This window comes from Aquarana catesbeiana, linkage group LG01 (genome assembly GCF_042186555.1).
Source record: "Aquarana catesbeiana isolate 2022-GZ linkage group LG01, ASM4218655v1, whole genome shotgun sequence".
In the NCBI taxonomy this organism is placed as follows: Eukaryota; Metazoa; Chordata; class Amphibia; order Anura; family Ranidae; genus Aquarana; species Aquarana catesbeiana.
Window position 1 is genome coordinate 334,610,596 of NC_133324.1, and position 210,629 is coordinate 334,821,224.

The window sequence follows — 210,629 nt, forward strand, 5'->3', positions numbered from 1 at the left end:
GAAGCCCTCATAGGTTTGTTAGAGAACCTTAGTGAACAAATGGCATCATCTAGGCCAAGGAACACACCAGAGAGACCAGGGATAAAGTTGTAAAGAAGTTTAAAGCAGGGTTAGGTTATGAAAAAAAAAAAAAAGAGTATGACACAACTGCAAACCTACCTAAACTGACATGCCTGGCAAGGAGAGCATTAATCAGAGAAGCAGCCAAGAGGCCCATGGTAACTCTCTGGAGGAGCTGCAGAGATCCCCAAAGCTCAGGAGGGAGAATCTGTCCACAGGACAACTATTATGCCTTGTACACACGAGCGGAATGTCAGACGGGAGCTTTTCATCATATATTCCGATCGTTTGTGTGCCCCATCTGACTTTTTACGTCGAAAATTCTGACGGACCTAGAAAGAGAACATGTTCTAAATTTTTCCAGATGGAACCAATTCCTATCGGGAAAACCGCTCGTCTGCTGTTCCGTACCAAAAACGACGCATGCTCTGAAGCAAGTACGAGACGGAAGCTATTGGCTACTGGCTATTGAACTTCTGTTTTCTAGTCCCGTCCTACGTGTTGTACGTCACCGCGTTCTGGACGGTCGGAATTTGGTGTGACCATGTGTATGCAAGACAGCTGGAGCGGAATTCCGTCGGAAAAACCTTCAGAGTTTATTCCAACGGGAAAACCGGTTGTGTGTACAGGGCATTAGTTGTGGACTCCACAAATATGGCCTTTATGGAAGAGTGGCCCAAAGAAAGTCAATGTTGAAAGAGAGTCCAGTTTTGCAGTTTGCGAGAAGCAAGGCAAGGGGACACAGCAAATGTGAAAGAAGGTGCTCTGGTCAAATAAGATCAAAATTGAACTTTTTTGCCTAAAAGCGAAACGCTATGTGTGGTGGAAAACACTTGCACATCACCCTGAACACACCATCCCCACTGGGAAACATGATGGTGGCAGCATCATGTTGTGGGGATCCTTTTCTTCAGGGACAGGGAAGTTGGTCAGAGTTCATGGGAAGATGGATGGATGGAGCCAAATACAGGGCAATCTTTTAAGAAAACCTGTTGGATTCTGCAAAAGACTTGAGACTGGGGTGGGGGTTCACCTTTCAGCAGGACAACAACCCTAAACATACAGCAGGAGCTACAATGGAATGGTTTAGATCAAAGCATATTCATGTTAAAATGGCCTTTCAGACCTAAATCCAACTGAGAATCTGTGGCAAGACTTGAAAATTGCTGTTCACCGCTGCGGGAGTCCCGTGATATCCCAGAAACTGAATTCTTCTGCTACCTCCAACTCCAGCATTGGCTTGCCTAGCTGCGCAGAACTGCTACATATCCATTCCAAAAAACTACTTCTGAACATATCTGCCAGCGCTCTCTGGGATCCCCGGGCCTCATTTCAGCCCTCTTTGAATATCTGTTCCTCCTCGCACCTATGCAGCTCAGTGGGAACGAGACTTGGCAACTGGTAGCTGACTGGAGCGGGGCCTGGCCCTCTGTGACCAAATGCTCATTTAACACAGCCGCTTTACAAGCAGCATATAAGGTGCTTTCACGTTGGTATTGGGTTCCGACCTGCATTGCCCATGCCAATCTGTCTTCCAATGACTGCTGTTCTCGGGGCTGTGACCAATCGGGGTGATGTAGTACATACATGGTGGACATGCCCTAGACTAATTCGTTTCTGGTCCTGTTTTTGCCCTCTTATTTACGGTTTCAACTCTCTATATCAAAAGAAGCCAAGTTTGCCTTCCTGCATTGTCCCAGCTTGGGCCTATTCGCCCATCAGCGGAAGCTCACTTCTTTCTTATTTTTGTCAGCCAAAAGAACAATTGCCCAAGCCTGAAAAAACCATCTGTCCCCTTCCAGGGGGTGCTAGATCATGTGACTGCGTTAATGCTTAACAAACATATGTCCAGTATCCGCAACAACTCCCATGCTAAGTGCCTTAAAGTTTGGGAACCATTGCTGTCATGCTTTTCCCACTCTCCCCCCAGCCAGCTTGGGTCACCTATGATGGACAGTCCCGATGCTCCCGAGCCCTTTATTCCCCCTTCTCTCGATCTCTGGACCTCCCTCTTTCTTCCCTTAGCCTTCCCTGGCTCCTTTCCTGTCAGGTGCGCACTCCTTTCTTTAGCGCCACCTTTCTGTTTCAATTTCTCCTGAGTTCCTGTATATGGCACCACTGTATGGGTATTGGTGGGACCAGGGGATGCCCCACTGGTTTGGGGAACCTTCTCAGGACCCCTGGCGGCCTTATGAAACATGCCTATCCTCTGCTGCCATGTTAGTTCTCATTTTCTCCTTTGTTTACATTGCCTCTTTTTGGCTAACTTGTGTGATGACTGTCAATGCTAGCCCCTGCATGGGTGCAACTATTGCACACTGGCTACTTGTTAAACTTGAATAAAAATGATTGAAACATAAAATTGCTGTTCACAGATGCTCTCCATCCTATCTGACAGAGGTTGAGCTATTTTGCAAAAATTTCACACTCTAGTCGTGCAAAGCTGGTAGAGACATACCCAAAAAGACTTGCAGCTGTAATTGCAGCGAAAGGTGGTTCTAAAAGTATTAACTGGGGGGCTGAATACAAACGCATGCCACACTTTTCACATTTATTTGTAAAAAAGTTTGAAAACCATTTATCGTTTTCCTTCCGCTTCACAATTATGTGCCACTTTATGTTTGTCTATCACATAAAATACATTTATATTTTTTGTTGTAACATGACAAAATGTGGAAAATTGTTGAGGGGTATGAATACTTAAAGGCTATGTGTTTGTATTTATTTTTTTTATCTATATAGAACTCCAGTTCCAAAAAAAAGTTGGGACACAATGCAATGATTTGCAAATCTCATAAACCCTTTTATTCACAATAGAAAACATATCAAATGTTTAAACCTGAGAAAAAAAACATTTTAAGAAAAAAGTAAGGTGATTTTGAACTTGAGGGAAACCCATCTGAAAAAAGTTGAGACAGGGCAACAAAAAGCTGGAAAAGTACAACTCCAATTCCAAATCCAGGGCCATGTTTACCACGGTGTAGCATCACCTCTTCTTTTAACAATACTTTGTAAACATCTGGGAACTGAGGAGAGCAGTTGCTGAAGTTTGTGAGGATTGTTGTCCCATTCTTGCCTCTGCTGCTCTAAAAACTTGATATATCTTTCTCTAAGCATCTTCCAGGACAGCCCATGGGACCTAGGGCTCTTCATACCAGGACAGGAAACACGTTAACCCCCACTGGATAAAAGGGCAGTCCTCCAGGCCCCATGTCAGTATGTTTCTCCTCCGGACGTGGGGGTAATATGTTTCCTGGAACCCTGGTTTCCCTAGAGTCTCATGAGCGTAGCTCCTGGAGCGATTGGGGTAGTCATCCTACCTTCTCCTCTGATCCAGAGCGGCACCTCCATCGAGGAAGTAGGTATGGCTGCTGCTGTCCCTGGTTCTCAGTGCCTGGAGAGGGCCAGTACAGTGATGTACATCTGAGCCCCTGCCCATGAGCCGCAGGGCGGCTTGTTTCCCTGCTGACAGGCTGGCTGCATGTGTGGGGGAAAGGCAGCCGCAGTGTGTGGAGGGGGCAGAGCTTCTGCACTCCAAGCTTGCCCACAGGAAGTACCCAGTGGGGTCACTTCCAGGGTGGGGTGTGTCATCAACGGGCGCCGGAGATGCTGGTTCCGGTCTCTGAACAGTGTGACCAGGGACACTGGTGTTCAAAAGGGTGCAGACCCAGCAGAGGCGGCGGACCATCACAGGGGCGGGATGGACTCCTCTGCGACACCTGTACAGGCAGCAGATGCAGGCACCAGCACCTCATAGGTAAGCTTGAAGTGTTTTGTACTTCCATGCACATCCTGTGTTTTCCCACTTGTAGCCAGTAGGGACTGGGTGAAAGGGGCACATTTTCCTCCATCCTGCATGAGATGTTATGTTGTGTGTGGCTTGAATTACACTGTGGGTAATTTGTTTTTGTGCTACAGACCAAGACACAGGACAAGGCCCAAGCGCAGCCACCCAAAAGGAAATGTGCTGTTTGCTGAAAAAAATTGAGCTCCTCGTGGAGCAAAGCAGTTTGCCACACCTGTATAGACAGCCTAGTTAAGGATGACCCAGTAGTTTCCTGTCTGAAAATGCTGACTTCTGTTAGGTATGAGCTATTGTCAACGTTCAGCTCATTCAAGACACCGATTGCTAAGATCCAGGTCCCCTTGCAGGGTCCATCTCTAGATAGGACTTCAGCCGGTCCTAGTGCTCCACAGCAGAGTGCGAAGACTCTGAGGTAGAAGCCAGATCTACCCGTTCTTCTCCGGATGAATCCAGGTCAGATACAGAGCCCAGGGATAGAGAAATCCGTAAGGGGCTCGAGGCATAAGTTGTCTTTGGAAGACAATGACTTATTAAAGGCTATCTACACGCCCCTTATTTAGAGGAGAAGGTGCAATTGTCTAAACATGACCTTATGTACGAAGGTTTGCCTAAGAAAAAGGCTAGAGTTTTCCCAGTGCATAGTTCCCTTCTTGATACGATCAAGCTGGAGTGGGATAATCCAGAGATAAAACTTATTTCCCGTAACCTAAAAAGGTCCATTTAAAGAGGACACAGCGCAGCCATGGAACGAAAATCCCAAGTTAGACGCACCTCTTTAAAAAGTTTCAAAAAACACGGACCTAGCGTTTGACGATATGGGTACGCTGAGTGATCCGATGGATAAAAGAGGAGATATCCTTCTACGCAGGGCCTGGGACTCATCCATTGGGAATCTTAAGCTGGCCCTAGCATCCACTTGTGTAGCCAGAAACCTAGAAGTTTGGTTCACACAAATACAGACGCATTTGTTGGCAGGAACAGATTCTGAAATCCATCCCTCTCCTCTTTTGGGCAGTGGAGTTTTTCAGCTGAGGACCTCAGCCCTGGTGAATTTGGCCAGAAGAAGCCTATGACTCAAAACCTGGTCAGGTGACGTGGCCTCTAAATTGTGCCTATGTGGTCTTCCCTTAACAGGCGATTTTTTTCATTTCTGCAATGATTTGGTGGTGCTTTTTTATTGAAGCATGGCAGGTGCCCTGGGCGTGTGTTGATATCTTATACCTGCAATTGCTCCAAAACAAAGCAAAGCTAAAGCTGAATAAAAGCCTCTCAAAAGATGCAGGTGCTTGAAGCGATCTTTGTCATAGACTTCTTTAGAAGATATGAAGAACCACTAAAGCGACATGGAGTATAATTTTTGAAGCAAAGCAAACACGTGTGAACAGGACTGTAAGCTAATCATTTTATTTAGTGACAGGTTCTTTGATTGGTGTTCAGAGTGCTTTAAAAAAGTGTGTCCAATGCCATGTTTTGAAGCAAGTGTAAACAAGCCTTTAATGTGTATGTACAGAAATATGTGTCCAATAACTTTTCAAACTTGGTGCTAAAATTTTATCCACTCAGTCTTAGGTGGATGAACAAATGTTACATCACACCATTGGTCACGCACTTAAACTTCCACCTAGAGCCCTTATAAGGTACTCAGGTGCTTCCTCCTGCACCTTCACCATACAGGATTCATTGCAGGATAATCTACACTTGAGTTACCATGTACTCCTACCAGAGGCACTTACCTTATCTCCCAATCTACTAGGTTTGATCTGCGGCTTTACAAGCTAGTACTGGCTTGTCAACAAAGTAAAACTATAAGTGACAAAATCCATAAAAGAGAATCATCTGATGTAAAAAAAATGATACCGGGATCATGGTTGTAGCCTCAACCGTGATCCCAGTATAACCACCTCAATACAAGGATATATATATATATATATTATGCAGTGGGGAAAATAATTATTTGATTCCCTGTAGATTTTGTAAGTTTGCCCACTTACAAAGAAATTAAGGGTCTATAATTTTTTTCATAGGTATATTTTAAATGATAGAGACAGAATATCAACCAAAAATCCAGAAAAAACACATGATGCAAATGTTATAATTTGAGTTGCAGTTCAGTGAGTAGAATAAGTATTTGATCCCCAAGTAAAACATGACTTAGTACTTGGTAGACCCTTGGTGAACCCTTGTTGGCAAGCACAGAGGTAAGACATTTCTTGTTCTTGGTTATCAGGTTTGCACACATCTCGGGAGGGATTTTGGTCCACTCTTCTTTACAGATCTTCTCTAAATCCTTAAGGTTTCTTGGCTGTTACTTGACAACTTGAAGTTTCAGCTCCCTTCATGAATTTTCAATAGGATAAGGGTCTGGAGACTGGCTAGGCCACTCCATGACCTTGATGTGTTTCTTCTTGAGCCACTCCTTTATTGCCATGGCGATATGTTTTGGGTCATTGTCATGCTGGAAGACCCATCCATGACCCATCTTCAGTGTTCTGGCTGAAGGAAGAAGCTTCTCTTCCAAGATTTTACAATACATGGCCCCGTCTATTGGCCCCTCAATGCGGTAAAGTCGACCTGTTCCTTTAGCAGAGAAACAACTCTGTTTTTAGGGTCGTAGTGAGCCTTTTTTTCCCCTCCAAACACAGCCAGTCAAGTTAATGCCAAAGAGCTCAATTTTGGTCTCATCTGACCGCATCACTTTCTCCCAATCCTTCTCTGAGTCATTTAGATGTTTGGCAAACTTCAGACAGGCCTACACGTGCCTTCTTAAGGAGGGGGACCTTGCGGGTGCTGCATGATTCCAATCCACGGCAACGTATTGTGTTGCCAATGGTTTGTTTGGTGACTGTAGTCCCAACTGCCTTAAGATCATTCACAAGCTTCTCCCGTGTAGTTCTGGGCTGATCCCTCACTTTTGTCATGATCATTCTTACCCCATAAGGCAAAATCTTGCATGGAGCTCCAGACCGAGGGCAATCCATGGTTATTTTGTATTTCTTCCATTTGTGAATAATCTCTCCAACAGCTGTCTCCTTAACACCAAGTTTCTTGCTGATGGTTTTGTAGCCCATTCCAGCCTTTGTGCAGGTCTACCATCTTGTCACTAAAACAAAAGAGCAGCGCTCCATGGGTCCAGCATAAAAACTTACATACATATAGCCAAGTAAAAAATTAATTCATTTATTTGATGCACTCTTGAAGAGATAAAAACAACTGTCAATGATTAAAAATTTTGAATGGCATTTAAATCTCTATTAAACAATGAAATAGTGAAAAAAATAAAGTAAACAAACTAAAAACACAAACTCTCTAAGAATGTGCAATGTGTCAGCATATTAAAAAAAATCACTTGCGCTATGCTAAATGTATCACCCTTGTGACAAGTAAAGAAAAATGCCTTCTATAGCTTAATCCACTCGGTGAAAGAAAGCAAAATATAAATCCAAACAAAAAAAGGGGAAACAGTCCCAGTGATGATTTCTGTGAACAATTCTTATTTCATCCACCACACCTGTGTGTACGTGATCCCGCTCTCTTCAGATACCGCACTCACCAATAGGTGATGCCTCACACTCGTGTTTGGCACATACGCTTTCAGCCACATATGTCGGGCTAAATACACTCTCCGATCTCCAACTGTGTTTGCGAGGTGTCTCTCCTCAGGAGATTTATAGCCTATATGGGGGAGGGGTCTTCTGAACTGGGAGAGGCTGAAACCGACAGGATGGATTGATGGAGAAAAATAAATAAATAAGTTATTTTTTCGTCCTCTCTCCGGACGCCTTTTAAAGTTTATTTTTATTTATTTTTTCTCCATCCATCCATCCTGTCGGGTTCAACCTCTCACGGTTCAGAAGACCCCCCCCATATAGGTTGAGTGTATTTAGCCTGACATATGTGGCTTAAAGCGTATGTGCCAAACAAGAGAGTGTGAGGCATCACCTATTGGTGAATGCGGTATCTGAAGGGAGCGGGATCACGTACATGGAGGTGTGGTAGATGAAATAAGAATTGTTCACAGAAATCATCACTGGACGGTTTTCCCTTTTTTTGTTTGGATTTATATTTTGCTTTCTTTTACCGAGTGGATTAAGCTATAGAAGGCATTTTTTTCACTTGTCACAAGGGTGGTACATTTAGCATAGCGCAAGCTATACTTAAGTGATTTTTTATATGCTGACACATTGCACATTCTTAGAGAGTGAGTTTGTATTTTTAATTAGTATATTTTAGCGCCACTATTTTTTTTCACTATTTCATTGTTTAATAGAGATTTAAATACTATTCACAATTTATCACATTAAGTGGCAGGTAGGCATATCAGAGTGAGTTTATCCTAGAGCACAGTGGTGGGAGTTCAAGTACAGGCGCAGTTTATCTTGAAATCCTTAAGGATAGTACAATGATTAAAATTTTGTAGGGATTTGCAGAAGCAATCATAAAAACAAATAGTCATTGTGGATATAATGTTTTATTGATATATCTTTTATTTATCTATTTTTAATATATTCACTTCTAATTGTATTGATATATTGTATACAGTTCTATGTCTCATGTTAGCCGGTTTAAAGTATGGGGTGCCGGTCTGATCTTCCCACGTTCGTCCTGAGTAATTTAATTCAGCACTGTCAGCGTTAAATGTTTTTCATTATACAGTGGGGACGGAAAGTATTCAGACCCCCTTAAATTTTTCACTCTTTGTTATATTGCAGCCATTTGCTAAAATCATTTAAGTTCACTTTTTTCCTCATTATTGTACACACAGCACCCCATATTGGCAGAAAAACACAGAATTGTTAAAATTTTTGCATATTTATTAAAAAAAGAAAAACCGAAATATCACATGGTCCATTTCTTCTGATCATCCTTGAGATGGTTCTACACCTTCATTTGAGTGCAGCTGTGTTTGATTATTCTGATTGGACTTGATTAGGAAAGCCACACACCTGTCTATATAAGACCTAACAGCTCACAGTGCATGTCAAAGCAAATGAGAATCATGAGGTCAAAGGAACTGAGCTTGTGGCAAGACAGACAGATCTGGCCAAAGTTACAAAAAAATTCCTGCTGCACTTAAGGTTCCTAAGAGCACAGTGGCCTCCATATTCCTTAAATCCTTAAATGGAAGATGTTTGGGATGACCAGAACCTTACCTAGATCTGGCCAAACTGAGCTATCGGGGGAGAAGAGCCTTAGTGAGAGAAGTAAAGAAGAACCTAAAGATCACTGTGGCTGAGCTCCAGAGGTGCAGTCGGGAGATGGGAGAAAGTTGTAGAAAGTCAACCATCACTGCAGCCCCTCCACCAGTCGGGGCTTTATGGCAGAGTGGCCCGACGGAAGCCTCTCCTCAGTGCAAGACACATGAAAGCCCACATGGAGTTTGCTAAAAAAAAACACCTGAAGGACACCAAGATGGTGAGAAATAAGATTCTTTATCAAAAGTATGCCACCCGGTTAAGTTATCAGGGTATTTAATAGTTAATAGGTACCATCATCCTTAATCTGTATAAAGCAATGTTGGTTGAAAAAGGGGAGGGAGAACCAATAGGACTTCTCCAATCCGGTCCTACCTTTTTCTAGGAATCTTAGGACTATTGAGGTACCAAAGGGATATAGACCATATTATATAAAATCTTTTAGTTTATTAAAGGATAAGACATTAAAAGAGTCCATACAAGGACACAATGGTGATAAGACAAAAACATAATAACAAAAACATTTTTGGTTTACAGCAATGTTGACTCAGAATTTATATTAGTGCCCACACAGGTAGATGAAGGCAGGTTGTTTAGTACTTTGTGGACGTAACCTCTACAGTTTCGCGGTCAAGTCACTTCTTCGGGAGGCGTCTAGTACATTTTCTACAGAATGACAAAAAAATCAATCAACATTTAAGGGGGCGTGGCCGAGCGATAGCAGAGTGAGGGCGCACACCTCGGAGCTCTGTGCGGGAAGGCCCTGAGAACGGACAGTAAATCTTGTCAGAGAGAGACGGAATTCATGCCAGGGGACCGCAAACACCCGCTGGACTTGGGGGCACAGAAGGGTTCAGAAATCACCCACTATTTCCTCAGGCAACACGCTGTTTCTTCCCCCGCCGCTCCGGCCAAGATGGCGCCGCCTCGGGTTCCTCCGACGAGCGCCGCCGCCTCATCTAAGAAGAGCACTCAGCCGGGATCTAATGCTGGAGATGACCGAGCAGCTCAGGATGACAGGTCAGCCTCCCCTATACTATCCCCTGTGATCCCTATCACAGACACCCAACCTAGCTGCGGTCATACAAGGGAGACAGGCAGTAATGTGGAGGGCTCTCTCAGAGACATTGTGGCTGGTCTGCCCACAAGGCAAGACCTACAGGAAATGGCGGCATCCATAGTTAATGCACTCTCCAGGGAACTACATGACTTACGCCAACAAGTGGATACAGTAGAAGAGAGGGTCACTGTGTTGGAATCCTCCACATACACTTCTGATGCCTGCATTACCGCCATGGAGCAGGAGCAGTGTGGCTTTCGCCGCCATCTTGTGGATATACATTTAAAGCTAGATGACAGCGAGAACAGGAGCAGACGCAACAATTTGCGCCTCCGCGGCATCCCTGAAGCAACCATGGGTTCAGACCTACGCGCAACGGTGGTGGCTATCCTGAATCAGGTCCTCGGAAAACCGCCGGCTACGGAGCTGGAGCTGGATAGGGTCCACCGTATCCCAGGACCCAGGGCGCCCCCCGCAGCATCCCAAGATCCTGATGCCATAGACCTCCCACGAGACACGAGATGTCCTGTGTAGGGTACATTTCTTTAATATAAAAGAGGAAATCCTACGCCTGGCGTGGGAACGCGGCCCAATTGACTTTGACGGTGCGTTGATCCGGATTTACCCAGACATCTCCAGGCAAACGAGAGCAATGCGTGGCCTTCTGAGACCCCTGTTGGAGGTAATCCGTACGGCGGAGGCGATTTACCGCTTGGGTCACCCCTTCCATCTAATTGTGCGGAGGCGAGGAGCAGAATTCTACCTACGCTCACCAGACCAACTCTCAGACTTGTTCAGCTTCCTAGCCAAGCCTGCTGTGAGTGTCCCTAACTGGTTTGACTACCTGTTGTCCCTGGAGGCCCTTGGCCCACCATTGCCCAGGCCGCAACGTGTCCGTCGACCGCGCTCACGCGCCACTAGTCGAGAGACTGTTAGACCCCACCCAAGGTCCTTCGAAGCTTAACTTCTCATCTTATTTCAAGGACTGGTAAGACATGATGAACGCTCACATTGCATTACCTTCCTGGGTATTCCAAGAACATTAGATCTACCCCTACAAGAGGTTTTTGGAACTGCTTTGATGGGCGACTTCCTGGGGCCGCGTTGACTACCTTACATAGTACACTCTAAGGACTCCTGACCCCCGGGTGTACCTTTGGTTCCCGTTTGGGATTACGGGATGTCAACTGACATTTGCTAGCCTGCTCAGTGAGGTGCTGGGTCAAATCAGACTCTTAATAGTCTTGTTTCTCCCATACGGATCCACTATTGGTGGCTGGGGGGAGGCGGATGCAGCAGGGAGATCAGCAAACGGGCCATAAGCCCCGACGCCTCAAGATGCTTCTACTGAATTTCATTATCTCCTTGAAATGTTGGCTTCCCGGTCTCGGATGGGTGCCCAGAGGGCCTGTTTTGGTTTTGTTTTTGTTTTTCTGTTTCCTTTTATCTGTTTTCCCTATTTAATGGGTATTTTGCTTGGCACCTGGGGTACCTCCAAGACCCTCTACTCCCCCTAGTTTTTCCTGAAGGATATGCAAGTAGCTACGTATTAGGAAGGGGAGGGGGGGGGTGTAGTGCCATAGCGGGTAACAATCCCAGGGATGTGGCAATCATGGGTGACATGCTCTGTTATGTTATGTTTTGTTGTGCTATTTTATGCCGTTTTATTTCATTATTTTATTATTTTTCATTTGCACTGTTTGTATTGACCTCGCCCTCCACAACTTGCTTCGGTACTTCCCGGCGCGAGGGTAAAAGACCCTTGGTCTTGGTGTTGCGGGCTTTGCCATGGGACGTCAGCATGGATCCTGCCAATAATATCTATCGATCGCACTGGTAATGGGATTCTTTCTGACGTCCATGAGCCTCCCGGGGACACTATCACCGAATGGTTATGGCGGAGGGTGCTCGGCAGCTTTGCTGCAGGTACTAATTACTAAAGGTAATGTTCAGTTATGTTGGTTCTCATATCAGAAACACTACGATTCTCAGAGGCGCTATTCCCCCACATCTCCACCTATATTGTTTATCCTGATTACTGCCTAAACTCTACTTAATTTAGAGTAGACCTCAACGCTCCTTCCACCCCCACATTAGGGTGGACCCCTGTGTGGACACTTTTCGTGTGCAACAGGGGCCCATAGTTAGTCTACGACAGGAACCGTTCACTCCCCTACCCCATCCCTCTCCCCTTCCTCTCTTTCTCCCTCATTACTCTTTCCCCCCCGGTCTATTTTCCCCTACCCTTGACCTCTGCCTGGAGGGGGTTCTATTTTTGGGATTCTCCCACACGCCTATAGACATCCATTTCCCTGCCAGAAGATACAATGGGTCACCTCAAGATCACCTCTCTAAACACGCGTGGCCTTAATATACCAGAGAAGCGCTCGCAGCTTCTAGCTGACCTGCGCAGGGGCAAAACACATGTCGCTTTTCTACAGGAGATGCACTTCCGTGCAGATTCTATACCTAGGCTGACCAACGGGGCCTTTCCTGTAGCATACCATAGTGTCTCTCCGATCTCCAAATCGAAAGGGGTCAGCATCATTATAGCCAGGTCGGTTCCATGGGTGTTTGAGGCGCAGCAGGCAGACGAGCAGGGTCGCTTTCTTCTCCTAAAGGGAAGGGTGTCCGATGTGCGGGTCACTTTCGCAAATGTCTACTTCCCCAATGTGAACCATCCACAGTTTTTGCGCAAGCTCCTCTCTGAGCTCTTGGAGTTCTCAGAGGGGATGCTTATCTTTGGCGGAGACCTTAATTTTGCCATGGATCCGACCTTGGACGTCTCACGTGGAGCCTCACACCTGTCCTACTCTCGCCTGAGACATCTCAAGGCGGACCTCCATACCCTGCACCTAGTTGACCCTTGGCGGTTGCTTCACAGCCAAGACAGAGACTATACATTTTACTCACAGGTGCACCACACCTACTCGCGGTTAGATTATCTGCTGTTGTCACATAAAGATCTCAACAAAGTGGTTTCTACGTCCATAGATGTCAAATCTTTCTCCGATCATGCGCCAGTCCACCTGACCCTCCAGTTGGGGTTAATGACTCGGTCTCCCCCATCCTGGCGACTGTATGAAGCACTGCTTCAATCGGAGGAAACCCGCTCAGAGATACTGAACGCACTGCGGGAGTACTTTTCCGTCAACGAGGGGTCAGTTCCCAACCCCCTTGTGGTCTGGGAAGCCCACAAGACGGTTGTAAGAGGCGAATTGATCAAAATAGGAGCCCGTCTCAAGCGGGATAGACTTCAACGCACGGAGGAGCTCCTTGCATTGATCCGCAATCTGGAGAGTATACATAAGGCTAGTCTAGCTCGTGCAACCTTCCGGGATCTTCAGAAGGCCCGTGAGGAACTTTGTACACTTTTATTTCATAAGACCAAACAGAAACTAGCATGGGCACGTCGTACTATGTTTGAGTTCTCAAACAAACCCGGGTCACTTCTGGCCAGAGCTCTGCAGGGCCCTCGCACCAAAACCTATATCCCTCACATACAGTCATCTATGGGACAGAAGCTAAATACCTCTTCAGACATGGCGGAGGAGTTCCGCGCTTTCTATACAGGTCTCTATAATTTAGACAGACCGCAATCTATGGACTCCCCAATGGAGGGCAGGCATACCCCCCAATCTTACTTAGCTGCCTCAGGCATGCCGTCACTACCAGATGATATAAGGGAGGAGTTGGAGGAACCCTTGACTGTTGAAGAATTGGGAGCGGCACTGGCCTCTTCGAAACCGAAAAAGGCCCCTGGCCCTGACGGCCTAACCCCAGTGTACTACAAAACTTTTTTCGACATACTATCAAAACCTTTGGTTTCTGCTTTTAACACCATCACGGAGGGGAACTTATTCCCAGTAGACACCCTAAGGGCTTATATCTCCCTCATTCCGAAAGAGGGTAAAGATCCGCTACTATGTGGGAGCTATCGCCCAATTGCACTCCTGAATTCGGACCTTAAACTTTTTGCCAAGATCCTGGCCAATAGATTGCTCCCCCATGTACCGAGTCTGATTCACTGAGACCAGGCAGGCTTTGTGCCGCTACGAGAACCAAGGGACAACACCATCCGAGTTATTAATCTGATACATGCGGCGAAGACTACCAAACGGGCTCTTCTCCTGCTGTCAACCGACGCGGAGAAGGCCTTTGATCGTGTCGACTGGTCCTTTATCCGGGCAACTTTAGAGCAAGCACATAGGCCTTCGCTCATCCATGTTACAGTGGATACTTTCCTTGTATACTCACCCCACTGCATCGGTCAAGGTGAACGAGACGAGATCGGACTTTTTTGACATCCGAAATGGCACATGTCAGGGATGCCCCCTTTCCCCCCTGATCTTTATCTTGTCCCTAGAACCCCTTCTGTGTACGATAAGGGCGAACTCAGACATTGTAGGTTACCCGAAACCCTCGGGATCTCATAAGGTGGCCGCTTTTGCGGACGACCTTATCTTCTTTTTAACAGAACCACTTCTCTCCCCAACTTGCTCCGATCCCTTCAAGAATATGGTGCTCTCTCCTCGTTCCAGATCAATTTAACCAAATCCTCCATCCTTAACATAACGATAGACAAAAGAATTGTCCAACGTTTACGTTCGACCTTTCCACTGAGATGGGCAACCAAGCTTATACGATACCTAGGAGTTGACATCACCTCAGATCCTGCTGAATTATACTCGGCTAATTTTGCCCCGCTACTCCTACGTCTCAAAACGGACCTCCTATACTGGCATTCTCTGACGCTGACTTGGTTCGGCAGATGTAGTGCGCTCAAGATGACATTACTGCCAAGGGTGTTATACCTGCTACAGGCACTTCCCATCCGATTACCTCCAGCGTTTTTCAAACGAACTGACTCCATGTTCCGGGCCTTTGTCTGGTCCCATCGCAAACCACGAGTTAGACTCCAACTTCTTTACCTGGCGAAAAGTAGGGGTGGGGTCGGCCTGTCAGACATTAAGGCTTATTACAGAGCAGTCCACCTAACTAGGTTGGTGGACTGGCACTGTCACGCAGAGGCGAAGCACTGGGTCGCTATGGAGGAAGAGGACTCCGGGGGTTCGGCCAAGAGTTGGCCTTGGATCACTACACCACTGCCTAAGGACCTTGCAGAGCACCCCACCCTGGGCAGCACCCTAACAGTGGTCAGAGATGCTTTTCGGCGCTCATCGGTGTCCCCGCAGCCGTCCCCCATGGTACCGATTCTAGGTAATCCGGAATTCCCACCTGGAGTTCAGAGTCCGCAATTTAAGCGACTGGCAATGGGCACCAAACTTCGCTTACACGATTTCTTGGGGCCCAATTGTCAACTTTCCTTAGAAGCCGGGGCGTCGGTGACGGACCCTCCCCTAGATTTTTGGAGTGGCCTACAGCTGCGTAATTTTTTGCGCAGCTGCCTGAGGAAACCAGGCATTACCCGCAAACTTACTGAACTGGAGCTTATTTGCCATCGTGGGGAGCCAATACGACACTGTCTATCACTGCTATATTCATCCCTAACCCAACCAGAGGAAGGGTACGTACCCCTGTTTCTCACTAAATGGGAGGCGGAACTCGGAATCCAATTCACTGATGTGCAGAGACAAAAAATTCTCTACTTTGCTCAGATATCCTCAATTGCCACTAGGGTTCAGGAAACCTGTTACAAAATTATGACACGTTGGTACAGGGTCCCTGCCATTCTGCATCGTTTCTTCCCTCAGGTGCCCAGCCTTTGTTGGCGTTGTGGCGCTGAGGAGGGGACGATGTTACATATCTTCTGGACATGCTCCAAACTCGTCCCATTTTGGCTTGGGGTTACCCGCACAATCGGACACCTCACCGGTGTCTCCCTGGAGGGGAATCCTGCAGCCTGTCTGCTCCATCTATCAGAACGACCCATTAAGAAATATAAGACCTCCCTCACCATCCAACTACTGAATGCCGCAAAGGCTTGTATCCCCCTTTGCTGGAGATCGGAGAGACCACCAGCGAAGTCCTTATGGTTTACTAAAGTGAACGAACTAAGGGATATGGAGGATCTTACTGCTACCTTACACAATAGAGAGGAGACCTTTCGAGAGACCTGGAGACCCTGGCAGCATTTTATCTACACAGAAGCCTATCTTCAGGAAATGGCATAATCTATCTAATTTAATGGGCTAGCATTATCTCCCAGGCAGAGGACAACACATCCTACCATATTTCATACTTTCTTTACCCTTCCTTTTCACTACCTCACCCTTTCAGCCTCCGCTCTCCTTTTTGTCCCCTCCCCTTCTTTGCCCTCCTTCCCCCTTTTATCCTGGTTATATTCTTCTCCTACCCTTGGGGATACCAGTCTTCGTATTACGCATACTCATTCATGGGTTTCTTTTTGTCCAGATACAGAGAAAATCCTAAAATCCATTAACTTTTCATTGGTCCCATGTCTGAGCTACATAGCTTTTTAGATCCCCACTTTTACCAATTATATGGAAAAATACTTATATCACTGAGTGACACAATTTGACATACAAGGAAGTCAGCATTAAGTCAAACAATTAAGATCCCAGAGCACTCTCAAGGTCTCATACATAGGCAGTATTGTTATACCGGGGTACCATCCCCATAAGCCTTGAATATGGTGCTAAATAAGGTAACTAGATATGTTGACCTTGTTGTTTTTGATACTACTGTTTACAATCTTTTCTTTGTACTCCACATGTTTGACTCTGACATTGTTCTATTACTGAATATGTAACTGGCTGTATCTACTTAGTGTGAAAATAAAGGAATTAAAAAAAAAAAAAAAAAACAATCAACATTACAACAATACAATAAGTGATCACTACATATTTATGTGGAAAAGTGTATACATAATTAGCATTGGAGAAGGTAATTTATGATATTGCACTCACCACCCTTGGCCCACAGAGGGCTGGAACGACACTGTGAGACGCCCACAAGGGGTGTTCCCCTGGGGGCGAGCAAGGGGGGCACTTAGGAATACTATTGTAAAGAAAATAAATGAAATGAGTAAGTGATTGTGCACAAGAAGCTTATTGATGAGAAGGGACCACCTAGGTGTGTGAAGTAGGAGATGAAAGTGAAAGTGAAAACGAAAGAGCAAGGAAGAGGGAGAAAAGGAAGAATGGGAAGGGGGGGGGGGAGGGAAGAAAAAGGGGGGACAGGGAGAAGAGAAGGAAAGAAAGAGAAGGCAGGAAAGGAGGGGGGATGGGAAAGAGAGGAAGGAAAGGGGGGGAAGGAAGGGAAGGGGGAGGGGGGAAGGAAAGGGGGGGGGGGGGAGGAAGGAAGGGAAGGGGGAGGGAGGGAAAAAGAGCGGGGAAGAGATAGAGATAGAAAGGGGGTGAAGACAGGGGAGGCAAATAAGGAACCCCACCACCTTACTGGAGATCATAATAATGTTAATATAAAACAGGCAGGGGGGTCTATAGCAATGTACCCACTGTTGCTGTAATATAGAAGCTGTAATACACTTGATGGCTATCCACATCCAGACTCAGTGATAGAGAAACAGCAGCCACTTAAACCAGGCAATTATGCCATTACGGGAAGCCTTAAGGGGTGAATAAGTATCATGATGTTAATATCCATACTGTTGAAAAATCCTTCTCAACAGTAAAGGATGCCTCCAAATAGGTACAGGCGGTTAGTTAAATAGGATTGGTAGAAGAGGGGAAAAAAGAAAAACCATCATAGTTGTATAATCCCCCCAAGTATGCTAGTAAACTTACCGGCTTCCAAAGGGGTTGCTGGTCAGCTGGATGTGTGCCTCACATTGCAGACGAGCGCGTCTGCTGCCTTTATGTGCCCCCTACCCGGAAACTCGGCGGCGCTCAAACAATCAACTGCCGCTGTTTCCGGGTCCGGCTCCCCACTACTGCGCATGCGTGAGGAGTGACCCAGCGCAGGCGCGTAGCTCCATAACCCATGACGCTGGAAGCATCAATCAGGAGAAGCAAAGGCAGGGCTATCGAAGGCCCCGCCAACTGCCGGGGAGACGCAAGCCCACCGTATGGGGGAGAATTAACTCCTCACGTCATTCAGGACAAGGGGAGACGAGTGCAAATATATAAATGGAAATTGGTAATGTTTACAATCAACAGATAGCTGACAAAGATGCACTCGGGAGCAATTGTACTCACCGATAGAACCGTGCAATCGTTCTGTCAGACGTAAAAGAGAACAATTACATTTAATCGGCATGACAGTGATTACCACTTGTGTACCTAATCAGATGCTAATGATATGCCAAGAGATTATATACTATTGTATATAACTGTAGAGGTTACGTCCACAAAGTACTAAACAACCTGCCTTCATCTACCTGTGTGGGCACTAATATAAATTCTGAGTCAACATTGCTGTAAACCAAAAATTTTTTTGTTATTATGTTTTTGTCTATTCACCATTGTGTCCTTGTATGGACTCTTTTAATGTCTTATCCTTTAATAAACTAAAAGATTTTATATAATATGGTCTATATCCCTTTGGTACCGCAATAGTCCTAAGATTCCTAGAAAAAGGTAGGACCGGATTGGAGAGGTCCTATTGGTTTTCCCTCCCCTTTTTCAACCAACATTGCTTTAAATAAGATTCTTTGACCCTAAGCACACAGCTAAATGACCCTAAGCACACAGCTAAAATAATGAAGGAGTGGCTTCACAACAACTCAGTGACTGTTCTTGAATGGCCCAGCCACAGCCCTGACTTAAACCCAATTGAGCATCTCTGGAGAGACCTGAAAATGGCTGTCCACCAATGTTTACCATCCAACCTGACAGAACTAGAGAGGATCTGCAAGAAGGAATGGCAGAGGATCCCCAAATCCAGGTGTGAAAAACTTGTTGCATCTTTCCCAAAAAGACTCATGGCTGTATTAGATCAAAAGGGTGCTTCTACTAAATACTGAGCAAAGGGTCTGAATACTTAGGACCATGTGATATTTCAGTTTTTCTTTTTTAATAAATCTGCAAAAATGTCAACAATTCTGTGTTTTTCTGTCAATATGGGGTGCTGTGTGTACATTAATGAGGAAAAAAAAATGAACTTAAATGATTTTAGCAAATGGCTGCAATATAACAAAGAATGAAAAATTTAAGGGGGTCTGAATACTTTCCTTCCCCACTGTATGTATCAGGCAAAATGGGGAATCCATAGCTATTATCCTTCACCATTTGTATCCGTCTATTTTTGCATATAGACATTTCTTCCATAGCATTACATGAGTTGTGCACTAGAGTGTCTCCAGGCCACAACAAAATGGCCGTGGATGGGATATATTAACTGACAGGTTCATCGTCCAATTAAATGACCCCCTGATGAAGATACGAAATGCCCCTTGTATCGACACGCGTAGGGGAAGGGGACAGGACGGAACGCTACACACACCATCTGTTGGGAACGATTAGTACGCCAACCCATTACCAGCCGCCATCACCCGATCGTTACCGCTGTTTTAGAGTGGCGCAATGTAAGCGCCTTGACATTGTGAGTACCCATTGTGGGTTTTTATTGTGATTTTAAATAAAGGTAATACATGCTGCACCATGAAGTTCTCTTTATATTGATATACCGAGGTATAAACTGGACTGCTGTGAGGAACAGAGGCACAAGTGTAACCTATCCAGCATACAATACCAAACCCATAGAGGTTCTAAGGCGCATTTTGACCAAGCTTAATCGCAAGGTCACACGCCCTAAGGTGAGGGGCTATCACCTGGGGGGAGCACTTATATAAGCACACAGCACTTTCATTTGTGTTCACTGAAACACATGGATGGATTTTGGAATGTTTATGGACTGTTAATTTGATCATAGCACTAATATTGTTTGAACATTGCACTATCACTGAATTACGGAGATACAGCACTGCATTGCATAGATGTAACACTGAATTGCATGGATGATTTTTTTCTGAAATATTTATTTATTATTTGTTTGAATATTGCACAAATATTTTGGAATATTTATATATATTTTTCACAGGCTTATTGGAGCACTCTTATTAATTCATTTATTTATTGAAGATTTTTTGCACATTAATGCATGGTATTTTGGACATTTTATACATGTCACGAGAGAGCACAATACCACTTTATTAATTATATATTTATATTTATCATTTTGATAGTGCAGCGTTTTATAACTTGATTTGATTATCTTGCATGGTATATGAGACATGCGTAATGTTAGCAGCTGATCATTTGTAAGATACACTACTTTGGAGACCTGATTTGGTCAACCACCTGGAGGCTCACAGGACTATTAATTAGCATCACTCTGGCCACTTGCTGCTCTCCTCTCGGCTAATATCATAGGGGTATTCTCAGTCCCGCCCGCTGTAGCTGTTAGATGGAGAGAGGAGAGCTGTGCGCCGGACAGTCACATGAGCGCCGAGGAACAGTCTGTAATATGCTTTATATCGCTACATATTTTTTAAAAGGCATGTACACTTGAACAGTGGGGCTCTTAATGTATTATAAGAGGGGATTATTTAAGACACAGTTATTTTAAAACTTGTAGAGTATAATGGGGCGCTTCACCCAGGAGGGGAGGGGCAAGTCGGAATGACGTCACCCGCCAATCGATTATGCCAGTCTTAGCATCGATGCCGCATCGTGGACACCCGAATCCCGATGCATCAATGCTACGATTATATTCAACACCCCTAATGGGCACTGGTGAGGCTGCATTGATGAGCACTGATCAGGCTGAATTGATGGGCACTGATGAGGCTGCATTGATGGGCCCTGATCAGGCTACATTGATGGGCAATCATCAGGCTGCATTGATGGGCACTAGTGAGGCTGCACTGATGGGCACTGGTGAGCTGGCACTGATGGGGTGGCACTGATAAGCTGCACCGATGGGCACTGATAGGCTGCATTCATGGGCACTGATGAGCACTGATAGGCTGCATTGATGGGCACTGATAGGCTGCATTGATGGGCACTGATAAATTTGTTGTTAATATTTATTTTTGTAACTTAATTCTGCATAAAACATTTAACTGTAATTTCATAAGATAATTTATGAGGGCGTGTTTAAGGCAGGGTAGGGGTTGAGTGGGGAAACTGGTGGCAAGTAACCCTTAAGGCCTGGCTAGTAGCTCAGGACTTGAAATTTTGAGCCCTGATCTCTATCATTTAAATACACCTATGATAACAATTGTAGAACCTTCATTTCTTTTTAAGTGGGCAAACTTACAAAATCTGCCTGGGGACGTCCCACGGTCTATGAATACCCAGCCTACAGTGGGGCAAAAAAGTATTTAGTCAGCCACCAATTGTGCAAGTTCTCCCACTTAAAAAGATGAGAGAGGCCTGTAATTGTCATCATAGGTATACCTCAACTATGAGAGACAAAATGTGGAAACAAATCCAGACAATCACATTGTCTGATTTTTGAAAGAATTTATTTGCAAATTATGGTGGAAAATAAGTATTTGGTCACCTACAAACAAGCAAGATTTCTGGCTCTCACAGACCTGTATCTTCTTCTTTAAGAGGCTCCTCTGTCCTCCACTCATTACCTGTATTAATGGCACCTGTTTGAACTTGTTATCAGTATAAAAGACACCTGTCCACAACCACAAACAGTCACACTCCAAACTCCACTATGGTGAAGACCAAAGAGCTGTTGAAGGACACCAGAAACAAAATTGTAGACCTGCACCTGGCTGGGAAGACTGAATCTGCAATAGGCAAGCAGCTTGGTGTGAAGAAATCAACTGTGGGAGCAATGATTAGAAAATGGAAGACATACAAGACCACCGATAATCTCCCTCGATCTGGGGCTCCACGCAAGATCTCACCCCGTGGGGTCAAAATGATCACAAGAACAGTGAGCAAAAATTCCAGAACCACACGGGGGGGACCTAGTGAATGACCCGCAGAGAGCTGGGACCAACGTAACAAAGGCTACCATCAGTAACACACTATGCCGCCAGGGACTCAGATTCTGCAGTGCCAGACGTGTCCCCCTGCTTAAGCCAGTACATTTCCGGGCCCGTCTGAGGTTTGCTAGAGAGCATTTGGATGATCCAGAAGAGGATTGGGAGAATGTCATATGGTCAGATGAAACCAAAGTAGAACTGTTTGGTAGAAACACAACTCGTCGTGTTTGGAGGAGAGAGAATCCTGAGTTGCAACCAAAGAACACCATACCTACTGTGAAGCATGGGGGTGGCAACATCATGCTTTGGGGCTGTTTCTCTGAAAGGGGAACATGGCGACTGATCCGTGTACATGAAAGAATGAATGGGGCCATGTATCGTGAGATTTTGAGTGCAAACCTCCTCCCATCAGCAAGGGCATTTAAGATGAAACGTGGCTGGGTCTTTCAGCATGACAATGATCCCAAACACACCGCCCGGGCAACTAAGGAGTGGCTTAGTTGCCCGGGCCCGGGAAAATCTTTGGAGGGAGTTGAAAGTCCGTGTTGCCCAGCGACAGCCCCAAAACATCACTGCTCTAGAGGAGATCTGCATGGAGGAATGGGCCAACATACCAGCAACATTGTGTGACAACCTTGTGAAGACTTACAGAAAACGTTTGACCTCTGTCATTGCCAACAAAGGATATATAACAAAGTATTGAGATGAACTTTTGATATTGACCAAATACTTATTTTCCACCATAATTTGCAAATAAATTCTTTCAAAAATCAGACAATGTGATTGTCTGTATTTGTTTCCATATTTTGTCTCTCATAGATGAGGTATACCTATGATGACAATTACAGGCCTCTCTCATCTTTTTAAGTGGGAGAACTAGCACAATTGGTGGCTGACTAAATACGTTTTTGTCCCACTGTATGTCCTGTTCTGTACGATCAAGATAAAAGGAATTTTTACCTACTTGACAATGTATATCTTGGAGTACAGAGCAGGTGTTTCATCATTTTTGGCAACCCGTCAGAATGTGAAACGGAAGTGACGGTCGATCCCTGCCATCTTGATATACCCCGCACTCCTCCTCCGAGGAGGAAAGCAGACATCTTGTTACACCCACCGGAGTTTACACTTATTTTTAACAGTAAAGTGAGTTTATATAGTGAAATACAGTACTTAGAATTCTGTCTGACTGGTTAGATTTTGAATTTTAAAAGCAGCGGTAAGCCTGCTCATCTCATAGGTTTGCTAATCTGACAGAAGTTCGCTGCTTTTAAAATTCAACATCTAACCAGTTCTAAGTACTGTATTTCACTATAAAAACCCACTTTACTGTGAAAAATGCAAAACTCCAGTGGGTGTAACAAGATGTTCGCCTTCCTCCTTCTTACTATCCTTACCATGGAGGAGTGCGGGGTGTAGCAAGATGGCGGCGACGGAACGTCACTTCCGTTACACATTCTGATGGGTCACCTAATCTGACGAAAAACACAGGACAACTCTCTCCTGTGTTACTCTTGATATGGTTAAGAACTTCAATCAAGCTCAAGGTTATCTGCTGCTGTTTCTAATTAGAAAGTGTGGATATGCATGCATATAGAAGTAAACACACTCTGAGACACGCTCAGCTCGGTTACTTGTTACACTTCTAATTTATTCGATGGCGGTGTTAATGCTTTATACACAAAGATACGTCATTGCTATTTTAGCCTAATACAGGGATATGCAATTAGCGGACCTCCAGCTGTTGCAAAACTACAAGTCCCATCATGCCTCTGCCTCTGGGTGCCATGCTTGTGGCTGTCAGAGTCTTGCTATGCCTCATGGGACTTGTAGTTCTGCAACAGCTGGAGGTCCGCTAATTGCAAATCCCTGGCCTAATAGGTACATCTCATTGGTTAAGATACAAGAGAAATGGAGAGAGTTGATGACAAAGCTTGACTGTTGCTAGTTCTGTTTTCACTTCTGCATTCTTCTGATGTGTGGGAAGGAAGGGGTATCCGCCATTTTGAAAATCAAAAAACAGAGCTAATCTGTATACTTTTATAATGAGTAGGGAGAAAAACATGTATACACATAAGAAAATAGACATTTTCAGATTATTATTATCTATATCACATTCCCCCCTAAAATGGCTATTTTCTCTTTTCTGTCCCTCATGCTAAAGGTCCTACTTCGCCTGGCCCATTCTCTTCAGCAACTCTTTTAGGCTGTATATAGAGTTAGGCAGCAACTAGTTCACTACCCTCCTCGATACAGCTGGAGAGGTGCAGTCAGGCGCTATCTATCCCTATAACCCTATAGGATTGTGAGATTTTGGACAGGGAGTGACTGTAGAGGAGTGAAGGGTTTGTCATCTTCCATCATAAGGGGGTCCTCTTCTTCTTGGTGGAGAAATGTAGGTGTGCTGTTGTCTACAGCCTTGCTCATTAACTTCTTTACGAAAGGTAGAATACACCATACAATCAGGGCTAAAAGAACCAGGATTATTAATATACCGTTACCCCTATCTGGGCGAGCACCTTCTGCCACCCACTCATCCAGCTAAAATATTGATCCCATGGGTCTGTAATACCTGAGTTCTTCTTCAACTCCAGTGACAGATCTTCTAATTTCTTTATACCTAGAGTAACCTTACCATTTGGGCCAGTATTATCAGGAATGTCGGTGCAACAGGTTCCCGTTTTTCCTATGATTTTACAGACACCTCCTTTCTCAACTAACACCATGTCTAAGGCGTTCCGGTTCTGGAATGTCATGTAGGAAATGGGGACTAACTGGTCAGCAATTCCCTGGAGGGCATCTTTAGTGTAATTCACGAATCTCTGTTGGTTATAGTATATGTAGTTGATCCAATCTACATTCTTGTTGACAGTCATTATGGGGATCAAAGACTCAAAACCAGCTTTTACCTGGTCCCTGGCTTTGAATTCATCAGGGACCCCCCCTTGGAACCCCTATGGCATCTATGTACACATGAGGGTCAAAGCTTCTGGAGAGAGCTGCTTTCTTCCTCCCCTGACTAGGTGCTGGGTCAGTGTATGTATCAGGGGTATCTTCTGCTAGGATATAGAGGGACATAATGACCTTTACAAGGGCACATTCACCGGTACAGATTCAATCTAATCTGGACCTAATTTTCAAATTCCCATAGATCCAATACACATCACCAAGGGACTGGACCCTGTTTTATACCTGTCTTCCGCAAAGTTATTCTGCTTATCAGAGGCTTTCTATTTTCATCTTTCTTGTCTAATGCACTCTGTGGTCGCACAGTCTGGCCCTGTGTTCCAACCCACTGCCCCCCCAGGAACCACAACTCTGTCCCCAGTAACTGTCTGTGATACACACATATATATATCTATACCGGCAGGGATGTCACTGTACCAATGGCATTGCCATGAAGGGTCAAACGGAACAAGGTACTATGTCACAGTGATCAAAGGTAAAGGTGGTCACATGTGTACCTCAAAAGTTATACCAAAGTGTAATTATGTTATCATTTCTTGTGATGGCCACCTCCTGGGCCCCTCCCCCCCAAACCAAACAGAAAAAGGATATGCAGCATAGTCATCATGAAGTGGGCGGGATCTAGTCCTCAGGGGTTGGAGCTTTCTTACAGTGGGAGGCATGTATTCAGGATCTGGAATGGAAGAAAATACCTGGGCAGGCATTTGGGTTAATTCTCGTGATAATGTGGTTACATAATTAGTCAACACATCAGATTGCAACTGTAACGGTTGTGGAAAGTAACAGCCAAGTCTGGGGGCTGAACCAAAAAAAATTTCATAAGGTAATATGACATGTTTCCCCCCGGGGGGGGGGGGGTGTCTGACACTGAGTGTCCCATTCATCCTTTCTACCTTCCCGCTGCTTTGAGGGTGATATGGTCAACTGAACCCCCAGAGCTGCCCAAATCCCTTTTGTAAGGGTTGCTATGAAGGCTGGGCCCTGATCTCTCAATATTACCTCTGGGACCCCAAATCTACATACTATCTCACTCAGTAGTTTCTTAGCTGTGGCCCTGGCAGTCATGTCCAAGGAAAATGACAGATGTTGAGCACCACTGCAATTTGGGCTTTGAGGCTTTGCAACCCTGGTTGGCAAGATAGCACAACAGGCTTTCTGAGGTGACTTCAACAGTGGGTAAGTCAGCTGCACAGAGGAGAAGGTCATCAACATACTGGAGGAGAATAACTTCCGGGTGTTCCTCTTGTCATATGTCAAGGATGATAGCCATAGCTTTTGCAAACTGGCTTGGAGAGTTCTGTGCCCCTTGTGGCACAACTGTCTAGGTATGTTGCCATTTCCTTCCGTGGATGAATGCAAAAAGGTGCCAGCAGGAGGGGTGAGGGTGGACACTGAAGAAAGCGTTTGTAAGGTCCACCACTGTGAGGTACTTTGCGGTCAGAGACACCCCCCACAGGTAGCTGGTTCTCTTTTAGGGGTTCTCTTCTTCCTAGAGAACAGAGGTGTGTTGCATGGAGATGTACAGGGTATTAGGGCTCCATTTGACACGAGGGCCTTGACATGCTTCGAAATAGCTGCAGATTGTGCTAACTTTAGGGGGTAATGATGCGCCCTCTTTGAGCTTGACTGAAACTGGTGGCACCTTTAGGTGACTGTTGTCTTTCGGTCCTGTGGACCATAGGCACGCAGGGATTCTATCAAGTACTTCCTGCGGTATTGAACTTGGAGTTATTGCTTCATGAAGTGTCATCAGGAGAGGCAGAGAACACAAAGCAGATAAGTCTTCTAAGGATAGGGCAGTATGTAACTTCATCCCCCCTTCAGGCATGTACATGATTAAGGCCTGTAGTCTGGACAACACATCAGCTCCTAGTAGATTCAAGGGACATGTAAAGGACACCACAAAAAAAAACGTGTGTGTGTGTGTGTGCCTTTTCATAGTGGGAGAATCTCAGATCATCAAAGGCCTGTATGAGTCTAGGATGATACTTCTTCACAGACTCCCCTTTATCTGGGTAATATCTTGGATTGTGGTGGTCTGATCCGCCAGTTTCTCCTTTGCCCAGTCGAGGAGTTGTGCACAGAACTCCATGCCTGAGGTGTAGGAAGTGGCACTTGTCAGGCAGGCATCATTGAAGGCCGCCTGCATGACCGGCCAAAAGACATGTCCTGCTTTGATTTGGCATAGGCTGATCAAGTCTCTCCAGGCAGCTGAGTAAGTTTCTTGTATCTGCACTATCCTGCGGTAGAAGGGCATTGGTTGCTTCTCTGGGTCAGGCAGACTTGTCACTAAGACCGCTGCTTTTGATGGGGTAAAAGCAACATACATCACTTGTGCCCCTTCTGGTAACCGAAACTGTTGTTGGTCTTCCCACTTGGAAGCTTTTTCATCATTAATATACCGGCCTGTGAATGTGGTGCTTCCGTATTGGGGAAGACAGGTGTGTGGTAGCAACCATCCTGGTTTAGAACAGGGAGAACTGGGTATAGGTTTGAGCCTACTGGGTGTACCAAGATGGCCGCCGGCAGGAAGTACACTGGGCTGGGCAGGAAGGGAAGGCTTGGGTGCACTAAGATGGCTGCCGGGCGGAGTTGTTACAGTGGGTTGTGCTTGGGCTGGAGTGGTGAGAAGGGAGTGGTTGTTAGACAGAGGGCAGGGTTGTTAGACGGAGGGCAGGGTTGTCAGTCCCCTCCTCTGTTTCAGGTTTTTGCATAGCGCGGTAGTTCCAGCATATCATCAACTCTGTGATACATAATACAATTGCCAGCTTTCTTAACTTTCTTTATCCAATTTTCTTTATCACAGGATTCCTCTCTGTTTCTTTAGCAACATGCGTCATTCCTCTGCTTGCAGTCTAGCAACGCAATTTTTCAATTCACAAACCTTCACCACTTTGTACAACTTTTTAACCGTTTCAACATCTTCTCTCCTCTTCACAATATCACATGTTAGCATTCCTTTCTCTCTCTCTATTCTGTTTCTCGGCTGACGGCTTGAGGGGTTAATATCTCTCTCTACTGCTTTCTTATCAAGAAATTCCACAGGTGGGGGCTTGTAACGTTGCAGGGAAAACAAACAGGCTTGTCTCCCTATCCCCTCGCTTGCTCCTGGCTGTTTCTGTCTGCTCTATCTCTGTAATGTACGTTTAACCTCAGAAAAAGCACGTGGGGAGCAGCAGCTAGTGGCCCAACTGATCCTTCTCTCCTTCTCTCACCTTCACCAATGCCCAACCCCTCTCATGTATAGCAAACAGTAAACCGCAAATACACTCAGGACAGGACATTACACCTGCCACTCCTTGAACTGCAAAGTTCCAGCAGCTGAGATAATCCACAGGGGCAGACAGCTCACCTGAAAAACCCGTTTATAGACGTTTGTTACAGGGTTCCTGCCAGGGGCTCACAGCTCACCTAAGGCAGGACACACACACACCTGCAACTCTTCTTTCAGACTGCGAAACTCCAGCAGCTGAGATAACCCTCAGAGGTCCTACACTGTCAACCTCGAGCAACCCGTCTATAAACCCTTGCTGCAGGATTCCATCTCCCCCCAGAGGCAGACAGCTCATCTGGGGGTGAGAGCACACATACATCTGCAGCTGCACTTTCAGTCTGCTGAGTTGCAGTCCTTCAGGATGACAGACACTGAACAGATAATACAGTCAGCAGAAACCCATCGGCAGGTTCGTTAAAACAGCCCCAGGCGAGGAATAATTTACCTGCCTCTAAAACAGTCTCATAGAGCCGACAGAATCGAGTAGCCAACCAAGAGACAAGAAAGTCGTACAGTGGTAAGAATATATTTGCTTACCGTACTGTTAGGGCTGCGCAGACCCCCTTTGTTCTCTCTCGGTTTAGCCGCTCGAATCCTTCTCGTGGTCTCCCTTCGACTGTAGCCTAGAGCTCCCGGGTTTCGGCACCAGCTGATAAGGTTAAGAACTTCAATCGAGCTCAAGGTTATCTGCTGCTGTTTCTAATTAGAAAGTGTGGATATGCATGCATATAGAAGTAAACACACTAAGACACGCTAAGCTTGGTTACTTGTTACACTTCTAATTTATTTGAGGGAGGTGCTAATGCTTTATACACAAAGATACGTCATTGCTATGTTAGCCTAATAGGTACATCTCATTGGTTAAGATACAAAAGAAATGGAGAGAGTTGATGACGAAGCTTGACTGTTGCTAGTTCTGTTTTCACTTTCGCATTCTTCTGATGTGCGGGAAGCAGGGGGTATCCGCCATTTTGAAAATCAAGAAACAGAGCTAATCTGTATACTTATATAATGAGTAAGGAGAAAAACATGTATACACATAAGAAAATAGACAATTTCAAATTATTATTATCTACATCACATTCCTTCACACTCTATTTTGCTTGCTAAGAAAAAAGTCTCATGGAATGTGGTAGGGTTATAGGGGTATGCTTGGCCAAAATCATTGCCAGTTTCCAATAACCTGAAGGTAGCAGCCTATAACAAAGGGTTTATAAATATCCAACCTGTGTCCTGCAATGTACTGTACTCCTAGATATGAAATTAACAGGTAAGTAAAAAAATAGATTTTTAATTTCTTCCAGTAAATGAAATGGAGAGTGGCTCTTATTTAAATAAGGATAACATTATTTGGCCTTAGAGGGAAGATACTTCCCTCTATCTTACTTTATGGCTTCCCTAACAGCAGCAATAAACAGCTGTATTTAAGCAAAGTTGAATCTTACTGCCAAGCAATCTTCCTCTTGGAATCCTGCAATCTAGCATATCACATTCATGACTTCAATGTCCAGATCTCGTTCTCTGGAAACTTCTGAAAAACAGTTGCAACACACCAACTTATCAGTAAGATTGGGGGTTACCATACATCCAGCACTATTTTTCAGCAGGACAATTATACCATTGCAAACGGAGAGAGAGCGGCTCAGTTTGATTTGGAGCTTTATCCATGATCAGATTGTGAAGGAATGTAATGTAGATAATAATAATAATCTGAAAATGTCTATTTTCTTATGTGTATACATGTTTTTCTCCTTACTTATTATATGAGTATACAGATTAGCTCTGTTTCTTTATTTTCTCAAAATGGCGGATACACCCTGCTTCCCACACATCAGAAGAATGCGGAAGTGGAGACAAAACCAGCAACAACCAAACCTCGACATGAAGTCTCTCCATTTCTTTTGTATCTTAACCAATGAGATGTACCTATTAGACTAACATAGCAATGACGTATTTTTGTGTATAAAGCATTAGCAGCGCCTTCGAATAAATTAGAAGTGTAACAAGTAACCGTGCTGAGCGTGTCTCAGAGTGTGTTTACTTCTATATGCATGCATATCCACACTTTCCAATTAGAAACAGCAGCAGATAACCTTGAGCTCGATTGAAGCTCTTAACCGTAACAGCTGGTGCGGAAACCCTGGACCTCAGGCTACAGTCGAAGCAAGACCGCAAGAAGGATTCGTGCGGCTAAACCGAGAGAGAAGAAAGGGGGTCTGCGCAGCCCTACCAGTACAGTAAAGAAATATATTCTTACCACTGTACAACTTTCTTGTCTCTTGGTTGGCTGCTCGATTCTGTCGGCTCTGAGACTGTTTTAGAGGCAGGTAAATCATTTCCTCGCCTGGGGCTGTTTTAACGAACCTGCTGATGGGTTTCTGCTGACTGTATTATTTGTTCAGTCTGTCTGTCATTCTGAAGGACTGCAACTCAGCAGACTGAAAGTGCTGCAGATGTGTGTGTGTGTTCTCATTCCCAGATGAGCTGTCTGCCTCTGGGATGAGATTTAATCCTGCAGCAAGCGTTTATAGATGGGTTACTCGAGGTTGACAGTGTAGGACCTCTGAGGGTTTATCTCAGCTGCTGGAGCTTCGCAGTCTGAAAGAAAAGTTGCAGATGTATGTGTGTTCTCACCCCCAGATGAGCTGTCTGCCTCTGGGGGGAGATGTAATCCTGCAACAAACGTCTATAAACGGGCTTTTCAGGGGAGTTGTCTGCCCTTGTGGTTTATCTCAGCTGCTGGAACTTTGCAGTGCACAGAGTGGCAGGTGTAATGTCCTGTCCTGAGTGTATTTGTGGTTTACTGTTTGCTATACACGAGAGGGGTTGGGGATTGGTGAAGGTGAGAGAAGGTGGCTACCCGCAGGATCTGTTGGGTCACAAGCAGTTGCTCCCCACCACCCCTGACATGCTTGTTCTGAGGTTAAAATTACATTACAGAGATAGAGCAGACAGAAACAGCCAGGAGCGCAGCATTATGTGCCCCCACCCTAGGAATTTGTTGATTAATAAGCAGTGAAAGAGGAATATTAACCCATTAGTTGTCCGTATTCTCCTCTCAAGCCGTCAGCCGAGAAACAGAATGGAAGGAGAGAAGGGAATGATAATGTGATATTGTGAAGAATGTGATATTGTGAAGAGGAGAGAAGATATTGAAATAGTTAACAAAGTTGTACAAAGTAGCAAAAGTTATGTTGATAAAGAAACAGAGAAAAATCCTGTGTGATAAAGAAAATTGGATAAAGGAAGTTAAGAAAGCTGGCAATTGTATTATGTATCACAGAGTTGATAATGTGCCTGTACCGTCCCCCTATGAAAAAACCTGGAACAAGAGAAGGGAGGGACAACCCTGCCCTTCGCCTGACAACCACTCCCTTCACACCACCCCAGCCCAAGCACAACCCACTGTGACAACTCTGTCCGGTGGCCATCTTAGTGCACCCATGCCTTCACTTCCTGCCCAGCCCAGTGCATTTCCTGCCGGTGGCCATCTTGGTGCACCCAGTAGGCTCAAACACAGCCTATACCCAGTCCTAGCTGTTCTAAACCAGGATGGCTCCTACCACACACCTGTCTTCCCCAATACGGAAGCACCACATTCACAGGCCGGATATGTTAATGATGAAGAAGCTTCTGAGTGGGAAGACCAACAACAGGCAGCAAGGCCACCCGCTGATTTAACCCCCAATCCAGCTCCGGACTCACAGTTCCGAGAGGATGTCAAACATATGCTGGCAACCGTAAGGAACAGTGCCCCTTCTCAGCCCCCGCCCCAACACCAGTCTCAGTTATCAGAAGGAGCGCCGGTGATGCATTTCGCTTTTACCCCATCACAAGCAGCGGCCTTAGTGACAAGTCTGCCTGACCCAGAGAAGCAGCCAATGCCCTTCTACCGCAGGATAGTGCAGATACAAGAAATTTACTCAGCTGCCTGGAGAGATTTGATCAGCCAATGCCAAATCAAAGCAGGGCATGTCTTTTGGGTGGTCATGCAGGCGGCCTTCAATGATGCCTGCCTGACAAGTGCCACCTCCTACACCTCAGGCGTGGAGTTCTGTGCACAACTTCACCACTGGGCAAAGGAGAAATTGGCGGATCAGACCACCACAATCCAAGATATTACCCAAGATAAAGGGGAGTCTGTGAAGAGGTATCATATGCTAGACTCGTACAGGCCTTTGATGATCTGAGTTTCTCCCGCTATGAAAAGGCACACACACACACACACACACACACACACACGTTTCCTGCGTGGGAATGGATGGGGTGCCCCGCTCCAGTCCACTTACTGAGCCACTCCAAGTTGGGACATTTCCTAAATTGCTTGCCAGATTCGTGGTGTCCTCTACATGTCCCTTGAATCTACTAGGAGCTGATGTGTTGTCCAGACTACAGGCCTCAATCATGTACACATCTGAAAGGGGGGATGAAGTTACATACTCCCCTATACTTTGAAGACTCATCTGCCTTGTGTTCTCTGCCTCTCCTGAAGACACTTCATGAAGCAATAACTTCAAGTTCCATACCGCAGGAAGTATTTGACAGAATCCCTGTGTCCCTATGGTCCACAGGACCGGAAGACAACGGTCACTTAAAGGTGCCACCAGTTCCAGTCAAGCTCAAAGAGGGCGCATCATTGCCCCGGAAACCACAATACCCCCTAAAGTTAGCCCAATCTGCAGCTATTTCAAAGCATGTCAAGGCCCTCGTGTCAGATGGAGCCCTGATACCCTATACATCTCCATGCAACACACCTCTGTTCTCTAGGAAGAAGAGAACCCCTAAAAGAGAACCAGCTACCTGCGGGAGGTGTCTCTGACCGCAAAGTACCTCACAGTGGTGGACCTTACAAACGCTTTCTTCAGTGTCCTCCCTCACCCCTCCTGCTGGTACCTTTTTACACTCATCCACGGAAAGAAATGGCTACATACCCAGACAGTTATGCCACAAGGGGCACAGAACTCTCCAAGCCAGTTTGAAAAAGCTATGACTATCATCCTTGACACATGACAAGAGGATCACCCGGAAGTGATTCTCCTCCAGTATGTTGATGACCTTCTCCTCTGTGCAGCTGACTTACCCCCTGTTGCAGTCACCTCAGAAAGCCTGTTGTGCTATCTTGCCAACCAGGGTTGCAAAGCCCCGAAGCCCAAATTGCAGTGGTGCTCAACATCTGTCATTTTCCTTGGACAAGACACCTCACTGAAGACAAGGTGAAAGTAATCTCTGACATTCCACTGACAAAAGGCCATAAATCCCTTCATGCCTTCCTTGGACTAATTTCCTAGTGCGGAGCAGGGATTCCAGTAGCCTCCCTACTGATGCTCTGCAATCAGACCCCTTCCAGATGTCTCCCGAAGAAATATCCAACCTTGAGGCCCTCAAGTGTGCCATCCCCGGCACTAGGGCTCCCAGACTACGACAAAACGTTCAAGCTCTTTGTATCTGAATGTCTGGGACATGCTGCAGGTGTACTCACCCAATCACACGGCATCCGCCTATGCCCCATAGGATATTATTCCTGTCGGCTGGATGTGGTAGCAAGAAGAGGCTTATCGTGTCTGCGAGCTGGCTTTGCTGCACAAGCCTTGCTTGACAAAACTTTGGACTTGGTTCTCGGACACTGCCTTGTTCTGCTTGCTCCCCATGACATTGCTGCCATATTCAGCCAAGATCCAGGCGAAACACTTGTCCACTACCAGACACTTAAGACTCCTGTGTTCCCTCCTAATGGAGGGAACACAGGAGTCTTAAGTTCCCTCCTACTGGACAGCATTACTCTATTACGTTGCCAAACACTAAATCCTACCACCTCCTACTGGACAGCATTACTCTATTACGCTGTCAAACACTGAATCCTACCACCCTTCTTCCACTTCTCGAGGGGGGAAAGGAGGAGGAGTAGAGTCTTGACTTGTCACCCCATGACTGCTTTAAACTAATGTGGCTGGAAACCACGCATCTCCCCACCGTGAGTGACATACCCCTGCAAAATCCAGACCTAACAATTTTTGTTTGCTGATGAACGAGGCAAATACCACACAGGACACACGGTCACCACTGAAAACACGGTTCTACAAGCTAGAGTTTTACCACCAGTGATGTCTGCACAGGAGGCAGAGCTGCAAGCACTTACTACAGCATGTAAATGGGCAGAGGGAAAAAGAGCCAACATTCATATGGACTCAAGATATGCTTTCAGCGTTGCCCATGATCATGGTGTTATCTGGAAGGACAGAGGATTCCTGACGGCTGCAGGAACGACTGTGAAACACAGTTCAGCTATAAAAAAACTTGATGGACGCCTTGCTTCTCCCAACCCAAGTGACTATTCTGAGTAAAAGCACACGACAAACTGAACTGAAAGGAAGCTTGAGGCAATCATCTAGCCGATTCAGCTGCCAAACAGACAGCCAGTGGTCCACGGGAAGTGGACAGCAGGGTGGTAGAAGCAGGGGCGTATCCAGAGCCTAGTCTCGGGAGGGGCACTGGCAGAAAATGTTTTTTTTGCGGGAAAGTTATCGGGGAGATGGCTGGAGTTAGTGCTTTCATCATCACTAACTGACCACTATACTACACTAACTGACCACCATACTACACTAACTGACCACCATACTACACTAACTGACCCACCATACTACACTAACTGACCCACCATACTACACTAACTGACCCACCATACTACACTAACTGACCACTATACTACACTAACTGACCACTATACTACACTAACTGACCGCCATACTACACTAACTGAGCGCCATACTACACTAACTGACCACCATACTACACTAACTGACCCCCATACAACACTAACTGACCATTATACTACACTAACTGACCATTATACTACACTAACTGACCACCATACTACACTAACTGACTTTCTCTCTCCCCCTCCCCCCCCGGGGCCAATAACAGGACGGTCACAAAGGAGTCTCATTCACCTTCGTGTCTGGCTGGCCTGCATCAGTCCGGAGGAGGAGAAGACAGCGGCGGCTCACATTGCTTCTCTCCCCCGCGCTGTAGCTGCAATGTTCAGTGTCTGGCGCAGCGCCCTGTGATTGGGCGTATTGGGGTCATATGCAGAGGCGGGACTTCAGGAGCAATCACGGACAGGCCAGCTCTACGCCTCACGTGACCCCCATACGCCCAATCACAGGGCGCCGGACACTGAACATGGCAGCCGGAGCCCGGGGACACAGGAAGATAAAATTAGGAGGAGGCAGCCAGTGACACATACTGGTGCCCCCCTAAATGTCACGCCCGGGGCCACGGCACCCCCCACGCTATGCCACTTCTCAGGAGCTCACTCACCTGCCAACTCCCGCTGACTGGCCCGCCCGCACACTCGTCCCTGGGCCCTGACTGGCTTGTTCACCACACTAATTTCTCGGAGGGGGCAATTGCCCCGTTGCCCCCCCCTGGATCCGCCCCTGGGTAGAAGAAGACCACCCCGTGCTTACCCTACAGACTCTCCCAGTGGACAGAGTTTATCTGAAAGAATTACCGGAAGAATTAAGTCCGGATGAGAAGGAAAGCTGGAAACGGAGAGGAGCAACTCTCAGTGATGGACTATTCAAGTGCAACAAGAAGCCTTGTCTACCCAGGAGTATGTACCCAGCTGTGGTGCAATGGGCATATGGAGCTGCGCACTTGACAAAGACTTTTATGAACTCTCTTATCAACAAGTGTAGCGCAAGAGTTACTCCACTGATTGACAACTTCTGTAAATCATGCATTATCTGCACCAAATGTAACCCAGGACGCACAGAAAACCCCTTTCCAGAGGATACAAATTGATCATTCTCAAATGCCAAGAAGTGGCAGATTCGAATACGCCCTAGTGGAGGTGGACATGACTGCCAGGGCCACAGCTAAGAAACTACTGAGTGAGATAGTATGTAGATTTGGGGTCCCAGAGGTGTTATTGAGAGATCAGGGCCCAGCCTTCACAGCAACCCTTACAAAAGAGATTTGGGCAACACTGGGGGGTTCAGTGGCACTACACACCCCATACCACCCTCAAAGTAGCGGGAAGGTAGAAAGGATGAATGGGACACTAAAAAACAGGATATTAAAGATGGCCCAAGAGATTAACATGAGTGTCAGTGTCAGACACCCCCCGGGGGAAACGTGCCCTATCCCCTTATGAAATTTTGTTTGGTTCAGCCCCCAGACTTGGCTGTTACTTTCCACAACAGTTACAGTTGCAATCTGATGTGTTGACTAATTATGTAACCACATTATCACGAGAATTAACCTGAATGTATGTGTAGCAATAACTCTCGGTGGAGCTGCTGGTTTAAAGCGGGCTGTTACCGTCACCTTCGCCACCTCTATTTCACCAGAACCGGGTCTAGGGTTCCGTTAAGTTTAATACCAGACAATGTAGGCACCGGACATCTTTTCCAATGCTTTAATAAACATAAATTGAAAGAAGTAACAGGAAAGAGGTAGAAGGAGAGTTGCAGGGAAGTGCAAATACCTTTTCTTGGTGTAGTTTTAGGAATTGAGAGCTTGTAGATGGATGCACTCTCTCTTTATAATTGAATCCTTGCCCGCCTGGATAGGTTTCTCTCACTAACCTAGCAGCCAGTACGCAGCACGAACAAAAGTCTCTGCCACAGACTTAATTGGAACAAAACCCATACGATCCTCTGCCACAGGATGTAATGGTTTAAGATGAATAGCAAACACAGCACTAGAACCTTTAAGCCGACCCGGCAGTACTATGCGGTAGGGTTACTTTAGGATGCGTCCTCCAACTGAGTCACCAGGCCCCTCTCCAGACCAGCACTCTGCATGATCCTTCCATGACGGGTCCTCCCCTGGGATCTTCTCAGCTCTGCAGCTTCTTCCCTCTAGGACAGACAGCCCAGGACCATTCCTCTGCCGCTGTGGTAGGCCCCAGATAGGCTTCTGGGCCCATCCACACGCCTCAGGGACGCGGGCCTCCCGGATGGAGGACCACGAGGTAGTACTCCTAGCACATACCTGTCGGCCAGGAGGGCCAGCAGGTGGAACGAAAACGAACCCTAGAACATGGCGTCTGTCCCATAAATACCCTCTCCCAGAATGCAACTCGGAGGACCACCTCCACCGAGTTATCTCCGGAACAGAGGAGCACTCATACACTTCAGCATGTTGCCTTTCCAACACCGACCCATGGCGTCAACAACGACACCCACAGACACAGTGTTAAACTACATGCAACTCAGCCAAGCTGGAACAGAGGCAAATCTGACTATGTAAGAACAGATAACCCACTAAATTTACCTATAAGCAGTAGATTGAAAATCTACCAGCGCTACACATGTCCAGGTGTTTTCTTCCATTCCAGATCCTAAATTAGATACAGGAACACACCAACTACTGCCTGGAGATCCTTGAGCCAAGATATGATGGTCCATTCCAAGTTTTGCTGACCACAGCCACCTCAGGCAAGTTGGCCGGGAGGAACACCTGAATGCACACTTACCACTGCAGGGGGGCGTGTATTTGGGTGCTGCATATCCTTTTTCTGTTTGATCTAGGGGGGGGAGGGGCCCAGAAGGTGGCCATCACAAAAAATGATAACTTAATTACATTTTGGTATAACTCTAAGGTACCTTTACCTTAGATTACTGTGACATAGTACCTTGTCCGTTTGACCCTTCATGGCAATGCCATTGGTACAGTGACATCCCTGACGGTAAGGACATGTATGTATGTATCACAGACAGTTACTGGGGACAGAGTTGTGATTTCCGGGGGGGGGGGGGGCAGTGGGTTGGAACACAGGGCCAGACTGGGTGACCACAAACAAGAAAGATGAAAATAGAAAGCCCCTGATAAGCAAAATGACTTTGCGGAAGACAGGTATAAACCGGGTCCAGTCCCTTGGTGATGTGTATTGGATCTATGGGGACCTAAAAATCAGGACCAGATTGGAGGGAATGTGGACCAGTGAATGTGCCCTTGCAAAGGTCATTATGCCCCTCCATATCCTAGCAGAAGATACCCCTGATACATACACTGACCCAGCACGCAGTCAGAGGAGCAAGCGAGCAGCTCTCTCCGGAAGCTTTGACCCTATGTGTACATAGATGCCATAGGGGTTCCAAGGGGGGTCCCTGATGAATTCAAAGCCAGGGACCAGGTAAAAGCTGGTTTTGAGTCTTTGATCCCCATAATGACTGTCAACAAGAATGTAGATTGGATTAACTACATATACTATAACCAACCAATACTATAACCAACAAAGATTCGTGAATTACAGTAAAGATACACTCCAGAGAATTGCTGACCAGTTAGTCCCCACTTCCTACATGACATTACAGAACCGGATGGCCTTAGACATGGTGTTAGCTGAGAAAGGAGGTGCCTGTAAAATCATAGGAAAAACGGGAACCTGTTGCACCTACATTCCTGATAATACTGGCCCAAATGATAATGTTACTCTAGCTAGCCCTGATTGTATGCTGTATTCTACCTTTCGTAAAGAAGTTAATGAGCAAGGCTGTAGACAACAGCACACCTACATTTCTCCACCAAGAAGAAGAGGACCCCCTTATGATGGAAGATGACAAACCAGATGACAAACCCTTCACTCCTCTATAGTCACTCCCTGTCCAAAATCTCACAATCCTATAGGGTTATAGGGATAGATAGTGCCTGACTGCACCTCTCCAGCTCTATCGAGGAGGGTAGTGAACTAGTTGCTGCCTAACTCTATATACAGCCTAAAAGAGTTGCTGAGGAGAATGGGCCAGGCGAAGTAGGACCTTTAGTATGAGGGACAGAAAAGAGAAAATAGCCATTTTAGGGGGGACTGTGAAGGAATGTAATGTAGATAATAATAATAATCTGAAAATGTCTATTTTCTTATGTGTATACATGTTTTTCTCCTTACTCATTATATAAATATACAGATTAGCTCTGTTTCTTTATTTTCTCAAAATGGCGGATACACCCTGCTTCCCACACATCAGAAGAATGCAGAAGTGGAGACAGAACCAGCAATAACCAAACCTTGACATGAAGTCTCTCCATTTCTCTTGTAATGCAAGTAAAGGCGCAAAAAACGGACACCTCACGATATCATTGTGTCAGTGACAGGCTAAAAGAAATAATAATAAAAAAATGTAATTAATAATAAAAATTGATATAGTCCACAGAGTCTATGTTTGGCACAGGCAAAATGATATATAAAAAATCCACACAGAGGGCTGCCTTCCAGGGAGAGCTGAAACCAGGCTCCTGAATCTGCAGAAAAGAACACAAGGGAAGGGGAGGCGCCTCTAAGTGCAGTATTAAAAGATTTATTAAAAGATCACTATACAAACAACTCACATTTTATAAGGTGAAAAACCGCATGTAGTAAAATCCATGGAAGGAGTCCATCAGGTCGGTCACAGTGGTTCCTGCTGCCTGCTGTGCGTTTGGCTTTGTGGAAATACCGCTCGAGCCGGCCGCGGTGATGTTAGATTCCAAAAACGGGGCCTGGGACGCTGGTGGAAGGCAGGCGCGGAGTTGTGACGTCACTGGAATGCGACGCGTTTCATGAGCGTACGGGCTACGATGACACAGTAGCTGCGCTCTTTCATCAAGCTAAACATGGATAGTGAGAGCGGTTTAAGAAGGGATAGGGGGAGGGAAAAAAGAAAGAGGGGAGGAGGGAAAAAGAGAACGAAAACTAGATTGGAAAGATGGAGAGTGATGGACATATGAGGACACTCTCTGGGAGATGAAAAGGAAAATTTTCAGAGCTAAGAAGTAATCTCAGTGATAATAAATTAACAGATAATAGGTGTAGTTGTTAAAAATACCCATGCAAGAGACAATATGAATATATAAAAATATGAATATATGGAAAATTGAAAATTATGAAAAAAAGAACAATATGAAAATTGTTTAAAAGGTAGTAACAAATAATAAAAATATGAAATTATGAATAATCATAAAAATAAAAATAAAACTGATAGTACAAAATTATAAAAAAAAAAAAATATATATATATATATATAAATTAATTATGCTGGTGAAAATAATAAAATGATATATAAGGTGGATAATTAGAAAATTAATTGATTAATGGGAGAGAACAATAATGTGGTTAGAGGTATTGGTATACCTGTATGCATATACACACATATACACACCCATCTATATCCGACTACGTGTGGTCATCTCCATTGTAGAGCCCCTACCCCGCATATAAATGGGGAGCTGGGGCCCTCTTATGTGAAGGGACTAATATATTTATGTAGGCACAATACATTTAGAATTACAAATGTTGTATTGGGGGTATTTGGAGACCACCAATACATTGAATTAAAAGTATAACAGGGGTAAAAACAGTACATGGTTTATAAGATGGTAGCGATTTCAATGCTTTCATTAATTCCTCCTGGCGAGAGTACATCTAAGGTGTAAATCCAGAAGGTCTCACGTGCACAGAGCTTCTTGAACCTCTCAGCCGCTGGCAGGGACCTCGGGATCTGCTCGATAACCCATACTTCGAGGCCGTCTGTGGAACCTTGGTGGGCTGAGGCAAAATGTTTTGGAACACTGTGGGGATCTGTTCCACCCTCTATGAGCCTTCTATGTTCGCCGAATCTTCGTCTTAGGGCTCTAATTGTCCGACCCACATACATTAGGCCACATGGACACTTTAGGCCGTAAATGACGAAGTCAGACGAACAGTTTGAAAATTCTTTTAGCAAGTAGGTCTTGCCTTTAGTAGTGAAAGATTTTCGTCCGTGTTGGATGAAATTGCAGGTCTTACATAAGGCCTTATGGCATTGGTACATACCCACCAGGGGGATCAGTGTAAGTACCGGTGATGGAGTTGAGATGGATTTGAACTTGCTGGGTGCAATCTTATTCTTAAGATTGGGGGCCCTGCGGTAAATCACCTTGGGACGGGGTAGAAGTAATGTTTTTAGGTGAGGGTCTTGATGTAAAATGCCCCAGTGTTTTTCTAGGATCTTCTCCATACCTTTGTACTTGTTATGAAAGGTGGTTATAAACCTGCTGGAGCCCTCATATATCGGTTGATTAATTTTTGGTTTTGATGGTTTACCATGCAGGTAATGTTTGAAAGCGTCTTCCACAAGGGTTTCGGGGTATTTTTTGTCATGGAACTTTCTTTTAAGAGTTTTGCTTAATTCAACATAATCTGCGTCCCTAGTACAGTTCTGCCGAAGACGGCAGAACTGTCCTTTGGGAATATTAGTGACCCATTTTGGGAAATGACAACTTTCAAAGTGCAAGTAAGAGTTACCTGCTGTAGGTTTGGTATAATTTTTAGAAGTGATAATGGGGCCATCATGTCCCAATTCTAAATCCAAAAAAGCAATAGTGGCTGAATCAGTAACTGACGTAAAGGACAACCCATAGGGGTTGGTGTTGCAGTGTTGGACAAAGGGAGTTATCAGGTCAGTATCACCATCCCAGATGATAATTAGGTCGTCAATATATCTTCCAAAAAATATGATATTGGCCGTAAACGGATTGTTATTAAAGATAAAATTGTTTTCCCATAGACCCATCGCCAGGTTTGCATAAGAAGGTGCGAAATTCGCCCCCATGGCTGTGCCTTGTATCTGTTGGTAGTAATCTTCGTTAAAGGAGAAGTAGTTATGTGTCAAACAAAATCTTGTTGCCTCCACTATAAAGCTTGCCTGGCGCATGTTGATAAGGGGTTCTGTGGACAGGAATTGTTCTAATGTCATCAGTCCGAAGTCATGTGGAATAGAGGTGTATAACGAACACACATCCAATGATAGCCAGACATAGGTGGATTCCCACCTATATGAGGATAACATTTCCAAGAGGTGAGTACCATCTCGGATATATGATGGTAATTGGGCAGCTATGGGCTGTAGGAAGTGGTCTATATATAGACTGAAGCCCGTGGTGATGCTGTCCATGGCTGCCACAATAGGTCTGCCTGGGGGATTCTCTAAGCTTTTGTGGATCTTAGGCAAGTGGTAAAAATACGGCACTTGGTAGAAAGTTTTTTGTAAGAAAGACTTCTCAACTTTAGTAATAATGCCCTCTGAGAGGGCAGTAGAGATCAGTTGGTCAGCTTCCCTGGCATATTCGGTAGTGGGGTCCTTGGGAAGTTTGACATATGTCGTAGTGTCAGAAAGTAACCTATATGTTTCTCTGAGGTAATCCATTCTATTTTGTAATACAATGCCCCCTCCTTTATCAGCAGACTTAATAACCAAATCCTCTGTATGGATAATTTTATCAAGTGCTTTGATTTCAGAGGAAGTTAAGTTATTAGATCTGGAGGCCGAGGAAGATTCACATAATTTCTTAAAATCAGAAAAAACAATTCTGTAAAAGGCTTCTAAATAAGGTCCCTTGGACTGCGTGGGAAAGAATATTGATTTGGGTTTTAAGGAAGTATGAACAATAGGGGGAGAGGTTGCAAGGTGTTGAGTCAATATATGGGCCAGCATGTTGTCACCCTGAGATGCATCAGGATCAACAATATCTGGAGATTCGGGACTAGGGTCCAGTAACGCTATGGTGGAGCTGGTTTCGGAGTTGATATGGGAAAACAATTTTATCTTTAATAACAATCCGTTTACGGCCAATATCATATTTTTTGGAAGATATATTGACGACCTAATTATCATCTGGGATGGTGATACTGACCTGATAACTCCCTTTGTCCAACACTGCAACACCAACCCCTATGGGTTGTCCTTTACGTCAGTTACTGATTCAGTCACTATTGCTTTTTTGGATTTAGAATTGGGACATGATGGCCCCATTATCACTTCTAAAAATTATACCAAACCTACAGCAGGTAACTCTTACTTGCACTTTGAAAGTTGTCATTTCCCAAAATGGGTCACTAATATTCCCAAAGGACAGTTCTGCCGTCTTCGGCAGAACTGTACTAGGGACGCAGATTATGTTGAATTAAGCAAAACTCTTAAAAGAAAGTTCCATGACAAAAAATACCCCGAAACCCTTGTGGAAGACGCTTTCAAACATTACCTGCATGGTAAACCATCAAAACCAAAAATTAATCAACCGATATATGAGGGCTCCAGCAGGTTTATAACCACCTTTCATAACAAGTACAAAGGTATGGAGAAGATCCTAGAAAAACACTGGGGCATTTTACATCAAGACCCTCACCTAAAAACATTACTTCCACCCCGTCCCAAGGTGATTTACCGCAGGGCCCCCAATCTTAAGAATAAGATTGCACCCAGCAAGTTCAAATCCATCTCAACTCCATCACCGGTACTTACACTGATCCCCCTGGTGGGTATGTACCAATGCCGTAAGGCCTTATGTAAGACCTGCAATTTCGTCCAACACGGACGAAAATCTTTCACTACTAAAGGCAAGACCTACTTGCTAAAAGAATTTTCAAACTGTTCGTCTGACTTCGTCATTTACGGCCTAAAGTGTCCATGTGGCTTAATGTATGTGGGTCGGACAATTAGAGCCCTAAGACGAAGATTCGGCGAACATAGAAGGCTCATAGAGGGTGGAACAGATCCCCACAGTGTTCCAAAACATTTTGCCTCAGCCCACCAAGGTTCCACAGACGGCCTCGAAGTATGGGTTATCGAGCAGATCCCGAGGTCCCTGCCAGCGGCTGAGAGGTTCAAGAAGCTCTGTGCACGTGAGACCTTCTGGATTTACACCTTAGATGTACTCTCGCCAGGAGGAATTAATGAAAGCATTGAAATCGCTACCATCTTATAAACCATGTACTGTTTTTACCCCTGTTATACTTTTAATTCAATGTATTGGTGGTCTCCAAATACCCCCAATACAACATTCGTAATTCTAAATGTATTGTGCCTACATAAATATATTAGTCTCTTCACATAAGAGGGCCCCAGCTCCCCATTTATATGCGGGGTAGGGGCTCTACAATGGAGATGACCACACGTAGTCGGATATAGATGGGTGTGTATATGTGTGTATATGCATACAGGTATACCAATACCTCTAACCACATCATTGTTCTCTCCCATTAATCAATTAATTTTCTAATTATCCACCTTATATATCATTTTATTATTTTCACCAGCATAATTAATTTATATATATATATTTTTTTTTTTTTATAATTTTGTACTATCAGTTTTATTTTTATTTTTATGATTATTCATAATTTCATATTTTTATTATTTGTTACTACCTTTTAAACAATTTTCATATTGTTCTTTTTTTCATAATTTTCAATTTTCCATATATTCATATTTTTATATATTCATATTGTCTCTTGCATGGGTATTTTTAACAACTACACCTATTATCTGTTAATTTGTTATCATTGAGATTACTTCTTAGCTCTGAAAATTTTCCTTTTCATCTCCCAGAGAGTGTCCTCATATGTCCATCACTCTCCATCTTTCCAATCTAGTTTTCGTTCTCTTTTTCCCTCCTCCCCTCTTTCTTTTTTCCCTCCCCCTATCCCTTCTTAAACCGCTCTCACTATCCATGTTTAGCTTGATGAAAGAGCGCAGCTACTGTGTCATCGTAGCCCGTACGCTCATGAAACGCGTCGCATTCCAGTGACGTCACAACTCCGCGCCTGCCTTCCACCAGCGTCCCAGGCCTCGTTTTTGGAATCTAACATCACCGCGGTCGGCTCGAGCGGTATTTCCACAAAGCCAAACGCACAGCAGGCAGCAGGAACCACTGTGACCAACCTGATGGACTCCTTCCATGGATTTTACTACATGCGGTTTTTCACCTTATAAAATGTGAGTTGCTTGTATAGTGATCTTTTAATAAATCTTTTAATACTGCACTTAGAGGCGCCTCCCCTTCCCTTGTGTCCATTTCTCTTGTATCTTAACCAATGAGATGTACCTATTAGACTAACATAGCAATGACGTATTTTTGTGTATAAAGCATTAGCACCGCCCTCAAATAAATTAGAAGTGTAACAAGTAACCGTGCTGAGCATGTCTCAGAGTGTGTTTACTTCTATATGCATGCATATCCACACTTTCCAATTAGAAACAGCAGCAGATAACCTTGAGCTCGATTGAAGCTCTTAACCTTAACAAGATCATAACCGACAACTGGATGATTGAAAATAAATCCTTTGTGTAAACGACATGCATTAGAAGTCTCTGCTTCTAAAGGATCGAAGTGGTGGCAGGGAGTTGTGTCATCAAGTTAGTGTTATTACCATTCACCATGTCCTTTTGGCAAGACTAATATTTACCCACTCTTTTTGAACAATTGGTGGGCCTACACCGGTAGCATCCATAACAAAGTTTTTTGGTGTACCCTTGATGCAAGATCACTTTATTGTTTATCCCACTTTGACTCTTACAGCTCTTCAGTTTTTCAAGATGTTCTTGGTTACAATCACAGAATATATTTTTAAGCAAATATTTGACATTTAATGGGTTTCATGATCTCCAAAAATGTCAACCTTTTATGGGAGCCTGATTTCTGCTTTCCTAGCCAACCTCTTCATGGGGTGGTCTCTGTAGGAGAGGGGGTGGTCTCTGTAGGAAGGGTGGTCTCTGTACGAGAGAAAGCTACTGGTTTGGAAAGTATAGATGACTTATTGGTCATCTGATATGGGGATGACACAAATCTGCATGTGTTTTTGCAATATGATATTGATGCTCATATTGGGTTACATAAAAGGAATTTATTTAATTGCTACTTTTCAAAAGCAACTCAGTGGATGCTCATTAAAAAGTACCAGTGATGGTTGAATATAATTTTTTGGTTTTAATACAAGAACTGCATTTTTTTTTCTATATTTGCAATATTGATTTACATTGATTTATGCAAAAAAATATTCTTCGCTAATTCTAGCAAAAAAAAAAAATATGGTAACAAAAATTCTCTTGTGTAATGTTAATTATAAATACTAATATCATGCCTGTAATAAATGGCCGGCTAGCTTGTAAACACAAATTTCCTTATGTTTCTGCGTCAGCAGTGGTTACTGAATGTTTAGTTATCAGATGTAACATACAGTAAAATAGACATGTGCACAGCCAAAAAATTCGTTCATTTTCGTTTTCGTTTCATTAGTTTATTATTTTTTTCGTTTTTCGGGTCATTCATTATGATCGCGATTCGTAAATGCGTTCATTCGTACATTCGTACATTCGTGAATTCGAACATTCGTTCATTCGTACATTCGTTCAATAGTACATTCGTACATTTTTACATTTGTACATTTGTTAATTCGTACATTCGTAAATTCGTAAAATCGTACATTTGTAAATTAGAAAATTTGGAAATTTGTAAATTCGAAGTTTGAAAATCCAAAAACCGAAAATTCAAAAATCTGAAATAGTAACTAACTATTAAATTATAGGTATTGTAATTTTCTTTCAAATTTGACTGTCAGTGAACGTAACAAATACGAATTTATACGAAGTTACGAATTATCCAAAACGAATGCTGCATCTAAACAAATGGAACGGAACAAATTAATAATAAATAATAAAAATGTGTTATTATTATTATTGTTATTTATTATTATTAATTCATTACGTTCCATTACGTTTTTTCGGATCATTCATAACTTGAATGACCAAAGACATAAATCAAGTGGAAAAAACATTCCCCCTTAATGGAACTTTAAGAAGAATCAATCACCATATGCGATAAAAAAGTATAATTGGAAAAAGTTATAGAAAAATATAATTTTATTTAATACATCAAATATAAAAAAAGAATATATACATGTAGACAAAATAAGTGGATGAACAACATGGAAGTCAACATGGCATAGCAATGACTATGATATGGCGGAGTCCAAGGGCCACACCCAATGCGTTTCAAAACCCCTTCTTTCTTCCGGGGTGTATTTGTAGATGGAGAATATATATCGCTATAATGTAAATAAGTAGAATGTAAAAAATGGTACAGAGTATATATCACAGATGTACAGAACAACCAAGATCCTTATATAGTCCCACGGATGAATGGGCAGTCACCGCATGGCGGCGTGCTTCCGCCATAATGGGATGGCATGTATTCCACCCGTTCCCGGGAGTGCGGCACGCGGCCCCGCACAGGAGAGGGCGGGGCGGCATTCGTGTCATACTCCCACCGACGCATGAATGGGCAGGACCACGGCCTGGCGACCACATGCCCACAGGCTGCATGGCAGCCAGAGAGGGAGGAGATCATGGTCGATACACAGCGCCCAAGATGGAAGAAAATGCCACCCTCTGCAGCCGCATTCGGTGGCCTACGTGCGCCGGGTGGGTATCATGGAAAAAAAACTGGTGAAAATGGAATGGCAACCAGGCACCGCCAGATGGAGAAAGCTGGAATGTGTAAAGACATAATTAATAAACACTATTCATGACAAAGTATGTACATATAGAGAAATTGCCATAATACAGTACACAAAATAGTTTCACAGCACATATGACACAGATGTAATATTAAGGCTAGAGTCAGCCTAGCAAATAGCAGGGACATAATCAGACAATTGGAACACTAATAGTTCACACAAATACCAATTATGGTTGCAGATGGTGTAGCCTGGCTAAAGAGGAAGAAAGTTATGGAAAAATGAAACATGAGACATCACAGAAGTAAAAGTAAACTGGCAATGAAGAAAGTAACAAAACAGAAATGATATACAGTGTATTATAGTTGCAATCAGGGGATTGAATCAGAAATTTTTTTATAACTCATTTCTCCCAACCGCCCAAGGTGAAACCCTCTAGGAAAGGTTTGAAGTTGGTAGCTCCATTCATACCTGGGGGGGGGGAGATGTAGCACCCAAATGATAGATCCAGCGTAAATCACATTGGAGTAGCTTCTTATTCCAGTCACCTCCCCGAGAAGGGGGGTGTATTCTATCTAGAATAAGAAATTGAATACGAGGAAAGCTGCCATTGTGTACAGCCATAACACGCTGCCCCCACGGCAAAAAGGGATTGGAGGATTTCATGCTTAAAATGTGTCTATATGCTCATTTCCAGAATTCCTGAATCCTTTTTTCCACGTAAAAGCAACCACATTCACAGGTCAGACTGTACACAACACCCGCCGTTTTGCAATTAGCATAGTGGCGATGCTTAAAAGTAGTGCCATTAGGTAGGCGTACTCGCTTTTCCATCCACACGAATTGTCAATAGTTGCAACCACCACAGCGGAAAGTCCCAGGGTATTTGCATGGATCCTTTCTTGCTCCCCCTTAAATTCACTATGGACAAACTGGTCCCTCAGTGGTTTTGCCCTTCTATACGTAATGGCTGGTTTGTCTGAAACAAGGGGACCAATCTCAGGGTCCATGCTTAAAAGGTGCCAATATTTGTCCATAATCCTTCTGATCTGTGTATTATAATTTGTTACTGTGGCCAACATTCATAGACCAAAAGGATTATAATAATAATTTTCTGGAATTTTCCAGCTACATTAGTTTATGGTACAGATATATTGATGATGTCCTGTTAGTGTGGGGTGGACCTGTTGAGACCCTCCATCATTGCTCACAAGCAATGAACTCTAATATCAATATCTTTTTTGGACATTACTATTTCAAAGGACCTGGACGGGGCACTCTCGAGTAGCCTTTTCTGGAAACCTACGGCAGGAAATACTATTCTACATTTTTCCAGTTTTTACCCCAGACATTTAGTAAATTCCATTCCCTAGAGTCAATATCTACGGATCCGTAGAAATTGCTCTAGTGACGGTTCCTTCAAAATGTAAGCGGATGCTTTATGTGATAGACTCTTCGACCCCATACACACTATACAACTTTTGTTGTCTGATTTCCTTTAGATTTACCAAAACCATGTAGTGAAAGGGCCTGCTTGATTGCATACAAATTGAAACTTAAGGTTTGACCTCATATCATATGGTTTTGGTAAATCTGAAGGAAACCATCTACAGAAAATTCTATAGCGTGTATCCAGCTTTAGCCAGAGGATATTCAAAAACTTGTCTCAAAAAAGCTTTTAAATGTGCTACTACCCCTACCAGACAGACTTTGCTATATGCCCCCAAAAAATCTAAAGCCAATACCACCATGCATATTATAACTCGTCACTGTGGCCAACATTCACAGATCAGAAGGATTATAGGCAAATATTGGCACCTTTTAAGCATGGACCCTGAGATTGGTTCCCTTGTTTTGGATAAACCGGCCATTATGTAGAGAAGGGCAAAATCACTGAGGGACCGGTTGGTCCATAGTGTATTTAAGGGGGGGAGCAAGAAGGGATCCATGCAAATACCCTGGCACTTTCCACTGTGGTGGTTGCAACTATTGCCAATTCATGCGGACGGAAAAGCGAGTACGCCTACCTAATGGCACTACTTTTAAGCATTACCACTATGCTGATTGCAAAACGGCGGGTGTTGTGTACCTTCTGACCTGTGAATGTGGTTGCTTTTACGTGGGAAAAACGATTCAGGAATTCTGGAAACGAGCACATAGACACATTTTGAGCATGAAATCCTGCAATCCCGATTTGCTGTGGGGGCGGCATGTTACGGCTGTACACAATGGGAGTTTTCCTTGTATTCAATTTCTTATTCTAGATATAATACATCCCCTTTCTCGGGGAGGTGACTGGAATAAGCAGCTACTCCAATGTGAATTACGCTGGATCTATCATTTGGGTGCTACATCTCCCCCGGGTATGAATGAAGCTACCAACTTCAAACCTTTCCTAGAGGTTTTCACCTCGGGCGGTTGGGAGAAATGAGTTATAAAGAAATTTCTGATTCAATCCCCTGATTGCAACTACAATACACTGTATATAATTTCTGTTTTGTTACTTTCTTCGTTGGCAGTTTACTTTTTTTTTTTTTTAATCAAAACAATTTTTTATTGCCGACAGACCAGAATACAATACGTGCATTGGTCATATCAGTGTATACAACATTGCAAAGTCAGATTTCCAATAATACAGGTCGACACGCATTGTATAAATACAATCTAATGAGATACATATCGAGGATATCAGCATATAAAACAAAAGAAATAAAACATATCAAATACATGCATTTTCCTTTCCTCTTCCCTCGCCCCTGGGGCCAACTACGAAGGAGTTATAAGGTGGGTGAACCAGAAAGTCCACCTAAGTTTATAAGTGGGGTTCTTAGGGTAACTCTTTCCTCAACGCACATATGTATCAAATGGTTGATGCCCTAAACTAAGATAGCCATCTACGGTATTTCCCATTTTAGGGCTTACAATAGCAGCAGTCTATCTCTAACCAGCTGCGTCGGGGCCACAGAAGTATTATCCATCCAGTTCTGCCAAATAAGATCAAACTTCCTAGCCACATTGCGGTGACAATATGCTAGTTGCTCTCTGAGGAGGATGGTGTTGACATTCTGTATCCATTGGGCTTTGGTAGGCGCTGCATGCAACAATCTTGAAACCATAAGATAAATACCCCTAGGGTACATCTCCTCATCTATTGGCCCCAACAAGCATACCAGCGGGGTAAAGGGGATAGGGAGCTGGGCTACCTCGGAAATTGTTTGGACAACCTCAGTCCAGTATCTCGCTAGATTGGGGCATCTCCAGGTCATATGAATGAAGTCACCTGTATGGACTGCACACTTTAGACACAGAGAGGAGTCTCGTCTGCCCCATGTGAACAATTTGGTTGGGGTACGGTAGGACCTATGGAGGATAAAGGGTTGTGAGAGTTTCTGGGAGGCAGAAACCGAAATCACTGGGAGGGATTCCAATGCCATATCCCATTGGTCATCATTTATCTCCCCTATATCTGCAGCCCATACAGACCTACTTTTAAGTAAATAGGCATTCTGGATGGTTGACATTAGCACAGAATATATGTTAGAGATCAATTCCCTGCGGGAAATTGCCTGGGCGAGATCTTGTATCATTGGGGAAGATATGGACGGAAAATAAAGCATCCCTCTCTATCCACCTGCTGCTCAAGACAAACAAAGGGCACATCACAGGATATTAGTACATTGACTCCCCTAGAAAATGAGGAGTGAGTAGCGTGTATTTGTGTTTGAAATTTGCAGGATCGCAGCAGGTGTACAGTGTCCGGCCGTAAGTGCATCTCCTGGAGGCACACTGTGGGGGTTATTTACTAAAGGCAAATTCACTTTGCACTACAAGTGCAAACTACAAGTGCAAAGTGCACTTGAAATTGCACTGAAAAGAGGGGGCAGGAGGCGGAGCCTAGCAGAGCAGACATGCATTGTTAGAGCTCCACACCGCTGAGGAGAGAAGAGAAGGACAAAGCGGAGCCTGCAGGCTCAAAAGGTATCCATTTGAACCTTTTTGCCCCAGGGAACAAACTGTGAAAGTTTGGGCAGGAAATATGGTACTGGGAGGAAACCGTGGCAGAAATAAAAATCACCTCACAAAGAGCTCACAGGCACTCACTGCAGCTGAAGCAGCTCCAGTCACCTCACAAGATACAGCATCAGGGCGCTCTCACAGACAGAAAATGTCACAGCAAGACTCTCCATTTGAGTCAGATACAGAACAAATCCTCTCACAAACTTCTCCACAAGCCTCCTCAGTATCCCCAGTAATATTATTACAATTTGAAAAGATGCTTCATAAGGCTTTAAAACAAACCTCAGACCAAATAACAAAAAGCCTAACCAAAGAAATAAGAGAGCTGGGAAACCACACCGCAGCCTTAGAAATAAAAATGGATGAAATTGAAATTACAACCCAAGAAAATATAACAGAATTGGAACAATTAAAAAAAGAGAATTTAATACTTCAAACTAAGCTCGAAGATTACGAAAATAGAGCCAGACGTTCAAACTTTCGCATAAGGGGAATACCTGAAACTGTGACAGACCTGCAATCTACTATTACTGCTCTATTACAAGAACTAAAGCCAGATATCCCTATTGAACGTTTAGAACTGGACAGAGTACACAGAGCCCTCACAGCCAAAAAGAAAGATGGACCCCCACGTGATATAATCACAAAATTTCATTATTACAGAACGAAAGAACAAATACTAATTGCTGCAAGAGAAAAAAAGGAACTTAATTTTCAAGGACACAATTATCAAATTTTTGCTGACCTATCCCAACTTACTATTACTAAAAGACGATCCATGAAACCCCAACTAATGGAACTGCAACGCCACAACATTATGTATCAATGGGGCTTCCCCTTTTCAGTCAGATTTAACTACCAAGGTACAATTTACAGAAGCAGATCAGCAGATGAACTACAACAAACCCTTTTAAAATTAAATCTGACAGAACCCACAAGCAGCAACACTCCCACACACAGAAGAATGGCATCATCTTCACCTTCAGGCAGCACCCAGAAAATTTCAGAACAAAATGGGAATCATCATTCTCACAAAAGAGGCCGTTATGCCACATCATCCATGGACCAAGAAGATTCAATGGACTGACATCCTAATTCCTGATATCTCTTCATTTATTATACTAAGAGATGGTTCTCTATAAAAAACCTATATTTATAACTGAATGTAACTGCATTCTGATAGTCACACACTGTGTGGTATCATGTTACATTCCAGTTATATTTCTTATTACTTCTGATTCATATAGCCTTAGAATATATAAGTGAAATAAGGAAATTCTTGTTCAGTTATATATTATCAGGTAATAACAATAGATTTATTACTTTTTAGGACAAATATATTCAATAATCCAGAAGTAATGGAAGCTTTTTCTTTCTTTTCTTAAAACAAATATATTATTACCTAACTATTTCCTAGAATTATGTTTTTGTTTATTCTAATCTGAAGCAATACAACCTCTATTTTATGAGTTAACATATCTAAACAGTTACATATGAATAAAATATGTAATTGTTTACTCTAAAAGGGTTAAAATCCCAAAATAATTCAAACTATCTTCATCAATACCAAAGTTATTAACAGTACCTTTCTAACTGAATTATTTAGCCACTATATTCTGCACTCCAATTAATGAAACATCATTTTGATGTCTTTTGACATAGCAGCACTTCTCTCCTGTAAGCGGAAGATCCGTGTACCCCCATTAGCCCTCCTCATTCTCCCAACCATATTATGTGGGAGTGTGACGAAGGCACTTATTCCCCTGAGAGAGATATTTATTCTCTTTCACGGGTAAATTGTGATTACTTGCAAAAAATAATTTATACAATGTATCATCTAATCTCATATGTTTTTTGTTTACTCTTTACTCCAGAATTCACTGGTTTCTTTTCTATCTATTCATCTCTTCAGTCCACACAGCTCTGCATAACAAAAAGTAAGTCAAAACTATTTGATCTATTGCCATGGCACCACTGAATATACTTTCCCTGAATGTTCAGGGAATAAATGTCCCTCAAAAAAGGACCAAAGCCTTCCGTACTTTCCATAACAAGAAGGCTCACATAGTATGCCTCCAAGAAACACACTTCACCAAAGATTCTACTCCAAAATATATTTCTCCTTTTTATCAACAAATTTACACGGCTTCTGCCTGTACCAAGCAAAGGGGAACTCTAATTGCATTTCACCGATCCACACCATTCACCTTATCATCAGAAATTAAAGACCCAGAAGGTAGATACCTGATACTCATGGGTTATATAATGGATACAGCAATCACGGTGATTTCCTACTACGCTCCTAACAAACAACCTACACCATTCCTCTCACATATATTACAAGTGATTAATACACACAAAATAGGAACAGTGATAATGTGTGGGGATTCGAACCAGGTCCTCCTCCCATTTCTAGATAAATCACCTTTTACACCATCCAAAATAACCTCTAGATTACCTTTTTCTCAACTTCTTTCCAAATACAATCTGGTAGATTCATGGAGAGAAAGTAACCCAATGAAAAAGAAATTCACTTATTTCTCGCACCCTCATCAAACCTTCACCAGAATAGATCATATTTTTCTAACAATAGGAATGATACCAGAAATTATTGCATCAGATATAATTCCGATTCCGTGGTCTGACCATAATGCAGTATACACTACTATAGACTCAGCCATACCAAAAGCGCATGACCCAACGTGGTACTTACCGGACATAATGCTCAAACACCCACTACATCAGATGGCCATTGAACAAGCTTTAAAAGAATACATATCAATTAATAATACAACAGACATTTCCCCAATAACACTGTGGGAAGCTCATAAGCCTGTCTTGCGTGGTACAATACAAAGACAAATGGCACTATTTAAACGGGAACGCAAAAATCTAGCAAAAAAAATAGAACTCAATTTTAATGCAGCCTACATATCGTTTCAAGATAATCCATCTCAGAGTACAAAATCTCATCTGGAAAAATCTAGATTGGAATACGATCTATTTCTCACTGAGTCAGTTGATAAATCCCTCAAACGCTCCAAACACAATTTCTACATGAATACAAACAAACCAGGTACATATTTGGCTCGGGCATTAAATTCAACTAACAAATCTTTCAAACCAATACGTTTGAAATTATCAAAAAATATTTACACTTGTAATCCAGTTAAAATAGTCCATAAATTTCACTCACATCTCGCAACTTTATACAAGACAAACAATGAATTTAATCCTACAGAGGCTGAATCCTTCTTCTCAAAAATAACCTTACCTGAGTTATCTCAGAATCAAAAAAGCAGTTTGGATGAGCCTATAACTATAGATGAAGTTGCTAACGCCATAAAAGACCTAAAACTTAACAAAAGACCAGGCCCAGACGGCTACTCGGCTTTATACTATAAAACATTCTCAGAAATACTCTCTCCCATTCTCACTGAAACTTTTAACAAACTTCTAGATGGACATTCTTTTCGGCAAGAAACACTAATGGCAATTGTTTGTATGATCCCAAAACCCCTTTCTGATGATACTTCCTGTGTGAATTATCGGCCTATCTCTCTGTTAAACCTCGATATTAAATTATTAGCAAAAATAATAGCAAAACGCCTCAATAGCATTATAGGAAAATTAATACATAGAGATCAAGTAGGCTTCATGCCAAATAGACAGGCAGGCGATAATGTACGCAGGGCAGTGTTATTGGCACATATTGCTAAAAAACGGAAAATCCCTTTATGTTTTCTATCTCTCGATATTAAGAGGGCATTTGACACAGTATCCTGGCAATATATGCAATATTCATTACAAAAATGGGGTTTTGGACCCCACTTTTTAACATGGATCAAAGCATTGTATAATAAACCCAAAGCCTATATAAAATATGCTGGATACAAATCTGAAGCCTTTAATATCGAAAGAGGTACCCGACAGGGTTGCCCATTATCTCCCTTATTATTTGCCCTTATACTCGAACCCATGGCCCAATACATCAGAACAAACCAAACTATAACTGGCATTGAAGTAGGAGGTATTACACACAAATTATGTATATTTGCAGACGATATATTACTTTTTCTATCATCACCACAGGTCTCTGGTCATAACTTAATACCAGCTCTTGATGGATTTGCAGCCCTATCCGGCCTTATGATTAATCCTAAGAAATGCCTAGTGCTTAATATTTCACTCACAAACATGGAATTGATCCCGGCTAGGGCTGCACTCCCATTCACATGGGCAGAAAAATCAATCCCATATCTTGGAATTCATTTAACAGCATCTCATTCTGACTTATTCTCAACCAATTATCCTCCTGTATTAAGACAGATCACAAATCTAATAAAACAATGGTCGCAACTTCCTTTATCCTGGATAGGGAAGATTAATGCAATCAAAATGACTATTCTACCCAAATTGCTTTATCTATTCAGAGTCCTCCCTATTCCAATTCCTTCCTATTTTTTGAGAATAGTACAAAAAAGAGCAACTTCGTTTATATGGGGCTCTTCTAAACCACGTATACCTATACACACACTACATCTTCCCAAAAATAAAGGAGGCCTGGGATACCCTAATTTTACTAACTACTACAGAGCAGCACATTTGGCCAGTCTGTCCAAATACCATGCAAAACAGGAAATCCCATTATGGGTATTTATAGAGGCTTCAGAAAATGACCCTCTATTAATATCAAATTTATTATGGCTTGATCCTAAAGACCGCTTTAAAATTCATAATCCCATAACTAAACACTTCTTATCTCTCTGGGATAAACTAAAAACCAAATATCAGTTACAATCTCCACACAATCCTCTCCTTTCTTTTATCAGAAATCCGGCCTTTTATCTGGCATGGATCTACCCAAATTCTTTTAAAGCTTGGACAACATCAGGCATTCAGACACTAAATGACTTCATAGCATCTAAATCATTCCTTTCATTCCCATCGCTTAGAGAAAAATATGATCTACCAAACTCTGAGATATTCAGATATCTCCAAATCAAAAATTTCTATACACCATTCCTAAAGGGGGATACACCATTATCCCAATTATCCATTTTTGAATCAATCTGTACAAAAGATCCATTTGCTAAAGGTACAATTTCATCACTTTATAATCAATTATATGGAGTAGCAAATCTTAATAGACCCTCTTACGTTCAGAGGTGGGAGGAGGACCTGGGACGAACTTTAGAAGACACGGACTGGTCTAACATATGGCTCACATCTAAATCATCCTCACCCAACATCTTAGCACTGGAGACAAATTATAAAGTCCTAACTCGCTGGTACCTTGTACCCGCTAGAGTGGCAAAATATTCACCTAATACCTCAGCTCTTTGTTTTCGAGGATGCCCAGAAATAGGCACATATTTACACATATGGTGGACGTGCCCAGTAATCCAAACCTTCTGGAAGGAAGTCTTCGTGATTGCATCTAAAATATTTAAAAAAATAATACAACCAGATCCATATTTAACTTTACTTAATCTAAAACCGGAATGGTTAACACTCTCTCAATTCAAACTTATGATCCAACTAATAACGGCTGCAAAACAAACAGTGGCCAAGGCATGGAAATCTCCTACATTGGTACTAGCAGAAACAATTCACAGAATGAATAATACAATGTCCCATGCTAAGATGGTAGCCATCGATCAAAATCAAATTCCAAAATTTGAAAAACTTTGGCATCCTTGGATAAAACAACAGTTCCTGTCAAACTTCAATGACTCTGTCCTGTTGCCATGGTAACAGATTAAATGACTTACAGAGACACCCATTCTAAGGCTTCAAAGAGAACTAAAAAGAATAATAAACTGACGAGCGGGACAACCTTGTGGACCATACCTCTACCTTTCAACCCTTTTTCTTCTTTCTCTTTCCTTTTCTCCACCTTACGATTAAAGCTCATTATCAGAATTTATTTGACCTATATACACTCTACTTGTAAACAATATGTATAGTAGGTATAATTCATTTAAATACCTACAAAAGTAACTAAGGAAATGATATATATCTTTAATTTAGGTTTACGTGAACCCAATGTTTAATATTTGAAATTTCATGATATTTACCTATATAAACCCTACTGTAAAACAATGAGCTTACTTTATAGATCCTTGTAAACTTACTTTATGTATCTTTATAACATTGTATACTCAATAAACTTCTTTTGACAAGGAAATTGCACTGAAAAAAAAAAAACAGCACTAAAAAACAGCATTTTAGCTTGCACATGATTGGATAATAAAATCAGCAGAGCTTCCCCTCATTTCAGATCTACCCCTCATGAATATATATACAGTATCTCACAAAAGTGAGTACACCCCTCACATTTTTGTAAATATTTTATTCTATCTTTTCCATGTGACAACACTGAAGACAACACTACATTGTTACAATGTAAAGTAGTGAGTGTACAGCTTGTATAACAGTATAAATTTGCTGTCCCCTCAAAATAATTCAACACACAGCCTTTATTGTCTAAACCGCTGGCAACAAAAGTGAGTACACCCTAAGTGAAAATGTCCAAAATGGGCCCAAAGTGTCAATATTTTGTGTGGCTACCATTATTTTCCAGCACTATCTTAAACCTCTTGGGCATGGAGTTCACCAGAGCTTCGCATGTTGCCACTGGAGTGCTTTCACTCCTCCATGATGACATCACAGAGCTGGTGGATGTTAGAGACCATCCACCTTCCATTTGAGGATGCCCCACAGACGCTCAATAGGGTTTAGGTCTGGAAACATACATGCCCAGTCCATCGCCTTTACCCTCAGCTTCTTTAGCAAGGCAGTGGTCGTCTTGGAGGTGTGTTTATGGTCGTTATCATGTTGGAACACTACCCTGCAGCCCAGTCTCCAAAGGGAGGGGATCATGCTCTGCTTCAGTATGTCACAGTACACCTTGGCATTCATGGTTCCCTCAATGAATGTAAACTCCCCAGTGCCGGCAGCACTCATGCAGCCCCAGACCATGACACTCCCACCACCATGCTTGACTGTAGATAAGACACACTTGTCTTTGTACTCCTCACCTGGTTGCTGCCACACAAGCTTGACACGATCTGAACCAAATAAGTTTAGCTTGGTCTCATCAGACCACAGGACATGGTTCCAGTAATCCATGTCCTTGTCTGCTTGTCTTCAGCAAACTGTTTGTGGGCTTTCTTGTTCATCATCTTTAGAAGAGGCTTCCTTCTGGGATGACAGCCATGTAGACCAATTTGATGCAGTGTGTGGCGTATGGTCTGAGCACTGACAGGCTGACCCCCCACCCCCTCAACCTCTGCAGCAATGCTGGCAGCACTCATACGTCTATTTCCCAAAGACAACCTCTGGATATGACGCTGAGCAAGCGCACTCAACTCCTTTGGTCGACTATGGAACCTGTCCTGTTAAACCGCTGTATGGTCTTGGCCACCGTGCTGCAGCTCAGTTTCAGGGTCTTGGCAATCTTCTTATAGCCTAGGCCATCTTTATGTAGAGCAACAATTCTTTTTTTCAGATCCTCAGAGAGTTCTTCGCCATGAGGTACCATGTTGAGCTTCCAGTGACCAGTATGAGAGAGTGAGAGCAATAACACCCAATTTAACATATATGCCCCCCCTTCACACCTGAAACCTTGTAACACTAACGAGTCACATGACACTGGGGAGAGAAAATGGCTATTGGGCCCAATTTTGACATTTTCACTTAGGAGTGTACTTACTTTTGTTGCCAGCGGTTTAGACATTAATAGCTGTGTGTTGAGTTGTTTTGAAGGGACAGCAAATTTACACTGTTATACAAGCTGTACACTCACTACTTTAAATTGTAGCAAAGTGTCATTTCTTCAGTGTTGTCACATGAAAAGATATAATAAAATATTTACAAAAATGTGAGGGGTGTACTCACTTTTGTGAGATACTGTATATATACACATATTTACACTTATTCCCACACTTATACAGTCTGCTGTATTTATTTATCTACAGTTCCAAATACATTATATACTTCCTCTGATTTTATATACAATCTCTTCTTTTGCATAGATCATAAACCGGGCATAATACATTCCCTCTGCCATATCCCCGCCCTTATTGGGGGTGTCCCGTTACCTGGTCTCGCTGGGTTATGTTGTGATCTTACGGGTGCGGTAAGCGTTTTTGGTTTCAGTGACCTCTGGATGGACTTTGCTGAGTGCTTTTATGGTTTCTGTGGCTGATATTTTGGTTCTACAAACCATTGTCAACATGTACAGTAAGTCTGTAAGATAAACAATGGTTCTTCTATACGTCTATGTGATATATACCATTATATACCATTTTTTAAATTCTACTTTTACATTATAGCGATATATACTCTCCATCTACAAAATACACTCCGAAAGAAAGAAGGGATTTTGAAACAGTGTTGGGTGTTGCCCTAGGACTCCGCCATGTTACTTGATCACGGCAGTCTGGGACCTATGAGTTTAACATAGTCATTGCTTTGCCATGTTGACTTCCATGTTGTTCAGCCACTTATTTTATCTAAATGTATACATTCTTTTTTTATATTTGATGTATTAAATAAAATTATATTTTTCTATAACTTTTTCCAATTATACTTTGTTTATTGCATATGATGATTGATTCTTTTTTCAAATTTGAATCTCTGAGCAGTGCATATCTTTATATCATTAGTAGCATATCATTTTTGTATCTTATCTTTTTTAGTTTATAAAGATTAAAGGTGATGATGATTTGATGGTCCTCTTCTCTCTATATACTGCCCGAGCTGCTTCTTTGGCCTCTATTATCACATGCAAAGATCCAATTGTTTGTCTGGGGTCTGATACATCTATTACTGAAATAAAGACAAAATACATGTTTCAATAAAAACCAGCAAGTACTTTACTGGGAAAAGCACTTTTACACCATCTGAAAACCTGACATAATCTCAATATGTATTTAAACATGTTTTATTCTGGGTAGGGTGAGTTTGCCAGATATTACGATTTTTGGGTTCCCTGTAAAATCCTTTTCTTTGAGTACGCCACAGGACATAGGGGACTTTACAGTCACCAAAAAGCCAACCTTGTGTGTAAGTAGTGAACATGGAATCTCTTGGAGAAGTTCAAAAGGAGAACACTTGAAATCAGGGAAGATCAAATTAGGATCTCATTGAAACATGGGGGCCATACAGGTGGAATAATCCATGTGAAACCCTTCACAAAGGCTACAACTAAGGATTGAGACATCATAAGTCTCTGAAATAGCACAGCCAAAGCTGAGATCTGTCCATTAATGGTACTCAAAGCCAAAGACATCTCCATACCAGAACTGAGAAAAGCCAAAATGTGCCCCATATACTGTCGTGTAAGAAACTTACAAGTCTCATACCAGGTATAATAAGACATCCGAGCATGATGGTACACTTCTTGAAGGTTGACTTTCAACCAGCAACCAAGAAGAAGGGAGGGGGATCAAACCCTGCAACAGCAAATTTGGCTGATCTGGAAGAGCCTACAACTCGTGTTCCAAGAGATTTACGATGTTGGCGTACCATGTTCTTCTTGGACAAGCTGATGCAATAAGTATTTCAGAATGCCTTCCACCTTAAACATGCGCAACAGCAGTGGTAGAAGCTGAAGTGGAGGGAAGGCATAGATTAAGCAAAATTGATCCACAAGGAGTCACCAGGGCATCTCCAGCAAATGCCAGAGAAACCCTGGTTCAGTTTTATGTTGAGTTTGCAAGCCAAGAGATCTACATCTGGCATCCCCCCTGCAGACAAATCTCTGTGAACACCCTTGGTATCAACTGCTGATAGCTGAGAAAAATCAATTGACAAATTTTCACTCTGGGAAAGTGCACAGCGAAAAGGGCCAGAACGTTAAGTTCCGCCCAAGGCAAGAGCAGGCCCCTTCTTCCTGAGCAGCACAGCTTCTTCTCCCTTCATGATGCTTGGAATTGTCCAACTGCATCCTGACAAGGAGACCCTTAAGGAACACAGACCAGTGTAGGAGAGCCAGCTGAATCGTCGAAAGTTCTAGGATGTCGATCAGCAACTTCCGCTCCTCCGACAGCCATATTGATGTTGACATATCATCAAGACCTTCCAATTCATCAGAAGGAAGGATTTCCCTGTGTCAGCATCTGCATGGATAGCCACTATTCCAGAGCCTGGAGTCCTAGGAGACTCCTGACATGTGTCCTTTAATAACAGGATATTGAGCTGCAGAGCTCTGGAGTGGACCTGTGCATAGGGAACTTCATCAAAGGTGCCTACCATTTTCTCCAGCATTGGCACAGGTCTAAATCTAGGGACTTTTCAATTACTTCTTGTATCCCTCTTGGAATTTAAGAGACAGGCATTACTCCAGTGGGAGCAGTATCTTCACCTAAGTAGATCCTCTACCGCAGGGGTAGGCAACCTTAAATAGGTGGAGATCTAACTGCACAACAAAGGAGAAATCAAAGATCACTGGGCACAGTGTCGCCTCCTCACACCTGATTTAAACGTCTAATTGCCGTACTACTGTGTCACAATCTCGTGCATTGCATGGCAATCATGAGTTTAAATCAGGTGGTGAGGAGGCAGCATATCGCCTTCTCACCACCTGTCAAACACACTGCTGCACTTGTGAATGAGCCCCTAGTTGCATGGGGGAAGAGGATTAGTGCTAGGAGGGGGGATTTGGGGGGTTTGTGCTAAAAGAGGTGATATTCTTTTTTCTGCTACAGATTGTCTCTATGACAAAATCTCATACGTGTCCTGCCCTAACTTGGCCACTTCTGTCTACAACAGTTCACTGTCATCCACCCTGGATACCTTCGCCCCCCTCACTACGCACAGAATCAGGCCCCGACCGCTACAACCCTGACAGACAATACCAGAAGCCTCAAAAAACGTACCTTGGATCTCTACTATTCTCAATCTACACGTCCTCCCCGGGTCAGCTGATAGCCTCCCATGGCTTCCACTACCATTTATATGCTGATGACACCCAAATCTATCTCTCTGCCCCTCAGCTCACCCCATCAATCTCCTCATACATCACTGATTTACTAACAGACATATCAGCCTGGATGTCAAACCACTTCCTCAAACTGAATCTGGCTAAAACTGAGCTCTTAATATTTCCTCCCCCACATGCCCCTTCCCCTGACTTCTCTGTCAAGATCAATGGCACATCTATCAGTCCGTCCCCACATGCCAGGGTGCGAGGGGTAACCTTAGACTCTGAACTGTCATTTCAGGCCCACATACAATCCCTGTCTAAATCATGCCGCCTTAGCCTCCGCAACATTTCCAGAATACGCCCCTTTTTAACTAATGACGCCACCAAGCTTCTAATTCACTCCTTGGTTATCTCTCGCCTTGACTACTGCAACTCCCTCCTCATTGGATTACCTTTACATAGACGATCTCCCCTTCAGTCCATAATGAATGCTGCTGCAAGACTCATCCACCTTACCAACCATTCAGTGTCCTCCACCGCTCTCTGCCAATCCCTCCACTGACTTCCACTCACCCAACGAATAAAATTTAAAGTACTAACAATAATTTACAAAGCCATCCATAACTCTGCCCCCAGCTACATCACTAACCTAGTCCCAAAATACCAACCAAGCCACTCTCTTCAGTCCTCCCAAGACCTCCTGCTCTCTAGCTCCCTTGTCACCTCCTCCCATGCTCACCTACAGGATTTCTACAGAGCTTATCCCATCCTTTGGAACTCCCTACACCAATCTGTCCGACTGTCCCCTAATCTATGCTTCTTTAGACGATCCCTGAAAACCCTTCTCTTTAAAGAAGTCTTTCCTGCTTCTAACTAACACTGTTTTACTTCCTCCATCAGCTCATCCCCCACAGCTATTGCCTTTTGTATCAATTGACCGTTTCTTTTTAGATTGTAAGCTCTAATGAGCAGGGCCCTCTGATTCCTCTTGTACCAAATTGTAATGTAACTGTAATGTCTGCCTTTATTTTGTTAAGCACTGCGCAAACTGTTGGCGCTATATAAAACCTGTAAAATAATAATAATAATAATAATAATATGGTAGAGGGGGGAGGGAATTTGTGCTAGGAGGGAAATTCTTTTTTTTTTTGGGGGGGGGGGGAATTTTTGCTGACAACTAATCACATAGTGTTTATACATCTTGAGGGGGGGGGGGGGGGGGCAACTTTCCTGGGTTAGCTGCACTTTTCCATAGACTATTATTATATCCTGAAGGTGTAATGCACTTTCTAAAATCACAACAAGACTCCTGCATTCAGAAAGTCCATCAAACCCGCAAGACATAATTGAAGTCTATGACTAAGTGCAGCAAACCCGCAGGAAAGCTGCAGGTACACTGCACTGCACCCTCGATGTGAGTAAACCGCAGCACATCAGTGTGAAAGCAGACCTATACTATTATTCCCAGTGTATTGCTTCACAATAACCTAAAGATCTCTTCTTTCCTGCTGCTGGCACCACTCTGGAGATCGCTGGCTGGAATAAGAGGTGGAGTACAGTTGGTATCACTCTGCATGGGACAGGAGCCAGCACTACAGAGGAGGCTCTTGCTCCCTATTACAGCTCCAACTTTACAAGTAGTCCCTCTGCATCGCACTCTGTTTGATGCTCTGGAATGGTGGGTCAGCAAGCCCAGACTGTGCTCTACCAGTCACCTGTCTGAGATCTACTGGTTGCTGACCCCTGCTCTACAGGACTTTTACTGTCTGCTGGACATGTGACATCAGTTTCTGAGCCTATAGCATCCTTAGAAGCAGGTTGTTCAGAGACCCAGGGTCTTCATCAACACCAGAACTATAGTCAACACCTTGTGAACACCCTGGAGACTGTGGGTAGGCTGAAGGTTAACAACACAGAATAATGATGGTTATAATCTACTTTGAATTGCAGAAACTATTGGTAAGGTTGGAAAATCATGATGTGCAAGTTGGCATCCTTGATATCCACTGACACTAGGAAGTCCCCTTGATGTAGTAAAGCAATCACCATCCACATGAATTTTTGTATTTTCAGGAACTTGATGGGACCCTTAATGTCCAGAATAGGCCAAACGCCCCTGTTTGGCTTGGGAACAATTAACGGTTTGGGATTAAAGCCATGAGACCTCTCATCAGCCTGCACAGCTGCAATGACCTCTTAAAACAGCAGTAAACCAGTAAAGCTAAGTAAATTGCTTATTTTGTGGATCTGAAGTTATCCTTGAGTTCATAAAGTGTGGAGGGGGAAAGCAGCTTGTAACCTCTGGATGCCAGAGCCAGTTGTCTGGGACTTTTTGAGTCCAAGAGGCTGCGAAGGCCAATGGATGCTGCCCCCCCCCCCCCCCACACACACACACCTTCACTGTGAGGAGAATTTGCCATAGGGGACTTAAGGGCTCAGTTCTTCTCATGGAGCTAGGATGTAGGCTTTTGCTTAGAGTCTGGGGCTGGTAGCTTACAAAAAGGAACTCTTCTTGGATTCTAAAGGCATCACTGTTTTTTGACCAGTCGCCTTTTTCTCTAGGGGTAAGAGAGCAAACTTTTACCCAGTGTTATCTATGGGATGTAGGCACCCAAGAATTGTCCAAATAAGCATTCACCCTCAAAGGGCAGCCTCTAAATTTGGTTCTTGCAGAGAAGTTCCACCAACCAACACTTAACGTCTCATGTGGATAGGCCAATCATAAAAGCTGCCTTCAGAATGTCTTCCAATGCATCCACCAAGGTTCCCAGAAAGCCTACCAGGAGTTACAAAATGCCAGTATCTTGTGGGTCTGTTTCTCTGAAATGGAACAAATGCTTTGCCAAAACTTTAAGGGCCTGGCAAACTCCCACAGAAGCCACCACAAGCTGCAGAGGTGCTCCTAGCAGAGAAAAGGACACCTTAAAGAGGGCCTTTAACCTCTTATCCTTGGTGTCTTAAAATACCAGGACCTCATCCACTGAGACTGCCAGGGTCTTATTTAAATAGGAAAAAGCAGGGTCCACCGCTGGAGAGCCTAATTATTTTAGAATTCATCCTCAATGGGGTGCTGGTGAGCAAAATGCTTAGGCAATGAAAAGAACTTCTCCTGGGCGAACTTAATTGGCTTACTTCTTGTAAGAGAAGGTGCACTGGGAGGGGCTTGGCAACTTTAGGCTGCTGCCATGGCCCAAAACCAGTGACTTTAAGGGAAGAAAATTCCAATAGAGGTAATTTAAAGGCTAACTTCACCTTTTTTTAAATTCCAGCTCCCCTATGCACCAATATATCATTTATGTACTTTTTTTGCAAAGATATAAAAGCTTTCCATAAAATCTACAGACACTTACCTTACTGTCCTCCATCCATGATGCCAAACGTATCTATTCCTTCTGTCTTACGTCCTTACAGATGGTAGGTTATGACACAGGAAGGTGTTGATCAGCTGACTTCATTAGTACACACCCTGCATCATCCATCCACCCATTCCCAGCTGCACGTTTTTAAATGAAAAATGCAATCAATCAGTGATCACCCTTCTCACTAAATACACAATATACAATCAGATTGCATAGTGTATGGCCATCTTTATACAAGTACATAGAAGGGAGTGGACAGATACACTCAGCTGTCAAGCCCCATTCACATCTCTGCATAGCAGGAACTCGCATTCCCACATGCGTTTTTTTCTTTTTTTAGCGAGGGGGTGGAGGCGATACACGCAGAAATGCCCTAAAGAAGCTTCAGAACATTTAAAAAACGTGCACCGGGAAGTGCGTGGGCGGATAATGCAGGGTGTGTGCTAATGAAATCAGCTGGTGAACTCCTTCCTGTGTCATAACCTACAGTCTGTAAGGACGTAAGACAGAAGCAATAGATACAATTGGAATCATGGGTGGAGGACAGTAAGGTATGTGTCTGTAGATTTTATGGAAAGCTTTGATATTTTTGCAAAAAAAGTACATGAATGTTATATTGGTACATAGGGGAGCTGGAATTTAGAAAAAAAAAAAAAAAAAGATGAACTTAGCCTTTAAGGTCAGTGAGTACCACATTCATCAGGAAGCCCACCGTGGTCTTCTGTCTCTGAGACAGCCCTGAACACTGATATTCCTCCTGGGAGAACTGATCTACAAAGGATTTCTAATACTCAACAACTTCGACTTCTTCCTCATTTTGACACCTCATCCTCCTTCAAAAGTAGAGGGGAAGAAGAGTGGTCATGTTTGCATCCCAGGCGTTTCAACCCAGTAAGAACCCCTGAGAACTGACCACGCAGTCCAGATATGGCTGCAGAAAATTCCTCCCTTGAAATAAAGGTAGTTGATGACTGTGCTCCTGAAACATTGGAGATACCAGATAAGGGCAGGGGTTCAGAGCTAATCTTACCCTTCGGGAAGGCACTGCAAAGGGGCCTCCCTATCTGATATTGGTATTTAAGAGCTAATCCAATTGTCCTTCCCTGACCACTCTGCCAGCATGAGGCCATGTCTTGTTCATGCGTAGATGCTCGTGCCAAACCAGACTGCCCCTTTAACACACCACTACTGCAATATGACACCCACTAGGAAAAAACTGCTACAAGCTCCACACTTAAACCCTCAGGGTGGGCATGTCCCACAGGGCCTTCGAGGACTTGACTCCTCTCTGGGGGATCATTGACTTGGACCTGTAGAGCACCCTGCTAAGAAGGTCACTATGTACGCTGTATACTTGAAGTCATTGCCCACAGGATCCAGTGATGATTGACAGACACTATAGGCCATCTCCACTCTTTCATGTGGGCTCTGGGTAAAGTGCTTCTTGGCCTGCTGGTCATAGCAACCAATCTAGATAGAGTCCACCTCTGCCCCATTAGCGGTGTAAGAAAGCAAGAAGTTGTAGGCAAAAAAAAAACCTACAGGGAGGCATCTGCCACCTTTAGACACTAGCACAAAACTAAGGCTTAGCTGAGCTGGGAGGGGTTATGCCGGGGCAGAGATTCCTGCCTTTTTTTGGCCAGTGTTCATTCACCTGAAGGTGGCAGCAAAACCCAAGTAGTCATGTACTGTATATAAAGGTCACTGTGTCTTGTGATGTACAAGGAGGAAAAGGAAATTATAGATGATTATGCTCTCCACCAAGTTATCTAAAGATAATCATACAGTTGCTGAAATAGATTTTTACTCACTCTGCAAAGTCTCCTCTGCTGGGTCTACAGATCTTCGTAAAAGATGCCGCAGGTCCAAATAAGCATACCCAACATCACAACAATCATCATCTTCTTCATTCACTGGATCGCTTACTACTGTAAATTTTAACCTTTGTTGTGCCCATGAGGGAAGACAAATAAAAGGTAAATGTCAGTGTCTCAAATCGGTTTCACAGTTAAGATAATCTGTGCCCCACATCCTATATGTTCCGTAACACATTGATTTTGGTGCCACAACACTTGTTTCACATGTGGGTGGGTCTCCCCACCCCTACTTGGGCTGTAACATTTTCTGGTGCATGATCTCCTCTACATTTCCTGCTAAACTGAGCTACTGCTGGCTTCCCAGAGGCCTACCCAGTGGCATTGTTACAGACAGCTTATAACCCCCTGCTGCTCTGTAGTAGTCTGTGATTAACACCTTGCTGTTAATGTCTCACTGTGTAAAGTTGGTGTAGCAGTCTATGGTTATCTAGTCACAGACAGCTGTTAAGCCCTCTTGCTATTCAGTGGTCTGTGAATAATCATTGTTGGTAATGTCAGTCTCACTATGTACTGTGGTGCAGTGGCCTAGTCACAGACCTAGTCACATTAACCCCTCCCATTCTGCAGTGCTCTTGTTGGTAATATTTCACATGTGTGCTGTTTGTACTGCAACCTATTATGAACTTGTCACACATGGCCATTAACCTCTCCTGCTCTGCAGAAGGTCCATGAGTAACCCTTGTAGGTGGTGTCTCACTGGACACTCTTGTCACAGTGACCTACTGGTGACCTTTTCATGCAGGGCCATTAACCCCTCTTGCTCTGCACCCTGTTGGTAATGTCACACTTCATGCTGTTTGTACAGCAGCCTATGGTGACGCAGTGTCAAATAGACGCAAGTGTAGCAGCTCTCCCAGCTACTGATACTACCTCTATTAGGGCTGCATCTAATTATGCTAATGCTAATTATGACTGCAAGAATCAGTTCCCCCACCCATCCCCACCTTCCCAGAGTCCATCTTTGTTTTTTCTATCAGCTTCTGCTTAGACAGTAAGTCTAAGTGTACGTTATCCTTCAGATGGGTTGGTGGATGTGGAGGTTCTGGCTGTGGGCATGGCTCCCAGTCCTGGAGTTATTTGCATCGGATGCTTTAGGCCAACCTAAAGTCCTCAGAAGCCCTCACCCCATGTTTAATTACAGGACTTTCAGATTGTATTTGAGAACGTAATATATGGAAGATGATCTAAGGACACCATAGGGAGCGATGTTCAACCTTGCTACTTTTAGGAGTCAACATCAAATGGTGAGCTGGCACTGATGGATTTAAAGTTCCTGTTCAATTAATGCTGGAATCTCAAGCACTTTATACATGCACACTTACTTTTTAAACATTGCATTACAGGCAGTAGCCTAATATTCTGTTCTAAAAGTTACAGTATACATTTTACCTTTGGTGTTTGATATCAAGAATAGACATTCAAAAACAGCCAGGGCTGGTAATTGGGGGAATTGGAGTGGCAGCAGGTGCACTAGTCAGAGAAAGGTTAGAGTGATGGCAGGTGCAGTAATTAGCCTGAAGGGTAATAGTAGTCAGGTGTAGTGGTAAACGCAGGGAAGCATGCAAGTAAAATGGTAGTGGAGGTGTGTCTGGGGCGGTGTTGAAATGGGAGGGGTGTACAGACATGATGGTGAGAGCACAGGGGTAGCTGATGCAAAGGTGAGAGTGAAGGGGTAGCAAGCACAGGTAATAAGGTGAGTGCAGGAGGGGGGGGTTCGGTGCCATGGGGAAGGTACAGTGTAGACATTGGGGTTGTAATGCGGGTATGTAAAGGCATGGTGGTCAGACTAGTGGAGGGGGGCATGAGAACAGGGCAGTGGGCATGCAGGTACAGGTCAAGCCCTGTGGTCAGAGTGTTAAATGGTGCAGGCTTAGTGTTGTGTGTAGGAGACAGTGGGTGATGCAGGTGTGATGCTAAGAACATGGGAAAAAATTGGAGTCAAGCACTATTGTTGGGTGGGCAGAGGTGCAGACTTTGTCAGAATGGGAGTGGAAGTCATCCAGGCAAGGTGGTAAGGACAAAAGGGGTGTTGTAACAGATGTGAGTTTGGAGAGGGTAGAGGAGTGGTTCATAATGATGTTCTGGTAGTAGCTGGAGGAGAGGGGGTTGCTTACTGGCAGGATGGTGAGTATGAGGGATTCTGTTGGCAGGATGGCGAAAGAAAGGGCTGTTGCCATCGTGCCTGTAAGCTAGGAAGCAGGGATGCTGGTAGGAAGTAGCTGCACTTCATGTTAGTGGCTGTTAGACTCCTAGAACTCTTTTGCATGGCTGAGTGCCACAATGGCTTTCTCCTGTGCAGTATGAAAAAGTAGCAGACAATATAGTGGTGAGAATACAAACTTGCTTGGTAGTAAGCTGCTTTACCATGGTTATCCCACATGTGTGTTTTTTTTCCCTTATTTTAATGGACATTTTTTGTATTGCATATGTGCTGTCTTGACATTCATGTTGGAAAATACAGCGGTGAAAACCTGGGCAGTATCTACTGACCTTTCTCATCCATACCACACATGCGTGGGATTTGGCTGCCATGTTTCTGGAGACAAGATCCCTTACATTTGCAGCACTGGCAGTACGGGCTGGGCATTACTGGCATATTGCTGGTGGCCTTTTTAGGAGTGCTGGAGTAAAGCTCCATTGCACCATCCCAATGTTTAAATTAATATACACGTGTGAGCATGTGATTTCTACTGCACAGGCATGGAGATTTGGCTTACAGCTCAAAGATAAATGGCATCCTTGCATGCGCAGGACAAAGTCTGCCGGGAATGTAGGCGTCATTCTGTGCGACAAAGCTGCCATATTTTGATAGACGGAACCCTGACTCCCATCTTGCTGGAGAAACTTAATCTTTAAAGATTACCCTTTGTAAATAAAATGTTTTAATTTAAAAATATATATATATTTGTTACCAACTAACTTACTGCTTGTACCATATTTTATTTTGAATATGCATTCTGAACTAAGGGAGAAATACATATGAAATTTTGCTTCTTGTATTCTTGAGAGAGTAGAACTAAACCCTCTCAATTAACAGTACAATTTTATGCTGTTAGCATTAATAAATACTGTAGATAGGAAGGTATATTATATTTACTTGTTTTATACTTTTTTTTTACATTTCTTCAGTTACATCTTGGTTTTTGGCCTAGGCCAAAATTATGTCATGCATCCCAGGAGTCTTCATGGACATTTTTTCTTTCATCGGGGGGTTGGGGGATTTTTCAAGGTGATTTCTCAACAAAATAAAGCTTAGAAACACAGGCGCATGGGTGAGTTTGCTTTGAATATTAAAAATGAATTAAATAGATTTTTCAGTTTGTGGTGCTCAGATACAGTTTAGTTCTGCTTTAATATTGCTATAAGATACATAATGTGCATACATTAGTTGTATTTAAAAATATGTTTAATGATTTTTTTAAGATGATAAAACTGCATTATTTTGTTCTTTAATATATCTACCTAGAGATCACCTTTAACCACTTGCCCTCTAGAAGATTTACCCCCTTTCACGACCAGGCCATTTTTTGCGATACGGCACTACCGTACTTTAACTGACAATTGCGCGGACGTGCGACACTGTATCCAAACAAAATGTATGTCCTTTGTTTCCCACAAATAGAGCTTTCTTTTGGTGGTATTCATTCACCACTGTTTTTTTGCGCTATAAACAAAAAAAGACCAACAATTTTGAAAAAAAAACCAAAAACTTTTTTTGTATTTTCTGCTACAAAACACATCCAATAATCATAAAAAAAAAATGAAAGAATCTGATTTCTTTATGAATTTTAGACCAATATGTATTCTGCTACATATTTTTGGTCGAAAAATCCCAATAAGCGTATATTGATTGGTTTGTGCAAAAAGTTATAGCGTCTACAATCTATGGGATATTTTTATTTATTTTTTTGTACTAGTAATAACGGCAATCAGCGACTTATAGCGGGACTGTGATACGGCAGCGGACAGTCGGGACACTTTTGAGACTTTTTGGGGACCAGTGATACTAATACAGTGATCAGTGCTAAAAATACGCACTGTCACTGTACTAATGACAGTAGCTGCCTAACCAGTGTTTGCGTACTGTGTGGGAAGTGCTTTTACTAGGGGAAGGCATTTATCAATGTTCCTGCTTAGCAGGAACACAGAATCAATGGCTTCATTACTGACAGAGCGGCGATCTGCCTTGTTTACATAGGCAGATTGCCGTTCTGGCTCTCTGCCTAATGATCGGTGGGTGCCGGCTGACACCGAGTCCACGGTACCTGCAAATCAGCTCCCACTGTGTCTAATCAAAGCGGGAGTGGGTCGCCGGCAGCGTACATGTACGCCCCAGACCCGGAAGTGTCCATCACCTATTAGGTAGGTGATCCGGCGCAGAGCAGCCGCCCTGCCACATGTGCAGTGGGCGGTCGTAAAGTGGTTAAAGTGTATGTTACCCAAACATTTCACAATTCTGATATGTATCTGTGTTACCATGGACTTGCTTTCCTAATTAAAACTGTGACAGGGCATGGAAACACATCCACCTCAATGTGGTCAATTTGCTTCCTTGCATTCTCCTTGGTAGTGCAGCCAGCCTGTACTCCTGTGGTCAGACTTGTGCTGACACGTCCCCCTGCTCTGGCAAGATCAGTGTATTACTGTTTCTGACAAGCCCCCCCCCCCATCTGGTCCCTGTGTAGTTCTGTCCTTGCATTCTGCCTGTGGTCTGTTCAAACTGCTCTTGCCAGCCCCCCAGCATCATCACAAGAAGTCCTCTCCCCCCCCTCCTTAAAGTGGTTGTATACCCCGCTTGCATATTTTTACCTACAGGTAAGCCTATAATAAGGCTTACCTGTAGGTAAAATGAATATCTCCTAAACTTGTATGGTTTAGGAGATATTTACCTTCCATGCAGCCGCTGATGTCAGCGGCACATGTGCTCTGAAGGCCCGGGGGATGCTGCTGGACCTTGCCAGAAAGCGGTCTCCTGCGCGCATGCGCAGCAGTGACGTCTTTGCAACTTCGGCCACTAGTATACCGTGCATACTAGCTCATTATGCCTTTGGTTTGTTTTTGTTTTTTTAGGGCATACAATTGCAACCCTTATGCAGCTGAGGACAGATGTTATGTGATCACTTGTATAAAAAAAAGGTATTTATAATGTTTTCTTGCCTATATACACAGTTTGCCTTGCATTTCTGTTTTAAACTGAATAGGTTGTCTTACATGGTAAGGGTTCACATATACTTTAAATCTAAAAGCAAGTTAATTACATACAGGACTCTATATTTAACAGAAGAAAGTAGATTTCATTAGAAATTCTTAAGTTCTGACTTTGACAAAAACTGAAATTAGACTTTTGCTATTGCTAATTGCGTTTAATTAAACAAACCTGAGGTATTTAATCCAGTGATGTTTTCTATATTCTCCAGATCCATCTCCAGTAACACACACCAAGTAAAGTGAACATTTTACTGTGTTTATATGTTTGAACTACACAATGTCAACAATATTTCTGTTATTGCCTTCTTTTATTAGGTATAAAGATTAATGAATCTTAAACAGATTATATAGTGTTTGCTTTAACTTTCAAAATAAATATTACAAAATTATAGAAAATTTTAACCATACAATATCATCAAGGTAAAACAAGGCACTTCAGCATAGCAAAGTTTCTTTTGAAGGTCCACTGGGGGCACAAGACCTCTGGGGTATTGCCCAGCTATAGGACTTTGAACAGTGGTGGCTGGTGCTCAAAATTTTTTGTGGGGGCGCAAACAAACTGAAAAATTAAACTGTTAGTAATGTAGGACTGTAAATGGCCATTTATCAGGTGATTATGTATCATTACTGCTAGATAAAACTGTGCCCATCATATGCAGCCTCACTGTGCCCATCAAATGCAGCCTCACTGTGCCGGTCACAGTAGGCAAATAACATCCACATTTCAAGTTAAAGAAAATAAAACCACTTAACATAAGGTGTCCTAATCAGAGCCCCATTTTACATCAGATGTCCCAATCAGAGCCACCTTTACAGCAGGTTTCCCCATCAGCATCCCTCTTTACATCAGGTGTCCTCATCAGAGTCCCCCTATACATCAAGTGTCTCAATCAGAGTCCCACTTTACATTAGATGTCACCATCAGAGTCCCCCTTTAGATTAGATGTCACCATCAGAGTCCTCCTTTACATTAGATGCCACCATCAGAGCCTCCCTTTACATTTGATGTCACCATCAGACCAGAGTCCTCCTTTACATCAGATGTCACCATCAGAGCCCTCCTTTACATTAGATGTCTCCATCAGAGTCCTCCTTTACATTAGATGTCACCATCAGAGTCCCCCTTTACATTAGATGTCACCATCAGAGTCCCCCTTTACATTAGATGTCACCATCAAAGTCCTTTACATTAGACGTCACCATCAGATCAGAGTCCTCCTTTACATTAGATGCCACCATCAGATCAGAGTCCTCCTTTACATTAGATGTCATCATCAGAGCCCCCCTTTACATTAGATGTCACCATCAGATCTGAGCCCTCCTTTACATTAGATGTCACCATCAGAGCCCCCTTAACATTAGATGTCACCATCAGATCAGAGTCCTCCTTTACATTAGATGTCACCATCAGAGTCCTCCTTTTACATTAGATGTCACCATCAGAGTCCTCCTTTACATTAGATGTCACCATCAGAGTCCTCCTTTACATTAGATGTCACCATCAGATCTGAGCCCTCCTTTACATTAGATGTCACCATCAGAGCCCCCTTAACATTAGATGTCACCATCAGATCAGAGTCCTCCTTTACATTAGATGTCACCATCAGAGTCCTCCTTTTACATTAGATGTCACCATCAGATCAGAGCCCCACTTTACATTAGATGTCCCCCCTCCCCCCCCCCCTCGTACTCACAGCTCTCACACTAGTCGCCTGCCATCCACCTTCAATGCTGCGGGGATGAGTCCGAGAAACAGGAAGTGAAGGCACGCCAATCACACACCACAGAACAATGATAGAGGAAGTGTTCAGGGCGCAGAGCTCAGCGCCTCAAGGACTTTCCAAAGGAATTCAATAGAGCTTCTTGTTTGCAATCACGTGATTGCAAACAGGTCATGCTTTCCATAGCAGTTGTGTGTCCGGTGCCCTGCACACGCTTAAAGGGACATAATTTTTTATTTATTTTGGTGATTGCAGCATGTCATGCATCCCATACACGCGTGTGTCAGGCATCCCGCACACACTTAAAGGGACCATATTTTTTTAATATATTTTTTTATAATGAGTAGCTTTGATTTGACCCTCTGCCAGAAATTGCACCCCCAGTTGTAGCCTATTATATGACCCAAATATATTTTATTTTTTCCCTTATTGATTTTCTCTTTTACTCTTTCCCATTTCTCAATTTCAAATTTGAAGTTTAGATTTTCCAATGTTGTTGGTGCTTTTTGTAGGTGACACTTTTTCAATCTTATTCCTAATTTTTTATATTGTCCTTTTAGAGAAATGTTAAAGTCATTTTGGAGGACATAGGAGTTGTTGACTTTTTGTAGGCCTACATTTCTTTCAGATGTTTCTAACACGATTGACATTTCTGCAGTCTGCCCCCCTATTGGCGTCTCTTAAACCCTGAATATGCTGCACCTTTTTGGGCGCAATACTTGCCTCTAGATTGTTTTTTCAGTGCTGATATTTTTCAGCCAAACTAAGAAAGCTGAAGCTGTTTAGTCCAGACAACAGGTGATCTTTCCATTGCCATCTGTTCCTCTCTTTGAGGATGATAAGAACTAGGGATGAGCTGAACACCCCCCGGTTCGCAGCAGAACATATGAACAGGCAAAAAATTTGTGCGAACACAGTTAAAGTCTATGGGACACGAACTTGAAAAATGTTCAATTCAAAGGCTTATATGCAAGTTATAGCCATAAAAAGTGTATGGGGACCCAGGTACTGCCCTAGGAGACATGTATCAATGCAAAAAAAAGTTTTAAAAAACAGCCGTTTTTTCAGGAGTAGTTATTTTAATAATGCTTAAAGTGAAACAATAAATATTCCTTTAAATATCATGCCAGGGGGGTTTCCTTAGTCTGCCTGTAAAGTAGTGCATCTTTCCCATGTTCATAACAGTACCACAGCAAAATGACATTTCTAAAGGAAAAAATGTCATTTAAAATTGCTCGCGGCTGTAATGTATTGTCGCATCCCGGCAATAACCATAAAAATCATTGAAAATGGCGCCAAAATTAAAAATGAAAATGGCGTGTGGGTTCCCACATTGAAACCAATACCAGGCCCTTCAAGTCTGGTATGGAAATTAAGGGGAACACCACGCCAAAATAAAAAAATGGCGTGGGGGATCCCCCCAAAATCCATACCAGGCCCTTCAGATCTGGTATGGATTGTAAGGGGAACACCGCGCCAAATTTAGAAAAAAAAATGGCGTGGGGGTCCCCTCCAAAACCCCTACCAGACCCTTACCCGAGCACACAGTTTTTCCGCTTTTTTTCCTGGGACCGTCGGCATACCCATTCACATAGGGGGGGGCCGGGATCTGGGGGCCCCCTTGGTAAAGGGAGCTTCCATATTCCAATAAACCCCCTGCCCGCAGACCCCCACAACCACTGGGCAAGGGTTGTGGGGAAGAGGCCCTTGTCCCCATCAACATGGGGACAAGGTGTCTCACCGGGCATGTGGGCTGTATGGTTCAGAATGGGGGGTGCTCTCTCATCCCCCCTTTTTGGGCTCGGATAAGGGTCTGGTATGGATTTTGGGGGGATCCCCACGCCATTTTTTTTTTTTTTGGCACGGGGTTCCCCTAATATCCATACCAGACCTGAAGGGCCTGGTAATGAACTGGGGGGGGGGACTCACGCCATTTTTTTCAATGATTTTTATGTATATTGCCGGGATCCGACAATACATTACAGCCGCGAGCAGTTTTAAATGACATTTTTTTCTTTAGAAATGTAATTTTGCTGCTCTCATTCATTACACTATGTACGGATGCTATGTAAGCAGCCTTACATAGTGTGGGGCGTGGACTTAGCCCCCTGAGCCATCATGGCTCTCACAGCAGAGCGCGCTGTGATTGGCCAAAGCATGCAGGTCAGGTGCATATTTTGGCAAATCAGCAGCCATCAATGCATTGCGATCTCGTTGACAATCTCGCAGTACATTATGGGGCGTTCTGCGGGCGCTCCAATTTCCCGCAAACACCCCATAATGTTCTAATTTTGGCGAATGGGCGAACACCTGATGTTCGAGACGAACTTATATTCAACTCGAACATTGGACCCATCCCTAATGAGAACTCTGATTTATTGCTACATATACAATTCCTTCATATGCCCAGTCCACAATTACATTCTCCAGGCAGTCTGTCTACTATTGTCAACTAATTTTTTCTCTTCATAATATATTTCAAGACTCCTAATAATTCCCTTATATTTGGAGTTTCTAGACACAAAGTCAAATTACTTTATTGAGTCTGCTTAGCTGAATACTTCTGAAGAGGTGGGGAAGAGGTGTTCTTGTATTTTATGGGCTCCATACTTGGTCCCTGTAGTATTACAGTGTTGCTTGATCTTCATTATTGTACTTTTGGATATCCTCTTTAATTCTCAGGCAGGCTTACTTGGATAGTCTAGGACTCTTCACTATGTATTTCTAGACCATGCTTGTAGTATATTCTCATCTGGAATACTCAAGGCTACATTATCCTTCTTCTTTTATTGGTATTATCTTCCTTCTGCAAGGTGAAAATGGACAACTGACTGGGGTTTGAGGTCTCCTGGGTATAGTTGCCATTCTGATGATGAAGGATTGGCTTTCACTTTCAACTTTTAGACTTTACTCCTATTGGTCAAAGCCTTGATTTATTAATTAAAATTTTGTTGTTCTCAGACTTGGTCACAGTTTTGCTATGGAAGGGAGATCTAGTGCCTGTAAAAGGGTATTGCCCATAACGAAGCAACTTAGTGCCTAATCTCGTATGGATAAGGATAATACCACAGAGGTCTCCTTGTTCCCCAATGAACTGAACAAGAAAATATCCTTTGTATGCACTTAAAGGATGCATCAAAAACCTTATGTTACCTTACTCTTTCTTCCTCTGTGTCTGATCCCTCCAAAAGCATGTAGAGGAAATGTCTGCGATCTGCATGTTCTTTGCCATCGAGGTGTATTACTGCATGGGATCAGGAAAATAATTAATGCGTGAACTGTGTCAAAGTAACATTTTAGAGAGAAAAAAATGTATTTACATAAAGGGACAATGAGTTTTAAAAATCCATCTTATGACATTTTTCATACCTTTGCTGAAGTGGTAGTATATTTCCTCTCCTTGACTAGGTTTGCGAAGTGACAAAGGAGTCTCTGTTTCTTCAGCGGGAACTCCTGCAAATTGAAATTCCACAAACACTCTTTCCACTGATTCATTAGCCACTACCTCTGAACATGGATCGAGTGTCAGAGAGGCGATTTCTACACGAATCCTGGATGATGGCTAAGTAGATAGAGAAAAAAAAATAGCTGCAAACAGATAGGATTTAAGCAGGGGACCTTATCTTTTCTAATGCAGGTCCTTGAAATAGTAAGGACTGCCTTTGTTAGACAAATCAATTGTTTGGTAAGCTTCTGAAATAAATAAATTGTTTATAATTATATCTCATTACCTATAAACTAGTGCTGTGGTCTGCTATAGGGTGCCAGTAAAGAATTGTTTCCAAATTTTGAGCAGTGTATCACTGGTGTGTTACAGCTCTTTTTTGAAGAAGAAAGTGCCCTAATTAGATGCAGTTAGTGTAGGCCGGTTGGGCATGCAGTTGTTTGTATATAGTAAACATGGCATTTTAAAAATATAGGTAAGCAGAAGCCCTCTCAAGTTTAACAAGGTGTGGTAAATATGGCTTTTGGCAACATTGGATAACTAAAGAGGCTCTGCACCAGAGTAAAATGTAAGGATTTATCTATTTGATGACTGGATTGGGGAATGGGGTTTTTAATCAAATCTTTTTTATTGAAGAAAAAAGTTATAAAAAGTTTTACATTACTATTGCAAAAGAAAAAGAAAACATACAAAAAAACAATGGAGCTACATCAAGTAGCAAAAGAACCTCTAGTTTTGAGGCAATGGGTTAATTTACTAAAGATAAATGGACTGCAATAGGAAGTTGCACTCTGCAAGGGAATCTACCCTACCGTGTTTCCCCGAAAGTAAGACATCCTCCGAAAATAAGGCCTACTTCCAGTTTTGCCTCTCGTTGTAATATAAGGCATCCCCCGATAATAAGACCTCCCCGATAATAAGGCATCCCCCGATAATAAGGCATCCACCGACCGATAATAAGACACGATAATAAGGCATCCCCCGAACATAAGGCATCCACGCGATAATAAGGCGTCTGACTCTGGACCGTAGCGGCAGGCGCCGCCGCGCAGCTCACTGATTGGCCGCAGCTGTTCAGGCAGTGCGAGGTCTCTTTAAATCAGTGAGCTGCGGTGGGCTCTCTGGATGACGAGTGATGTCCCTGATGTTGCGCAGGGGAACGTCACCCGTCAGAGAGCCCGCGCCGCCGCTGCCAGACACAGGAGTCGGGCACATTGTGTGGAATCTCGCCGCCACAGGGGTGACTGAGGTGAGGGGGGGATGTCTGGTGAAGGTGGGAGGGGGAGAGACTAAACTGTCCACTGGCACAGGGGTGGGGGGAGGGGGAATTAAAATGACTAAAAATGATACATGGTGGATTTGAGGGGGGGGAATCAAATCGGCACAGGAGGATCAGAAGGGGGGGGAATCAAAATGGCACAGGAGGTACTAAAATGGTAATCCCCCCCCCCCTCTGATCCTCCTGTGCCATTTTTATTTTTTCCCCCCTCTGATCTCCCCTGTGTCATTTTAAGTGATCCCCCCATTTCAATCCCCCCCTCTGATCCAGTGTGTCACTTTAGGGGGTGACTGCTTTTCTGCTGAAGGGTCTAAAGTACAAGAAATACTGGTAAACATTGCTGGTATTCTTCTTCATTGAAAAATAAGACATCCCCTGAAAATAAGACCTAGCGCATCTTTGGGAGCAAAAATTAATATAAGACACTGTCTTATTTTCGGGGAAACAGGGTAGAGCTGTTAGGAGCATCTAGTGCTCCTGCTCCTCATTCCAGCATTCGGGTTTTGGCTATGGCATTCTCCCTGTCTTTGTCCACCTACATTCTGATTGATGTGGTCAGTCTCTGGGTGGAAACTCAAACCTGTTATAAGCCAGCTATACCCTCATTTGGGTGCTTGTGATAGACAGTAATACATGTGTTGTTCCTGATCAAGCTCCCTGTCTGTCTGCCCTGCTCTGCTAAATTGGATTTACCTGTGTATGACTTTGGATGACTGGATTTTGGACTATTCCCTGAACTCAGCATGCCTTTTATCTGGACTGTCATAGAACCAAGCCATCTGTCTGCTAACTGCAAATATCTATTTGCTTTGCTCAGTTCGCATCTGCCCTGGCGTGGTGGCCACTATAGGCACTATAGCATTCTATATAAGTCCTGGGGACAACTGAGTACCAGTAGGCCTGCTTGCCTTATGGGAAAGGGGGCTGCTATAGGTGAAGAATACAGTAGCCAGCAATAGTGTCTGACCACCTGCGTTAGGGTAGATGTGACATTATCACAAGCCTTTAACAAAAAAACATTTCTGTGAAGATGGACTCTACATAGGCCCATTTATTTGCTGAGGAAATTTGCAAACTGACAAGCCAAGTCCAGGAACTGGCTTTGCCTGTAAATGTACCTCCAGCAGTAATGCAGGAGCCAGAGCCCAAAGTTAACCCGGAAAATAGTTTTTCTGGTGACATCCACATATGTTTTCCAAATGAAAAACAATAAAGTCGCGCTGACATATATATGATGAAAACTACAAAATTGAGTGTTTAAAAATTAAAAATAGATGACATTATTGACTCAATAGTAAGTGCAAAAATTATACACCTTGAATATAAAATGTGCAAACATAAATTAAATGTCCATACAGTGCACAACGGAGAAATAAGGCAAAAGACTTAAATAAAAAAGTCCATAAAGTTAAAAAAACGAATTCCAAAGTGATGAGTGATGTGAATTTTCATAAAGTGCCAAGTGCATGGATGAGACTTCCACCTCAGACAAACACTGCCGCTTACCGGAGAGCAATGGTCCCTTATTACAGGGGACCACGCTGAGCAGATGGCTGCAACCCCAGCCCGGGATCTCACAAGCAAACACCAGGATAGTTCTCGTCCATGGGGATCTTCACCGTCACTCACAGCAGGGTGATGAGATTACCAAGGAATAAAACACATAGAAATGCTCCACATAGCGTAAATCCTTACGATTTATTGAAAGGTTAAAAGTCAAATGCACACTTACATTTATATGGTATAAAAACAGCAGAACAAGTAAGAAAGCCGGCCGGCTTCAGATCAGCCCGTATCCTCCGGGACTGGACGCACAGCGGTGACGTCAGGACGTGGCTCCTCCTCCCTACGTCGTTTCGTCACTAGGGGACGTGGTATACCGTGGGATACCGTGATCCTGACCGTGCCCACTCAGCTGAAGCTAACCTTAGGTCATTACGTCAGGGTAATCGCACTGCTGCACAATACCGTTCTGATTTCCGACACTGGGCACCTGACTCAGGGTGGAATGACCCAGCTCTAAGAAGCCAGTTCAGGTTAGGCTTATCAAACTCCATCAAAGACTCCTTAGTACACTATCCTGAACCAAGTCATTGAATGAAGCCATGCAAGTAGCCATCTGTATAGATAGGCGTTTATGGGAAAGGCATACAGAGAGGTTTGTTTCTTTGCCCCCCACTATGCTGCCTACTTCTACTTCATCAACCCTTCCTGAGCCCTCTCAACCTCTCCTGGAGGATGAGCCCATGCAAATTGGCGCTACCCATTTATCCTCTGGGGAAAAGGCTAGAAGAAGATGCCAGGGACCCTGTTTATACTGTGGCAACCATGGCCACTTTGTTGCCAGCTGCCCTAATAAGCTGAAAAATGCCAAGAGTCTAGTGCGGGTGGGGTCTGCTGCTATAGACTATACTATGTCAGTTTTCCTCAGAGATAAACTATTTGTTCCTGCACAACTTAGCTCTGCCAAGTTTTCTCATCATCTCTTAGTTTTCACAGACTCTGGTGCTGCTAGCAACTTCATTGATAGGGACCTAGCACACCGTCTACAGATTCCTGTGACTAAGGTGCAGAGACCCTTTTCAGTCTTAGCTGTTGATAACTCTCCCTTGTCCATGGGCCTGGTCATCTTGTGCATGTTACCTATTACTCTGACTATTTGGGAATTTCATAGAGAGACAATCAGCTTCTACTTGATCTCATCTCCTGCTTATCTGCTTATCCCCTTATCTTGGGGTATCCCTGGCTTAAACTTCATAACCCGCACATAGACTGGGCTACAGAGGAGATTAGGTCTTGGTCTCAGAACTGCATTAAAACTGCTGACCAGTTGCCCATTTATAACTCTTGTGTGGTCAGTACCAGCCATGTACCTTTTATTAAAGCCCTATTCGGATCCTGATCATGACATTTTTTCCAAGTGTGACTCCAGTTTGCATAACCATGTGCCTTTATATGACTCCGGTAAAGCAAAAGACGCTGACAAGTTTATTGAATACTCTACAGGCCACCTCTCCAACCAATTGCCACAGGCTGAATCTTTTCCTCCTAGAAGCCAAACTTACCCGCTGTCTTGCAGCCTTGAGCCCTGTTTGGAAACTTCCTCTAAGTCCCCAGAAGTGAAGCCCCCTGGATTACCCCTACCTTTGCCTGTCCCTAAACTCTCTTGGACATACAGCCAGGCTAACTTGTCCACAATTTCCACTGTCGCTACACCTGGCGATGCGATTCAGGTAGTTGCTACACCTGGTGATGAGATTCAGGTAGTCGCTACACCTGGCGATGCGATTCAGGTAGTCGTTACTCCTGGCGATGCAATTTAGTCAGTCGCTAAACCTGATGATATGATTCAGTCGGCCTCTGCACCAGTTATGGCAGTCCAGCCCATGCCGATACTTTCTGTAACCTGGCCGCACCCTACTTCTACTACATTCATTCAAACCTGTCTAAGAAGTTCAGTTTAGCCTTTGGATAGACTGCCTCATTCGGCCATGTGGGGCTTTCAACCTTTTTTTTCCGGGCTCTCTGTATTCTGCTTATGTTTTCACCATTACCGGTGAAAAATACACTGAGCAAAATTATAAACGCAACACTTTTGTGTTTGCCCCTATTATCATGAGCTGAACTTAAAGATCTATGACTTTTTCTATGTATACAAAAGGCCTATTTCTCTCAAATATTGTTCACAAATCTGTCTAAATCTGTGTTAGTGAGCACTTCTCCTTTGCCGAGATAATCCATTCAGCTCACAGGTGTGGCATATCAAGATGCTGATTAGACAGCATGATTATTGCACAGGTGTGCCTTAGGCTGGCCACAATAAAAGGCCACTTTAAAATGTGCAGTTTTATCACACAGCACAATGCCACAGATGTCGCAAGTTTTGAGGGAGCGTGCGATTGGCATGCTGACTGCAGGAATGTCCACCAGAACTGTTGCCCTTGAATTGAATGTTAATTTCTCTACCATAAGCCATCTCCAAAGAAGTTTCAGAAAATTTGGCAGGACATCCAACCGGCCTCACAACCGCAGACCATGTGTAGCCATACCAGCCCAAGACCTCCTCATCCAGCATCTTCACCTCTAAGATCGTCTGAAACTAGCCACCCAGACAGCTGCTGCAACAATCGGTTTGCATAACCAAAGAATTTCTGCACAAACTTTTAGAAACCGTCTCAGGGAAGCTCATCTGCATGCTCTTCATCCTCATCGGGGGCTCGACCTGGCTGCAGTTCATCGTCGTAACCGACTTGAGTGGGCAAATGCTCACATTCGATAGCATCTGGCACTTGAGAGGTGTTCTCCTAACGGATGAATCCCGTTTTTCACTGTACAGGGCAGATGGCAGACAGCGTGTATGGCGTAGTGTGGGTGAGCGGTTTACTGATGTCAACATTATGAATCAAGTGGCCCATGGTGGCGGTGTGTCCACATCTTATGGGCAAGTGCCTACACACTGACCACGAAAGGTACAGATACGCTGTGCACTTGCACAGCATGCCTGTATCTCAGAAAGGGATGACAGGGGACGCAAAATGGCCATGCTAGCACGGATCGGCCAGACTCATCAAGGACTGTGGACAATTTTGCATTTCATTTAGAAATCAAGGTCCCAGAGTCTGGAGGAAGAGTGGTGAGGCACAGAATCTAAGTTGCATGAGGTCCATTGTAAAGTTTCCACAATCAGTGATCGTTTGGGGAGCCATGTCATCTGCTGGTGTTGGTCCACTGTGTTTTATTAAGTCCAAAGTCAGCACAGCCCCAGGAAATTCTAGAGCACTTCATGTTCCCCTCTACTGACCAGCTTTATGGAGATGCTGATTTCATTTTCCAGCAAGACTTGGCACCTGCCCACACTGCCAAATGTACCAATACCTGATTTAATGATCATAGTATCACTGTGCTTGATTGGATAGCAAACTTGCCTGACCTAAACCCCATAGAGAATCTGTGCGGTATTGTCAAGAGGAAGAGGAGAGACACCAGACCCAACAATACAGATGAGCTGAAGGCCATTATGAAAGCAACCTGGGCTTCTATAATACCTCAGCAGTGCCACAGGCTGATCACCTCCATGCCATGCCGCATTGATGCAGTAATTCATGCAAACGGAGCCCTGACCAAGAATTGAGTGCATACTATAATATACATGGACATACTTGTCAGTAAACAAACATTTCTGTATTAAAGGTCATTTTTTTCATTGGTCTTATGTAATATTCTAATTTTATGAGATACTGAATTTTGGGTTTTCACTAGCTGTAAGCCATAATTGTCAAAATTAAACAAAAGAAATGCTTAAAATGTATCTGTATCGCTCTGTGTGTAACGCATCTATATAAAATATATGAGTTTCACTTTTTGAATAGAAGTAAATTAACTTTTTGATGATATTCTAATTTTTTGAGATGTACCTGTATAAGATCCTTAAAATTGCAGATTTAATACATTTTGATGGTTACAAACACTTTAATGAATACGGTGCAATTTTTCTTTGCAAAGAATACCCAATTACATGCAAGGAAGAAAAAAAACTGCATTTTTCCTTGCACATGACTGGATGATGGAAGTCAGCAAAGATTCACCTCATTCACTAAGCTCTGGGTAAATTCCCTTGTAAACTGCAACTTAATTTGCACAATGAACAGTCTTTGTATTTAGTAAAGCAACCCCATTGTTGAAATATGCGCTATAAAGAGTCTGTTTTGGGCCCCCTTTTTTAAAAAGCTAGCAGATATGAATCTGTTTTTGTTCCCTGACTAGCTTACAAGTCTGTTGTAACTTCCTGATACATAACCTACAGCTTCTACTCATCCTCTATCAGCTATCCTTCCTCCTTTCCCAACATCAGTCTCTTTGGTCCAGGTGAGTTTTTCCTATTTATGCAATTTAGCCATATGCTGGCTTCCTTTCAGCATGCAGGTCAGTCATTGCCATGGTCTAGAGTCAGGATCAGAGGCCAGTAGCTATAGCAGAAGAGCAGATATTCATACAGGTCACCCTGGCTGATGAAACGGGTTCACCTGAGGTGCGGGGGTCTAAGCACTAACCGATATTCACCAGAGCTCCTGATGGTGGAGATGGGCTTTGCTGCGTGTCAGTACTGGGTCGTGGACCTCAGGATAGCCCCACCAGGAGGTGAGCAAGCCAGGGTCCAGTAGCATATATAGCAGGTAGGGTTCAAGCAGAAGCGTAGTCGAGAATCAAGCCAAATATCAGTAATGAATAGTTGCAGGTTGGAATTCAGCAGAAGCATAGCCGAGGAACAATCCAAATGTTGGTAGCAAAAGATACGGTCGGCAGCAGGAGAGACAAGAGCTAGATATTGGCTGTTGAAGGTACAATATTCTGGCAACCAGGAAGTGCAGAGACATTTATTTATTTATTTCAGGTACTTATATAGCGCCGTCAATTTACGCAGCGCTTTACATATACATTGTACATTCACATCAGTCCCTATCCTCAAGGAGCTTACAATCTAAGGTCCCTAACTCACATTCATACATACTAGGGACAATTTAGACAGGATCTAATTAACCTACCAGCATGTCTTTGGAGTGTGGGAGGAAACCCACGCAGGCACAGGGAGAACATGCAAACTCCAAGCAGGTAGTGTCGTGGTTGGGATTCGAACCAGTGACCCTTCTTACTGCTAGGTGAAAGTGCTACCACTACACCATGGCTTAAATCAGGAAGTTCATGGGAGGAACAAAGAGTTCAAGGTTCAGGGCAAACAAGATTCAAGACAAGATCATTCAAGGAATTGTCTAAGGAGCTGTCTAGCATTCCAGGTGGCTCAGCAAGTAGAGTCACTGCCAGACACAGCAGAGGTCCCAGGTTCAAGTCTAGGCACTAAGACGCATGCAATGTCATTGTTGGCACATATTTATATTGACCAAGGGATGTGTATATTTTTGACATATTTCAGGTTGCCAGTAAAAAAAAATGTGCTCTGCCAGTAATTTTTTCATGTTTTGTCAGTAAAAAAAGCATTTGGGGTTAGGCAACCCTGATTTAGCAGTGACACCATCACTTTGCCTCACATAGCCTGTGCAGAGAGCAGAGCTGTGAGATGGACCCAGCAAGCTCACCCACTACAGGCTGCCTGCAGAAAACTACAGGAGGGGCAGATACAAGACCAGTCACCTTGTACCCACCCTGAGAGATTATCAGTGGCTGGTTTTGATTACAGGAAACTCCTGCACAGTGGCAATGTTTCATACTTGAATACTGCACAGATCTGTAAGAAATACAGAAATCACACCAAGATGTAAGTATTACACATGTCTCTTGTGTTTAGACATTACCCTGTGGTTTAGCTTAAAAAAAAAAAATTTTTACTTCTGTGGGGATTTCCCATCACTTCCTGTCTTTTACCAAACATTAACTGACAGAACCTCTCCAATTGCAGTAAAAATTACAGGAGTTCCAATTCTTTCCTCATTTGATCTTAAACAAAAAAAAAGAAAAAAAAAGGTTTTGGCTACAAATACACTTTAGGATTTCTGCACTTACCAGCTTATATGGAACTAGAGGTTTTGCCACTACAATCATGTCGTCGTCATCATCATCACTGCCACTGTTTTCAAACTGTGGTTCACTGAAGTTATTCTCATCTTCAAAAAAGAAAGAGTTTTACTATTTAATGTTTTGATCACTATAGGTTTAAAATCAATTGCTACTGCTTTACCTTTTTCCTTTAGGAACTTATCAGAATGCATAGACCTTGTTTCATGATCTGACTCATTTGCTTCTTCATATATCAGTTGATCAATCTGTCCTTGTGGTTCTTCTTGTCCTACTGCAATATCCTAGAACAAACATATTTCAAAAGGTTCTTTTGCTGGAAATTAAATAACATGACTGTTTTAACTGGACAAGAGGTGTATTATTGGATATGCAGCAGCAGATGCCATTACCAGTAGCAATTGTAGCTAGTGCCATCAGTAACAGCAGCCAGCAGAATACATAATGCATACTTGCCAACTGTCCCGGATTTCCCGGGACATTCCCGGGACTTAGACGCCATTCCCGAATTTGTGGCATCCCGGTAAATGTCCCGAGAAATCCGGTTCTTCATGAATTTGCATCCGCCGCCGCCGCTAGAGGTCTGCGGCCGGCGGAGACATTGTCTCCACCGGCCGCCATTTTTCTGTAGTTTAGGAAGACGGCTGGAGGGAGACAGAGCTCCTGCGTCGCCGACCACCCCCCGCCTCGCCCCGCCTCGCCCCGCCTACCCCCCACCCCGCTCTGCCTCGCCCCGCCTACCCCCGCCCCGCTGCCAGTCTAAAATGGAAAGGGGCGGGGGTTCTAGCCATGCGGAGGACACCTCTGAGGTGGGGGGGCGCACCGCTGTGGGACTCCTGATGCAAGGGGGGCTCCATTGGGGACACCTGATGTGAGGGGGGGTCTGCCGGGGACACCTGATGTGAGGGGGGGCTCCACTGGGGACACCTAATGTGAGGGGGGCTCCACTGGGGACACCTAATGTGAGGGGGGGCTCCACAGGGGACACCTAATGTGAGGGGGGGCTCCACCGGGGACACCTGATGTGAGGGGGGGCTCCGCCGGGGACACCTGATGTGAGGGGGGGCTCCGCCGGGGACACCTGATGTGAGGGGGGGCTCCGCCGGGGACTCCTGATGTGAGGGGGGCTCCGCCGGGAACACCTGATGTGAGGGGGAGCTCCACTGGGGACACCTGATGTGAGGGGGGGCTCCGCCGGGGACTCCTGGTGTGAGGGGGAGCTCCGCTGGGGACTCCTGGTGTGAGGGGGAGCTCCGCTGGGGACATCTGATGTGAGGGGGGGCTCCGCCGGGGACACCTGATGTGAGGGGGGCTCCACCGGGGACACCTGATGTGAGGGGGGCTGCGCCGGGGACACCTGATGTGAGGGGGGCTGCGCCGGGGACACCTGATGTGAGGGGGGCTCCGCCGGGGACACCTGATGTGAGGGGGGGCTCCGCCGGGGACACCTGATGTGAGGGGGCCCCGCTGGGGACACAATGTGAGGGGGAGCTCCGCTGGGGACTCCTGGTGTGAGGGGGGCTCCGCTGGGGACTCCTGGTGTGAGGGGGGGCTCCACTGGGGACTCCTGGTGTGAGGGGGGGCTCCGCTGGGGACATCTGATGTAAGGGGGGCTCCGCTGGGGACATCTGATGTAAGGGGGGCTCCGCTGGGGGCACCTGATGCAAGGACGAACTCTGCTGTTACATCTGACGCAAGGACGAACGGCTGGTGGCAGGCGACGTGGCAGGTGACACGCTCAGGGATCCCACTGATTCTGCATTATGGTGAGTTGAATGATTTCATTTTATATTAATAATAGAAATAATGCACTTCAATCATGCTGACACCATAACAACCATGGTGCCGGGGTGATTGAAGTGCTAACACCAGGTGTTTGGAGTATCTTTATCTGCTGATTGTTAAACTTTCTAGAATACACACATTTTTATTGTTTAGGATCTGGGGCTGCTGTCCCGTCATTTCCCTCCCCCTCTCCATCCCTCATTCATCTCAGACTCTAACCACACCCTCTTGAGCCACACCCATTTAAGCCACGCCCACCATGTCGCGTAAACCACACCAATTTTTCGCCGCGACACGCTTTACGCGCCGCATTTGTACGTTTTCCGTAAGCCACGCCTACAAACGAATGCCCCGCCCCCTAATTATTGTACGGCTCCGCCTACAGCCACAAAAGTGTCCCACATTTTTTTTTTACAATGTTGGCAACTATGCATAATGTACAGCATATACTGTAGTATTCAGAGGACCTCGTATTTTGGTTGTGGGACAACATTTAGGGCCCAGTCACACCTCTGAGTTTTAACATGTGTATATACAGTGGGGCAAAAAAGTATTTAGTCAGCCACCAATTGTGCAAGTTCTCCCACTTAAAAAGATGAGAGAGGCCTGTAATTGTCATCATAGGTATACCTCAACTATGAGAGACAAAATGTGGAAACAAATCCAGACAATCACATTGTCTGATTTTTGAAAGAATTTATTTGCAAATTATGGTGGGAAATAAGTATTTGGTCACCTACAAACAAGCAAGTTCTGGCTCTCACAGACCTGTATCTTCTTCTTTAAGAGGCTCCTCTGTCCTCCACTCATTACCTGTATTAATGGCACCTGTTTGAACTTGTTATCAGTATAAAAGACACCTGTCCACAACCTCAAACGGTCACACTCCACTATGGTGAAGAACAAAGAGCTGTCAAAGGACACCAGAAACAAAATTGTAGACCTGCACCAACCTTGGAAGACTGAATCTGCAATAGGCAAGCAGCTTGGTGTGAAGAAATCAACTGTGGGAGCAATAATTAGAAAATGGAAGACATACAAGACCACTGATAATCTCCCTCGATCTGGGGCTCCACGCAAGATCTCACCCCGTGGGGTCAAAATGATCACAAGAATGGTGAGCAAAAATCCCAGAACCACACAGGGGGACCTAGTGAATGACCTGCAGAGAGCTGGGACCAACATAACAACAGCTACCATCAGTAACACACTACGCTGCCAAGGACTCCGATCCTGCAGTGCCAGACGTGTCCCCCTGCTTAAGCCAGTACATGTCCAGGCCCGTCTGAGGTTTGCTAGAGAGCATTTGGATGATACAGAAGAGAATTGGGAGAATGTCATATGGTCAGATGAAACCAAAGTAGAACTGTTTGGTAGAAACACAACTCGTCATGTTTGGAGCAGAGAGAATGCTGAGTTCCAACCAAAAAACACCATATCTACTGTGAAGCATGGGGGTGGCAACATCATGCTTTGGGGCTGTTTCTCTGCAAAGGAAACAGGACGACTGATCCGTGTACATTAAAGAATGAATGGGGCCATGTATCGTGAGATTTTGAGTGCAAACCTCCTCCCATCAGAAAGGGCATTGAAGATGAAATGTGACTGGGTCTTTCAGCATGACAATGATCCCAAACACACCGCCCGCGCAATGAAGGAGTGGCTTCGTAAGAAACATTTCAAGGTCCTGGAGTGGCCTAGCCAGTCTCCAGATCTCAACCCCATAGAAAAGCTTTGGAGGGAGTTGAAAGTCCGTGTTGCCCAGCGACAGCCCCAAAACATCACTGCTCTAGAGGAGATCTGCATGGAGGAATGGGCCAACATACCAGCAACAGTGTGTGACAACCTTGTAAAGACTTACAGAAAACGTTTGACCTCTGTCATTGCCAACAAAAGATATATAACAAAGTATTGAGATGAACTTTTGATATTGACCAAATACTTATTTCCCACCACATTTTGCAAATAAATTCTTTCCAAATCAGACAATGTGATTGTCTGGATTTGTTTCCACATTTTGTCTCTCATAGTTGAGGTATACCTATGATGACAATTATAGGCCTCTCTCATCTTTTTAAGTGGGAGAACTTGCACAATTGGTGGCTGACTAAATACTTTTTTGCCCCACTGTAGGTAAGCCAATGGAATTGATTTACTAAAGGAAAATAGACTGTTGTCTGCGCTCCTTTTTTCTAAGGAAATGTCAGTGTGGTAAAGCTGCACTTTTTGCTTGCAAATGATTGGATGATGGAAATCAGCATAGCTTTCTAACATTTACTGGGAAAAATTAGTGCAACTTTACATGCAAAGTGCACAGCCTTTTTGCCTGTAGTAAATCAACTCTATTGCTTTACGTGGTGCTAGTTCACATCTGTGTGATGCATTGATGTGCATTTTATGTTCATGGATGCATGTTACATGAAAATGCATGATTACTGATAGTGCACATAAAAATGCACAAGCCAAGTTGTGACATAAGTTATATTAAATCTCTGCTTACCCACCTGCACAGTCATGTCGATCTCATCACTTTGGTGTTCAGCTATATTAAAGTCCTGTATTATGTGTTTCTGATGTACATCAGTTATGTGACCATCTCTTCTTCCCCTTTTATTAGAGCAAACATCTCTATGCAGATCTTCTTCAGCTTTACGGGATTTGGTTGGCCTTGATCTGCTTAGGTCCTCTTTAGGCAATTGCTTGCTGTGCGATTTCCCCTGATAAATATATATAACACAAAAATCACTTATGTAAACCTTTTAAAGTCACACAAGCAAAATAGAAATAACATGCTATAATTGCAATCTCTAGGAATAACCCATTGCTAGCCTTGTTGAAATGCAATTTTCCTTGCACAGTACAGGACACTGGATGTTTGGTCTTTAACCACTGGTTGTATGTGACTACCTTCAGGTGATTGGAGACAGGCAAAAAGAAAGCTGCAGGAACATACCCTATATAACCCCTCCTACTCCCAGCAAGTCAAATTTTTTGCTAGTGTCCTTAGGTGATGGATGTCTTTATCCTTATAAGAAAAGATGATTTTATCAAGGTTCCTTGCGGTACCAAAGCCACTGCAGTTCCTTTCTGCACCTGTCAGTTTTGTTGACTCCTCGGCTGAGCTATATCTGGACCCCACCTGGAGAAGATGTGGGGCTCTCCCACAATGTTCCTTCAGCACTGATTCTTGCATTGGTGCTCACCTTGGCGCGTGGTGCATAGTGTTGAGTTTGCTGCAGGGTGCTATAATGGTCCAGGTCCAATAGAAAATTGAAAAGAAAAGAAAGATTGTTTTGCATCTTATTGTGCGGTATAGCTGTTACTTTAAATGGTATGTCGCATCCATGGTACAGGATCCCTGGTTGTTTAATTCTGTCACAAGTCCAGTGTGTGGCCACTACTGTGCCTGTATGGCCTCAGCTTCAGTGGTTTCACTACGTATGTTTGCTCCATTTTCTTCCTCTTGCTGTACTCTCTCCACTGGGACATGTCTTCTGGCTTTCTCAGTACAGCACAGCATTCCTTGGACGCTTTCCTGAACTCAGTTGCTTATGGTGCCTTTTACAGAAAAATTCACCCTTTCTTCATCACAGCAGCAAAGGTTGTGAATACCCCTTTGTGTACATGGGTACAAGACATACCAGCTACCATTGTCCCCAGTGTCCCTCCGAACCCGGCCTTTGCATTGGTGAATGCTTCCGACTGTATCACACATCCCTAAAATATTAGCCCATATTCTTAACCATTTCCCCATTTTCATCATCTGTGCTGACCATTTCTCATGCTATCTCAAATAACCATACCACTGCCTTCCATGTGAACTGACCCTGGCCTGTTTTTTGACTATGCCTCTGCCTACCGTTTGGACTGCTTCAACGTGAACTGACCCTGGCATGTTTTATCAACTACGCTTCTGCGTACTGCTTGGACTGCTTCCATGTGAATTGACCCTGGCCTGTTTTATCAACTACGCTTCTGCCCACCGCTTGGACTGCTTGCATGTGAACTGACCCTGGCCTGTTTTATGGACTATGCTTTTGCCTACTGCTTGGACTGATCTGTTGCCCTGCTACCATAGTTCACAGGGGTCTCACATGTGAGGGGCTCCAGAAATGTTTTTCCGGATGGGAAAAAAACTATTTTTTTCTCTTCTTGGGAGGAACTGGATCGCCCCCTAATTATTGTACGGGTCCTTCCATGCAACCTGTGGTTGCCTCCATGGCTATCTGCCAGACCTAACTATCTGGAGTAAATGCATGGTCTGAAACTCTAGCACAATCTCACCAAATCCTTCAGTTAACCACCACCTGGAGTTTTTACCTATGACCATACTCTACTGCCTGAACAGCTTGATTCCGCTCATATGTGGAGGATCCTTTGACTCAAATGCTGGTTAGCGGAACTCCTGTGCAAGAAAACACCTTCAGCGGCTGCTCATCGAGGAAAAACACCCTTTGGTCCCTACTTGAACAAGCACATCAGGGGTAGCATGCCCTGAGAAAGTAACCGGTCACCATCAGAGACTGCCATCAGTGACCGTCACCTGTCACCCATCAGTGACCGTCACCTGTCGCCCATCAGTGACCGTCACCTGTCGCCCATCAGTGACCGTCACCTGTCGCCCATCAGTGACCGTCACCTGTCGCCCATCAGTGACCGTCACCTGTCGCCCATCAGTGACCGTCACCTGTCAACTATCAGTGAACGTCATCTGCCACCCGTCTGTCACCCGTCACACAGCCCGTCAGTGACCGTCACCTGCCACCCGTCCTACAGCCCATCAGAAAAATGTCCAAAAGAGTTTTTACCAGTGAGGAGGCGTTCCAGATCCTCTCCATGACTGATAAGAGCAGCAGGGAGTTCTCATCAGATTCAAATGCCAATTCTGATTCTGAATCAAATTCAGCATTTGAACCGATCGATAGTACTGGATCGGCAAATGAATTGGAGGAAGAATGGATCCTTCCTAAAAGGGCACGGCACTCTGGAAACCAGGCAGCCACCAGCAATATACCCCAGGATCAAATTCCCAGGGCCAGTACCAGCGCTGCCACCAGCGATAGACCCCAAGAACAAAGGCCCAGTACCAAAGCTGTCGCCAACTATAGACCCCAAAACCAAAGGCCCACTACCAGCACTGCCCCCAGCGAAAGACCTCAAGAAATGCCTAGGCCCAGTACCAGCGCTGCCGCAGCATCATGCCCAAATGCCAGCACAGGAACTTCAAATCCCCCAACTACCAGCACTGGAGTGCCACGTCCCCCAAAAGCCAGGGCAGCTACACATCTTCCAGCTGGACTTGCCAACCCAACATGGCTGCCTTCCAACTCAGGATCAGCAAGAATTCCCCCTTTCACCGCACAGCCAGGTATCCAGGCCAATACCCAAAATTTTACAGAAATCGATTATTTTTATTAATTTTTGCTCGACACTTTGCTGCAATTCATCGTGGACCAGACCAATTTATATGCCCAGCAGCATATTGCCAACAACCCCCAATCATCATACACCTGTCCATTTCAATGGAGAGATTTGAATCTGGAGGAGTTCAAAGTGTTTATGGGCCTCTCTTAAAGGGCCATTTTTTTTTTGTATTTTTTTAAATGACAACATTTTTTTTTTTTTTTTTAATTGCATTTTAGTGTAAATATGAGATCTGAGAGATCTGAGGTCTTTTTGACCCCAGATGTCATATTTAAGAGGTTCTGTCATGCTTTTTTTCTATTACAAGGGATGACATGTTGCATATCAATTTACTCGGTGTAACATTATCTTTCACAATATAAAAAAAAAATTTGGCTAACTTGACTGTTGTCTTATTTTTTAATTCAAATGTGTATTTTTTCCCAAAAAAGTGGGCTTGTAAGACCGCTGCGCAAATACGGTGTGACAGAAAGTATTGCATCGACCGCCATTTTGTTCTCTAAGGTGTTAGAAAAAAAATGTATAAAGTTTGGGGGTTCTAAGTAATTTTCTAGCAAAAAAAACTGTTTTTAACTTGTAAACAACAAATCTCAGAAAGAGGCTTGGTCCTTAAGTGGTTAATCAGAGAGGCAGCACAGAGACCTAAGGTAACCCTGGAGGAGCTGCAGAGTTCCACAGCAGAGACTGGAGTATCTGTACATAGGACGACAATAAGCTTTATAGAGTTGGGCTTTATGGCAGAGTGGCCAGAAGAAAGCCATTACTTTAAGCAAAAAACAAAATGGCACATTTTGAGTTTGCGAAAAGGCATGTGGGAGACTCCCAAAATGTATGGAGGAAGGTGCTCTGGTCTGATGAGACTAAAATTGAACTTTTTGATCATCAAAGAAAACGCTATGTTTGACGCAAACCCAACACATCACATCACCCAAAGAACACCATTCCCACAGTGAAACATGGTCATGCTGTGGGGATGTTTTTCAGTAGTCGGGACTGGGAAATTGGTCAGAGTTGAGGGAAAGATGGATGGTGCTAAACACAAGGATATTCTTGAGCAAAACCTGTACAACTCTGTGTGATTTGAGGCTAGGACGGAGGTTCACCTTTCAGCAGGACAATGACCCCAAACACACTGCTAAAGCAACACTTGAGTGGTTTAAGGGGAGAATGTAAATGTTTTGGAATTGCCTAGTCAAAGCCCAGACCTCAATCCAACAGAAAATCTGTGGTCAGACTTAAAGATTGCTGTTCACAAGCGCAAACCATCCAACTTGAAGGAGCGTGGTAAGATGTGGCAAGCTCATAGAGACATAATAATAATGATGTCCACCATCCATGATGACACTACAGTTGAAGTTCAGAGAAGACGAGGTCACATTGAAATCAGTCATGTGTACAAGATTACAATCTCTACATGGGGGGGGGGGGTTGGATTTCAACGACCAAAAGCTTCAGCCCTATTTGTCAATAAGGAGGTCCCGTTTCTGGCACAAGAAAGTAGCAATCTATTTAATTCATTTGGCCATTTATAATGCCTACATAATTCACACCAAATCCGCGGAAAGCCCTGCCCACTTCCTAAAATTCATCGAAGAAGTTGTCATGTCCCTCATCTACCAACAAAGGCCCCCAGGAAACCTTCGCTCTGATGCTGTTAGCCGACTTCATGAGCGCCACTTCCCGGACAACATTCCGCCATCTGAAGCAGGCCTAAGATGCCAAAAAAGATGTTAAGTATGCAGCAAAATTTCGAAGACATACCAGCTACCATTGTCCCCAGTGTCCCTCCGAACCCGGCCTTTGCATTGGTGAATGCTTCCGACTGTATCACACATCCCTAAAATATTAGCCCATATTCTTAACCATTTCCCCATTTTCATCATCTGTGCTGACCATTTCTCATGCTATCTCAAATACCCATGCCACTGCCTTCCACGTGAACTGACCCTGGCCTGTTTTTTGACTATGCCTCTGCCTACCGTTTGGACTGCTTCAACGTGAACTGACCCTGGCATGTTTTATCAACTACGCTTCTGCGTACTGCTTGGACTGCTTCCATGTGAATTGACCCTGGCCTGTTTTATCAACTACGCTTCTGCCCACCGCTTGGACTGCTTGCACGTGTACTGACCCTGGCCTGTTTTATGGACTATGCTTTTGCCTACTGTTTGGACTGATCTGTTGCCCTGCTACCATAGTTCACAGGGGTCTAACATGTGAGGGGCTCCAGAAATGTTTTTCCGGGGGAAAAAAACTATTTTTTTTGTCTCCGGGTTTCATAATTTCCAGATTAGGGTCTGGAGTCCGGAGGCTTCATAGAGATTTGGGTGGGTGAAGCCTCTACCCATGTGCACAGGTCTTACCTGATTGTGGCCCTCAGCCTACTGCTGACTTACTGCCATTATGCCTCTGCCTGCTACCTGGACTATGGAAATAATTAGCTGTAGCAGGAGGCAGTATGTATATAAAGGGCTGGAGAGCGGTACAATAATGAGTGCAGGCAGGTAACGGTGTACCAGGACCAATATTATGGCTGTGCTGGCTGTCTCTGCCTGGACAATTTCTATGGACAAATGCTTTGGCTGTGCTGAAGATATCCTTGTGCTGACTATAGACAATATTCCTGCCTGCTACCTGGATAATTACTGTTGTTGTTGCTAAGCTGCCTGTTGCCTGGACCAATTCTCTCCTCTGTGAACACTAATAAAACCACAGGTAATACTTTTTTTTTTACCCTTTCCTCAATAGAATTTATTTTGGAGTGTAATTTTTGGTATGTAAATGCTATTTGTTAGAAATATGAAGGGCCTTCAAAAATGATAGGTTGTCAGGAAATTAGATGTGTAATTTATGCTTGTAGAATGCCTGAAGGTGCTACTTCAATGGTGGGCCTCTGTATGTGGTCAGACTGTGTAAAAGTCTCACACATGTGGTATCGGCATACTCAGGAGGAGTAGCAGAATGTATTTTGTGTCATTTTGGGTGTCATTTTTGCTATGTACATGCTATGTGTTGGAAATATCTTAAAAATGGACAGCTTTGTGTAAAAAAAAAAAAAAAAAAAATGCATTTTCATTTTTTTCCACATTTTCCAAAAAATTCTGGAAAAAAATGAACCGTTCAAAAGACTCATTATGACTCATAGATTATACGTTGGTGTGTTTGCTTTCCAAAATAGGGTCATTTTGTGGCCGCTGTCCTGGTGCTCCAGGGCCTTCAAAAGTGTGATAGGTTGTCATGAAATTATATGTGTAATTTATGTGCCTAGAACACCTGACGGTGCTCCTTGCATGTTGGGCCTCTGTATGTGGCAAGGCTGTGAAAAAGTCTCACACATGTGGTTTCGCCATACAGGAGGAGTAGCAGAATGTGTTTTGGTGTGTAGTTGCAAGCATGTATATGCTGTGTGAGAGAAATAACCTGTTAATATGACAATTTTGTAAAAAAAACAAAAAAAACCCCACAAATGTTTAGTTTGCAAAGAATTGTGGGCAAAAAAATTACAACTTCAAAAAACTCACCATATGGCTTACTAAATACCTTGGGATGTCTACCTTCCAAAAATGGGTCATTTGGGGGGTATTTGTACTTTCCTGGCTTGTTAGTTAGTGTCTCAAGAAATTAGATAGGCCTTCAGTACATCAGGTGTGATCAGGTGTGATAAATGTTCAATGATTGGCACCATAGCTTGTAGACTCTATAACTTTCACAAAGACCAAATAGTATACACTAATTAGGGTTATTTTTATGGAAGATATGTAGCCGTATACATTTTGGACAAAATTTATGAAGAGAAATGACTAATTTGCAAAATTTTATGACAGAAACAATGAAAAAAAGCATTTTTTCAGCGAATTTGCAGTCTTTTTTTATTTATAGCACAAAAAAAAAAAAAAAAAAACACTAGTGATTAAATACCACCAAAAGAGAGCTCTATTTGTGTAAAAAAAAAAGGATGCAAATTTCATTTGGATACAGTGTTGCATGACTGAGTAATTGTCATTCAAAGTGTGAGAGCGCTGAAAGCTGAAAATTGGTCTGGGCAGGTAGGGATGGGCGAACGGTTCGGGCCGAGCATAAGTTTGGGCCAAACTTTGGTTGTTCGGATGTTCTGCGAACACCGATACAATATGCGGTGTTCGGGGCAAATTTGAAAGCCGCCGGAACACCGTTAAAGTCTATGGAACACTAACATGAAAAATCAAAAGTGCTCATTTTAAAGGCTTATATGCAAGCTATTGTCAAAAAAGTGTTTGGGGACCTGGGCCGTGCCCCAGGGGACATGTATCAATGCAAAAAATTTTTTTAAAAAAAACGCCGTTTTTTCGGGAGCAGTGATTGTTTTAATGCTTAAAGTGAAACAATAAAAATGAAATATTCCTTTAAATATTGTGCCTGGGGGGTGTCTATAGTATGCCTGTAAATTGGCGCATTTTTCCCATGTTTAGAACAGTACCACAGCAAAATGACATTTCTAAAAGAAAAATTGTCATTCAAAACTGATCGCGGCTGTAATGAATTGTTGGGTCTCAGCAATATAGATAAAACTCAAGAGCATGGGATCCCCCCCAGTCCATTACCAGGCCCTTTGGGTCTGGTATGAATATTAAGGGGAACCCCAAACCAAAATGAAAAAAAAATTGCGTGGGGGTCCCCCTGAAATCCATACCAGGCCCTTCGGGTCTGATATGGAAATTAAGGGGAACCCTGCGCCAAATTTAAAAAAAAATGGCGTAGGGTTCACCCCTAAAACCCATACCAACACGCAACCTGGCAGGTCGCAGGAAAGGAGGGGGGATGAGAGAGCGCCCCCCCCTGAACCGTACCAGGCCATATGCCCTCAACATGGGGAGGGTGTTTTGGGGTAGCCCCCCAAAGCACCTTGTCCCCATGTTGCTGGGGACAAGGGCCTCACCCCCACAACCCTTGCCCAGTGATTGTGGGGGTCTGCGGATGGGGGTCTTATCGGAATCTGGAAGCTCCCTTTAACAAGGGGACCCCCAGATCTCGCCCCCCTGTGTGAAATGGTAACGGGGTACAAATGTACCCCTACCATTCACAAAAAAGGTGTCAAAATGTTAAAAACAACAAGACACAGCTTGGGGATAAGTCTGGGGGATGTTCGGCTCATCCCTATGGGCAGGAAGGGGGTGAAAGTGCCCTGTAGGCAAGTGGTTAAAGATATACATTTTACACTATGGGAGATTTGATTGTTTTTACCTATTGTTTCTAAATGGTATCCGACTTTATAACAAATGTGATGCACATATTGATTATAGGGTATAGTGTAAGGAATATTTTTTTATTGCAAAATATTTCTTAAAGAGACAGCGCACCATTTACTGTAGGTTTTGTCCTACATTGTGTTTATTGGCGATCATTAGTTTGAGAGGCAGTGAGAGTTGGTGAGTAGATTTAAGCACTGGGGAGTGGTGTCTTTCACATGTGGTGAATATAATGAGAATTTCACTGGTTGAACTGTGTGTTTTTGGATGAACTTGCACAGGGCCGACACTGGAAAATATACAGTTAACCTGATTGGACACTTATTTAGATGGACATTAATTCATATGTACATTGTTAATGGTGTATATTTGTTTATTTGATTGTTTTTTTTCATCACTTTTTCTACACACTTTTGTTGTTTGTGAATTACCACTGTGCCGCTTCATATTCAGTCTTAAGCCTCGTACACACGATCGGACTTTCCGACAACAAAACTATGGAATTTTGTCCGAAGGGTGTTGGCTCAAACTTGTCTTGCATACACACGGTCACACAAATGTTGGCCAACAATTACGAACGTAGTGACGTACTAGACGTACTGTGTGTTTTTTCAGCTCTTTAGCGCCACCCTTTGGGCTCCTTCTGCTAATTTCCTGTTAGTAGAAGCTTGGTGAGTGTTGATTTGCGCTTTTCTTTTTTTATTTAGCGCTTTTCATTTTGTGCTTTTCAGTTAGTTTCTGAGCGGCCGTTCGTTAACCAGACATGTTGCAGAATCGGGGGAGATAAGGTATTATTTATTATTGGCCTTGAAGTTATTGCTTTGACATTATTTTTTTGGTTGAATAATGATTTGATTTGGTATATGTTATATATTTTTGGATGCATTTAATGTACTTTTTGGTTAAGTTATATTGGCAGATAGCATGTCTATATTTTTTTTTTTATGCACAATAAAAAAATTGTGTCGAATAATACTTGGCTATGTGTTTTTACTTCAAATGACAGTTTGGGAGTAGTTACATTTTAAAAAATATGATGTAAAATTGACAAGGGACACCAACATAGTTGTATCTTTGATCTTAAAAACTAGGGGATAATAGTGTTGTGGTAACTTGCACAAATAAAAAAAACAAAAAAAACATAATGATATTATTCTTGATATCACTAGAAAAAAAAAAGCCTTTCAAAATGTGTTTGCAATAACTCCATCAGTATCACGAGCAAAGCAGCTTCATTATTATCCCATTAAAGAAGAAGAGAATTGTGCACTGCATTTGGAGATTCATAATTTGCCACGTCACGAATGTTAATTCTCCATTACAAATGCCAGCTTCTGCTTCCGAGCGTGCGTGTTTGTACTTTGGACTTTTGTCAGATGGACTTGTGTACACACGATTGGAAAATCCGACAACACACATTTGTTGGTGGAAAATTTGAGAACATGCTAGCCAACATTTGTTGGTGGAAAGTCCGACAACAATTGTCCGATGGAGTATTAACACGGTCGGATTTTCCGCCAACAGCCTGACATCCAACATTTCCCAAAAACAACAAAAATTTACCGCGCTACTCTAAAAATGTGCTGCTGATAAAATGTTGGATAGTTAAAGCTGCAGTCCTAAAGTGGGGCATGCACATAAATATACAAAAATAATCAAAAAAGACTGCGCTAAAGAAAATGACATATACAATGACAGTATATATGGATGCGTGAATAGTGAAGAATTCAATCTATCAAGTAATCCAAAATGTAAATATTCTAATGAAAATAAAATGTCAATAAAATAATTATATAGAACAAATATGACAAAAAAAATTATAATAATAAAAACAAATATAAAGTATCAAATAACAAAAAATAACCAAAAATGAAGTGAAAATATTCAGAAGAAAAACAGTCCTTGGAGCCAAGGCAGATTGAATTGGTGATCATAGAGGTTAAACACCCAACACCCAGTGAGAAATCCTCCACCTTAATAGAGGTAACCACACCACAATCAAACTACAAGGGGACTAAAAGGCCAAAATTGTAAAGATAAGGGAACCCATAATTTAGGTCCCCCTGGTATGCTGTTTGAGGTCCACCGCAAGGAGAGATCCTGCCTGCCCCTTCTGTGAGAGGAGATTTGAGGAGTTGTGTCCCCTGAGTGGACGTCCATAGATAAGCTGCTACATCTATTAAGGTGGAGGATTTCTCACTGGGTGTTGGGTGTTTAACCTCTATGATCACCAATTCAATCTGCCTTGGCTCCAAGGACTGTTTTTCTTCTGAATATTTTCACTTCATTTTTGGTTATTTTTTGTTATTTGATACTTTATATTTGTTTTTATTATTATAATTTTTTTTGTCATATTTGTTCTATATAATTATTTTATTGACATTTTATTTTCATTAGAATATTTACATTTTGGATTACTTGATAGATTGAATTCTTCACTATTCACGCATCCATATATACTGTCATTGTATATGTCATTTTCTTTAGCGCAATCCAAGATTTCCCGTCGGAAAATCTGATCGTGTGTACTGGGCTTTACTGTGTTTTAATGAACAAGATATAAGAAAAAAGTTTTCCTGACAGGCTCCATGGCAGCATACGTGTGGGTAGGCTCCACCTCCATAACTACCCAATAGGACCCCTCTCCCATAAATCTTTGCTCTAGGCTGCTATCCATGTTCCTTTTTTGTCCTCCTCTGTAGGACCAAGTGTTGGTTCTCCTACCTGAAGATAAACCTCCCTACGATCGAATCAGCCAAGTGCCAAAAAATTCCTCCGATAGGCCCTGACTGTTAAGCAGGGTATGGAGTGTATAGCAGAGTAGCGCTGAAGATTGGATCGGTTCATCTATGTGCGCACGGTCTGTTTGCCTAATGTTTCGGGCGACCATTATCTGCTGCCAAGTCCGGTGTGTGTGTGTGGATGGCGGTTCCTCGGCCCAGGTGATCGTAGGTGGAGGGGTAAGTTTTATATTCGTATGCATATGGCAGCAGTGTTTATGTGTTGTTGTACCTCTTTCCTTTACCGCATCACTGGTGTCCTAGTCGGCGCTGACGCTCCCTGCGTTCCAGCAGCCGTTCTCTTTATTACTTCCGGGTACCGGTGTGTGCTCTGCGCATGCGCGGACCCGATACGAAGTCGAGGCTTGGTTCGCGCATGCACGCGAGCGTCTCACGTCTGACGCCGTCGATGACGTCACGGGTGCCACTTTTAAATGCTGTGGAAAGCTTACAGAGCCCCGGGAATGATCATGGGGGATACGACGACTTCCCGGGGCAACTATCTTGGTGGTTCAAGGTAAGACAATCTCTATTGTCTGGGGGTTGAGGTCTGTTGTCAGCCAGCTGATGTGTGAATTTGTCTCTGCAGTTTCCTATTGTGTTGACTCCATGGACTCCTCACTTCCCCCTAATGGCCAGCCCCCTTGTAGCAGGTATGTTTGCAGTTATGCTTTTCTACCTGTACAAGGATTGAGAGTAGGATTTTAGGACACTAGCTGATTTTTGTCTCTATCTTTTCTGTGCTTCTTTCCTCACAGCCCTCCTAGGTCTGATCCACACCGTAGTTCCCATAAAGGAAGTGGATCATCAAAATCACACCACCGGCAATCTTCCTCCAGGTCTAGCCATCATAGATCTCCCTCCAGATCTGAACAGCGCAATAAAGATCCTTCTCACCCCCCTTCTCACTCTAGCAAGAAATCAGGAAAATCATGCTGGGGGTGCAGGATGCCTGTTCCAGTAGACAAATCTCTCTGTGATCACTTCTTCTCTAAAGCTGCAGATGAGAGGGATGGTGCAGACCAGCGTTTAGAATCTATGGTGAGACGGGTTGTGAAAGAATCTCTACAGGAAAGAGAGGCTCAACAGCCCCGTGATTCCCCATCAGACCCATTATGCCCTCCAGTGGGAGAAGGTTCTGTACATGAGACATGGGAGTCTTCCCAGCCAAGTCACCCTTCTGCTCCTGTTTCAGACAGCGAATCGGATCTGGAAGATCCTGGCGTGGGGTTTGAATATGCTTTAGTCCCTTTTTTGGTGAAGGCAGTAAAAGAAGCCTTGAAGTGGGAAGATCCAGTTACTTTCCCCCCAAAACAGAGAAAGTTTTTCAAGCAGCTCAATAAGGAGCGTCAATATTTTCCTTTTCTCTCTGAGCTGGGCGATGTCATTTCTGAGGAATGGAGCAAGATGGACAAGAAGAGTTCCATGCAGTCAAAGGTCTTGAAACTATATCCTTTTAAGGAAGAGGAAGTAAAACACCTTGAGTCAGCTCCTTTAGTGGATGCAGCACTGATGAGACTAGCAAGATATGTAACACTCCCCTTAGAGGATACTGTATCTTTTAAAGATCCTTTGGAAAGACGAATTGATTCAGATTTAAAAAGGGTCTACCTGACGTCAGGAATGGCATGTAAGCCAGTACTTGCAATAGCTGCAGTCTCCAAAGCTTTGGAATCTTGGTCTGATAATGTGGATGAGTTCCTAAGAGGTATCTGAAACAGTGAAAGATTCTCCTATCCAGGAGATCAGGCTGACATCAGCCTTTCTTGGGGAGGCCTCTATTGATGTCATCCGCCTGATGTCCCGGGTTATGTTGGCGGCTGTTTCAGCACGTCGTGCCTTATGGCTCCGTCCGTGGTTGGCTGATCCAGCTTCCAAGCAAGCTTGGTGCCGAATTCCGTTTGAAGGTTCTTCATTGTTCGGCAACAAGCTTGATAGTGCCATAACCCGGGCCACAGGTGAGAAGTATGGTTTCCTTCCTCAAGACAGATGTCTACAAAATCAGAAACGCAATTTTCCTAGAAGACAAAATTCTGATCGCGCTAGGGAAGCGCGCAGCTACAGACCTGGTCGGGAGTTTTCAAGGTCCTGGAAATCCAGGCAGTCCTCCTTTAAAAAAACGGCAAAAGGTGGTTCCTCTGGCAACCAAGACTCTACTAAGTCCTTTTGAGATTGGGCCCGCTCAGGCATGCCAGGTGGGGGCTCGTCTTCGCCACTTCGGGCATGTCTGGGCGGCCTCAATCCGGGATTACTGGACCATCAGGACTGTCTCCTCCGGTCACAAGTGGGTCTTCAACAATACCCTAAGACTCAGATTTGTTCCCACATCTCTTCCAGGTTCAGAAGAGAAAAAGCAGGTCCTGTTACCTACGTGAATTGTTTATTGGATCAAGGTGCAGCCGTCCCTGTTCCAGAAAACGAACGAGGCAAAGGCATGTATTCTCCTATGTTCATGATACAGAAGAAAAACGGTACATGGAGACCAGTAATAGACTTAAACCATCTCAATTCCTTTATCCGAAAGGAGAAATTCAAAATGGAATCTTTACTTACGATTCAACAATCAGTACATCTGGGGGATTGGATGATTTCAATCGATCTAAAAAATGCGTACTTTCACGTGCCAGTGGCAACAGATTTCCAACAATTCCTCTGCTTTGCGGTAGGCAATCAGCATCTGCAGTACACATGTCTACCCTTCGGCCTAACAACGTCACCTCGGGTCTTCTCCTCCAAAGTCCTTTTGTCTGTTGTAGCTCTACTTCGCATCACGGGGGTTCGTCTCCACCACTATTTAGACGACCTACTTCTCCTAGCTCAGAACAAAGATCAACTTTTAGAGCACAAGAGCTTAGTCATCTCCACCCTGCAGGAATTCGGGTGGCTTCTGAATTTAGAGAAGAGTCATCTAGAGCCAACTCAATCCCTGGTGTTTCTAGGGGCTCACTTCAACACATTGGAAGGCACCATCTCCCTTCCAGAGGAGAAGATTGGAGTGATTCAAGACAGAATACACGCAGCCCTTGCGTCATCTCATCTCTCCGCTCTCCAATGCCTGAAAGTAATTGGCACGATGACAGCCACCATTCCTATGGTGAAGTGGGCCCAATGGCATACACGACTCTTCCAAAAAGGGTTCCTTCAACAATGGGATTCTTCCAGCCAAGTCCAGCGCATACACCTTACTCCAACCATGAGAACGTCTCTCCTTTGGTGGCTTCAAGAGAAAAATCTGCGCAATCACCATTCAATCATCCCCATCTCATGGGTCACAATAACATCGGATGCCAGCAATCGGGGTTGGGGTGCTCACTGCCTTTCAGAAGCGGCTCAGGGCCGATGGATTTTCCCTGCTCGAGGGATTGTCTCCAACATTCTGGAGCTGAGAGCCGCCTTTCAGGCACTCCTGTCATTTCGCCATCTAATAAAGGATTCATCAGTAATGCTAAGGTTGGACAATACAACCGCGGTGGCTTACATAAAGAAGCAAGGTGGAACTCGCAGCTGGTCTCTGTTACAAGAGGTGGAGCCAATAGTGAGCTGGGCTCAGAAGTATTTGTCCAACATCTCGGCAGTTTACATTCCGGGGATTCAGAATGTACAGGCGGACTTCCTCGCGCGGGTTCAAATGGACAACAACAAGTGGTCTCTCCACAGAGAGGTGTTCGAGTGGCTTCTGACCCTGGGAGTACTTCCAGAGGTCGATCTGTTTGCTTCCCCATGCAATCACAAAATGCCCAGATATTATTCGAGGTTCAGAGACCCTCAGGCATATGGAATAGATGCTCTCTCAGATCAGTGGAGGTTTCAGAAGGCTTATGCCTTCCCTCCGGTACTGGTGATTCTTCAATTTCTCCAGAGGCTCAGAACAGAGAAGGTGGAGATCATTGCAGTGATTCCTTTCTGGCCCAACAGGCCGTGGTTTCCTCTGTTATCGCTCCTCAGTTATCAAGACCCAGTTCCTCTACCTCTCAGGCCAGATCTACTGTCTCAAGGCACGATGTTACACCCATGCCCATCCTGCCTACACCTGAGGGTGTGGTTCTTGAGATGGAAAGGCTTGAATCTCTAGGTTGTCCTGAAGAAGCTATTCCAACTCTTCTTAGTGCCAGGAGGGGAAGTACTAATAGGGTATATGAACGTATATGGTCTACATTCACTGATCATATGTCATCCAGGTCAAATCCTTGTAACTCTCCAGCAGTACAGGACATTCTAAGTTTTCTCCAATCAGGGCTTGACCTATCCTTAGCAGTCAGCTCACTAAGAGTTCAAGTTTCAGCCATCTAGGCCTTCACAGGAGTATCTTGGGCAAATCACGCATTAGTTTGTCAATTCTTTAAATGGAGATATCAGGCTTAAACCTCAAAGAAGACCTAGGTTTCCCAAATGGGACCTCCCTATTGTCTTGGATTTTCTCTCCAATCTCGGTTCAGATCCTGACAAACCTCTTTCCATGAGAGACCTCACGCTCAAGACCACCTTCTTAGTAGCTGTGACATCGGCTAAAAGAGTGTCGGAAATTAGAAATCTAGGTTCAGAAGAACCTTTTCTGACCTTCTTTCCAGACAGGGTAGTGTTGATTCCCATGCTAGGGTCAAACCCTAAAGTGACCTCAGTCTTTCATGAAAACCAAGAGATTGTACTTCCTACTTTCAGAACAACGGATAATCAGGATGTTCATCCACTTGACGTAGGCCACACTCTAAAACAATACCTGGAGGTCACGGCTCCATTCAGACAAACAGAATTTCTTTTCGTTCTCCATGGTAAAAACAAGGGAATGCGAGCTTCGGTCAGATCAATTTCTTCTTGGATTGTGCAGACAAGGCAAAGGGCTTGGCTCCTCCAGAGGCAGTGACGGCTCATTCGACCAGGAGTATCTCGACCTCGCGGGCAGCTTCTCGGCATGTCGCACCTGAAATCATTTGTAGAGCGGCTTCCTGGTCTTCTATTAACACATTTGTCTCTCACTACTGTGTTGAGCCTGCTGCTCTGTCATCCATTAATTTTGGTTTACAAGTATTTATTTATGTTAAATAAAATTTGGTTTCTTTGCTCAAACATTTTTGCCCACCCGGGTGTGTTTTGGCGAGTTATTTCCCACACGTATGCTGCCATGGAGCCTGTCAGGAAAACGGAAAATTTATATCAAATACTTACCGTAATTTTCCTTTCCTGATAGGCTCCATGGCAGCAGGAGTCCCTCCCAAATGTCTGGAGTAGGCTAGTTACGGAACATGGATAGCAGCCTAGAGCAAAGATTTATGGGAGAGGGGTCCTATTGGGTAGTTATGGAGGCGGAGCCTACCCACACGTATGCTGCTATAGAGCCTATCAGGAAAGGAAAATTATGGTAAGTATTTGATATAAATTTTCCGTTTTACACTGCTTTGATCTGCATGTAATGATAATATTATCAAATGTATCAATGTAGATATGAATGAAACCTGCCACACAGACTGGCACCCAGCTATCAAACTGAAAGCTAGTCCTGGCAATTTTGCTAGACTGGAAAGAAGAAGAAGCATGGGGAAAAAAGCCCTGGACATATACCAATTGCTAGGGTTCCCCTGAGACATACAGTGACACACTGCTGTCGGTTTAATTTTGCTGAGTGGAAGAGCTGTGGCAGAAGACAAAACCCTGGGTATACAAGAATGCTCAGGGTATCTAGATAAAGCTTTTAAAGGACACTTTGTGGAAATATTCAAATTTTAACATAAATGTATACAATGAACAATCCCTCATTTGGATGCTGCAGTAAAACGTTTTAAGGAGAAAGTACTGAAAGATGCTCTGGAGCAGCCTTTGTCAACCTTCTTACTCCAGCGGAACCGCAAAAATAATTTTCAGGTTTGGTGGGACCCTGTACTACAACCGATTCCTCAGAATTCAGTGGAAAAAAATGTCCCTTTAACTGGTGATCAGTAGACACATATTAAACCTTACAGTGGTTGTCATGATGCCTCCCACTTCAAAATGTTGCCAATTCTGACATGTAAAAACCTGCATTTTTATCTGGCAAATGACATAGAACCCCAAAACATTCTATATTTTCTGAAAGCAAAGGCTGTGGAGAATAAAATGGTGATAATTGCAATTTTTTATGTCACTCAATATTTGTGCAGTGGATTTTTCAAATTTTCAGGAAAAAATACACTTTAATGGATTTTAGTCCACACAAACACAATATAATACCCATTTTTTGTAAAAAAAAGATCGGTGGGAAAGTGGATAAAGGAGGTTAACTCTATTCTAACACTCTAATCTTCGGTTGGAAAAAAATGACCTGCCAGCATGGATGTCTGAATACATTTGAAAAAATGTGGGGAGCGTAGTTAGATATTCCAAGTGTTCAAGTGGTTGGTGAGAGACAGACTACTGTTTTAATAGTGTTAATAACTTGTCATGTCATTTCATGCATTTTATTCCTTACTGATGCTGGTTTTCCATTTGATGACAGAACTGGGTCCCTTTTTTCCCTTTATGACTCCATTATATCTATATCGTTTGAGGGCTAAGGCTCACCTTTATGGTGGTGCTAATGGTTACATTTGGTAATTTACATTTTAGTAGTAGTAGTTGGTAGTTACATTTTTTTTTCTTCTTTTACGACTTTTTCCTTTCACTCCTTTTTAGTCTCTCCTTCTTTACCTTTTGATTTCTTTTCTACTCTCTCCTTTTTGCTCTTTTCAACTAAAGTTTACTGGTTATATTGAAAATGGTTTACCCAAATGGTTATTTGTAGCTCTATGTACCGACATTTATCATATTTCCATCATACTTTTTTGTACACCGTGCTTTTTGACTTTCCCAGTAAAGAATTTAAAAATTTGCAATAAAAAAGACAAGAAAATAATTTAAAAAAATGTTTTTTTATCAACTTTATTTCTATCTTCAACATATCTTGTGATAGCATGGGCAGTGACAAGTCTAATAGACCCCAGATCTCTTCTCTGCCCTCCAAAGCAACTGATCAAATCAAGATCAGTTTGTTCAGCTGCTTTCCTAGCCAGCTAGTAAACAAACAAGGAAAAGTTCCTCCTTCAACTCTGTGGTCAGGTGGCAGGCCCACCCTTGGTGGGACAGGAAAGGTCAGAAACAGTGCCAAGCAGTGTGGCGGGGGGCCCCCTTCCAGTGCTTGTAAAAGTGATTGGATGGATGTTTAGCCACTCGGATCACTTTTACAAGGAAGGGCATCACCGGCGCTAAAGAATGATATCAAGATCATGGCTGCATCTGCAGCCATGATCCTGATATCACCACTTCCTGATGAGGACATATACAGTGTATACGTTTGTCAGTTGGAAAGTGATTAAAGACAGCTAAAACGATCATTGGTGTCATGCTGCTGGTTTTGGTAAGCAGCACTGGCCCTGGAACTATGCAGACACCATTAAATGTGAGGTCAATCGGCCACAGCTCAAGGAACCCTTAGCATAGAAAACTCTGGATGAACCCAAGGGTACCATGGAACCCTGGTTGAGAATGGCTGCTCTGGAGTCTATTTAACCACCTCAATACAGTGCACTTACACCCCCTTCCTGCCCAGACCAATTTTCAGCTTTCAGCGCTCTCACACTTTGAATGACAATTACTCAGTCGTGCAACACTGTACCCATATGAAATTTGCGTCCTTTTTTTCACACAAATAGAGCTTTCTTTTGGGGGTATTTAATCACTAGTGGGTTTTTTATTTTTTGTGCTATAAATAAAAAAGACCGTAAATTTTGTGAAAAAAATGCCTTTTTCTTTGTTTCTGTCATAAAATTTTGCAAATTAGTAATTTTTCTTCATACATTTTGGCCAACATTTATACTGCTACATATCTTTGGTAAAAATAACCCAAATTAGTGTAAATTATTTGATCTTTGTGAAAGTTATAGAGTCTACAAACTATGGTGCCAATCACTGAAAATTGATCACATCTGATCACACAGATGTACTGTCTATCTCATTTCTTGGGACACTAACAAGTCAGAAAAGTACAAATACCCCCTAAATGACCCCTTTTTATAAAGTAGACATTCCAAGGTATTAAGTAAGTAGCATGGTGAATTTTTTTAAGTTGTAATTTTTTCCCACAATTCTTTGCAAAATGAAGATTTTTTTTTTTTTTTTACAAAATTGTCATATTAACAGGTTATTTCTCTCTCAGAGCATATGCATACAACAAATTACACCCCAAAATACATTCTGCTACTCTTCCTGAGTATGGCGATACCACATGTGTGAGACTTTTACACAGCCTGGCCACATACAAAGGCCGAACATTGAAGTAGCATCTTCATGCGTTCTACGAGCCTAAATGACACATCTCATTTCTCAACCACCATTTACACTTTTGAAGGCCCCGGAGCACCAGGACAATAGAATTGCCCCCAAACTGACCCCATTTTGGAAAGCAAACACCCCAACGTATAATCTATGAGGCATAATGAGTCTTTTGAACGGTTCATTTTTTTCCAGAAGTTTTTGGAAAATGTGGAAAAAAATGAAAACGCATTTTTTTTTACACAAAGTTGTCCATTTATCAGATATTTCCAACACATAGCATGTACGTAGCAAAGATGACACCCCAAAATACATTCTGCTACTCCTCCTGAGTATGGCGATACCACATGTGTGAGACTTTTACACAGCCTGGCCACATACAAAGGCCCAACATTGAAGTAGCACCATCAGGTGATCTACGAGCATAAATGACACATCTCATTTCTCAACCACCTATTGCATTTTTGAAGGCCCTGCAGCACCAGGACAATGGAATTGCCCCCAAAATGACCCCATTTTGGAAAGCAAACACCCCAACGTATAATCTATGAGGCATTATGAGTCTTTTGAACAGTTCATTTTTTTCCAGAAGTTTTTGGAAAATGTGGAAAAAAATGAAAATGCATTTTTTTTTTTACACAAAGTTGTCTATTTATCAGATATTTCCAACACATAGCATGTACGTAGCAAAGATGACACCCCAAAATACATTCTGCTACTCCTCCTGAGTATGGCGATACCACATGTGTGAGACTTTTACACAGCCTGGCCACATACAGAGGCCCAACATCCAAGTAGCACCATCAGGCGTTCTAGGAGCATAAATTACATATATAATTTCCTGGCAACCTATCATTTTTTAAAACCCTTCATATTTCTAACACATAGCATGCACATACCAAGAATTACAATCCAAAATAAATTCTATTGCAGAAAGGGTAAAAAAAAAAGCATTACCTGTGCTTTTAGTAGTATCCACAGAGGAGAGCACTGGTCCAGGCAGCAGGCAAGGAGGTGCTTAGCGACAGCAATATTAACTATCCAGGCAGCAGGCAGGAATATTGTCTATAGTCGGCACAGCACAGTCCATAGAAATTGTCCAGGCAGAGACAGCCAGCACAGCCATAATATTGGTCCTGGTACACTGTTAACTGCAGACACTCATTATTGTACCGCTCTCCAGCCCTTCATAAACATACTGCCTCCTGCTACAGCTAATTATTTGCATAGTCCAGGTAGCGGTGTGGTCCATTCATGCGACAGGCATGGGCATGGTGGCAGTAAGTCAGCAGCAGGCTGAGGGCCACAATCAGGTAAGACCTGTGCACAGGGGCACAGGGGTAGAGGCTTCGACCCACCCAAATCTCTATGAAGCCTCCAGACTCCAGACCCTAATTCCGAAACCCGGAGAAAACAAAAATAATTGTTTTCTGCAACTGGAAAAACAATTCTGGAGCCCCTCACATATGTGAGACCCCTGTGTACTACAGTAGCAGGGCAACAGATCAGTCCAAGCGGTAGGCAAAAGCATAGTCCATAAAACAGGCCAGGGTCGGTTCACATGTAAGCAGTCCAAGCGGTAGGCAGTAGAGTAGTTGATAAAACAGGCCAGGGTCAGTTCACGTGGAGGCAGTCCAAACGGTGGCCAGAGGCATAGTCACAAAACAGGCCAGGGTCAGTTCACATGAAAGCAGTCCAAATGGTAGGCAGAGGCATAGTCAAAAAACAGGCCAGGGTCAGTTCACATGGAAGGCAGTGGCATAGTTATTTGGGAAAGAATGGAAAATGGTCAGCACAGATGATGAAAATGGGGAAATGGTTAAAAATATGGGCTAATATTTTATGGATGTATGATAAAGTTGGAAGCATTCACCAATGCAAAGGCCAGGTTGGGAGGGACACTGGGGACAATGGTAGCTGGTATCTTTTCTAAATCCTCTTTTGGTGCACACGCGACAATTTTTTTGCCGTCTTCGGCCTGCTTCAGATGGTGGAATGCTGAAGGGGAAGTGGCGCTCATGGAGTCGGCAAACAGCCTCAGAGCGAAGGTCTTCTGGGGGGGGTCTTTGGTGATAGATGAGGGATGTGACAACTTCTTCTATGAATTTTAGGAAGGGGGCGGGGCTTTCAATGGATTTGGTGTAGACTACGTAGGAATTATAAATGGCCAAATGAATGAGATAAATTGCTACCTTCTTATACCAGAATCGGGACCTCCTTATTGACAAATAGGGCTGAATCATTTGATTGTTAAAATCTACCCCCCCATGTAGAGATTATAATCTTGGACACATGTTGGCTTTTCAATAGGACCTTGTCTTCTTTGTACCTCAATTGCAGTGTCTTCGTGGATGGTGGACATCATGTGCACGTCCCTCTTATCCTTCCACCTCAAGGCCAGCACTTCGTTGCATCTCAATGATGCTCTTTCCCCCCTTCGCAGCTTTTTGTTCGCTAAAGAGTGTGGGAAGCCCTTTCTATTTTTTCTGGAGGTTCCACAGGCCAGGGTTTTTGCAGTGTATAAGTGTTTGAAAAGGGGCAGGCTGGTGTAAAAGTTGTCAACGTAAATGTGATATCCTTTGTTTAGAAGTGGGTATGCCAGGTCCCATACAATCCTTCCAGTTGTGCCCATGTAGGCCGGGCACTCAGGGGGCTGGAGCTGGGAATCTTTTCCTTCATATATGCGGAAGGCATACAAATATCCCGTGGCTCTCTCACATAGCTTGTATAACTTTACTCCGTATTTGGCCCTTTTGCTAGGAATATACTGCTTTATTCCTAGCCGGCCTGAAAAGGGTACCAGGGACTCATCGACGCAAATATTCTGATCGGGGACATAGAGTTCTGCAAATTGTTGAGAAAAGAAATTTATCAGTGGGCGAATCTTGTATAACTTGTCGTAATTTGGATGATTGTGGGGAGGGCACTGGGTGTTGTCGCTGAAGTGAAGAAAGCGCATTATCATCTTGTATCGGGACCTGGACATTAGGGCAGAATAAATGGGCATATTGTGGATAGGGTTGGTGGACCAATAGGCATGTCCTTCATTTTTTTTGTAATCCCCATGTTTAGGGTGAGGCCCATAAACATTTTGAACTCCTCCAAATTCAGATCTCTCCACTCAAAAGGACAGGCATAGGATGATTGGGGGTTGTTGGCAATATATTGCTGGGCATACAAATTTGTCTGGTCCACAATAAATTGCAGCATAGTGTCGGGCAAAAACATATGAAAGAAATCAATCTCTGAGAAATTTCGGGTGTTGGTCTGCACACCTGGCAGTGCTGTGAACGGGGGAATAATTGGCGAAGCCGAGTTGGAAGGCAGCCATATTGGGTCGGCAAGACCATCTGGCATGTATGTAGAGGCCCTGGCTCTTGGGGGGTGTGACACTCCAGTAGTTGGATTGGAATTTCCTGTGCTGGTACTCAGGCGTGATGTGGCAGGACTGGTACTAGGTCTGGGCATTTGTTCCTGGGGCCTATCGCCGGCGGCAGCGCTGGTACTGGGCATTTGTTCCCGGGGCCTAACGCTGGCGGCAGCGCTGGTACTGGGCCTGGGAATTTGTTCCTGGGGCCTATTGGTGGTGGCAGCGCTGGTACTGGGCCTGGGAATATAATCCTGGTTTCCAGAGTGCCGTGCCCTTTTGGGAGGGACCCATTCTTCCTCCGAATCATTTGCCGAGTCACTATTTGGTTCAAATGCAGAACTTGAATCAGAATCCGAATTGGAATCTGATGAGAACTCCCCGTTGCTCTCATCGGTCATGGAGAGGATCTGGAACGCCTCCTCACTGCTGTATACTCTTTTGGACATGACGCGGTGTGACAGGTGGCAGGTGACGGTCACTGATGGGCTGTGCGATGGGTGGCAGCTGACGTTCACTGATCGGTGATGACGGTGTGACAGGCGATGGTCACTGATGGGTGACAGGCCACGGACAGTTACTGGTGATGGGTGACGGTCACTGATGGGTGACAGGTGATGGGTAACGGGTGATGGCTGGCGGTCACTGATGGGTGACGGGTGATGGCTGGCGGTCACTGATGGGTGACAGGTGATGGCTGGCGGTCACTGATGGGTGACGGGTGATGGCTGGCGGTCACTGATGGGTGACGGCTGACGGTCACTGATGGGTGACGGGTGACGGCTGGCGGTCACTGATGGGTGACGGCTGGCAGTCACTGATGGGTGACGGGTGATGGCTGGTGGTCACTGATGGGTGACGGGTGATGGCTGACTGGTGACAGGTGCACCGCTGATGGTCACTGATTTGTGACGGGTGACAGGTGCACCGCTGGTGGTCACTGATGGGTGACGGGTGATGGCTGGCGGTCACTGATGGGTGACGGCTGGTGGTCACTGAACAGGGATGCGCGCGCACGATCGCGTGCATTCCCTGTATAAATGGGAGGCCGTCATATGACGCCCTCCCGCAACGAGAGCCGCGCCGCCTGGCCGTCAATTGACGGCCGGCGGTCGGCAAGCGGTTAAACTAAAAATGAAATCTCTGGCTGAGGTGTCATATCTATTGACTACAAACATAAAAAATCTTAAACTGTATATATATGATATTGTATATTGATTCTCTTACCTCTGAAAATGGAACCTCTTGAATCTTTCTCCTAATCATTTGACCACTGGTGACTGAATCCCAAAGACTCTTTCCTGGAGCATGATAAGGAAATTTCCATTCCATACTTAACTGCACTGTCCCTGCACATTTACCACATGGGTTTATAAGTGCAAAATCACCTTTAAAAAAAGAATAATAGGCCAGAAATAGAGCATTTAATGTTTGAAAGCTTTGTTTGCATAAATGCTGATCATATTAACAAGCAATGTCACTGGGTGTGGCGGGATATGATCATATAAATACATAAGTGGTCCATATAGTGAACTTGTGAGGTATTTTCAGGTCATTACAGAGGACAAGGGGGTACTCTTTGCGTCTGATTTAGCCTCCACATACGGAAAGTCTTCTACACAGTGAGAGCTGTGAAAATGTGTAATAGATTCTCTCAAGAATTATACCGCGTACACACGAGCGGACATTACGGCGGACTTTGCCCGGCGGACTGGATTTCGTCGGACAATTCGATGTGTGTGGGCTCCAGCGGACTTTGTTTTCTCAAAAGTTGGACGGACTTAGATTTGAAACTTGTTTAAAATTTATCCGTTGAAATCGAGTCCGGTCGAAAAGTCCGCCATCTGTATGCTAGTTCGACGGACAAAAAGCCATGCTAGGGCAGCTATTGGCTACTGGCTATGAACTTCCTTGTTTTAGTCCGGTCGTACGTCATCACGTACGAATTCTACGGACTTTGGTGGATTGTGTGTAGGCAAGTCCGTTCATTCAGAAAGTCCGTCGGAAAGTACATCGAAAAGTCCGCCGGGCAAAGTCCGCCGTAATGTCCGCTCGTGTGTACGCGGCATTAGTTCTGGCCAGGACAGCAGATTGTTTTAAAAAAGTGCTGATGCATTCCTAAAAGCACAAAATATAATTGGATACTAACATTTATAGGTAATAACACCAGGGGTGATTGACCCAGGGAATGTGTCTCTGGAAGAAATTGTTTTCACCCATTGGAGAGAATTATATCATGCTTTATTGTGTTTTCTTTGTCCTCAGCTCTGGGTATAGGATTTTTAATATGGAGTTTTTTTTTGTTTGTTTTCTTTTTTTTTAATCAAATAATTTTTTTATTTCTTTTATATACAAACATCATAAACAACATACAACCCAGCACGTATAGAGAGGGAATAACAAAAGAAAAAAAAAAAGACAAGAGAAACCCCTCACCCCTGCCCCCCCTCCCCTCTCTCCCCATTGCTCCCACATTTATCCGGAACCCTCTCATCATAAATCCAGAATGTCAAACCATCTTCTCCATATTATTTCAAATTTCCCTAGACTGCCTCTATGTAAAAAGGTATATTTTTCCTTAATTATGGTTTCCCTTACTTGCATTTTCCATTCTGCTACTGTAGGTGGATATGGTGACAACCATTTTTGTGCTATAAGCTTACGAGCCTGAAATAAACTTCTATTTATTGATACCAAGTATTCCCCCGGAGTTCTTAGTTCATCCATGATACCCAGGAGACATCCCCCCGGTTCTATAGACATCTCAATCTCAAATATATTATTAATCATAGGTACCACCCCGATGGTGGTTTAGGGCATCTCCATATCATGTGTATTAAGTTGGCTGCCCTCCCTTTAATCCAGGGCATTGGTCTGGATCCCTCCATTTCCATTTAAATCATTTCTCTGGTGTATAATGTACCCTATGTAGGATGAATATTTGTGTTAAATTTTGAGTTGGAGATAGAGAGGCCAGATGTATTGCCGACAGTGCCAATGCCCACTGTTCATCAGAAATTGGCCCTATATCGCCAGCCCAAGCTGATCAAGCTTTTTTGTTGTTTTCTATTGGTTTAACTAGATTGACTTGTGTCTTTTTTTTCAACCAAATTATGTAACTAAGAGCTTCTTACCTTGAATACTGGCACCTTGTGCCAGGCTGTGTAGAGACACCTCTGCCTTTCCCAGGTAACCTCCTGGCTGGGTCTCTTCATCATCAAACACATAAATATAGAGACACTCTTTCTGCAGATAGCATTCTAGATCATTTGTTAAGTGAACAGGGTAGACAGCTTCATTCCCAAACTGGGGGTTATTGCTACAGGGTATGATATTGCTGGAGTGGTCTGGGTAATGATAAAAGCGATATACTATATATGGACTTGGCTGATGCCCCAGAGTGCTTGTTTTTAGATTTCTGCAGCCCCAGATATGGATGATCAATGCATTCTGATTTCCACTGTTTAACTGAGGTGCCCAAGCCTGGAAAATAGAGAATCATAAAAGTATAAGTCATTTATGCCAGTGCAAATTAACTGCAGGCAGCAATAATCAATATTTCTAGTTTATTATTATCAGTTTACGATGTTACTCTTTGTCACTATTGTGCTTCTCACCTTTCCTAGTCCAGTGTTTCTGCGAGTAGATAAGTAAACCTTAGCTTTACTTTTTTGCCTTTGCAGACACTGAGCCTGCGACATGGGTCCATGCATCCGCAACCAGTAGTCAAGCTCTCCCATATTTTCCCCGTTGGCATCTAGGGAAAGCAATATTGTGCATAATCTTTTAACAGTTTTTTTTCAGGTTTGGCTTCAACAGTATTTTTATGTACGTTTCCTTTTTATAATTGCACAGTGATAACAATTACTTACCCTCCGTTGTAAGTCCAATAAAGAAACAATTGTGTTTTTAACACCTACTAAGAGTATAGTAGGAAGAAAAAACGAGGGGAACCAGATGGTTCATACATCTGCAATATGCCTTAGTTGTAGTATTTATTATAGCATATTATAGTGTATTCTGTGCATAGTTGTGAATAGTTCTAATTTTTAGATATTTTTTTTATTTATGAAAATGGGGTCCATACACTGGAAACAGAAACAGTATACAGCCTCCTGGTGAAGGAGGTCTACAATAACAGGTCAACAATCAAGAACAATCTCACAGTACAGGGTACAACTGATCCCTCAAGGATAAAAGGAAAACTGCAAAACAAACCCCTACAGTGTTTCAGGAGGTCTTATTATACTGGTCCGACGGGCCGAGTACGGCGGAAAATGCAATCGTGTGTGGGCTTCATCGGACCTTCAGCGGACTTTTCCAGTCGAAAATCTGATGGACTTTAGATTTGCTTCAAATCTTTCCGACGGACTCAAGTCCGGTAGAAAAATCCGCTCGTCTGTATGCTAGTCCGATGGACGAAAACCCACGCTAGGTCAGCTATTGGCTACTGGCTATCAACTTCCTTATTTTAGTCCGGTCGTGCGTCATCACGTACGAATCCGTCAAACTTTGGTGTGATTGTGTGTAGGCAAGTCCGTTCCTTCAAAAGTCCATTGGAAGTCCGTCAAAAGTCCGACGAAAGTCCGCCGGAATGGCAGTCGGACTTTTGTTGCTGAAAAGTCCGCTCGTGTGTACGCGGCCTTAGAATTGCACAACAGTCATGAAATGCTGAATTCCCCAAGCAGGGATATATCGCCAGGGGTTGTTTTTTGGATTTTTTATTACCCATTGTAGTAAGGGTACAAAAACCTCAAAATGTACAAAAATAGGAAATGTATTATTAGGTTAATGCAAACCTTTGGTTAAACTAAAAAAACACCAAACCTATAGAAAGAACAGACAGCTGACAACAGAAACTTTAACCTTTCACTGCTGGAGCCATGTTTTAAAGTGTTTCTAAAGCAGGGGTCTCAAACTCAAATTACCTGAAGGCCACAGGACAAGTTTTCATATCCCATGGGGGCCGCATGCAAACTTTCAAGCTTCAAAAACAACATTAAACTAGTATATACAGTGGTAGTTACTGCTTGCTTCCAGTCACTGCTTACTGCCAGATGCTTGGACGTGTTTGCTCTGCAGAAGCCAGCAGGACCCACAGGTCAGCGGCCAGCAGGACCCACAGGTCAGCGGCCAGCTTGTGGGTTCTGCTGGGAGCTGGCTGTGGACCTGTGGGTCCTGCTGGCCACTAACCTATGGGTCCTGCTGGCCTGTGGGTCCTGCTGGCCTGTAGGCCATGGCTAGCAGGACCCACAGGTCACTGGACAGGGGCCAGCAGGATCCCACAGGTCAGCGGCCAGCAGGATCCCACAGGTCAGCGGCCAGCAGGACCCAGAGGTTCGCAGCCAGCTCCCAGCAGAATTCACCTGTGCAGCGGCGACAAACAACGTAAATTTTACTATCCATAAGCGATGCTTTAAAAGCCTTTACAGGTTACCACTTAGATTTACAGAGAAGTGTTGGAATTGGTGCCCATGATCTGATGTTCGCAGCCTCTCAGCCTGAACTCCAGCCAGGCCACACCCATGGTGGCGTGGCCTGGACAGAGTCCAGGCTGCGGTTGCTACTCTATCCACGTTTGCAGGTTACCTTAGATGTGCGGCATCCAGGGGTCACCCCTCTCCCTTTGATCTCTCCACTTACTGGTGGGGAGGATTAGGCATGGTCCTTATACCAATAGTAAAATTACCTAGACACAATTGACCTCTCAGCAGGCCTGTGCATTGTCCCATGGGGTATAGAAACCTCCAACTATGCATAGTCACCACTGCACTATTGCTATTTGCATAGCCAGTTTGAGAGAGCTCTGGACCATGCTTCAGGGACAAATGTTAAGGTAAGAGGCATTTACAGACAATTTATGCTGTCAGCTGTCTAGTCCTGCCACTAGAATAATATTCTTGATTATCCCCACTAAGGCTTCATGCATATGCCTGTACAGGGGCCATACAGCATGCAGAACCTGCATAATGACATTCCCAGGATCCGATGCCGCTGCGTACAACCGCCCACTGAGATACATTAGAAGAGGTGGCTCTTTGTGGTTGTGTGCTGGGGTTTGCATACAAAACCCTAACTGTGAAGGACATTTCAGTGCGGATGCCAGTGTTTTTCTGAATCCCTTGCAACACAACCCTGTACAACTGCCTCTTCTAATGCATCTCAATGGGTGCATGCAAGTAACAGGTCCTTAGATTGTCATTACGCAGGCTTTGTACACTGTTCGACCCCAGTGCAGCCTGTATGCATGAATCCTAAAGCACTTGAGGGACTGTAGATATATATTAATAAATATATGGAAAACATATGGCCTCAGAAATCATGAACAGCTAACTAGGTAACTACTATGAAAAGTAAAAAAACATACTGCTTTTGGCAGCCAAGGCAGTAGAAAACAGATTGTACTACAATGTATAGATATTTACCTGTCATAATTATGGTGCCATGGACTCTGTCTGTACACTGTAGAGCTGTGTCCAACCTTAGTCTTCCTCTTGCCAACTCATTGTACTCCCCACCTATGACTTGATAAAGCTCCACTGTCACGGTACCCATCCTTAAGTAGCAAAGAAATTCTGGATCAGGGGTTACAGCATAGCGAGAGGTAAAGTTAAATTGTGGCTGGATTCCAGTCACAACAGGGGTTGCATGTGTCTCAAAGTCATACAAGGAATAGATACAGAAGGTGACGGGCTGAGGGTCATCTACAACCCTTATTCCAAGCGGTGAGAAACAAATCCCTCCAATATGAATCTCAAACAGAGTTTCTCCACGTTGTAGAGAGGGAGGTGGAGAAGTATCAACTTCAGCAGAGGTGGAATCTTCAACATTAAGTCTGTAGGGAATTGTGCCATATGCAATGTCCTTTAGCTGAGCTGAAACAGAAGAATGTATCAGAGGCATAATCAACTTTTTCACAAGATTACACACTCAGAATGCCATATCTACAGTATGACCACTTTGAAGAGCTAATCAGGTTTATCGGCAATGAACACAGGTGAGATGATATGGACAAGGTTTATGCGCACTCCAGAAAAAAAAGCAAAATTGACAGTTGAAATAAATACATGTAAGTGTTTAATCAATCCTGACATTAACATAGGCCTGCCTGACAGCACAGTTAAGCTGTTGACCTGACTTTTCTCTCTGCCTCTAGGTCACTTCTCTGCTCCCAACCTATGATTGCACAGTGAAGGAACAGCAACTAACTGATTAATCATCATATCTCTCTTTGTGTGAGCCTGTTTCTTTTCAGAACATGCAGGACACCTGATTGACTCAGAGTACTGTCCCTCCCTCTCCAAGTCAGTTCTGCTCTATATGGGATTGCTGGAGGCCCTTATAAGATATTTTTTTATATGTGTCTTTTTCCTTTACTCATAAATGGTAGGGTGTGGGTCTTTGGGCCTACCCTGAAGTCTATTGGGAGGCCATCAGGTTCTGTCCTCCCCTGGTTTGGGGGTTCTCTCTTCGGGAGAGTACACCACCCAGTACTTGTTGATCAGCTTCAGCTGATCATGAGGAGCAGGGTCCACCAGGCCATTTGGCTAGGTGGACTAGAGTATGACTTGCCTTTAGAAGCCTTATGCCCCAGGGGGCCAGGGAGGGGTCATTATTCTTTAGAAGGGGATCAAAGACACACCCTTGTGCACTTTTTTGTGTCTGTGTCCACATGCACTATTTTGGTTCACTTTGGTGATTTGTTTTCGCGCACCGCACCACAGGCTTGAAAAAAAGGGATAGCTGGAGGCTGATCCCAAATCCAATTCAAATAGTTGTATTCATTGCATTTAGAAATACATTTAATATGTTTTAAAGAATACATCAGGCTTGCACATTTACATCCATTAAGAATACATAGCATGCCTTTAAAAGGGTCTATCCATAACTAATGGGGATCGTAAAAGGCATTTAGGGCCGCAAAATGACTCTTCGGAGACCTCTGCCGAATTCAAAACTTAACAAATCCATACACAATTCATAAAATCAGACAAGAACATGACACATTAATAGAAAGTATATACCGTTCTTATCGGCATATAACACGCACTTTCCCCCCTGAAAATCAGGGGGAAATCGTGTGTGCCTGTTATACGCCGATCCCTGCTCTGAGTGGAAGGAGGTGACGAGCACCGTTGGATTACACACAGTCGCGATCTCCTGTGTATCCGGCGCTCAGTCACACACAGTCCCGCCCCCCTGGCCCAGCATTGGACCACTGTTCTGTCCATCATATGGGCCGGGCAAGACTATGAGTGACTGAGTGCCGGATACACAGGAGATCGAAGATCTGTGTCATCCAGCACTGGCGCGGCTGCAGATGGGCATGTTAGAGGCTGTAGATAGGCACGTTAGAGGCTGTAGATGGGCACTAAACAGGCTGCAATAATGGGTAAGTTAGAGGCTGCAGATGGGCACATTAGACGCTGCAGAAGGGCATGTTAGAGGCTGCAGATAGGCACTATACAGGCTGCAATAATGGGCACATTTGAGGCTGCAGATGGGCATGTTAGAGGCTGCAGATGGGCACTAAACAGGCTGCAATAATGGGCATATTAGAGGCTGCAGATGGGCATAGATCAGGCAGCATTGATGGGCACTGGTGAGGCTGCAGAGCACTGACCCTTATTTTAAAATTTACATTTTTTTTTCTGAAACTTCCCTCTTAACGTTAAGGTGCATGTTATACGCCGGTGCGTGTTACACGCCGATAAATACGGTATTTGAATGGGGAATATGATACTGAACAAATCAAGGTCATACACAACTAAGCTAGCACCTACAGAAGGGAAGATAGCAGTCAGATACCTCCTGGGCGACAAGCTTATCTGAGCTACATGATTAGGGATACTAATCATGTGTTTAGTATCCCTCGACATGAAATTAAATGCTGAACAATAATCTATCAGTTTCAAGAATGCATTCAGTACATATTGGAAGATTTTTTTGTAAATTCTTTATTTGCGAAGAAATAAGATAGAAACAGCAAACATACACTGGTACAGAGGACACAGCAATTTTGTTTGTGCTGTAGATACGTCTCGACTGGTCAGACCATGCAAATCAAACAATAAGGCATGACTGTTTGTATAAACCTATATAATCATGATCTGGGTAGCCGATCCCTAGGTTAAGAAGCTTGCTGTGTCCCGTGTGAGATTAGATTCCACTTTGTTTATAATTAATGTGAGGGAGAGTACGACCTATGGCGTGTAAGGGAGGGCCATGATACTGTCATAAACACGAAGGCCACTCCTTAGATGCTTAATTGGTCAGATAGCCTTTGTCAACACCCCTTTGATCCCAGAGAAAAAGGGAAATGCCAAGACTGTTGACAATTCTCATGTACCATCAAACCAGGAACATCCCTCAACTTTGAAAACTGATAATACCTGGCTCATCGACTGAACTCTGATAAAACCAAGGACACTGCAATTATTCTTCCTTCTCAACTCTGTTTTATTTCTCTGTTGCTGTATTATTTCTTTATTTCTTTGTAACATCCATTTTTCTGTGATAATTTTATTTGCACCATTTGACCTTTTTAATATTAACCACTTTAGGATCGGAAGGATTTGCCCCCTTAATGACCAGGCCATTTTTTTGCGATGCGTCGCTTTATCTGACAATTGCACGGTCATTTGATGTTGTACTCAAACAAAATTGATGTCCTTTTTTTTCCCACACATAGAGCTTTCTTTTGGTTGTATTTGATCACCTCTGTGGTTTTTATTGTTTGCGCTATAAACAAAAAAAGACCAACAATTAAAAAAAAAAAACAATACTTTTTACTTTTTGCTATAATACATATCCATTTTTTTAAACAAATTTTTTCATCAGTTTAGGCCAATATGTATTCTAGATACTTTTGGTAAAAAAAAATCGCAATAAATGTATATTGATTGGTTTGCGCAAGCGTCTACAAAATAGGGGATATATTTATGCCATTTTTATTATTCATTTTTATTTTACTATTAATGGTGACGATCAGTGATTTTTAGCAGGACTGCGACATTGTGGACGGACAGATCGAACACTTTTGCCAATTTTTTGGGACAATTGACATTTATACAGCGATCAGAGCTAACAATAGCCACTGATTACGGTATAAATGTCACTGGCAGGGAAGGGGTTAACACTAGGGGCGATCAAGGGGTTAAGTGTGTTCCCTGGAAGGTGTTTCTTACTGTACGGGGGATGGGCTGCCTGGGAGTAGAGAGAGACTGCTGTTCCTAATCACTAGAAACAGCAGATCACTCTCTACTTGCCGGTCAGAACAGAGGTCTGTCTGTTTACATTGACAGATCCCCGTTCTGGCTCTCTGAGGAGTGATTGCGGGTGGCCGGCGTAGAGCTACCGCAATTCGCCCAGGAGTGCCAACCTGCCGCCGTATTATGACGACGGCTGGTCGTCAAGTAGTTTAATTTGAACAAGGGTTAACCTTGTCCTTAAGCTTTTAATGCAAGCTAAACGAATCCCTGTCTCTTGAAGAGCGCTATGGTATACAATAAATCGTGGAACACACCTGTCTGTGGTGACAGTGTGTGTTACAGATGTTTATTCCAAAATCCATAATATTTTTTATTGCTAAGATTATGTGTTTCCGCCTCTCTATTAAAAAGTGGTGGTGGTGGTGGGGGTGTGGTTTCGGCATGCTGTAGAGCGCTGACACCGAAAACATAGCATTTTACCTGCACATCATCACCGCTCCCTACCTGGAAACGATGAGGAAGAGATCAGGCAAGCCCCTGCCTAAAAAAAAGCACCTCGGCGGGCTCCATAAAGCGGTTCCTGTCCACGGAACCCGAGGACTTGGAGGACATGGACGGCCTAGGCCGCTCTCCTTGTGTCGTGAACTCCGGCGCAAGCTCCGCCTCCCGCACCAGGCCTGAGCTCAGACTCTGTTCTCTAGCTTCATCAGTCAGATCGGAAGGTGAGGAGAGCACACACAGACACTCTGGGATCGCAGCCTTGGTGAGTGATTTACCCACCAAGTCGGAATTGGCTTCCATGCTGATGAGCCTCGAACGGGTCATCAAGAAGGAGGTCTCTGCTGTGCGCTCTGACCTCTCACAAGTGCTGGAGAGAGTGGAGGAATCTGAACAGCGTTTAGATCACCACGCGGCCGCCATTAGGACCCTACAGACATCTACCCGCCAACTTGCCATAGCTGACAGGATGGCCCTCTACAAAATAGAGGACCAGGAAAATCACAATAGGCGCAATAACATCAAGATAAGAGGCCTCCCAGAGGCGACGGGGGACGATGACCTTCTCCCCTCCACCCAGGGTATCTTTAATAGCTTCTTGGGCCAAGCCGCAGATCACCCCTTGAAAATTGACCGAGTTCACAGGGCCCTCCGCCCCCGCAACCTCTCCTCCGACACCAGCGTGATGTTATATGCAGAGTACATCATTACCCTGAAAAAGAACTTATTATGAAAAAAGCCAGGGAGGCCGCATCACTGGACTTTGACGGTGCAATCCTCTCCTTTTTTCCGGATCTGGCAAGGGAGACCCTAGAGAGACGCAGGGCCTTACGACCCCTGACGGAGAAGCTTTGAGCTGCATCAATCAATTACAGATGGGGCTTTCCAGCAGCCCTGTTAGCAAGCAGAGATGGCAAAATGACTGTCCTTCGGTTCCCAGAGGACCTGGAGAAATTCTGCATGGATGTTAATATATCCCCGCGGAGCTTCCTGGCTGGCAAGATGACATCCCGCCTCTACCCGGTAACTCTGAACCAAGATGGCAAAAGGTGGATCGCAAACATCGAACCTCCGCCCCTGGAACATCGCCCCAATCGGGTTGAGCCTCGGGCCTGCGGCCTTAAGAAACACCTTCCCATTGCTGGACTGTGATGGAACTTCCTTGTTAGCAAGTATACCCTGACCATTAAAGCCCTGAGTTAGGTCTTTTAGTCTGACACTTATGCCTGACAGTTCCTACCTATGTATACCTACCAAGGTTAATGTACCGAATTGGGTTACATCAGAGGACTATGTCCAGGGTTTCTTGCTCCATGTTATAAGTTACATACATGTGGTTGACTGATAATAAGTTTAAGTTTTATGTTTAGTGCTATTTTATAAATGTTTATTTTTTTCAATTATGGTGTGGGTGCCGGGGCATCGGGACACCGCCTATATTACCCTTGGTGCTCATGTTTAGATGCCCAGGGTCCCTCACCCCCCCTTCAGAGTGAGCTGTGCTGCCTTGTGTCTTCATGTTCCTACCCTTTTATGGGCAATAGGTATGGAGATGCTGGGCCTCATGTGCATCCTGTTTTTGCACCGCAGACTTATGCGTGCACTTGCGGACCCTCGCCCAATGTGGTCTGTACCTTTTTCATTGCGAGATACTAATTTCTTCTTTTTCCTCCATATTCTTTTCACTCTCTTACCCCCCATCTCCTTCCCCCTCCACACCCTAACCCTTCTCCCTCTGCCTCAGGTCCAACTTCTCGAGATACTAGTGTTCACGGATCCCTTCTCTTGGTCCCCATGGCTATGGTAAATTTACTTTCATTTAATGTACGGGGCCTACATGCCTCTGGAAAGAGACCCAATTTAAATAGAGAGCTCGGTCGCCTGCGGGGAGATGTGATCTTTCTGCAGGAGACCCACCTTACACATACTACTTCTGTGAAACTTTACTCCCAACAATACCCCATGTAGTATTATAGTCTCTCTGATGTGCATAAGGCAAAAGGCGTGGCCATTGGGTTCCGCAGAGGAACTGCGTTTACACTAGAATCCATGTTAAGTGACCCATCAGGACGATTTTTGTTTCTGAGAGGCACCCTGGGTAGTATGCCCTGTACCTTGGCGACCCTATATTCTCCCAACCGTGACCAGGCAGGCTTTATAGCTTCTACACTTAAGAAATTGAGAGACTTCTCCCGCGGGTGCATTCTTTTTTCTGGTGATTTCAATACACCCCTAGAACCTTTCCTGGACACCTCCAGGGGGAGTTCTAGCATGTCACACAAACGCTTAGTGTACATTCACAAACACTTACATGAATCCCAGTTGGTAAGATGCCTGAAGGATCATGCACCCGCGGGAACGAGATTTCACTCACTATTCTCAGGTTCACCAGACCTATTTTAGAATTGATTTGTTGTTTATTGACCATCATCACCTACCCTTACTAGTAAATTCTGTAATTGAAACTTCCCCCATATCTGATCATGTCCCGATCATGCTCACTGTTAAAATCCTGTCTCTACCCCTTAAGTCCACTAATTGGAAACTAAATGAAGAACTTATAACTGATGAAATTGATAAAAAAAATGATAGGGGATGAATTATTTCTTTATTTTAAGGAGAACTCACACCCTGACATCTCATCGGGAGCGCTATGGGAGGCTCACAAGGCCCATATTCGAGGCAAACTAATAGAATTAGGGGCCAGGAAAAAAAAAGGGAACACACATTTCATGAATCTAAACTACTTAGCAAGATTAAACTACTTGAGCTGCAACATAAAGCTAGACAGTCGCAGGCGGTATTTCATACCTTGACTGCGAAGAGGGAAGAACTGAAATCTCTTTTTCACATAGAGCAAACAGCAACAGGCCCGCACAGTAGCTCAAAGTTTTTATGAATGGGGAAACAAGCCCAGTAGATTGCTAGCTTGTTCACTGCACTGCAGGAAATGCGCGTCTTTCATAGCAAAAATCAAAAATTCTTCAGCCACTATGGTCCACGATACGCCGAATATAGCTAAGGAATTTTGTGCGTTTTATCAACATTTGTACCATGTCCAACACTCCGCTACAGATTGAGATGATAAGACGAGGCTCATTAGGGAATACTTAGCACGTGCCAACCTACCTAGACTCTCACCTGACACTCTAGCCTTGCTGGAAGGGGAGCTTACCACCTCAGAGTTACGCATTGCCCTACAAGCTATGGCTAATGGCAAAGCACCAGGTCCAGATGGATTCACGGTAGCTTATTACCGATCCTTTGCAGATATATTATTGACTCGATTGACTGAATACGCCAATGCGACCTCTAACGGTGGTAACCTCCGACCCGAGACTATCCATGCACATATTACTGTTATTCCCAAACCTGGTAAAGATCCCAGCAACTGTGGAAGTTATCGCTCCATTTCGTTACTGAATATAGATGCTAAATTGTATGCCAAAGCTATTGCGAATAGACTCCTCCCCCTGATCCCGCAGTGGATATCTAAAGACCAAACAGGTTTTATTCCGGGTAGGGAAGCAAGGGACAACTCCCTCCGCACCCTCTCATTGATGGCATATGTTTGTAGATCCTCCCAGCCCACCCTCATGCTTTCAACAGTTGCTGAGAAGGCGTTTGATAGGGTGGACTGGGAGTTTCTCATGGCAACACTGTCTCATCTGGGCAATGGGACATCTCTCTTATCCCAAATTTCCTCTCTATACAACCAACCCACGGCAAAATTACGCATAAAGGGCACACTAAGTGATCCCTTCACCCTACACAACGACACTCGTCAAGGATGCCCTCTTTCGCCAATTTTATTTGCCCTATCACTAGAACCTTTCCTATCTAGAGACATAACCCCTGTATCCACGGGATCGTCACAGGTAAATCAGAACACAAGTACACTGCATATGCAGATGATATTTTGTTTTACATACAGCAGCCCCTGATATCCCTCCCTAACCTCATGTCCGAATTCTCAAAGTATAGTGCCATCTCCAATTTCAAAATTAACATGACAAAATCAGAAATCCTAAATATATCTGTTTCCATTACAACTGTGACCCATTTGAAACAAGTCTTTCCTTTTAGTTGGCAGGCGAGAAAGATTAAATATTTAGGTATTTATCTTAACTTTATGCCCCTACTGAACACAATTAGGTCTGACCTGCAGAAATGATCTCAGCTTGCTCATTCCTGGCTAGGGAGAATTGGAGTCATAAAGATGAATGTACTACCCAGGTTGCTGTTTATGTTCCAAATGATACCGTACGGAATACCAGTAGGCTTTTTTATAATATTAGGCTCTCTAATTGGTAAATATGTCTGGAATAGAAGAAGACCTAGGTTCTCTAGGTCCCTTCTCATTAGACCCAAGAGAGAAGGAGGCTTAGCTTTACCAGACTTTAAGAAATACTTCTTGTCAATTGTGTTAAATAGAATTTCTGATTGGAAGTATCATAAAGATTCCAAGCTTTGGGTGACCCTGGAAATGGAGCTTAGCGGTGCAGACCTTTTTACACAAATATGGATACCTAGGAAATACAGAACCTTGTCCTCTGACACATCACCATCAGGGCTGGACTGGGACATAAATTTGATCCACTTTAATTTTGAGTGTTCCCAACAGCGCCCCCCTTACATCAGAGTGTCCCCAACAGCGCCCCCCTTACATCAGAGTGTCCCCAACAGCGCCCCCCTTACATCAGAGTGTCCCCAACAGCGCCCCCCTTACATCAGAGTGTCCCCAACAGCGCCCCCCTTACATCAGAGTGTCCCAAACAGCGCCCCCCTTACATCAGAGTGTCCCCAACAGCGCCCCCCTTACATCAGAGTGTCCCCAACAGCGTCCCCCTTACATCAGAGTGTCCCCAACAGCGCCCCCCTTACATCAGAGTGTCCCCAACAGCATCCCCCCTTACATCAGAGTGTCCCCAACAGCATCCCCCCTTACATCAGAGTGTCCCCGACAGCATCCCCCTTACATCAGTGTCTCCAACAGCGCCCCCTTACATCAGAGTGTCCCCAATAGCGTCCCCCTTACATCAGAGTGTCCTCAACAGCGTCCCCCTTACATCAGTGTCCCCAACAGCATCCCCCTTACATCAGTGTCCCCAACAGCATCCCTCTTACATCAGAGTGTCCCCAACAGCATCCCCCTTCAATCAGAGTGTCCCCAACAGCATCCCCCTTTAATCAGAGTGTCCCCAACAGTGCCCCCCTTACATCAGAGTGTCCCCAACAGAATCCTCTTTACATCAGAGTGTCCCCAACAGCGTACCCCTTACATCAGAGTGTCCCCAACAGCGTCCCGCTTACATCAGAGAGTCCTCAACAGCGTCCCCCTTACATCAGAGTGTCCCCAACAGCGTCCCCCTTACATCAGAGAGTCCCCAACAGCGTCCCCCTTACATCAGAGTGTCCCAATCAGCAGCTCCCTTCACATCAGAGTCCCCACCAGCAGCCCACTTCACATCAGAGTCCCCACCAGCAGCCCACTTCACATCAGAGTCCCCACCAGCAGCTCCCTTTACATCACAGTCCCCACCAGCAGCCCACTTCACATCACAGTCCCCACCAGCAGCCCACTTCACATCACAGTCCCCATCAGAGAGCCCCCATCGGCAGCCCTTTACATCAGTGTGTCCTCCCTCTCCTCCCCCTCCCACATGTAATACTCACCGTTTTGAAGGCAGCTTCTCGTTCCTCTCTCCAGTCATGTGATAAAAGTCTGCTGTTGGTCTATCTCCCCCTGCAGGCTGGAGGGCGCATAATGCCTAATGCTCTCTCCAGCATATGACGGAAGCTGCTCCTCCTGACAGGAGTGAAATTGCGATCACTCACTGTCAGAGAGGAGTGGCTCCAGGACCGCACCTGACTGGCCCACTGAGCCATCAGCCCACCGGGAATCTCCCGGTAGTCCCGATGGCCAGTACATGCCTGATCACCGTTAACATGTTCCTCTCTCATGACATGGGACTCACTGTGCAAGACCTATAAATGGCCATATAACTCTCCTCTCTTACCACTGACTGAGCATAACTTCTTTCCTCCAGGGAACATTGATCCTGGGATCCATGCTTGGAATCTTAGAGATAAGATTCAATTACATCAAATTACTACCCTCATGGACCAGTGGAGATACCGACAACTAGCAGCCTTTGTGCACTCTCTCCCGAAACCCCTAAGATCCTTTTCGGATCTGACTCCCCTGGAAGCCAATGGAGAAACCTATCTCCCACTTCTACCATACTTTGCTAACGCTAGCCGCTACAAGAGTCCCCACTTTTATCCGCAACTGGGAACAAGATTTGCAAAAAGAGCTGTCAGCAGCCCAAAGGAACAGCATCCTCACAATGGCTCATACTTCTTCTGGGGCTTCTAGAATGGCGGAAGTAAACTATAAATTAATGATGAGATGGCACTATACACCTGTGGTACTGCACAAGACCTTTCCACAAGTATCACCTTTGTGCTGGAGAGGATGGGGTGAAAGAGCAACACATACTCACATTTGGTGGTTTTGTCCACTGATACGTCCGTACTGGCTAACTATTTTACACTGGATCAAGGAAATCCAGGGTTGGGAAATCCCCAATGACCCGTGGTTTGTTTTATTTCACTGTACAGGTAAACCAGTAGGACCCTATAAAAAATCTATAACACCACATCTCCTTAATGCTGCAAAAGCACTCATCCCTCAATACTGGAAAAAAATGACCATTCCGACATTACGTCAATGGCTAGTGAGAGTAGACAATACTTCCTACATGGAAGATATGACTCTCTCCCTTAGAAACAAATCTGGCCTAGCAAAGAAGATATGGTCCTGCTGGTTTGCCTTCAAATACACTGCCGCATACGCAAAAATTATGTCTCAACCTACGTAACGTGCTGTTAGATAGGTGTATAGCATAGGTGAGCTTGGACCAAGGCGGATACACCCCCCCCCCCCCACCTTCCTCATCCTTGTCCTCACTTTTCTTTCTCTCTCCACCCTTTCTTCTCCTTTATCTACATTCTATCGTTCAAAGATGTATACCTCAATAAAGGTCATTTACAGAGAAGATATTGGCGTTTACACTTTTGGTCCGGTGAGCTTATAGTTATTCTTATTAAGCCGTTCCAAGTTGAGCACTCTGAACCTTGTTAAGTGTTATAGATGACATTATAATGTGTTACTACGGAATGCCTTGTTACTACAAGATTATATGACCAATCTGTTCAGATCTACTCTGCAATGTATATCGTATGTTATATGTTGTAACATACCTAATGCACATTTTTCTTCAATTAATATTAACTAAATAAAAAAAAAAAAGCGGTGGTGGTAGCTAAAGGGTTAATTGTTTTTTTAACGTAGCCTAGTGACAATCACTCTGAGGGTGCTGGCACCTAGATTGTGGTCCCGCAAGTTGGAAAATCTTTGTGCAGGGTGCATCTGAGAGTGGCATTGTTATGCAAGTGACAGTGCGGTGTGAGAATGGCCAGTCCTTTGTAACGAGTTGGTGAGAAGGGCAGGCGACTGGCACCCGCTTCTGTCACACTATTAACGGAAACAGAAGCTAAATAATGAAAATAATGAAAGAAATAATGAGAACAAAATAGATGTTGTAGCACATGACAGCCAATTAGAGTTTGTATTTTATTTTTCCTTAGATAAAAAAGTGAAACCTCATTGGTTACTGTAAACAAAAACTCAGTTTTAGTTCTAATTTTTGCTTCCTAAGTTGAGTCAACTCGTAAAAATGAAAAAATAAAATTTGGATTTAATACCTTCCAGCATCTGGATTCTGGAGTTGCGTTTAAGCAGTCTGGCCTCATAGTGGTGCTCACGTTCTTCTCTTTCACGACTTTCACACTCTGTTCTAAGTTTCACTGACTTCAGCTCTTCCTGATAATTGGTGGAAAAATCATACGGTGATATAGCAGAAAACAACAGAAAAACAATTTTGTATTTATTGATCTCAAACTTGTTCTTTAATCTCACCATGAAAGAGCATGACAGCACAGCTAAAGAGTCAAAAGAAAACTTTTGTTGTAGTTTTTACTTGTATGTATGAACATGCCTCATTTGAAAGCATTGCTGTCTACATTTTCATGCAGTGTATAATAAAGCATAATGCATAATATAAGTGAACAAGCCCTGAAAATGATATGGGGTACATGACCACAAGTTATGAAATGGCTCATTTTGTTATACTTAAAGTGACACTAAACAATATCCTTGTTCTCCAAAAAATAATCCATACAAATAAAACGATTGCAGCCACCACAACAAGGACTGGTGAGCTGCAATATATTCCATTATTGGTTTTGGGTTTAGATACACTTTAATTATTTAGTATTGTGCGAAGGGGGGACCAAGCCAGCCTGTAGAAGAAGAAGCTTTAGACCCCTTTCAGATGTGCGGGCTCCACCAGCGGATCCACCTGCTCAGTGGGGAATCTGTCCGCTAATCCCCGCTGAGCAGGCGCATGACAGATCTGTGTCCCGGGGCCAGATTTCCCACAAGGCCACCAAGGCCAGGCCTCAGGGCGGCAGTGGTGCAGGGGCGGCGCCACTCCTGCGGCGACTTCCCAGATTGCCCGGGATAAGGATTGTCCTTTTAATTATTATCTTTGTCCCGTGTCCCGGGCACCTTCATTCCGGGACAATACAATGTCCCGGAATGAAAAGAAAAAAAAAAAAACGGTCCGCCTCCGCCACTCTGATATAGTTACACTCATCTGCAGCAGAACTGGTTGCTAGGCTAGGGCCGCCCCGCGACTAGCAACCAGAGACGTCGGCTGACACGTGGGCAGTGCACCTTATGGCTGAGCAGTGCACCTCCGACTCTGAGACGAGTCCACCCACCTCCTCTCTCCTTCTCCGCCTCCGGCCAGCAGCAGAGAGAGAGAGAGACCAGCCAGGCACACCAGAGCGACGAGTCACCAGGATCCAGCCTTTGCCCACTGCCCCTGCCAGTGAGTCCCGAGGCCGCCGCCGACTACTCCCGAGTCACGCAGCCGCTACAGGGGAGCACATTGCCAGCAGCCCGACTTCTCCAGTCCAGTTCTCCTCCTGAGCCTCCTCCCGCCCACGAGGGCCGCGAGTTTTGAGCCGCCACTGTGCCAGACAAACTTCCAGGACCAGGTTAGTGTTTGTTCATGTGGCAGCAAATATCATTCATGACAGTGATACAGCAACTTGCTGGCAAATTCTTGTTTAGTCACTATTCAATTATTAACCACTTAAGCCCCGGACCATTTTGCTGGCCAAAGACCAGAGCACATTTTGCGATTCAGCACTGCGTTGCTTTAACCGACAATTGCACGGTCCTGCGACGTGACTCCCAGACAAAATTGATGTCCTTTTTTTCCCACAAATAGAGCTTTCTTTTGGTGGTATTTCTCGTGTGTGGAGATATGTTTTTATTGATCTATTGTAGCAGTCATCGATAAAGGACGAGAACAGTGGTGTGTGTGTGTGTGTGGGGAAGGGGGGGCGACATTGAAGGACCCAGCCTTGGGGCGGCAAAGGGAGTAAATCCGGGCTGTCTGTATCCACTTCGTATAATACAGAGCAGACATGGACACAACCTGATTTCCTCTATGGGCGGTCAGATGGAAACGGACTGCCTGTCCGTTTGCATGGGGCTGTCATCCGATCCAATCCGCCAAACGGATGGGGAATGAATCAACCGTCAGTCTGTATTTATTGGATAGGGAATGGATCCACCATCCGTCTGTTTTTAGCAGATAGGATCAGATCGGATGTCGGCGGGTGTCAACAGACACATGTCCTTTGACATCCGCCACTCCATAGAGGGCAATGGATGGTCCGCCCGTTGAAAGGGGCCTCGTGTCCTCATTTCTGTAAGTGTGTGTGTTAAATCTTCACTCTCTTGAAGAGTTCCAGATCAAACTGCTATCAGGCACTTCAAGGTGTATTGGACAGCGTGTCCCCCTCAGGGTGGCATGGTCTCTCTTGCTGACCCCTACATCACTATTGTGTCCTCCAGTGACCTGGGGCACATGTAAGACATGCAGATGGTGGAACATAATAGCTATGGCTTGCAAGTGGACCCTTGTATTCACTAAGATTGTTACTATGCACTAGATCAGAGGTCTCCAAACTGCGGCCCACAGGCCGAATGTGGCCCTTTGCTTGCCTTTATTCGCCCGTCAGGGCACTATTCAATAGGGTAGTATTCCTCCCACTGACACCAGAGATGAGGAACTAATTTTCCCACTGACACCAGTGATGGAGCACTATTCCTCACACTGATACCAATGATGTAATTTCTTTACTCGCACTGACCACCAAGCCTATGGTATTGTTTACTCCCACCGATGCCAGGGTATTTTCAACTCCTACTTGCCACAGTCCTGCCCTCCTAAAGTTCGGAGGGCAGTAAACCAGCCCTTTGATTCAAAAGTTTGGAGACCCCTGCACTAGATGAAAGGTATAGAATCATGGCATGTGATGATGTTGGTAAACTGAAGGACATGATGGTGATTATGAACAGAAATATTTTTAGATTACAAACAATCTTGAGGTTTAGATGTTGGTGCAATGGTCAGGAATGTTTCCTGATAAAAACAACTTGCTTAGCATATGTTTTTAATACCTTGATACTGCTGTCAGGTAAATATTACTGTTAGGCCTAGTTTACACTTCCTTCTGATTCTTCTTTTCACTGTCACCCCAAGCTGCAAAAGCAGCCGTACAGAGGTATACAATGCCACCTGCGTGATGCAGGTCCCCCCCCCAAGCTGCAAAAGCAGCCACACAGAGATATACAATGCTACCTGTGGCTTAAAAAACAAACAAAAAAACAGCCATTCAGGAGGCAACAATATCGCCTCCTGAGCGCCTCTCAGCCGCATCTGTACTTCTTTGTGAAAAGCAATCTGCTGCAGAAGTGAAAGGAATCCCCTCAACAGGACTCAGGCAGCAATAAAAATGTAACAGGAATTGTAAAGTTTATTAAAAGTTTTACTTGAGGTGATTTTCCAACAACCCCCAATATTGGCTTTCAGACAACCACCCAACCTCATTCCGCGTACACACGAGCGGACTTTACGGCAGACTTTGACCGGCGGACTGGATTTCGTCGGACAATTCGATCGTGTGTGGGCTCCAGCAGACTTTGTTTGCTCAAAAGTTGGACGGACTTAGACTTGAAACATGTTTTAAATCTATCCGACGGACTCTTCTTTCTAGCGGACAAACCGGTCGTCTGTGTGCTAGTCCGACGAACTCAAACTGACGCATGCTCTGAAGCAATTACAAGACGGAAGCGCTCGGTCTGGTAAAACTAGCCTTCGTCTTGAAGCTAGCACTCTTCTGTGATCTTTTAATACAGCGCTTTTTGTAGGATTGATAATGCGAGAGGAATGAAGTTGTTTTTCTGCTTTATATTCACACAGAGTTCTCACAAACTACTTTCTTCATGATTTATCCTCATGCCATGACTAATATAATATTTGTAAAAAGCCAGATCTCCATAACTAAAAAAAATTAAATAAGATTTTGGACTCCTCTTTATTTTTTTATTGATTTCAACACTTATCTATTTTACAATGTGTGCTAAATTATACCAACCTTTTTTTGGTGTTTTTTGTGTGGATTTTCAAGTTACCACAATAACCTTAATATTTTGTGTTGTTTTAATGAACCTTAATGAGGTTGTTGTCCCTTGTTCATTAGACATAGGGGGGTGTATTTAACAAAGGCAAATTCTTTTTTCACTACAAGTGCTAATTCTACTTGGAATTGCACAGAAAGAGCATTTTGAAGTGCCTTCGCTGTGGATCCGAGGGGCACATGCAAGGAAGCCCCCCCCCCCGAAAAAACTTTTTATTGCACATGATTTTATGATAAAATCAGCAGAGCTTCCCCTAATTTCAGCTCTTCCCCTCAGATTTACAGCGACTGCACTTCCAACAAGTGCACTTGCTGTGCAATTTCTAAAGTGAACTTTTCACTAGTACTTTTCACTTGATATTCAAAATGATTTAGCCTTTTGTCAAAAACACACATAGGGGTTGATTTACTAAAGGGAAAAAGACTGTGCACTTTGTAAAGTGCAGTTGCCCTCTGCAAGAGCAGTTGCTCCAGAGCTTAGTAAATGAGCAGAAGCTCTGCTGACTTCCATCATCCAATCATGTGCAAGCAAAAATGCTGTTTTTAGAATTTTCCTTGCACAGGATTGGGTACTCTTTGGAAAGTCAAGCTTTTAACTAATTTCTGATGCTCTGGAGCAATTGCACTTGCAGGGGGCAACTGCAAGTGCACAGTCTATTTGCTTTTCTTAAATCAACCCCATAGTCTTTTTGACCTGTACCTGCCTACTCCCAAACAAAATGGCGTTTTTGAATCAAAACACATAGGCAATAATGTAAGGTAACCAAAAAATACATTTATTTTTGTTAAAAAAAAATTAGGAAGGCAACACTGGAGACACTTTTAGAATCTGGGAAGCCTTTCGTCCCCCAGGACACACACCAAGTTTGAGGACAAGAAAATTGGTATCTTGCGACTAGGGAGCACAGGAAGCATAGTCAGACCAGACAGAAGCCAGACAATCACTTTTGAGTCTTCCGTGGAGCCTTCCCTGCACGCTTCTCTGCAGCCTTCCCTCCACGCTTCTCTGCAGCCTTCCTCGGAGGTTGTGCCTCTGGTGGTGCACTTGGGGGAGGAGGAGGAGGAGGAGTGGCTTCATCTGCCAGATATGTGGTAGCAGTAAGCTCCCCTCTCAAGCCCTTCTCAAATGCCTTAAAAATTAGACCCTCACAGAGGAGGCATTGGCCCTTTTCCAACTCCAGCATTCTGCTGGCTATATAGGTGCCATACGCCTCCTCTGCATTGGGTGGTTTGCTCAGGATCAGGCTTGCTTCCCGTATGAGGGCTAGGGATTCCTGCTCAGTTGGTGTCATTCTCCTGGGCCTTTTGTGGAGAATGCGGAGGGGAGGCACCTGACACTCCGTGCGGCTTCGACTTGGCCCAGCCACAGCCTCCTCCTCTCTCCCACTGGGCAAGGCCTCCTCCTCTCTCCCACTGGGCAAGGCCTCCTCCTGGCTGAGGTCATCCTGTGTAAAAAAAAAAGGGACATAGTTGTAATTTTGTGTTATGCAATCACACACAATTTTCAGCTCATGACTTTCAAATATAATTTACACAAAATAGTAAAGGCTATCTATTTGACACCACCATTATTTCAGCTGATCAACAATATCTGAAGTACATAGGCGTGCCCACAGGGTGTGCCAGGGCACACCCTAATTGCCTTGTGTGCTGCATATTCCCCCCTGTTTTGACCACTGATATTTCATCCCCCCAAAAAAATGTTACACAAGGCCAAAAGTTTTGGGAAAAGAAAATTAACTAAATTACACTGTCTACTGCCCTACTGACACCATCAGTACATATACACATGCATATGTATTTGAGCTTTGGGGTGCACACCCTAATGCAAGAGGCTGCGCACACCTATGCAGAAGTATATTTTTGGCCACTACTGTCTAGTGATATGTCTACATATTAATCTTTGTGCAGAAGTCATTTTTTATGAAGCACTTTAAAAATTAACACGTTAACATCATTAATAACATTTACACAATCACAAATTACCCAAAAAAGGATACCTGGCTGAAGCTGGGCGCATCAACTTCATCAATGATGAAAAGGCCCAGTTCATCCTGGGACTCCTCAGCTGGGGTGGAGGTGGATGGAAGGCTGGAGGGAAGAGTGGAGGGAAGGCTGGAGGGAAGGGTGGGGGGAAGGGTGGAAAGTGATTGCCTGGCTTTGGTCTGGTCATCCAGGAATCGCATTTTGTGGTAGTACCACAACTTGGGTACATATAATTGGTCAGCTGCTGCACTGGATCTGAGCGACTCCTGGATTTTATTGTGTTCCCGCTTGTACATGTTTCGCAAGATACCAATTTTCTTGTCCACAAACTTGAGGTCTGCCTGGGGGACTCGAGTCTTCACAAACTCTAAAAGTGTGCCCAGTGTTGCCTTCCTTACATCCCTATTATAATATAGTGGGTGTTTGACCTCCCACAGGTTTTTCTTTTCCTGATAGAGCTCAATAAATTGGCACAAAAATTCTTCCTTTTTAAAGGGATTCATTTTTTCTGAAAGACAAGACACAAGATCCAAACTAATGTCAGTCACAAATCACAGGATTATTTTTGTTTGTAATCTAGGGGACACATACATACACACACGCACACGCACACACACACCAAACACACACACCCCCACTTTAATCTTACCTTCGTTTCTGACGCTCGCTACTTCCGCACGGACATACGTAGGCCATCGTAATAGCTTTATATACACTGCGCATGTGTCATGCTCCGCCTGCGTCGCCCGCCCCTGACGTTCTTTAGTACGATTTGGCCCCGCCCCTTCACTCTTCGTTGCGCAGTGGGAGTAGATAGCTAAAGATGGCGGAGAGAATCAGTGGAAGTAGCGCGGAGGAAAGCCCGGAGCTCCAAACATCCATATCCCGGAGGAGATATAAGGCCACCAACATGGCTTTTGAAGAGATGGTGGAGATGGTGTCCATATTGAGAAGGGAGGACTACGATGGCAAAAAAGGACCGTACACACGACCGAATATGCGTAAGGACAAAATAATGTCCTCAGTTGTCACCGCTCTAGAAGCAAAATTTGGCACAAAACGGTCGAAAGAACAATTGAGGAAGCGGTGGTCTGACATCAAAAGTCGGAAGCCAGAACAATATTGGCGAATAAAGAAGCTGCTTAAAAAAGTAAGTACTTGTTGTGTTTTCCTATTGAGATACCTAACTTGCATGCTGATCCTTATTTTTGGACTTTATACAGCATCGTTTGTAAAGACCGTTTTTTGTAAAATACATATGATACTTTAGAAAATGACGTTATTTTTTCGCCAAATACGATGGTACAGGTTTGGACATACATTTATGTCTTGATAATTTGTCAAATTCCCACAATTTGTTGATGTGGTGTAGATGTGTTGGAAAATATAATGCTTCTTCAAAAATGATTCAGTGTAATGTAAGGACAGGACACAGCAGCTGTTTCCGCATCTGGACTCACGAGCACTATAGTGTACTATGTGACCATAAATACATTTTAGAGGGGTAATACACATAGGAGATCATTGAGGTGTCTGCATCTGTGAAACTTGCCTGAAAATGTGCATTGTTTATAATTGTTGTTCAGAGGGAATGTTCATCCTGTCTTCTAAATTTTTGATGATCAAAAAAGGCAATTGGCCACAACTCCTAACCAACGTTTAAGATTATTTAATAAAATCTAAAATATCCATGTGTTTTAACTATACCTTTTGTTCAATTCTCATAGGGGAGAAAAGACTCAGACAACAGTCCAAGGATCCCAGGACCCCCCCAAGTCACCAGCCTGAGGCAGAAGATACCCCAAGCCCCAGACCAAGACCACGCCCACCCAACGACCTGGAGGAAGGAGAGGTGGAGGAAGTGTGCGAGGTTTCAAGCCCACCAAGTGAGTGACTGACACCCCAGCTTAAGGTAATGTATTTTGGCGTGCATAGTGTAACCCTTGTTTTTCTTCACTCATTTTAGGTGAGTTTCTGGTTGTGGAAGGCCAAGCGGCAGAGCCATTCACCACAGACAGTGCCCAAAGACTGATTGGCCAGATAATGCTGTGGAATGGCCAAATAGATAAAATGCGTGACCAAATTCACAGCATGCAACTTCGCCTCGACTCCATGCAACAGGAAATGAAGAACATGATTGATGTTTTGGGCAGAATATAATAACGTTTGGCCTAAAAACATCAATCATGTTCTTCATTTCCTTGTGAAGTTTGTTTTTTCTACTAAATGTTTTTAGAATTTATTTGTGATACCCAAATTTACATTATGATGCACATGGTGTGTCATCATGTGCTATCTTCCATCATGGGTTATCAATGTACTTGTTTTGTGTTTGCCACCCCTTCATCCTCAAAATTATTTTGTGGTGATAGGAACCAAAAAAGGGATTGCACACACAAAACACGTACATTGCTCACCCATGATGGGAGATAGCACATGTTGACTTGACCCTTTTGTAAATCTCAATTTTGAGCATATTCAAAAGGAACGATTTCCAAGGGTGACATCACATGCACTGTTCTTTAAATGTTGAACTTTGTAAGTTCTTTAATGTTTTGTTATGTTTATAAAAACACTGTTGTGAATGTAAATATTTTTTGAAAGGTCTATTTTTGCTAAAATATGCCTTTTTAATAATGTTTAAAAAAGATATATTTTTACACCAATAAAAATCTGTAAAAAATATAAAAACCAAAAAAATATTCAAAAATGCACCTTTCAATGTGCACAAAGTAAAATTTTTTTAATAATACAATGTGTGTGGCTGATTATTTCAGACAAATATTTTTTTTATTTTTTTGGGGCCTGATTAAATAAAGGTAAATGCACTTGCCACTACTACAAGTGCACTAGGAGACAGACATAACTAAATGCAAACAAGAATAAAAACAAGATATTTTTGATCAATTATTTTTATTTTTTATTTTTTGGTAAAATTACAGCTGTTGCTGAATAGCAATGGCCCCCTGACCATTAAAATAATTAACATAACGGTCACGCACTTGACGTGCGGTTCGGGGGGCCAAGCCAATACGGGCAATTTCTAGGCCTGTCATTGTGGTATCCTGTTCCAGTCCGGCCTCAGGCCCAACAGAAGATATATATGTTGCTGAATGTCTCCTTAAAAAGTTATGCAAGATGCAGCAAGCAAGTATGATGTAATTTAGTTTATATTCCGCCAGATTAATTGCAGAAAGGAATAAACGGAACCAGAATCCCAAAGGCATTCTCCACAACTCTTCTTGCTCTGGCCAGCCGGTAATTAAATACCCACCTCTCAGGGGTGAGTGTCCTTTGGGGGAACGGCCTCAGCAAGTGCTCACCGAGAGCAAACGCTTCATCAGCGATAAAGACTGAGGGGAGTCCATCAACATTCTGGTCATCAGGTGGCAATCCCAGGCCACCGGTCTGGAGACGCTGGCACAGCTCGGTCTGTGCAAAGACTCCTCCATCAGACATCCGGCCATTCTTCCCCACATCCACAAACAGAGTCCAAATGTGCCGAGACCACCGCCATCAAAACTACACTATGGAACCCCTTGCAGTTATAGAAATAAGACCCAGAATGCGGTGGTGGCACAATCCGGACATGCTTCCCGTCAATCGCCCCGACACAGTTGGGAAAGTCCCAACGGTCAGCGAACTGGGAGGCCACAGTCTGCCATTCCTGTGTACTTGAAGGAAACTGTGGAGTGAAAAGAAAAATTAAAATTAAGATAAGAAATTGAAACCTAACTTGTATATCAGATTACACAAAAACATTAGTGAACAACAGCAGTCAAACATTATTAATATGTGTGTTTGTAATTGAAATGGTAAAAAACATAAGGCCCACTTATAAGATTAATCACCCCCTCTGATGGCCCATTGATCCATTTGAATGTGGGGAGAGGTGTTCTAATTAGGGCCCAAAACACACCTGACTGTTTAAAACATTTGTGGGGTGGGGGAGGGGTTCTAATTAGGGCCCAAAACACACCTGACTGTTTAAAACATTTGTGGGGTGGGGGAGGGGTTCTAATTAGGGCCCAAAACACACCTGACTGTTTAAAACATTTGTGGGGTGGGGGAGGGGTTCTAATTAGGTTAACAAACACACCTGACTGTTTAAAACATTTGTGGGGTGGGGGAGGGGTTCTAATTAGGGCACAAAACACACCTGACTGTTTAAAACATTTGTGGGGTGGGGGAGGGGTTCTAATTAGGTTAACAAACAGACCTGACTGTTTAAAACATTTGTGGGGTGGGGGAGGGTTCTAATTAGGGCCCAAAACACACCTGACTGTTTAAAACATTTGTGGGGTGGGGGAGGGGTTCTAATTAGGACACAAAACACACCTGACTGTTTAAAACATTTGTGGGGTGGAGGAGGGTCAAACAAGACAATGGAGCAGACAATATACATTGTTCAAGAGACTATAGGCTAGAGATATAAATGGACCCAGGATTGCATGGTGGGGAGGTTATTGAAGGTAAATATGCATGTAGGGCAATAAATGATTAATGTCCAAAAACAGGCATGCATGAAGATAAAGGGGACATTCACAGCATATTGAAAGCATGGCAATTAGGTAAGGAGGACATTTATACAATACATTATAAAACATTTAATACATATCATGTAATGTTAAAGGATACAACTTACCTTCATATAGTCCTTCTGCAGGACCTGAATGATGGCAGAACAAGTCTCTGGGATTATTATCCCCAGAGCCTGGGGGGAGATGCCTGTCGAGAACTTCAAGACCTGAAGACTTCTCCCTGTCGCCAAGTAACGTAACGTGGCCAATAGCCTCTGCTCCGCACTGATGGCTTGCCTCATGCAGGTATCCTGCCTGCTGATATAGGGGGTCAGCATAGCCAGCAGACACTCAAAGACGTGGTCCGTCATCCGGAGATAATTCCTGAAATCCTCAGGATTATTCTCACGGAGCTCACGGAGCAAAGGCATGTGCGAGAATTGGTCACGCTGGCGCAACCAATTCTTCATCCATGAACTCCTCCTCGCCCTGTTCATGGACTGGACTCGGGTCAAAGTATTAACCCCAACACCAAGTCCCCACGCAGCATGAACTCGAGAACGAGAACGTCCAGGCGACATGTCTTCAAAACGGTCGGCTGGTCAAACAAACAAACTTATAACAAACGCACTGAAGAACAGCAAGGCCTATGAAGAACGACCTGAAAATCAGGAACGAGCGGACCAGAACGGCCTGCAAGGCAAGTTACGAACTGACCAACACGCACTGAAAAGCAGATACAAACCTCACAAGCACAAACTGAACTGCAGAAAACAATCGAAATAAGCTGAAGTGTGAAAAGCGCAAATCGTCTCTAACCAAACTTCTACTAACACGAGATAAACACGAGATTAGTAGAAGGAGCCCAAAGGGTGCCGTAGTGGGGCTTGAACTTCCTTTTTATAGTCCCGTCGTACGTGCTATACGTCACCGCGTTCCAAACCAGCGGACTTTTGCAGTGATCGTGTGTGGCCAAGTCCGTCCGCTTTTAAGTCCGGCGCAAGGAGCCGACAAAGTCCGGCGAAAAGTCCGCCGAGCAAAGTCTGCTGTAAAGTCCGCTCGTGTGTACGCGGCATCAGACATAAACTAAGCAGCAGGAAACGTCACTCTGATTATGAAGTCACAAATAATGGAAGCAAACCCTCCAAACTGTGCAACCAGATCAACCTACTCAAAAGTGTCACACACAGAAATGGGACCTTCAAAATCATGGGATCATACAGCTGTACCTCCAGTAATGTTGTATACCTTAGCCAATGCAAAAGGTGTAGCAAAGGATCTTATGTTGGTGAAACAGGACAGAAGTTGCAAGTGAGGATGAATTTGCACAGACATACCATCAAGGAACATAAAGAAGACAGTTTCTGCACACCTGTGGGACATCATTTTTCACAACAGGACCACACTATAGAAGACCTCAATGTCTTAGTTCTTAAAGGGAATTTCAGAACTATCCAGGAAAGGAAAAAATTTGAACCAAGAATGATACTTCTTTTTGACACAAAAATTAACAGGCTAAATTTAGATATTAGTTTCCTTACCCATTATACTAGTTTTACGACCCTCTCTGTGACTGTCACCCCCCCCCCCCCCCCCCCACTTACCATTGCCACATTGATTTGTAAGTGTTTGATTTTCTTTTTTTTTCATTTCCCTCAGAGATTGTGTTTTTTTTTGGTTTTAACATTCTGCTAAAACTTTTGTGAATCAGTACTGCTTGGACTGTGAAGAAGGGGACATACCCTGAAAGCTTGTCCTGAAAAATTGTATGTTAGTGCAAATACAAAAAGTATCACGGACAGTACTCAGTGTTCTCTTTTTAAAGTCTTATGCTGTGTACACACGACTGGACTTTTCAACAGCAAAGGTCCGACGGAACGAATCTGCCGGACAATTCGATCGTGTGTGGGCTTCATCGGACCTTTGCTGTCAAAAAATCAGACCGACTTTAGAAATAGAACATGTTTCAAATCGTTCGTCTGTATGCTAGTCTGACGGACAAACAACGATGCAAGGGCAGCTATTGGCTACCAGCTATGAACTTCCTTATTCTAGTCCGGTCGTACGTCATCACGTTCGAATCATTCGGACTTTGGTGGGATCGTGTGTAGGCAAGTCCGTTGCATCGGAACTCCGTCCGAACTCCGTCAAAAAGTCCTTCGGAGTTCAGTGCGTCGAAAGTCCGCTCGCATGCACATGGCATTAGAAATTTAGCATTTTGCCAACCAGTGTTTAATGAGAGGCAATGTTATAGTGTAAGTATTTATTTTTTATTTTAAAATGTCTCAGATTTTCCACTTACCTGAAAATCTTTATTAATCTGATGCTGCAAAATGAGCATTTCCTGAGTTTTCTCAAGTTCTAAAATAGTCTCAGCATGAGCAGCATCCATCTCCAGCAGTTTCCTATGTGTCTCCTGTTCTGGCTTTCTTCTCTCCTCTTCCTGCACCTCCATTCTGAGATCTCTGCATCTTCTGCTTTCCTCCATCTCGGTTTGTATTTGGCTCCTATCCTCTTCTTCTGCCTGTCTCTTTCCTTTTCTGTATGTATTCCACAAATCCTCTTTTTCACTGAACATTTTCTTTAATATCCAATAGTCTTCTGGTATGTGAGTCTAGATCAGATGAATATGCAGTCAGGATTTCACTATTACTTCAAGAATATGTAATGATCATACAACATAGGTCACATCACAGTGAAGTTTCACAATGGGTGATCAAATAATTTAAATCTGCTAATATGCTTTGTCAAGAGGTTGCTCAATCCACTTCCAAGCTCCTGCTTGCTGGGTTCAGATTAGCTAAACATTTTTTTTTAATTTTAATATTTTTTTTTTAGTGTGTGGAAAACAAAGGGCCAGTTCACTATCTATCAAACTGTTTGGGGGCCAGACTGTGGCCGGTATGAATAAAATAAAATTCCCTGGCATCAGAGGTCAGTGGCAATAATAAATGCCCAGGCATTTTAGATCAGTTAGAGTAATTATCAATGGTCAGAAAGAGTAACAATTGCCCCTGCATCTGTGGCCAGTAGGAGAAAAAACAAGGCCAGGTGTCAGTGGGAATAATAAATGTCCCAGCATCAATTGGAATAAGAGCAATACCCTGGTATCAGTAAGAGTAATAAATGCACTATCACTGGTGGTCAGTGGTCAAAATACAGTTGGTTGGAATGTAGCCCCATCAGTGGTGTTCAGCTGCACTTACTTCACAGGCTCAATATTCTTTAGCCGCTACTTGTGGTTACGTCACAGCCTGGACTATACAGGCATCATTGTGTAAGAGATCACTGGTTAGTGGAATGAACTTTCAGCATATGCCACTCTATCAGCATTCCCTAATTTCTGGCTACAGCCCTGAATGCTGGGCCTTCTCGTTGCAGAAGCCAGTTTACAGCAACTAATGAGCCCTAACTGTCTTATAGGCCCAATATTTGGGCATTGCTATTTTAGAGTGGACCTATAGATAAACCAAGCCACATAATGTAATAACTTTGCCAGAGAGTAGGTTATATTATCTCAGGTCATAATTTAACTTTTGAATCTGCCCCTCTAGCTTAGCTCAGGAGTCTTCAAGTGTCAAAGAAGATACCAACATTCTCATTGTGGATATTTGCATAAGCTCATGCATGCTTTCCCCTTTCTGCAACCTGTGTGACAATGCCCAGGCATGCTGATCAATTGCTCAAGCACAGAGCAATGCATTTTGGGATGCTAGTGGAGGGGCCTGTGTATTCTCTAATATGTAACTGAGTATTGCCGATAGGACAAATGACTAAGGCTAGTCATACACAGATTTTTTTCATTCAGCCCAGTGGCCACAGAATTAACAGATTCCTCCATCTACACATACAAGGTGGATGGAGGAAATCTTTCCCTGCCGGGAAATTGTATTCTGACAGCAGCACCTATTGGTGTCAGAATAAACTGATCAGTGGCTACAGCTGACTGGCCGCACATTCTGATTATTGGAAAATTTTCCAACATGTCTCTTTGACAGAAGTCAATCAAATAATCAACTTCTTGCAAGCAGAGGAAGTCACACACTGATTGAAATTTGGTCAGTCCGGCATTTCGATCAGTGTATGGCTAGCCTCATTCAAAGGTATGTGGTATGACATAGCAGCATATACTATCTGCTCTCTGGTAACACTAGAAGTTTATATGGTTGGGGTTTTTAGAGGAGTGAGGCCTATGCTGTTTCTCTAATTCCTTCCTATTTATTTTGCTGACAGCCACATGAGTTATCAATATATCAGGAGCCTAAATACCTGGTGTCCCAGACTAGTATCTCTAGTCAGTAACACTTTTTCATTAAGGCTAAAAAGAATACTTTTTCAAAATTGGCAGATCCATCCAGTGGATTTGCTGGTGCAATAAGCACTATTTGCTGATCTCCTTAATTCGGCCCACTCTGACCCAGAACCTAATCTATGCTCTTCATTCATTTTTACCTGTGGTTTCTGTAGTGTCATATCCTGCTCACAAGATGCTTCTCTGGCAGTAGAGGAAGATGAAAGGACTGATATTTTATCCTGAAAATCGTGGATTTCTTGCATTTTTTCTAACACCTGGCACTGTAGCCTGGAAATGTCTTGTTTAAGCTGCTCGCTTTGCTCTGACAAATGAAAAGAAAAATTTAAATAATCACACACAGTTGCTAGTGTAGTTAGAATTTACTATATTATAAAAAAAAGTTTGCATTACCTGTTACTTTTTGTCTATTCATGTAAGTTAATTCACATGGTAATTTTCAGGTCAGTCCTTATCTGTTCACTTTTTTGTCACTCAGCAGCATACAAAAGATGCTGACATGCCTTAGCCCAATGGTGGCAGCAATAATGACTTAAAGTGACACTAAACAACATCCTTATTCTCCAAAAATCATCTATTACTTGAAGTGGTTGTAAAGGCTGAAGGCTTTCTACCTTCATGCATTGGCCAGTAAGCCAATGAGGAGAAAGCAGGGGGCGGGGTACATGTCTTATGGATGCAGTGCTCGGGAGCGACCACACATCATTGCCCCCATAGCAAGCGGCTTGCTATTGGGGGCACTGGTCAAGGGGGAGGAGTCAGGAGTGTCAGTGGGGGACCCATAACAAAGGGGATTGGGGCTGCTCTGTGCAAAACCTTTCCTCAGAGCAGGTAAGTATAACATGTTTGTTAGTTAACAAAATAAAAAAGCCAAACCTTTAATACAACTTTAATGGCCCTGTAATCTATTTTTCATGAAATTATTTCCTACTCTGTTTTTCCACCTTCTTGTAACATTCTCCATGAGCTCACAAACCTCTCCTTCTCTCCCTCATTTCCATTTGTTTGGAACTAGCAGTGTACATTACTTGCGGTAATATGCACTGCTCTATGCACACTATACATCCTATAGTCCATCTTGGAAGTGAGCAAGAGAGGGTGGCTATGTTCCTACATACACTTGGTGCATGGAGAACGAACCTAGCCACCCTTGAACAGAAAGTCAGATCACAAAAAGGAATTTGGAAATTTAAAGGAGGCTGAGAACAACAGAAGGTACTATTTTAAAAATACATACTTGAATAGTTTTTTTTAATGTCACTTTGACCGCTTGCCGACCAGCCGGCGCAGTTATACTGCCGCAACAGGACTTGGCTGCGCGAATTGCCATCATGATTCCAGATCCGGCCACTAGGGGCGGGCGCGCGTGCGCCCCCTGCTCGCCCACGGAGCAGATGCGAGTGCCCGCCATTCGCGATAACTGCCGGGCCCCCGTGATCGCTCGGGGCACACCGAGAAACGGGATATGTGTGTGCAAACACACAGTTTCCGGTTCTCTGAGGGGAGAACAGACAGATCGTCTGTTCATACAGAGTATGAACAGCGATCTGTCATCTCCCCTACATAGTCCCCTCCCCCTTCAGTTAGAACACACACTAGGGAACACAATGAACCCCTTGATCGCACCCCTAGTGTTAACCCCTTCACTGCCAGTGACATTTTTGACATTTTTACAGTAATCAATGCATTTTCATAGCACTGATCGCTGTATAAATGCCAATGGTCCCAAAAATGTGTCAAAATTGTCCGACGTGTCCGCCATAATGTCGCAGTCCTGATAAATATCACAGATCGCCGCCATTACTAGTATAAAAAAAAATTAATAATAAAAATGCCATAAAGCTATCCCCGATTTTGTAGACGCTATAACTTTTGCGCAAACCAATCAATATACGCTTATTGCAATTTTTTTACCATAAATATGTAGAAGAATACATATCGGCCTAAACTGAGGAAAAAAATATTTTTTTATATATTTTGGGGGATATTTATTATAGCAAAAAGTTAAAAATATTACGTTTTTTTCAAAATTGTCGCTCTTTTTGTTTATAGCGCAAAAAATAAAAACCGCAGAGGTGGTCAAATACCACCAAAAGAAAGCTCTATTTGTGGGAAAAAAAGGACGTCAATTTTGTTTGGGTGCGATGTCGCATGACCGCGCAATTGTCAGTTAAAGCGACGCAGTGCCGAATCGCAAAAAGTGCTCTTGTCAGGAAGGGGGTAAAATCTTCCGGGGCTGAAGCGGTTAATAAAACTTGCCTCTTGCATGCTGTAATTGTTCCTTGCTGTTTGTCAGGTCAGATTCATAGCATTTAATTTGTGCCTCCAGTTTTGTAATACATCTTTTTAACTCTTCTTCTGCCACCTTCGAGGAGTTCACCCGCTCTAGGTCCAGAGAACTGTGAATAAATGAAAGCAGCTTTTTAATGATTTTTATTTCTTCTCAAGTTTCCTCATTCTGCTTAGCCCTGGTTCACATTGCAGCGATGGCACCGTCCGAATTGGTGCAATGCCGCATTTGTGGTGGCACACTGATTCCCAAAAGTAGTTTCTGTACTACTTTTGGCGACTTCGGGGTGCGATTTCAATAGACATCTGTGCATAAACCCGCACAGATGTCTCTGAAATCGCCCCCGTAGTTGGGACTGACGTGCGTGAATGAAATCGTGGGAGTTCAGCCGAACTCGCACAATTTCATTCCCGCTGTTAGTGTGAAACTCGGCTTACAAGGATTTCTCTTCTCACCTTTTTAGAAGGTTTTCATAGTGTTCCTTAAGAAGGTCTTTCTCTCTTTCTAGTTCAGTTGACCTCTCTTGATACTGAAAGAGAGACAATATAGCATTAACACTCAAATATGGCAGTGTTTCAGAGCTTTATACAAAGAATATGCTTTTTGTGTTAAAATTACAGTAAATATGCTGTATTTTTGGTAAATCTTTATAACTAGCACACAGTGTATGGGGTTCTAATATAGCATACAGTCCGATTGTCTACCCTTCAAAAAATGCACATTCCTCTCTAGAAAAATAAATCTAATATTTGTGTTATAAATATAAATAAAACCATTTAATGCATTATTAAATTGACACTAAGGCCCCTTTCACACTGGGGCGGTTTGCAGGTGTTATTGCGCTAAAAATACCGCCTGCAAACCGCCCCAAAACAGCCTCCGCTGTTTGTTCAGTGTGAAAGCCCGAGGGCTTTCACACTGAAGCGGTGCGCTGGCAGGAGAAGAAAAAATCTCCTGTCAGCCGCATCTTTGGAGCGGTGAAGGAGTGGTGTATTCATCGCTCCTAAACCGCTCATGCCCATTGAAATCAATGGGATAGCGCGGCTATACCGCGGCAATACCGCGGCTATAGACGCGCTATACCAGTGGATTTAACCCTTTTTCGGCCGCCAGCGGGGGGTTAAAACCGCACCGCTAGCGGCCGAATACCGCGGTAAAACAGCGCTAAAAATAGCGATGTTTTACCGCCGACGCCCCCTACCGCCCCAGTGTGAAAGGGGCCTTAGTCAATATCTTTATTTTCCCAAAATAATGCATAAACATCCACTAGTTAATGGCCCTGTAATGTATTTTTCATAAAATAGTTTCTTACTGTGTTTTTCTGCCTCCTTGTAACTTTTTCCATCTCACGTCCATTTATTTGGAATGAACAGTGCACATTAGCTGTGGTTATATGCACTGCTATATGGACACTACAAATTACATAGTCCATAATCCATCCTATAAGCGAGCAAGAGAGGGTGACTATGGTTTTACATACAATGGGACCATGAGGAAGAACGTAGCCACCCTCAAACAGGAAATCATATCACAGCAGCAAAAAAATAAATACATTTGGAGATTTGGAGGAGGCAGAGAGCATTAGAAGGTACTTTTTTTTTTTTTTTTTAGTTAAGAGTACATCCCTGAATTTTTTTTTTTAAATCAAAATCACTTTAAGTTCATTTCATATGTGGATGAAATTGGTTTAGAATATTCTTAATATTTATTTAAAACAGGAAGGCTGGCAACTCGGATGCTCTTGAATAAAAGTACTTTATTGGTTACATGGATACATGGGTACAGCCGATACGTTGACGCGTTTCGGCTAAGAAGCCTTCATCAAAGCATTCTCAATATTTATCCCTTGTTTTTTTTATCGCACATAATTTCTATACAATCTGCTTTTAAGATTTTAGTTGACCTTGTTGTCCTTGCATTTCCCAACCTGGCAATTTGTACTGATTGATTACCTCTATAAGTGATCTCTGAAGATTAGCTATGTTCTGCTGATCCACCTCCAGTGCCACAACTTTACTCCTCTCTTCTTTCAGCTGTGTGCTGAGATCCTCCAGCTGCATCAACACAGCCTTATGACTTAATGTCAGTGATTTTTGTTTCTATCACAGTGAAAAACAGCACATTCAATATCTAGTTACCTCTAAAAACATTAGGTACATTTTTTGATATCCATCATAGCAATTGGTAAGGAGATTTGATATGTAACATACCTCTTGTAGTTCTGTCTCATAAGACTGAAAGTAAAATGAAGAGTGGTGTGAGAATAGACAACAAATAACCACTACACACAAGGCTAGATTTATAGTTAGATACAAAGGGCCTCTGCCTATAGACAGCAGTGGCAAAGAGGCAGCTTTTTCCCATCAGAAGAAATACAGCCATCTTAAATATAGTATATACATTGTATAGCCAAGGGTTTGTGTACACCTAACCATCAAACCTATGTGAGCTTGTTGGGCGTTCCAAAACTAAGAGCATTAAGTTTTCAACATTATGTATTTTTTTTACAATATTTTGATGTGTGTTGGTGGGAATTTGCAAATACAGCAAAAACAACATGTGTGAGGTCAGGTACTGATGTTGTACAAAAAGACCTGGCTCTCAACTGCCATTCCATTTTATCCCAAAGGTGTTTAGTAGTGTTTGGTCAGGGCTTTAAACCATATGTAGCAAGCCTTTATCCTTGCTCAGATGAGGAGGACTACCAGGTGGCTCATTGAGTTAACTCTTTGCGGAGTGAAAGGAATTAGGTGCCCAGAAAATGTATTTAGCTCAATAAACTCTGGAGAAAGAGTTAAGGCACATAATGCCCAAAAATAACAAATAGCAACAAATGGTTCTAGAGGTCTCTTTTAGCAACAGTGAATACAAGGAATGGGCCTTTAAGATGAGACCAGCAATTTGTATCGGTAGACTGTTAAATACAACCAGGCAGCACAAGTTGGATGAGCAAACAGAACTTCCTGCAATATGAACTTAGGAAAATCCCAATAAATTCAAAAACAATACCAATTTTAGCTCAGGATGACTACAGCCCATCTTCCAACTAAATGTGGACTAAAGACACTCCAAATTAAGGCAGAATCAATACACATATTTTTATAGAGTTATGCACAAAGGCACAGTCATCCTGGAAAAGGAATGGTCTTCCCCAAATTTTTGCCCCAAAGTTGGAAACGCACAGTCGTCTAAATGTTCTTGTATTGTACACTGATCAGCTATAACTGTATCACCACTAACTGGTTGAGTGAATAGCATTGATTATCTCAATATAGCATACAAGTAGCACCACACACTGTATTCAATGCTGATGTGAAGTAAAGCGACCTCTATGATTAAGCCCAATGTGGGTGAAACATGTCAGAGGGGCATGACCAAAGGGCAGGCACTTGAAGCCTGTCTTTCATTTACTTTAAATGAGTTGAATACAGTGTGCATTGGTACTTGTACGTTATATTGCATCTTGGGACGAGATGTGCTTTGTCTTTGCCAGCACCCGAATACAGAATATAAACCCGGGAGACTGATACTGTGGGTTTGGGAAGTCATTGATCTGCTATAACATTGATTATCTCAAAATCAGTTGGATATATTAGACAGAAAATAAACATGTTGTCCTTGAAGTTGTTATGTTGAAAGCAGAAACAATGGGCACAGCAGTGTGTTGTATATGGAGCTGCAGAGCTGCAGATGGGTTAGGGTGCCCAAACTGACCTGTGTCCACAGCCAAAAGCTCCTACAATGGGCATGTGTACATCAGAACTGGATCTCGCCACAATGGAAGAAGGTGGCCTAGTCTAATGATTGGGTTTTCTTTGACATCATGTGGATGGTCGGATGTGAGCACGTTGCTTACCTGGGGAAGAGATGGCACCAGGATGCACTATGGGAAGAAGGCAAGCCGGCGGAGGTAGTGTGATGCTTTGGGCCATGTTCTGAAGGAAACATTCCTGCCATTCATGTGGATGGACAAGTACACCCCTTCATGGAAACAGTATTCCCCGATGGGAGTGCCTCTTTCAGCAGAATAATGTTCCCTGCCACACTCAAGAATAGTTTGACTTGGCCTCCAAATTCTCCAGACCTCAATCTAATTAATCATTTGCGGGATGTGCTGGAAAAACAATTCTAATCCATGGAGGCCCCACCTCACAACTTACAAGACTTAAAGGATCTGCTACTGACTGCTTGGTGCCAGATACCACAGCATACTTTCAATGGAACAGGGCTGTTTTTGTGGCAAAAGGGGATGGACATCAAGTTATGACTAACTGGTGTATGTTTTCCTTCAGAGGAAACACCAGAACTTAATCATTTCTAGGTGTGTCCACAAATTTTTAGCTATGCAGAGTGTGTTTATTTTCATATTTAGGGGATCTGGAAGTAAAAACAACTTCACCTCTTTGAGCTGTTGAAATTGCTCTCTGAGGGCACAGAGACTTGTGTTCTTCTCCCTGAGCTCCTTCTGAAGACGAATATTCATGACGTTATCTTGGATGATTTTTCTGAAAAAAAGAGCATGCATTAAAGAGGTTGTAGTGGCCCTTACACTGACCAATGAGAAGGTGTCCCAGAAGAAAGGAGCGCTTCTCATTGAGATAGGTAGTTAAAGGCTCCATCAAAAAATAAATATCTATTTATTATTAAATTAAAGTGTTGACATTTTTTGATGAACTGATAAAGTGGTTTAAGACTTCTGTCCCACAAGACGACTACAGTACATTGTAAGTCAAATTTGGTAATTGCTTAGCCTGTCATACAGGAGCCTTTTATTGTATTTTAAGTCATTTTTACAGCATGTTTTAGAGATTGCAATACTTTCCAGGCTCATAACGGTCCATATACTGTAACTGTCTAACACTACACAACATTTTTTTTATTATTTCAGTTTGTTTCAAAAACTGGGGTATCAGCTGCAATTGTTATTTATATTTCTATGGGAAACATTATGCCAATATCTGACTAGACACATTAGCTAGGTTGAGTACTACTAATCTATGCTTAGAATACACAAGAAACACAATAGAGACAGAAACCTCTAGCAATCTATTTCATACTTTAAAATCCAGTCCATACTTACCTCTGGTCCTCAGCCTGCTGCACATGCTGCAGAGAAAGCAGGATTTCAGTCTCCAGATCCTTAGGCTTGGCAGCAGCCATGTGCTTCAATATGACTGCAGCTTTTTCATGCATATTGCAGTCTTGCCTGTTGATGATTTGAAATCTGTAAGGTAAAATTTTAATTTTATGTAATTTATCAATTTCTTTCCATGGGACAATTTGTATGCAAAGATATTAATATGATGTAAGAAAATAACAATAAAAACATGTACTGTAACATACAGTATCTCACAAAAATGAGTACACCCCTCACATTTTCGTAAATATTTTATTATATTTTTTCATGTGACAACACTGAAGAAATGACACTGACATTGACAGGCTGTGGGACAACAAGGCTCAGCGCCGGCTGATAGCACAACACTGTTAGGGAACGGTAAAGTGTGGTGGACTCAAAGGAGGGGGGGGGTATGGAGCACAGTTTTTGAGAGACCGCACTTGAGTAAAAAGGTGACTGAGGGGATGATAATAAATATATATAAAATATATGATATGCATATAAATAAAATCAATTATGAAATATAATATGTAGAAAAATATGTAGAAAAACATATACAAAAATTATAAAAAATTATATGTAGAAAAATATAAAAAAAAACAGGGATTATGTGTGAAAAATTATATAAATAAAACATATACGTGTGCATGCATGCATACATATACATGCATGCACACGTATACATACATTGCTCCATACCCCCTCCCCCTTTGAGTCCACCGCACTTTACCATTCCCTAACAGTGTTGTGCTATCAGCCGGCGCTGAGCCTTGTTGTCCCGCAGCGCCGGCCTATAAATAGCACAGCACTGACACACTGCCCCCTCAGGCCTATTGAAGGAGCAGCCGCTCCGAGCGCGTAGCCTACTCAGTGCTCTCCCACTGCCTGAATCCTCTCTTGGTGTAAGCCCTCCCCCTGGAGTGAAGCCGGAAGCCGCTGGACGATCCGTGACGTCACGCACACCCTCTGTGCGCTCCACGCCGGCCCCAGCTTTTCCCTGATGGCCACAGGACGAACCATCTACTGAACAGGTTCCACCTGCAGCCTTATACCGCTGGCACACCATCCAGACTGGTGCCCGAGGAATTCACCAGGATTACCCATCTACAGATGAGCCTTTTATTTATGTCTCTCTTGTAAGTGTTTTTTTATTATGTGTCATTAAAAAGTACCTACTAATACTGCACTCAGGTGGCGCTTCCTTTCTTCACCCTCTCTTGTAATCTTCTTATAGCCTAGGCCATCTTTATGTAGAGAAACAATTTTTTTAGATCCTCAGAGAGTTCTTTGCCATGAGGTGCCATGCTGAACTTCCACTGACCAGTATGAGAGAGTGAGAGCGATAACACCAAATTTAACACACCTGCTCCCCATTCACACCTGAAACCTTGTAACACTAGCGAGTCACATGACACCGGGGAGGGAAAATGGCTAATTGGGCCCAATTTGGACATTTTCACTTAGGGGTGTACTCAGTTTTGTTGCCAGTGGTTTAGACATTAATGGCTGTATGTTTGAGTTATTTTGAGGGAACAGCAAATTTACACTGTTATACAAGCTGTACACTCACTACTTTACATTGTAGCTAAGTGTCATTTGTTCAGTGTTGTCACATGAAAAGATATAATAAAATATTTACAAAAATGTGAGGAGTGTACTCACTTTTGTGAGATACTGTATATATTACCCGTATTGGTCATTAACATAATGTATAAAAAAAATGTCATTTTAAATATTAGAAATTAAGACTGTAAATTAGCGAATGTGGTCATAATGGAATGTTTTGTAAAGAAGACTGGGTTTTGGTAGTAATGTCTGCTTAAAGTGTATGTAAAGGCCACATTTTTTAGTTTTGGATGAAGTATGGAAGGATTTAAGTTATCATCAGAGCAAGAGGTGAGAGAAAATCTTTAAAAGGAACATATGTTCACTTTGGGCAGATTTCCTCTAATTTTCTTTTGCATCTGTAGGATAGCAAGTGAAGAGAGATCTCCCCAGTGGGACACAAAGCAAAAAATAACTTAACATCAGTTTTAAAAATGTACTTCTCTATCTAAAACAAAAGTTCTAAACTGAATGGATGTTTCTATCCCAGGATATAGGCCAGGTCCTGGTTTGGGTGCAGTCAGGTCTCCAAAAGCTCAGTAAGAAAATTTTTAATTGATACTTACAGTCTATCAATTTCTGCTCTGGCTTCATCACTGAGACTTTCTCCACAGCAATCAGCAGCTACTCGTGGCGGACCTGTGTGTGGACCTTGCAGACGTAAACCTAGAATCATAAACGAAAGCTAATGAGTACTGTTTGTAGCCACCACTAGCACATAATCTAGGACTTAAGACAAAAGTATATTTGTGGATTTAGAATGAATGAAAGAATGAATAAACTCTGGGATAATTCATATTTTTTACACACTGCTGCTGAATGCACTAACATTCTCTTTAGTGTCTTTTACCTACCCTTCTTATATTTTTCTGGCAATGTTGTGCTTTTTCTAATACCGGAATTTATGCGTGCTGATATTGCGCCATAGGGACAATGTCTGCAACCATCCTGCAGCTGAAGGCGCTGCTTATATGTAGTCAGTCTTTGCCTTAAGGCTTCATTTCTGCGTTCCAGGTCTTTCACGCGATCTTGTAAGTTCTCCATAGTGTCCTCAGCCTCCAAATCTCGGCCATCTTTTCTGACTTTCTTTACTTCATGCTGCCCGTGATCTGATGTTAGACGGAGCAGTTTAGTTGCCATTCTGTAAAGGAAAATGGCAATTTTACCTTCCTTAAAATAACCTGCATTTGTTGACTTTACTATCCTTACTATTTTTATACAGTATTATATGCACATATCTTGTTAACACTGTGAACCCTTTTTTGAAGCCAATTAGAGCTTGAGGCTCTAATCATGTGCTTAAAAAAAACACTGAAATCCAGCCGGACGCATGGATTGGGGGGTGGCGACAGACGCCACTGGTAAAGGACTGTCTGCATTAAAAAATTTCAATCACTCAGACTGCCTATATTAAAAAAGCAATTTTGAGCATTGCTTGAACTTATCAGGCAATTTACTTTAAAAAAACAAAAACAAAAAACAGCCTGAGCATACCCATCACCTGAAATTTTGCAGCCCTGACTAAGGGGATCCCTTATAGGTGCTGAAACATTGGCTTGTTAACCAACTTTTTATCAATAAATGGTCTTTACCACTAGTCTGTTTTTTTATTTGTTCTATATTTAGTATGATTTGCTTGAAATGCAACTTTGTGGCCTTTTGGATCGAGTGCTGCCAAAAGTCATAGTAATGCAACATGTGGAACACTAATGCCCTGTACACACGGTCAGATTTTCTGACGGAAAATGTGCGATCGGAGCTTGTTGTTGGAAATTCCGATCGTGTGTGGGCTCCATCTGACTTTTTCCAGCGGAATTTCTGATGCACAAAGTTTGAGAGCAGGCTATAAAATTTTTGGACAACAAAATCCGATCGGTTAAATTCCGATCGTGTGTACACAAATCCAACACACAAAGTGCCACGCATGCTCAGAATAAATTAAGAGACAAAAGCTATTGCCTACTGCCCCATTTATAGTCTTGACGTACGTGTTTTACGTCACCTCGTTCAGAACGATCAGATTTTCCGACAACTTTGTGTGGCCGTGTGCATGCAAGACAAGTTTGAGCCAACATCCGTCGGAAAAAAATCCATGGATTTTGTTGTCGGAATGTCCGATCAATGTCCAATCGTGTGTACAGGGCATTAGGCCTTACTGAAGAAGACCAAGGATTTAGGATCTAGTGCCGCAATACCTATAACTGCTATCATGTAGTTGAAGGCACTCATTAGCCAACAAGTTCTACATTATTTATTGTAAAAGAGTGAAGACTCTTGCTGGTATCTATTCCTGCTTGGCCTATGGGCCACTAAATTTACCATTACCCTTACCATACAACCATAAATTTCCAGTATAAAAAAATTTGTTGTATATTATTATCACCTCATGGAATGTTCCTGGCCAACTACCTTGTGGCAATTCTTAAAATTGTGCAGACAAAGGGAACCAAAATAGGATGCAAAATCCATAAGAAAAAAAATACCTCTGAAACAATTGCCTGCACCACAAAGGTTGTATTAAAAAATGAAAAATGATTTTGTTATAAATGATATGGCGCTATACAAATGTACAACACCCCACAGATATAACCCACAGATTACAAATACTTTAAAACACCCCCTAAAAAAAGTATCATCCATCAGGGAACTTAAAAAGTCCTGGGTAACACAGATCCAGGTCAGTAAGCCATATATACTGTGTGTGTGTGTGTGTGTATATATATATGCAAAAAAAAAATCCAAAATCAAGAAACCAAAATCTACATAGAGTTTAACATGGGGACATGAATGGTGGTTCCAGCTGCCTCAACACCAGGAACAAAGGGCCAAGGGCTCTTTGACACCAGTCTCCATGTTTACTTGGAGATCTACTTGTAGGATGAAATAATGGTAAAACTATGATATTGGGGGACTGAGCAAAACAAAATGTTGTAGTTGTCATTTTTTATTTTGCCAATAGTTATTAGCTGATTTATTTCATGTGTATATTTAAAAACATAGTCAAAAAGCCATAGTAAAGGGTATTAAATTAATTCAATCTAGATTTTACTTTTGTCACACATGTTGCAGCAGTTCTGTTGTCAGGGCCCTGCATTGTTAGTGGTCCAAGTAACGGACATTGTGACAGTGATGGCATCTATGGACAGTAACTACTGCACATAAGTCATACTATATGAAAGACAATTACTTTTCTTATTAAATATACTGTATACTGTATACCTCTTAATTTTGTCCTCCTGCTTCCTGGCATATTCTTTAAGTAGCAGATTCTCTTCATGAAGCCGTAGAAACTTGTCCTCCAGTTCTTCACGGGATATCAAAGCTACTCTGCGTCTGGTCTTCACATCTTTTTCTGTATATAAAGTTTCATATTCAGGTGTGAACAACATGCCAAGTTCTGTAATAAGCAGGCGTCTGAACTTTTCAGTTAGACCAAACCAATAAGAAAATGCGATAAGCTCCAACAGAAATCATTTTTCACTGAACTATCTTCAGTAAACTGAGATCTGATCGATCGCTGTAAAAAAACTGTACTGCACTTGTTGCAATTAATTTGAAGTTTAATTCTAGCTATACACCTAACTAACCTTAAAACTGTCCCCTACCCTTCCTAACACATATGCCTGTGTAAGAAAGCTGTACATATTTACCAAGTTTCAGCCTGCACCAATCCGGTCACATGATCCCCAGTGCCAGCCAACGTAAAGGCCGCACTGATGATGTCACCCATAGGTTTCAATAGCCCATACTTTGCAAGTGCTCCCTCCTCTCCCCTGCAGTGGCACTGGCTGACACAGGGGAGCCAGATCACATGACTGAACCAGAGCAGCCTGAAAATAGGTAATTATTGCGACACATTGTGACATTGCGAGTTCCACACCATATATAGTTTTCAGGGCTTTCCTGTCCATTTTTATTTAAACAAACCTCAAAACTTTACACAGGTATTCTCACCATCGCTGCAAAACATAACATTCAGCCTCCTGGCTCTCTTGTGGCAGCTTTAATGCTCCAAGTACCTCTTAAGGGTCTCTTGAGCCTCAGTATCTTTTCAGTCCTCTTAATCATGAAACACGTCCCAGTGTTTATGCACGGACGCTGCACCTTAGCTCTGCATCTTCCTTACAGCTTCCTAGCTGTTTGTGTTCCTCTTGGACTATCTCTGTATGGCTCCCTAGCTGCTCTTCTGTCCCACATGGACTCTCTCTTGTCCCTCATGGACTTTCTCTCAGGCCTTCCTCTGTCCCGACCTGGACACCTTGATGCACGGCAGCATCTCCCCTCACACACTCTGACCTCCTTTAGAGCCCTTTCACACTGAGCCGCCCCGGGCGTCGGTGGTAAAGCGGCGCTATTTTAGCGCTGATTTACAGTCGTTTTAGCGGTAAATCGCTATTCGGCCACTAATGGGGCAGTTTTAACCCCAGTCAGCGGCCGAAAAAGGGTTAAATTCGCCTGCAAAACGGTGCTGCAGCAGCGCTTTGCCGGCGGTATGGCGGCGCTGCCCCATTGTTTTCCATGGGCAGGAGCGTTGGAGGAGCCGTGTGTTCACCGCTCCTACAGCGCTGCAAAGAAGCTGCTACAGGACTTTTTGTGACGCCCTGCCTGTTACTGCTGTTCCACTGGAAGGGTGGCTGTTTGAACAAGGCTAGGGTTGCAGTGGTGTGTCTTCTGCATTGTAACAAGGTGTTTTAGTAATTTGCTCACCACGGTGAGCATTGTGGCAAATGGGTTGTCTTCAACTTGCTCTATGTATGAACTTCAGTTTTTGTTAACTGAAAGTGATTTGTTTTTTTTAATGAATTATAGACAAGGTTTAAAGTAGAACTCTATCCAAAAATAACAAGATAAAAATGAAGAGCTCTATAAAAGATAAAATAACAGAAACAGCTTTGACAAATTTTGTTTCAATCTGGAAAATCCTGAACTGACTGGTTACTCATGCTGTTGTTCTCACATTCCAGGTATGGTCTACAGCAGGCATCTTCAAACTACGGCCCTCCAGCTGTTGCAGAACTACAAGTCCCATGAGGCATTGTAAAACTCTGACAATCACAGACATGACTAGGCATGATGGGAATTGTAGTTCCTGAACAACTGGAGGGCCATAATTTGAGGACCCCTGGTCTACAAGTACTTCTTGAGGCTCACACCACGTCAAAGTCAGGTTCTGCCTTAAGGCATTGGGTTTTCTTGACTACGATGGGATTAGTAGGCTGTCTGTCTGCATCAGAGCATCTGACACTGGACAGTTTTCACAGCTCTGCTGTACACCACAGCCCTGACTGGAAGGGCAGGGCAATTAGGGGTTTTGTGACTTCATGTGACTGGACAGTGAAGGAGAGGCAGCAGAATGATAGGCTCATGTCTCTGTCACTTGGTTCTCTCCTTCTATAAGCATGTTCCTTGTTAGCTCCTGAATACTGCAGCAAAGCTGATTCCTGTGCTACTTCTCTCTCACCCGGTCTGAGTTCTGTTGTACAGGGATTGTAATGCCCCGTACACACAGTCAGACTTTCCGACGTAAAATGTGCGATCGGAGCTTGTTGTCGGAAATTCCGACCGTGTGTAGGCTCCATCGGACAGTTTCCATCGGAATTTCCGTTGCACAAAATTTGAGATCTGGTTCTCAAATTTTCCGACAACAAAATCTGTTTGCGTAAATTCTGATCCTGTGTACACAATTCCGACGCACAAAGTGCCACGCATGCTCAGAATCAAGCAGAAGAGCCACACTGGCTATTGAACTTTATTTTTCTCAGCTCGTCGTACGTGTTGTATGTCACCGCGTTCTTGACATTCGGAATTTCCAACAAGATTTGTGTGACCGTGTGTATGCAAGACAAGTTTGAACCAACATCCGTGGAAAAAAATCCATGGATTTTGTTGTTGGAATGTCCGATCATTTGTATGGGGCATTAGAGAGAGATGATACCAAACTAAAAAAAAAGTTTTACTCAGAGATACAATTTATGGGGTACAGAACGGCATTAATTTGTGTCATTTATATCTTCCTGGAGTTCAGCTTTAGCATACAAAACAAAGGAAGGCAGCTTTTAAGCTGAGCTCTAAGCAAACATGGGAGTTGTTTTACCCACCAAACTGGCAGGCAGCAAAGCCAGTTTGGTGACATCACAAATCTGTACTGGAATTATGGTTGAATTCCAGCCCAAAAAGCCAAAATGTATTACTTGTTTTGTATTGAACATGGAATGATCAGAACCTCGAGTTTTTTTTTTTTTGCTGTTTGTTTATTCACTGGGGAGATTCACCCTCTTTCCCTGTCCTGATAACCACTGTCGTGACAGAAAGTGATAAAAAATTACAGTTGTCACAGGAATAGGAGGTGAGGGGAAATCTTCCAAAGGGCACACATTCTTCAATGACAACTGTTACAGAAGAGAATACTCCTGCTTCAGGAAAATCTCTACCTACTTCCTAGTGTGCCTTTGGCACAGGAAATAACTGGATCTCACAGATGGGGAAACAGGCAGCAATAAGAAAACAGGTTCTAACCATTTCCTACTATAAACAAAACAAAATAAAAAAGTTTCTGGATGGAGATCCACTTTATGCAAAACTGCTTGGTGTATACCCTGTCCCTAGCCTGTGATTGGACAAGGAAGGAGCAGCAGCTCACTGTATATCTCTCAGCATGTTCCTTATGAGTACATGTGCAAGAAGCAAAGCCTCAGCAGATCATCATTGCCTTTGAGCAGTGGTCACCAAACTGCAGTCCATGGGCTGGATGTGGCTATTTGTTAGCCTTTAACCAGGCCTTGGGGTACTATTCCTCCTACTGATACATGGCACTATTACTCCAACTGACATCAACAGTGGGGCATAATTTCTGCCACTGACGTTAATGATGGGGCACTATTCCTCACACTGACACCTGCGATGGGGCACTATTCCTCTCCCACTGACACCATTGATGGGACACTATTCCTCTCCCACTGACACCAATGATGGGATACTATTCCTCCCACTGATACCAATTATAGGGCACTATTCCTCACACTGATACCCATTATGGAGCACTATTCCTCCCACTGATACTAATTATGGGGCACTATTTCTCCCACTGACACCAACGATTGGGCATTCTTCCCACCACTGATACCAATGATGGGGCACTATTCCTCTCATTAATATCAATGACGGAGACTATTCCTCCTCCTACTGACCACAGGTGCTATGCAATTTATTTAGTCCCACTGGCCACCTAGCCTGAGTCATTGTTTATTACCACTAAAACTGGGACATTTTCTACTCCGACTGGCCACAATCTGGCCCCTTAAAGTCTGAAGGACGGTAAACTGGCCCTCTGTTTAGAAAGTTTAATGCCTTATAGTACTATCATAGAAGGACATTATCAAGACAGATTGATATTTGTAGATTAGTTTAGTAGCAACTAATATTTTTCTAACGCATACACAGCTGCATTAAAGGACCACTATTGCGAGAAATACAATATTCTGAGCTATATTCTAAGCCAAAACGCATTCAAGCATAGTGTTTTATATTTCGATTTTTCATTTTCATTTATGTGCATTTATGTGTGTTTTTCCCCTCGTACTCGCAAACCAAAAGTGACAGTTATGGGCCAGGGCAAACTATAACCCTGACAGGGGTGCTAAACAGTTGCCACCAAAATAATTCTTTAAATTACCTACCAGAGTATTTTTTTAAATTACAGACCAGATTTTTTTTTTTAAATTACCCACCAGAGTATTTTTTTTAAATGACCCCTTGTGAATAAAGGGTACCCATCTTAAAGCGGACTTTCAGTCATTTTTTCATCTTTCCATCTATTAAATCTTCTGCCCTTGTTGTTTTAACTTTGGATGGTAAAACATTTTTTTTCTGCCAGTAAATACCTTATACAGCCCACTTCTTGTTTCTTGTCTGGTAAAAAACCTAGGCTTATGACATCATGCACAGCTCTCTCTCTCTCACTCTGGTGAGAGTTTGCCAGGAAGGGGGTGAGTCATAGGAGGGCCAATCAGAGCTGGGGGTGTGCCTCTTTGTGTCTGTGTAAATCCAGGAAGTGAACAGGCAGCCGCTTCAGCTGCCCTCAGTTAAAATGGTTGCTGCCAGACTCAGTGGAGGGAGATTTCTGCAGTATATTTGGCAAGTACAGAATCACAGTATATATGAAATAATATGCAAAGTGGTTGGAGGGAGGCTTCAGAATGGCAAAGATATTTTATTACAAATTATGTGAGCAGACTGCCGTTCCTTTTTTTAAGAACCCTTGATAGTATTATAGTTTGCCCAAACCCATTACTGTCACTTGATCTGGACAGCTTGGTCTACAAATGTGAAGAAAACTATAGACATACGAAATAAAAAAGGTATTCATATACCTAATACTATCGTTATAAGCATTACCAATATATAACTATGAGCATACAATTTTTTGCAATATTGGGCATTTCTATGATGGATTTAATTAGCAGGTGGAGTTCAGCTTTACCAACAGGTTTGTGAGATCAGGTGTGCCGGCTTTCTGTTATAATCATGTACTGCAGTGATTCTCAACCAGGGTTCCCCCAGAGGTTGCTAGGGGTTCCTTCAGCATTGGGCAATTTCTGCCTCTCAGATAAGTTCCCACTGACACCATTGATCTTTTTAGCTATCTGTATGGAGATAATTCTTCCCAATGACCACAAGTGTAAGGACCATTCTTCCCACTAACCATCACACTAATGTATCGTGAGTTTTACCAGGGGTTCCCTGAGACCGGAGAACTATTTCAAGGGTTCCACTGTGTTGAAAAGGTTGAGAAAGGCTGGTGTACTGTATGTTGACATTGTATTGTGGTTACATTGTTACATCTAATCAAATTAATGATATAAATGGATATTGTGTACTGGGGTTTGTACTCAGAAACAGAACACTATGTACTGTGTATACCCAAATATCACAACAGAGTCATGGTGTATGTAAGATTATCAAATAATGTACATTAGGGCAAGGCAATACATAAAGGAATGACAAAAGCCTCCTTAAGCAGTCAATTTACCTTTCATTTTGGGAGATTTCTGCATCAACATCCTTTGCTGGTTGGATCCTGTTGTTACATCTGGAAATCAGGCATAAATAAATGTACAGTAACCAAGAAAGTGAAAGTAAACTGACTAAAGTTGAATAATATTCAAAAGAACTAGTGAAAAACACATAAAAAAAAAAATGTAATGAACCTAATACCTTGTATAGCCCTCAGTACCGTTGCTCTGCAGTCTGTGTCCTTTACTGGAAGGTCTGAGGCTGTCTCGTCCATCAAGGACATAGTCACGTCTTTCCAGCTAATGAAAAATACAATACATGTATATTGAAAAAGTGTCCAACAGTATAAGGTTAGAATAATGGTTGTTAATGGTTATTGATATGGTGTAAGCTATTCGCTCAACTTCACACCAAGTATTTTCATATTGTGTTCTCTCTATATAATTATAAAAATGTGTCCTGAGTATTACCTCTGTCAGATCCTCAGCTGCGTCTCCTTCATTCTGCAACTTCTTCCTCTGGATTAGAATGCTGCTAATCTCAGCCCCATCTGCTACTGATGGCAGATATGTTGTCCAATCCAGAGCAAGGGTTAGTCAGACTAGCTGTTGAGCCAAATCCTCACAGGAGACCAAAGCATAATTAGACAAAATACAAATACATTGTTAACTACCAAACCCCCTCTATTCTTTGAAAAACGGTCTTTTTACTGAACATGTGTACACTTATTTCCTCGCAATAAATACCCGTACACTATAATTAAATCCTAAAATATGAAAAACAAAAACTAAGAGCAAGTACCAAAATTGATAAATAAAATTGGCATAAATGTTCCAAATTGTAAAGGTAATCTAATCTGTAGGAATGTATCCTTACATAAGATATTTTTTAATATAGCTTTGGTTCTTTTAGTAACATTAAATTAAAGAAACAGATAAGTGATATTAAGGCTCCATGTTTTCACAATGAATTATTTTTTTTATTGTTTTATAGGAAATCATCTGAAATTGTTCATGTGTGATGTAGTATAAAATGGCATAGCTGTTTAATAAATACAGATTTACATTATGTATAAACTCTGTACAGTAGTGATGTCACATGTCCAACAGCCTATTTGAATGGATGTGGATTTGAATGCTAGCGGAAATTTTATAACTGTAAAAAAAAAAAATAGGCAAATGATTCACAGGCCTATTAACAATATACACGCACTGCTACACCTGTTCAATTGCTTGGTAACACAAACTGCTAATCAACCAATCAAATGGCAGCAACTCAACACATCAAGGCATCTAGACGTGGCGAAGACAACTTGCTGAAGTTCAAGCCGAGCATCAGAATGGGCAAGGAAGGGGATTTAAGTGACTTTGAACGTGGCATGGTTGTTGGTGCCAGATGGGTTGGCCCGAGTAATTCAAAAACTGCTGATCTACTGGGATTTTCACGCACAACCATCTCTAGGGTTTACAGAGAATGGTCTGAAAATATCCAGGGAGTGGCAGTTGTGTGGATGAAAATGCCTTGTTGAGGTCAGAGGAAAATGATTCTGACTGGTTCGAGATAATAGAAAGGCAACAGTAACTCAAATAACAGCTCCTTACAACCAAGGTTTGCAGAATACCATCTTTTAACACACAACATATCGAACCTTGAAGCAGATGGGCTACAGCAGCAGCAAACCACACCGGGTGCCACTCTTGTTAGCTAAGAACAGGAAACTGAGGCTACAATTTGCACAGGCTCACCAAAATTGGACAATAGAAGATTGAAAAAACATTGCCTGGTCTAATGAGTCTCGATTTCAGCTATGACATTCAGATGGTCGGATCAGAATTTGGTGTAAACAACATGAAAGCATGGATCCAACCTGCCTTGTATCAACGGTTTAGGCTGGTGGTGGTGGTGTAATGGTGTGGGAGATATTTTCTTTCAGTCACACTTTGGGCCCCTTAGTACAATTGAGCATTGTTTAAACGCCACGACCTACCTGAGTATTGTTGCTGACCATGTCCATCCCTTTATGACTACAGTGTACCCATCTCATCTTCTGATGGCTACTTCTAGCAGGATAATGCACCATGTCACAAAGCTCAAATCATTGAACAGGACAATGAGATCACTGTACTCCAATGGCCTCCATAATCACCAGGTCTCAATCCAATAGACAACCTTTGGGATGTGGTGGAACAAGAGATTTGCATCATGGATGTGCAAATCTGCAGCAACTGTGTAATGCTATCATGTCAATATGGACCAAAACCTCTGAGGAATGTTTCCAACACCTTGTTGAATCTATGCCACAAAGAATTAAGGCAGTTCTAAAGGCGAAACGGGGTCCAACCTGCTACTAGCAAGGTGTACCTAATAAATGGGCCAGTGAGTGTATGTTATTGCTATGCCTGGATACTTGTAGCATAGAGTTGTGTTGCACATGGAGGAGTATTACCAGTCTAATAATTTTTGTAACAATATTTTAAAGAAAATAGTGTATAGGTGGCCTGCTTTGATCTGGTGTCAGCTCTCATAGGCTGCTCAGCCAATGTACAGTAAACCCAATGTAGGCGTTTAATATTGTAAGAGTATATAACTAAGAGCAAGCACCATTTTGATTTGATTTTACAGAGAAGGGCCAAATACCATTACATGCTATAAGCCAGCCATAGATGGATTAAAATTTGGCTGGTTTGGCAGGGATTAACATAATTTCGATCCATCTATGTGCAAGCTGATTGTACCGAAGTCATTCTCTTGACTGACTTCTGTACAACCAGCCTGTTGGAAAATGTTCGCTTGATCAGTGCTGTTAGTTATAGGTGGCAGTGCTGATAAGTGTATTCTGATGGTGGGGGACCCTCCCTGCTTTCAGAATACAACAGCTCCACAGGAGGGATCCCTCCATCCACCTCGAATGTGTGCATGAGGAAACTGATTCATCTTCTTTTCTTCAACCAGTGGGTGAACATACATGAATGTATGGCCTGGCTGTCTTGGATGGCAAACTATCCTTTGCATGCCCTTTTAAATCTGGCTTTACTTTTCTACTTTTGGCTTGCCCTTCTTCACCTCAAGATTAAAGCTGGCCATAGATGGGTCATTTTTTTTTAGTTCAGTCAGTGGGCTGAACAAAAAAAAAACACTTGAATAGACTCATTGATACACACAAACGAGGTGGATGGAGGAATCCCCCCACCGGTATGTTGTATTCTGACAGTGGGACTCACTGGTGTCTGTCAGCATGCACTGATCAGCGGCTGCAGCCGTTGTTCAATACAGGTTTTCCATAGTTGCCAACATTGTAAAAAAATTTTTAGGGACACTTTTTTGGCTGTGGGTGGAGTCTTGTTATAATTAGGGGGCGGGGCATGTATTAGTGGGTGTGGCACAGGGAAAAGAAAAATGTGACGTGCAAAAAATGGGCGTGGTTTACGTGAAATAGTGGGCATGTCTTAAATGGGCGTGGCTCAAAGGGGTGTGGTTAGAGTCTGAGATGAATGAGGTATGAAGAGGGAAAGGGGGGGGGAAGAGGGAAAGGGGGGGGAGAGGGACGGACGGACAGCAGCCCCAGATCCTACACAACAATAGAAATATGTGTATTCTAGAAAGTTTAACAATCAGCAGATAAAGATACTCCAAACACCTGGTGTTAGCACTTCAATCATCCCGGCACCATGGTTGTTATGGTGTCAGGATGATTGAAGCGCATTATTTCTATTATTACATTGTAATATAAAATTAAATCATTCAACTCACCATTATGCCGAATCAGTGGGATCCCTGAGCGTGTCACCTGCCACGTCGCCTGCCACCAGCCGTCCGTCCTTGCATCAGGTGCCCCAGCAGAGTCCGTCCTTGCATCTGGTGCCCCCAGTGGTGCCCCCTTACATCAGATGTCCCCAGCGGAGCCCCCCTCACATCAGGAGTCCCCAGCGGAGCCCCCCCTCACATCAGGAGTCCTCAGCTGAGCCCCCCTCACATCAGGAGTCCTCAGCGGAGCCCCCCTCACATCAGGAGTCCTCAGCGGAGCCCCCCTCACATCAGGAGTCCTCAGCGGAGCCCCCCTCACATCAGGAGTCCCCAGCAGAGCCCCCTCACATCAGGAGTCCTCAGCGGAGCCCCCCTCACATCAAGAGTCCTCAGCGGAGCCCCCCTAACATCAGGAGTCCCCAGTGGAGCCCCCCTAACATCAGGAGTCCCCAGCGGAGCCCCCCCTCACATCAGGTGTCCCCAGCGAAGCCCCTCTTCACATCAGGAGTCCTCAGTGGAGCCCCCCTCACATCAGGAGTCCCCAGCGGAGCCTCCCTCACATCAGGAGTCCACAGCGGAGCCCCCCTCACATCAGGAGTCCTCAGCGGAGCCCCCCTCACATCAGGAGTCCTCAGCGGAGCCCCCCTCACATCAGGAGTCCTCAGCGGAGCCCCCCTCACATCAGGAGTCCTCAGCGGAGCCCCCCCTCACATCAGAAGTCCTCAGCGGAGCCCCCCTCACATCAGGAGTCCCCAGCGGAACCCCCCCTTACATCAGAAGTCCCCAGCGGCAGCGGGCCGGGGGGTAGGCGGGGCGAGGCGGAGCAGGGCGGCGACGGACTCATTACATCTCTAATAATACACAGGGCCCATTATCCTCCCTTCTACAAGCATTACTTAGGGCTGAGCGCTAACAAGTTCAAGTTCACTGCACAGACAAACCGTCCCGCTCTCCTGCAGATAATCAGTGAGACTATCAGCACCGTGCCCACAGCTCTATGTCTGTACATACCGCTCTGCCCTACCAGTGCCAGCTCACCTGCCCGGTGGTGCTCTCACGTTGTACTCCGACATTGCGCCTGGACTCTGCCAGAACTTGCCCTCCCACTCTTATCCCACTAGGTGAGGCGCTATCAAGTGGCAGTCTCCGTGTGAGTGCGCCCCCTGCCGCAAGGAAGGACCCGAGCAGCAGCTCTATCACGGTTTACTTTCCCACTGAAAGCTCTGGTGTGAAGATGCATGGCGCTTCCTAGAATAAAATCCGGCCCGGGGGTAGGCGGGGCTAGGCGGAGCAGGGCGGAGGGTGGGCGGTGACGCAAAAGCTCCTTCTAGCCCCCCAGCCGTCTTCCTGGTCTTCTTAAAAATGGTGGCCGCCAGCCACGGACCTCTAGTTGCGGAAGGTGGCGGCGGAGAAAATCCGTGAAGAACTGGATTTCTCGGGACATTTCCCGGGAAACAAATAAATCGGAAATAGAGTCTAAATCCCGGGACAGTTGGTAACTATGGTTTTCTAGCATGTCCCTTCAACAGAAGTTGATTAAACAATTATGTCAAGTAGGAATGGCCACATACTGATCAAAATTTGGCTGGCACCTGCTGAACTGGCTGAATTCAAGCCATCTATGGTCAGCTTTGGTCACTCACCAACCCTTCCTGTACTCACTAACACTCTCATCGAAGAGAAAGGTGGAACTATATTGCCCAAAAATCAGACACGTTTAGCTCTTAATAAGAAAGTAGGACTCGTTTCAGAGAGGTGCGTAGAGGTTTCAGCTAATACAAGTCCAGTGAAGGAGAAAAATTATCAATGAAGGAGAAAAATTTCTTATTGACAGAATTTTTAACAGAACATATTCAAGTTTTTTTCCATTAGTTTTTTTCTATTTTTTTACATTTGTTTAGCAAAAAAAAAAAAAAAAACCCAGTGGTGATTAAATACCACCAAAAGAAAAGTCTATCTGTGTAAAAAAAAATGATAAAAATTTCATTACATGTGAAAGCAGGAAATTAGCCTGGGCAGGAAGGGTGTGAAAGTGACCAGTAGGCAAGTGGTAAAACAATTCAATAAATGTATTCAAATATAGCAACACCCCAACATGCTGCATTGGAGACAAGGAGATATGTTTCTTTATCTAAAGTTTTTACCAAGTTTTTCCTCTGTCTCTTCCTGTTGTTATCCTTCCCTGATCATTTGCAAAGGCTATTTTACTTCCTCTTGGTTCACACTTGTGCGATGCGGGAAAACCTGCGAATCCTGTGCGGGTCCCCCCATCGCACCTGAATCGCCGGCAGTTCACACTGACATCTGCGAACAACTGCGGGTATCAATGTAAAGTTAATAACACCCCCAGATCAGTTTGCAGATCGCAGTGCGAATTGTGAAAAGGTGCAGAAATCGGATCGCATGGGTGTGAACACCCATGCAATCTGATTCTAGTGCGGACCAAAAAAAGAGTCCTGCACCATTTTGGTGCGAATGTGATGCGATTTCAGCCATACAGTTTGTATGGCTGAATTCGCATCACACAGACGTCGCATGTTATCTGCAGGGCAATGCAGTGAGAATCACATGCAATGTCTGTGATCACACAAGTGTGAACCCAGCAGGTCATAAACTCACTATTGCACCAATGACAAAACAAGTCTACAAACTTGTCATTCTCCCAGCAATGTAGAAATAGCATTTACAACAATTTGAAGACAGGTTTAGGTCATGACCACAAAAGTTATTTTAAAACACAAAATGGCAGTGCTGATTGCAGGAGCAGCTCATCAAACATTAGACTCTCTTAAGTGATACAATACTAGTGATACTTTGTGTATTTAAAATGAATTTGAAGCATAGACATGGACAGGCATTCATAGGACTTCTTTACTGAATCACACACAGAAACAGGAACCATAGATGCTAAAGAAATACATAGCTCTACCAGAAATATACACAAGTGAACATATTTACAATGCTTCCCCCCTACTGGATGGAGAGCAGTATAACACACTAATACATAACACTCCTTCCCCCTAGACCTCAAAGTCTTTGAGATAACTGGGAGGGTAAATATTTCTCCTTGGACGCCTAAGGACCACTATTTGAGACAGTTCCCTGGGACCCTCAGTTGGGTGCAATTCTTCTTCTTGTGCTGAGGGACTGAGATAAACTGGCTCAGCAATAACATTTCCTGGAGGAATAGCACCTGTATCACCCAATGGTTAACCATGATCTGGCATCACTGGAATCCCAGCACCACTAGAACCAGCAGCAGGTACAATTTAACCAATTCAATTTAATACAATTCTTTCTCGGATCTGATCAACGTGCATTCGTAATATTCTACCATCAGTAATTTGTACTTTGTATGACAAAGGTCCTGTAGCCACAAGCACCTTTGCCAGTATCCAACGAGGCCCAGCAGCATAGTTTCTGACATAGACAGCATTGTCAGGCTCAAACACTCTCACAGAAACATTAGCATCCTTTTTAAAATGCAGTTCTTGCTTTTCTTGTAACTCCAATGTCAGATCAGGGTGTAAATGATCCAAACATGTTTTTAGACTTTGGTTCATTAGGAGCTCTGCTGGGCTACAACCAGTGCTTGAGCATGGTGTCACATGTTGTTGCAGAAGGAAATTTGCAAGTCTCTGATTCCAATCTCCTTGAACAATTCTCTTCAATGAGACTTTGGTGGTCTGAACCATACATTCAACTTGACCATTTGATGACGGGTGGAGTGGTGCAATCGTAACATGTAGAATAAGATTGCTTGCCATAAAGGTTTTGAATTCTGAGGACGTAAATTGCTTCCATTATCAGACACGATTGTATCTGGCAACCCATGTGTAGCAAACAGCTCCTTAAAACTCTTATGCCGCGTACACACGATCGCACATTCCGACAACAAAATCCATGGGATTTTTTCCAACGGATGTTGGCTCAAACTTGTCTTGCATACACACGGTCACACAATGTTGTCGGAAATTCCGAACGTCAAGAACACGGTGCCGTACAACACGTACGACAGCACTAGAAAGAGGAAGTTCAATACCAAGTGCACCACCCTTTGGGCTCCTTCTGCTAATCTCGTGTTAGTAGAAGTTTGGTGACAGACGTTTCGCGCTTTTCAGCCTCGTGCTTTTCCAATCATTACTGCTCTTCAGTTTGTGCTTGTGGGTTCGTATTTATATTACGTATTTCATTGCTAGTGCATTCTTGTCCGCTCGTTTCTGATTTTCAGCTCCGGCCTTTCTGTTTTTCAGTGCTTTCTGTTAGTTCGTTCTGACCAGCTGACCGTTTTGAAGCCATGAGGACCCTCACTCCGGACCAGAGGGTTTAAAACTACTGTCTGGCCAGAGCCAGAAGAGTGGTGGAAAACGCTTTCGGGATAATGGCCAGCCGGTTCCGCCTATTCCTTACGCCAATCAACATGGGGGAATATAAACTTAACCATATAATCCTTGCATGCTGCATTCTACACAACTTTTTAAGGAGAAATTCAATGAACTATGTTGCCTCAGTTGGGCCTGAGGTTGGACTTCAAGAAGAAACCCAGACGTCGCTTGAAGCTGGCCGTCCTGGCTTGCCCTCCCAAAGCGCCGCAAAGTAAAACAAAAATATCTGGAGTACTTTGCGGGTAGGGGGGCCATTGATATGCCAGAAACTGTTTAAGAAACATTTTTGAAAATAATTTTTTACTTAAACTGAAAGAAGATTTTCTTTGATTTACTGCATGGGTTTCTTTTAGCTGTCTCCCAGGTTCTCCAATGGGCTTTTCTTTTTAGCCATTTTCGTCAATAGTGCAAATGTAATTTATTTGATACATGCGGTGACAATCTCTTCTTCAGCAAAATATTATTATGTTTTGGGTCTGCTACACACACACCTTGTTTTTGTTGTTAATGTATGTAATACATTACTGAAAAAAATATTCATCATTTTCAGCACCATGAATTAATTTTGGTGAGTCACGAAAATTGCATGATTGTGTCAAATTATAAAGCACTGTGGGAGTTATTTATTAAAGGAAAGTCCACTTTTCACTCCAAGTGCACTGCAAAACTGCACTTGAAACTGCACTGAAAGTGCACTTGTAGTGCAAAGTGGACTTGCCTTTAGTAAATAACCCCCCATTTCAGTGTAAACACCAACTTAGTCCAAAAAATGATATTGAGCATTGAAAGAAGAAGCCACACATTGTTGAGTAGAAAACTTTTTACTCTGTGCACATTCACGTGTGCGTTAGAAAATGGTTTTGGAAACAACCAACAAATTTTAGTAAGAAAAATTTTTTTTTTTGGACAGTACAAATAGCCTTTTTTGTGTTCAAACAGGCATGTTTAAAATCATAAAACAATACACAACTCAGGAACTTCCAAAGTTCAACTTTGACAAAGTGAAGGCAATATCAGACATTAGTATGTCCAAACTGTGTTGATATTGCCTTCATCAGATGGAGTGATGTCACCCCTGTGAAAGCCAAATTTTGAAGATGCAAACAAATAGGGATTTTACTCCTGATCCCATGCCTAATGTCAACATGTGCTAGCTCCCATCATGGGGGATCAGTGGACGTGTTTCGGGGGTACAACCCCTTCCTTTCAGCTACCATAGTTGCGAGAAAGGGGTTGCCCCCCCAAAATGCGTACTTTGATATCCCCTTATGGCAGATAGCACATGTTGACACACTGTGTGCATCTTCAAAATTTGGCTTTCAAAATTTTGTAGAAAAGTTAGAAAAAGAGAAACAATTTTAGAAATGTTGGTGTGTTTTCGATTCTGCCAAAAATATCAATGTTTTTGAGTCTTTTTTCCACATCATTGATGTCTTCCTTCATCTTCTGTAAATCCCGATTGCACACCATGATCTCCCCGATGAGGACGTGTGCACTTGCACTTGTGAAATGACATTCTTCTTCTACAACATCCACATCACCTAAAAAAAAAAAAAAACACACCGTGTATTATAAATATGCAGGCATACATATATTACCTGAAGCTGTAGTCTCAGACACTCACCGGTCACTATTTGGGCCACTTCATAAACCTCTCCTTCCTCCACATCCTGAGGTTGTGGTTTTGGGATTTCCCCTTCTTTAGGAGGTTGGGGGTCCCTGGTGACCTCTGACGTCCCGAGTCTTTTCTCCCCTATGTGAATAAAATAAAGGTATACTTAGCACACAGATATTTGATACAAGAAATAGGAATATGAAACATTGCTTTGAAGTGTTGTACAATTGTGTCATGTACCAGATAAGACCAGAACTGTGTGGACTCCAACAGAGGAAACCCAGACGGGTATAAGTGAAAATATAAATGATTTATTAAAGATAAATGAATAAATATCACACAACCACCCCCAATATCACTCAGTGCACCACAACCAATACAAAACAGAACCCCACAAATAATATTACCAGCGGCTATTACCAGCGGAGGGGACCTTTCCTGACAGTACCCCCCCTCGAAGGAGCGACCTCCAGACGCTCCAACTAGCCATTGCTGGGGAAAGTCCATGGTGTCCAGCCGGGCAGCGGGCACCTCAAGCTCGGCAGCGGGCACTTCAAGCTGGGCAGCGGGCAGTGGCACATCAGGCTGGGTAGCAGACAGGAAAACATCAGGCTGGGCAGCAGACAGGAACACACCAAGCTGGGCAGCGGACAGGAACACACCAAGCTGGGCAGCGGACAGGAACACACCAAGCTGGGCAGCGGACGGGAACACACCAAGCTGGGCAGCGGACAGGAACACATCAGGCTGGGCAGCAGACAGGAACACATCAGGCTGGGAAGCAGACAGGAACACATCAGGCTGGGCAGCAGACAGGAACACATCAGGCTGGGCAGCAGACAGCAACACATCAGGCTGGGCAGCAGACAGCAACACATCAGTCTGGGCAGCGGACAGGAACACATCAGGCTGGGCAGTGGACAGCAACACATCAGGCTGGGCAGCGGACAGGAACACATCAGGCTGGGCAGCGGACAGGAACACATCAGGCTGGGCAGCGGACAGGAACACATCAGGCTGGGAAGCAGACAGGAACACATCAGGCTGGGTTGCAGACAGGAACACATCAGGCTGGGCAGCAGACAGCAACACATCAGGCTGGGCAGCGGACAGGAACACATCAGGCTGGGCAGTGGACAGCAACACATCAGGCTGGGCAGCGGACAGGAACACATCAGGCTGGGCAGCGGACAGGAACACATCAGGCTGGGCAGCGGACAGGAACACATCAGGCTGGGCAGCAGACAGGAACACATCAGGCTGCGCAGCAGGTTCCAGGTCATCGAGCTGAGCAGTGGGCAATGAGACATCAGACTGGAAAGCGGGCTCATCAGGCTGGAAAGGGGGCCCACTAGGCTGAAAAGCGGGTCCACCAGGCCGGAAAGCAAGCTCACCAGGCCTTAAAGCGGGCACATCAGGCCGGAAAGCGGGCTCATAAGGTTGGAAAGCGGGCTCCTCAGGCTGGAAGGCGGGTACATCAGGTTGGAAAGCGGGCTCATCAGGTTGGAAAGCAGGCAAATCAGGCTGGAAAGCGGGCACATCAGGATGGAGAGAGGGCACATCAGGCTGGAAAGTAGGCACTGGCACCACTGGCTGGAACACTGGCACCTCCGGCTGGAACACTGGCCCATCAGGCTGGAACACCTCCGGCTGGAACACTGGCACCTCCGGCTGGAACACTGGCCCCTCAGGCTGGAACACCTCCGGCAGGAACACTGGCCCCTCAGGCTGGAACACCTCCGGCTGGAACACTGGCCCCTCAGTCTGGAACACTGGCCCCTCAGGCTGGAACACTGGCCCCTCAGGCTGGAACACTGACCCCTCAGGCTGGAACACTGGCCCCTTAGGCTGGAAGGCGGGTACCAGGACATCAAGCTGGAAAGCGGACATCAGGACATCGGACTGGATAACAGGCACTGGGACATCAGACTGGATAGCAAGCACTGGGACGTCAGACTGGGTTGCAGGCACTAGGACGTCAGACTGGGTTGCAAGCACTGGGACGTAAGACTGGGTAGCAAGCACTTAGACGTCAGACTGGATTGGATTAGCTGGTGCGGAGGCAGGTTGGGTTACTGGCAGGATCGTCTCGGTTGGAAAAAACTTTTGTTTTTTCTTGGGTTTAGTCACTGAGGCTCTATAGGTGGGGGGTGCAGCAGACTGGAAAGGAGGATTGGGATATGGTGGAGAAGAGATAAACGTAGCTGGAGGAAGTTTATGTGGATTAGTAGGCAGCTGATAAGAGGCAGGTGGGTTGAATGCAGGATAGGTACAGGGAGCAGAGACCGGATATGAGCACTTGAAACTGCACTGAAAGTGCACTTGTAGTGCAAAGTGGATTTGCCTTTAGTAAATAACCCCCCATTTCAGTGTAAACACCAACTTAGTCCAAAAAATGATATTGAGCATTGAAAGAAGAAGCCACACATTGTTGAGTAGAAAACTTTTTACTCTGTGCACATTCACGTGTGCATTAGAAAATGGTTTTGGAAACAACCAACAAATTTTAGTAAGAAAATTTTTTTTTTTTGGACAGTACAAATAGCCTTTTTTTGTGTTCAAACAGGCATGTTTAAAACCATAAAACAATACACAACTCAGGAACTTCCAAAGTTCAACTTTGACAAAGTGAAGGCACTATCAGACATTAGTATGTCCAAACTGTGTTGATATTGCCTTCATCAGATGGAGTGATGTCACCCCTGTGAAAGCCAAATTTTGAAGATGCAAACAAATTGACAGTCAAAATGGGGATTTTACTCCTGATCCCATGCCTAATGTCAACATGTGCTAGCTTGAATCATGGGGGATCAATGGACGTGTTTTGGGGGTACAACCCCTTCCTTTCAGCTACCATAGTTGCGAGAAAGAGGTTGCCCCCCAAAAATGCGTACTTTGATATCCCCTGATGGCAGATAGCACATGTTGACACACTGTGTGCATCTTCAAAATTTGGCTTTCAAAATTTTGTAGAAAAGTTAGAAAAAGAGAAACAATTTTAGAAATGTTGGTGTGTTTTCGATTCTGCCAAAAACATCAATGATGTTTTTGAGCACATCATTGATGTCTTCCTTGATCTTCTGTAAATCCCGATTGCACACCATGATCTCCCCGATGAGGACGTGTGCACTTGCACTTGTGAAATGAGATTCTTCTTCCACAACATCCACATCACCTAAAAAAACAAAAAACAAAACACACCGTGTATTATAAATATGCAGGCATACATCTATTACCTGAAGCTGTGGTCTCAGACACTCACCGGTCACTATTTGGGCCACTTCATAAACCTCTCCTTCCTCCACATCCTGAGGTTGTGGTTTTGGGATTTCCCCTTTTTTAGGAGGTTGGGGGTCCCTGGTGACCTCTGACATCCCGAGTCTTTTCTCCCCTATGTGAATAAAATAAAGGTATACTTAGCACACAGGTATTTGATGCAAGAAATAGGAATATGAAACATTGCTTTGAAGTGTTGTACAATTGTGTCATGTACCAGATAAGACCAGAACTGTGTGGACTCCAACAGAGAAAACCCAGACGGGTATAAGTGAAAATATAAATGATTTATTAAAGATAAATGAATAAATAAGACACACAACCACCTCCAATATCACTCAGTACACCACAACCAATACAAAACTGAACCCCATAAATAATATTACCAGCGGATATTACCAGCGGAGGGGACCTTTCCTGACAGTACCCCCCCCTTGAAGGAGCGACTTCCGGACACTCCAACTAGCCATTGCTGGGGAAAGTCCATGGTGTCCAGCTGGGCAGAGGGCACCTCAAGTTCGGCAGCGGCACTTCAAGCTGGGCAGCGGGCAGTGGCATATCAGGCTGGGTAGCAGACAGGAAAACATAAGGCTGGGCAGCGGACAGGAACACACCAAGCTGGGCAGCGGACAGGAACACACCAAGCTGGGCAGCGGACAGGAACACACCAAGCTGGGCAGCGGACAGGAACACATCAGGCTGGGCAGTGGACAGCAACACATCAGGCTGGGCAGCGGATAGGAACACACCAAGCTGGGCAGCGGACAGGAACACATCAGGCTGGGCAGCAGACAGGAACACATCAGGCTGGGAAGCAGACAGGAACACATCAGACTGGGCAGCAGACAGGAACACATCAGGCTGGGCAGCAGACAGGAACACATCAGGCTGGGCAGCAGACAGCAACACATCAGGCTGGGCAGCAGACAGCAACACATCAGGCTGGGCAGCGGACAGGAACACATCAGGCTGGGCAGTGGACAGCAACACATCAGGCTGGGCAGCAGACAGGAACACATCAGGCTGGGCAGCGGACAGGAACACATCAGGCTGGGCAGCGGACAGGAACACATCAGGCTGGGCAGCGGACAGGAACACATCAGGCTGGGCAGCGGACAGGAACACATCAGGCTGGGCAGCAGGTTCCAGGTCATCGAGCTGAGCAGCGGGCAATGAGACATCAGACTGGAAAGCGGGCTCATCAGGCTGGAAAGGGGGCCCACTAGGCTGAAAAGCGGGTCCACCAGGCCGGAAAGCGGGCTCACCAGGCCGGAAAGCGGGCACATCAGGCCGGAAAGCGGGCTCATCAGGTTGGAAAGCGGGCTCATCAGACTGGAAAGCGGGCTCATCAGGCTGGAAAGCGGGAAAATCAGGCTGGAAAGCGGGCAAATCAGGCTGGAAAGTGGGCACATCAGGATGGAGAGAGGGCACATCAGGCTGGAAAGTAGGCACTGGCACCACTGGCTGGAACACTGGCACCTCCGGCTGGAACACTGGCCCGTCAGGCTGGAACACCTCCGGCTGGAACACTGGCACCCCCGGCTGGAACACTGGCCCCTCAGGCTGGAACACCTCCGGCTGGAACACTGGCCCCTCAGGCTGGAACACCTCTGGCTGGAACACTGGCCCCTCAGGCTGGAACACCTCCGGCTGGAACACTGGCCCCTCAGGCTGGAACACTGGCCCCTCAGGCTGGAACACTGGCCCATCAGGCTGGAACACCTCCGGCTGGAACACTGGCCCCTCAGGCTGGAACACTGGCCCCTCAGTCTGGAACACTGGCCCCTCTGGCTGGAACACTGGCCCCTCAGGCTGCAACACTGACCCCTCAGGCTGGAACACTGGCCCCTTAGGCTGGAAGGCGGGTACCAGGACATCAAGCTGGAAAGCGGACATCAGGACATCGGACTGGATAACAGGCACTGGCACGTCAGACTGGATAGCAAGCACTTGGACGTCAGACTGGGTTGCAAGCACTGGGACGTCAGACTGGGTTGCAAGCACTGGGACGTCAGACTGGGTTGCAAGCACTGGGACGGCAGACTGGGTAGCAAGCACTTAGACGTCAGACTGGATTGGATTAGCTGGTGCGGAGGCAGGTTGGGTTACTGGCAGGATTGTCTCGGTTGGAAAAAACTTTAGTTTTTTCTTGGGTTTAGTCATTGAGGCTCTATAGGTGGGGGGTGCAGCAGACTGGAAAGGAGGAATGGGATATGGTGGAGAAGAGATAAATGTAGCTGGAGGAAGTTTTTGTGGATTAGTAGGCAGCTGAGAAGAGGCAGGTGGGTTGAATGCAGGATAGGTACAGGGAGCAGAGACCGGATATGAGTATCTGGTTGGGAGCAATGTATACTGAGCTGCAACTGAGTTTGGCGTGGGTGATGGGGAGACAGACTTGTAAGCAGGTAGGTGTCTGATGGCAGAGGTGGTTTGTTGTGGATTGGTTGGGGCTGGTTGTAGCATATTAGACCAGGAGTCTCAAACTGGAGGCCCTCCAGCTGTTGCGAAACTACAAATCCCATCATGCCTCTGCCTGTGGGAGTCATGCTTCTAACTGTCAGCCTTGCAATGCCTCATGGGACTTGTAGTTTTGCAACAGCTGGAGGGCTGCCAGTTTGAGACCCCTGTATTAGACCATGCTGAGAGTATGGGTTGGACAAAGAACGGATCACATGCTGCCTGTCTAACAAGGGTCTGTACTGAGTGAATACACTCCAAAAGCTTCTGCTGAGAACAGATGGAATAGTGTTCAAAAAAGCATGTGGAATCATCCTCTAACAGTCACACCAGAGACTCCACCTGATCAGCACTGAAAGGGGGAGAAAAATCATCACTGGTCTTAGGAACACAGGACAGGGCTAGCTCAGCACATATTTGGATCAAAGGCTGCACATCCTCAAACAACATACAGCCTTGGTCAACCAGGGAGTGAGCCAAACGGATGATCTCAAGTAGCTGGTCATTGGTCCACTCTTTTAGTGACTGGACACACCATGCCTCTATTTATCCCATAAACAAAAAAATAAAACCAATAATCTATATGTTTATTCTACATAATTATTTGTGTGAGACTATTGGTTTTATTTTTTTGTTTATGGGATAAATAGAGGCATGGTGTATTGTGTTCACAGAATGTGAAGTATTTAAATATATACAAACACTATATTTTAGGATCACAGATTTGTGTTACATACACTTGGAATATTCACTTAACACATTAGTATTATTACATTGGTTTGATTTATTCATATTTTATCACTTATAGTCATATGTATTTAAAATATTTTTTACTATCACATCTATAGGGAAAATAGGAGATCAAACTGTTTTAAAACAGGCACTTTTATTCACCCTTAATTGGGGTTTAATTAGTAGCACCTACCAATAGAACAGCATTATTTGCATTTTGTTCTCTTTTCTGTTCTCTTTTTTCTCTCACTGATTTTTTTCCCACTAATTGGTAGGGGCAGTGGTAATATTAGCATTCTTCTCAAAATCAATCCTTCAATTGAAAACACCTGACATTAGAAATATATAAAAATAGAACAGCGCCATATCTACTTAGTTTTCTTTCTATTTTTCATTAATTTACTCCACCTAGTGGGAGTAATTGGTAGAGGCAGCAGTTCCATTAATCAGTTCCCAGTTCCAACCCTTGAGCTGGTACTTATTCCTTTGCGCGGAAACATTCATTTTTCTTTGCAACAGAGGAAACCCAGACGGGTATAAGTGAAAATATAAATGATTTATTAAAGATAAATGAATAAATATCACACAACAACCTCCAATATCACTAAATGCACCACAACCAATACAAAACAGAACCCCACAAATAATAATAACAGAACAAATATATACAAGTAAGGGAAATACCGAGATCATAAACAGAGCCAGGCCAGGGTAGTCAACGGGAGGTCAGCAGCTGGGGAAGGGAAACATACAGGACAAAGAGAGAATGGATGGATCACAAGGGGGACGGTTCAGATACAAGGCTCAAGGTCCAGAGCAAGGAAACAGACACGGAACAGGATCAACAGGCTCCAGAAATCAGGTCTCAGGTACAGGAATCATGTTTCAGGAAAATAGGCAAACAGGCTGCAGGTCAGGGCTCAAGGAAGATACCAAGGCAAGATATGTGTGTACCTGCTGGGTATTTATACTGCAGCTGCTAATTAAAGTCAGGTGACACCTGTCTGCAGAGGGGAATACCTGCTCCATATTGCCAGGATTCCTCCACTGGTGGACGCCAGTACTACGGCCCAAAGGTGAGAAAATACCAGCAGGGAAAAGCTCTAACAGCTCCAAACTGTCAGGAGACACCTGCTGGTGGACCTCGGTACTGCACGCCAAATGATCGATATTACCAGCGGAGGGGACCTTTCCTGACAAATTGACTTTTTTGGCAGAGTTCCAAGCTTAACACATGATTTTTTCCCTTTCTTCAAGCTGGAATACTTACCTTTTTGGGTAAAGTTTCACACATGGAGACACCACTAGTACCCACTGGAGCACCTGTGTGGGACACCCTAAAAAGTTTGTTCTGGTGTCCCACACTAGTGCTCCTGCGTCCAGATGTGTCAACAGCTGCTGAGTGTCCTCTCCTTACACTGAATCAAGTTTCTAGTTCTAGTTACAAACCCATCTATACAACAATGTACTAAACTTCTTTTAAGACAAATAGGCATGACCAAATGTAGTTAACCTGCATCTGCCAAAAACATTGTCTTAGTGGGCAAACGAACAATGTTTACTACGAACGATTACTGTGCCCATGACCCTGAAACTTGCCATTTTATACTGTACAATAGGGATGAGCCGAACACCCCCCAGTTCGATTCGCACCAGAACTTGCGAACAGACCAAAACTTCGCACGAACGTTAGAACCCCATTGAAGTCTATGGGACTCGAACGTTCAAAATCAAAAGTGCTCATTTTAAAGGCTAATTTGCATGGTATTGTCCTAAAAAGGGTTTGGGGACCCGGGTCGTGCCCCAGGGCACATGGATCAATGCAAAAAAAGTTTTAAAAACAGCCGTTTTTTCGGGAGCAGTGATTTTCATAATGCTTAGTCAAACAATAAAAGTGAAAAGTGTAATAATCCTTTAAATTTCGTACCTGGGGGGTGTCTATAGTATGCCTGTAAAGGGGCGCATGTTTCCCGTGTTTAGAACAGTCTGACAGCAAAATGACATTTCAAAAGAAAAAAAGTCATTTAAAACTACTCGCGGCTATTAATGAATTGCCGGTCCGACAATACACATAAAAGTTCATTGATAAAAACTGCATGGGATTTCCCCACAGCGGAACCCCGAACCAAAATTATAAAAAAAAAATGGCGTGGGGGTCCCCCTAAATTCCATACCAGGCCCTTCAGGTCTGGTATGGATATTAAGGGGAACCCCGCGCCAAAATTAAAAAAAAAAAGGACGTAGGGGTCCCCCTCAAAATTCATACCAGACCCTTTAGGTCTGGTATGGATTTTAAGGGGAACCCCGCGCCAAAATTAAAAAAAAAATTGGCGTGGGGTCCCCCCAAAAATCCATACCAGACCCTTATCTGAGCACGCAACCTGGCAGGCCGCAGGAAAAGAGGGGGGATGAGAGAGCGCCCCCCCTCCTGAACCGTACCAGGCTACATGCCCTCAACATTGGGAGGGTGCTTTGGGGTAGCCCACCAAAGCACCTTGTTCCCATGTTGATAAGGACAAGGGCCTCATCCCCACAACCCTTGGCCGGTGGTTGTGGGGGTCTGCGGGCGAGGGGCTTATCAGAATCTGGAAGCCCCCTTTAACAAGGGGACCCCCAGATCCCAGCCCCCCCGTGTGAAATGGTAAGGGGGTGCAAAAGTACCCCTACCATTTCACAAAAAAACTGTCAAAAATGTTAAAAATGACAAGAGACAGTTTTTGACAATTCCTTTATTTAAAGTCTTCTTTTTTCCATCTTCTTTCTTCTATCTTCCTTCGGTTTCTTCCTCCATCTTCTTCTTCCTCCGATCCTTTGCTTCTTTCTCCGGTGTTCTCGTCCGGCATCTCCCTCCACGGCATCTTCTTCTCTTCATCTTCTTCTCTTCATCTTCTTCTCTTCATCTTCTTTTCGGGCTGCTCCGCATCCATGATTGGATGGGAGGCTCCCGCTGTGTGACGCTTCTCTCTTCATCTTTTTCTCTTCATCTTCTTGTCTTCATATTCTTGTCTTCATCTTCTTTTCGGGCCGCTCCGCATCCATGATTGGTGGGGGCAGGACCCAGGTCCCCAAACACTTTTTATGACAATACCATGCATATAAGCCTTTAAAATTAGCACTTTTGATTTCTCCCATAGACTTTTAAAGGGTGTTCCGCGGCTTTCGAATTTGCCGCGAACACCCCAAATTGTTCGCTGTTCGGCAAACTGGTGAACAGTCGATGTTCGAGTCGAACATGAGTTCGACTCGAACTCGAAGCTCATCCCTACTGTACAACAGTAAAGAAAAGCACATGGAGCAGCACAAACGTAAGAAGAAGAATAGGAACACATGACAAAATACTTACTTTTTTGCAGCACTCTCTTGATTCTTCTGTATTGATCCTGCTCCCTCAATCTGAGGTCTGACCATCGTTTCCTCAGTTGATCCTTGGATCGCCGTACCCCAAAATTCTTCTGCAGACTTTTCACAACTTTAGGCATGATCTTGGCCTTTCTCACATTTGGGTTTGGGTACGGTCCATGCTTCCCATCATAGTCGGCCCTCTTGAAGATGTCCACCGTCTCCACCATCTCTATAAAGGCCATATTGGAGGCCTTAAATATCCTCCGGAATCTGGACATTTGTGGCTCTGGGCTTTCCTCGTCGTTGCTGCTGCTGCTGCTGTCTGCATACACTTGTTGTCTCTCCGCCATGTGCTCTCCCACTGCACCGAAAGACAAGGGGCGGGGAATAGACTAGAAAGAACGTCAGGGGCGGGCGGAGTTTCACGCATGCGCAGTGTATATAAAGCATAACACGCGTGCGTCGTACGTACGATCTGTGAGAGGAGGAAGGTGTATCGGGAGCACCGTTCGTTTGAACAAAGGTACAATTTTAACTTGGTGCATCAGTGTCCTATACTGCTTATAGATTGAGGCCTATATTGGGACAAGATTAGGAGAGTTTAGCCTGACAATAGGGTTTGTCTTGTGCTGTATCTTGCAGATAAAATGGATCTATTGAATTATCAGGACTTTATCCCCATATTCATTGATATGTACAGGGAGCTGCCCTGTCTGTGGCAGGTAAACCACCCCTTTTATAACAATAAAACAAAGAGGAAGGCAGCGCTGGATAAATTGCTTAAATTTGTGAAGCCGGTGATCCCCATGGCAGACATCCCTAAGGCCCTAATTGGTGGCACGAGAAGCACTTATAATAGAGAGCGCAAGAAGGTCGAGGATTCCCAGAGATCTGGAGTTGCAGCAGATGAAATTTATATACCCAGGCTGTGGTACTATGACAGACTGCATTTTCTGGCAGGCCAGACTGAACCCAGGCCAGCACTCTCCAATCTTCCTTCAAGGCTTCCTTCCACCTCAGCTGAGGCTTCTGACATCCAACCTGGGCCTTCCAGCCAGGAAGATTTGGAGGAGCCCAACTTGAGCCAGGTATAGCATTGTTCAACATATTTCTAGTCAAATCATTAATGATATTAACTAGATGTTATTATTGATCAGTAAGTTCTGATTTTACAAAGGGTTTTACAATAGACAGTAGTGGCCACAAATGAATAGGAAAGAATGAAAAATGCTGGGGTCAGAATGATAGTCTATTCTATTTATTAACATTCAATTTGCAACAGTCATGAGCTGAAAATTGTGTGTGATTGACGAACCAAAAACTAAAACTATATCCCTTTCTCATACACAGGAAAGTCTCAGCTAGGAGGAGGCTGTGGAAAGTGGCAGCCAGGAGGTGGCGGGGGTAAGTGGCAGCCAGGAGGTGGCCAGGCCCAATAGCCTGCCCGAATCCCAGAGCCCTCCTCTTCGCCTTCCACAAAAAGTGCCAGGAAGAGAAGTAACTTGGAGGATGCAGCACTTGGCCTATTTCTGAAGGCTACTGCGGCCCTCAGAAACCCCCCCAGTCTTCAAGAGGACTATGCCTACATGGCAGTCTGCAAAATGCTGGAAATGGAGGAGGGCCAACACCACTTCTGTGAGGAAGTGATTTTACAAGCCCTAAATAAGGGGTTGAGGGGCAAACTCACAAGCCAAAGCCACGTTTCTGAGTTCAACCATGGTCCTCCTCCTCCTCCACCTCCTGCCACAACTACAACACCAGAGCCACAGCCTGGAAGGAAGTGTGGAAGGAAGACAAGAGAGTGATGGCCTGGGTTCAGTCTGGTCTGGCAAAAGATGCAGGCTGTTGTATGACCACACCCTGGGGACAGTTATGTCATCTGCTGCTGTTCCTGATCTCTTGTAGTCCTGGACCGGATTGTGCTTACTATTATAAGGACTCTTCAGGCCACCAATTTTGACTGTAAAATAATTGATGTGTGCCCTGGGGTACAAAGGCTTCGCAAACCTCACCAGTTTCTCCAGCGTTGCCTTCCTCTTTATTTTGTTATGACCCAGAATAAATGGCTAGTTATTTTTCAGAAATACTTGCCCATGTGTTTTACTTCAAAAAGGACAGTTTGTTTGTGAGTAGGTACATTTCAAAAATACTATGTCAAATTAACAAGGGACACCAACACAAACCAACCCCCTTGAGGCTAAAAATATAAAAGATAATAATGGTGTTGTGGTAACTTGACACAAAATGAAAGAAAAAAGTATGGAGATCACTATAAAAAAATAAAATAAAAATAGGAGACCTGGATAAAAAAAAAAATCTCTAACCAACATTATTATGGAGATTTTATAAAAAAAACCCAAAAAAAACCCAAAAAAACAATATTCATGAGATCACGAGAAATAATAAAGAAATCAGTTTGTGAGAACTCTGTGTGAATATGAGCAGCAGAACAACTTCATTATTCTAGCATTCTAAAGAAGAAGAGAATTTGCTGCATTAAAAGATTTCAAAATTTGCAGCGTGACGAATGTGCTATCTCCATTACGAACGGTAGTTATACCAGACCGAGCGCTTCCGTCTTGTACTTGATTCTGAGCATGCGTGGAACTTTGTGTGTCGGAATTGTGTACACACGATCGGAATTTATGAGAACGGATTTTGTTGTCGGAAAATTTGAGATCCAGATCTCAAATTTTGTATGACAGAAATTGCGATGGAAAATGTCTGATGGAGCCTACACGCGGTCGGAATTTCCGACAAAAAGCTCCCATCGAACATTTTCCATCGCAAAATCCCACCGTTTGTACGGACATAAGGATAGTGGCTGAGGTAACGGATGTAACTGATACAACTTCCAGTCATTTTGAGAAGGAATCGACAACTAAAAAAAACATCTGCCCTTGAAAAGGCCCCGCAAAATCTATATGTAAATGTGACCAAGGTGACCTAGTCACTTCCCAGGGATGTACTGAGGCTTTAGTTGGAGCATGAAGGGTGGATTGACATGGTACACAGTTCTGTACCCACTTCCCAATAACGTCATCCATTTTAGGCCACCAAACATAACTTCTGGCTAACGCTTTCATGCAGACTATTCCAGGATGTTCTTCGTGGAGAGCATGCAGTACTTGTGCTTGTCCTGCCTTTGGAACTACCACTCTGTTTGCCCATAATAGGCAACCTTTATAGGCAGACAGTTCATGTTGGTGCACTAAAAATGGTTTGAAATTCTCTTCAACTTTTGATTTGGGCCATCCCCTCCATACCCAGTTGAGCACAAGGGCCAGCACGGGATCTTTAACAGTCATACCAGCAATGTCTCTAGCATGTAACGGAGGGTTTGGAATGGATTCCAACATGAGAACCTCAGGCACAGGAGGGACAAGGAAATCAGGAGAAAACAAAGGCAACCAGCTTAACCCAACAGCATGAGTGATATTCTTGCCAGGACAATATTCAAAATCACAGTCATAGGCATTCAGCATGAGTGACCATCTGAGCATTCGTGGGGAAAGAATTTGAGGAGTGGGAGTACTTCTGGAGAACAGACCCAGCAAAGGCCTATGGTCTGTTACAATGGTAAACCTCCGCCCATACACATAGCCATGAAACACCCGGACACAATAGCTAAAGCCTCCTTGTCTATTCCTCTCTGTCGTAGACAAGGTCCTTGAATAGAATGCAATAGGAGCCTCAACACCAGTTTCCAAAACATGACTCAAAACAGCTCCAATGTCATATGGAGAAGCATCACAGGTAAGAGTGAGTGTTTTTGTATATTATAGTGTGCAAGTACACTGTCAAAAGATAACAGCTTTTTTGCAGCATTGAAAGCTGTGGAATGAACGTTAGTCCACTTCCATGGACATCTTTATCTAGTAAACGATGCAGGGGTTCAGCAACAGTGGCTTTGTCAGGCAGAAAAGAATGGTAAAAATTAAGTAACCCTAGGAAAGCTTGCAGCTCTTGTTTGTTTGTTGGGACTGGAGCTTTAATGAAAGCTTCAACCTTAGAATCAGTTGGATGAATTCTGTGTTCATCAATTCTGTATCCAAGAAAATCCATGCTGTTTACCTCAAAAACACACTTTTCTTTTTAAGTCTGAGACCAGCCTCAAGAAAACGTTTCAAAACAAGTTGTAGTTGTGAAGCCAAAGACTGAATGCAATCCGCTCCAATAAGAACATCATAAAAATAAGGTACTACACCTGGAAGTCCAGATGAGAGGTCCTCTATTAATTTCTGGAATATGCCAGGAGCATTGGAAACTCCAAATTGCAAACGTTTTTCTCGAAAAGCTCCTTTGTGTGTTATTATTTGTGCATCCACAGCGTCGTCATTCATAGCAATTGTTAGTAAGTTTGTGCCATATCAGGTTTGGCAAATACCTTTCCTTTTGCTAACGTAGTCAGAATTTCATATACAGCTGGAATTTGATAGGGATGTTCCTGCAGTGCTTTGTTGATTGTACATTTATATTCAGTACAAATTCTAATATCACCATATGGCTTCAATACTGGAACTATTGGGGTACACCACTTAGGGTGTGTTACAGGTTCAATATACCTTGCTCCACAAAACAAGTAATCTCAGCATCGATTTTTGGTCTGCGAGCTAATGCAACTTTGCATGGTTTCATACGAATCGGGGTTACTGTAGGGTCTAATTTGAAAGAAACAGGAGGGCCTATACATGCCAAGGCCTTCTTCAAAAACTGCACTAAAGTCATCTATCGCATTCTTTAGGGTAACTGGAGATATATTATGAACTCCCGATAATGAAATTCCAAGGGGTTCAAACCACTCTCTACCCAGCAATCTTGCTTTTTGTCCCATTAAGCGTAAGCATCATCTGAAATTTCCATATTTCACTGGGACAAAGCAAGCACCCTTAACTTTCAAAACTTGTTTATTGTAGTTTACCAACTGGATATCACAGGGGGTTATTTAAGGAGCATTGTGAGGCCATAATTTGGTAAACGTTTCTTCTGAAATCAAAGGATATGCACACCCTGAATCTACTTCTATTTTGCATGGAACATCTTGTAACACAATCTCAGTGAAAATCTTCAGTCCTGATAAAGAGTTTTCCACTTTATACACATTGGGGTTTATTTACTATAGGCAAATCCACTTTGCACTACAAGGGCACTTGGAAGTGCCCTTGGAAGTGCAGTCGCTGCAGATCGCTGCAGATCTGAGGGGAAGCTCTGAAATGAGGGGAAGCTCTGCTGATTTTATCATCCAATCATGTGCAAGCAAAAGTGCTGTTTTTTATTTTCCCTGCATGTCCCACTCAGATCCACAGTGACTGCACTTCCATGTGCACTTGAAGTGCACTTGTAGTGCAAAGTTAATTTGCCTTTAGTAAATAACCCCCATAGTCATTTGTATAAACACCTATAGTGGTTTGATCATTTGCAACAACAGTTGGCGCATTAATGGAGTGTGCTGCCGTTGGTATTGTATTCACATTTGTAGACTGATCTTTAGTCTGACAGTCTGTCTGTATGTGACCTCTATGTTTGCACATGTGACAAACTGCATTTCTAAAACAACATGTATTACGCCTGTGTTTCCCGCCGCAGCTGTAACACTTCCCTGTAAATGGAACTGTGACATCAGTGTGTGGTGAAAAGTCCTTTGATTTAACATTTACATTTGTCACTTGATTTATATCTGTGAATTAACTTTGCTGGAGGAAGACTGAATTTCTTTTGAATGAAGGTATGCAGCCTCATATGCAAGCGCTTCCTCTTGTGCAGTAAAAAAAGTTAAAGTGGATGTAAACCCAATGTCATCCTTTCTAAACTACTGCCATAGGGGTTATCTATAGGGATATACATGCCTCCTGCATGTATCCTTACCTGTCAAATGTATCCCCTCTGTCTGTTACGAGACCCGAAAAACTGCAGATTCTGTGGGTGGGTCTGTTGTCTGGAGCTCAGTGGGTGGAGTCGTGATGTCAGTAGACTCCCCGCCCACCTCTACACTCCCCTTGTCAATATGCATTTTCTCCTGTGTATTTCTTACACTGAACTTCTGCTATGATCTCTAACATCCAGTGAAAAGACAGGAAAGTAACCACATGACTTCGGCATGCCCAATTATGCTGAGGTGTGGAACATCCAATCCTGGCAGAGCAGCAGAAGAAAGGAGTGGGAGGGAATTAAAAAATAATGCATGTCTTAGGCTAGTGCACGAGATATGTAAATCACCTGTCACTCACAGCAAGGGGGAGGATTTGACAACGTTTTTCTCTGTTTGTCAAGATTTATCTCACTGAACAATAAAAGAGGATTGCTCAGAGATGGATTAACTCTGTGTGACAAGACTGGGCTCAAATGATAGGAAATCTTATACTCTATATTATGACATAATTTTTTTTTTTTTTTCGGGTTTACATCCACTTTAAGTTCTGTTTGGCTAGAAGTCTCCTCTGCAGTGCTTCATCTTGTACTCCACACACTAGCCTGTCCCTTAGCAAGGATTCTAAGCTGACACCAAAATTACAATTTTCGGATAGCTTGCGTAGTTCCGCAATATATGATGCAATGCTCTCACCCGGTTGTTGGCTTCGTCTGTTGAAATTGAAACGCCTCACAGTTTCAATTGCAGTGGGTAAAAAAAGATTTTTTAAAAGGGCCAGTATTTCCTCACATGGGCAGTCTTCTGGTTTAGCAGGAGATATCAGTCAGCGGACAATATCAAAAGTCTTAGATCCAATAACACTCAGTAATACAGCTCTTTTCTGCACAGTACTGGCCACCTTATTAGCTTCCAGGAAAAACCCCTTTCACACTGAGGCGCTTTACAGGCGCTATAGCGCTAAAAATAGCGCCTGTAAAGCGCCTCTCCTGTCACTCCAATGTGAAAGCCAACGGCTTTCACACTGGAGCAGTGCATGGCAGGACGTCAAAAAAAGTCCTGCAAGCAGCTTCTTTGAGGCGCTTTAGGAGCGGTGTATACACCGCTCCTAAAGCGCCCCTGCCCATTGAAATCAATGTGCTTTGCCGGCGCTTTGAACCCTTTTTTGGCTGCTAGCAGGGGTTAAAAGCGCCCCGCTATCGGCGGAAAAGCGCCACTAAAACGACGGTAAAGTGCCGCTAAAAATAGCAGTGTTTTACCGCCGACGCCCGGGCACTGTGAGTGTGAAAGGGCTCTAACCTGTCAGCATAAGAGTCCCTTGAGGATGGATTTGCCACATCAAATTCCTCCATGTGTCCCAGAAAAGCCATGCTGGAGATATTTATAGATGTTTCTCTAAAACACAAGTTTGGATTCTTCACTCAAGCTGATTTCATGTGTTTCTGCATTGTCCATTCACTGAAATCCCATCCTCATCGCCAGTTTTGTGTATTTAAAATGAATTTGAAGCATAGACATGGACAGGCTTTCACAGGACTTATTTACTGAATCAAACACAGGAAACAGGAAGATGCTAAAGAAATACATAGCTCTACCAGAAATATACACAAGTGAACATATTTACAATGCTTCTACCTACTGGATGGAGAGCAGTATAACACACTAATACATAACATGTACAGTATATTAGTATCACTCCAAGTTCAAGCATTCAAGTGCCCAAGCATATAAAAAAAAGATTAACAAACAGAGCACTGACCTATACTTGAAAGACATAAAGGAAAAAGTACATACAGGTAAGGCCTCATGTACACTGCTGCTGGTAAACAGACCAGACGCTTAGGAGCAGTTGGCCATTTTTTTCGGCTGCCCCTGAACTCTCCTCTATGTTATCTTATAAGTACATGTACACAGGGTCGTTTATAGTCGTTTCTAGGCAGTTGAGTTTAGAAGGAAGGAATGCAAAAAAATGGGTTCAGACGGAGGTTCAGAGGCATTTGTAACGCCAAATGCCTGTAACAGCTTGTAAAAGCTGCTAAAACGCGGTAACTCGCGTTTAGGAGCATTTCGTTTACAGACTTTTTTAATTTTAACAATTTTTTTTTTTACAAATGCTTCTAGACGCAAACGTGGCTAAACGTGGCATGTAAACGTGCCTAAACGTACGTTTTTAGATGCCAGTTTCTAGCTGTCAAGTTAAGTCATTCAGGAGAGGTTAAACAACGTCCCGTGTACATGAAGCCTAGCACAAACTGCAGCCTAGATTCACTAATGGTCTTTGTGTATTAATCATTGCCTAATTTTGTTACAATTAGGGAATTTTTTTCATTTTTTTCCCATCTATATTGCCGGGAATCAGCAATACATTACAGCCGGGTGCAAGTTTAAATGACATTTTTGCTTTAGAAATGTCATTATTGCTGCAGCACTGTTCTACACATCGCACAGATGCGCCACTTTACAGGCAAACTAAGGAGACCCCCCAGGCACGATATTTAAAAGAATCTTTCATTTTTATTGTTTCACTTTAAGCATTTTGCCTGTTCGAGGTGTTCTGGTGGGAACCAAACCAGGGGGTGTTCGGCCCATCCCTAATTACAATGTATTGTTCTCAATTTATCATATTGGGTTGCTATAGCTGTCATGTTTTATACTCCTATGTGTGGCTGTGCATGATTTGTTGTATACAAATTTCTTTACTGTGCTCCCTTGATAAAAATATGTAGCAATAACTTACGGTGGAGCTGCTGGTTTAAAGCAGGCTGTTACCGTCACCTTTGTTACCTTTATTTCACCAGAACTGGGTCTAGGGTCCCGTTGAGTTTACCACCAAACAATGTAGGCACTGGACACTTGAGTATCTTTTCCAATGCTTTAATAAACTTGAGTTGAAGGAAGTAGCAGGAAAGAGGCAGAAGGAAAGTTGTAGGGAAGCTCAAATACCTTTTCTTAGCGTTCTTAATGTAGCATTAGGGATTGAATGCTTGTAGCTGATTATACTCTCTCTGTAGAATTGAATCTTTGCCCGCCTGGATAGGTTTCTCTCACCAACCTAGCAGCCAGTAAGCAGCACGAACAAAAGTCTCTGCCACAGACTTGATCGGAACAAAACCCGTACGATCCTCTGCCACAGGATGTAGTGGTTTACGGTGAATAGCAAACACAGCACTAGAACCTTTAAGCCAACCCGGCAGTACTATGCGGTAGGATTACTTTAGGATACGTCCTCCAACTGAGTCACCAGGCCCCTCTCCAGACCAGCACTCTGCACGATCCTTCCATGAGGATCTTTTCAGTTGTCCAGCTTCTTCACACCGGATAGACAGCCCAGGGCCATTCCTCTGCTGCTGTGGTAGGCCCCAGACAGACTTCTAGACCCACCCACACGCCACAGTGACGTGGGCCTCCCGATTAAAAATCTACCAGCGCTACAAATACATGACAAATTATAACTAGGTTGTTTAAAAAATGTTTAGCAATTCGTATAATTCTTCAACAAACATAATACTTTTTGCATGTTGAACAATAACTTCCTTATTTTATACCACTGCATATTATGACCCCAAAGGTTTTTCGTCTTTTGCATAACAGACTTTCTGTGAAAAACCACACGCATGCTTTTAGGAACATAGAAACAGAAAAGTGACAGCAGAAAAAGACTGAGTAGTCCATTGAGTGTGCCCATTTTTGTTTTTTTGTTCTTTTCGTTAACTTTTTTTTTGACTGAGTATAGATCTATGTTATTCCAAGCATATTTGAAGCCATTTACTGGTGACTGTCTCATTACCTCTGCTGGTAGTTTATTCCAAGCACCAACTACCCTTTCAGTAAAATAATACTTTCTAATTTTTCTACTGTAAAAGAATAAAAGTAATCATATTAGCTAAATAACAGGATATGTAAGGTTTAAATAAACATGCTGGTCTAGTGATCTTACAGGAAAAACACTTAGGGGCAACACATACGTGTCTCCAAACAGTTTGGCATTGAAGGACTGTTTTCCTGCTGAAAAAGGACTATCTGCATTTTAACACAGTGAATGGTTATCTGTCACAGCATCTAGACTTCAATTATCTCTATCCATTAAGGGGTTACTCAATGATGTCTTTCACTCTTCATTCTGTATCCCCCCTTCCACCTTGGAAACTGTGCATGAAAATATGCTTATTCGATGCTTACCTGAAAGCCTGCCTGTGACACCATGAGGCTGAATTGCTAAAGACATAAAGTGGTAGTAATCTCACGTGGGTAATTTTTACCTATATGTAAGCATATAATATGGCTTACCTATAGGTACAGTAAATATCTTCTAAACGTGCACTGTTTAAAAGATGCGAGAGAGTGAGACACGCTGAGAGCTGTCAGACACACGAGAGAGTGAGACATGCTGAGAGCAGGGTGAACGTTCGAGTGAGTGAGTGACCAAGGCAAAATACGCTTACCTGACCGGGAGAGGTGGTGGGGACCAGGAAATCCGTGAGTCGTATGGCTGACCAGCTGATCAGAAGAGGCGGCTGATGAGGAGACCATGAGTGTGTAGCTGATTGGCTGATTGGCTGATTGGGAGAGGCGGCGGGCGCCCGGGTGTGTGATAGCCAGACTGGGAGAGGCAGCAGGCGCAGGACCGAAGAAAGATAGGCTGACCAAGGGAGGCTGCAGGAGCTGACAAGTTAAAGCGGGAGTCCGGTGACCAATCTTTTTTTTTTTTATTAGGTCATTGAGACACTTTGCTAACCCCAAAACAATACTCACATTTTGGGTGTAATATTTCCGCTTCTGTCTGTTTTCGTACTGAAGAATAGCTTAAAAAATGTGATGCTGGCTGTTTTCATCTTGCTTGTGGGCATGTGAAGCCCACAAGCATTGATTTCCTGGATGCGGTGAATGCTGTTCATTCACAGCTTGTTCACACGCATGATCATTGTTTCCGCAATGAATCTTGGGAAGCCTGACACTAAGCTCCCAGGAGACAGTGCGGCACCGGGGAAAGGCAATAAACACGCCTACTCCCATGGGGGGAGAGACAGGAAGTGCCACAATAAAGTACAATATAAAGGTAATTACAGCGATAAAAAAAAACTTTGTGCGGCATTTGAACATCTATGCAATTAACTGAAGGGGGTAAGATTAAGTTAAAAATTTGAGTGGAACCCCGCTTTAAGCTGTATGGGGGTGGCCGAGAAGAAAGAGCCGCACAAGAAACACAGACAGTAGGCTGTGTGATTGTGTGTAACAAAGTTTTTTTTCCCTTAGTACTTAGGAGTACTTTTTAGTACCTGGGAGTACCTTTAGTACCTGGGAGTAACAGAGTAATTGGGAGTACCTTTAGTAACTGGGAGTGTCCTTAGAATCTGGGAGTAACTGGGATTACCCTTAGTACCTGGGAGTACCTTTAGTACCTGGGAGCAACAGAGCACCTGGGAGTACCTTTAGTACCTGGGAGCAACAGAGTACCTGGGAGTACCTTTAGTACCTGGGAGTAACAGAGTAACTGGGAGTACCTTTAGTAACTGTGAGTAACAGAGTACCTGGGAGTACCCTTAGTATCTGGAAGTAACTTGGAGTACCCTTGGTAACTGAGAGCACCTTTATTACCTGGGAGTGCTGAGAGTATCTGGAGCAACAGATTACTTGGGAGTACCTCTAGAAACTGGGAGTGAAGGAGTACCTGGGAGTACCATTAGTAACGTTTAGTACCTGGGAGTACCACTAGTAATTGGGAGTGACTAGAGTACCTTTGGTACCTGGGAGTAGCTGGGATTACCCTTTAGTACCTGAGAGTAGCTGGGAGTACCTTTAGTACCTCGGAATACCCTCGGTAACTAGGAGTACCTTTAGTAACTGGGATTGCCTTTAGTATCTGGGAGTAACTGAGAACCCCTTTAGTACCTGGGAGAGCTGAGTACCTGGGTTACAGAGTAACTGGGAGTACCTTAGTACCCTTACTACCTAGGAGTAACTGGGAGTGCTATTAGTAACTGGGAGCAGCCTTAGAATCTGACAGTAACTGAGAGTCACGTGGAGTACTGGGAGTGATGCGGGATGCTCTGAGTGACGCAGGGTGCTGGGAGTGACGCGGGGTGCTGAGAGTGACGTGGGGTGCTGAGAGTGACGTAGGGCACTGGGAGTGATGTGGGGTGCTGAGAGTGATGCGGGGCGCTGAGAATGACCCTGGGTGCAGAGAGTAACCCTGGGTACTAAGAGTGACGCTGGGTGCTGAGAGTGACGCGGGTCGCTGAGAGTGACTGTGAGGAACTTGGAGTAGCAGTAGAGCCAGGAGAATTTGGAGTAATGTAGAGTACCAATATCAGGTCTTTCCTTATAATCCCCACTAGAATAGCAGGGAAAATGTCCAACAGGATTGGTGATGCCACTCAGTGCACATCCTGCTCCATGTATGGATTCCTTGATGAGCCAAATTTGAGGGCGAATACTGCTGTACATGATGTCAGCTAGTTGTTTCTCTGGAAGCCCACATCCTGGATTTAGAAAACAAGGTGGACACTGCGCAGTATCAACAACCTGGAAAGGAGTTTGGACATAACCACAGGTGCTGGTAGGGGCCACTGTAGAGGAAGTTAGAGACATGGAGGCACAGGAGCTAGATGATGTAGGTAGCTAGGTGACAGATAGAATGAGGTGTACAGGGAAGAGCGCTAGGGAGGCCAGTCCTGAGTTGGTACACCCCAACAAATATGTCAAGTTGCATGATGTTGGGTATATCAGCTCAGGGCTGGCAGTGCTGGAGCACACACCTTCCCCTAGCTGCCAGGGGAGTAACTACACTGGTATGAGAGGGCCAGGGATAAAGGAAAGGTTAGACAGGTACTTGAAATAGGGGACTCAATTATTAGAAGGACAAAGAGGACAACCTGTCACAAAGACTGAGGTCGCTGAACGGTATGTTGTTTACCGGGCGCTCGGGTTCAGCACATTGCAGATTGGGTGGACAGATTATTGGGTGGAGCTGGGGAGGAACTAGCTGTTATGGTACACGTTGGCACCAATGACAAAGTAAGAGGAAGATGGAGAGTCCTAAAAAATGATTTCAGGGAATAGATTGAATAGATAGATCTCCAAGGTAGTTTTCTCAAAAATACTGCCTGTGCCTCGAGCCGCACCAAAGAGGCAGCAGGAGCTTAGGTAACTAAACAAGTGGTTGAGGAACTGGTGTAAGAAGGAGGGGGTTTGGGTTGCTGGAGAACTGAGCTGACTTCTCAGTCGGTCACCGGCTCTTTAGTAAGGACGGGCTGCACCTTAATGGGGATGGTGCAGCTTTATTGGGAAGAAAGATGGCCACAAAGTTGGAGGGGCATTTAAACTAGGTGTTGGGGAGAAGGGCTCAGAGGAAGCGACAGCCGGCAGTGAGCAAAGGACAGAGGGTAATAGTGGAGTCAGTAATGATAATAAAGCCGTAACATCCAATCCTGGGGTGAATGAGTAGACAAACCAAGAACAAAGCCTGAGAAAATATAAGAAGAAATTAATATGCACTCATACAACACTGAGAGGCGTATACACAAATGCCAGGAGCCTAGCTAACAAAATGAAGGAACTGAAACTTCTATTACACGAGGAGGACAAAGACTTTGTGGGAATAACAGAAACTTGGCTTGACAGCTCACAGGACTGGCTGTCAAATATTCAGGGGTATTCCTTGTATTGGAAAGACAGGGAAGGTAGAAGAGGGGGAGGGGTATGTCTATATATCAAAAATGATGTAAGGGTGGTAGAGAGGAATGACATTGTGAATGGGACAAGGGGGAGGTGGAATCCATGTGGGTAGAACTCTAAAGAGAAGAAGTAAGTAGTAAAATTATAGTGGGGTATGTTATAGGCCCCCCAACCTAAAGGAGCAGGAGCTGGACCTACTATCAAAGTTAGAAATGGCAGCGAGGCATGGAAATGTCAGCTCACTCATTAAAGGCCTGACATTTCATGAATGTCTTACAGGACAACTTCATTTCTCATTTGGTGGATTCCCCGACTAGAAAGAATGCATTGCTAGATTTATTAATTACAAACGATCCAGGTCTGATATCAGATGTGGCAATACGGGACAACTTGGGATCAAGCGATCACAGGATGATAACATTTAGCGTAAATCATAGGAAAATGAGGCATGAGGGTAGCACATGAACTCTAAATTTCAAACGAGCAAACTTTTCTGAACTGTTTTTTTTTAGATATATTAACTGTAAAAAAGCGAGATCAGAGCACATTGCCCACGTAAAACACGATGATGGGAGGATGGTTACAGATGACACAGAGGAGGCAACTGTACTAAATGCTTTCTTTTCCTCAGTCTTTACACAGGAAAAGGAGGGGTATACTAACCAGGACAGTATTGTTAATAACACATCATAGGATGTACTCTTGTGGCTAACAGGGGCCTGAGTCAAGGAAAGACTAGATAAGCTTAAAGTGGTTGAAAACCCTGTACTACCACTTTTACCTACAGGTAAGCCTATGTAGCAATGTCCCGGGCCTCTTCTCGCCTGATAGTTACCTCCAGCATTAGGGAGAGCTGACATCCTTCAGTGCAGAATGGGTTACAAGGCATGGTGGGTGTAATGCCAGACACTTTTGTGAATGCAAAGAGATTTATTGTCTCTTAAACAGAACTGTGGGAGAGAGGGTTATGGCCAGGACACCCTTAGGTAGATGCAAAGATAATTAGCAGACTTCTAGACTTCTATAGGTAGACAGCTATACAGGTGAAGGCCTCCAGCTGGACACCACTTCTGTATAGGTAGGACCGCTGTCAAATATGGCAACAATCTTATAGCTAATACTAACGGTAAAGGTATTCAACTATCTACAATACGAACAGTTCCCTTTACCCCACACTCACTCACTGTGGGTCTTCACTCAATGAGCTCCCAGTCTCTCTCACTAGACTTCAGATCCACTATCCACTGGATCCCCAGAGCTCTTTCACTGTAGCAATCAGTATCTTCCTCAAGCATCACCCCTGCTTCACTGCTGGGTCCCTGGCTTGGCACTCACAGATACTCTTCAGGCTTCACCCCTGCTGACACGTTAGGTCCCTGGCTTGGCACTCCACAAGAGTCACCCCTGCTGTCCCGCTGGGTCCCTGACTTGGCACTTGCTGAAGTTTTCTCACTTCTTCATGTCCCAGGCTGGCGAGGAGTCTGCTGTGGTACTGGCCTCAGCTTACTCACAATGGTCTCCATTTGCAAGGTGGATGGTCCCATAGTGGTGACAGCTTTCCTTCTACCTCTGACCATGACTGGTTCCCTGGCTGGCGGAACTGTTACTTCTGGTTGGACTACAAGCTTGCAGTGGAATAACGTCCTTACAGGATGTCTTCAATTTACAAGCTGAACTCAGTGCACTGTCTAATTGGGCGACTATGTGGCAGATGAAGTTTAATGTTGATAAATGTAAAATTATGCACTTGGGGGCTAAGAATATGCATGCATCATACATACTAGGGGGAGCACAACTGGGGGAATCAATGGTGGAGAAGGATCTGGGAGTTTTGGTAGATCATAAGCTGAATAATAGCATGCAATGCCAAGCTGTGGTTTTCAAAGCAAGTAAAGTCCTTTCTTGTATTAAGAGAAGTATGGACTCCAGAGAGAGAGAGAGAGAGAGAGAGAGAGAGAGATATCATTTTGCCACTGTACAAATCATTAGTAAGACATCATCTGGAATATGCAGTTCAGTTTTGATCACCAGTTCTCAAAAAGGATATCGGGGAACTGGAGAAAGTGCAGAGAAGGGCAACCAAACTGATAGGCATGGAGGAGCTCAGCTACGAGGAAAGATTAGAGGAACTGAATTTATTCACTCTTGAGAAGAGGAGATTAAGGGGGGATATGATCACCATGTATCCATATAGTGAACTTGGTGTTGAGTTATTCACTTTACGGTCAACACTGAGGACAAGGGGGCACTCTTTATGTCTAGAGGAAAAGAGATTTCATCTCCAAATACAGAAAGGTTTCTTCACAGTAAGAGCTGTGAAAATGTTGAATAGACTCCCTCCAGAGGTGGTTCTGGCCAGCTCAGTAGATTTAAGAAAGGCCTGGATTCTTTCCTAAATGTACATAATATAACTGGGTACTAACATTTATAGGTAACGTTGATCCAGGAAAAATCCGATTGCCTCTCTGGGATCAGGAAGGATTTTTTTTCCCCTGCTGTAGCAAATTGGATCCTGCTTTTCCGGGTTTTTTTTTCCGCCTTCCTCTGGATCAACTGGGGGTATAGGATTGGGTATATGGGATTGTATGATATTTTTTATTTTATTTATTTATTTAATTTCAACCTGACTAACTATGTAACTATGTAACAAAAACTTTGGGAACGGAAATGGGACTTTAAATGAAGCATGTCATTGTGGGTATAGATAATGGATGTAAATTAATTAAATTAATTTTGATTTGATTTGATGTCATTAACCCCTAGGGGTGGTCCATGATTTTTTGAAAGCATAAATAAAATAAAATAAAGTATAATAGGATACAGATACAATCATAGAGGATTAATATATTTATATTGATAATCATAAGTTTATGCAAACAAAACAATGGACACGAATTGATGCAATTCTTACAAAGAAGTACATGAGTCATAAATTTAACAATCAAAATTACATAAATCACATGATATGGATACAAACTCGGTATAGTAATATTAATTGAATTCATGATAAAAATAGGCTTAGCTCGGCACCCTTGGTTTGAAACCCGATGCGTTTCTTGGCTTCCTGACAGTCATCAGGGGTAGGATGCACGTATTTACCAAAAAATCTATAGAATAGAATGAATATTAATATATGTAAAACCTTCTGAATAGAGAGAAAATTTCAGAAAAAAACTTTTTTTAACCGCTTCCCAACTGCCTCACGCAGATATACTGCGGCAGAAGGGCACGTACAGGCAGAATCACGTACCTGTACGTTGCCCTTTAAGAGGCGGGTTGCGGGGAGCTCCGTGACCATGATCGCGGGTCCCACGGACTCGATGTCCGCGGGCATACTCGCGTTCGTCTCACAGTGAGGAAGAACGGGGAGATGCTAATAAACAAGCATCTCCCCGTTCTGCCTAATGATACTGTCACTGATCAACGCTCCCTGTAATCACAAACAGCGCCCCAACCACAGTTAGAATCACTCCCTAGGACACACTTAACCCCTACAGCGCCACCTAGTGGTTAACCCCTTCACTGCCAGTGTCATTTTTACAGTAATCAATGCAATTTTTTAGCATTGATCGCTGTATTAATGCCAATGGTCACAAAAATGTGTCAAAATTGTCCGAAGTGTCCGCCATAATGTCGCAGTCATGGTAAAAATTGCTGATCGCCGCCATTACTAGTAAAAAAAAAAAGATCAATAAAAATGCCATAAAACTATCCCCTATTTTGTAGACGCTATAACTTTTGCGCAAACCAATCAATAAACGCTTATTGCGATTTTTTAACCAAAAATATGTAGAAGAATACGTATCGGCCTAAACTGAGAAAAAAAAAAAAATAATATATTTTTTGGGGATATTTATTATAGCAAAAAGTAAAAAAAAATGCGTTTTTTTCAAAATTGTCGCTATTTTTTGTTTATAGCGCAAAAAATAAAAACCGCAGAGGTGATCAAATACCACCAAAAGAAAGCTGTATTTGTGGGAAAAAAAGGAAAGTCAATTTTGTTTGGGAGCCACATTGCACGACCGCACAATTGTCAGTTAAAGCGACGCAGTGCCGAATCGCAAAAAGTGCTCTGGTCAGGAAGGGGGTAAATTCTTCCGGTGCTAAAGTGGTTAAAAAAATTACTTACAGATTAGCCCATAAGTTGGGCAAAAACTCCAGCAATGGGATTTTAGGTGGTCTGGGACAGACTGTCTCACCTGGGGTTGAGGCAAGGTAACACCCACCCCCTGGGACAATCGGAGAGAGGGCCAGGGGAAACGACAGCCAAGGACCAAGCCAGACACCCCCACCACCTAGCCAGTGGATGTAGTATGTGTATATTGAGCCAAAATCTGTAAAAAACAACATTAAATATACATAGTTACATAGTAGGTGAGGTTGAAAAAAGACACAAGTCCGTCAAGTCCAACCTGTGTGTGTAATTATATGTCAGTATTACATTGTATATCCCTGTATGTTGCGGTCATTCAGGTGCTTATCTAATAGTCGAATATCGATGCCACCGCCCCCCCCCCGCTGAGGCCACCGCCTGTGGAAGGGATTTCCACATCCTTGCCGCTCTTACAGTGAAGAACCCTCTACGTAGTTGAAGGTGTAGCACCTTCTACCAATAGGTAGGTGCTAGTAAGGTTTATTTTACTAGGTTAGCCAGCACAGGTAAATGTAGGCAGGATTATGCTGCGTGCTATGCCTATCTGTTTTGATCTGGGGGCTGGGAGTGGTCAGAGTAGCTGTGGGCATTATCACCTGAACTTCAGTTCTGAGGCGCCTCCCCTGTTTCTGAGGAGAATGTTCTGGAAAAGGGACTGGGCCTGGAACTGGAGTGGCAGGCAGCTTGTGTGTGAGCCCTGACCAATCCCCAATCGAGATTGGCAGGGGGCGGGCCTCATATATAAGCTGAGGTGATTCTCCACAGGGGACAGAGTCGGCTGGGTAAAGTGAGGAATGGCAAGTTAGTCGCAGGAGGCCATCCCCATCTGGGGGGGGGGTGCGACGATCGCAGGAGAGGCCCGGGGAGAGTTGTGAGGGAACATTGCATCTACACGGTCATTGGCAATGTCTCTGCCACCACACGGTCGGATGGCAGGGAACTCCTGGAGCAGAAGGGCAGGTGAAACTGGTGGTACGCAGGGTCCAGTCAAAGTTCCTCATCAAGGACTCAGGGCTGTTGGAAGTTCAGTGAGTGTTACCACAGTGGGGCTGGAGGTGTCAAGGGCTGAAGTGCCAAGGAGTCTGTGAAGGTAGTACACGGTCACTAGTGAAGTCTTCATCAATACACACGGTGGATGATGGGGAGTCCTGGATCAGAAAAGAGACTGTGGGGATCTGTGTCAAGTCAATGCTGCCTGCGGGCACATGATTTTAAAGTTGGGCTGGCTGGGAACAGTAGTCCATATTTCCTAGGAGATATGCTTTTAAACCACTGGGCCTTCGGGGAGAGGTTCTGCAGGCCTCTGGCCTAGTTGCAGCGAGCAACAAGAGCCATAGGAGGGAGGCTTATTCAGAGTGGGCCCCTACTATTCAATAGAAGAAGATGTGTCATTTCAATACAGTAACTACAAGTTAGTGCAAGAGGAACCAAGTGTACAGGAGGAAACAAGTTAGGTGAAAAGGTGAAAGAGATCTAAAAACATTGCTTTTACACGGTCATTATTGATGTCTCTGACACCACATGGTCAGATGGCTAGAGAACTCTTAGATGGAATAGTCTGCAGGGGTTGAGCCGCAGGAGGTGCAACAGTCTGCATGTAGATGCAGGAGGAAACTAATACTAAATCCTATATGCACATTAAATTTTCATGCTCTACTTTTATTCAAAGTATACTAAAATCCTTAAATATGATGGCAAAGACTTATCCTATGGGCATCCCATATTCCTAATCCCTATCCAAGTTGTACCCTCCAATAAAAACAGCAAAAACAAAGCTCGCAAAAGACTGTTCGTTGTCTCTGGAAGTGATGTATGAAGTCTGGCAGTGGAGTGACGAAACGCGTAAGATGGAGATACGTACTTACGTCACACGCGGAAGTCGGAGAGAGTGTGGAACGCAGCTGAGGCGCACGCCGCTCGGCTGAGGGTTTGTATCCACGAGCTCCTCTCCGGGCTTGATCTCCCTAACGCAGTGTGATTGTTGGGCTCCTTTAGCAGGAGTTCGAACTTTTTATATTTTTTTATATTACTTTTTTATTTATCTGGTTTGCTGGTGTATCTAGCATTTTAATAAAGTAATTTACGTATCACACTACGGGAGCCCTGTTTCTTTCTTATGAGGATAACCCAGACCATTGAAGGAGATATCAGACTTGGAGCGGAAGCCCCCGGGGACAACTCCACTGGTACCTTAGATGCCATCTATTGTCTGATACTACATGCCTATTACCCCTACAGGGGTGTAGGGAGCCGGTGAGTGGGGACCCTTGAGGGGGAGCACTGTAAGTCACTGGATATAAATTGCTGCTATCACGAAAGTCACTATTCACAGGAACTTTGCTCATGGTGGAACTTTATGCAACTTTTTTATGTTGGGACTTTTACTAATAATTTTTTTATATATAATTTTTTATATATAATTTTTATGCTTTCACTTTTTTCAATTTTTACCACTACCATTGTACTTTTTCAACACTGATGAACTGAATTAAGAGTACACTCTCCACCTGTCCAATCCTATTGGGGAGTGAACGTGGTATTGCACGATTATTGGACGTTATGTTATCACTATTTGCACTTATTGATCAATGTTATTAATGAACAGGTATTACACTATTTGGAGGGGGGATTTGAATTTATGAATTTATGTATTTATATATTCCCCTCCACGCACTAGGGGGGAAGTTCTATTGATTTGTCTATTGATTTATCTATTTTATATATTGGATTAATTTACACTGGCGTGGATGGATAGCTACACTTTATACTTTATACTAAGAATTTACTGGTTTGCACATAGTAGCATGGGATATTAATCTCAATGGGCACACATCCACTTTTATATATCTATATATTTTGAGTTGAGGGGTTTTTGCCTATACACACGAGCATATATCCAGCAGGTACCCAATACAGGTAGAGCCACTTGCCCCTATCTATAAGCTCTTATTATCATATCTCACCCCTTTGGGGGCGTGTAAGGGGAGGCTGCAAGCCTCTGTCCGTGAGCGCGGAAACCTTTTCTATATTAGAGGATGGGGATGGTTTGGGGTGCAGAGGTTAGCAGGGGTTTTAGGATGCAAAGGTGTACTGACAGGGTGGATAAAGATGTAGGTTACGTGTAGGGCAGCCTATTCATTTCAAGGGGCTGCTCTATGTGCTAGATATGCGGAAAAAAGTCCCTAACTATTTTTCAAAATCTCAATTAATCGCACTGCAGGGCAACAATTAATGGCACTGCTGTGTATCTGCTAAAGGGCAGCACATTTCTGTGGTGTCAGGAAAGCGATTTTGTATGCATTCCCGACACACACACATTTGAATGCAGGCTAAATGTCTCAGGTACACTGGTGGTCTCTGTAAATCTTCTCATTACACTGGGGCTTGGTGTAAAATCCTTTCATTCACACTAGTGGCCAGCGTGAAGGCCCCCCGTACATTGGTGGTCAGTGTAAATCCCTCCTTACATTGGTGGTTACTGTTAATGCTTCTATTACATTAGTGGTCAGTGTAAACCCCAATTTATTGGTGGCCAGTGTTGAAACTCCTCTTTATATTGATAGTCGGTAAAACAAAATCAGCTTTGCCATTGATCACACCCTCATCTCCACCCAGCACTGCCACTGATCTCAGGAGTTCTAGGATCCCTAGGAGTTTTCTGTCTATTGATGGGTCCGGGCACCTCCCCAGTCCATGGTGTGCAGGCAGTGAGGAGATGATGTGCTGTAACCTCTAGCAACCAATGAGTGAGCAGTAATGATGTGCAGTAACCTCGAGCAACCAATCAGCAAGCAGAAATCATGTGCTGTAACCTCTAGCAACTAATCAGTGAGCCGTAATGGGTACTGTAACCCCTAGCAACCAGTCAGTAAGTGGTAATGATATGCTGTAACCTCTAACAACGTGTCAGTAAGCAGTAATGACATGCTGTAAGCTCTGGCAACCAATCGCAATCGCTGTCTGATCTGATTCAGTAAACTGATTTTGAGTCTAGCTGGTATTTATTGCATGTCTCAGAGCAGGTGGAGAGCGAAATTGCATGGGGGCCCCAAGAAAATGTTTGCCCAGGGTCCAATCAATATTAAAGACGGCCCTGACCCCACTACCCACCCCTGACCATTCCGAGTACTCCCCATTTATCCCCACCCTCTCAACTCGCCCTTGAACTCTAATAAAAATTGAAATGACAAAAAACAAATAAAAAATGAGGCTAACTAAATCAAAAAGTGTAGGTGTTGAACAAATAGGGATTGTGTGTGTTGGGTGAAGTGTCTGGAGGGTGTGTGAAGTTGGGTTGTATTTGTCAAGTAAAAATTTAATGAAGGTCTAAACACACTCAAAAGAGGGTGTGCTAGTGTGCAATCAGTGTATTTAAAAACTAGGTGTGTGTGCGTGGAATGTGTGTGAAAAAGGAAAAAATTATCTGTCATTACCATGTGATTATATGAAAGCTGCTCACAGTGAACCCTTCCTTATGGAACACAGTGGAGGATTGAGCTGCCACTCGGTCCCAGCTGAAGTACCCCTGGACCAGGGCAAATCCCCGCCAGCATCATGTGACAACGTCTGTGCAGCAAATGAGTGGTGAGAGAACCCTCCACCTGAGGTAATCTATACTCCAGTCGGTACCCGCCCACCTCAGCTGCGGAATGTGTAGTAAAAAACAAAACAAGCTCTCGCCTCGTGGCGTCTAATGGCGCCACTCGGGGGGCTTGTTTGAGCATGACGCCGAGGCCAAACCCCGCCCCCATCATGTGATTATGATGGAAGGCGAGGAAGGCCTGAGTGCATCGCAACCCCGGGAGACTGCTAAGTGTCCAGTCCCACAGCCCACATGCTGGACTAATTGTAGGATAGTCTAATGCCGTGTACACACGGGCGGACTTTTCAACCAGACTGGTCTGACGGGACGAATCTGCCAGACAATCCGACCATGTGTGGGCTTCATCGGACCTGCAGCGGACTTTTTCGGGCGAAAATCAGATGGACTTTAGAATTGAAACATGTTTCAAATCTTTCCGACAGACTCGAGTACGGTTGAAAAATCTGCTCGTCTGTATGCTAGTCCGATGGACGAAAACTGGCTCTAGGGCAGCTATTGGCTACTGGCTATCAACTTCCTTATTTTAGTCCGGTCGTACGTCATCACGTACGAATCCGTCGGACTTTGGTGTGATCGTGTGTAGGCAAGTCCGTTCATTCGAAAGTCCGTCTGAAGACCATCAAAAGTCAGTTGAAAGTCCGTCGGAAAGACCGTCGGACCTTTGATCTCGAAAAGTCCACCCGTGTATACACGGCATTAGGGAATGACCCTAAGAAGTCAAAAAATAATAGTAAGGTATAGCTGAAGGGAACATATGTCAAATATTGATTGTCAGACAAACTGAAACAAAAATAGGAAGAAGTACAAGTAGGATTAAAATACTCACTAAGGGTCATAAGTAAATGTAATTGGGTGCCATAGGCCACTGAAAAGCGGGTGTCTCCCACCCATATATATATGAAAAATTCAGACCTGTCGCTACCTTGATGTATCAATGGCATGCTTCCATCCCTGGTTATTTTACAAAAACGTTGAGAACGGAAATGGGACTTTAAATGAAGCATGTCATTGTGGGTATAGATAATGGATGTAAATTATTAAATTAATTTTGATTTGATTTGATGTTATTAACCCCTAGGGGTGATCCATGATTTTGTAAAAGCATAAACAAAATAAAATGAAGTAACTATGTAACTATGTCCCAACCCTTTCCAGCTTCTGGATAGGCCCTCAGACAGCCTAGCAGCCAGATATCCCCAGGATAGGCCTTAGGTTTCTGACGAAACAGCCCAGGGCAATACAACACACGTCCACTCAGACAGCCGTCCAGGTGGCACAAAACCCCGATCACCTGACTCCACCCAAATAAATAGGCTCTTCCAGCAGGCCAAGGGACCCAAGAAAATCCCTGCCCATTGACTGAGACACCCCATTAATTCCTAATCTGTCCTTGCAATGCCCTTGTTTTATCTAATGTCACCAGATACCCGGCCATCTAGCGACAGAAGAGAGAAGTGCAGCAATTCCAGAATTGGGGTGAAATCAATTTACCTCCTAACAATTGGCCAAGGCAACTATCGCTTGGCAATCAAATTTAATAGCAACCCTGCCTAAACATCAGGGTTCTACAGCCACCCCCTGCCTAGGAAAACTACGTCTCGGAGTTTGCAGAAAAATAATTTGAGCTCTCAAGCCTGTGAGCAAATGATCTGGCAAAAACTAGGATGGGTGAGGAAACAGGAAAGGAATAATGATAACAAACAATACACTTGGCATATCACATGAGGTTAAACATGTATAACATATACATGAGCGAGTGGCAGTTCACACAAGGGCAAACAAATAACAGACATTATATACAATTATACGTGTGGCATACCACCCAAATAGTTAAAGGAGTTGTAAAGGCAGAAGGTTTTTTATCTTAATGTATTCTATGCATTAAGATAAAAAAAACCTTCTGTGTGTAGCAGCCCTCCAGCACCCCCCAGTTACCAACCTGAGCTCTTTCTCCAGCGATTTAAGCTTTTGGATAACATAGGGAAGGGTTATCAACCCTGTGACATTTGTATTGCTGTCTGTGCTCCTCTTCAGAAGATTTCACCTCACTTTTTGTCCCAATGACAAATGTTTTTTGAAAATGTGGGTTTTTTTGTGAAACAAGGATTGGTGATAAAGCATCAGTGGAAAGGAGAAATGTTTTTCCCATATTAACTCTTACAGGAGAGAATTTCCCTTCCTAGGGGTAGATTTCCTCTCACTTCCTGTTGTCTCCCTCCGTTTGTAAGTCGGATGTTTGAAAGTAGGGGACCACCTGTATATACTATACGGCCTGCCCTATATACTCTGCAGAAAATTGTGCCTTAGGTGTTGGTGGTACCAGTACACTGTAAGCCCTCACAGTTACTCTTGGTGGGCACAGGAACAGGCCCTGCTGTGAAATATTAGATCAAAAATTGTAATTACACGCCCCTGTTAAACAGGGGCAGAAAAATTGGGTCATAGGCAGTGGTGGTGCCACAACACTGTAAGCCCTCACAGATTCTGTTGTTGAGCGCAGGAACTAACCCTGCTGTGAAATATTAGAGCAAATATTGTAATTACATGCCCCTGTTAAACAGGGGCAGAAAAATTGGGCCTTAGGCGGTGGTGGTGGCACAACACTGTAAAGCCTCACATATGTTCTTGTTGAGCGCAGGAACGGGCCCTGCTGTGAAATATTAGAGCAAATATTGTAATTACATGCCCCTGTTAAACAGGGGCAGAAAAATTGGACCTTAGGCACTGGTGGTGGTGCCACAACACTGCAACCCCTCACAGATACTCTAGTTGAGCACAGGAACGAGCCCTGCTGTTAAATATTTGATCAAAAATTTTAATTACATGCCCCTGTTAAACATGGGCAGAAAAATTGGGTCTTAGACAGTGGTGGTGGTGCCACAACACTGTAACCCCTCACAGATACTCTAGTTGAGCGCAAGAACGAGCCCTGCTGCGAAATATTACAGCAAAAATTGTAATTACACGCCCCTTTTAAACAGGGGCAGAAAAATTGGGCCTTAGGCACTGGTCGTGGTGCCACAACACTGCAACCCCTCACAGATACTCTAGTTGAGCGCAAGAACGAGCCCTGCTGTGAAATATTACAGCAAAAATTATAATTATACGCCCCTGTTAAATAGCGGCAGAAAAATTCTGCCTTAGGCACTGGTGGTGGTGCTCTGAAACAAAAATGTTCTTAGAAGCTATCAACATGAACATTGAGGAGGAATAGGATTGTAACTCAGCATAGGCAGTCTTCAAGGGATCTCACATTCATTGAAAAATTTAATCAGTTACATCAGCATCAGGTGCTTGGTAGCTGGTGATCCAAGACTGATTCATTTTTATGAAGGTGAGCCAATCAACTGAGTCTGTGGACAGGCGCACTCGGTGATCGGTTATAAAGCCTCCAGCAGCACTGAATCTGCGTTCAGAAAGAACGCTGGATGCAGGACAGGCCAGTAGCTCAATTGCATATTGTGCAAACTCTGGCCAGTGATCCATCCTCAAGACCCAGTAACCCAGTGGATTGGAAAGGTCTCCAGGTCTGATCTTGCCCCTAGGTATTCCTGCACCCTGTAAATCAGACGATGGCGATGGTTGCTGGAATCGATCAGACCTTGGGGCTGCAGACTAAAGAATTGTCTGAACGCATTGGTCAGACGGCCACCTTCTCCACCGCTCCTTGTGTGACTGACCAAAGCCTCAGCAACACGTTGTCCAGGAGGACCAGGAAATTGTAACCTCCCAGGCTATGGAAACCTTTTTGCAAGGCCTCCTGAAGATATTTCATCCTCTGCTCCCTCTGCGAAGGCTGGATAAGTTCCACAACCTTACCCTTGTAACGTGGATCAAGAAGGGTTGCCAGCCAGTAATGATCCCTCTCCTTGATACC

General features: G+C 43.8%; 1 protein-coding gene across 1 annotated transcript; it reads right to left on the reverse strand.

The window, feature by feature from the left end:
• Positions 1-60,221: 60,221 nt before the first annotated feature.
• On the reverse strand, positions 60,222-169,722 carry RPGRIP1 (RPGR interacting protein 1). Its single transcript, XM_073608349.1, has 28 exons — positions 169,688-169,722; positions 165,107-165,204; positions 164,922-164,981; positions 159,113-159,245; positions 156,748-157,034; positions 156,460-156,559; positions 154,250-154,393; positions 153,569-153,674; positions 151,380-151,403; positions 151,122-151,268; positions 149,625-149,698; positions 149,139-149,278; positions 147,020-147,183; positions 144,870-145,181; positions 132,207-132,324; positions 120,153-120,602; positions 117,345-117,484; positions 116,862-117,210; positions 115,023-115,115; positions 112,270-112,284; positions 106,532-106,576; positions 91,159-91,340; positions 87,033-87,153; positions 86,858-86,958; positions 77,988-78,180; positions 77,772-77,862; positions 67,624-67,754; positions 60,222-60,355 (listed from the first exon to the last, which is right to left on the reverse strand). Exons 1-28 carry the CDS (start codon positions 169,720-169,722, stop codon positions 60,222-60,224), a joined length of 3,987 nt encoding a protein of 1,328 aa, XP_073464450.1.
• Positions 169,723-210,629: the final 40,907 nt, after the last annotated feature.

Coding starts and splice junctions, on each gene's coding strand:
- RPGRIP1 (XM_073608349.1), bottom strand. CDS start 169,722: ATGTCGGAGTACAACGTGAGAGCACCACCGGGCAG. Junction 156,560..156,747: donor GCCAGAAAAATATAAGAAGG/GTAGGTAAAAGA, acceptor TTATGATTCTAG/GTTTACGTCTGCAAGGTCCA. Junction 91,341..106,531: donor GAGGTCTCTCATGGAAAGAG/GTTTGTCAGGAT, acceptor AATTGCCTAAAG/AGGACCTAAGCAGATCAAGG.